This window comes from Astyanax mexicanus, chromosome 7, assembly GCF_023375975.1.
Source record: "Astyanax mexicanus isolate ESR-SI-001 chromosome 7, AstMex3_surface, whole genome shotgun sequence".
In the NCBI taxonomy this organism is placed as follows: Eukaryota; Metazoa; Chordata; class Actinopteri; order Characiformes; family Acestrorhamphidae; genus Astyanax; species Astyanax mexicanus.
This window is the reverse complement of record NC_064414.1, coordinates 42,849,134-43,059,884: the sequence shown is the minus strand read 5'-3', so window position 1 is coordinate 43,059,884 and position 210,751 is coordinate 42,849,134. Positions and strand designations below refer to the sequence as shown.

General features: G+C 37.2%; 8 protein-coding genes and 2 long non-coding RNA genes across 16 annotated transcripts; 5 read left to right on the top strand and 5 right to left on the bottom strand.

Moving 5' to 3' along the window:
• Positions 1-459: 459 nt before the first annotated feature.
• Positions 460-4,051, bottom strand: LOC125803025 (uncharacterized). Its single transcript, XR_007440078.1, has 4 exons — positions 3,792-4,051; positions 1,725-1,752; positions 696-886; positions 460-562 (listed from the first exon to the last, which is right to left on the bottom strand). It is a non-coding gene; the product is annotated as an uncharacterized LOC125803025 (long non-coding RNA).
• Positions 4,052-4,610: 559 nt separating this feature from the next.
• LOC103044549 (sorbin and SH3 domain-containing protein 1) lies at positions 4,611-91,210 on the bottom strand. 6 transcript variants are annotated; one of them, XM_049481775.1, is made up of 27 exons: positions 91,114-91,210; positions 67,127-67,169; positions 64,628-64,720; positions 64,042-64,158; positions 61,543-61,658; positions 60,763-60,910; positions 60,066-60,238; positions 59,338-59,398; positions 59,109-59,183; positions 56,890-56,919; positions 54,628-54,730; positions 53,089-53,203; positions 47,830-47,907; positions 34,433-34,482; positions 29,510-29,685; positions 22,073-23,548; positions 19,690-19,775; positions 17,910-18,077; positions 17,660-17,706; positions 17,391-17,505; positions 17,149-17,274; positions 15,665-15,859; positions 14,886-15,440; positions 13,595-13,693; positions 12,475-12,659; positions 9,226-9,332; positions 4,611-9,056 (listed from the first exon to the last, which is right to left on the bottom strand). In XM_049481775.1, exons 3-27 carry the CDS (start codon positions 64,656-64,658, stop codon positions 8,989-8,991), a joined length of 4,500 nt encoding a protein of 1,499 aa, XP_049337732.1. In that variant the 5' UTR covers positions 64,659-64,720; positions 67,127-67,169; positions 91,114-91,210; the 3' UTR covers positions 4,611-8,988. The 6 variants fall into 6 exon arrangements, with proteins under 6 accessions (XP_049337732.1, XP_049337731.1, XP_049337733.1 ...); XM_049481774.1 differs by lacking the exon at positions 91,114-91,210 and adding an exon at positions 68,698-68,908; XM_049481776.1 differs by lacking the exon at positions 91,114-91,210 and adding an exon at positions 68,698-68,904 and having other exon boundaries at positions 12,475-12,527.
• Positions 91,211-92,952: 1,742 nt separating this feature from the next.
• On the bottom strand, positions 92,953-123,488 carry pik3ap1 (phosphoinositide-3-kinase adaptor protein 1). 2 transcript variants are annotated; one of them, XM_022684753.2, is made up of 17 exons: positions 123,387-123,488; positions 117,988-118,413; positions 113,731-114,326; positions 112,401-112,542; positions 112,080-112,222; positions 110,660-110,792; positions 108,965-109,161; positions 107,576-107,747; positions 106,782-106,847; positions 105,815-106,081; positions 105,662-105,724; positions 104,806-105,008; positions 104,590-104,650; positions 103,772-103,942; positions 99,184-99,254; positions 95,451-95,551; positions 92,953-93,683 (listed from the first exon to the last, which is right to left on the bottom strand). In XM_022684753.2, the coding sequence occupies exons 1-17, from the start codon at positions 123,442-123,444 to the stop codon at positions 93,575-93,577; spliced, it is 2,979 nt and encodes a 992-aa protein (XP_022540474.2). In that variant the 5' UTR covers positions 123,445-123,488; the 3' UTR covers positions 92,953-93,574. The 2 variants fall into 2 exon arrangements, with proteins under 2 accessions (XP_022540474.2, XP_007256159.3); XM_007256097.3 differs by lacking the exon at positions 123,387-123,488 and adding an exon at positions 119,286-119,650.
• A 6,193-nt stretch (positions 123,489-129,681) lies between these two features.
• Positions 129,682-137,453, top strand: kifbp (kinesin family binding protein). The gene is made up of 7 exons (XM_007256099.4): positions 129,682-130,193; positions 131,775-131,873; positions 133,463-133,542; positions 133,636-133,819; positions 134,592-134,685; positions 135,682-135,794; positions 135,976-137,453. The coding sequence occupies exons 1-7, from the start codon at positions 129,756-129,758 to the stop codon at positions 136,855-136,857; spliced, it is 1,890 nt and encodes a 629-aa protein (XP_007256161.2). The 5' UTR covers positions 129,682-129,755; the 3' UTR covers positions 136,858-137,453.
• Positions 137,454-142,401: 4,948 nt separating this feature from the next.
• Positions 142,402-149,310, bottom strand: LOC111195920 (uncharacterized). Its single transcript, XR_002651876.2, has 3 exons — positions 149,191-149,310; positions 147,788-147,842; positions 142,402-143,554 (listed from the first exon to the last, which is right to left on the bottom strand). It is a non-coding gene; the product is annotated as an uncharacterized LOC111195920 (long non-coding RNA).
• Positions 149,311-157,877: 8,567 nt separating this feature from the next.
• On the top strand, positions 157,878-162,718 carry srgn (serglycin). Its single transcript, XM_007256100.4, has 3 exons — positions 157,878-158,025; positions 159,009-159,147; positions 161,353-162,718. Exons 1-3 carry the CDS (start codon positions 157,959-157,961, stop codon positions 161,630-161,632), a joined length of 486 nt encoding a protein of 161 aa, XP_007256162.2. The 5' UTR covers positions 157,878-157,958; the 3' UTR covers positions 161,633-162,718.
• A 2,949-nt stretch (positions 162,719-165,667) lies between these two features.
• On the top strand, positions 165,668-174,366 carry vps26a (VPS26, retromer complex component A). Its single transcript, XM_007256101.4, has 9 exons — positions 165,668-165,818; positions 167,957-168,106; positions 168,398-168,473; positions 169,136-169,292; positions 169,907-170,071; positions 170,815-170,921; positions 171,103-171,171; positions 171,589-171,731; positions 172,904-174,366. Exons 1-9 carry the CDS (start codon positions 165,816-165,818, stop codon positions 173,015-173,017), a joined length of 984 nt encoding a protein of 327 aa, XP_007256163.1. The 5' UTR covers positions 165,668-165,815; the 3' UTR covers positions 173,018-174,366.
• Positions 174,367-175,463: 1,097 nt separating this feature from the next.
• Positions 175,464-176,652, bottom strand: LOC107197795 (uncharacterized). The gene has a single exon (XM_015607548.3). It carries the CDS (start codon positions 176,345-176,347, stop codon positions 175,829-175,831), a length of 519 nt encoding a protein of 172 aa, XP_015463034.3. The 5' UTR covers positions 176,348-176,652; the 3' UTR covers positions 175,464-175,828.
• Positions 176,653-177,429: 777 nt separating this feature from the next.
• supv3l1 (SUV3-like helicase) lies at positions 177,430-188,439 on the top strand. Its single transcript, XM_007256102.4, has 15 exons — positions 177,430-177,855; positions 178,635-178,712; positions 179,015-179,122; positions 179,405-179,519; positions 179,609-179,777; positions 179,952-180,063; positions 180,138-180,215; positions 180,360-180,451; positions 181,726-181,906; positions 182,281-182,374; positions 182,524-182,743; positions 183,534-183,614; positions 183,715-183,891; positions 184,066-184,214; positions 186,340-188,439. The coding sequence occupies exons 1-15, from the start codon at positions 177,597-177,599 to the stop codon at positions 186,725-186,727; spliced, it is 2,301 nt and encodes a 766-aa protein (XP_007256164.3). The 5' UTR covers positions 177,430-177,596; the 3' UTR covers positions 186,728-188,439.
• A 2,220-nt stretch (positions 188,440-190,659) lies between these two features.
• Positions 190,660-210,216, top strand: hkdc1 (hexokinase domain containing 1). Its single transcript, XM_007256103.4, has 18 exons — positions 190,660-190,930; positions 193,366-193,528; positions 193,875-194,023; positions 195,614-195,733; positions 197,292-197,387; positions 197,505-197,604; positions 197,818-198,001; positions 199,129-199,284; positions 199,553-199,786; positions 200,589-200,893; positions 201,902-202,050; positions 202,587-202,706; positions 202,941-203,036; positions 203,785-203,884; positions 204,481-204,664; positions 205,145-205,300; positions 206,871-207,104; positions 207,476-210,216. Exons 1-18 carry the CDS (start codon positions 190,868-190,870, stop codon positions 207,612-207,614), a joined length of 2,748 nt encoding a protein of 915 aa, XP_007256165.1. The 5' UTR covers positions 190,660-190,867; the 3' UTR covers positions 207,615-210,216.
• Positions 210,217-210,751: the final 535 nt, after the last annotated feature.

The following is a 210,751-nucleotide window of genomic DNA, read 5'->3' as shown; positions in this document are numbered from 1 at the left end:
TATTACTTTTTGTTCTATGCGATGATAATGTGTACTGTGACCATTCTACCCTCAGTGAGCTTTTTTGAAATGCTGAGTAAGAGTTTTCTCTATCTGGCTATGTGTATGTGTTAAGGAATGCACGTCACAGTTGTTCTACAAATTCTGGCGCCAGGGTCATCTTCCTTTCTGCTTGCAATGTTTTGAGAACCAGCCTGATATGCTCACTAAGGGATTATGTCATATCACATGTCAGAAGAAGTTGACGTGTCACAATGGTGGCACTGTGCCCATAATTGGGAAGTAAGGGATGGGAGGATCTAAAAGGTATAAAGAGAGCTTGGCACCTCTTGCAAGGGAGGAGTTCACTCTGTATTCATTACGTGTGGCTTCTCAATAAATCTTGTTACTCATTCTGATCAAGACTCAGAGACTCTGAATATTTCTTTCTTCCTGTCATTATTTTTCCACCACAGTCTCCCCAGTGCAACATCCTTGTTGGCTAACTCCATGAGTTGAATGTCATCTGGAATGTAAGCTGCTGCCATCTTCCCCAAGCTGTCTGCCAGCTCACAAGCTTCAGCTAATACAACAAAAGTCAAGGACAAAAATGTAACAAGTATTACTATATATTTTTTTTATTTGTCATCATGAACTATTTTTTTGGTGTGTTATAAACAAACACAGATTTAATTTAACTTATAAAAATAATTTACCCTCAGTTAATTTTGAGCACATTGACACCACACTTGTTAAAGGTCCAGGGCTGACACCCGCATTTTGAAGCCTTTGTTTCAACTCCTGTTTCTTGTTCTTATCAACACGAAGGTAGGAGACGAGGGTATTTGCAGACATATTTTCCGGGGCCCCAACTCTTCGTCTCAACTCGTCCACTGTCACTTGGTATCTTAATGTTTAGGAAGGTAACAACAAGCTAAGTATGTCACATTAATAATACATTTAAACACAACATGATGCATGGGAAAAAACATAAATAACAAGAAATATAAAGGAACTGCTAAAGTTTTTTACTGAAATGTACCTTTTCTGTCTTCGACCAAATGAAAGTGTTAAAACACTTTCTACTTCTTGGAAACTGATATTACTATGAGGTACTGGACGGGTCTGAGAGCTTGTGGAAGACAAGTTGATCTGAGTTGTATATACAGAAGTGTTAGTCTGAGATGTGGATGTAGGTGGGCCAGTTTGAGCAGTAGATATGGAAGGGGTAGGCTGTGACGGGTTGGGAGTGGTCTGACAGGTAGCTGTGAATGGGATAATCTGTGGAGTAGGTGTGCTAGGAGCAGCATGAAGTGATGTAGATGGTGGAGTAGTCTGAATGCATGACATGGATGGAGAAGTTTGGCATGTAGCAGAGGGTAGGGTAGTCTGACATATAGGTGGAACTGTAGGAAGGATATTATGAGAGGTGAGAAAGAGCTGAGAATGTTGACTTGGTTGGACAGCAGTAGATGAATTAGATTGAGCTTGTCTATTACAGGAGACCCTGCTCTTCTTTTGTTTGGTTGTCTGAGTACTGCAGACTGGAGAAAAACAAAGTATTCAGTATGCACACTGACTCTCCTGCTGATTTAATATCCATTTTCTACATTTAAAAAATAAGTAATTAAATAAATGTTTGCTTACTGTTATAAATGATTGATTTTTACTTAAAAACTAACCTTAGTACTACATACAGGGATACATTTCTATGGGCAGATTATTAGTAAAAATAAAAAACTTACCATTTGTCTTCTTTCTTTTGGGTGCCATCTTTAAAAAGAACATAAATACATATTATTTTATAATACAAAATAATACATCAATATTTTCCTATTAAGAGACAAAGCAACCTAAAAAACTATAATTCTGTGAAATCCCCTGAAGTGTTGAGAAGTTTTCCTAATATCTGATCCCGATCATAAACCACATGGAGTCTGACAGTACTTAGAATAATAATTATTCTAGGGAAGCTCCATTTAAAAACAACTAGAAATAAAATTAAAAAAGCAAAGTTACTATTTATCATTTTTATATGACTGCCTCTGAGGCTGTAAATTACTGATAAACAGCCTGGAAGGAGACTCTGTATAATTAACAGCTTTAGAGGCATCAACGTCACCGCCTGCCTCTGAGGCTTTACATAACTGATAAACAGCCTGGAAGGAGACTATAATTATATAATGTATATCTAACAGCTTTAGAGGCATCAACGTCATCGCCTGCCTCTGAGGCTGTACATAACTGATTAACAGCCTGGAAGGAGACTATAATTATATAATGTATATCTAACAGCTTTAGAGGCATCAACGTCACCGCCTGCCTCTGAGGCTGTACATAACTGACAAACAGCCTGGAAGGAGACTATAATTATATAATGTATATCTAACAGCTTTAGAGGCATCTACGTCACTGCCTGCCTCTGAGGCTGTACATAACTGATAAACAGCCTGGAAGGAGACTATAATTATATAATGCATAATTAACAGCTTTAGAGGCATCAACGTCACTGCCTGCCTCTGAGGCTGTACATAACTGATAAACAGCCTGGAAGGAGACTATAATTATATAATGTATATCTAACAGCTTTAGAGGCATCAACGTCACTGCCTGCCTCTGAGGCTGTACATAACTGACAAACAGCCTGGAAGGAGACTATAATTATATAATGTATATCTAACAGCTTTAGAGGCATCAACGTCACCGCCTGCCTCTGAGGCTGTACATAACTGATTAACAGCCTGGAAGGAGACTCTGTATAATTAACAGCTTTAGAGGCATCAACGTCACCGCCTGCCTCTGAGGCTGTACATAACTGACAAACAGCCTGGAAGGAGACTATAATTATATAATGTATATCTAACAGCTTTAGAGGCATCAACGTCACCGCCTGCCTCTGAGGCTGTACATAACTGACAAACAGCCTGGAAGGAGACTATAATTATATAATGCATAATTAACAGCTTTAGAGGCATCAACGTCACTGCCTGCCTCTGAGGCTGTACATAACTGATTAACAGCCTGGAAGGAGACTATAATTATATAATGTATATCTAACAGCTTTAGAGGCATCAACGTCACCGCCTGCCTCTGAGGCTGTACATAACTGACAAACAGCCTGGAAGGAGACTATAATTATATAATGTATATCTAACAGCTTTAGAGGCATCAACGTCACTGCCTGCCTCTGAGGCTGTACATAACTGATTAACAGCCTGGAAGGAGACTATTATTACATAATGTATAATTAACAGCTTTAGAGGCATCAACGTCACTGCCTGCCTCTGAGGCTGTACATAACTGATTAACAGCCTGGAAGGAGACTATAATTATATAATGTATATCTAACAGCTTTAGAGGCATCAACGTCACCGTCTGCCTCTGAGGCTGTACATAACTGATTAACAGCCTGGAAGGAGACTATTATTACATAATGTATAATTAACAGCTTTAGAGGCATCAACGTCACCGCCTGCCTCTGAGGCTGTACATAACTGATATGCAGTCTGAAAGGCATTAGCATCAGACTTTGAGGTTGTAAATGTTAGCTAGCTTTTTAAAATAGTTACTATGGCATTATTCTAAAATTTACAAAGAAATACACAGGTTGTTCTGAAGTCTACTCACTAAAGAGATTAAATTCTAGAATTACCCTACATAGTCTGTCTGATATAAGAAAATAGCACTAGCTTATGCCACTGTAAACATGTAGTTAGTCAGATGAACTCCCTACTGCAGTTTATCTGCTAAACAAAAAAAAACAGTCTCCAACAAAGTTTAGTTTTGTTCACCAGAAGGTAATCTGTACTTACAAGTGGTTGACTGTAGAAACACAGACCAGCAGCCTTTCCAAAAATCCAAAATGTAGCAGTTATACTGTGCTAGCTCACTGAAAAAAAGAAAATAAAGTGAAACTGCGCGCTCGAAATTCCTTGATTTAATCTGATTGGCTGTGTTCTCATGGGGCGGGATTCCAGTTTCCTGTTATTTGATTGGTTTAGCTGGTAGAGGCGGGCTGCAGCCTTGGAGGCACTGCAGCCTGTGAGACGTCGTTCAGGGCTTAAAAGCCTCACGAGCACTTGCTTGACTCCAGCTTCCCTCCATGACCCATAGTGACCTGTACTGACCCCTGCTGACTTTTACCTTGAATTACTGCTGCAATTAAAAATTACTGACTTCAACTGACCCATACTTGCTGCTACTGACTGCATCTGGTGTCTACTGACCCCTATTGATTCCTACTACTAATACTACTATCACGTTGACCCCTACTCACTCATACTAAGCTCTATTTACTAATAATGGCTGCTGTAGACTGTAACTGACACATGACTTGGACCCTTCTGACCCCTACCTTCTTATGACTCCTGTTGATTGCAACCGACACCTACTGACTGTCTTATTTTTTCTGACCCCACCACTGCTGTAACACTGACCCCTACTGACCCAGACTATAGGTGTATATCTGAGTGTGTGTGTTACCAACCACAATACAGAGCAGCTGCATTTTCTAGCTTTATTTACATTCTGTGTGCGTGTGTCTCAACTGGAACAAACCCAAGAAAAAAATTCACAACACTTTTTTTTTGTGCGGTTTTACACTGAGATGTAAAAGTCAGTCCACAGGTGAGTCAAAAGCTGTAATATAGTTTATTAAATATTGCATAATAATGAAATCACAGCAGTAAATAGTGCGTTTTAAATCCAATATTGTACTGTAACAGCACCGCAAAAAAAGAGGAAAACAACAACAACTGCAAGGTGAGCCTCTGCACGTGGAAGATCACATCATCGTCTTTATGCACTACAGGCATTATTACGTCACACGCGTTAGTAATAAACTCTGGTGATTGCAGTCTCCGGATCTCCGTAATTGTCTCCCGTGACACTTGTGTGCTAAAACAATCTTCATATCCTTCAAAGTAACAAATCAAGGCAAAATGAAAAACGAGGCACAGTTAAAAATGAAGCCATGAGACAAAAAAAGGCATCTCAGTCCTAACACAGTGTCAGATATCCTCGCATTCACTCACTCACTCACTCACTCACTCTCTCTCTCTCTCTTGCCTGACCGCCTGTGCCGAGCAGCTCTTCTCAAAACTCTTCTCATGTAATATAAACTGCTATGATCATAGAGGTTGTTGTAACTTCAAACACTTTCATTCAATCATTCATTTATTCTATACATATTTACAATTACGAAAGGAGAAAACTGATCCGCTTCCTTTGCTCGTATCCAAAGCACAGGTTTCTCAAAACACTATATTCAGATGCTTACGCTGTGTAATGCAGAATGTAGAACTCATCATGGAGAAATTGGTGAAATGGCAGATTTGTTTTGTAGTTCAGGTCATGGATCTACTTTGTTAAACGTTTAGTGATAGAATCACAGACTCTTATAAATAAAGGTGCCTCAGAAGGATGTTTGAGTGATACCATGGTACCTTAAAAAATCATATACTAATTATTTACCAAGACTTACCGAGAACATTTTCTCTTAAGAAATATAAATCCTAACAAACAGAATATGGTTGTGTCCCAATTGCATATCATTACACACTTATACTACTAGGTATATATGCTAAACTGAGGGTAGACCACACCCACTGTGACTGGAAGGAGGAAGGAGAGTTGAAAAAGTTCCTATTGTCTCCAAATATCTAGAAATATTTAAAAACTTCATTATTGGTGTGGATTCGCCAGCTAAGTACAAAAAAATATTGACATATTAACCAGTTTTGTACAAGCAGGAAGTTCCCCAGCCATAGATGCTGCTGTACTTGTACTTCTATTACCTGCGGCTAACAGACGTGAGTAGCTCCTGTCATAGTGTCCATGGTCACAACACCATTTTAAGTATACTTAACTTGACAGTTATCTAGTTATCTACTTATTTGAGTATTAATATGCAATTGGGACACAACGTATCAATCAGAAATCAAATGTATGTATTTTTGTAAGCTCTTATAATGATTAGAAATAAAAAACAATTGTAAATATCAGAATATTCATGAAAAATACATCATTTTATAATTTTGTCATTTTGGTTGGTGAATCAGCTCTCATTTATTTTAAGGATTTAGTAAAGTGTATGAGTGTAGAACCTTTAAATTAACTAAGAACCACAAATGATGGTTCTTTAAACCTTTAAAAGGTCTCTCACACTGACACACCTTACAAAATGTTACCTTTATGGAACCAAAAGTGTTTGTTTCTTCCATCTGAACCATCTGAAGCAACTTTATTTCACTTTATAAGTCAGTGGGTTTTTCTATGTATTTGTACAAGAGAGAGCATCATCTCTCTGGTGTCACACGCCTCACACACTGCCATGACTGCACACCACTGCAGGGAGCAGAGCTTAAACACTCCATGTTTGTCACAGGACATTAAAAAACCCCATGCATGACACATCTTCACCACAGTTCTACTGAGTAAATGGATTATTTTACCCTCTTTTTCACTGAAACCACAACAGAAAATACAGCTACAGCAGAGGAAACGCATCTCGCGTGAACACTATAAATAGTTGGTTGAGTATCCTGCGTCCAGGACTGGAGCAAATGTAGCTTACTCGTATATAAATGGCACTTCAAGATTGGAAGGAGGTACGGCATTTCATTATGGAGCACACATTCCCAACACTACCGAGTGTCCTACACCACTGTCTGATGTAGCTGGCAATGATTATCTAGATTCAACTAGTATAAACATCTGTTAATGCATGCTGTTCTTCATACTCACAACATTCTTCAAAGAAAAAAACCCCAAAAAAACTAAATCTATTATACCATGTTGGCCTACAGTGCAACAGTGTTTTAGGGCCACCTTCAAGGTCATTTTAACTCCATATTTCTAGAATATGTCAATATAAACTATAGTATATTGCAAGATTATGAGAATAAGATCATGGGATATTTATCCACGCTACACTAAAGTTCTAGTGAATTTTATAAATGTGCAAAAAAACTAAATGTTCCAAAAAATAGCAAAAAACAACCCCATCCAAACATTGAAAAACCTCAATGGAACGCATCTTCAGTGGGTACCATAATTTGATGTATCATTATTCTTATTGCTTAGACTTACACCAAACATTGTCCCAATACTCTATACTCTACACAATGTGCAGCTTGTATAAAGCATTGGGGATTCTCTCATCAGCTGGGATGGGTTGCCAGTGATTGGAAAGACTCTAAAGAGCACTGCTCTACCAGAACTGTCTGGTGTGTTTGCACTCCCAGATGTGTGGTAGAAAGATTTCAGCCCTTATTAGGTGGACCACTGTTTGCACTGCCTGAATTCTCTGAACTGCAAAAAATATACAGCCATAAAAAGACTGTAATATGTAAAATGTTCTCCTAAACCCTGCTGCTAATCACAATAGCCTAAGTATCTTTGTGTAACTGTAGCGAATGGAAACATACAGTAACTTATTTAGCTATTTTATTTTTGCACGTAACTTTTGTGAAACATCTGGATGGAAACCCACTAATGTTTTGTTTTTTTGTTGGTTCTCAAAATGCTGTATGATAAATACATTATTCTAGAACTATGGATGCAAAAAACCCTGGGTCTGCTTCTCTTCTGGCCCTAAGACACTGTTGCAGTGTACAAGCCTGATGGAATAAACAGTATTTGGTTGCGTGTACTTACATTTTGCAACTGCAAGTATAATATGCAACGTTAGTCACACTGCTAAGTGCTAAGTGTTTCAAAGGTATCAGCTGATCTATTGACACCAAACCAAACAGTTAATGTCGTCCCTTACCGTGACTTAGATTTCAACAGAAAGCTTACTTCATTATGATCATTATGATCATCAAAATGTGAGACACATGAGAAATAATGAACATGCTCTTTTTCCACTCTGTTTGTATGAAAATAAAGCTGTATTGGACGGATTTCAGGCAATCAGGATGTTTTCAGGGCGCAAATCTGAGCTGTACTCAGCCTTTCAGTCTATAAATCAGTGAAACCTTCATTATCATCTTCATCATAATATAAAAAAGTCATCCTGAATCAGGTTAGGAAGTTTGTAACAGCTTCCATTTGTCACTTAGTGTCACTTAGTCAAGCCAAATTCATAAAATCCAGAAAACATCCTGATCAGTGCGCCACATAGACATAGTTCACATAGACATCAGTGCCAGCGTCCCAATGCTTTCAGTGCATTTGGAGGCCACGTCTGTATCAAACAAAGCTTAAACCACACTAATGTTAAATAAATCGCGCCCCATAAATCTGTATTTCTCAAAGGCAGCAGGTATATAGTGAGCCCAAACTCCTCTTTTACATTTTTCAGTACTAAATGAAGCATTTCTGCATGTTTCACTGACCTTTATCCGGCCCTTTAACCTTCAACTTCAATTACCAATCTCTTAACTGCCTTTAAGTGCCTTCAACCACACTGCGACCCCCCACAACACACTGCAAAGCCCCTATACATTCAAAGCAGAGTAAACTGTTGTGAGTCTTCCATGTTGTTTTAGTCTTCAGAGTTAATTGTCTCTACCATGTTAATGTCAGGTATGTGATGCAGTAAAAATTTGGTGTGCCCCAGCTTTAGTATTTTCAGTGATAAAAAATTATAATAATAAAAAGAATGGTTTTAAATATTTAAAAAATAATTATTAAAGTATTTAACATTTTTTAAAGGAGCTTTTAGCACTTCCTTAGAGAAAAAGGGAAATCATAATTTATATATGATTTTCTTACAAACGAAAATCATTAAATATGTTATAAGATGTTACATTCTAATTTATTCAATTTAATTATATGTTTTATCTGCCGATACAGTTCTGCTTTACCTCATAACCCTCGCCGACATGCCACAAACCTTACTGATCACATACCTGGACATTCACCTAGGCCTGATACAATACTGAAGGGGGTGGGCTTACAAAAATAACACAAGCATACCCTCAGCTCATTGGTAATGGTGTCCAAAATAGGCTGCTATAAGAATAATGTTAGAATCTCTACATACAGAACATTCACTTTCACGTGTTACAAATTAACGGCTTTTACGTAGTTCCCTGGGAAAGTTCCAAACTGCTTTGTCCTCTTGGATGTACCTGCAGAGATAAACACACACAGAAAAAAGAGTAATGAGTCCCAGTCACGCAAGGGAAGGCAGGGAACTGTGTTGCTGGGCTGTGGTTCTGCAGACAGACTGATTTAGTAGCACTGTAACTCTATAAGGCCCAGTCTGTAAGGCATCCAGCACTGTGACTAATGACATACCAACAAACCAGCCGTCATCGCATTTCTCCATGACGTTCACAAGGTCTCCCTCCTGCAGCTCCAGCTCGTCGTCATTCTGTGGCACGTAGCTGTACAGGGCCTGGAATCTGCATGGCAGCACATCACGTCATAAACATGAGACACATGGAGGCCTTGGGGTGTAGAGTCATTATTACACAAGCTGTTCTGTGTTGAGGAAGCAGGCAGATACTGTAGCTTTCTCATTCTCAATCTGTTTCAGTCGTTTTGTGTTCTGTCTAAACATATACTCACCATACACTCATCAAGCCCTATCCGGATGGGATTCGTTTCTCAGGGGGTCCTGGGGTATTTTTTTTTCTTTTATGGGGGTCCTCTGTGCTTTTATTCTCATCAGGATCTACCATGTAAATGTGTTTTTCTCAGACGTCCTCTGTTTTTTGCTGAACTCCGTGGTCATCAGGTAATTTTATTCCCGTCTGGACGCATATCTCTAAATTTTGTCACCTCACGCTTAATAAAATAGCTATTTGTCCACTGCTACACACCATAATTATACTTTGGGCGCATGTTTCCACAGAGATCCACGCCAAAAAAACTTATTGGTCCTCCTGTTTTTTCAATTGCAGTCCGGATGCAAGAGTTTTATTCCTGAGGAGCAATGTAAACATTTTTTCACAGACGTCCCCCTGAGAAACTAATCCTGGATAGGGCTAAAAACTGTGAGATTGCAATGCTATTCAGAAAAAATATTAAGATTATCAGTCAGAAAAAAATTTAAATTGTAAACCGTTTTGGCAACTATTAATCATATAAATGTAGTAGTGTGTCTGGCATCTCAACATGGAGTTGTAGAGGTTCCTAATGGTGTCCTGTGATGAAGAAGCTGATCTGGCATCGAACGAAACTGAACCGAACACCATGACACCAGGCCTTTTGGATGTATGATGTCAGAAAACAAACTGTTGCTCTTGGGGTCAAAATCAACGCCTCCACTCACAGACCTCCCATCATCTGTAGATCATCCATCATCTGCCATTCTAAATCATTTCATGACAGTCTGGCATGACTACCCGCCAGTTCCTGTTGGTTGATCACTGCTGGGTGGAATTATTTTTTTTAACAATAAGTGTATATGAGGGAATTAATGATAAATGTGTGATGTTTAGTTTTATATACATATCATAGTTTATCTTATTTAGCAATTTGATGTTACTCTATAGGACTTAAGGATCTGATATCTGCAAAAACAGAAGATACATGTGTTTTTGTCGGCTGACTGGCGTCAACTCTACATCAAAAGTTATGATGCATAGTTGGAAGAGAGCTAGCACACATAGTTGGACAGAGAACTGTTTGGACAGTGAACCCCATGGTGAGATCAGTGCAGCTCCAAGTCTTCTTCAACTCTGAACAAGTTCCATTTGAAAACTTGTGCTTTGATTTGATTCATTTTTCCATAAGGGTGGATTGTTTTATTTAGAGGCTAGTTTTAAGTCGGCTCTATGGCCTGTTTTTAAGCATCATTGGTATTTAGTATCAAAAACTTTCCATGTTTTGAATCTCAGTGTGTTGAACGTAAGAAGTCAGAAGTTCATCACTACAGAACACTGCCAGAATACACACAAGTGAATCATGAAGGGACTCTCCTCAGCTGTAATGACTGTACTGCTAAATTCATAACCCCTTTAAGAATGATGTTCCTGCATGATCTCTGTAAAGCAGTTAAGTGTTTTCATAACACAACCTGGTCCTGGACGTATCCTTCCCTGCGCATTTATTACTTTTACTTAACCAAACACACCTGATTCAACCAGTCAGTTAATGAACATCTGAACATAGAAAATCAGTGGGTGTGATAAAGCAGGGAAACCACAAAAATGAGCAGAGCAGGATTGAGAAACACTGCTATAAAACACTGTTACATAAATATTGCTCATGATGCCCTCTGGTGGCTCAGAGATGCAACTGTGTATTGTTGCTTTAATGCAAAAAAACATCAATTTGTTATTTTTTTTCTTCTTCTTTTTACATTTATTGTGTCTGAATTCATGATTAATAAATAAACGACTTACATGTGCTTTTCCCCTGTTGTAAAATGACTTTTTTTTTTTTTTAAATATAAGGTTTTTGCTTATATTTGCTTTTGTTTTTTTCACATCTCTGCACCTTATCCTCACTAAACACTCTATTATACCATATCGGTACTGCACTGTCCTGTCTTTAAATTGTCTTGTCTTTTGTATTTATTGTTATTTTGTGTTATGAGTTTATATTTTATGTTGCACTGTTGTCACTCCTGCACTTTATGTTGTCTATTGCTTGCTGTTCTATGTTGCACCATGGTTCCGGAGGAACGTAATTTCATTACACATTACAAGCCTCTTGACTCTTGACTTGACTGTTGACTTGCTGTTAATTTTTTTTTATTTTATACGTATATTACAGACTGCACTGATAGGTTCTGACTTCTCGCAAGCCATTATATAATAGCTTTATTCTGAATTAAATTTAAAGCATAATAAATAACAATCGTAATAAAATCTCTTCTCTTTTTTCTTTTATTCACACAATTATGGTACTAATCTAGGATTTACTCGTTTACACAATATATGGTACAACAGGCTCTGAGCAAGATATATTAAACAAAATGCAAAATAAAAAGAGGCATTTCAAGTTTTTTTTCGCAACCCAAATTAATTGGACAAAAATCACCTGGAATAAGTGAAAAGGTATATTTAAGAATAATTTATACTGAAAAATGACTTTCAGTGTGCTTTATTGGTAAGCCTGCTGGGATGTTAAAAAGGCTTCAAAATGTATATATATATATATATATATATATATATATATATATATATATATAAATATATAAATATATATAAATTGTAGTTTTATAATTGCTTTTCATTTGATTGTTACATTTATGTTCTGTTACAAATTGGCAAAAATAATAAAAACTTGTGAATTTTTTTTTTTATTATTATTCCATATTTTGTATTTGGTTTCCAGCCAAATGTTACAATTTTTTAAGCATTTCAATTTTGATACACCTCTAATTTCAGACATATATACAGAAGGAGGGATCTTGGGGAGCTTAAATTGTTCTGGTGTTGTCTGCATACATTACTTTTCATTGTTCTAATCTGGTCTAATTTATTGTGCCATAAACAATCAATCAGTCTCATCAGACTTTTATGAAGTGTGTTATTATGCATAATGAACAGTGCACACAGGTAATAAACACACATTAGGGCGGGTACTACTCACATGCCGCAGCTCAGGCGTCCAGGTTCGGGGCTGCTGCTTTGGGACTGGGGTTGCTGGGAAATGATGAGAGAGTGTTTACTGAGGTGGGGCATCAGTCTGTGGGCGGAGTCTAAGGGGCGGGACAAAGTACTGCAGTACCTCACTGAGGTCTCTGCTATATTCATGATCTCATTACACACCGCCTCCTTTTGACGGTGGAGGGGGGGTCAGCAGGAGGACGGTCCACACAGCAAAGGTCAGGAATGGTCAGTCAGATGAAGATTGAGATTGAGAGGAAGGAGCAGGCAGGTTAGAGGAGATAGGGGTGGAAGTCCAGTGAGTAACAAGGCAGAAAAGAAGGGTTGTCCATTAATACCACCAAAGCCGAGTGTGGTGAGAGGATCCGGGGAACAGGCATGGAAGAGTAAGACAGGAGAGTGAGTCCAGACAGGCAGAGTGAAGAATTAGACAGATTTACAGATGCAAGGACTAATACAGAAAGAACTACAGCAGGCATTAAAAGAGTGAGTTTTTAATATTAGAAATCTTTAGAGAGAAAGAAATGAAAAATAGATTCAGGTTGATGATAGGAGGAAGTGATATGATTTAAATTTTTGACTCGTAACAACAGTGCAATATAGAGACAATTTTAAAAGGGTTTATATACAACTTTATACAAAAGGTAATAAACCAATATAGAACTACCCTGTAACAAGACAAAAAAAAACATCTTAGTCCCTGTTCACACCTGACATTAACACGTGTCAGATCACGGTCATAAGAAAGGCCAGCAGAAAGTACAGCTCTGAACGGGTGTAAATACTAAGATTACTAATGAAGAGTTCTGGGTTCAATACCCAGACTTGGTAAACTGCCACCGAAACAAGGCCCTAAACCCTCACTAGCTGCTTAATGCTTCAGGCACGTGTGCTCACTGTGTGTTTGTTATTTTTTTTTTAATATTGCCCACCCTTACCCTGAAGGCATTTTAATGCCAGGTGTAAACAGGGTCTAAAAATGCATTTTTTTTGTGTACTGGTTCTTTAAAAAAACACTAAATAAATATAATTTTTTAACAATGTACATATATATCATTCAATGGTCTTTTTTAATATTTTCATCTGCATTATGGATGTGTTACCGTGAAGGAGTTGGCGTTCATGTTGCTATCCTGGATGTCGAATAGCATGACTGGACTTCTTGAAGATCGCCCATGGTAGTCTGCTTCATTCTTCATAGGCTGAGTGGAAAAAAAACAAAAATTGCTTTATTTAGCTCCTTTTTTCTGACAGCTTTAGAAGTTGTCTTGAAACTCCACTACACTGAAACCTGAACTGAAATTGAACTGTGATTTCAATTCATCAAATGCTTTTTGTTCTGTATCTCACGACAACTTCACAGCGCTGTGCTGGGGAGTGAGAGTTAGTACAGCCAACACATTTCCAACTGCAGTCACAAACAAAATGAGAACACCTGCAGATACATCAACCAATAAAAAAACAGAAGAGCTTATTTCAATATGAATATTAGTCCACACTCAAGCTTAAAGGTTTAATTAGAATTGGAACCCCAGTGCTGTTAAATCAACAAACAGTGACATATACAGTACAAACATTTTAAACATTATGAAGAAATGTTGAGTTTTGTTTCACATTCAGATCTTTGCAACAGCCTGCAGGTGACTTAATAAAATTCATAATTCATTATTCAGTATGTTTACTCATATCTACTCATGCAAAGTTTTGCAAAAAGCCATAGAAAAAAAAAACTGTGGCACCCAAGCAACTCAACACAATCAGCACTCTTATACAGTATCTCCATGCAGTTATTCCATCCTCAAACGTGTTTTCACAAGGTGAAAGTCTTGCACTAAGTGTGCGTGTTTACACAAGCAACTAGCTAACTCCTTTTATTGTTTCTTTTAAAAGGCCCATATTCTTTATTTTGTCCTATTTGTTTTTTTTTCTTCTAAAGCTTGCTCATGTGTGTATGGGGTTTAATGTGTAAAACAACAATTTATAACAATGTATAATAATTTATAAACAATGTATGTTTACAAGACCATCTGCTCTAGAATATCTGCAGTAACAACACTCTTTATCACTTCATTGTAAATTATCTGTATAAGCTGATGTATGCAGATGTATACATATAGTGTCTCCCATCCTTTAATACTTATAGTGTTATTTTCTGTACTTGCTGTAATTTTAGGGAAGAGGAGTAACGTAATTTAAATTCTCTGTATGTCCTGGTTTGACAATAAAACTACTTGAAGACTTGACTAAATGAACAACATACATTTGTTTATCCATGATATACTGCATATGGGTCCTTTAATTGATATACATATACAATAAGTCTTAAGTTTATGTTAGTTTAGCTACAGCACTGTTTGCACCTGGAATAAACACTGCACACCATGCAGGAGATACCTCGGCTGGGCTATTGCTCCAGCTGTACGGAGCCTTGCGGAGGCTGCTGACCCTGTCTAGCTCCGCCCCTTCCCTGTCCTGCAGCTCTTGCTCCAACCTGCCGCTACCCCCACCACCCAGCCAGCCCTCCAGGCCTGCGCCCCCGCATGGACTCAGGCTGCGGGACAGGCGGGGCGAGGGCGGGCACAGGAGGAAGTCCTCGCCCTGCGGCGGGGTGAAGGTGAGGAACGGGGTGGCCGAGCTCGGCCGGGGCGGGTAGGGAGGAGGCAGGGGTGAGGTGGAGGGTGAGGCCGCAGGAGAGACGCAGTAGGGGCTGCCGGTGATGGGAGGCACTGGGCTGGCAGAGTGGGATGGGGGCAGGTACTCGCCCAGGCGATAGGAGGAGCTAGGCAGGGGTGGGAGTGGAGGAGTGGGTGCGGCAGGGGGGCTGCAGCCGGCCCCGCCCACAGTGAGAGAGATCCACTCGTTGGAAATGGCGTGGACCTCGGGGGACACAGAGCGGCGAGGAGAGCGGGGGAGGGGCAGAGGGGGAGTGGTGAGGCGATTACGTGGTGGCTGTGGGTCCACGTGGACCAAGGTCAGGAAGACAGACAGGAAGAAGAGAACGAAGATCAAAGAGGAAAGAGAGAATGAAGCATTAAAAAATAAAACAATGAATGAAAACAATGAGCATAAACAGAACTTCCTCAACAAACCACTTTATCCACAGCCAAACTGGTTCCCATGTCTGATCCTGAGAACCAATCCAACACTGGACTCAGGAACAGTGTGTAGCTCACCTGTGGCGAGGCGTTGGTGCTGCGATGTGGTGAATGGCTGAGAGGAGGATCAGGGAAATCCACTCCATTTTTAACACGGGGTCTTTTGTGCACCTCCACGTAAGTGACTGGGAAGATGCCTTGCCGGTTGGTGCCCGAGATTTTACCCTCATACCAGTTCTCATCCACCCGGCGAATCAGTGTAATGCGCTCCCCCTGCAGGAAAAGTTACAGATTAAATAGTACAGCCAAAATAGTCTTATAAAATACATAGTAAAGAATTCTAATACTCTTAGACTAAACTATATGCTGCTAAGGCTATTGGTAACTGCACTACACACTTTTACAATTAATAAAACACCTGTGATATTGTTTACAACAATTATTATAATATAATGTGCATTCCAGACCTATTTTACACCAACACACTGTTCTACAATTCCAACTAACCCAAAAGAGCTCATGGTGACATATGTGTTGGTTAATCTCACCTTATTTACAAAATGTAGGAGTGCTGGGTTAGAGCTGGAGATAAAACTAGCTCCTTTTAAAATGTATTTTTAGCTTCTGCAGCTCTGTCCCAACCATTTAAACAATTCAAACACTTAAATGAAATGTTTTACATTCTTTATAACTAGTATTGACCTGATTTCTGGAACAATTTTTTTTAAAAATACAGATACCTGTTGTAGTACTATTTATGTCACATTAAGATTTTAGCCTTAAAATATTTAAAGTCATGTTCCCACAATAAAAAAAAAACATGAGTGAACTGCTCAATGAATTTATCTGATTCAATGTTTGATTAGGCATCAATATTCAGAATGGTTCTAGGCTCTTATGGGTTTAAACACACTAAACACCTAAGATATAGATCACTCATACACTATATGTTTAATATACTTTATTTATTAGTATAGTAACTACAGTTTTTACTTTAATTCCACTTCTGACTAAAGCTTAAGTTACTGGCTATGCAAATACGTATTATTGTGTTTACTAGAAATGTGACTTGTCTCTGCGCTTTATCTACTGTCAGCCATAAAATTAGCACCACCTGATTAATATTGCCAAAATCCCCCTTTTTCCCCCACAACAGATCGAACAATTCAAAGCATGGACTCCACAAGACCTCTGAAGGTGCTCGGTCGTATCTGGTACCAAGATATTAGAAACAGACCTTGTAAGCTGTAAATTGTAAAATGGGGCATCAATGAATCACATGAATGCGTTTTTTGGTTAATAAACACTAGCTGCTCATGTAAGTAGTTTGAAATATAGTATATTTTCCAGATGCTTAAGACTTTGCACAGTATTGCATGAATACAATCGACAGAGAAGATGGACAGATGGTTAATACCATTAATTGTGTGGTAAAGTATATTAGAATTTTAAATATAGAAGTTCTACTTAATTCTTGACAAAAATTGCGTCACTGATGGCACAAGTAATCATTTGGTTGATGACTAAATATCCATTGCCCATAGAGATTGTACAGATGTTACCTTTTTAAAAGACATCTCCACTGCAGTGTCACCAGCGAAGTTAAAGCGGGCCATGGCCTCTCCGTACTCCAGCACCTGAACTGGAGCGCTTTTCTTAGGCTGGGCTTTTTCTGTAGGAGGTAGGAGCTAAAAAGACAGGAGCACAGTGAGAAACCATGTGATTAATTACTATTAAACCTGTGTAATCTAAACAAATTGAAAGCTTACATTAATACAAAGTAAAAGAATTAGGGCAAGCTAACCTCAACATAGTTGCGAGGGAAAATTCCGACCCTGCCGTGATGCTCTCCCTCATACCAGTTCTGATCCACCTGCCGATAGATGTACACAATGTCTCCCTTTTGAAACGGCAGTTCCCTGACAATGAGAGATAGTACTTTTCAATTGAAAATACAATTTAATACATTTTAGGTGTCATGAAATAAATGATTTATTTCATAAAACTGCATTAAAAGTTAACCCTAGCATTGTATCACGGTAAAGTAAACACAGCGCTTATTATTGCACTCACTTCAGAGTCTCTGCTTTGAAGTTAAACAGGGCCAGGGCAGGTGTCCTCTGTAAACAACATAAGCCACACAGTCGCTTGAAACTGGAACATGGTGCACAGCATCTCTGCTGTCAAAAATAATACACGCAATACATCATAGCTGTCATGTAGCTATCTGTCCCACAGTCGCGGTGTGACATATTGGGAAACACTTAAGCCATACATCCTCAAAAAGGGAAAAGTCATCTTGTTAATGGTGTCAGTCAGTCACCTCTGGTCCGGATTTTCGTTTCTCCGCGTCGTTGATGGTAAGCAGGTCCCCAAAGCGGTCATTGGTGATGAACTGCTGATGGGTCAGCACCAGGCCTGCATGTCTGCGGGACGCTATGTCGGCCTCCTCCTGCTCCCGCTTCAGACGCCTCTGCTCCTCCAGAATTTTCTGCAAATATATCATAGCTGTCATCATGTTGCTGTTTATGATGAATGGACCTGGTCTTAGGTTACTTTGAAGATTCTTTAAGCCTCCTGTCATGTTCTGGGTCAAATTGACCCGTTTTAAAACCCAGTTTAAATATCTAGGAAAAATAGTTATAAGCATTTTTTCCATATGAAACTTCTTCTGCTTGCCTTAATTAGTGTAATCAATAATTAATATGAAAATGGTTTATCTCACATATTTGCAACCACCCCCTGACAACAAACAAACAAAAAATAAAACAAAATTGTAATGTCATGTTTTAATGTTATGTAAAACTACTGTGTTTTATATGTTCAAAACTAATAAAGTAGTGAAACATTGAAAAGGTTTGAACATGTATTTTTTTAATGAAAAACGAGTAAATAATCCTAATTGAACCATTACCTGTTAAAGGTGAGGAACACCATTACACCAAATACTAATAGAATAATTAGCAATTGACTTAGCAATTAAATATTTACACTGCTTGTTTCAGACATCTTTTGGATAATTAAACATGCATCAGGTCAAATTTACCCAGAAAACCATTGCTGTTCCTGACAAATGAACATTAACTTCTTAAATGTCAGTATTTCCGTTTCAAACCATTTCCATTTCCAACAAGTACTGTTCATTCACAGTCCAGACAGAATATTTTGACCGCTATCTTGTTTCTATGCTTACTGTTCATCTTATAAAATCAGCTCCACTGATCATATAGAAGCACTTTGTAGTTCTATAATTACAAACTGTAGTTCTTGTTTCTCTGTTTCACTGTATTATTGGTCAGGACCCACAGGATAGACCACCACAGAGCAGCTATTATTTGGGTGATGGGTCATTATTCTCAGCACTGCAGCGACTCTACTGGCATGGTGTTGGTGTATGAGGTGTTAAAGTCTCTTGTGCTAATGGTACAGTGAGTGGATCAGACACAGAATTTTTAAAACACTGTGTTCACTTACTGTCTGCTCTATTAGAACTACTAACACAGTACATTTGCTAGTGTTAAATCAACACTTTTAGTGTTAAATTAAGACTGAAAATTTCAAATGTGTCAATAGCGGTGTTGCTTTTGGATAAAGTAAAGTCAGAGACAGAAGCTCTGAATCTGTTGCTGCACAATGTCTGGGTTGGTCATCCTCTAGTCCTTCATCACAGTGCATTGTTGGTGGTCTAATCTCAGTCCAGTAGTGACACTGAGGTGTTTAAAAACTCCAGCAGCACTGCTGTATCTGATCCACTTGTGTAAGAATGATACCTGCTCTATGGTGGTCTATCTTGTGGGGTCCTGACCATTAAAGAACAGAGTGAAGGAGGATAAACTATGAATAAACACAAGGAATACAGTCTAAAGTGTGATAAACCGTGTAGAAGTGTGAAATAAGGAGGTGGCCAAAATATTCAAACTGGACAGTGAAAAACATATATGTGCATAAATGTGCTGCTGAGGTTTTTTCTTTTTCCTTTCTTCCCCCCCTTTTTATTATCTGACATTTCTGATGAGTGGGCGTGGGAGCACTTTCCTGTTTTTCTTTTTACTTTTATTCTGTTACCTAAATTAAAATCTAAATCTAAAAGAAAGAACTTGTACCTCCTTGTCTCCATATCGTCTGCGGACCACCTCGTCTGGGTTATCTCCCTGCTCTCCTTGACTTAATGGTTGTGAGGATTCGGAATCTGTTCAAGACAAAGCCGGAAAACTCAGAAAATGAAATCTGGTGATGCCGTTTACAGCATGAGTAATAAAGAGGATACGCAATCAAGAGCACTGCCATGCTTATCCACCACAACGTCAACACTTTCACCACACAATCATTAACTACAAAGTTAATGAAGAGAGTTATTCAGGATCAGACATGGATAATGCAGTCGGAAAGAAAACAAGAGCATGGATCACTAAACTACATGAACACACAAATGGTCTGCATGCTTGATTCATTGCAAACATCAGATTGCAACTAAGACCATGTTAAAATCTACCTATGCACAAGTATGTAAAGAAACATGAAAGAATGTTGGGTGTTAGATAATCGGAATGTCTTATATAAATGTCTGAGTTTATGCATGAATGAAAACTCCAAAACATTCATTACATGAGGCAAACTACATTTACATTTACAGTATGCAGATGTATGATACAGAAACATCACAATGACCAATGTAAAACCGGCAACAATGATGCTCCAACATCAGCGCTGATCATTGCAGTCAATATGAAACAGAGATGCTGCATGTTTTTTGCAGAAATAAACCAAATTTTCTTTTATATGTGTTTCATTAAAGCACATATTTTATGCTGTTTTTTTGTTTTATCTGATGTCTGGGCTATAATAATTCATGGCAGGACAGCAGTAAATCTTCTATAGAATGTTATATAATTTAATGTCTATTACCATGTAAATGCAATTCAAAGGTTTATCACGTAAACAATAATCCAGTTGTGTTTTATGTCATTAAATAACATAGTAAAATTATAAGGAAAAAAACGAAGATTTAATTTAGTTGGAACAATATAGTATTTATGAATCAATGATATACTGTATCTGTTAGATCTGTCAGATTTTCTTTAGTATCTTGGGCAGTGAGTTACTGCACATGGCCTCAGGCAATGTTTCCTTGGACTGGTCATGTCCCTGTCAGGCTCCTACAAGCTTCACTGATTACCTGGCAGTCTAGAAGTGCACACTTAGTTCCAGCATAAGGACAATTTTGTTGTGTTTCATTATTTTTTACATTTTTGGATGGAGATAATTCAGTGCTAATTGCACTGTTGCTATCACACGACCTGCAAAAAAGTTGTATATTTCTCTAAACTTCTCTGTGTATATCTGCCTCCTCCTCTCCTATAACCAATGTTACAGAAGACACCACATTGTAAAACATAAATGGAAAGAATGCTGCATGCTAGAGCTGAATAACCTCACGTTCAGCACAGGTGAGCATCATCATAACTGCCAGATGAGGGACAAAGCCTGGAAGGACCAGTGGTGTGACCAGTCTAAACACAAAGACTTGAGGCCGTGTGAAGTAACTGACAATCAATTTATAATCAATTATAAATAATAATAAAATAATAGAACCTGGATACTGACTGTATTGTTTTCATTGTATGTTCTGAGTCATTTAAAATATTACTCTACTCATGATCCAGGATACATATTAAATCTTGGATCTGTTTCTATAGCCTATAGCCATATTTGGAATTTGGAAGAAATGTTGTCTGTAGTTTATAAAATAAAACAACAATGTTCATTTTACTCAAACTATACCTATAAATAGCAAAATCAGAGAAACTGATTCAGAAACTAAAGTGGCCTCTTATTTTTTTCCAAAGTTTTATATATATATATATATATATATATATATATATATATATATATATATATATATATATATATATATATATATACTGTATATAAGCTGATTGAGTAACACAATGTTCTGAATGTATACAGACCTATACTTTACTCATTGTATTTTGATTGGACGTTGTGTTATTAAATCTCTCTAAATCTATAAAAAGCATAATAGTTTCAATCCACTCTTCAGTTCTCAGGTTTGCAGTAAGACTGGCCTGTGTACTGACAGACAAAGATATTTAAAGTCAGCAAAAATAACAGGGCATGTGACACAAATAAAGAAACAGACAAATAAACAGTAAATCATATCAACTTGAAATAATGGGAAATGTCACACTTTCAGACAAACCGGCACAACTGAAACTGAGATGGCTGTGAGATCTTTGCCACATACCAAACAAAGTAGGATGGAAATCATGTCTGTTTTTGTCACAAGAGCACACAAAGTTGGCCACACACTGCACACCACTGAGATGGAGAAAGTAAAGTCACTTGGTGGTGAAATGATAGCGGACAGGAGAGAGGGATCAGAGGGGGATGAGTGGTCACAGACATAGCCATGGCTAAGTGTGAGCATGGAGAGAGGAACACTCAGGAGAGTTGCAGCATAGCCACCTCCGCAGTGGTTTTTATTGGCGTCTGAGCATTCCCCGTCCGTGAGCTCATGGGCGTCCCCGACCTGGCTGGACGTGCCGTCGCCGTTACTGAGCCTCTCCAGCACCTCCAGAGAGGACAGGCGCTGGGGGATAATGGGTCTGGGCTTGGACGAGAAGATCCGAGCGTCTATCCCATCGAGTCCTAGGGCTTTGGTAGCTGAGAGAGTCTTTTTGGCCTGGTGACTGTGCAGGGTTCTGCGCAGGGTGAACGGGGCTGGACCCATCAGGAGTAAGTTTGCAGGAGGGATGGATCTTCTCTCGGGGATGAAGTTGCTGCTGGTGCTGCTGTAGTTGTTGTTGCTGCCGGCCTGCTGCCGCTCATGCCTGCGGATGGTGGTGAAGCGGGTGTAGGAGGCGGGACAGGAGCCTTTACATTTACTGGGTTTGAGGTGGAGTGGGTGGAAGGGGAGATGGTCATGGTGGTGATGGTGGTGGTAGTGATGATGGTGCTCTGATGTTGGGGTGCTGTCCACCAAAAGACCACTTAAAGTACTCTCAGCTGCGCCGTTATCACCACAGCTGGTTTTCTGTTCTGCTTCTTTGCCATCTGTGTGTGAGTGTGATTCAATTTCAGTTCTTGAGGGTGAGGTATGGTTCTGATTAGAGGGTTCCACACATTCTGCTGCTGTTGCTGCTTCACCACCTGAGTAAGAAGCCTCCTCACTGGATACATTGTCCCCTACAGGCACTATGGGGCAGTCATCAGTTTGTTCTGGCTCTGGCATGACCAAATACTCAGCAGAAACAGCTGATTGCAGGAAGCAGGATCCAGGAACAGGGCTGTGGGCGGGGCTGGGGCCACTGGGAAGGATGGGCATGGAGGAGGAGCGGGTGGGGGCCGTGCTGGAGCGCTGAATGATGCGTTCAAACTCCAGCACCCGATACGTCACAGCATCCCGCGGTACGTTCCCCAACCGCTCCAGAGCGCCGGCCTCGTCCCCCGGCTTCTCGAAGAGCGAGGCCAGGCTGCGGACGCTGCCTTGCAGGCTGGAGCTGAGTGAGCTGGGCCGTTGGATGCTGTGCATGTTCCTGTAGAGGGCGGAGAACTCTGCCGTGCTCCTCAGTGTACCATTGAGAGGGCCGTTTTTCGGCGAGCAGTTGGAGGCTTTAGAGTAAGACGCTAACCCATGATCATGATCATGATCTGTCGCATCTCCGTTGCCCAAAACCGTGCAGGGCTCATGGTGCAGATCCTCGCAGCTGTGCGCTTTTGGCCGAGGCGTAGGCTCCGCCCTCCTCTCCTGGCCCTCATCAGCAGAGGGGGAAAGCTTAGGCTTGAACTTGGAGGGAAGGATTTGGGGTATGCAGGCTTTGGCAGCAGACAGCGACTTCTTAGTCTTATTGTGAGAACCTAGCACATTACTGGCAAGAACTGAGCGACTATTTACAGAGGAGCAGGGTGAAATCATACAGCCATTCCCACCTTTATTATCCACTGGCAGGCATGCAGGGTAACAGAACAAAGAGCAGGTTAGGTTACTCTTGTGCTTCATACAAAAAACACAAAAAATGCCATTAAAATACTTATAATAAATAATTATTGCAGTGATTAACATTTATACAGCTTCTTTTAAAAACATAAATAAAACCATAGAACATAGGGCAGTGGGAATTATGGGACGATATATATATATATCATATTAACATTAACATTAACATTAACACAATATCAAAACTGACACAGACACTAAAACAGATCCATATACTGTACATGAATAAAATGTCAAATGAAAAGACTGTTTCTACCTGAATTACCAATAAAGTAATATATTTAAAATAAAATGTCATACTTTATTAATAGGTCAATATAAAATAGTAATGAGTGACAGGTCAATACTTTGTGCTACACAATATATTCTAAGCATGTTATGGATATTATCAGTGCTTAATAAACACTGACCAACTGACCACATTTCATTTTAAAAAGTGTTATAAGCCCTTTTGAATTGGATGAAGTGCAGCAAAATCTGAATTTAACCGTAGTCAGTATAGAATATTATTTGGACTGCATTTAAATATTGTGTATTGTGTACAAATATGATATTGCCCTCCCTAGTGGCATTAATTAGTCTTCAAAATTATTAGTCAACATATTGGTTATTTGGCCGGTCTTGATCATATCATAAGTAATTATCTGTCAAAATCAACACAAATCTAAAAATTTGTGCATTTCTTACACACAACTGCCAACATACACTACAAGTTACATAATAAATATAATACAGATCCTTAAAAGAGGACTACTGACTTTACAGTATCAACACTTTCAGAGACATTCTCTGGTTAAGGAATCAAAAGATTTCATCTTCACATTTCAGTTATTTCTAACTGTTGATAAAAAGAACTCACATAAATAAAAATCTGTTATAAAATGAAATGAAATGGTAAATAAAGTGCACAACTAAGAGAACCAAGTCAGTCAGAAAGTTACACAAGACCCATGTCTCTCGTGACTCCTGATTTCTTACGTATAAGAAATAACTGAATGCTTTTCCTGCTATAAAATACCAGAGTTCCCCCTGAGAAAACGACAGCACAGAGAGCAAGAGCTCACTTTCAGCCCTCCCTTCTTTTCCTTACAGAAACTGCCAAGCTGTTTCTCAACTGAAGCTGCACAACACCCAGACACAACAACACAATACCAATACTATTCAGTATTCTCTTTCAGCAGCGCAATGATCTCAATTTAAATATACATAAAAAAGAGAAACGATTAACATCTCGCCACTATGAATGAGACAACAACAGTAGTAGCCATTACAAACAAGCTTTACTCATTTTAAACAGTGCTCTTACTGAGAATAAGTGTGAATCTTCACTAGACCAAGAGGACTTGCAGACTAATGCTCTGACTTCATTACCTCATTACTTCACTCACAGTGGGAACTTGGCAGCGAGGACCATAAGTAGACCAGATGTGGTTGTTTCCTTTTCTGAAGTCTTTTCCAGCTTGAGCTGACACGGGTCTTCCTATGACCTCTTACACAGTCAGCACTGAGGCAGCGCAGTGTCAGATGTGATAAAGCACGTAACGGCCTCTTTAATATAGACCACAAGTCTTTAGGTCACTAAGGAATTCCTTAAACCTCTTAAACGCTGCAGAACCACCAGTGGTTTCTGATATTTTTTTTCACTTTTTCACTTTATGCCTACTCATAAATAACATTGCTTTGCATGTTAATAACAATTACAAATCCTTAGGACAGTCATCAAAATTAATTAGACAAAGAAATCAGCCCAAAAAGTTGGCAACGACATTAAGACACAAGTAAGGATAAGAATAAAAAGTTTTTATTATTATTATTTTTTTTAACATTATACAGGAAGTTGCATCCAGCAATATTCATTCCAAACATGAAAATCCAATATCTAAAAGCTAAGTTGCTGTGGCTGTTTGTGGTCAGATCAACAACTTTTACCAAAGCACAAAGATCCGACACCTAAAAAGCTAGGTTTATCAGTGATATTATCAGTAACATTTATCTCAAACATGAAGATCTTACACCTAAAAGCTAGGTTTCTGTGGCTATTTATGATCTGATCAGCAATATTCATTCCAAACATGAAGATACTACACCAAAGGCTAAGTTACTGCGGCTATTTATGATCTGATCAGCAATATTCATTCCAAACATAAAAATCCAACTTAAAGCTAAGTTACTGAGATGGTTTATGAACCGATCAACCATATTTATCCCAAACACAAAGACCCAACACCTAAAAGCTATGATTCTATGGTCATTTATAATCTGATCAGCAATATTTTTCCCAAACATGAAGATCCAACACCTAAAAGATAGGTTTCTGTAGCCGTTTATAATCTGATCAGCAATATTCATCCCAAACATGAAGATCCAACACCTAAAAGCTAGGTTTCTGTGGCTGTTTTTGATCTGATCAGCAACCAAAGCTTAAAGCTCAGACTTACATTGGCTGATAAATTGAATTCAATTCTAAAAATAGGGTGTGTTTATACTATATTCAGCTTTAGTTCAACTAAAATGAACCCTGTTGTGACTGCTCTACTGGTGCAGTTCGTATAAACTCTGATGTACAACAAACAAGTGATCCAAGACCTTCTAAGAAGAAAGGGATTAATTGCAAATCTAAAAAAAAACAAAAATAATTCTGGTGTGGTTTGTTTGAAGCAAGAACACAATACAAACTAAATGCATCTAAATGAACCAACTGTAGGATGCTCTGTGCTTTTTTTTTTAACTAATTTTGTCTGGCACTTTAGCTTAGCATAGTCATGTCTGAAACCACACATCACCACACTACACAGTGTTTCAAAACCAGTCCCCATTAGAATCCCATTCATTAGTGTAGCTGCCTCAGTAAAGACATGTGTGAGCTGGGATGCAGCCAGCAGCTTCAACATACGTCATTCTTTAGCAATAAACAGTTATAAAAATGTGGTTTATTGCTGATATCAAGATTTAAGGCTCCAGGGATTAGATGTTATGTTTTTTCCTGCTCGTTAATGCATGGGTAACACAGGACTCGTGGGCCAGCTAGTCTTGTGCAGATCTCTACTCCCACTGTCACACTTCATCTGTTATATGTCACCTCTCTCCACTAATTTTGGTTTGACTACAAACAAACAAGAATCAACACAAAGCAAACCAGCAGCCAAAGTCTAACAAAGTATTGTTTTCTTGCACGTTTTAGACCAAGAAATACAAGCTACAAGTATTAACACACCCTTAGACTAATCCTGCTAGAAGAACCTGAGGACAACATGCCTCATAATGCACAAACGGCTCTAAATTCAGTTCACAGAGTTTTACTAGAGGACCAAATTAAGGCTAACATGAGTCAGATGAGTTTGGAAGCATGTGGGAATTCCTCTGTGATGATGCGGATGACCTAATGTCTGTGCTACCTTCTGGAGGCTCTCAGACAATCTGTGGAGGTTTACTGCTCTCCAAAATGTCAAATGCCATTAACTTTGTGTAAACTTTGTACATTTTAACATGCTTTTGGCAAGTCAGTTCTATACAGTATGTTACTTACAGTGTGCACATAACTGTGTATACTAACTGCATACACTGAAATCATATCCCACCATATTCCATATTATATTGTTAAGTATTCGACAGTAGCCACATAACATACACCTGTCATCCTCACATGAGTCAACAATCAACTAAATTACGGAAGACACAATTTGGTCAAAATATCCAGCTTTCTTTTACACTGTAGTTATGTTTTATGACAAATGGACCAAGACCAAAGGTCCAGAACAATCACATGTTTCTGTAAACACTGAAATTGAAGAGTATCTATATAGGGGATTCATAACAAATTCATAAGATTGAATAATGCACTTGTAAAAAAAAGTAGCTGTGTCTGCAACATTACATTTTAAGAAATAATGTCCAATGAAGTCTGTTATTAATGTTATTAATGAAAAATGTGTTAAAATATGTAGGTGTCTGTCTTATAGACTTTTCATCCGATGGGAATAGTGTGTCACAGTAGTGTTCCAAACACTATTCCTTTATGAAGCTTAAGAACATACTTTCTAAACATGCTAAAAATGCTCTGGTGACACTGCTGAGAAATACGAAGACTCAGTTGTTCTGGTATAAAGTGGTGGATTTAATGTTTAATAGTGTTTTAAATATATTTAAATAAATGTAATCACATTTAATGTAATCACACATTTAAAATGATATATGACATGCGGTACGGTCTCATTTATTGTCATGTTGTGAATACTGGTATAAGCTAATAATATTGCATGTGAAATTACTCAATGCATATAAAAGTGTTACAAAGCCCCTTTGTAGATACTCATTAAATAAAGTGTTTCAAATTTTTCACACTTTAAGGCGAACTTCACAAACTTTCACAAAAACCGACAGTGTGCCTTATGTCAGGTTGTAAGGAGCAGTAAAGCCATTTTGCTGAAGTACAGCGTTAGAAAGGAGTTTCAGTAAAGTTTCTCCAGCACCAAGGCTGAAGCAGTATTAGCATTAGCCACTAACCCCAGTGCTAGCTCTTTTGCCGTTCAGAAGTGAGTATATCAGACTGGAGCCTGCATTTAGCGCATTGAAACAAGCTATGTGGGATAAACTGTTAGCTAATAGCTAATAACGAAACCATTAAGGGTTCCTCAGTGTAGTGCTGTTGGGTGGCATTTACTAGCGCTAAGTGCTGCGGCTAACCGCAGCTAGTGCTGCTGCTAACAGCGCAAAAGTACTGGAAATCTAAGCTCACTGTAAGTAAACGAAAGTGCTTTACTCACTCAAATAAATAGTTTTCAGAAGAGAAATCTGTGTAGGTTAACATCAACTGCTTGTTTGACTTTGAAAGAAAATGTTTTTTAAGAATTTAAGAATACTGTTTTGTTTACTTTGGTGCCTACAGCAACAAGACCTGGTAAATTAGAAGGGAAACATTGCAGCACCCTTGTTCCTTACTATTGTTGCTTAAAATGCACTAGAAACTAGATTTTTATTAAACGTGTGCTAATAGTCCGAAATATATGATACTCTTCTTTCTTCCGACACCAATAACATTTACAAGCTGTACTTTATTTCAGGAGCAGCTCTGAGCTCACAACACAGGAGTGATTTACATCTGTGCCTTAAAGTTCAGGCTGTGTTAACTATTAGCGGAAACAGGCTTCACTCCTCCTCACCCCTCTGAGCACCCCCGTCCAAGCACTTCTGAAACCCCCTCCTGTCCACCCCCAGGTCATGTGTGCTGGCATTCCATGTGTCTGACAGCTGACTTCCTCATGCCTGGCCACCCTGCATGCCCTACATGTTGATCTCACCCCCACAGGTCCAGCCACAAACATCATATCCCTGCATTAATCTACAGCTGCAGCCCCCTTTCCTCACACTCCACACACTCCGCACCACAGAGCTGGGCGCCAGCCTCCAAAGCCCCTTCTCAACCCCGGGCCAGAGACACCCAGACCAGACAGACTACCACCTTCGTCTGGCGCGGCTGGACCTTCTGGCCAAAGCAGCCAAGCCTCCAGTAGAGACAGAGGTGACTAAAGGTCAGGCTAGACATCTGTTACGTGTCAAGTGTGAAAAAAAAAACAACGAAAAAAAAAAACAACCCAGTCAGCTTTAAGGGAACACAGGAAGACAAATGACTGGTGGTGCTCTAGTGATAGGGTGGCAGGAGGAATGTGCTGATGACAAGATGAGCAGGGTTAAAAGGACAAGTCATCTGGCCCGGCTTAGCAGACCATTAATACGCCTACAAATGTATACAAACCCAATAGAGTCCTACTAGAAATACATGTGTGACACGTACAGTACAGGCTAGTTCACAGGAGACCAGCTGCTCCCGTGCGCTTCACTATTCAGTATTCCTGGCCTCAGGTTTAACGAGAGCGATGACAGACAGCCAAGGCTGCGGATCTACCTACCTTTAGAGGAAGTGCTGGGATGGCGTTTGTTAAGCGCTCGCAGGCCCTGCAGCGGAATGTCGCCGCCCTCCAGGACGCTCTTGTAAATGTGTCGCTCGCATTCTGGGGCCGTGTGCTCAGTGGCAGCCGAGCCACCCTCCTTCCCCGCCACGCCAGAACCCGCTTTACAGGCAGAGCTGACGACAAACACACAGAGACAGAAATAGTCAAGATTTACTCCGTAAGCCTGATTAGCACAGAGTGTTTGTGTTATCACTTTAAGAGGATCAGGCAGATCCGCAGATTCTGACCAAAGGTTGGAAAATGAGAATCAGAAGAGGGTAGAATTAAATGTTGAAGTGAAATCACATTGAATTCAGCCTATATAACAAATATAAGCTTATAAAAACATTACAAACATATTTTACTTTTACTTTTTAACTTTTAAACTCTTTTCTCTGGAAAAAGATTAATAATTTGCATGCAATCAAATAGATCTGGATGAACAAAAGAACCAAAGGAGAAAGACACTTAATTAAACAAACTATAATCAGTTAAAGGACCTATAATAATCATGAAAAATATATACATACTGTATATTTTAGATACATATATAAATAGTAAACATTGTTTTGGTTACTACATGATTCAGTATCCTTCAAAGGTTTTGATGCCTTCATTATTAATCTACAAAGTAGAAAATAATAACAAATAAAGGATAGGGATAGTAAGAATCTACTTTCTCACACTTAGCTCCTATAATACTTTATAACAGGCCAGTAAGAGACATAATTCTTGCTTATTCATAGACGACCAAATACTTATTTTATGCAATAAAATGCAAACAATTATTTAAAGGTCATACAATGTGATTTTCTGGATTTTTTTTTCTTTCTGTCTCTAACGGTTGTACCTCTGATAAAATACAGACCTCACCATTCTTTGTAGATTTGAAAACCTGCAAAATCAGCAGTGCATCAAATACCTATTTTGCCCACTCTATAATATGTCCAATATGTTCATAATTGTTTCCATATGAGAGGTCCTTAGATTCTCAAGAAACTGTTGACCCAATTATTGGATGGCGCAAAATTACATTTGCTATATATATGTCTCATGGCTGTCATACAGAATCCTTGTTCTTCCCATCTTTGAACTCACTGTGAATCTGGCAGTTGCTGTTTAAATTGTGTCAGAAATTCAAGATGAAAGGATCAATAAAACAGTACATTTATATATATATATGGATCTGTCTAATGCTGGGAACTGCTTTTAGTCCTTCAAAGGCTGAAAAAAAAGCTGTTTTCTGGGCATGAGCACAAAGTGAAGAGCTCTGGCTCTCTGTGTACGCAGCCTCAGCCTGAGTGCTCGCACCTTGATATTGATGAGACAGAAACAGCTGCTTTAACCCTTATCAGGCATTCCTGAGAGGCCAGAGTGGCAGGCCTTCAGAACCACAGCTGAAGCTTCCCACATGGAGCTCTGTGATGTAAATGTGGATATAAATGTGGAATGTTATTTTTCATGGATGCTTCCCAGGAGTGCACTGCTTTGGGTCTGATTTTATCACATTGCACAGTGTAAACAGATCCGGAGGTCACGCTGCACAACCAGTAACGAGTAAATACGTCTAAATATGAAGTAAAGCAGGCTTATATAATGATACAGTGCTGCACAACAGAGAATAAATCAATAATAGCAGCGGCCTGGAGTCAAAAAAAGCTTTCTATAATTAACCTGCATCCAAACAAAACAGCGGGCCTCACGCAGGCCATAATCCAACCAGTGATTTGGGAGGGAATTTAAAGCACGAGAAGGATTTTGAGCATTAAGTTTGAACTCTCTGAAACAAGTGCTCTTCTCTCCCTGAACGCTACTTATTCACCAGTAGTAATCAGCGCAGCACTTAAACCACATCCCTCAAACACACCCTCCTTTCATTGCCAGACACATGGGGAAAACGTTCCAGGGTAAAATGTTTTGCACAGTCAGATTTCCCCGAACTACGCACTACTTCACAAAAGTGTCATTGTGTCCAAAGTAGCTCGTTTCTGAGCTCTGCCCTGAGAGAGTCGAAAAACTCGCAATAATTTTTTCCACAAAAACAGTAAGGGGTGGCAACACACTGCTCTGCACATCATCTGGATTGCATAATTTGACTGCAAACATGAAACAATCATGCAGTCAGTATATTTCATAAGCATAATGAGTTTATGACTATAATTAAAAACTTTATTTTACAATATTTTTTTTTACTTCTCTACATTTTTACATTTCTTTCTACCATGCCATATAGTGTGATATATGGCATGGTATGCAATAACATTGTTATAATGAATTCTAACATTTTAACACCGCATTAAATATTGTATTGTATTGTATTGTATTATATTGTATGCAATAACATTGTTATGAAGAATTATAACATTATAACATTGAATGAAACTATAAAACAAATCCATATTGTGATAATATCGGTTTTCAGACTTGAAAGCATACATAAATTGTATTTAGTTTGCTATTAACTAAGAAGGTTTTAGACAATTTGCAGTTTCTATAGATGCACTAAATATTTTGCACTTATTTTGCAGTATTGTGGTAATGTTTTGTTACATTTTATTATTTTTTGTTTATTTTTGAATGATGTATTATAATTTATTTTTTACAAAATCTTAGTACTTACTGTTGTTTAGAAAATAGACAGATTTATTTGTTGTTAAATATTATTATGTATTTTGTCATATTACAAACAATAATCACAAAAGGTACAGTAGCATATTAATACCATGCCATATCTCATATCCCTAATAGGTCCATTCATCAATTTTGACTCAATGTAGAGAAGAACTGCCAGATTCCCATTATGTCTAAAGTGAAACATAAGGTTTCTGCATGACTGTGACATTATTACGCTACTTAGTATAATAACCCTAACCCAAACTAATCAGCCAATCCAACCACATATAATTCAGACGTCAGCCAATGGCACTGAATTGGCTTTGCAGCAACTGAACCAATGCCAATGGCTGGGCATTTAACTCAGATAATGACTTCATTCTTCACAACAACTGCCTGACTACTGTCTACATGCTCTGTGTGTGATCCACCAGGCACTAAAAGTGACACAGCCACAAGAGTGACACTACTGACAGCTACTGGAATGCACCAGATGATCTCTGGCCAAGCAGTGTACAGTGACTATCCGTGTCCCAGCAGACGCCATGGACTTCAAACACAGGAACCTGAGGAGCCACTGACCAGCCTGGAGCTGGATGATCTTACCAGATTTACCTGAGCATTAGATCTCCCTCACAGCCCACTACAGACTACAGACCACTATCTCACACCACACAGCACAAGCAAAGCTTTTTTACTATTCTACATACAGGTTAAAAGTTCAATCCATTCTTATTTTACCTTTTTATAGAGAGTCTCAAGTATAGAACGAAAAGAATGAATGGTGTCTGTCTCCAATCCTACACCACCATTCCACAAAGACCATGGGAGCATTCCTTCACCCTGTTTAGCCCTGAACGCTAGCCTGGCTTCATCTCATGGTTTATAACAGGAAAACTGGTCTGAATCATGTGGCTTCAGAAAAAAAAACAATAAAGCCTTTAAAAAGCTAAACATCCTCTAGCCATCAAAGGGAATGCATGAGATGAAAACCAAATGCCACAGATTCTTCAGAGATATGTAGGCCTGAATACAGCAACATTTAACAATGACTACGGTGAAATATAGCATGTAATACGGACCAAGTATCCTTTTTTTTTAAGATTTTTATGGATAAAACTATGACTGATTTCAAATAACAGGCCTCTTACTAAATATTAATTGTAATGTAAAGATTGGTGTCAGTCAATAGTTTATTTTGTGTTGTGTTTTTAAGCACTGACAAATAGATTGTATTGCTGTATTTTATGGTTAAATGATTGAATAAACGGTCAACTTTTCTTTAAATTTCTTTGACATTTTATAAATATGCTAATGTTTTTATTATTTATAACATTTTATTTAAACAGTAGCAATATATTCCCTTATATACAGCATCACAACATTTCGCAATATGTTGAATCGTAACCCCTGTGATATTGAGATACATATCGTATCGCATTGCCAACTTCTTGCCAATACACAGACTTAATTGGAAGTAGCAATGAGTTTTGGCTCTCAGACAGTGTACTTTATAGGTATTTTTCTAAGCTTTTCACCCAAGAATGGAATGTTCTCCTCATGTTTTGGAGGGAATGTCTTGGAGAGATGCTTGGAGAACTTTCTACAGAGAGCACAGAGGCTGTGGCGTGCCGGGGATTCTTTTAAGTTTCTCCCAAAGGCAGCAACAACAACATAAATCATGGAAGGCGTAAACAAAGCCATGCGAGGTAGGAATGTGGCCGGTGGTGTGACTGCTACCTAAATACCCCAGTAGTCCCAGCACGGAAAACATTAGCCTAATAAAAACCCCTTACTACACACTCCCCCACAGGACAGATTGGGGGGAATTCTGCTGGAGCCGATGGGCGGGAGGGAGCGTTCCCTTATCTTTCCACCTACGACATCCCAGTTTTATTTTCAGACGCTGGTTTCAACATGGAATAAATCATCACACACTGCCCAGTCCCTCTTCCAGCAAGCCTAGCCTCACTTACACACACACTGAGACACAGAGACACAGAGAGAGAGAAACCCACACACCCACACAGCAATAACACACCCACAGGATAGGCTGTACTGGTATTGCGAACAGACACTCAGGAAACAGGAGAGGGAAGCAGGGGATGTCTCCACAGCCCCCTCATCATGACAGCACTGAGAACATACAGCTACTACTACTACTACTACTACACTACTACACATTAAAGAAATGATACATGATAAGAGAAAATGAGCATGCTCAACACAGCATTAAAACAAGAGGATAAAAAAAGAGCGAAGACTTACTATTGCTGCAGGTCTGAGGGTGTTTCCAAGGGGCTGAAAGAGGGGGCACTCTGCAACAAACCAAACAAAGAAGTCATTGATAGCTCCACAGGCTCAACTCTCTGGCAGTCAGAAAAGGAGAGAGCACATTAGGGGCGGTCAGAGCTGCTGGACGCCTCGGACTGGTCTGCTGTGGTCAGAGCTGGACCTCCTAGATCCTCGGGACGAAGTGTACGAAGTGCAGCGTGGAGGAGAAAGCCTGTATTTTGGCCCACATGCAAGTTAGGGGGGGAAAACAAGCGGCTGGAAGCAAAGGGGGCGGGGTTAGTGGGGGCTATGAGGGGCGCCCATGTTGGGAGGGGGCTGTGTTGAGAGCAAGTGGCTCAGCCAATCAGCTCCTGTCTCTCAGTGTAGCCTCTCTTTTGTCTGCTATTGAGTCACTCTCATTACTAGCTGAGCAGACCAGCAGACAATTAACCAGCTGGTGTGGGAAGCAGGCCAAATTACACGGGCAGAGTCACAGTACACACACACATACAGTACACACACTCACATACACACACACATTTTCCAAATAGCATGCATTGCGTACACCCATATCTGACATCCTGGACATATGCACAGAGGTGACATTAATAGTGCGTGAAAGGAAGTTTTCATTTGGCCGGTACTTTGGCGGCTCAAGAGCCGGGCCAATAAGAGGAGCGGCTATTATTACCAGGCAGCTCCGACTCCAAACGCAAGAGCAGAGGGCTGCTGCGTTTTGAATGGTTTAGAGTCGGCTAATTTTAGGGCACTGTTTCTGTTGCTTTTCCCCAAGTGGACGTCACAGAGTACAAAAATAACGCACACCAGCAGCTCACCTCGGAAAAAAAAAAAAAAAAACTTGTTTGCAAATAAGATTGCACAATCCCGACCAGCCGCCGTCCCTTTTGAGGACAGCGGCCTGCATGTCTGCTCCCCCCTTCAATCTGCCCCCCCCACCCCAATTCAGCCAACAGATGAAGAGATGGGCCCTATGTTCCTGACCACATGTCCCATTTGTTGCCAGGGAGGAAAAAAGGATCACGAATAACCTTTGCACACAAATGTCAAGCTTTGTATTAGAATTTCAATCTGGCAGGTCTAAAGACTCTTCTATTTATAAACTCTCATGTTCCAGAAGCTTCATTCTTCAAGGGTAACTGACACATGAAGCTTCTGATATCAGTGGAAAATGGCCCTTCTGTTCCCTTCCTGTCTTGTCTGTCTGTTGGGTGACTTGTGAAGGAGAGGCGGCGTGAGTTCATACACAACAGCTTCAGGCCCAAGTGGCAAATTGAGGCCAGCACTAGTGCCGCAAATAAGCAAACAGGAAGCATGCATGAGGGCCTTATCTCAAACAGTGCGTAATGAGGCAGAGATACCGAGATAACACAAACGCGGTGATAATGATGACTGAGTGAAAGGAAATGACGAAAAAGTGAAAGCTACTTGCAGTCTGATTGTAACAATGGCAAATATACTGTAAACTCACTTTCACACCAGATGACCAATGACACACACTGCTGTGGGCTAAGAAACACTGGTAGCTGTGTTACGCTCTATTAAATCTATCTAAAATAATATAGACTGGCAGATAAGTGCATAAACTACATGTATGAAACGTGACCTATAAGTAAAGATTATTATCGGTATTATTATACCACTAATGCATTTTATTAGTCTTGTGATGGACTAAATTTAGAAATGGAATATTGCAGGCTGATAAATGACCTCAAGTGCTCCAAGGGTTCTTTAACAAGACAGCAGTTCAATAAAGAATCATGACAAATAGAAGAAGAACCCTTCGGATGCCTGATATCTCAAGTGTCATAGGACATGGGAGTAGATAAGTGTTCCATAACATTTGCCATCTACCATGTAAGCTAACTGACACTGACCTGTGGGATACGTGTGTGCTACCTTCTGCATTGAAAGTGGGAGTAATTTCTGTCAGTTGCTTGTTTTTTACACAGTCAGTTTAAGCCAGATGCCACAAGTCATGATCAGTACTACTACTGCACTGTCCACTGTGAGCGGTAATGCCTTTGCTGATGTTTTGCCTGTAGACATATGACATTGTGGATATTTACATTCATACATTTTTTACACTTTATATCAGGGGTGTTCCATATCATATTGTATGTAACACTATCACTTACATTTTTAAACGGCATTATCGCAAAAATATTGTATTATTATTTTGGGCCCATATGGGTCATAAGGTTACAATCTTTTTTGCTGTTTGTAGCAAAAGATAAAAAATCACACTGTTCTCATTTACCATTAAATATCTACTAAAGATAGATTATATCTGTCAATTATTAGTTATTTACTTAAATCCTGGATTTATGGAGCACATTATTAGTATCATGACATGCTGGATCATTGACTTCTGCTACAATCTGATAAAAAAAATCTCATTTAGGGGTGTGCCATATCATAGTTTTTATGTAATAATTTTGCCAAAGAAATTGTAGCAGAGGTGTAATTTTAAAATAAACTATTTTTGAATTCAATGTTTTGCCATGTCACCAAGCATATTGTTATTGCAAAAATACCCTGAAATATTGTGATAATCACTTAGGGCCATATCAGCCACTACTACTTTACATAACATAAACAACTTTGGAAAACAATAAGAGACAAAAAATGTTTTTTTATTTTTTTATTTTACAAAATTGAAAACCCCTGGAATATAATTTAATAATCAAGAGGAAGATGGATGCCAAGCCATCAAACCAAACTGAACTGCTTGAAGTTTTGCTCCAGGAGTGGCATAAAGTTATCCAAAAGCAGTGTGTAAAACTGGTGGAGGAGAACATGTCAAGATGCACGACAACTGTGATTAAAAAAACAAAATTATTCCACCAAATATTGACTTCTAAAGTCTTGTTTTCTTTGCATTAATTGAGGTTTGAAAGCTCTGCATCATTTTTTGTTATTTCAGTCATTTCTCATTTTCAGCAAATAAATGCCCTAAATGACAATAATTTATTTGGAATTTGGGAGACATGTTGTCTGTAGTTTATAGAATAAAACAACAATGTTTATTTACTCAAACATATAAGTATAAATAGCAAAATCAGAGAAACAGATTCAGAAACTAAATTGGTCTTTTACATTTTTTTTTTTTTTTATTGGACTGCTTTCTTATGCTTAGTCAAATATGTCCGTTATATAAGAGCTGCTAAGTTGCAACCTTATATAAACATGGCCTAAAGTAATGTAAAATGCAAGACTGTGGATCCACAACCAGGGAAACAAGGAAAATGCACATTTTGCAGTAAAATCTTCCCTCAAAGAAACCATTTAACTTATCTTTTAAAATGCCAAGCATCCTAACACTGCACATCCCCGGAGTCTTGGATATGACGGGAGTGCAGCTTCCCCCCACTGCTTATAGGTTTTACAGAGATAAGACCAGAACATCGCTCCCTGATAAACATTTAAGTCTGCTGTAAATATCTCCTTTATTTCATAAGCCAGAGACAGAGCGTGCTGCCAGCGGTGACCTCACACTGGCTAAAGAGAGCACGGGTAAGGCCCTCTGCCATCCACCACAGCCTGCTGCTACCAGCCAGCCAGCACAAACTCACAAGAGTTTCCCATAGTGCTCTCTTTCTGCAGAACACCGAGAAAGCTTCAGCTTCAGACAACAGCAATAGACAGGACAATGACTGCTGCCAAAAGAGTCTGAAAAATGGATCCATAAATTGTCTCATAATGAATAGGTCTACTTTTAATAGAGTGTAGTGGTAGCCAACTGAATCATAGTTCAGAGGATTTTAATCAGTTAAAATGGGAGAGTCATATATTCTGCCAGTCTAAAAGCTTAGAGGAATATCCCTTAGGACAAGTTGTTAGCAGAGGAGGATATTATTTATTAGTTACATCTGTTCGTTTGTCTCTTAAGTAATATTTTAATGGATTTGTACTTTTCTGAGCATTTTTAAGTCAATACCTTAACCCTCTGGGGTTAATGAATGTGCCGGCAAGTCAAATTGATGCTTTTTTGAAGTTTTCATAATATCTTTATGATGATACAGAAAATAATTTAAAACTTACTTCATTAGGGATTACTATAAATAGCCTTCCAATCAAGCTGGTCCCAAGTGATTTCCTGAATGTTCATTGAACAGTTGAGAGGCAGATGGCAAACACACAAATCCACCAATTAGCAAAAGTCAGAGGCATAAGAGGAGTTTCTCAAATGCACTGTATTAACTGCACTATACTTTTTTTCCATAAAAAAATTGAGAAATATTGAATTGGACACAACTAGGCATTCATCAACACCAGAAGCCTTTAAACTGTTATACATAGTTTTTACATAAAAGTATGCTATGCTATGCTATGCTATGTCAATACGGGTCACATGGCTCCTGTCAGCCGTTGTGGTGTTATAAGCTCATAATTTTCTTTTAAGAGCCAATAATTAAAGGAAATTCACAATGTTTATTTTTCAAGTAAAATTAAGCATCTAAGCTGTTTTTTTCACCCTGCTTAAGTCAGCTACTTAAAATGTATACAATTAAAATTTGTGTTATAGTACTCAAGACTCGTTTCAGTCTCGGGGTACGGTGTGATCGGAATTTGTTTTCAAGATGAGTTAGGTCCAATGTGTCTATCTGAGGTAGCGTTATTAATCAAATTCAACATTTTTATTTCCTATTGCTTTTTCCTATTTACTTTAATAGTCATATTTAAGGGTGAACAATACAATACAAGAATAATACAATACCAGATCAGCTCTGTATATTCTCCAATGGCTTGAGTGATTGGAGTTGTTGAGTGCTGGCTAACATTGTGGATATAATTGTTCCTTCCCATGATGGCTTAACTGGATATGTATTATTAGTATTATTATTTTTAGCATACTGTTGTAGCATTCATGTTTTCACAGATAATACTAAACATGGGTTTTCAGTTGATATTATGGGGTTCTAAATAAGTATTAAGAAGAAATTACACAAAATATTTTTTATCCAAAAGGTATAAAGTGTATATGGTTATGGATATGGTTATGATTTAGGCTGTATATTATTTATATTGTGTATATTTACAAAAACAATACCATGCCTACATCTGTTACATAAAAAAGTAGTTTTGTATATAACTGTGTATATAATAATCCTCTGTGATGTCTAGGAGACATTTTCTTGATACTTAATATGTGATGCACATAGAAGATTAGTTATAATTTGACGCTGTCCTGTCTGAACATCATCAGGGTGGTAAGTTCCATTGTTCTGAGTATTAAAGTGAGCGGGTGGAACATTGTGTTTTCATGGGCTGCTTTCCTAACAGGTGTTAGGAGATGACTCAACAAAATTTACTACTTTTCTGCTGTATAAATAGCAGGCAAGAGTGCTATGTGCCGTAGCCTCACCCCAGCAGCAGCTCTGTGTCTCACTATGAAACGTGAGACTCAAAACCATACATTTCTCTTATCTTCTGTAGGAAATAAGCTGTTCCTCCCAGAGGACTCCTTCCTTCCCTGTGTCTGTTGTCAGTGCAGACTAAAACAGATGTAAATATCCAGCACAAACGGCTCACATACGTAACAGAGGTGACATACCAGATGATGGCAAACAGCATATGAGTAGCCTGAGGCTGCACACCCCGGAGGGGCTCCTGTGGGGGTGTTAACAGTAAGTGGTCCACAGTAGTCTCAAATAAGCCCCTCCCCCACATATATAATGCACCCATGAGGGCCATTCCCTTAAGTGAGGAGTCATCTGACATTAAAAAGCAGTCACACGGGTTTAACCCTGTGAACCCCTTTAACCTTGTCTGTAGTCCCACACTTCATTACTACTGTAATTGACATCCCTATAATAGGCCCTAAAATAGAGCCCAGTGGTACTCCACAAAATCTGCTCAATGGTGAATGGCTCAAAAATAGATTGTGAAAACGTTTCCCCCAAATATATTCATGCTGACTCTTACTTAACGTACACACATACTGTAGCTCAGATTTTTTTATCAACTTGATAAAAAAGCTCATTCAAACTTTGTTAAGTTAGATTTGCTTTACCCTCGATAACGGAATAATTCATTTAAGGTAAAAAGGGTTCAACTGACCAGACAGCTTTTGACCACACGTTCTCGTGCCACAAAGTCATTGTGAGTATTCTGAGCATGTCATCATGCAACTAAAGTTAAAACTGTGTTTCTTCTAAGCCCTTTTTCAGTTGTGGTCCTACAGATCTTACAGGATTTTACTGCTCTGAAAACACCCATCATTAGTGTGTTTGAGAAGAGGAAACATTAAAATGAGAAATGCAGGGTTTGGATTAGGATTGAAATGGGGAAACTCTGCTTTATTGGTCTGTATTAAGCATATTTGTATGGAACTGTTCTTTTTTGACTGATAAAAGTTGTGAATTCAGCCCTTAAAAAAAGGACTAAAATAGTTGCCAGAGGAGAACTACTTCTGGTTCCTTCAAAAAACTTTCAATAAATGGTTCTTTTTTAAAACTGTTTGTAAAATTAAGTGTTAAGAACCCTTTGCAAGAATAAATGTAAGTGTATAAAACAAACAAAGGTTCTAATAAGAACCCTTAAACTGTTTAATAAGCTTTACATTATATTGTAAAAAAGCCAACTTAATCCAAGTTAATTAAGAAAAATGTCTTAAGAAAAGCCTTAATCAATCTTAGTCAATACATTTAAGCTGAATTGACGAGAAAACATTTAGATAAATGTGATTGCAAGGTATTTGGTAACACTTTATTGGAAGGTACCAACATAGGGGCTTTATAACATATTCATTATCATATGTCTGTAAACTCAACATGACATAGGATGTTTTATGAAATAAATGAGATTGTACTGACATGAGAGGAAAGTATTGAACATCATAATTTAACCTTCAAGCAAAGGTATATCACTTTACTTTATGGGTATTAAATTTCTAGATAAAGCTGAAAAACACTGTTGAAACTGCTGACAGAGACTAGGACTTTAAGAGTTTATGAGACAAAAATGAATGTATAGAGATTTAAATGTATGTACATATAATTAAATATAAAAATCCCATATCCAACATATGTAAATGTTGATGCTGCTTAATTTTTAAAATGCCTTGGGTCTTATTTTAGTGATCTACAGGAGAACTGTCAACTGTGCACCGTGCAGCTTGATTTAGAGCATGTCAGTGTGTCTTTGCTATCGTAACAACAGAATAATTCTCTAGATTAATCATTGGTGTGTTTTGGGCGTAACATGCAATGAACCAATCAGCACCTCAGTTGCCATTACCTTTGAGAGCCAGGTGAGCTCTGATTTGGCGTGTCCAATGCTTCTCAGCAAAGGAAACTGTCCATCGACAAACATATATTCCCAAGCACCATTGCTATTTAAATGATGCAGGAGCAAGACGTGAAAGAAGACTGTTTGTGAGGTGTAAGATAGCAATGAGCATCACAACGTTCCTTGTTCAGGGTGTAAGATAGGCCCCCATATATTACGCTGAAAGTACTGGCATATGCTGTTCATAAATATTCAACTACTGCTTTATAAATACATTATTAAATGCTTATGAACGTGTTATAAAGCAATGATGTAGGGAGCATTCAAATAAAGTGTTACCAAATGTTTTATAGCACATGCAAACATTCTTTAAACCTTTGAAAAAGATATGTGAGATTCAACCCTTTCGGACTCTGTGTCCATTACAATTTGTTGCACACAACACTAATTAAAACCTGTTTTAATCACAATAGAATTTTTTTTATAAGCCAATAAAACAATAGCTTAGCCCTGCCCACTGCACTGGATAAAAAACAGCATTAGAGCCAAAGAGGCAATTAAAAGAGCTTATTTTTACTAATTGTATGAAATTTAAAACATTTTTCCATGTTTATTTTAGTGTTTAGAGATGGCTCATGAACAAAAAAGTCAAAATCAAATCTAAAATAAAAATGTTCAACAGGCTTTCAATCCAATAGACATAAAAACAGTTATAGTTATTTTAGTTAATTGGATTTAATGTTAATATAGATTTTATTTTATTTTATATACTATTACAGTCTTCCTTTATGTGCATTGCAGACAGAAAACAGCAGGTCTAAAAGGGATAAAGAAACTTTTAAACATTATTTTTTAAGGCAAAAATCTAGCTCATCTGGGGTTCCTGAGCACAGGTTTGTGAATCTTCTATGGAATTTCTTACAACTTTTTGATAGCACTTTTATTTTTTTAAGATTGTAAGATTGTAACAAAGCTCAAGTGTCCTACTTTGATACATAATGTTGGATCTAAGACAACTGCCTTAAATTACCCCTTCTGACCCAAGAAGTGTTGGAGTAATTCACTCTAGACGTGTGAATGACGCCACTGAGCACATGTTCAGGCTCTGACACATGGTCTGCCTGAAGTCATCAAAGCAGGATCTCTCACAACCAGTCCAGAGAGAGGAAAAACTCCACAAGCTCCCACAACGACACATGCTGAGGGGGGGTGGGACTGTGCCTTCAGGAATCTGACATCATCCAGACTCTGACTCAGACAAGCCTGTGCCTATTCACAGTGCTGACACTGGAGTGAGTTACATACCAAACATCTGAGCAAATCAGAAGAAATTATTACCTCCAGTTACTTGAGGCATCCTTATTTAGTTGTTCAGTTCATCTTATGCTAAGTGCATTAATACAAAATTCATATTGAATATTCTGCAGCAACAAAACCTAACAAAAAGCAGAATGTACATAAATGTACAGTTCGGCTGCATTGAAGGTCGATTAGATTTCCTTTCAATGGAAATTCTCCTAGATATGCTTAAAAGCATGTTTATTCTCCCCATATATCAAATATGGTCAATCAGTAGTGGTGCCACTCTCAGTTCATCTCACGGTACAATGTTATAACAATATATTGCCTATGATAATCAATGTGATAAAATACTCCTAACTAAATAAACATCAGGAATTATGGATTTATTGGTCTCAGTTTTACTGAATTTTATAATCAATATTATACCACAGTTAGTTCTGACCCTGAAATGTGATTGGCTGAGAGGTGTTCTACGAGTACCGTTAACAGCCAGTAAAGCACTGTAAGCGAAGCTCTGTACTACTTACTCCGCCACATACTCACCAACCTAGCAACGATGCAGCACTTACAAACCAAACAGCACAGCTACAAACAGAGCAGCAATGGAACTATTTTAACTTGCGGAGTGCAGCAGTGCCAAAATTACACGTTATAGCATGAACCTCAAGTGTAATATTGCTTAATTCTTTACTTCTTCGCAAATATTAATAATTCTTCACTGCAGGTTTACCCTATTCATTTGATTAACGCCACCACATGGAGTTCTATATATATAATGGATAAAATTAGATTATCCCAGTCAACCTAAATTGTAAATGCTTATTATATCCATTGTGTAAGAATGAGTGCAACATTTTTTTGCATTACTGCCATAAATACAAAGCATGTTTGAGCTCCATCTTAAGGACAAACTGTTCACATATACTTATTGACAAGCTGAAATTTAAGTAAAAGAAATATATAGACTGACTTTACTGCTAATGTTATTACAATATATTGCAATCTATTAAATCGTTTCCACTGTTTTGTGATGCATAATGAATTGCTGGACGTTTTACTAAAGATACATAGTGCACTATGGAGTTCTGGTCCCAGAGTGTGACAGAGCAATGACGAAGACTTTATCCTTTCTATTTAATGTAATTGTACCATCAAAACTACTCCCATAGCTTTATAGCTCCTGAGCAAAAACAATAAAAGAAATAAAGAAGCAGACTTTCTCTATAGTGTGAGACATGAAGTCACATACATTTCCTCCTGTTTCCTCTCTACAAGACGAGCTGTTATTCCTAGAAGACTGCTCCTGAGTCCAGGCTCTGTCATCTGTCAGCAGGATCTAAAATAGATATATGAACATCTAAAAGGGAAAAAGGTCACCTATATAACAGAGTTGGCATTCAAGATGATGGTAAACATGACCAGTGGCCTCAGGTTGCACTGCCCAAAAGGACAGTGAGGGTGTTTACAGTATTCTTTAAATCAGTGACAAGGGTCACAATATTGTATTTTAGCCCAACAACCATTTCATAATATTACTAAAGTAGTTAGATATCCATGGGAAACAAGATGTATTTTTTACGTTTTACATAAAAAAAGTCTAAATTAGAGTGGTTGCTTTAAACATGGTTGCTCTTTTCTCAACTTTTCAACCACTCAACTTCAGCTCTGAAACAAAAAGAGATCACTTTAAAATGATGAGGTGTGGCATAAAGTTATCCAAAAGCGATAAAAAAGTGATTAAAAAACAGGGTTATTCCACAAAATATTTATTTCTGAACTCTTAAAACTTTATGAATATGAACTTGTTTTCTTTGCATTATTTGAGATCTTAAATGCTCTGCATCTTTTTTGTTAGTTCAGTCATTTCTCATTTTCTACAAATAAATGCTCTAATTTTTTTTTATTGGAATTTGCGAGAAATTTTGTCCGTAGTTTTTTGAATAAAACGCTAATGTTAATTTTACTCAAAATATAACTATAAATAGCAAAATCAGAGAAACTGAAACTGAAGTGTTCTCTTATTTTTTTCCAGAGCTGTATATATTTTATCCCTATAAAGATAAAAATGTGATTTATCTCACAGCCCTCTTTTTTAAATCAAAGCTAAAGAGTTTTTTCTCAACCAAATCCGTATCTGCAGGCTCCTTCAGCTAAGAGTGCACAGAGCCGATCAATCTGTAGGGTACTGTGTCCTCGAGCTGAAGAGAAGAGCAGTATGCTATTTACTCACAGGTGCTGAGCTGCTGACAACACGGCACAGGCACGCTGCCACTGATCGCTGAGTGACAGCCGTTCCTCCTGCATCAGATGCACCGACTGCAAACGCAACCACCATGACTTTGCTAAAGGAAGAAGATCTCCTGATTCTGCCTTTAAGGACGAATGAAAAGTTTGCAGAGTAAGCCAGAAACTACTGAACAAAGTTTAACAGCTACTTTTGAGAATGAAATTGTGCAAAGAAAAAAACTCCAGGATCACAATCCTACTTATAAACACAGGAAATAAGACTATACAACTGACACTGCTCCCAGTAGACCACATACACACACATACTACACAATTACAGGACGCGGAATTTGATATTTTTAAATATACCATAACAATGTGCAATATATACATATGCAATATAGGTTTTACATGTGCATGTTATTATTCTTTAAATATATTTTAAAGGCTTTTTATTTTGTTTATATAGAGTGTTTTGGTTTCCGGGAAAGCGATTAAGCCTAATCATAGACTTTATTTTCTACCCTATAAATAAAAAAAATAATAAACTTGTAATAAACCCACATTTTTTTCTCCTAATATATATATAGTAACATTGTGAATTTTACCATTGTGGGACTAATAAAGGGTTATTTTATGTTGTCTGAAAGTATGGGGCAGAGTAGCACAGGGACAGTACAAAGTTGCTCTAAAATGTTTGCAGAATACTGTTTCAAATTATATATTAGAAACATACAGTGCTGGCAAAAAATTACAAACATTTATTCTTTCATTTGGATCTGTAACTTTATTTCCTCTGAATGCTCTTTAGTCTCCAACATTATACCTTTCAATCAGATTCACAATCTTACTAATAGTTTATTAAAAGTTTATTTTAATATAATTTATGTAATTACACCGGAATAGAGGTGGAAAATCGAGTGGCTACATATTCTCATCCAATTTTTACCTAAATATGAGATCTGCCAATAACAACAGTTCCTGAACTCAACAGTTCTTAAACTCAACAGTACTGAACTCAAGCGACAGACTAAAGACCTCTAATAGGGAGTAGCATCTGTATAACTGCCACTCTAGATGTGGCAATTTGCCAAAATTTGTAAGGGGAAGGACAACATTTGGGAGAACTGCATTACTCATGTCGATTTTCCTGTAATATTACTCTACTGCCTCAGTCCACGTGCGTCTTTTACTTCTAGTGATGGTTGTTTTTAGACCACTTAAAAATCACGAGTTTCTTTGATTTTATCAAATTGAAAACCTCTGAAATATAATCAAGAGGAAGATGTATGACCACAAGCCATCAAACCAAGTTGAACTGCTTGTATTTTTGCACCAAGAGTGGCATAAAGTTATTCAAAAGCAGTGTGTAAGACTGGTGGAGGAGAACATGCCAAGATGTATGACAACTGTGATTAAAAAACAGGGTTATTTAACCAAATATTGATTTCTGAACTCTTAAAACTTTATGAATATGAACTTGTTTTCTTTGCATTATTTGGGGTCTGAAAGCTCTGTATCCTTTTTGTTATTTCAGCCATTTCTCATTTTCTGCAAATAAATTCTCATTGACAATGACATTTTTTTATTTGGAATTTGGGAAAAATGTTGTCCAAATTTAGAGAATAAAACAATGTTAATTTTACTTAAACATATACCTAAAAATAGCAAAATCAGAGAAACTAATTCAGAAACTGAATTGGTCTTTTATTTTTTCCAAAGCTGTATATGTAAATCAAATAACACTTTCTCCAGGAGTCAAGGAGAAAAATAATAAAATAAATAATAAAATAATAAAGAATTCTGCTTTAAAATAAAATATTACAGCAAAAAATATCATAAACTGCTATTTAGGATTCAGATAGGTTTAACAGACACGGTATATACATAATGAAATGTCATCTGTAATGCAATGCCAACTCTGACTAGACAAGACAAGAGAAGATGAACTGGATGGGAAAGGAAAAATTAGATATGGTAAGAATAAGAATGAAGGTGAAGGACAGTCTTAAACAGAGCAAAGTCTGAAACTGAAATCCGGAAAAGCCACAGTGAGTTCTCTGATTTAACACACATGATTCAACTTAGCAGCTAATGACCAACTTCTTTACAAGTTGAATCCGATTGTGTTACAGCAGATTAAACACTTAAGTCTGCAGAGTCTAAAACTGAGGCCTTTCAGAACTGGAGTTTGAGGATTTATTAGATGTATTGAGATGCAAGAGATACAAACAAGTGGGGGTGGTGTTCTTATTTGTTACAAGAATCAATTCCTTAGAAAGCAAAGCAAATTTTTTCAAATATCATTAATATGTATAGACATTTTTGTTTCTTAGAGAACTCCATCGAGAGATTTTTTTAGTAAAACATCACCACCTCCTTAAATGAGCAACAATGTCTTGGCTTTGCCGATGAGAGATACTGTAACTTCAGGCGACATGAGTGAGACAGGGCTGACAAAACATGGAGTTTTGCTAAAGGGGAGAAGCTGACACAGATGTAGATGTAAAAACTGTCCTCACAGGCAGACGCAGGGATGTTTAGGGTGCCAAATTAAAAAGGTATGACATGCATTCTCTCAATTATGGGTCAGTTTAACTCAGATAACTTACCGGTTTGCCAAATTCCATCTCTGAATAGAATCTATACCAAGGTTCATTCTCTATATCTACATCTTCCGGGCTTAAGTCCTGAGTTTACAAAGGCATGGGCACGAGGAATGGAGGACAAAGAGAAAGAGAAAGAGAAAGAGAGAGAGAGTTCAGACAGTTCAGAATACAAAGAACATTAGACTGAATGATGCATTGAAACTACATTGAAACACTCATGAAATATTTTTTAACAAGGATCGTAAAAAGCAAGTATCCATCAAAGGATACTCACACAGGGTTTGTAGGAAGATGAGGTGAGGTTAGAACTGCTAAAGCTAAATTAGATTAGATTCCTGCTTGATGACTGCATGTTTCAATGTCTGGCTTATGTCAGTAGCCATGAGAACAGAAAACAGGAAATGAGGTACTTCTTTAGACAATCCAGTAATGATGGAAAGAGGCTCTCAGTAATGGTCTAATGGAACAACACCTATTGTATTATCTGTCCTTTAGTTCTCTGATTCAAATACATGGTTCTTTAAGTGAAGACTGTGCTGTTCAACTGAACAGAATTACACTTATCTTATCAGCTCCACTGACCATGTAAGAGCACTTTGTAGTTCTATAATTACAGACTGTAGTCCTGTATCTGTTTCTCTGCACACTTTATTATTTTCTTTCCTTTTATTTTCTCTGCAACAGGTAGGACCCCACAGAACAGCTATTATTTGGGTGGTGGGTCATTCTTATCACTGCAGTGACACTGACATGGTGGTGGTGTATGAGGTGTTAGTGTGTGTTGTGTTGGTATGAGTAAATCAAACACAGCAGTGCTGCTGGAGTTTTAAACACCTCAGTGGCACAGCTGGACTAAGAGTAAGAGTTCTGTGGGCAGCATACATTTACCCCTTATAAAGGACAGCAGCGCTGCTGGAGTTTTTAAACACTTTGTCCACTCCTACCTAGGGTTGCAGCGGTAACCGGTTTCACGGTATACCGTGGTATTAAAATGCACGGTTATCATACCGTGTGTGTTTGCTTATTACCGGTAAAACGCAAGCCAGCGGAGAAAGTCACCCGTGCATGCGCAACTCTGCTCCGCTTCAGCTACTCAGCACACAGCGGTGAGAACGGCAGAAAGTGCATCAGACTAGAGCTTAGATTCTCTGCCCGAACCAGACCTGACCCGAGGACCGACCCGAAATCGGGTCCGTTCGGGCCGAGATTTCCCACCACATTCCTCGGGCCGGGTCGGGTTGGGCTCCAGAAAATAGTCTGAGATGTAGGCATCTGTTTTTTAATTATATATTTTATATTTAAATAAAGCTCTGGTGTGATAATCACAATGTTAATGCTAAGTAACCAATTATTATTGTTAATGAAAACGAACCAAATAACGAAAACTGAAAGTGAAACATAACTAACTTATTTATAAGCGCTGTTTTCACTCCCGCAGTTCTACAGCGGGAGGTGTTGTGCCGATTCTGTCCGCGAAGCGGGAGTCGGATTGAGCAGGGAGTCGGATTCGGCATAACAGCGGCAGCGCGGCTGCACCTCGCGGTCCGCGGTGTTAGTTGTAAGCGCTCGCGCTAGCCGCAAAATACGACAGAAAACACTGAGAAACTGCAGAATTATGAATTGGACTAAAATGAGCACGAGGAGATAAAAGAGAACCTTTACCTGTGAGTAGCTCACATCAGAACACGCAAATCTCTCTCTCTCTCTGTGTCTCTCTCTCTCGCACGTGAACTTCTCCGCACTGTGTTTAGCTGTTCTTAAAAATCATTTTTATTAAATAATAGTTCTATGCTTCTATGTTAGTGTTAATTAACATAATTCTGATCATATTTCGCTCATTCAAACAGCCTGAAAACAGACTTGTAATCTTGTAATCAACAAGCTTGTAATCAATGTGGCCGTAGTCACAGCTAAAGGAGGAAATACATCAAACCTGTTCTCCCATCTCCGAGAACACCACCCCGCTGTGCAGCGCTAAGTATGTGTTTAGTTTATAATTTTAATCTGAACCTAAATAAAACCTCTTTGTAGTCGTGCACAACCCATGCGGTAAGCGCCCGCAAAAGCGCTGAGTTATCCGAAATTTGGGCACGCAGGTACAGGCGTGAAGTGCGTGCTACGATGGATTCACGTGTCCGTGTAAAGGTCCTGGCCGGACTGGATGTGAAAGACGCCATTCATTTACATGCGTTAATTTTCAAATTCTGACGTGCCTGTTTTTCATATGTTGAAGGTTTTAAGGTGTGAAAGCCTTAAAATAGAAATCTCTATTGTGAGGATCATGTCAGAAATAAATCCCCTCTTTCTGCAGTATCTGGTTATATACCAAATTTTTAAATATATATACACTCTTAATGCCCTTAAGAGTAGTGGAAAAACATGGTTTCCTTCACCTGATGGTGTAGTTTCTACAATAAATAGTTAATTGAACAAAAAAACTTTGTTGTAATTTCTTTAAGGGTCAGTTTAATAATATATGTAACAAACTGTGATACCGTGATAACCGTGATACCGCGGTATTTTCCGAGACGGTTATCATACCGTGAAAATCTCATACCGTTGCAACCCTACTCCTACCTATTAGACACTCCTACCAAGCTCTGAAGCTCACCAAAACTCAGCTTCCTGGTGTCACTAAATTATTTTAAACTTATAATTTCTAACCACCTAAACTAAAACAGACTGTAACTGTTTTAGTTGAGTTTTCGTTTTATCCTTTTATTTATTTTGTCTAATTTTTATCTAATTTTATATTTTACTTTTAAGACTTTTTTTTATTTTATTCAATTCATCTCTATATTTGTTTTATTACTGTTTTTGCTTTTGGCCTTTAACCTTTTTATTTCCTTTATTTTGTCCTTTTATTTTATTTTATTATACTTTCTTAACTTATTATTTATTTATTTTAGTTCCATCAATTACCTTTTTTTATAATTTAGGTGTTATTTTAGTTGTCTATTTTATTTTTTGTGTTTATATTTTATTATTCTAATTCTTTATCTGTCTGTTTTATTGCTTTACATTTTAGCCTGTCTGCATATTATTTTATTTCTTCTTAATTAAATCTTATATTGGTTGCTTGTTTTTATAATTTAAACATATTTTTCAGGCCCTTTAATTTTGTAAATGCTTGGCTGCACTGAAAATGAGGGGTTCCCCCATAATGTATTCTGAGTGGAAATAAAGGTTGAGTTATTAATTGATTGGTAAGGATACAGAGAAACAGATACAGGACTACAGTCTTTAATTACAGACTTATAAAGTGCTCCTAGATGCTCAGTTGGACAGTGAGCGTAGAAACATAATATTGTGACTGAACTGAATGTATAATAAAATATGATTTTGCCTACATAAGAGCTGACCTAAAGCCATTATAATAACTTTCCAGATAATTAGACACAGTCTAATCTCCAGGTCTTTCTCCTCCTCTCATATGAGCAGCAACTCATATCAAAGCGACTCAGAGTTGCTGAATTTTGATATCTCCTGAATGAAACTCTGATTGCAGCACTGTGTCATCAGCAGCATTACATAATAACAGCCGCTCGCTCTCTGAGTCATGCTCGCAAAAGTCTGAATGATAAAAAGTCTGGCCCAAAAACACACAAAGACCCTGGCAAGCTCAGAGAGGGAGGCGTTCTCCATCACAGAAACCCGAGTCCTCTACTACGCCTCCTCTTCATTATTTATTCATGATTTCCCTCACAGCTGAACAAAGTGTCATCTTTACACGAGTTGAACCCACTCCACAGGACCAGGTATGGTAAGGAAACCATCATGGTTTGAGCTGATTTGAACAGAAACATGTGAAAGATGTATAATTTAATTGTAAGAGTAAGAATAAGAGTGACTTACACTCTTACAATTAGGAGAGAGTCGGGTACAATCCAACACAAGGAAAAAAAAATTCTGTCTTTAACATAGACTTTTTATGTTATTAAATTACAGCTATTATTGGTTACTTTGTAGTTTTTCTGAAGAAAAAACTCTTTTATGACTTTTTTTTACTTTTTTTTCCATTGTCAGCAATGATGCTCATATTTGCTCTTCTACTTTAAAATAAATTTGACACAAATAAAATGGATTTCAATCTTTTGAAAATAGCTATTTTTTTATACTGTTTGGAAAGTGTTTCTGGTTTCGAAAAAATATAAACAAGGAATAAATCAACTGTGGCTTCCTCAATTATTGAGACTTTTTAGCAACTGTAACTAAACCTACTTCTTGTTTCAATTACTATGGCCTATGGGGTAAGCCGAAACATTTGCACTCACTCGCCTTCAGCTAAATTATTCACAAGCGGCAGATGCTCCAGAAATATATAATTTATATTTATATCATGTATAGCAGATTGATGATATTTAGATGTGCAGTTTGCCTTCTTTTATTTAATAATGCTCTTATTGAATGTTTGACTGTGCCACAATCTCTCCTATATACTAAATACCATAATTTACACAACATGGACAGCTTTATTGACAGCTTTATCTTCTGACTATGTGATACAATTACAAATGCACACTTTTAAGGGCAGTTCCCCAGATAAGGTATTAACCTTATTTTCCTTTCAACAGAAAATCTCAATTAAAAAATGCAGTGTAGTCAGTAAGACTAGGCTTAATTCCTGTCTCGAAATTTTATGTATTGACTTGCTCTCATTTTAAAATACATGTGTATGTACTAATTTATTAAAATATACACAGAAGGATCTATTACTGATTATTATCCTTTTAAAATGTAATTTTAAGGAGCATCCAAAATTTGCACATGTTTTTAGAATACCCACAGAATTCTCAAGGGTAATCTGCTTTTTCTTATTGCAAATAATATCTATATTGGGCAGAATGGATAGATAGGTTTATTTAATTATTGTAGGCTTTCACACTATCCATATTTTAAAAAGATAGTATTGATATACACTTACAATTACCCTAAACCCCATTTTAAGCATTAGTTTCATAGTCCTAACTGAATAATAAGGCTTAGGTGGCAAAGCTATATTTTAAAGAGTTAAGAACTTCAGACATAGCTTCCAAGTACAGAACACATCCCCGTAACTGATGAGGTCGTGAGTGATTGAAATGAGATCAGCGAGACGGCTGGGGTACGGCCTCAGCCTGTGCGGATGCAGCCGTGTGCGCTGCCCTTGTAAGCGAAGCAGGCAAAAACACCAGCCCTCACAGCGTCACCCGGCATGCACACACACTCCCCCAGCAGGCCGAGCACACGTAACACACGCACGCACACACAGACGCATCGTACCGGTCTCTCCACCCTCAGCACTGAAGACTTCCCCGGCTCGTAGTCGAAGATGCTCCTGGGCTCGGCCCGGTACTTCCTGGTGTCTACTTTCTTGTCAGGGGGCTCCCACTCGTTCCTGCAGGGAGGCACAGACCAGAGAGCCAATCCTGCGTGAGGAAGAGAGTTGCCATGGCAACCAGCAAGGGCAAGCTCTGGCTGAGCATCCTCCTGGCAGCGTCCTCTGAGCACCGAGGCTGGTGATATAAAGCTACCATGCACTTTGTGTAAATCGTTGCGTTACATTAAAAAAAAATAACATTTCTTCCGAATTGGTTACAGAATTAACACTGTAGAAGCCTGTTCATGGTTTTACTGTGGTACACCTTTTCTCCACACTTACTCACTCTGCACCCTACACTTTACGTCAATATGTTCTTCACTATGTTCAGGCTATGGTAATTTATAGATTGTATCCAGATTGATTTTTGATCATATGGACAGCCAAAAAACACATAAAATCAGATGATTCTGAGAGTGATTGTGAGAAGGTGCTGTGATCAAATAAGACAGAATTTGAGCTCTTTGGCATTAACTCAACTCGCCGTGTTAGAAGGACAAAAAATGCTAACTATGACCCAAAGAACACCCTGATGTCCCCACAAAATGTTCACCGTATCAATAGGAGAATAGATAAAGCCATGTAACCTAAATGTTAAACTTAAAAATGGGTCGTAGCTGGGTCTTCCAGCACGACAATGACCCAAAACATACAGCGAAGGCAACTAAGAAATGTCTCAAAAAGAAGCACATTAAAGTCATGGGGTGGCCAAACCAATCTCCAGACCTTAATCCTATAGAAAACTAATAGAGGGAGCTGATGCTCAGAGTTGCCAAGCCACAGCCTCAAAATCTTAATGATTTAGAGATGATCTGCAAAGAGGAGTGGACCAGAATTCCTCCTGACACATGCACAAACCTCATCAACTCCATCAACTTCAAAAAAAATCTGACTGCTTTTTGGACTCTCACTGTTAAAATGAACTTACTTTTAAAATTATAGACTGTTAATATCTTTGTCAGTGGGCAAACTAACAAAATCAGCAAGGGCTCAAATAATTATTTCCTTCACTGTACCAGTTAACAGATAGATGCCTGTGCTGACCAACATTACACTTGGAGTGATGTGGGAAGAGAGCGCCATCTACCTACCCAGAGAGAGCATGGCAAATATTGATCTCTCGGACTCTCCAAGATTCAAACCAGCATTCCTTGGATCATAGTCAAAACAGTGCTTTGAAATGCAATTACAATTGGATTTGTAAAAATATATCTCAGTCTGCAGTCAGAACATAGCCTTACTGTCATGCTGCACCTGCCAAGACTACTTTCCCACTTATACATATACATACATCTGGATTCACATCTGTCCATGTCTATGCATACTGAGTAATGTAAAAGTAAATCTGTATATTCATAGTGTAAATGTGATGTGAAAATAAACCTGATTTTAAACTGGATTTTATTTTTAAATTACTCTATTAGGCAATCTATTAGACTAACCTCTGTGGCCGTAGGGAAGACGTTCGGGTTGGCACAGGGACCCTTCTGCCTGATTGAGAACTTCCCATGTCTAATGCGCTTCTAGAACGAGGAACACTTCGCTCTAAAAAAAAAAAACACATCAAGCAAAGGACACACGTTCAGTTCAGAGTTAATAATGACAGGGTCCTTACACCATTTTAAAACTCAAATTTAATGCTTTTCAAGACCTTTTTAAGACCTCGATAAAATTAATTTAAGACACAAAAATGTAGTCATAATTTCTAATGTTAGCTAACTCTTCATTAATCTTAGCTCCCTGCCCGGTTACGTTAGCTAGCTCTCCCCATAACTAGTTCTCTCCCTGCTAATGTTAGCTTGCATGTCGCTAATGTTAGCAATAGTTAGCTAGCTCTCCACTTACCTTACTTCTCTTCCTGCTAATGTTAGCTAGCTCTCCACTTAACTTATTTCTCCCCCCACTAATGTTAGCTAGCTCTCCACTTAACTTATTCCTCCCCCCACTAATGTTAGCTAGCTCGCCGCTAATGTTAGCTAATGTTAGTTAGCACTCCGCTTACCTTAGTTCTCTTCCTGCTAATGTTAGCTAGCTCTCCACTTAACTTATTTCTCCGCCCACTAATGTTAGCTAGCTCGCCGCTAATGTTAGCTAATGTTAGTTAGCTCTCCACTAACTAACATTAGCTAACATTAGCGGCGAGCTAGCTAACATTAGTTACTAATGTTAGTTAGCTCTCCTCTTAACTTATTTCTCCCCCCACTAATGTTAGCCAGCTCGTCACTAATGTTAGCTAATGTTAGTTAGCTCTCCGCTTGCCTAAGTTCTCCCCCCACTAATGTTAGCTAGCTCGCCGCTAATGTTAGCTAACGTTAGCTAATGTTAGCTAACGTTAGCTAATGTTAGTTAGCTCTCCGCTTAACTTAGTTCTCTTCCTGCTAATGTTAGCTAGCTCGCCGCTAATGTTAGCTAACGTTAGCTAATGTTAGCTAACGTTAGCTAATGTTAGTTAGCTCTCCGCTTAACTTAGTTCTCTTCCTGCTAATGTTAGCTAGCTCTCCACTTAACTTATTTTTCCCCCCACTAATGTTAGCTAGCTCACCACTAATGTTACCTAATGTTAGTTAGTTCTCCGCTTACCTTAGTTCTCTTTCTGCTAATGTTAGCTACTTAACTTAACTTATTTCTCCCCCACTAATGTTAGCTAGCTCTCCACTTAACTTATTCCTCCCCCCACTAATGTTAGCTAGCTTGCTGCTAACGTTAGCTAATGTTAGTTAGCTCTCCACTTACCTTAGTTCTCTTCCTGCTAATGTTAGCTAGCTCTCCACTTAACTTATTTCTCCGCCCACTAATGTTAGCTAGCTCGCCGCTAATGTTAGCTAATGTTAGTTAGCTCTCCACTAACTAACATTAGCTAACATTAGCGGCGAGCTAGCTAACATTAGTTACTAATGTTAGTTAGCTCTCCTCTTAACTTATTTCTCCCCCCACTAATGTTAGCCAGCTCGTCACTAATGTTAGCTAATGTTAGTTAGCTCTCCGCTTGCCTAAGTTCTCCCCCCACTAATGTTAGCTAGCTCTCCACTTAACTTATTTCTCCCCACTAATGTTAGCTAGCTTGCCGCTAATGTTAGCTAATGTTAGCTAATGTTAGCTAATGTTAGTTAGCTCTCCGCTTAACTTAGTTCTCTTCCTGCTAATGTTAGCTAATGTTAGCTAATGTTAGTTAGCTCTCCACTTAACTTATTTTTCCCCCCACTAAAGTTAGCTAGCTCGCTGCTAATGTTACCTAATGTTAGTTAGCTCTCCGCTTACCTTAGTTCTCTTTCTGCTAATGTTAGCTACTTAACTTAACTTATTTCTCCGCCCACTAATGTTAGCTAGCTCTCCACTTAACTTATTCCTCCCCCCACTAATGTTAGCTAGCTCACCGCTAATGTTAGCTAATGTTAGTTAGCTCTCCGCTTACCTAAGTTCTCTTCCTGCTAATGTTAGCTAGCTCTCCATCTAACTTATTTCTCCCCAATTAATGTCAGCTAGCTCGCCGCTAATGTTAGCTAATGTTAGCTAATGTTAGTTAGCTCTCCGCTTACCTTAGTTCTCTTCCTGCTAATGTTAGCTATCTCTCCACTTAACTTAAGCTAATGTTAGTCTCATGGTAAAGATATTACGCATAAGGTTTAAAAGTACAACATTATTATTACAACATTTTATTATTTACAGAATATTGTATTTTAGAAGTAGTAAACAAACATACTCACCATCTTCACGTACATGAGAAGGACTGTCATCTGAAAAAATGAAGGAACATCAGTAAGTATCATAGCCTACACTTCACTGGTTCTATAAAGATTTATGTATTCATTAAATATTCTTTTAATAAAAAAGTATTTTAATCAAAAAATATTTTAATAGTTATTTACCCTTCTATATCTCTATTAAAGACATAAAGCCTCATTCACCAACATTAAAAATTATTACGGAAAAGGCCCCCAACAAACCTACTGAGGTTCAATAATATAGACCACCTACAGCAAAGCATCCTGTGCGGCTAATTTGCAGTAGGTGGAAACGGCATGGATTAGCATGGCATGTAGAAGCCATTATCAGCTGATCAGCACCTACAAAGCACAGCTCTTGTATTTTAAGCTCAGTCCAGCCAGCAGATGGTGCTCCAGCTGCAGCAGTGATCTGCTCAAAGCAATGACCGGCCTTTAAACTAGGAGCACTTTCTCCCTACTTGTTTTACAAGCTGTGAGGATGGGAGAAAGCATCAGGAAAATCAAACATGACTTGTGCACTTTATAAATCTGCTGCAGAGAAGGCGTAGCAGTCAGTATCCCACCACTCTGTGCCATTTTACCACATACTTAGACCCTCTCAGTTTGCTAACTTTGTTTGGAGAGCAACAGTTTCTTTAAATCCATTAGGCCTGTCCTGACTGTTTCAATAATTAAACAGAGTGCTTCCCTAAAAGCAGTGCTAATCTAAAGCACTCCACATACATTAGAGCTCTAATAACAGCAGCATTAATCAATGCATGATTCTTAAATACAGCAATGTCTCCTTGGATGTCTTCTGTAATTATGATCTACCATAAAAGATTGATGGGTTGATTGATGCTTGGAATGTAACTATACAGACAACCAAGGTGATACTCAAGGAATAAGAACACCACATACAGCACTGGTTTATCATCTGACTGACAAAGACCCTTACCCTCACATATAACTAATATCTGGATTGTCTCCTAATAAGATATATAGCTCTGGAAAAAAATAAGAGGCCGCTTCAGTTTCAGAATTAGTTTCTCTAATTTTGCTATTTATAGGTATATGTTTAAGCAAAATGAACTTGTTGTTTTATTCTATAAACTATGGACAATTCTCCTAAATTTCTAAATAAAAATATTGTCATTTAGAGCATTTATTTGCAGAACATAAGAAATGGCTGAAATAACAAAAAGATGCAGAGCTTTCAGACCTCAAAAACAAGTTCATATTCATAAAGTTTTAACAGTTCAGAAATTAATATTTGGTGGAATAACCCTGGTAATTAATCACAGTTTTCATGCAGTTTTACACACTGTTTTGGATAACTTTATGCCACTCCTGGTGCAAAAATTCAAGCAGTTCAGCTTGGTTTGATGGCTGGTGATCATCTATCTTCCTCTTGATTATATTCCAGAAGTTTAAAATCAAAGAAAGTCATCATTTTTAAGTGGTCTCTTCATTTTTTTCCAGAGCTGTATTTAGAATTTTGGACCAAATTATCTTTATTGGGTTGTGTCAAAACACAAGAGTTTTATGTTGCCCCTGACCAAATACCACTGCTATGAAATAGAGATTTTAGAGCATGCTTTGTGTTTAGATGGAAAAGGAAGGTGGATTTAAAGACAAATATTGCTTCCAGTGTTGCTGTGTTGTTTAACATCTCTTAAACACTAGAAGTAGAGTATAATAAAGAATGCTGAGAAACAGAAGGACTACAGTGCTCCGATACAGTAAACTTAAGTGTTTAAAAATTAACAAGTTGGACAATAATTGATAAAAAAATTTAATATGAATGAATATGGGAGTAGAAAGAGGTAGAGGGGGTGTAATGTTGTTTAATACAAAGATGAGGTGACAGTGAAGGTTTAACATATGGAGAAGGAATTAAGGTGTGGTCATTCTCATAAAATTTAGTTAAGTCATATCTCCACTAACTGCATAAACAAAAAGGTGGTCTCAATGTTATGGCTAATTGGTGTAAGATCAAGGAATGAAGGGCACATTGCTAAGTGTCTTTAGCAATAACTGACCTTTTAATAAAAAGTAATGGATTATAATAATTTGAAATGTTTATCTGCCTTGTGTCTTATTAGCCCAAGTGTAAAATGTGCCAGTCCTGACTCTGGAACAGTAAAGCAGTGAGCGCTGCCCGAGCGTGATGAGAAGGAATATTTGCAGTAAGCAGATGAGGCTGAAACTAATGGTACCTCTGGTTTTCAGTGGCCTGTCATTGCTCTCAGGGAATATGTAGGTGGGACGGTATGGGTTTTCCTCGACGGGTTCTGAATAAGGTGGATGATAGACAGAACACACACTGAACAGCATGAATACACACGGGAAAGAGAGATGCAGCACAAGTTGGGTCTCACACAACGATCAATACACAGTGATACACTATAAAAAGAGCAGTCACGGTCACCGGGAACAGCTGTTTACCTGTGACTCTGTGGATTTGTTTGAACATGTTTTTGTACCAGTCCTTGGACTTCTCGGTGTTCTGTAAAACATTACGCAACAAGGGTCACACACTGCACCTGCAGTGCACTGCACTGCACTGTGGTGGTATTACATCAAGATAATTCCTGGATTAGACACTAGACTGCTTTTCAATAGTGAAGTTACTCTACTGCTGAAAAGCACTGAATCAAACCAGATGTAAAAAAATATATATGTAAAATAATTAGATCAATAAAAGAATTTAGGAATTAGAAATAATTAATCTTTTATGCATTTACAAAAGTCACACAAAACCCTGGTATCTTCATTTTAACATTTTTTAATTACTTTAACATAATTGTCACTTTTGACATAATTTAAAATAATTTCTGGCACTTGTTCTTTGTGTCAAAACATTAATAGACCAATAGAATTAATCCAAAATTACATGAAGAAATGTTCCTCACACTGTAAATTTGCCATGTTGAAGATACATGACTTTTGTACGACATAATTTGATTTGAATATACAGTACATTTATAACAAAAGATTGCTTTAGTACAATTTAATTTTTAATTGTTTTATTTATTTATAAGTGATAACTTTGTGGTGACAAAATACTAAAATATAAATATGTTTTATTCAATATTTATTAATAAAATATACTATAATATAAAAGAATTAACTATAATAGTATGTTAGTATACAAGAACGGTGTTCCCTCTTACCCGCACTGGAACTCTAGGCTTCTCCAGCAGGGCAGGATACGTTGAGTACGCAGTCATCCTCATTCTCTTGCCCTCCATGTGTTCAGCGGGGGCAAGAGGGCCGTCAGGTTTTGGTCTGAGCTGACTGTCGGTGGAGCTCTGATCACACCCTTTGCTCTGCTCCGCCGCGCTGTCTGCAAACCAACACTGCACACTGTCACACTCAGAGTGAACTACGGGACACCACAGCCAAAACACACCAACCTGCAGCTCATGACGAGACGAGAATGTTTTTATTTTAGGTTTTAAAGGTTTAAATTTAACATTTTAACCTTGTGAATTTATGTAAATCAGTAAATATTATGTTACACTTTATTCTATAATCACTCTTACCTATTTCTGAGTGACAAATACACATTGGTATAAAATGAATTTATGGTCTGTGATGGGAATTCTGATTCATATTGACAATAATACATCTTCTTACATGAGTCTTACATTAGTGGGAACACTTCCCAACATGAATTTCTGAAACTTAATGCTCAGTTTGTGCAATAATACAATAATACAAATCTACTGTATTAATTACTGTAATTAGAAAAAAACATCACAAAATTAGACACCTACATACACATTAACACCAGGAATCACACAAATCAGAATAATTTGTTTTAAATTCTCATAGATGTAGAGTTTGATTAGGCTGGTTAGACTGTACCTCTGCTGTGCTGCAGCAGGACGATGGTTGGGTTTACGCTGCTGGTAGGTGGATATGAGGAGGATACCCTGACTGATGTTACACCAGCACTCAGGGAACCTGAGCTGGAGGAGAGTGAAGACTGATCCGAACTTACAGGACACTCGACCTGAACAGAACGAAGTCACAAATGAGGGAACGCATTTCAGTTTTCAAAACTGTAAATTATTGCCCCTAAAACTTGTATTTTAGCATAAAAAACACCCACACCATAAAAAATAGTTAGTGTGTACACAAAGTTATTGTGTAAAAAAAATAACATAAAGTCACAGTCAAGCAAAAACTATGAATTTCACAAATACACTACTTTACAGGAAAATGAGAAAACTTTTCTAACATTCAGTAGATCAGTCAATGTAAAAATATTTTATTCAAAGTCATTTGGAGCAATGCTATTGGTCTACTCTTCTAAAATTGCCAGATTTAAAATGTATGTCAAAAAGTGGAAAAATAGCAATTCAACTGGAAATGTTTTTTTTTTTTTTTGCATGACAGAGACAATATACTAAGAACATTAATGACATATAGGAACAATTATATGAGGACTAATTGAACTTTTTCTGGGTATTTCTGTAGTGTTAGTAAACCCTATTAAACACCAAATGAATGCCTGATTTCTTTCACCTCCTCATCCAGTAAGTTTGAACTGACTTTAAATCTAGTTGGGTATTCATACTTAAGCGACACCTGTAGAGAAACAGCTAGCTTTAAAAACAGCCATGTTTTGGCAGGATGACTTACCTGTGTTGGAGCCTTAAAGACCTGCGGGGAATTTAAATGAGCTCTGACGCTGTTTACTTCGTCCTCTGCCAAACTGGTTTCTGAGGCATCTCCGTTGACCGCTTCAAGCCACCCACCTGTAACCAGTCCAAACAGCCTGACTTCTAAAAGGGTCCACAAATCTCCCTGGAACCTCTTTAAACTTAGCAGGACAGAAACATGAAACACTGCAGCCTCCAGTTGGCAGCGATTCTGTTTGTTTTCACTGCGAACCACAAAACTACCCTGGTACAGAGCTGTTAATCCTCAATTAAACGAATCACCGGCCCTGTCTGCCAGTCCAAACTACTTCCCTGACAAAAGGTCTTCATCCACAGAGATGCTAATTCCCTGCGGCTGGGAACAACGATTCTCTCACAACCCGCGGACTCTGTCATCGGAACAAGGAGACCATTGACTTCACTGTAAGAAGTGTTTGTTTCGCTGGCCTTTTTATTCTGGCACAACAATTAAAGCATCTCCCCCATGTCCTGGCAGCCAGCCAGCACAGTTCTAATGCTCTGATCACCAATAAGTCCATGCTGCAGTCCCAGCACCCTATGTGGGAGTTCTGGACAAAAGCTTCTTTTGACAGACCCTCGGTAAATATGAGCCATCGCTGAAAGTTATTCGGCTGCCGAGCAACCGACTTGGCCATCAGTCAGCGCTGTGTGTGTGTTCCATATCAAAACACTCATAACAAAAATTCGGTGGTGGAACAAACTTAATTGATCAAATTAATAACAGTAATTATTAATATATCTGACCAAAATATGACTGTAATATCATTAGTGTCCCAAAAAAACATGTATTGAGCAATTCTATTGGTTAATTCATTATTAAATTTTGACACAATGTAAAGACCAACGGTTAAATTAGATTCAAACTGTGTCAAAACGTCAAATACAGCCATTTAAATAGACCTTAAAGGACCTTTTATCTCAAAAATATTTGAATTTCCTAGGTGACTGAAAATCCTTCTTTACTTTTAATGGAAACCAAAGTAAAAAGATTTTAATCAGAGTAATTTTAGTGCATTTCTTTCTGTTCATTCATCATCAATCTTAAACACAATATGAACAACAGCTGCTGGGTTCAACTAACAGTAGTAAACTAAAAATTGTCAAAATGAGGATACATGTTTTTCCTTGCACAGTAACAATATACACTCTATGCCCAAAAGTTGAAACATTACTGTAAGGATTTAATTTCATTTAAACTAGGAAAATAGGAGAAAAGCATCAGTGAACTCAGGAACTGATGCTGGATGATTATTTCAGGATTGCTACTGAAGCTCAGCCCAGAGGTCCAAATTTACAATGAAGATCCATCACTCCAGAGAACACACTGTCACTGCTCAGCAACCCAGTGCCAGGGGCTTTATAGCTCTATAACATGGGCCGATGCTGATCTTAGTCTAATGTCTGGCTGCTGTAGAGCATCCCATTCTTTTGGATATGCATTTTATGGATGATACAGAACAGGCTGTTATGTCGGGCTGTACAATATTGGGAAAAAAAACTGACATTGCAATTACTTTCACTATAATTTGGATATTAAAAATACATTTCACCAGTCATTTACACCAGACACTACCAGAAGTAAATGATGTGACATGTTATTATATTAATAATGCTCTCTGCTTTTACAAGATTACAGTAAATAAATGATATTATGCAGATATACAGCTCTGGAAAGAGAACACTTAATGTTAATGTTATTTCTTGATTTTACCTAATTAAAAACCTATGCAATATAATCAAGAGGAAGATGGATGATCACAAGCCATCAAACTAAGCTGAACTGCTTGACTTTTTGCACCAGGAGTGGCATAAAGTTATCCAAAAGCAGTGTGTAAGACTGGTGGAGGAGAACACGCAAACCAGGGTTAATCCACACAATACTGATTTCTGAACTCTTATGAAAACTTTATGAATATGAACTTTTATTTTTTGCATGATTTGAGGTCTGAAAGCTCTGAAATTTTTATGTGGTCCATATTAGAGAAACTGATTCAGAAACTGAAGTGGTCTCTTTTTTTGTTCCAGAGCTGTAATTTGCCTCTGCTATGTGTAACATGTAAAATGGAAGCAGTGCAAATGTATCTTTAAATTTCTGCATTTAATTTAATGACTTAGGTGCTGTGCTAATACTGGCAGTGCTTTAATATCCCAGCTGGTTGGTTAAAAATGTTGAATGTTCAATTATAAATGTATGCAATAAATTATGAAATAATGTATGTAATAATGAAAAAAGTGAAACAATAACTGAAAACGTGTTTAGTTAAACTTCGGTCAAATGCTTAGTTCCATTTAGATTTAGTTTTGGCCAACATTTTAATTTCTGTGCATTTTTAATATATTTAGCAGCAAATTCATTAATTTAAACTGAATACTTTGGACATTTAGTGCACTCACACTCACAATAACTATATGAGCAGGCAGTTCACTGTGCACATTATTCAGAAATGTGTGAACTCACTCTTGGCTGGGTCTGGGGTTGACTCCTGGGTGATACAATCTTCATCGTCGACGTGGACAAGTGTGGCTCTTAAAGTTACAGCTCCCTTCCCTTTACACACACGGGCGGGGTCCAACTCTACGAGCGAGGTCACGTCCAGGAGGAATCATAAAAGACAAAGAAAAAGACAAACAAACAGAAGGTTATAAATCTGACAATAAGAGCTGGCTTGTGTATTAATGCATAGGTATAACATCTGGCCCAGATGACAGTCATATGTGGGGGTCTTTTATGAGTAGCACAACTGGGACCCAGAATGATTTGACCACTGGTAAAACATATGGACTTATGTAATGGGTAATGGGTCCCACCAGGGTCAATGATGAGAGTTAAACCTGTGCTCAATCTGGGTTGTAGACTGCACATAGGGCCTAGATGCTTCACATGTACAAACCCACTCAGAGCCCATGTGCACCTGGAACCCACTTAGCAAACATTCCATCCATGTGAGCTCCACATAAGCATGCTGACTACGGGACTAGTACTTTGCATCACTCAGCTGGCTTCAGTATGTGTTACATGTGCACAATATTTGAGGTGATCTCACCAGTGGGCATGAGGTCAGGAGAGCTCTTCATGATCCTCAGAGGAGTGACGCGCACAGCAGAGACAGCGCGTGGACTCGTAAAGAGTTGACGTCCTGTAAAACACAATAAAACAAACGGCAATTAAGTTTACAGGCCAGATATTTTCCAAGTCATTACGTGGTGGCCACAAAAAAGAAATTCTGTTTTGGAAAATTAAGTGTAATGTGATGGAGTGCTACAGACTAGTAGCTCTCCAGCCCAGAGGGTCGTTGAACCCAATTGCAGAACAGCTAATCTGAGAGGAATAAATAACTAAATATTTAAACACACCGCTCCTCACACGGGCTCAAACCCGTGTCATCAGGTTCGCAGTCAAATACACTACTGCTGCCCCGGCTAGTGAACTGGGACATGGCTGGGAAAAAATGGCTTTATAAGGTGATAGGAAGCCCAAGGATGGGGGGAAACTAAAGTCACGCTGAGCGCGACAGAGAGACAGGGGAGGAATTTGAACAAAAGCTCCACAGAGAAGCATTTAATTTATAATTTTTTTCATTATCGTTCCTTATAGTTCAAACAACCTCACACGCCAGATTTTTTGTGCATGCAGGCATGTTGTTTTAGACACTATTAACACTATTCAGGACTGAGTGAATGTTATTCAGTGTATCATTATCTCAAAAAGTCCTCTTAAGAAAGGGCTTCCACCTCACATTTTTAGTAGGATACTGTTCACACTCAAACTGCATCAATTTCCCAGGAATGTCTTAACCAGATTGCAACACCTTCTTGGCCTGAACGATTGCCAGATTTACCACTTATCGAACATGTATGAGGCCTTAGAGTTCGCAGGATCTACAGGTACAGCTGCAGCCTGTATGGGAAAATCTGCTGTAGGATGCCATTATGAGTGGCTGTTATGGCCCAAAATTAATATCACAATATTTCATGGTATTTTCATGATAATGATACTCCTGGTGATATGAAAAAAAACCACTGAATAAAAAAAAATTTCAAGAATAAACTACTGCAACAAAATGAAAATTAAATGTTATTATTGCATACGATATGATATGGCACACCCCTTTTTGAGATAGTATAAAATACAAAAAATGTATCAGATTTGTAACAGAAGTCAATGATCCAGAATGTCATGATACTAATAATGCGCTCCAAATATCTCCACATATCCAGTAATAAAGTAAAATAAATGATACTGGACAGATACAATCCATCTCTAGTAGATATATAATAGGAAATGAGAACAGTGTGATTTTTTTGTTGCTAAAAAAAGCAAAAAAGTAGAACCCTGATGTGATAATTAGGGTTGGGTGATATGTCACAATATTTCAGGGTACAATATCATTCACGATATTCAAAAATGTTGGCGATATTAAGTACAATACGATATGGTACACCCCTAAATGCCATATGAAACCTGTACGGATTAATACCCAACCGTTTGTCATGTTGAATCCAGGATAGCGGAGCTCAACAGGGAACTAGAGCTGCCTTTCAATTGTACATGTTGCCCAATAAACCTAACCTTTCATTCTAATGTGAATATAGTAAACATGTAAATTTAGTAGTTATGTAAAGCCTGCGTTAATTCAACGAAAATAATACAACTGAACTAATAAAAAATGCTTAAAATAAATTCTAATGAAGTTCAATGTTTTAGAAGTGCATTAGAACCCACAGGACAAAATCCCTGAATAAACTCTGTAGAGCAGCGGAGGCCTGGTGTGAAGGAAAAGAAAGCGACGGCAGGACGGTAAGCGAGGAAAGATGGATGGGTTGACGGAAATAGAGGCCCGGCAGAGAGGAAGACAAACTTAACAATACTGAGATCTAACAGAGAGAGCCTGTGTCTGTTCACCCACTCACGAGCCTTCCTGCAGGAACATATTAAACCTCTGCCGGAAAACAATGCTTTACCTCAGGGCTGTAATTAAAACACATTACATGTGTTAAAAGCAGCGTATAATAGGATAGTGTTGAAACATTTCAGATTGCGAAATGTCAACATATTGATAATCACAGATAAATATTATTTTGAAGACTTAAATGTGGCAAGGAAAGAACCCCCTCTAATTATTGGATAACATTTTAACATGAAGATCATTTATTTAACAGGAGTCATTAATCTGCCATGTTACACTTCTAAAAGAAAACACAGCCAGACAAGGAACTGCAAGAATTCCTCAGCTTGTTTCTAGAGAAAAATCTGTAAAATGTTTCTAAAAATGTGTAAATAACTTTGAAGCAACTGATGATCTTCTCAGCAGACCCAAAAAGGAGTCAAAACATGTCTGATTCTCTGTTATTATACAGTTGCTGGTGTATTTGTAGTTTATTAAGCATATATAACACTGGATCACTGACAACACTTCAGTTATCAAAACCTGACCAACTGTTGTTTGCTGCCATTGCAATTACAGCAATATTTAGATATAAATAACGTTTTAGATAAACTCCAGAATGAGATGCACAGTTTGAGGCAGAGCAGAGAAACTTACCAGGGGCTGCATCAAATCTCACTGTGACCTCTGCTGGAGAGCCCTGTGAGAAAAGAACACAAAACAAGGAATTAAAGACACAGGACAGATTGTTTTTTTAGGTCATACTTAGATTTTATACACCTAGACAATGCACAGCATGTGTATACAGACTGTATATACACACATTATAGAAATACAGCTCTGAGATTGAGTAAAATGAACATTAGTGTTTTATTCTATAAACTACAGACATTTCTCACAAATTCCAAATAAATATATTGTTATTTAGAGCCTTTATTTGCAGAAAATGAGAAATTACTTAAATATGGTGCAGAGCTTTCAGCTTTCATGCATCTTGGCATGTTCTCCTCCACTAGTCTTACACACTGCTTTTGAATAACTTTATGCCACTCCTGGTCCAAATATTTTTAAATGCACATATTTTATTCCACTAGGTTTATTGTTTTAATAAACATTTTGGGTGAATTTACACCTTACAGTTTTGACATTGACACGCATCGTTTTACACCAATAGAAAAAGCTAAAATCTTTGTACAGTTGAAAGCAAGACTTGGTTACCAAGATAGAGAATGATGTGAAGAGAAGAGCATGGAGAAAAAAATAACGGACTCATGATCCAAAGCATTCCACATCATTAATCACACATACTGTAGGCAGTGTTATGGCATGGGCATGCATGGCTGCCAGTAGAACTGAATAACTGCTGGTAATTGATGATGTGACTGCTAAACGAAGTATGCACACAGCCTGTACATATTAATGCATTAGAAATATGAAGCTTCCCAGCATTAACAGCTGTTATTTTACTTGATTGTTTTTTTTCCTTATTCGTGGGCTACAATGTATTTATACCTAAAGTTATTTTATTTTAACTGTATTTATAGCAAACAACTAATACCCTTCCAACACCTGTATACATTTGGTTAATTTTGGTTTTACACTGTAGTTATTTGAGTGGAATAAAGAACTTTGCTACATTCTGTCACCCCTTTACTTAATGCTAATTAGTTAGTAAAATGCTGTGAGTTTGGCAAAATTCTTATGAATATAACACATTCCACTACGATTTCTTTCTTTTCTGTTTATAAATAAGGGCTTATCTACAGTTACAGCAGATACAGGAATCCCCAGCATAAGCCTGTGAGATGCCTGCAAGTTTCTTCTTCTATTCTATTGTTGAATTAATGATTATAGTGGTTTGCAGCATCATTCACAGTTGCTCTTTTAATTTGGACCAAACTGAACAGTCTGAAAGTCCAGATCAAACAAGGTAGATGTGAAAGGCCCTTCATATGAAGGAAAACAATTATTTGCAGCCTTTTTTTAACAGATATCACCCAAGAAAAAAGTAAAACTATGTTTTTGTAGCTAATTGTTGTTACTTGTGCATAAAAACTGCTGTGAAGCATGCATGTCTATATATGTAACTTCAGAGTTTGTGCTAATTAGTCATTCTAAGCTATAATTATCTTGAAGGTTTAATTACACTGACTAATTTACAATAAGTATTCATTGTTTTTCATAGTGTCTTTTATCACTATACAGATAAATACAGAACTCTTTCTTACCTGTCTGTTACTCTGATTCCTTACTCTGTGGGTTTCCCTTACTGCGACACTACAAGACCCCTGCCCAGTACCCCATTTGGTGGGGTTTGAACTAGGAGTCTGGCTGTACTGTCCTTTTCCCCTCTAATGACTCAACCTTGACCACACTTTGATTGTTTCCATACCACAGCTACCAAGACTGGCCTGTCACCACCTGCCACCTGGGAATGTGGCACCCACTCACCATGTGTAGCCCAAATTACAGCATCCAGCTCCTCATCCAGCATACCAGCCCCATGTGAGAGATAGCAAATATCACAAACCTTCCCAGCATTCAAATATTCATCATGTGCTCAGCCAAACGGCGACCTGTTGCTTAGGAGCGTTTGGAGGGGTACGGGATACGGGCCAGGCTGGCACTGACCGGGGCATTATTCTAACGGTCAACACCAGCCTGAGTGCTCTGGTGAGGATCATACACACCCTATCAAGAGCACCCAGAGAGAGGTCGTCATTTTTGCCACCAGCTTATTAGTAGCAGTTAGGATGATTTCAGTCCACAGCCAGTCTGGCACATTCCAAACAGACAGATACATAAAACAAGTGGGCCTGATGGGCAAACCTCAAATAGATATCCACTGATTAACACTCAACACAGAAATATGAAATAAAAGTACAGCAGGGCCTAAAAGCATAGATTAAACCTGCTGTTTTGGTGCTATCATCAAGCCTGGTGACATATTAGTGATTTTATTTCGCATAAACATGGTGTGAAAGTTATGTATTTATGCTGAAATATGATTTAACCAAACTCTCACTCACATATACACACACATAAATACAGAGAGTGCCAGGATTTAAAGGTTAATATTAGTTTTTTAATGATTGACACCACTAATATAAATATAATAGGGATGCACAATGATATTTGAATCATATTGGTATTACATTACATTACATTACATTTGGCAGACGCTTTTGTCCAAAGCGACTTACAATAGTCAAGTACAATGTAAAATAAGTTTAAAGGTAAAACATCTTTGGATAGGGATAAAAGGAGGTCAAAGGGGAATAATAGGATAGAGGAGTGAAGGAGGGGAAGAAGGAAATGAGGTTAGAAGTAGTTAGTGTGTTAGAGGTGTTAGGAGAGTAAGTGCTCTTTGAAGAGCTCTGTCTTCAGGAGTTTCTTAAAGATAGCGAGAGATTCTCCTGATCTGGTAGTGGAAGGTAGTTTGTTCCACCATTGGGGAACTCTGTATGAGAACAGTCTGGATTGCTTTGTGTGAATGTTTGGCAAAGCGAGGCGACGTTCATTGGAGGAGCGCAGCGGCCGGGAGGTAGCGTAAGCCTTCAGGAGCGAGTGCAGGTAGGAAGGAGCTGTTCTGTCATCACCTTGTAGGCGATAGTAAGAGCTTTGAATTTGATGCGAGCATCAACTGGTAGCCAATGGAGCTCAATGAGCAGCGGGGTGACATGTGCCCGTTTTGGCTGGTTGAAGACCAGACGTGCTGCTGCGTTCTGGATCATCTGGAGTGGTTTTACTACACAGGCCGGGAGGCCAGTTAGTAGGGCATTGCAGTAGTCGAGGCGTGAGATGACGACCGCTTGCACCAGGAGTTGGGTGGCCTGTTGCGTCAGGAACGGTCGAATTTTTCGGATGTTATAGAGCGCAAAGCGGCAGGACCGAGCAACTGAGGCCACATGGTGCGTGAAGGAAAGTTGGTCATCAACCAGAACACCCAGGTTCCTAGCAACCTTTGTTTGGTATAACCAGAAGTTCAGTCTTTGAGAGATTTAATTGAAGGTGATGCTCCTTCATCCATGAGGATATGTCAGAGAGACACTGCGATATCCGTGCAGAGATTGAGTGATCTTCAGGTGAGAACGACACCTGAAGATCTTCCTACCTTTTTTTCTAGAATCAATGCAGTGACCTGTAATGTATAAGGACCATAAAAAAAAAAATTATGTGAATCCCTAAAATGCCATTTCACCAATCTTACATTTGTTACTTTATTTACAATTAAATACACACTAATAAATACTTGATCACTTGAGACCACTATAATGACTATTTCAAAAAAATAGTATTTACCTAATAAGGTTACATAACTTTTAACTTAGGTTAACTTTTAGGTTAACTGTTATTTATGACCTGCAGGCCTCATTGAGCTGAGCTTACACTTTATTTTCAATTGAATAACGCATATGTTTATGATTATTTTAACTGTACATGCACATTAGTAGCAAACATTGAACATGAATACCTTTTAACCCAGTAAAAAAACAACATTAGGGGCCTGTAATTTCTGCATTTGTATCGCCTGACAATACTAATACAAACCAAAAAATCTTAAATGTAAAAATACAGAATTAGCCAAAAACTACAACTAGAAATAGGCATTTCTGAAGAAAAAACTTTATGTGGTTGCTAGGCACTTACAGTGGTGTCCCAGGCATGTGATGGTGATCTAATGTATAATCACATACCTTTTTATACAATAATTAAGGAGTCACCCATTTCAATTAAATACTGAAACATCCAAACACATAAATGCATATACTACTACATGTTTAAATGTTTTATTGAATAAGTCAATGTTAATCTATTTACATTTTTATGAAATTTTACATTGTGGAAATTACTAGGTATATAAAAAAAAAGAAAATTGCTTTACAATACGATGTAATACAAACTGGAAATTGTAAAACTGGGATGGACTGTACTTGGGCAGCCTCTAGAGGGTTTCAGATGCAATTAATAAAATGCTGATATTTTAGAAAAGAGTCCGAGTGCATTACATTAATAAGCAGCTCTTGCCAAATACAATTATTATACCATCTGATCAGTTCTAAATTATATCATATAGCGATATGATTCTGATTTCATTACACATCCATAGTAAAAATATGCCCAATGGTCTCTAATTAAAATGTCTATAAAATCAACATCCTGTCCTGAAATATGATTTTAGGTGGTGTTATATCTATGATCATGTTCTACATAATATAACATATGTAATGAATTATGTCTTGACGAGCAGATTTTAGTCCAGAGGCCAGTCGGACAGAATAAACGTAGTGTTTTCTGTAGCATCCGTATCTCTAAAAAAAGGAAAATTTACTATGATGCTTCAGCCAGGAGTCTCTGGAGGATTACCTCACTGTAACAAAGAGTGCAGCATTAGTACAGAGCTGACAAAGCTGTGCAGAAAGGGAGGGAGAGAGATAGAAAGAGAGAGATAGCGAGAGAGAGCTTGTTACGTAACAGAGTTTGACTTTTGCTTTGTCAACAAATGGCAGAGGGGGGTAGAGATAGTGCAGGGCCGTGCAGGATCACAGCTCACAGCTCCAAACATGGCTCTAGAGGAGTGCTGGTGAGCAGCAGCCGGACCGCCTTAATTGAGAAGACCCCCTCAGTACCGTAAACATCTTCAGCAGACACGCTGGCCCACGGCCCGCACTGACGCGCTCCGACCGCTCCAGCTTCTCCATTCCTCCAGCAGCGCGTTTAAACAAATGCAGCCTAAAAGGAAATGTATGCGCCTGCTGCATTTTCTTCAGCCTGCCTGGATCCGTACAGGCCTTATTTTAGCACGCCTCAGTCACTGTCCGTCCAGAACATCACAAAAACAGTTTAAGAGGTTCGATGGAAAAGCTATCCTGGTCATGTCTTTAATTAGAACCACGTATTACCATCCGTAACTATTCCAAATTAGTGACCCAGTGTAGGAATCTTTAAAAAATGCCAGGGCCTGAACATGCCCACACACCTAGGCCTGGACGATATGGTAAAATGTATGTGTAAAAGCATTTTCATGATACACAATAGTCATCTCGAAACACATGATCGCAGTCAAAGTGCATCAAAATATCAGCAGCGATATCAGTAGCAACATTCCCTTAAAAACTGCTATTTAAAACACACTTCTTATTAAAATGATTCTGTAATTATTCCAATTAAGCAAGACTCTGTAATGCAATGTACAGTTGGGTCAGTGTTCTTTAGGCACTGATGATATATCTTCCATATGTTTAAAAAATTCATTGTCAATACAATAAATAAAAAATATATCAAAACAATAAAATATAATTTTATTGCCCACCTCCACCAACACCTTAATTTCTTCATAAATATGTAATTCAAATATTAGTTTTACAGCAGTAAAGCCCCCAAAAACAGAAAAGTGTCTAGTAGTCACTGAAACAGGAAGACTATAAACTCTAACTTAACTTCACAGGAAGGAGGACAAACTTTCAATAGAAGTCAATAGAGTTAAAAAGCGCGTGCAAACAACAAATGCTAAAGCAAACAACAAAGAATGCTAGACATCTATGAACTCCTAAACTGTTAACTAGGGGTGTGACGAGACACTTATACCACGAGACGAGACGAGACACGATATTGGGTTCACGATAACGAGACGAGACGAGATTCAAAAATAACATTTTAAAGAAAACTTTTTTTTTTTTTTCTTTGGACAAAATCATATACCGCAAACTTAACAGACTGGTTTCTCTCACACATTGATTCTATAAGGAATAGAAATAAGAATAAAAAATAAAAATACAACTTTTCTAGGTCTTATATAGTGCAAACAATAAGTGTAAACCACAACCAGTCTTATTACTATGGTTTGTGTTTTTTTTCTCTTAAATCTCTTGTAATTTAACTATGCATAACCATAACCAGTCATATTAAGACTATGCTTGAAGTCTAAACAGAGACAGAACATGTTTTTAAATACAGTACAGAGCTAATGGATTATTACAACTGCCTATGAAACAGTCACGTGTAGGATTTACTTACAGTATTTATATATGGTTTGTGTCTTGGTCACTCTGTTACCGTTTATTGTTTTCACTGGAGCCAAAATGCAGCCAGACATACAACTTAAAAGTAGCAGAAGCATCTTCTATATCAGGGGTATTTAATTATATTAAATAATTAAGTGCTATATCCTGTAAGGTTGTTTGAACTGAATGATGTAAAAATATAGAAGAAGAAGAAGAAATGCCTCTCTGGACAGATTTTGTTTACATTTATCCCCTGTCTCTCTGTCGCGCTCGGCGTGACTAGTTTCCGCCCGTTCTCGTTTTTCCACCCGTTCTCGGGCTCCCTCCTTATAAAGGCGTTTTTTCACGGACGCGGTACCGCGACCCTGACAACACGGGTTCGATCCCGCGTGAGGAGCGGTGTGTTTATTTATTTATTTATTTCCTTACTGCGTCTGCACAGATCTGATTGACTGAAGAGAGCGTTTGGTGATCTTACCCCACACGTGATTGGTCTGTGAGTTTACTGCGCCGCACAATTAAATCCTTCTCAGTAGTTTATTGGTTTGGGTCCGCATTGGACAACGTTTGGGTCCGGACCGCGGTCCGCCCATTCTCTTCTGCTGAGAGCTGCTCTCACACTCGCTGCTACTGTGTTGCCAGATCCGTCTTAAAAAGTCCACATTAAACTGTTTTTTTTTTTCTCTCGCGAGACAGGTTTAAGCTTGACGAGAAATATCGTCACATTTAATCTCGCGAGATCTCGTGGCACGATATCTCGTCACACCCCTACTGTTAACGTATTATCCTGTTATAAATCTAAATACTTCAAAGTTACTCTAAAATCCATGCACATCTGTACCAACTGGACAAGGGTCCACTAGACATACAACAAAATATGCCTCACAATAGAATTTGAATAAATAAATTATAAATTAGCAAATAAATAAACTAAAACAAAATAACTAAAATGATTTGGTATGTAAAAAGATGTTTGGGTCAGTAAATATTTTAATTAAACAAAATAAAGTGCTTACATCCATGTAAATGCAAATAAATTATATATTGGGATTTGGTTTGTATTTAGTTTCAAATTTCTTGTAGAAGAAGCCCATTATCTACTGCATTGTTGAATTCCATCACCCAATTTATCTAATCAGATCTTTAATAATGCTGGTAGAATTAAATACATGCATACAATGTCAGGAGTTCACAGAGACATCACAAAGCATACCAGCAATATGTGTTCTAATAAGTTGTTCTATCTATCAAAAACTTACATTATCCTGGTTTAATGCTAATTTGTAGTGTCTATATAAAACTGTGTTTTCATGTATTGTGTTGAAACGTTTTTATTGCAGTGTTTTAAACTGCTCTGATTCCTCTAAAAGATAAAAAACAGTGGTTAATAAAATAAACAGGTTTAAGAGTAAGCTATGAATATCAGAAACATGCATGTCTGGAGAGCAAACAGCAGCAGGGTGAGTCAAAGGTTCCTGGCATGGCTCTGGTCAGCCCGGGCAGGCACCACACTGGACAACAGGGGATCTCAGAGCGGGGGGCCTGACAAACACTCTTTATCTCTGCTCTGGACATCCCACAAACCCTGACTGGCCCATAATGCCTAGAGTCACACCAACAGGGCTTAAAAAACATTCAGAGTACAGTGTATGAGTTCAATGTACATTTAAATAAATACAGAAAAAAATCTGAAAAAAAAAGTGCAGAATGTAAAATGATGTGAAAAAATTTAGTGCAAGTATAAAAAATAAAAAATAATAGCAATGCTCATCTCCAGACAGCGTATATTTGGAAGTTCTGCACTAGCCTAGTTCAATATAATACAGTGGTGTCAAGATTTAATACAAGCTACAAAAGCTATGAATTAAGTTACTTTCACTTTTACAGCACCTTTCTTGACACTAAAGGATGCTTTACAACCACGTTTTACACACAACACATATTACAGTACACATAGTTCACACTCAGCACTCGTCCGCACACACAGTGGGTGAATAATGGCAGCCAATCACACAGCATACTCTCAACTGGAAACAACTGTCCAACTGGAGGACTGCATCGGGCACTGAGCAGTTGACCCAGCACCAATTCATATCCGGGCATACAATCATTTAAGCATTCCCACAATTTAGAGGAGCATCCATTTCTTCTGGGCAATTCCAAATAATGTGGGAGACTGTGTTTCAGACACGAAGAGAACTTGGAAACTCAACTACCCAAATAGAGACTTGAACCCAGGGACCCGGCACTGACATGCGTATGTGCTAGTAACCACTAAGTCACTGTGCCACTACTATTCTAATGATGCAACAATGTAATATAATGTGATACAATTACCAATTTTCTAACCAAACTAGAGAGCCAATTACACAATCCCCATTCATATGAACTCCCCTATCACTAGTAATGCCCCAACACTGGGAGGGTGCAGATTAGCACATCCCTCCTCCGATACATGTAAACTTAGCCATCATCTCTTTTTTTAAACTGCCACTGATGCAGCATCACTGCATAGTCAGCTCGCACAGAGGAAAGCGTAGCAACACAGCATTGATCCATCAACCAACAGACACCTGTGCTAACCAACATTACAATACAGATTAGAAGTCATGAGAAAATACAATCAAACCACCCCTAAGAGAGCAAGTGCAATGGACATGCTCTCTCAGACTCTGGCTGCTGATGGCAAGCAGTTTGAACCGGGATTTGAACCAGTAATCCTAAAATCATACTGTGAGCCCTGGAGTCCTGTACTGTTATATTTCTAAAAATGGCATACACTGTACAAAGTGAGTATATTATGACTGTATGCACATATACTGTAGATATTTCTTTCATTATTCGCTGAGTTCCTCTGCTCAATATACTTATATATATACTATAAGTATATATATATATATATATATATATATATATAGTGTTTTTACTGCTCCAACACACCCACTGCAAGGCAGGAAGGGCTTGTTGAGTACATGATTCATTGGATCAAGTGGAAGAGAGAGTTGCACGACTGGGAACCACTAATTTAAAAGGTATTGATTCATACTCCTGTGGAGTTCAGTCAACAAGAGGAAGAATAACTACTAGCTTTAGTTTTTATTTTAGCTTGGAGGAGTATAAATATGACAATAAGCACATTCTAATAGCCCATTTGGGACTCTATGCTCTACCAAAATAGTACCTTATCTAATATTCCTATCTCTTTGGTAACAGCACCCCACATATTAACAATATGTTCTGTTCTGTTTTGTTGACCAAAGAGTGCATTTAGACAAATAAAAATCTAAAAACTCTTGCTTCTAATAAAACTAGTCTAACATAAAATGGTCCTAAGGGAAGCTACAGTATCTGCACTCTCTGTAGCAGACTCTGTAGACTGTAACTGGAAAACAACTGTGCCCTAAGGGGGCATCAACTGAGTATATCAGTTTCTATAAATATTTGGACATTTGGATTAATGACTGGGATTCTGAGTACCACACTTTGGTGACAACTGTTTGCAGGAATATTTCGGCCTCAGTGTTAGAACCGAATGACGCACTCAACAATATCACTCACTGCCAGAGTGAAGAAGGTGACCTGTTCCTCACACCTCGCTGAGACCTGTGTGAAAAAGGGTTAGGTCACATTGTTTGCATAATGTACGCAACAGCATAACTTGCTTAATATTTCCAAGGCCTTTTAGCTGAAATGACCAGGTTGCTCTGAGGACTTGACAAAGATTTAGCCTAATCCACTAATAAGAATCTAGACAAAAGGCATATACCGCAATTTCCATGATATATGGGACAATTGCATCATTTTTATAAACCTTCCTATACTCTGATGCCTCAAATAAGAACTCAAACTACTTATTTAAGTGCACAATGTTGGATTTAAACTCGCTTGCATTAGTTTTTTTTCTTCAGTTTTTATCCACTGACGTGTTACATGTCATGGGACAGGATACAGTATTGAGTCCCATAAGTTTTGTCATGTCCAATGGAAGCTAAAGAACACTGCACTGGACTGTGGTATATATGAGTATGGCATCTTGTACATTGAATGTGGAAGGGTGGATGGCATTGTCCACAGTGCTTGATAATGCCCTCTATGGCGTATTCCAATTACACACATGACAAGTTAAAATGGCAGCATAACTTCTGGAATTACCTTACCATGAGCACATTGGCCAGTGTTTTTAACTTCACTCACAAGATAACACCTCACAATGTATACAGGTGTGAACATTCCTAAGCTGTCTCCTAAATGAACACTTCATGATGATTTTAAAACTGATCTTCCATCACTGTTGGCCACCAGGAGGCTGATTTGGCAAGTGATGGATTTTCCAGTATTTTGCTTTAGCAGCATGCTTGGGATTTTGTCTCATACAGCTAGACAGCATTGTCTTGTGGTAATATGAAATGCTGTTCACTGAGTTTGGAGACATTTTTTTTATTTGACCTGTGTTTCTGTACCTTAAATTAAATTTTTTCCTACAGTAATCAGTGGTTAAATCATCAGTAAAGAGATTACTTACTTAGCCAGTGGTTGTCGAAGCCTTATAGTCCTAGGCCACAGTACCTCCACCACCATGTTTTACAGACTGACATACATTGTCTTTGTTATCTTTTTGAAATCTTACTTTGTTCAGAATAAAGTTCCAAACAATTTGTGATTGCCATATAATGCTGAAGGTGCTCCTACACCCGCTCTAATGAAGTAACATATCTTTACATTACATTACATTTGGCAGACGCTTTTGTCCAAAGCGACTTAGTCAAGCACACAAGTAATAGAAGTTAAAGGTAAAACATTTAAATAGGGCTTAAAGGAGGTCGAAGGGAAATAATGGGATAGAGGAGTGAAGGAGGGGAAGAAGGAAATGAGGTTAGAAGTAGTGTGTTAGAGGTGTTAGGAGAGTAAGTACTCTTTGAAGAGCTCTGTCTTCAGGAGTTTCTTAAAGACAGTGAGAGATTCTCCTGATCTGGTAGTGGAAGGTAGTTAGTTAGAGGTGTTAGGAGAGTAAGTGCTCTTTGAAGAGCTCTGTCTTCAGGAGTTTATTAAAGATAGTGAGAGATTCTCCTGATCTGGTAGTGGAAGATAGTTTGTTCCACCATTGGGGAACTCTGTATGAGAACAGTCTGGATTGCTTTGTGTGAATGTTTGTTTGGTAAAGCGAGGCGATGTTCATTGGAGAAGCGCAGCGGCCGAGAGGTAGCGTAAGCCTTCAGGAGTGATCAGTGCAGGTAGGAAGGAGCCTGTTCTGTCATCACCTTGTAGGCGATTGTAAGAGCTTTGAATTTGATGCGAGCAGCAACTGGTAGCCAATGGAGCTCAATGAGCAGCGGGGTGACATGTGCCCGTTTTGGCTGCAGGAATCTCTGAGGAATGTAGCAAAACAGCTTTTTGTAACAATTTACTGAATTGTATTACTGTGTAGCTGTGAACTGAAACTTCAGAGTTAGTAAAGTGGTCTTTAGCAAAGAAATAGATCTATACAGGACAATGACAAACATTTGGATGCTTAAATATTTTAACGTACTTGGTAAAACGTTGCATTGGTAAGACAACTTTTAACAACCTTTAATAAATCATTTTATATATCAATATAAAATGATTTATTAAAGGTGCAGTGTTATTGGAAGCTTTTTCAGTACAATGTAGAGACCTATTTACCAGTTGTCAGGGCTTGTTATTGCCAGTTAATTATATAATTATATATAATTACACCCCCTCCAATTCTGATAGACATGATGCTGGATTTGTGTTACAATAGCCTCTTCAGAAGGCATTTCTGAGTTAATGTGTGGAATGTAGAATGTGACAACTGTTTCAGAGCCTTCTGTTATGTGAGAGAGGACTGGTAATTTGGTCGGGGGATGCAGACTGTTCCGTCACACCTAAAAACAGCTCTCCGATAATCCAACCATTTCAAGTGCTTCCATAATGGAAGCTTTCATAGCACTATGACGGAAGACCCTAAAGCTCACTATTGAGTAATGCTGCCACTACAGGACCTCTACAAAGAACCAGAACAGGCTTATGCAACTATGCGGTATACTCTCTCTCACTCACTCAAAAACACACACACTTATGAGCCACTTATGAGCTGGAGGTATCCAGATAAGTCCATTTAAACTGTACAGAGGTACAAAGGTAATGTACATTTATCTGTACTGGTAGAAAAAAGCTTAACAAAAAATATCAGCGACTGATTAGTAGACCATTACTCACAGTACAACACTGAGCTACTACTTATCTAAAAAAATATCTTTGATAAAACGTCTGTTCTGTTATAATAAAGTTATAATGCTCATGTTATACGCCATAATAAACCTATTCACAATGCTGTATTTATGCATTCAATTCCAGTTAAAGAGAACTCCACTTATTTTTCCAACATTTTGCATTTTGATATAAAGTTAAAGCTCAGAGTTTCCTGTTTCAGAGTAATTTTGGCAGAGAAGTGCATACATATGGAGTGAATTTTGTGCCAAAAGTTTTACACAAAAAAATAAAATCCTCAATCAAAATGTTAGGAATCAAAAGCAAAAATTATATGTTACAAATTCAAAAGAGAAAAAATATATAGCAAATATATATTTTTAAATATACTTGGTTATTTTATTATCCTTTGCAGTTATTTGAAAATTATTTCAGTTTGGTCTTTGCTTTTATTTTTGTGTTTTTGTGAATTTTCTGTGGATTTTTTGGATTTTTCTGTTAAAGACTTTTGCTTCTGGAATCCCTCTTTTGCTTCTGCTTCAGTTTTTTGCTTCTGAGTTTTGGCACAGTTTTCACGGGTGGGCGGGGCTTAGAAGAAGGGGTTCCCCTTGAATTTCCATTGGTCAGCTGGTTCTGGACTGGCGGGTTCCCTGAACCCTCGTCTGAGACTGACCACGCCCCCAAACACCCCGCCAGCTTCAAGCGTCCTTCCAAACACGGAGTGAACAGCAGCTTCCAGCAAACAGCAACAGCAGCAGATACTTTTACAATTAAATATTATACAAACGTTATGTTCACAAGTCACATTAGCGAGAGTGCTAAATATTCATGCTGAAAGTAGGTAACTACCTAACTCACTAGCTCACTGAGTAGGTAACTCACTAGTTCACTGACTAGGTAACTCACTAGTTCACTGACTAGCTAACTCACTAGTTCTCTGACTATGTAACTCACTAGTTCACTGACTAGGTAGCATTCTAATTCATTAGCTCATTGAGTAGGTAAGTAGCTAACTCAGTAGCACACTTACTATGTAACTCACTGGTTCACTGACTAGGTAACTCACTTGCTCACTGAGTAAGTAACCTGCTAACTCATTAGCTCACTGAGTAGGTAACTCACTAGTTCACTGACTAAGTAATTCACTAGCTCACTGAGTAGGTAACTAACTCACTAGTTCACTGGCTAGATAACTCACTAGTTTGCTGGCTAGGTTGCTCACTAGCTCACTGAGTAGGTAACTAGCTAACTCACTAGCTCATTGACTAAGATAACTGACTAGTTCACTGATTAGGTAACTAGCTAACTCACTAGCTCATTGACTAAGATAACTGACTAGTTCACTGATTAGGTAACTAGCTAACTCACTAGCTCATTGACTAAGATAACTGACTAGTTCACTGATTAGGTAATTAGCTAACTCACTAGCTCATTGACTAGGTAACTATCATAATTTGCGCGTGAATATTTAGCACATCTTGCTAATGTGAGCTTTTAAATGGAGTGAAACAGAGAATAATATAACATAATATAACATTAAACATAACGTTTGTATAATATTTAATTGTAAAAGTATCTGCTGCTGTTGCTGTTTGCTGGAAGCTGCTGTTCACTCCGTGTTTGGAAGGACGCTTGAAGCTGGCGGGTGTTTGGGGGCGTGGTCAGTCTCAGACGAGGGTTCAGGAACCCGCCAGTCCAGAACCAGCTGACCAATGAAGATTCAAGGGGAACCCCTTCTTCTAAGCCCCGCCCACCCGTGAAAACTGTGCCAAAACTCAGAAGCAAAAAACTGAAGCAGAAGCAAAAGAGGGATTCCAGAAGCAAAAGTCTTTAACAGAAAAATAAAAAAAAATCCACAGAAAATTCACAAAAACACAAAAATAAAAGCAAAGACCAAACTGAAATAATTTTCAAATAACTGCAAAGGATAATAAAATAACCAAGTATATTTAAAAATATATATTTGCTATATATTTTTTCTCTTTTGAATTTGTAACATACAATTTTTGCTTTTGATTCCTAACATTTTGATTGCGGATTTATTTTTTTTGTGTAAAACTTTTGGCACAAAATTCACTCCATACATACAGAGTTCTGTAAGACAATTCTGTATCCAAAGAAACCTCTGCATGGACAGAAGTATGGGGACACTTGCTCATTTATATTTTTAAGTGTATTAAAAAAAAGAGTGCATCCTGCTTATGATGGAGTAACTGTCTCTGCTGTCCAGAATTTTGGAATTTTGGATGATCACCACAACAACTCGTCCACTTAACCCAGAACTACTGGATGGAGCAAGACAATGGGTACAACTTAAAGTAGCTGAATATATTCATTAAAAGGGGTGTCATCTGCATTAATCCTCTTAATATTTCAAACTGATACTTGCTGATGTATTTACTGTATTCTGGACCAACACTGGGCAGTTTCTATAATAACAGGCCAATACTGGCCATGCTACATTAAAATTCATTGATTTAAGTTTTTTTTCTTTACTTTAATTGGTTTCAATAAATATATTGTTTTTTTAACCTGTTAATTTAAAAAGAGGGTTTAAAACTGTGACCAGTCTATGTAAGGACCAGTTAGGTAAATAAACTGTAAAAAAAAATAAAACCAAAATTTTCATGACATAACTTTAATTTTATTGTTTGGATACAGCTGGTTGACAGCTCAAATGCAGGTATATAAATGTTACATCAAGTCTATTAGTTATACCGGGTGTGTGTTCTCTCTGTAAGTTAGAAATGTGTATATCAGCATCAGCAGATATATAGCTAACCTATATGTGTGTAATATCAGATCTCAGCATCAGTTCAGAAATTCCTCATCAGTGTATCACAAGGATGTTTTAAATATTATCATTTTTTATTATTATTTACTAGTGAATATTATTCATAAAATCTGATGTGAGATATGAAGATGTGAAGACACAGCACATCACTGCTATCTAGTGGTTACCGTTGAAACACAACACTAAATAAACCACTGTCTGATACCAATCTTTACATGTAAACTATTCATCTAAATTTCATATTATATTATTGAGAATCAACACAGCACTGTAAAATATAATATTGTGACACTTTGATGTATCGATACTTTCTTTTACACCTTCTTTTACAAGCTACGTTTGTGTTTAAGTGATAAACTGCTCACAACTGAAACTGCGCAGAAACGTGTGGTCAGTGTGGTCTGTGTCTTTAAGGTAGAGGTCTTCCCAGCCGAGCGGCCCTCCACCATCTCCGTGCCAGCTGCTCTACAATCTGCTAGACCAGCAAGAAGTGAGAGCAGAGATCTGTCAGCGCAGGCCAAACTAACCATAAATTGTCTGTCTGCCGCTTTGTTTACTTTAATTCATTAGTATGCTGCTTTGTGCACACAGACCTTGAAATGCGTAGCGCTAACAAAAACACGCACGCACACTCACTCACACTCTCACTCAGTCTCACACACTCACACAAGCTTTGAGAAGCACTCTCATATATGCTGCAGCCAATAGGGACGAAAGAGCGTGAGAGGGAAGACGGGGGGTTGCCAGGCAACGTGGGGTAACATTAACACAATGTGCACAGGGAGAATCAGGTGTCTGCGGAAGAACATCCGGTAGACAAAACCCCTCAATCATTGCAGCACTGATGGGTGTTTAGAGACAAATGAACATGCCATAAACAGATTGTCCTGAGAACAACTCAGGTCATTTTGTCATGCAAATATGTGTAAAACAGGCCACATGTGTTTCCATGGAACAAATAAATAACCAATTACTATACACACTACACAGTAATAAGAAATCAATTACTGTGTGAAAAATCAAACTAACTTCTTCCTGCTACAAGTGCAATCTGATAAAAAATAGTAATTTACAAGCAAACAATGGCTGAAAAAGAATTTCCACAACTGTGTTATTCTAACCCTGCTTTTACACTTGTAGGAGACACTTCTGTCAGTAGCTTGATTCGCTGCACGGTGGTGTGAACTAGGTCCAGCTTATTGGCCAGTTAGCATGCTGACTACTCTAAAAACCTTGTTATTTAGCAACTAAACCAGCAGAGAAACAACAGTCAATCATTCAGAATGTTGCCTTAATTTATATAGGCAAGTCAGTTCTTAACTCCGCAGGCATCTTTGCAACACCACTAGGCAGTTATATCCACTTATACAAGACTAGCCCCTTATCATATATTTTCGAATGGGGAAAAAAATAAAAAAGAATCTCTTAACAGAAGGTCTAATTACTATTACATATGAACAATTTAAACAAAAACATGATTTTTCAGCTTGTTGTTGCTACTGCATTTGCGCAGATCTCCTCATTGAGGGATGCTTTTCCCTCTATTACAAGCATATCCAGCAAGCTAGTTGGCTCTTTTTGTTAAAGAACAGGATTTTATCCTTGAACAGAAGCTGGGCTGATGTCATAGCTGGGCAGATGTAAAATAAAGCTTTAATAAGTAAAGGGGCAACCCAAAGAATAGTCAACCAAAAAAGGTTCAATAACAGGAAACAGGAGCCAACAGGAATAAACATACCAGTTTAAATAACAAGCGTCGAAATAACAAGCTAAAGAATCGAAGTTGGGATACACAGAAGAAATAGGTAATACACAGAGACCAAAAGTAGCAAAAGAAACGCATTGTAATGCAGGAAAAAAACAAACAATACTCAGCACAGATGCTGAGTCTGAGTCTTTTATACTCAGGCCTCCAGGTGTTAGTACTCAGGGGAGCCTCTGACTGGTGTCTTCTGGGCAGTGTAGTTTTGAGACCTGAGTTGAATGTGGGGTAGACAGGTTCTCTCTCTGCACCAGGCATGACAGCTTAGCGTTACAAGATCTCTAATGTTCTAGATTTTAACCAGTGCTTGGTCTCCTCAGTGATAACTACTCTGATAAAGTTGAGAAAATCTTTTCGATTTGTCTTAGTTACAAATTGCTTCATACTACCATAGAAAGCATGGATAGGATAAGGATGAGAAGGTCATATCAGTATTAGCAGATAATTTTTCAAAGTGGAATATCAAGAAAATCCAACTAAATTCATCTTGGCATAGCTAAATACTGAATAATGAAGCCCAGCTGTTTGATTGATTGGTGTCTGGTGGCATTGTGGCTCCAACCCTGCTGAGCACGGCTGTGGGACTAACATGCACACTTGGCCAGACTGTCTATTAAAAAGGCGCAGAGAACAACACTGCTCAGAATGCCTTTACTCCACTACATCTTTACATAGAAATAAAAAGAATAAAATAAGTGATTGTTGCTGTTAAACTAAATTAATGTTGAACCATTTTTAAACTAAGATTATGATGTATTTACTGCTCCCAGAAGAAGAAGAACATAAGGGTGATATTAGATTGTTTTACGTCACTTGTAACATGCTGTAAATAGGTGTAGCACCTCTGATGTAATGTTAATCCAGAGCAGTACAACATCTAGGATTAAAAGTTTACTTTGATGCAAAAGTTATCAACCTCAGCTTGGAAGTTCCACATCAGCGCATCCATACACTGTACTTTTACAATTTGGAGTACATTTTAATGTATATAGCAACACTATAACAATAGAAGAAACACAGAAAAATCTTTTAATAGCTTGTTCATACTGCCTGTCTTTCCTTATTTAAAGTCCTTAATACCTGTAGATTTGCCTAAACAGTCTATACAGTCTTAAAGCCCAAACAGTCAGTAAATCCAAAATCATTAAGGCTGCTTTTCCTGACACTCCTGACTGTCTACTCAGAGCACTGGACTCAAGTAATATGATTCTACACAAAGGTTATAAAAAATTAACCAGCCAACACAAATTATTCATCAATTAGATGACGGAGACGGCATCCAGATCCAGGCTAGTGTTGGAATTTCATCCAAATGCTGGAATCTCTCACCTAGTTAGAATAGTTAACACGCTTTAACTAGTAAATTGGGGTGGACCTACGAGGGCATGCACTTTACTAGTACCATGCAGTTGTGAAAGATATATTATGTTAAATTATTCTATTTCTTTAAGAACAAAAAAATTTAATTCCCTTTAAATACAGCACACAAGGGCTTTCTGACTGACTATTGAGAATATAACAGACAGTCCTTTCAACACAGAACAGTTTATTCACTACACAAGTGGAACAATTTGTCCCAGAGTACAGACACGGTAGGTCAATGCTCAGTCTGATAATCCAAGTCCAATACATCTGTTTTGCAAAAGACCTTTAATATATTTTTAATTGAGGTGAAAATGAAATAAAGACATATGCCCTCCTAATTAAGTTTCAGCAGACCTCAGGTAGGCAGCAACCACTTATTATGATGTTTAAAAGCTTTGTTATTTCCCAATGGTCCAACCCAATATAAATTAAATAATCTCTTCTGCTCCAGCGACACTAAAAAATTATCTTATTACGGTCCAATACAATGTGTTTCTCTGCTGAGCACTAATTTATAAAGCTGCTCAACCACTGAACATTAAATAACCTGTTTGACCATATACTGAGCCTAACTGCAATAATATTTATCTATTTTTAAACCAAAAAAGTATCTGAAATTGATTTCAGATGGAAGATGGAAGATTTTCCATGAAATGCTTCCCTTCCTAAAATATGAATTGATCTTAAAGTGTTCCCTTGAGGTACGGGTCGAAAATATAAGTTGTGAGGCATTATCTTGTGAGTGAGGGTCAAGCAAGGTTCTAAAATTGCCTGATAGTAGTGCCAAATTAATAGGGCTTTCCATTTCCAAAGTTGTGCAGGCACTTAACATTGTACCAGGAATAACTAAAAGGAAGAATTACCAACCATAGTAGACAGTGCAGTACAGTGGGTGGTAATGCATGCACCTGTGGAAACTATCTACAATTGTCCATGTGAACAGACTAGTGGCAGAGATGACACCCACATTCAGTGCAGGAGGCTTCACACACATATCCCATTGGTCAGTATAATGTGGTTTAGCTTCATTGGGACATAGAAAAAGTCATTACACAAAAAAATAGAGTAATTCCTGTCCCATCACATCAGCGTAGGCCTACATATAAATACAACCAACACAAGTAAAAAACCATTGTTCAGACACAGATTCATATCTAAGATTTAACTAGTATTCCTAATTAACGCTAGCTAAGGTTGACACTATGACATTTTGTTTAGCCTAAACTGTAACTATCTAGATACGCTAGGTTAGGATGGCTAGAATAACTAATGCTGGATGAAGCACTGTACTTTTAGCTAGGTTAATGTAGCAAGTTAAAGCTAACTAGTGGTAAATTGTTTATTCAACCTAGTTAGCTATGTTACCTATGCTAGCTAAAATAGCTTTAAACATAGCTAGCTACATTTTAACAGGTGTGCTTATATAGGTTAGCTAGTAAGATTAACTAATTTCTGGAGGATTTAAGATCATACATGTCTTAAAAAAGCATGGAAGTGCACACAGTTTTCAGCAGGTTTGATTCTCAGTCAGAGAACAAAGGTTTTATACCAGATCTAGCTACTTGTCTATCTTAACTCTGCTGCCATATATTTTTCAGCTTTGATTTGCCATTAAAACTACATTTGGATTGGAAAAGCGCACTAATGACTTTAAAAAAATTAAAATGGTTGCCCCTAAAAATCTGCTGCCTATCCCCCTCTAACCTCCTGTCTGCTGCCTCTCCCCTCTATTTCATTACGATACATTACATTACATTGCATTACATTACATTTGGCAGATGCTTTTGTCCAATGTGACTTACAATAGTGCAAAAGTACAAAAGTAATAAAAGCTAAAGGTAAAAACATCTTTAGACAGGGCCTAAAGGAGGTAAAAGGGAAATAATGGGATAGGGGAGTAAAGTAGGGGAAGAAGGAAATAAGGTGTTAGGAGAGTAAGTGCTCTTTGAAGAGCTCTGTCTTCAGGAGTTTCTTAAATATCACCCTCTATCTGCTGCCTTCCTTTTCTATTTACTCCTCTATCTGCTGCTGCTCTCCCCCTCTGCCTGCTGCCTCACCTCTCTATCCTCCCTCTGTCTCCTGCCTTACCTCTCTACCCCCCCTCTTTCTGCTGCATCTCCCCTCTATTCCCCCCTATATCTGCTGTCTCTTCCCCTATGTCTGCTGCCTCTACCTCTCTATTCCCCTCTCTGTCTGCTGCCTCAACCTTCTGTCTGCTGCCTCTCCCTCTCTATCCCCCTCTATGTCTGCTGCCTCACTCTTCTGTCTGCTGCCTCTCCCTCTCTGTCTGCTGCCTCTCCCTTTCTATCCCCCTCTCTGTCTGCTGCCCCCCATTGCCTCTCTGTCTGCTGCCTTGCCCTTCTGTCTGCTGCCTCTCTTCCTCTATTATCCCCTCTATCTGCTGCCTCTCTCCCTCTTTCTGCTGCCTCTTCCCTCTATTCCCCCCTCTATCTGCTGCCTCTCTTCCTCTATTCCCAGCTCTATCTGCTGCCTCTCTCCCTCTTTCTGCTGCCTCTCCTCTCTACTCCCCCTCTATCTGCTGCCTCTCTCCCTCTATTCCCAGCTCTATCTGCTGCCTCTCTCCCTCTTTCTGCTGCCTCTCCCCTCTATCCCCCCTCTATCTGCTGCCTCAATCCCACCTCATTCCCAACTCCCGAACTCATCCAAAAAGAACTGGATAGAGCATGGTAGGCATGGTGCCAATAGGTTCCTCAACTCTGACCTTTTTACTTTTTTAGCATTTTCTTCATCTAGACTCAGCAAAATGGTTCTACAAAGTTCTGAATAAAGGCTAATTTATTATACAAGCAGTGGACCATTATGGTACTATGTGCTGTAAAACTATTTCTTTAAAGAAAAGTACAAAAACCAATTAAGCACCAAGTCAGCATTACTAGTTTTTTTTTGACCTACACTAAAGAAGCCCTGAAGAATCCCCCTTTTTCACAAGCGTCCAAAAGTGATACCATCTACTACTCATGCTTGGCAGGTAGATCCCACATCCATCCTACAAGTGTAAGCCAGAGTCGACACATGATTTATTTAGGTGTGGGTGATGAGGGCACACTGTGGGGATTAACGGAAGCACATGTAGAGACAGCTCATGAATAATTCAGCCTATTTCAGGCATTCTTATAACTTGTCCTATATGTTGCTGCAAGTTCCTGCTGGATACTCCACTCGGCTCCTGCCGCAGTGTCTGCATCCCATTAGGACAAATCAGGCTGCTGTAAAACGTCCAAAAACCCCCACTGTCCTTTCACTTCTCATTCAGCACTGACAAGCACAAGTGTGCACTTTTTCCAGCAGGAACACACACATGCAAAAGCCTCTTAGCTCCGCCGGCCTAACCCAGGCTGTGGCCCTGGAGCTGCTGCTATTCCTTATTTGGCTGCATGAGTGCTGCTTAAGGATGAGCAGATTTCTGGGCCTTTTTTCTGCAGAATACAAATTAGCCAGCCTTAGTGTTCTCTGCTGGTGCTAGCACCCCCCTTACAAACACTTACACAACCTAAAAAACAGTTTTATACTCTGACTAAATTAAAGAAACAGTATGTAGTAAATGAGAGCAAGCATGTAGAATAACTACTACAGTCCAGTTTCAAAACACTGGAGAGACTTTTCTACCCCACCCCCTCCTCCCCAGATGAAGAAGCTCACATGGGTTGCCAGATTGAGGACACTGAACTTTCAACTTCTGTAATCACAATGTATAATTGCATTTAAGTCAACATATAGTCAAACTGTTTGGATTCTGTCATGCATTTCTGTCAATAAACAGCTATAGCCTGTCTGGTGTGACTGATGGCTGACTGAAGAAGTTCACTTTATCGTACAGTAGCATCACAGTGTTAGCCAGCACTAGTCTGGATCACTTTACCCATCTCAAATAACAGTACTCACTGCCTTGATTGCCCAGCCGAACATGGATCACTGACTATAAAAGAGAGCACTCAAATGACTAGCTAGTGGTTGTGATAGCTAGGTTAGCTAAATTACTAAAGCTAACCTTAGCTTAAGCTCATTACTTAACATTAGCTACCTGTCTAGGAGAAAATCAGCTAATAGCTGGCTATGCCAATTCAGCATCTCTCTTATAAGTTTGTCCTTTTGGGCTCTAAGCTGTCTCAATATATCCAACATAATCAAACATCTGCAATATTTACAGGTATTTACTTCTACATCTCTGGTCTTGAAGCTTTTTAGAATGATGCCAATGCCTGCCTGTCCATTGTTGTCTATACCTGGCAACCCAAGGCGTGGAAACAGGACTAGGGAATGGGCATTTGGAAGGAATTAGAGGTAAAAAACATGCTAAAACACTAAAAGATTTTTGCTCCAGAAGACAGAATAATGAACATGCTGGCTGGAGCACTGCTGTCAAAGAGATCAAGTGCTTAAACTTAACTAGCATGCTACCTTAATATCTATAATAATACATATTCTGGTAATTTTATGAGTTAGTAAAGAAAATATAATACATATTGGTTCTTTAACTCTAAACCAGCATCAGCTCCAACTCAATAACAAGACAAAACAAAGGACACACTGGCTGGAGCACTGCTGTCAAGAGATGCCAGTGATAAATGTAACCAGCATGCTATCTTAATATCTACAATAAACCATAATCTGGTAGTTTTATAAGTTAGGAAAGAAAATATATTACATATTGGTTCTTTAACTCTAAACCAGCATCAGCTCCAACTCAATTACAAGACAAAACAAAGGACATACTGGCTGAAGCACTGCTGTCAAGAGGTGCCAGTGCTTAAATGTAACTAGCATGCTATCTTAATATATATAATAATACATATTCTGGTAGTTTTATGAGTTAGTAAAGAAAATATATTACATATTGGTTCTTTAACTTTAAACCAGCATCAGCTCCAACTCAATAACAAGACAAAACAAAAGACACACTGGCTGAAGCACTGCTGTCAAGAGGTGCTACATCTTAAATTTAACTAGCATGTTATCTATCTATAATAATCCATATTCTGGTAGTTTTATGACTTAGTAAAGAAAATATAATATATATTGGTTCTTTAACTTTAAACCAGCATCATCTCCAACTCAATAACAAGACAAAACAAAGGACATACTGCCTGAAGAACTGCTGTATAATAATGCTCTATAATAAACCATATTGTGGTAGTTTTATAAGTTAGTAAAGAAAATATAATACATATCGGTCCTTTAACTCTAAACCGGCATCAGCTCCAACTCAGTAACACTAGCAGGAGGGGATAATTTAGAGTTATGTTGTCTCTCAGGAGTGTAAACCCTCAGCTCCAGATCCAGTACAGTAAGGAGGACACTGCCCTGCTGCTGCTGCTGCTGCACTTTGCAGACGCTGCACATTCGCCGCAGAGCACCGGAGCGTTTTACGCCAATGGAGCACGTTCCCTATCCGTTAAGATATCTCCCCCAGTGTGCTATCTGGACCCGTATCTGTTAAATGTAGACATTCTCCTTTAACCGTGCTGTAATCAGTGATGCCGGTACTGACCTGCCCGCGGAAACACTCCAGCTTTCCCTCTGTACAGCCACACGCTCCTCGCAGTCCAGCGCGCGCACCAGCAGCTCATTTAAACACGCGCAGCAGAGCGCCGCTATTTATTTTTAATCCCACCCGTTTTCCTTAAAACCCCGCCCACCCAGAGTTCCGATTGGCCCGTAGTTTCCAGCCTTCTGCGCTCGGATTGGTTAGTCCCAAAGTCCTAATCAGCATGTCTTTCAATTGAACATCTGCAGCAACCTTGAGATTAAAGAGCCAATGTGAAGCATGTGAGATAGGATTAACATAGCAGAAAAAGAAAAGACAAATTGAGTTTGGTGTTTACTTTCTGATTGCATTCTAAGTAAATCTGTTTTGCTTTTATCTTTTGCTTTTTTTTTTTTTTACTCTACAATTGCTTATACAGCTCTGGAAAATATTAGAGACCACTTAAAAATTATGAGTTTCTTTGATTTCAACCAAATTGAAAACCTCTGTAATATAATCAAGAGGAAGATGGATGATCCCAACCATCAAACCAAGCTGAACTGCTTGAATTTTTGCACCATGAGTGGCATAAAGTTATCCAAAAGCAGTGTGTAAGACTGGTGGAGGAAAACATTCCAAGACGCATGAAAACTGTGATTAAAACCAGGGTTATTCCTTATTCCTAATATTCTTAATTTTTCCAGAACTGTATATCTATTGGCATCTTTAGTACCCTGTTGTGTTCGTTTTTACATTACATTACATTTGGCAGGAACTTTTATCCAAAGCGATTACAATAATGATGCACATTTAGCAATAGAGGATGTAGAAGATCAAGGTAAAAAAAAAAAACATTTTAAGGCAGGGTATAAAGGAGGTCAGAGGGGAACAGTGGAATAAAGGAGCAAAGAAAGGGAAGAAGGAAATGAGGTCATGCTCCTGCTCTGGTAGTAGTAGGTAGCTAGTAGGTATCACATTTTTGGAGTCATCCTTATGAGGTTTGATGCTGTGTGTATGTGGCCTTTATATTTTTTTCTGGTGCTTAAATGCTTTTATAATTCATGGGTCAAAAATGACCCATAAGACAATCTTTGTACCCTAATGGTGTACAGCCCACATGGAAAAATAAACAAAAACAAAGCATCCCTCTTTCTAATGATGGGGTGCCTTTAGGAAAAGTCATAACATTTGGAGTTGGAAAAAGATAGTTTAAGGTATTTTTTCTACAGCTGAACATGGTAGCGGGTCACTTTTATCCTGCAAGACAACACAAGGGTTAATGGAATATGCATTATGCTGAATTAAAAAATTAACCAAATCTTCTCTGCCAGTGCTAGCTTATTCTGTCATTGACTCTGAAGTCTGATCTTCTTGGGGTGACATCTTCTTGGGACGCACACTTCACGGCCTGTCTCTGACATATCAGTTATATGGAAACTGGTACCAGGGCTTCCTCCAAATAATGCTGCAGCTTGGTTTTGCAGAACACCTGCTTGAAGTGCCCCTATTGTACAGGCCCTGTCCAGATCAGTCAAACACTGCATGATGCTGATTCTTGGAGAATACACCTGCTGACCACTGTAGCCCATAAGGCCCATAATCACAGGTGCAGCACCTGGGGAAATCTAAAGCTCAAAAAAGTGTCAATAGCAACAGCAGAGTAATACAAAAATACCTGTGATTAAAAATGAGATAATGAGATGTTATTATTAATGTTATTATATATACAGTTTGTCCAGTGCAGTGTAAAAGTGCACTACACTGTATCTGATCTTTAATGATACATATAAAGCCCAAATGGTGGGAAACAATATTAATCACACAAAAAGTTATGGAGAAATCAATCATCTAAGGTCTCTATACTTAAGTTCATGTTTCCTTCTATTCTATTATCTCTCACAGAACACATTTACTCAATACCCCTTACATCTGCTCTTTTCTACTGCATTTGTAATTAATGTCAAATAAAACTTCCCTTCTACTTCACACCACACGAGGGCAGAGGTAGCAGTTAAATGTGTGAATTGACACAAATAAAACAGTGAACAGTTCTATGGTGAAAAATGGTTGGACTGTATTGGACATTACATATTTTTGCTAATGCACAAAATGAACAAAAAAGCCTTAAAATCCAAAACTAAGCAAAACTTATTACGTACAGAATGATAAAGAGAAAACCAGTGAGCAAAGATATGGATGAGTATAAGCATCAGATTATTTGCTATGCACTCTATAATTAAACACGTTTAGAACATACTAGATTAAGATTAGATAATCTTAGAAAATTCCATTGAAATATTTACAAGAGGGACCTCAAAAGCTTGAGAGCATCATTTATTTTCTCCATTCCGAGTCATGACCACAAGATGGCAGTCATGAAGAGAAGTTCCTGCTCCATGGCCTTGCTGTGTAAAGTTCAGAGTGTGTGTAGAAGCTTCCAGAAACTTGATATAAATGAGAAAAGCTGTATAAAATGAGATGTTGATCACCGGCGTGGTACAGGTGGGGGAGGGATGGGTCTCTGTGGAGGGGTGAGAGGGAGGATGCGAGGTGGGCTGGAGATATAGCGTTCATTTAGCATGCTCTCCGGAACTCTGGGAGTAAAACAGAAAACAGATTGTGTCAGATTTAAAATAAACACTACAAAATAAAGCCATCTTTAACTTATGACTTGTGACAATTTGGTAGAAATAGTCACTCCACCACCCCACTGTGCCTCAGATAGATCATATCATAAGGTTAATATAACTTTTGCTATTAGATCTATATTGGTCATTTAGATTAATTCAGCCTTGATCAGTAGTCTAAGTAAGATATATTCAAATTCTAAAAGAAAATAGACAAAAAATACACAATAATATCACACTTGGTAATTTATTTGTTAAAAACATTACAATTTTACTTATCTGTAAATGGCACAAGCATGGGAACCTTCAGGATTATCAGATAATTTGAAAGTGAAATCAAATGCAGGTGTTTTAAATCAATAAGATGATAATTGGGTGTTAAACAGCATGGATTTATCAAAATCTGATCTTCACAACACATGTTTGTGGAGTTGTATCAAAGCACAAACAAAGGACATTTCAGAGAGCCTTAGAAGAAGTGTAGAAGAGTGAATCTCAGGACAATGCGGGTCATGCTACAAGACAATGACCCTAAGTACACAGTCCTGTCCTACTTCCAAAGAATGGGTAAAAGAAGAAAAACGTAATGTTTTGGAATGGCCAGGTAAATGGCCTGGTCTTACTAAAATTCTTCTAAGCTAATGTACAGGACTCATCACCAGTTACCAGAAACTATTAGCTGCAGTTATTGCTGCACAAGGTACCAGACACTGAAAGCACTGTAAGGTTCACATCTTTTTTCCACTCACAGATATGTACAGTAATGTTTTATCATTTTCCTCAATACAAAAAATAACAGAAATTCAGATGTTTTTGTCTGCTTTCTGTGATATTGTTTTTCTTTTATACTTTTAGTGAAAATCTTCTAAAGCTTGATGCCAAATTTATGCAAACATCCAGGAAATTTGGACACTTTAAAGCACCGCATCATATCACTTATGCAAGCTGATGTCACTGTAACCAATACCAGTCTTAAATACAGATATACTGATCTTCTTCCTGCTCCTTAAAACCCAGCTGATGGAGCATCTGTGTCTATTATTGCATAGAGCCATTTGAAACTGTATAACTTGGTATAAATCTTTATTTATTCTAGTTAAAGAATGAGAAAGATGTTGGATAAGTTCTGTTAAACAGTTTCACTTTTTAGCTCTTGCTTAGTATTTGTGGTTGGAGGTGTTTCTCATTCGTGTTTTGGTTTGCCACACAAGGAAGACTTAAAACCAACCCTGTCATTTCTGTCTTCAGCTGCAAAAGTCATGTGACTGGAATTCAAAGAGTGATATATTTTATATATACAGTATTTTACTGTATTTTAATGCATCTAAAATACATTTTTACATTATTTCTTCAGCCTGCCTTTTACCCGTTCTTTCATTTAAAGGCTGCTGCTGTGTTACAAGGGGCTTGTCTGTAACTTAGCGTGTTATTTTTTTGACACATCCTCTTTATTTCCGCTCTTCGTGTAGCTTCTAAAAAAAAAAGACTTACACGAGGCGCCTGTGAACCACTGCAAGAAAATGTTATGACACATACAACAAATTCCCCTTATGATTTTTGGGCCTGATTATTTAAAATCAACTATCAGATAAAGAGTTCCATAGAAAAGCATGAGAGAATCTGTTTGTATAAGATTAAGTTTCATCATATGTCTAATGTGGTAGACGGTTAAAATCTGTCGACTCCAGCTCAGGCAGGTAAAAGGCAAAGCCTGTAGTCCTGTCTGTCACTCACCGGTCAGGTGGTCGCCGTGGGACTCTGGGTGGTGGGAGAGTGGGCGGAGCTTCCACTGGTGTGCGTGGTGGACGAGGGGGAGGCAAAAACTCTTGGGGCTCCTGTTTAACCACAGAGAATGAAAAAAACAAGCATACAGGAAGTTAGATTTTTACCTGAGCTGAAGACTGTGGTTGAAATAAACATCAAGTGATACATCTGACACTGAATTAAACTCTGTCATCTGTAGAACGCTGGAAAAAAATACAACAAAAAATGTAGACATATCAAGATGGCTACTGCTATTGCTGTTTGCAGCTATGCAGTGTATGCACCTTTGACCATTAGATACGGTACACAAAAGACAGGGGGGCAGAGACCCTGCTCTAGTGCCTCAATGCGCTAAAGTGCCCTCTGCAGTGACCACTAGGATGTCCACTCTTGCAAGAAATTATGATGATGTGCTCTTAAGATCATGAGTAATTTGATAATTTGCTAGTGCCCATCTATGGGTGCCTTTCTGCTCTTTTTTTCCTTTTCTAAAACTGTGCCATTATGAAGTGCCTTCCATGCCACCTTTTACTAGACAGTGTCCCAAAAGGTGCCCCTCTCAGTACAGAAAATGCAGTGGGAGAAAACATGATAAATAGTCTGGTTAGGTGCCCCTTCTAACAGAGCAGTGCCACACAAGTGGGTAAACTGTGATACAGTGCTGTGAAGGGTGTAGGCACATGTGTGAGAATGAGGGGAAGGTTTATTATAGTTTCCACGTCGATGGGTTAAATGTAATGTGATGCACTATAGGTGCTATCAATTTGCATTTGAAGGTAAAAAACAAAGTAAGTTAAAATTGATGACAAAACAATTATTGGCAGTTTTTAAAGGTAAATCTATTCTATTTATGTAAGTTTATAGTTTCAGCCACACCCCCTCTACAATGTACAGATGGTGGGAGCGATTGATGCAGTGTGAGCTGTAACCCTGGTTAAAATAATGTTAAGTTAAGTTACACCCCTTAAAAAAAAGCAATGAACATTTGATAATTAAAAATATTCACATACTAGAACTGGAGTATACAATTTAGTTTCAATGTCCTAAATAAATATACATACATTTTTAAACAGTCAACATAGCGTTAAAAGGTAATCCAATTCTAAGACATTTTTACATTACTAGCTGAAATTCCTAATTCATGACTTATTCATAAAATAAGTAAAAAAAAAATGACACGTCATAATATGCAAATCAGTCAATCAATGTAACCGCCCCCTGATGATGCCCACTAACCCATGCTGCGCACATATCAGAGGCATTTGAGCTTAAATACTGTAAAAACAACTCTAATCTACATAATCTGCATAAATTTAACAAAAAAAAATACTTAACATTTAACACTTAGTACATTACACAAAAAGTACATCTATTTGCTACTTGATCCAATCATTCATTACCTGGGAAAATGAATTCTGCATAAAGTCACAATTCACAGTAAAAAAGATGGTAACTTGCTCTTATGGCCTACACCACTGTGGCCAGCCAGTCCATCACTCCATTAAATATAACTGAATACACAAGAAAAGATAGCCCCAGTGGGCAATACTACACAATGATGGTGCGTGAAGCTTGGGGGGACATGTCCATTATGCTGTCCATCATAATAAATGATGCCAGGAGCCAATAGACAATAAGTAAGTTTTGTGTAATGTACTAAGTAACTTTACCTTATTTTGTGTATGAGCTGTTTATTGTAGGTAGTATCTACTCAAGATATGGGGTGAACTCTATCTGAAATCTATCTATCTATCTATCTATCTATCTATCTATCTATCTATCTATCTATCTATCTATCTATCTATCTATCTATCTAATGCTTTTATGATGTATGTTTTACATTAACATTATTTTCATATATGGCATTTAGCTGATGCTCTCTGGAAGCTGATCCAGAGTGACTTATAAGGTTATTACAGTTATAGAATCAGGCAGTGTAGTTTTAGGAGTCTTGCTCAAGGACTCACTCTTTTATTGGTGTAGTGCAGTATAGTCACCCAGACCAGGAATTAAACCACAGTCTCCCAGACGATGTGGTAGCTCACAAGCAGGTAGTGGTGTTATCCACTGCGCCACACTTACTGCTGGAAATTAGCTAACAGTGTGGATTTTACTCACTATTCCCTATTCAATTGTGTTTAATCAATTGTTTTGTGTAAATGTTACACAAATAGCTTGTGTTATATTTACTAACCCTGTTAATATTTTTTTACAGTGATGAGCAAGAGAGTATATCAGTGCTGGACCCCTCCCAAAGTATCCATTTTAATTATGAGCATTTCTGGGCAATATCTAGATCAGCAAAAATCATAGAGGTCATGTCCACATGTTGTATGATAACTACATTATGTAATTATATAATAAAGCTCCCCAACTCTGGAATAATCTTCCCAAATACTCAGACCCTGTCTCAATACTTAAGTCTAGACTACAAACTTACTTATTTAGCTCAGCTTTTAGTAATTTTAGTAATGTTTTTCCGTTTAGATAAGGCTGTAGATCCAGGGGTTCATGGACACAGGGAATTGTGGGTAAACTGAGATGCTGGTGCTGTTGTTCACTCAGGTTTGTGGATGGTGGAGTGGGTGGATGCTGGTGTTTCAGGGTGCCTCCGTGTCTATGTTACCTTCTGGCTCTTTGCTTTAAGTTAGGCTGTTTTATTCAGATCTGATGGAGTCATTAGATAATCACACTCTGATAATGTTTAATATTCTCTGTTTCTCCATCTCTTTGCCTTTCTTTTTCTCTATCTATCTCTTCTACATATATCAAGATGCCCTGTTCTTGATGTTGCACAGCCTGGATCTCTGCTGCCCGCTGTTTCATAAATCAGTACCTGTTACTGGTACTAGCTTTAGCTATAGCTCACATTATCTCTCTGTACTGTTGTTTTGTTCTGTTATTTGTTTGTTGTTTGCTATTAGTTTGTTCTGAACCTACAATTGAAATGGGTTCCTCTGACTGAGTCTTGGTTTCTCCTAAAGTTTCTTCCTTTTATTGCAAGGAAGTTTTTATCTTGCCATATTTGTCACTACAATAATTGGCATGTCTGTGGTGCTGCTCATAAGAGGCGTGGAACTGTTTTTCTCTGTAAAGCTGCTTTGTGACAACTTGAATTAAATGATCAAGACAAGCTCCGATAGGGCTTAGCTCCTCTGTGTGTTCACTAAACTGCAGTGTGGTACAGACTTGAATACTGGGGGTCTCTTTACTGCTCTCTGCATCTCAGTTTTCTGTTTTTAGCTTATATAAAAGGTGCTCTTTGTGGTTATCTGCTTCTGTAGTTCATCCGCCTGAAGAAAGCTTTGACATATTTAGATGCTCTTCTTCTCACCACACAGAGTGGTATTTTGAGCGACTGTAGCTCAAAGCTGTTTTTGTCAGCCCTAAACAGTTTTAATAATCTGTAGTAAACAATTTGTTTATTACACCATTCTGAGTAAATGTGATAAACTGTTGTGCTGAAAATTTTAGGAGATTAGCAGTTCTAGAAATCATCAAACCAGCCTCCCATGCTCAAAATCTCAGAGACCACAGTTTTCCACATTTTGATGGTTTATATAAACATCACCTGAAATCTTCATATTTTCTTCCTACCACATTATTAAATGACACTGTAGAGATGTTTCTAATAAAATAATAAAATGCAGAGTGAGTATATGATGTTTCTTATTTAAAAAAAGTAAAAAGGGAGCATTCTCACCTCCAGTTCACCGTCGGCTCCGCTGCTGTAGCTGATGGTGCTCAGCGTGCTCAGCCTGTTGCTGCTGCTACCTGTTGTGGTCACAGACATTTATATTTACACACAGTAGAAAAGCAGTTAACACAGTTCTTTTAACTACAACGTTCACTGTGTATTTTCCCTGACATACAGTACTGATATAAAAATATAAATATCAATAAATTAATTGTCCAGGATTAAACATTAGATAAAAAATAAATATATAATGTACAGTAACAATACACAACCAGTCAACAGACAACAGCATAAGATATATATAAGTAGCCTAATGTTTTTAAAAGGTTCCAGAAAGGTTAGCCTGTAACGTCACAGAAATGATGTTCCAGGAATGTTCTGATAGCGTGACATGATAATGGATTGCGTCACGCTTTTAGAACGTTTCTCACATAACATTTCCAGCTAGCCCAATACTAACATTATGGACATGGTATGAGTAACATCCCTAAAAGTAAAAATTCAAACACTGACACGAGTAACGTTTTAGAGATGTTCTTAAAACAGAAAACATTCCCCAGCTGGCACACAACCGACCCTCAACATTGAAATGTGGTTGAAATATGACTAAAGTAATGTATGTTGTTGTTTAACATTGAATCAACATAATGTCCTCAACCTTCTGCCTTTTGAATCTGTATTTTAAATTTCATCACCATATAATTTCTAAAATCGGTTGGATGGAGGAATGAAAAATTGTTTTACTTCTCTTTGCAGTAACTGCTTTTTAATTTAACACCATGTTCATGTTCTATTTGTTTCACTGTTTTAGTGTTTTTGAGATCAGATCTTGAATCAGATTGGTAGTGGTGGGTAACTTTCTTTATACTCAGATTTACTGCAGTTTATTGTTAACACTTTGTTAACCATAGGATTTTCTTCATTGCTATATCAATGTTGATTCACTTTTCAAAATCAATGTTGATCAACGTTGAATCAACATTTATTCAACGTTGAAATGCCAGCTGGGTCTACTAGCCAAAAATTGATTGTCTGGAGTTCACAGAGATGTCAACAACCAAACATATTCACAGCAGATATGCCAGGATGAATTCAACACATGGTTCAGTTTCCTAAACATTTCTCAATAAAAAACTCCATTTAAAATGCTGTGTAGGCGTAGTCCTTGTTTGGGAAACCAGCCTTGTAAGTGTAAACCCACCGCAGTGAAATTTTCACACCCACAGTGTTATTTCAACACTGGCAAATTTACTGTGTTTTTCAAACCAACATTTCGATTTGCTTCATTGACTAACATGAAATTCTGAGTACTGAATTTATTATCTTTTTGTGTTCATAAAGAAATAAAATAGAAAAGAAATATATAAGCTTTTAGCTTGTAGTGGATGCATAAATTACTACATAAATTACTGGTTAATTCATTGATTAGGTTGCGTACATAAAGCCATGAGCCAATACAACCTAATTTAATTTTAATAAAGCAATTTTAACTATACACTTGTTGACACCCAGGATTGCTACAAAAATCACCATGCAGTTATGACTCAATCAGATATGATAATGACAAATATGTAAATTATGTGTGTGTTTTAACCAGACACTGATGGCCTAAAATGCTTCCTGTGCTGTACAATAAAAAGGCTCTCAGGGGCTAAACATACCTCCACAATGCACTTAAAGACATCATTTAACCCTTTTAGACCCTGCATCTTCCATTGCAATTGACATGGTGTGTTCTCTTCTTTTTTGTTTATTCTTCACTTTACACAGATTAAGACTTATTATTAATCAGAATGGACATTTATTAACCAATCAAACAGCAGATTAGCCCCGCCCACTGAATTGGAAAAATAAAAATCTGATCACTGGAGTAAAGCATGGTAGCATCCCAGGTAATGTGGCGAGTAAACACCTTTTCCCTGCATTTTTTTTACTGCTTAGAGATAATTTGTGAAAATATATATAAATAAATCTTAAAATGTTTTTAACAAATGACTGCACTGCGATGACTGTCTGACAATGAAAAGACAAAATACAAATATTATGTTTTATTTTCATTTTTTATTTATTTAATCTATTTACTGAATGCTGTTTTTGAGCACATTACAGACAGAAACAGCATATATATATATATATATATATATATATATATATATATATATATATATATATATATATATATATATATTTTTTTTTATCACAAGAACATAAGTCAGGTTTCAAAGGTTCAAAGGCTAAGCTTAATCCCTGACCAAAACCTGCCCCATTAAATTTGGTTCTGTTCCAACAACTCCTTCTTGGTGAGTTATGTTTGTCAATGAGTGAATATTAATTCAGAAAAAAAAAACTCCTCTAAAAAGGCAAAATGAAATAATTAGTTACCTACTTTACGTGAGAATTATAGGTCAGATGTAATCAGTTCTGGGAAGATCAGGTCTAGTAGTGTTTATCAGTGTTAAATCACCAAATGTAAAAGAGCTTAAAGCTTTTATGAGGAGAAGTGCATTTGACTACACTGCAAATCCAGTTTAATGTCTGTGTAACTCAGCAGCTTCACCAACCACAAACAGTGAAAGTGCTCAGTTTTGTATTTTTTGTGTGGTTGCAGACTTAGTGAAGTAAAGACGTTCATAAAGTGGAGACTGGGTGTAGCCCAAGCTTCTGAGTGCAGCAATACTAACCAACCGCAGTAATACGTAACGATCAGATCAAATCGAGATTAGCTACTGATAAATACAGTATGGGCCTCTCCCTTTTTAGTCTGAAGACATACAAATCATGGGAAATTATAATAGATTATTTAAAAGTGTCAAACTGTTTAAAACCATTTAATGCCCAATTTGCTGATTATTTTTCATTACATGATAATCAGTGAAATGTTTAATTTAAGTTTGTGAGTCTAACCAGATCAGGAGAATCTCTCGCTATCTTTAAGAGACTCCTGAAGACAGAGCTCTTCAAAGAGCACTTACTCTCCTAACACCTCTAACACACTAACTACTTCTAACCCCATTTCCTTCTTCCCCTCCTTCACTTCTCTATCCCTTTATTTCCCTTTGACCTCCTTTAAGCCCTATCTAAAAATGGGTTATCTTAATTCCTATTACTTTTGTACTTCATTATTGTAAGTCGCTTTGGACAAAAGCGTCTGCCAAATGTAATGTAATGTAATGTAATGTAATGTAACTTTGCTACGTCTACTCTATATATATTTCACTTGCACTCTGTTAACTCTTCCTGTTACCCTGTTATATATATATATATATATAACAGGGTAACAGGAAGAGTTAGCAGAGTGCAAATGAAATCACATTTTGCATGAGTGGTTTTAAACCAGAGCTTCCTCAATGTATTGGGCAAAATAAAGAAAGACTATTATTTTCACAATTACAAGCCTTTATCCCATTTCTTGTATTTAAATATAATAAAAAAAGTTAGATTTTGCTGTTTTAAAATAAATTAAAATAATTTTTTTGAAGATATGTGCTTAACTTAGATTGTTTTATGTAAACCAAAATCAGTTTCCCCAACTTATATTGAACATATATAAAACACAGTTCACTCCGTCACTGCCCAGTTTATGTAGTCCATATATAGAAAACATGTGAAGTACATGAGGAAAAAAATATCAGGGAAATGTAGGATATAGGCATTATATATATTATTTAAAATGGACTTCTAAGGGTTACAATATACTCAATTATTATTGTTTTTTTTATCATTTTATGTCTAATTTGTTTCCCATTTTCTCCTCAATTTACATGACCCATTAACCAACCCACTCATTAAGACTCCCCTTATCACTAGTGATGCCCCAACAACAGGAGGGTGAAGACTAGCACATGCCTTCTCCAATACATGATACATCACCACCCAGAGTGAGCAAGGCCAATTGTGCTCTCTCAGGGCTCTGGTAGCTGATGCAAGCTACTTGAACAGGATTCGAACAGACAATCTCCTGATCATAGTGGCAGTGCTTAGCCCGCTGGACCACTCGGAGCCCCAGTATAATCAATTATACAATAATTTAAAGAAATAAAATACTATTAACATATTGATTTAGATCCCATTAGAATATATTTAATGTTATTTATATTAGCAACAGTGCACATTACGCAACATTTTAATGCCAGAGTTATCTAATAAGCTTATTTTCATATGTAGTTCCTGCATAAGTTATAAAGATTAAAGGCAATGTCGTCAGCTCTATAAGCAAAACAACACAATAATAAACACATATACACTTATTTAAAAGCAGTGCCACAAACATAGTATGATCATATCTATATATATCATATATATAAGTAAATTAATAATATTAATATTATTAATTAGTAAACACATTATACACAGTAATAACAAAGTGCAATGTGAACAAGAGATGTTATACAGCTTTAAAGCATCAGGAATGAAGCATCTCTTTAATGTAATTGTAATAAAGCACCTAAATACAGTTTCTCAGAACTTTTACCTGTTTACTCTTTAAATCTATGATACAGGAAACTTACAGTTCCTGGTGTGAGATATGAATGTGAACTCTGGGGGGAAAATAAGAAATAAGAAATAAGTCAGCACAAGTTGACGGTTTACTCACTCGACGTGCTGGAGGCACTTCCTGTCTGCCAGGTTCCTCTCTGTGGGGGTCTGGAGGGGGCTGGAGATGGCTGGTTTACAACTCGGGGGGTGGGTTCATAGACTGAACACTCCACGTTCATCTGAGAACCCCAGAGAAGGTTCCTCTGCATCGGAGCAGTTATCTCCAGCTCTGATTCAAAATTTTAAATACATTTTAAAATTAAACTATTCATTGCTGATTAAACCAAAAACATATTGTATTTTCTATGACAATAATAATCATAATCATAATCATAGTAAAATTAATTGAGCAAATAATTAAATGAAAATGATAAAACATAGTACTGTAAAATTTTTGTATACTAAATATTGTATAGTATAAATTACATTATAAAACAGGAGTGAAAATGCTTAGGTGAAAGTACTTGGTTGCTATACTTGTACTTTACTGTTTATTCAATTACATTTCCAATAAAAAAACATACTTTTTTATTTTTATTAAAACATACATTTACATTAATGCATTTTATGATAAATATTGTTTATTACAAATTATAAATAAATGTGTATCCACTTTGAATACTGTAATACATCATTTCCGTGCTTATAATGAAGAAGTTCATGAAGAAATGTAGGGTGTAAGGATGAGTTTCCTGAATTAAGTCTAGTCCTGTACTTCCCAGTATTTTAAACAGATATTTTCAATGTAAAGCAACATGTAGACTAAGCTAGGTCTAATCTCTGACAGACAATAAATAAACCCTAAAGCACATTTTCTCCTCTTTGTAAATAAACTGTATTACACGTTTTTGAATGTTGAGTTGTATGAACTCTTACCATTTCCTCCTTTTTCTTTGTGTCGACGGGTTATGCTGTCCCGTAATCTTTGTATATTCTCCTACAGGGGCACAGGAAAACATACACCAATGCACATACATATACATTTTCATCTCCTTTCATTATATCCATTGACCCATACGAGTCCAGTCAAGGGCTCACAGCAGCAGCTGCTGATTCTGTGTTTGAAGCCCAGTGCTGTGGGTCTGTGAGTACCTGCTGAAAGCGGACGGACTGAGTGCGTCTATCCTGGTCAATCTGCCAGGCCTTGAACTCCTGCACCGCCTCCTCCATCGTCAGAGCCCCCACCTTCACCCTCTCCTGCAGGGAGATGAGCTGCCTCTGCCCAGGAGTCTTCATGCCAGCGTAGGGGTCATGCACACTGCTGGGGTTACCATCACTTACTGGCCACACTGACCCTAATGGGGAAAGATTATCAAATTCATTTAAAATCATTATATTTCCAGGGATTTGCTTCAAGATTTTTTTTTAACAAATTAAATGTTGGATGTTTTGAGAGTGGGAGAACTGCAGTGTTTCAAAATATATAGGGCTCACACATGGGCCCTTAATTCCCTATTCTTGTTTGTAAGTCCAAAAAGCCAGTTCATGTGCATCATTAATTCTATATTTATACTGCATTTCTCATTTTCAGATCTGCTAAATGCAAAATCTGAGCATCTGTAGTTAATACTGCATTACAGTGAAATTAATTACACTTTATAGTTTACATTCTGTGCTGTATTACACTTTTCAGAATATGTATTATTATTTAGTATCTACTTTTAAAATTTTTATTCAAATGTACTATATTATTCATGTTTGAAATCACCTGTCCATATTCATAACTTTTTTCTTTATGTTATACAGTTCACATTTGTAATCATCTATAGCTTTATTCATTATTTTACATTTCTAATTGGTATAGTTGTTTCAGTTTTATTACAATTTATTCGTTCAAAGTAAGTTTAATTTATGTAATATATAATTAGATCACTGACTACAAACTGATGTGACCCTGTAGTTTTAGGGGGTGAGAGACCAAATATTACAGTATTTTCTCATTTCATACCTTTAGAAGATCTTGTTTCTGTGCGATTTCCCACTGAATAAACTGATTCTTTTGAGCAGAACACTGCAGAAACAGGGTAATAAACAGGTTAAAGAATGTTGAAAAAAAGCTAAATAACTATTTTTTTTTACTGTATCATATTCACAGATCTACCTGTTGAGATGTAGGTCTTGCATCCCTCAGCCTCAACCGCGCTTTGTGGCCGAGGAATCGGAGCCGGTGGACGATTCAGAACTGCAGAGATTTCGTGCTCATCTACAGTATCATAGATTTCCTCTGGACAGCAGAGCTTGTACGGGTCCTCCTCTTCTGAATAGATATCTGCAAACTCATCCCCTGTCTCTTCAGCTCTCGAGCTGACAGGATAACCATTATTCACCTGATCTTCATCAGCAGTCTCTAAATACTTCCGTGGATTTTCTGAATGAGAGAAAAAAAACATGTCAAAACTGGAACAGGGATTCATTCTTATTTTTTTTTTAAATAATTTGTATATATAATAAATATGTAATAATGTGTGTTAATAATACATTTTTGTTGGTCAGTACCAATTTAAATGTTAAGAAAACACAAAAGATTACAGAATGAAGAACTGATTAGATATTCTAATTGTTGGATAGAAATTGTAAACCCTTTCTCAAGGGGTGGTTTGGAACATGCAAAGCATAATGCAATGCTAATTTATATTTATTAATCTGTATTATTTTTATTTAAGTACATACTTTTGCTTTGAACAAATATACACTTCACAAAAATAAAGTTTTATTACACAGTAATACACTGTATATTCTACTCAAACTACTTATTAACACATTATTATTTTGTCTGTTTTATTTAGTAAAAAATAAATACTACATATTATATGTATATATATATATATATATATATATATATATATATATATATATATATATATATATATATATATATATATATATATATATATCAAGGTCTAGCTGTATAGGTTATATATTTTTTTAGTGTTCCCAGGAGATCTACTGCACATATTTTTAAAAAATGTTCATAGTCTTTATGAAAAAAAAGTTTTTATTCTTTCTAACTCAAATCATTAAAACAGCACTGACTACAGACACATTTTCCACATTTTTATTATGCATACCTTGAAGAATCATTCTAAAAGCTTCTTCTGGATGAGATGAATTTAAAGCACTGCTCAGGTCCTCATCTGCAGTGAAATTTGAAGGGTTTGTTAATGAGGTGTGTTCAGATACATTTACGGTGTATTGCTATCTTGGCAACGGAAAACACAGACGCTCCATTGATTGACTATGTTGTATCATATACACTTATTGTAAAAAAAATGTAAAAATTGTTGGCACTCAGAATGAATCAACAGACAGAAATGATTGAGGCGATCATCGAATCTGTGGGTGGAGGTGTCGTGGTCAGCACCAAGATCTCTAGTTGGTGAGGTGTCATGGTATGGGGTGCCTTTGATCTTTATTACAGGCAAAATGTCAGCCAGTTGATACAATAATAAGGTCCTGCAAGCTGTGGCCCTACTTTTGCTCAACACACACTTCAGTGCTGTATTACAACAGGGCAATGTTCATCCACATACTGCTGCTGTTTTAAGAGCTTACCTTGAAGACACAGATACTTTCTTATAGCCAACCGCATTTCTAGACCTATTCCTCAATAAAAAAATGTGCTACTGAATGTGATATCAACACGCCACCCTTTATCTTCTTTCTGAATAGCATTACATTTCAACCTCCTTCTGGGCGCAACTATTTTTAACCATTTCTTTGTCAATGAGTGTACAATCAGCTGCAGTATAGTCAATTTCTACCTCATTGTTATTTGGGGCAAAATCATTGTATTCATGTTAAAGACAAATATTAAAAAGTATTATATTGTATATTAGAAATATGTTGCATTTCTGGGACTTACACAACTGCATGTCAGGATTTAGCTCCATCATGGGCTCATATATGTCTTCTTGAATGGGGAACTTCGGTACGGGATTGTGTTTGGATAATGATACGTCGGCCATCGGCTCATAGATGTCTGTTTCTTCTGAATTTGCCACAGATTCCTTGTTATTAGGGAAATCTACTGTTTCCTGAAAAAAATCACAAAACCAATTAAACAAAGAGCGTCAAATAAACTGGTGTTTAACCCTTTTGTGGTGTTCATATTTTTGTTACTCGTTTACTTTGTTACTTGTATTAAATTCAGCAAAATTAAACAATTTTACATTAAAATGCTTTACACATGCTTGCTTCACCTAAATTGCAAAAAATATAAACAGCTTACATGGTTAATATTTGCCCTTTACCTTTCTTATGTTACATTTCTTTCAAAAAGTGCTACTCTTTTTTTATTAGTTTTTTAATAAAATGTAAAAGAAAATGAATTAAACTCAAGATATGAGTAGACAATTTGTTTAGTTTCAAATTTACAAATGAAGCAATGTTTATTAGCCCTTGGCCAAACATACTGTGTGTAATATAAATGTGTAGGGGGGGTGTACAGTGTGTGTTTATCGAAAATGTGTTTTGATATATGTTTTTCACAAAAAATGAGCCAATGCCAATGAGTTTGAGTTAGAAAAAATATTTTTTTTTGTATCATTTGATGAAAAATGAAAACGGGTCCCACAGACCCGAACACCACACAAGGGTTAAAGTTGTGGAATGGCAAATCTAATGGTTTTAAAGATGAGTGTAAACATATAGTATATAAAGTATATATATGTTGTATTTATACATATATATATAAATAGTCATAAATTGCTAGCATTATTCTCACACTGTTTGAGAATAAGGATATGATTATGATTAAGCTGACAAGGCTATAAAACCAATTACAGACTGTGTTTCAATTAAAGGCGGAAATAAACAACTAAATGTTTTACAGTTTTGAAACAAAAGTTTTGAGAAGTAAAATAAAGAAGCACTGTTTTAGTTCACTATTCATATTTGACCTTTGTACAAAAACATCTGTTTTTTTTAGCCTGAGCTCTTCCACTATGACAGCTATATATGGTTCAGATGACTCTAGGGTAGTTTTATTCTACTGATCAGTAGCTATGTTTCATTTGTAATGAAAACAGTAGAGTTATATACTACTATATCTTAGTCTTTTGTAATCCACTACAAAACCTGAATTAAAAAATTAACCCTTTTATTATGTTGTGGGTCGAACCAATGTGTAAAAAAATACAATAAAATACTAATACACATAATTAAAGTGTGAAACTTCATCCTAAGTCAGCCTGGCTTTGAGCTGCTGTTAATGTAACATGACTTGGCTGCCAATGCACTCGGGGGAACTTACAACATATTTATCCATGATCTGTCTCAATTCAGAGAAGCCACTTTTCTCTGCCAGTTTGTTTGGGTAATCCCCGTTCTTGTTGGCGACGCTGTAGGCCTGCAGGGCTCCAGGGCATTGCAGTAACTCCTTAGTCAGCTTCTTTAGCCCATACTTCGCAGAAAAGTGAAGCAATGTCGGGAGTTCTGTGTTACGCTGATCTGTGTGTCCAAAGAGAGCAGCTTGTGATATATGGGTTATTCAGTTTCTCTGAATCATAGACACCAGAAAGCCCAGCCATTCTGCTGACATCACTCCAAATACTTTCCTTCAGTCTATGCACCTCACTTTACAATTCTGGCAACACTATATAAAACTCAAGACATATTGAGTCAAAGTTCAATATGTCTTTATTTACTGTATTGTTCTGGTATAGTTCCATACATATTAAAGCTATTTTGTAGAGCAGTGGAGAAACACATATAAAACCAACTCCAAACTTAATATCATAAAAGAAAGCTATACGAATTAGTCACACAAAGTCACAATATATACTAAAAAATTAACCAACCAACATATTATTCATTAATTTACACAATTTATCTTCCAGTGATATAGTCAACCTTCAAACTGCACAGTTAATGTACAAACCACAAAACCATTTACTTCCCAGCTGTATCCAGAAGCAAATATAATCTTTAGAGGAACAGGTACAGTACTGTGCAAAAGTTCTAGGCACCTGTGGGAATTTCAGTAAAGAAAAAGCTTCTTATCTATAAAGTAAGTGTTTATTAGCCCAGCCCATCAATTTTACAAAAAGCAGAGCTTTTACAGCCCTGTTTGTTCTTTAAGCATCTCCTAATCTCTCCTCATCTATGTTTAATAGAGTTATTTCTAGTTCTCATCATATTAATCAACACCTGGTAAATTGGTAAATGTGGTAAATCAGGTGAGCTGCTGACGGAACTGAACATAATATACACATGCTGGCTGAGGAGCATCCAGGAGAAATCTGAAACTACACTTTATTGTTCTTCAGCTTGGCTCACAGGATATAACACACTTAGTTAAAAATGAGAATTCCTTGTCACATTTTACTGTATGTATGTTTATTTGCATCTGTTTAAATCATATGTGGTGATTTCTTCAGGTAAAAACACTCATATTACAGTATGTTTAAAAAAAACAAAAGTAAGAACTAATTTAAAAATATAATAGATGTATATCTGTTAAAGGTGTTAAGTTATGGAATAATTGTGAAAAACATTCAAAATATATGTTTAAAGATAAGGCGATAAGCGCTTATAAATATGAGGAATGAACTACTATTAAAGATGGGAGGCTCTGATATAATAATAATAATAATAATATTTTATTTATATAGCACCTTTCCTGAAAACTAAAAGCGCTTAACAACACAGCCATAGACAAAAGGCAGAGTGAATAAAAACAAGCATGCGTAGAAGCATTTACATGTAACAGTGCAAGTATTTATATATTAAAAAAACCTATATGTTAATTAACACTTTGCCATTCTTCTGTATTAGTTATGAGTAAGATATGATTGTATAAGATGGCTTTATAAGATTTAAAAAGGGTAGTCAAAAGTATGCAATAGCTTCAGACTACATCTTTTTTGGTTATTATCTGAGAAGTTTTGAATCCTGATTTAGGAAAATCAATATAAGTCAGTGTTAAATACACACAAACGTCTCTTACTTGCCAGCATATTCTCCTGTTCAAGCTGATTAACTCCAAACACTCGTAATCCACCTGCAGGCATCTGACTTTTGAATGATGCTGTAAACAAGTCATCCAGTGCCTCTGATGTGTTTGATGTAATGTTAAATGCCTGAAAATGAAAGAGCATATAAACATGCACATATAAAAAACTACTAAATTAACAATGTAAATATCCAAAGATGGCAATACTTTGCAACAAAAGGGTACATCACTTAACAGTAGCCATGATATAAATAAATATTGTTAAATGCTTAAGAATTAATAATTGACACTGATTAAGAATGATTAAGAATTAAGAATTATTAAAATGACTCGATTTTAATGCTCAAGATGTTTAAAAAACATGTCAATTAATAATGAATTAAGACAAGAGTTAAAAATGTTGTGTTGATACTGTCTTAACTACTGTTAATTAATGTACCTATATTTAAAAAAGTGTTAACCAAAAGTGTTTATATATAAACATAAACTAAACATATAAATGATGCAAGACAGCACAGCTACTGTATGTGCTCAATACTGTAATAGCTTAGTATAAATACTACTTTGATAGCTATTAACAATTTCTTGCCTCTTATTTTAAGGAACACAGTAACCTAAGCCACTACATGCGTACACTGTATATCTGTCTTCATTATAATATTAAAGTCTTACTGATTAACTAAACAATTACTGCCCCAGACAAGTAGACAGTTTTATTTAGTGTAATTCCAGTCTACAGGTGCCTTAAGCCAGGGAACAGTGTTATTGCTATATATATATATATATATATACGGTCAATAAAAAGACAAAAACTGTGTAAAAAACACCTTTACAGGATAAAAACTGATTGTAAACTAATGCTGATTTTACCTTGTAAAGTTTTAATAAAAGCTTTAAGACTGGCTGGATACAAGATGAACCATTTTTGCTTAATAGAAATAAAATAAATAAGATATATCCAAAGTGTACTGTGTGTATAATACATATCTTTATGTTGTTAATTGGCATTTATAAACATATTACTGTGTTTTTTAAGCTATATAGAAAAAAATATGGAGAGCAAGTATGATGAACTATGATATATGTTTAAGAAACTATTAAATGAACAATGTCATCCAGGGAATGATTGTAATCCAAAAACAAAACTGGCTTCATATTTATGAGTTTACATTTAATATACACCTAATGCTGATTTTACCTGGTAAAGTTCTGATAAAAGTTTTTAGACTGGCTGGATACAAGATGAACCATTTTTGCTTAATAGAAATAAAATATATAAGATATATCCAAACTGTACTGTGTGTATAACACATTTGTATGTTGTTAATTGGCATTTATAGACATGCTACTGTGTTTTTAAGCTATAAATAAAACTATATGGAGAGCAAGTATGATGAACTATGATAAACATTACCTGACACATTAACTTTATGGGATCCATCACTTTCTGAAGATAACTGCTAATTTCCTCCATTTCAGTGTAGTACGTCACAGTTGTTGAACATATAAGGGACTCGTTACTGTAAAGATGTAGTGATGCAGGCCCAGCTGGCATATCTGAAAGCAGAAACATTTTATAGATTCACTTAAGAGACTTAAGAGTGTTTAAACTGTTGCTTACTTTAGTTCTTCATATTTTTCAAGATGCAAATTCATTTAAAAGCTGACAAGTCAACATAGAGGAACTAAGATAGAAGTTCCTCTTTCTGATCTGACTCAAATAGTTTTAACCTACCAGGTGACTGAGCTCTGACAATATATTCGTTCACAAGCGTTCCTGACACACGCTTTGATGAACGTTCACAGTAAAATTCCACTTCCACACTGGCCTGATTGTCCAACTTCTTTTCCATGATGATGTAAACATCCACCTGAGTCTGAAAATGAAGACGAGAAACAGATAAGAGGAAAGCTTGCAAGAAAGGTTCCAAGAAGCTGAATTGTGTTTTTGCAAAATTAAAATGAATAAAATACAACCCTTATGTGACACAACTAAATTTGTTCAATCCATATCAAAGTCATAATGTTTACCTTAACCAATTAAATGACTTCAAAGTAATTTATATTAATTACATAACTGAACATACTGCACATATACTGTCCATGTCACATAATCTTTACTTGTTTCTGTTAAACTAAACTTATTATACAATATTATACCATTTAAACAGTCTTTATATAATATATGTTTTACCAATTTAACATATTCACAAATGATTATGGCATCACCTTGTTTTAAAGCATGAGTGGTCTTTGTAGCTTTCTGCCAAAAGTCACAATATCAACAACAGTAAAAAAAAAATAACAGGGGAAAGGGGAAAGACTACACAGAGATGTTGAGTGAGAGAGTGGGGGGCTCACATCCCATATGCGACGAGATGCTGCCAGCAGCTAATGGGAAATGTATGAGTTTTAATTAAGTGTCCACTTCAGTTTCTGAATCAGTTTCTCTGATTTTGCTATTTATAGTTATATGTTTGAGTAAAATGAACATTGTTGTGCAAACTACAGACAACATTTATCCAAAATTCCAAATATTGTCATTTAGAACATTTATTTCAAGAAAATGAGAAATGGCTGAAATAACAAAAAAGATGCAGAGCTTCCAGATCTCAAATAATACAAAGAAAACAAGTTCATATTCAATAAGTTTTAAGAGTTCAGAAATCAATATTTGATGAAATAGCCATGGTTTTAATCACAGTTTTTATGCATCTTGGCATGTTTTCCTCCACCAGTCTTACACACTGCTTTTGGATAACATTACACCACACCTGGTGCAAAAAATCAAGCAGTTCAGCTTAGTTTGATTTGATGGCTTGTGATCATCCATCTTCCTCCTGATTATATTCCAGAGGTTTTCAATTTGGTAAAATCAATTCATAATCAAAGTCATTATTTTTAAGTGGTCTCTTTTTTCAGAAATGTAAATTCATCACTGTAAACAGGAAAGGTACTCACACGCAAGAATAAAAAAACCATAAGTGGCCTAATACATTTGTTGTGTATTTAGTGCATAACCATATCTTTAGTGCATAAACTCATAACAAAGTATTAGAACTTACCCCACATAGTATTCTGTGTGGCTGTACAGTGAGACAGGTCTGTTCTTTTGATGATTCTTCACTTATACTCGCAGACTGTGTCTGGGTTTCTTCTGGGATGTCTGGATCTTTCTCTAGAGGTTGGATCTGAGACAGGTCTAACTCCTCAGGCTCTTCTGAAGCATTTAAATCATACTCAGAAGCATTAGCTTCATACGCAGGAGCATTTATCTCAAACTCTGGAACATTTACTTCATACTCAGAAGGAGTTACACGATAATCTGGAGAAGGTAGGCTGAACTGAGGGGCAGCCAAGCCATATTCTGAGGCAGTCTGGTCATATTTTGGAAGAGTTATGTCATATTCTAAGGCAGTCTGATCATATTTTGGAAGAGTTATGTCATATTCTGAGGCAGTCTGATCATATTTTGGAAGATTTATGTCATATTCTGAAGCGATCTGGTCATACTTTGGAGCAGTAAAGCCGTATTGTGAAGCAGTCTGGTCATACTTTGACAGAGTCGACTCGTTGTTGTCTTGTTTTGGTGGTGGAATTTCATAGTCAGTCCTCCACTGGTCTTCACGCTCAGAAACATCATTGGCAAGACTGGACTTAACTGCAAAACAAGTAACACCAGCACTATTAACCTCTAAACGGACCACATGTGCCATCACACCTCAGTTTCTCACTCTCATGCCTGCAGAACTCACACCTTTATAGTTTATAGCTGTTAGTAGGGCTAGAGGGCTAGAGGGTCTTATATATGGTTATTATAGTACATTAAGAAAAGTTTATCAAACTAGGTGTAATTGTGAGTAGAAGATTCACCAAAATATGCTGGAGATCAGCTCTCTAGGAGCAGAGTTTAAAAAGTCTAGAAGGCTGGAACGATGATATAGTGACAGCCATTCTATGCAGCAAACTTTATTGGTTGGATTTTCCTATCTGAGCACATCTGACATGCTATGCTACTACAATAGACAAGTCCATGGCAAGACACACTATTCTCTATATTGTCTATATTAATGTGCAGTACCTCAGTTAAAACATATCTATAAAGCAGGGTTGCCAGGTCCAACAAAAATATCCAGCTCAAAGTCAGCTTTAAACAGAATCTTAGCCCAAAATATATGTCTGACAGTATTTTGTTCATAAGGGATTTATTATCAGTATTGTTATTTATCTTAATAACTAATTAATAATATTGTAACAATATTAGTGTTACATTATTTCTTTCTGAACTCTCTTCCTTCCTCCGTAACATTTCTTTTTAATCGCGTTGTGATTTCTGGTTTCTGGTTACAGTGTGATTTCTCTCTCTCTCTCTCTCTCTCTCTCTCTCTCTCTCTCTCTCTCTCTCTCTCTCTCTTTCTCTCTCTGTTTCTCTCTCTCTCTCTCTGTTTCTCTCTCTCGTTCTCCCACTCTCCTTTTCATGCTGTCCTTTATGTTGTTATGTATGGGAGATGAATCCTGCCAAAAATAAAGCTAAAATAAAAACAGTAAAATAAAAATGCAAATATTATTTTGCACTTTGATTTTTTAAACATGTGTTAAAATATTATGACAAAAAAAAATCACTTCATTTGCAATTATTTTTTTTACTTGAGCATGGGTCATATGTGACAAAATAAAAAAAATGCCATTTAATATTTATTACCATAAGGTAATAATTTTACAGTCAAATCTAAAATTAAAAAGCTAATAGTGAAAAGAAAAATAAAAGTTTTACTTTGGCCTTGCCTTTTCGTGATGAACTGCATAATAAATGTCAAAAATAAAATCAAAATGCAATGGTAATGTTTTTATTTATTAGTCTGTGCAATGATTTACCTCCCATAGTTATGTTATTTTGGATATTATAGTTGTGATCAATGGAAAATTAATTTTAGTCTGGCCTTCTACACGTTTGCCCTCAGAGTTGACGTAACATCCAAGACAATACCCACTTTTTGTTTTTTGGTGGCCGTTGTCATTTTTTAAGTAGTCGATAAAAACGCACCTCTCCACCCCTGAATTTTCACCCCCGACTGGATTTGCAAACAAGCTCAATTTGGCGGGAAAACCATGAAACTGGCAACTCTGATATAAAGATATGCAAGTGTTTTTTCTGGCTTAAGGAAAATCATTCGACCAGCTAAAGAACCATTCAAGCATTCAATTTAGGCATGCATCAAAAAATGGCTCCGGGACAGGACTGCTGTACTGTGTGTAAACTGGTAATCAGTTTAACTACTTGCACAAACTGGCTAAGTTACCTCAGCCTGAACATTTTTCCTTTCACTACATAAATTCCAAGTTAGTTTAAGCTAGCAACATTTTTGGGTAGAATATCATGGCTAAAATAAATGTATAATTAGAATAACACTAATCTCTAGAGGTAAATTTATTATGCCTAGAATAGCACTGCTAAAGTAGACTCATGATTAGTATAACACTGTTGAGGTAAATGTATTGTGCTAATATATTATAATATATACAGTGTTCAATATATTTTAGTTATTGCAGTTTTGTATATAATTGATTTCTATTTAAACAGCAAGACAAAAAACGTAGAGCATGTCAATAATTTATTGGTAAAAAAGTGACAAGTTTAACGAAAACCTCTGAGAAACTGAAGACCAGTATTCAGTCTTCGACAAAATGTTTAATTTTGTTCTGTTTTGGTTTTGACCAAAAATGTTCATTTCAGTGCATCCCTAATACTTATATTTATTTATACTATATATCTAACAATTGTCATGTTTCCTTACAGTACCATTGCCTTTAATAAAGGATCATTGTGGAGTAACTGAATAGTATGTTGTTAAGTTTAAGATGTTAAGTCGGAGTCTATGCTGTTTTCTAATGCCAGATTTACACTACACGATTTTACACCTGATTTTCCAGTCGCAATCAATTTTTGGAAATATACTCGCCGCTGGCTTAGTCCCTATTTAAAACAAGACAAAAACACACAATCTGACCGTCAATGCTTTGCTATAAATGTCTGCGATAAATATATACAGAGTTTATTATCTAAACCTCTCTGCAATGCTAAAGTACTGTGAAGTACTGTGACTTTCCAGTACTGTAAAAAGTGTTGTGTGACTGGATGTTAGTGCAGAGACTAACTACAGCCAGCGAGACCGTAAAAGTGGAGTTTTTACACCTGGCTTGTACTTATAAGTGTGTCCAGTATTTTTAATCTAAAATTGTCCTGACTTCAATCATTTAAAGCACAAAAAGGCTCTGAGTATTCTTACTTTAAAGGCCTGATAACATATAAATAAACCAACCATTAAAATCAATTAGAATGCGTTTTATCTCCAACATCTCTAAACATGATCACCCGATATTCTTATTTTTAAATCACTTAGTCATAACACATGAATAATTTAGATATAAATAAACTGTGAATGTAAGCTTCTAAATGTAAACCCTTTTGTCTGTGTGACGTCTACGCAGGTCCATATAGCAAACCACTGACCTGTTAAAAAAAATGTGTTATGTAGATTAGACATCTGCATGTATCTGTTTGTTCAAATAAAGGAAAGGAAGCATGAGATCTGCATTTGTTTAAGTAAAAATTGTAAAAATAGAGTGAAAGGAAGAATTGTATTAAATTTATAAACAAAGGTTTAAGAATGTAGGTGAATGTAATAATCCCATGTTCTACATTACAGACAATCTAAAGTTAATTAAGGTAATAATTAAGCCAGTTGCAACTATATTAAGATGCTATATTGAATGGTTTGAATGCTCCAGTTGAGATAAAGATTGATAGCATTTGTTTGAAACTGAATAATAATAATAATAATAATAATAATAATAATATGTTTTACTTGTAACGCACTTTACATTTAAGTCAAATCTCAAAGCATCTGTTTGAAAGCATTGTTTTATAGTGATTTGAAGTGTTCTAAGTTAAAATATCAACTGACTGTCACAAACCAATGCATTTCTGAGCAAAACATGATTATAGTACAGAGCTAATATTTTTATTTATTTTGACTTTCCGAAAAAATTAAAGATGTTTAATTTGAACACTAATAGGGTTAATTCAAAACTAACAATGTTAATTTTTTACCGGAAATATGCTCCCTGTGTCCAGAAATGTATCCAGCTACAAGGGTTGATTTAATTGTATAAACTTCAATGTGTTACATGTCCTACTGCTATTTTTGGCAGGATTTTCCTCCCTTAACCCGCCCTCACCCTCCTTCCTCCTTTTCCAAAGGAGAGAATTACTCAACCCTCATACTGCTCTCAAAATACTATAGAAAATTAAAAACACCTACCATCAGCAAGGACCTCCAGGACTGTGGAGACATACTGCGACGGGTCATCTTCTGAATCCAGCTTATGCCAACTGTCCCAATGCTGGAAGTAGTTCTTCAAGCCATCTGATTCAGACACCCCACACATAAAGGCCACCACTTTCCATGGAGGCTGGAGAACTGTGTCGAAGATGCCCTGAACCTCCGGCTCGTCGTACAGGTCTAAGAACGCCAGTGAGAGCAGAAGCAAGGTGCACCTGCTGGAGTGAAATATGGAAAAGTCCTCCTCTTGCCACGGTCGCTCTTCATCCACATTATACAGAGTAATAGAATCCTGAGGGAAATGATTAGATGTCTCTAAGATGAGCTTCAGGTAAGTGGCCCAGTCCTGGGTCTCACTAGTGTACACAATCAACACCTCACTCATGGCAGAGCAGCCAAACTGTCCTGTGAATCAAAAATAAGGACATATGGTTAAAATATATAATTTATACAGTTAAAATAATTCAAACAGCTTTGGAAAAAACTGAAATATCACGTGTCTTCAAGTGTTTGGGGGTTATTTTAGCACCCGCCACACCTCTAAAACACTTGATAAAGACTGAGAAGAAACTAACTCACCAACCTTAAAATGAAACTACAGTAATGCAGTCATATATATTGACTTTTGGAATGGAATTACAGCATGAATAGAGCCACTGTTCCCAAGCAACCTTGGCGAGACGTGTCACCAGAGTGAGTACACACACAATCAATACCAATCTAAGCAAACTCTACGACCAGCGTCAACTAAAAAACCTGTCAAACCCACATTTTTCAACCCACGTCTTCATTCTCTGACAGATTCTCTTTCTAATGCTGGCTTTACATGAGTCAGAACGGCTGGTATGCAGTGAAACATCATGGTGTCAGAGTAGTGCAGGAGATCATGAAGAAATTTAAAACGTATAAAAATTACTAAAAACTAAATGTTGCTTTTTTTTACCAGTAGATGAAACCCAGTCCAGAGTCCCACCATGTAGCATTAGAGGAACAATTCTGGCCCAACTTCCTCGTTAAAAAAAGCTTTGCTTCAACAGTTCTGTCATGCATGGTAAATTTGCATTTTTATCTACGTTAAACAAAATACCACAGATTAAAATGGCAAGTTATCTTAAAAACACTGTTTACATTTCTTAACCCTAAGAACATATTAGTGACAAGGTCAAAATCTTGCAAAGCACTAAAATTCTCACTCATATAGATGGATGAATTTCTGAGCATTTTATTCAACCTACCATCAACTAAAACCAAGTCTTAAAGCCTTTAAAAGAACTCACCTTATAGCTTAATGAGAGGCATCCAGTTGCACTAAATCACTCCAAGTATATCCTCTAAAAGTACACACTTCTGACCTTTCTCTATCTCTACAATCAAGACGTTTTTCTACAATCTAGACGACTGTTCGCTGGTATATTTAGCTCCCAGCCTGATCTGCAGCCCACGACTTTCACATATTAAAAGAAGCTCTCAGTTTCCTGATGCTTTCGTGGCAACGTCACTTCCTAAAACACTCTGTGAGAGTAAAAAGTCTATCAGACTGAGGCTGAGAAGTTTTGCGTTAAGCTATGAGAGGTGAACTGTAACTGTAAACTCACTCCCCACAACCCAAATCCGCCAGGTTATGCAATATAGAGCAGCACAGCAAAACAAGCAGTGGAGCAGTTCCCTCAAACTAGAGTGAGTGGAATGCCAAATGATCTCAAAAAGCATGTATTTCATGCATTAAACACCCGTATATTTATGAATCAGACATTACACAACATGAGGTGGGGTTTAAATTTCAACATTTGTGGTAACTTGAGAGAGAGAGAGCAAATGGTTTCAGTAGGCGTATTTTCCACTGGAGGATCGTTTCCTCTCCAGTTTAAAATTAACTCGAGGTCTAAATAGGGTCTGTCTAGTCTTGCTTCCCACCTGACGCAATCCAAAAATTTGTTACATGTTACAGTAATTATCATCAACATATCAATCAATATATGTATATAACCATAGTGATTATGAATAGCTTAATAGTGGCCATTAAATTTACCTAGCAAAGCCAAGGAATAAACATCAATCAGTGCGTTTATATGCACCTCATTATCCCATTATTCAAGTAGTCATGTAAACAGCATACTCTGATTTATTAGATCAGGGAAAGGACTAAATAGAATCGCATCCAATTTATCAGATTTGTTTTCTCCCTTTTTTCTACCAATTTACCTAGGCCAATTGTCCAACCTATTTAGCTACTACTCAGCTGTATATCCCCCATCACTAGTGATGCCACAACACAAGGAGGGTGAAGACTAGCAAATGCCTCCTCCGATACATGTGAAGTCAGCCACCTCCTCTTGTCAAACTACTGCAGCATTTCCGAGTAGCATCACAGCGAAGGAAAGCGCAGCGACTCGGTTCCAATACATCAGCTCACAGACACCTTGTGCTAAACAACATCATCCTAGGAGTGATGAGGAGAAAAAGTGCCATCTACCCACCCAGAGAGAGCAAGGCCAATTGTGCACTCTCAGGGCTCCGGCAGCTGATGGCAAGCTGCATGACTGAGATTTGAACCAGCTATCTCTTAATTATAGAAGCAACGCTTATTCTTAAACAAAGTATTTTCCCATTTTTCAGTCTGCATATGCACGAAAACAAACAGCAAATAAAAACAAGTAGTGTTTAACATAGCACCTTTTGTTGACCTACCCTAGTAAACCACAAAGTACACTAAAATGCTTTGGTATATATATACATATATAATACACCAGTTCCAATGCCTGATTATTTTTAATATATGTTTTCTGTTTAAATTCATGTAATTTTAATTTTTACACTGTTACATTATTATATTGATGGAATAAAATGTCCTTAAAATGACAATACTGTTGTTTATTCTTTTATGTAAATATTTTTATGTTATTGTTATACTCTGGACTAACATATTGACCAGAAAAATCACTTTGCCCAGAGTTTTTATGACAGATTTCATAACATACCAGTTTCTCTAAGGTTTCTCTCTCTCCTCTACAGGAGCCCAAAGAAAAAATATTTTAGTTCCATAAAGAACCATTCATGTAATAAGATATTTATATGTAAAGAACCTTAAAAAGGTTTGTAAATGTTCTTTTTAAAACAATACGTTTGCTTCTTTATAAAACTAAAAGTGGTTCTACAGCATCACTCAAAAAAACTCTTTAGAGCATCTCTATTTTTAAAGTGATCAGTGTAGCACTGTAGAACTAAACCTACACTGTTGTGCACACTGAATAGACAATCAAAGCCAATTTTATTGTTTTTCTTTTTCACCACTGACGTGATGAGTGAGGAACAAAATATAGTTCCTCTGAAACACAGGCCACGTTTACCACAGTACAGTAAATACGGATATTAAATCATACCAAACACACTTATACAGCAAAACATACAACTCACAGCACAATATACACTGACAAGACAAAAGTCTTGGGATAGCAGTATGCAAATTGAAAATTAAGTGGTACCTCAGGGGGTGGCTTGGGAACATCCATTACATATGGTGAGGTGTTTTTGTGTTATGGAACACTCATGACAAGGTGACATAAATTATCTTTGAGTGAGTTTGTGTTCAGCCTAAGAGTGCTGAAGAGTGCTACTACAGACTAGTAGCTCTCCAGCCCAGAGGGTTGTTGAACCCAACTGCAGAACAGCTGATCTCAAAGCAGGTAAACCCAAGAAGAAAGGAAAAAAAATAAAATAAAAACACACCGCTCCTCACGTGGGATCAGACCTGTGTCGACAGAGTCACGATCCAATACACTATATCTGCCCCGGCTAGTGATATGGGACACAAGTAGGAAAACGCCCTTATAAAGAGATAGGGAGCCCAAGAAAGATGGAAAAACGAGAAGAGGAATGTAAACAAATGCTCTTCAGAGAAGTATTTTTTTTCATTATCTTTCATTATAGTTCAAACAACCTCACAAGCCAGATGTTTCATGCTTGTGGGCCACATCTGGCCTGTGGGCCACCTTTTGCCGACCCCTGGTTTACAGTGTCACATGGTACCACCCACAGTGGACAGTGAAGTTTGGTTTTCCAGTAAAATAATGTATTAGACTCTTTTAGCTTTATACAAACTTAAAAAGAGATTTAATTTCATTTGATTTATAAATGAAAGTGTATGTAGTGAGCATTTGCTGATACTTGCTTGTTTGATTTATATTTTCAGATTCACTGTGGACTATATTGGGCATAGGCTACATTGGAAGGAAAAAAAAACTTTTCCCTGACTCAGCTGACCTATAATAAGAGCTTGTTTCTGCCATTATCAGCAGTGTGTTCAACTTCTGCCCCAGTGTGGATATTTTTAAAGTGAAACTTGCTTCTTCCTGCTCCAGTATTAGGAGGTCAGTCAACTGCCTTTAGACACTGTTTGTGGCCGCCATTTTCTCAAACATATTGTCATGCATCTACTTCCTTTTTTTTTACATTGTTTAATTTAACCCTTAGTGGACACAGTTATCACTGGCAATTACAAAAAAACAACAAAGTTTTATCTAAGCTTGGACTGTCAGATACATTTCACTTTTAACATTTAAGTCCTTTTCACTTACTTTAGGGAAGGCATTCTAAATAGAGTTGGTACATTAAAGCTTTACCATTTGTCGTGTTGCCATTCCTTCTCACAGCACTTAAACAACATTTTGTTATTTTGTCCCATTCTTCCTGCAAACAAGTCTTAAGGTGGGCAACACTACAGTGATGCAATTTTTTGTTTTTGAATTCTACACAGGTCAAGTGAGGTCAGGTCTGCAGGCAGGCCAGTCCAGTACCCGCGCCCTCTTCTTCCACAGCCATGCCTTTGTAATGTATGCAGCATGTGGTTTTACACTGTCTTGTTAAAAAATGCATGTATGTCCCTAAAAAACAGCATAAAATACCAATCAAAAGTTTGGACCAGCTTAAATTCAGTGTTTTTTCATAATTGTTTCATTATGTTCTGCATTGTAAATCCAAACTATGAAGATATTAAATTATTACTATGGACAATTTGTATACAGTGAATAGCTCTATTTTAAAAATGATAAACTTATGAAAGTACCCTCAAGTGCGATGCAGTAATGATAAAACTGGCTCTCATCAGGACCGGCCCAGAAAAAGAAAGGCAAAGTTACTTCTGTTGCACAGGATACGTTCATCAGTGTTTACTACCTGATTTTTTATGTGTCCCTTAATAGTCTGGATAAAAAATTAAAATAGTGAATGAGAAGGTGAGACCAAACTTTTGTATGGTACTGTATGTTGCTCTTTCTCAATGTATTTTTCTGTAGTAATACTGCCATCACCTGCCAGTGCCCCCTTTACCAAAGGTACTGACACAACTCTATATCCTGACAAACCCTGGATTTTGCACTTACTGTTGATAACAGTCTGGATGGACCATTTCTTCTTCGGTCTGGCGTACACGTCGTCCATTTCTTCAGAAAAAAGATGTGGAATACCGCTTTATCTGATCACAATACACCCTACACAGGAAAAAAGTATTAATATTTAATATTTCAGATATTAAAACGTTCAAAATATACTTTAATGCTCCATATTATAAGGAATTTTACTTACAGTCTGATCCGACTCTCCGTGCTCTTGCCTAATGAAACTGTCTTTAAGCTTTTTGGTTGTAATTGACTTCCTCACGGCACTGTGGGACTGACTGGCAGCATCATTCTGAATCCTGTGATCCAGACACTCAACCGAGCAGCTCAAACTACCCAAATCTATTTAGCTCTCAACTGTATAGACATAAATAACCCAACTGTATAGACGTTAATTCCAGCAACTAACTCTACCAAGAAACTAACCCAAACTTTGGAAAATAATCAAATAATTTTTCATGGTTACGAGTTATTCAGTAAATCATGTGAAATACTAAATATATACTATGTCGTGTAGTTCTTAATGAGTACTTAAATTCAGGTCTGTATTACAGGCCATTAGGGAGTAACGGGCTACAAATAACATGGCTGACTTAAAACACCATTATTATTTAATTATTTAAAACACTATGAAAAAGATTTATTATCAATATGTTTGCCCTCTTCACACGGTGCTGTCTCAGGTTTGCTACAAACAACCCCCCTGTTCTGAAGTTCCTCTTTCATTAGCTGATGTGAAACCAGCCTGGGACACAGCAGACACTGTGGCTGCAGAGAAACTGTAGAGAAACTATAATGTTTGGGACTACCTGGGAGGAACGATCTTCCTGGTTCTTATGAATTGCTATACAGAAGACTCTCCATTCCATCATACTTCCTCTTTCCACCTTTAAACTCATACTGCCTGTTAAATAAGACTCCAGAGACCCGATGAGTATATTTAACAATAATGTGTGTCATAGGCTTAGCTAGCCCTTTTATGGGAACTCAAGCCCCTCTAAAGTAAGTCCCAGCACCCTTAAAATGGGAGTAAAAAGCTTTTTGTTATGTTAAAAAAATATATGGGTAAATGTCACATTTTGCTGTTATTGTCTGGCTTTTTTTTATTTAGTGAGCTAATGCTGCAGGTAATCAGTCAGAAACTGTCCACTGTTTGAACTGGAGTGAATCAAGCAAGCTGCTATGCCAACTGTTTGGTCCTCTAAACAGTAAACAGCTAATAATGTTTGATTAGCAGAACATTTTCTGAATGTTACAGTTAATGTTCTTAGAACAATAAATCTATCAAGTTTTCTGTATGTTCTGAACTTTTTATTAAATGTTTTTAAACATTTTGATGAAAACAATTTTTAAGTCACACATTTGCAAATGTTCTTGGAACATTATTTCTATAACGTTACAGGCAAAGCTTTGTGGAACCTTTTTAAAACTAAATGTTCTTATAACATTCTCTGTTTGCTGGAACACATCCTGCTTTGGTTATTTGTATCAAACCAGTTCATGTAGAATGCAGTTTCCTATTTTCTGATATCTAAAACAATAGTTTATAGGCTTCTTATCTGCTAAATCAATGTTTACACTTATGTATTACAGTTGGTTAAATATAAATCATTCCTTATATGACATTTGTTTAAAATGAGCAGAGAGGGCCTAAACATCCTAGAAATGCACAGTGAGTTTTACATTATTCATGGGCTCATTGTCACTTATCCACATATTATACTACTGCCAAACAAAATAAGGAAAAAACATATGTGTATTTTAACAGGGCCGATCAGCCATAACCACTGACAGGTGCAGTTAAATTATACATTCTTCATCTACAGTGGCATCTGTCAAGAGATTGAAGTTTTAGGCAGTACAGTCAGTTTTTGAAGTTGTCTTGAAAGCAGGAAAAATGGGCAAGCATAAAAATCTAAGAATCTTATTGAGTCTAATTTGACAAGAGATAATTAATTGTGATGGCTAAACAGCTAGGTCAGAATATCTGAAAAAAAAAACAACAAGCAGACCTTGTGGGCCTTTTCTGGCAGGTAATGGTCAGTAGCTACAAAACATGGTCCAAGAAAGGAAACCACTAAACCACAATTACAGGAAAGATCTGCTGCAATAATGTCTTGGTGACAGATACAAAAAACAACAAAATAAACCTTCAAACAACTTGACTGTGAGACCATGACACAAATGTCTAAATTTAATGTGGTGACACATGAGGGACCTACTAACATTAGCAAGGTGGTAACAATGTAATGGCCGAATATTTTGCATATCTTAACTTATACTGTAGGGTAATTTACCACAGTATGACTTAGATAAAACTCGGATGTGAGAAATCTCAGAACATGAAATGATGACCAATGAGTCAGAGCTTAGAATTTAAAATATATTAAAGTTTACTTGAAAAATAGTTTCAGCATTACAGATATATAAAAGGAACAAAAATTAAAAGATATATATTAGAAAAGAGTAAAAGTACATCAACGAATAAAATCTCGATAGATCAACACATTCGCAACCCAGAGAGAGAAAGAGAGAGAGAGAAAGAAAGTGAGAGAGAGAGAAAGAAAGAGAGAGAGAGAGAGAAAGAAAGAGAAAGAAACTAAAGCCAGTCGAGGGCCAGAGAGAACTCCTCAGACTTCATCCAAGCAGTTATACATTTTGCAAATGACATGTGATTGGACAGAACTTATCACTATGATTGTGTCAGCAGAGTCCAGTTAACAGCATGTTGTCCAGTTTTAATGACGTGATCCGCTCCAGCCTGTCTGAGCAACAGGTTCTTATCATGATGTTGTTCAGCACTGTGTCCTTCATGAACACAGCAGACAGTCCTTAAGTGTCCTAAAGTCTGTGAGAAGATGAAACAGAGGAAAAGAGTGGATGGAAAGATCTTCTGCCCTGTGTACGACTTTACGGCGTGTAGAACAGGCAAGCGCTGGCTATCTGAGGAGAGGTCCTCAGCACTTCACTCAGATAGCTTGTTGTCTCCTAGTTCATATGCACTGGTCCCAGAACAGTAGTGAAGCTTCTCTGCCACTCAGGGTCACGTTCTCCTCACAGCTCTCATTGTTGATGAAAACACTCTGACCTTCCTGATTCCTGAAAAAGTAAAAACAACCTCCAAAGCCTTGTCATAGTGACAGTTAAAAAGAGAGCAGAGATCATAAGGTTATTAAGTGAATTATAAAGTGAACAGTAAAAATAATAACTGTATATATACATGTATAAAACATTTAAGAATAAGAGTGTGAAGGTGTGGTTATCTCCAATCACACCCTTCAATACACTACAAAGTTTTCATAGGATACCTTAGTCATTTTCTGTATCTGAAAAATCCTACAAAACAGAAAAGCCTACATTAGATAAAGAGCTGCAATAAATGACTATTTTGGTGGTCGACAAATCTGATGATTATGTTTTTCATTAGTGGATTAGACAACAATAATTTCTGCCATTCTGTTAATCCCTGAATGTAGGATTTAAAAGTCTGTTAAATATCCAGAAAATGATTAAAAGTGAAGTGCTGAAATTTTGTGAGTAAATATGTAATCTCTTGTGTTTGGACATTTAGAGACACAAACCAAATGGAGTGTAAACTGTGTAAATGAGCCCATTACCCCTCTCCCACAGCGTTTCTGACCCAAGCACTTAGTCAACACTAAAATTTCATTATATTTTTATAATCAGCACAAACCGTTGTTCAGATTGATTAAAATATTCAATTACAGTATTAATTTATTTTGCTTTTATTATACATTTATTAAAATGAGAGAAAGAGTTATGTTCTTCAGTTGTCCTCTAGAACCCTGGATAGTTTAACTGTTAATGAGTGCGGCATGGTTCATCCACGGTTTATTTTAAAGTTGAATATCAGTGTGAGGCAACATGAGACACTGTGTCCGAAACAGAAGCATGTGGTGTGTAGACAACTGCATAGTGAAGAAAAAACATTTTGTCCAATTGTCTCGTTTTTCATGTCTGCTTAAAAAAATAGATTGAATTATACCATTAGATTTTTACAAGATGCAAAAATGGAAACATCTGAATATTCCCTGACATTCTTATTATGCAAAAATAGAAAAATGTAAAAATGGATGAAAGTCCATTTCTTCACCTTACCAAATGGGAAAAAATAAATAATAAAGTTCACACTGAAGTTTACACTATTTTTAAACCTGACTTTAAATTTAGCCGATAAACAGTACTTTGCGTAAAACTACTGAAAGAAAAGAAAAAAAAGTGAAATTCTGACCTTTTGGCAAATAATACATTACTAACCCAACAGACTAAGTAGTTAATAATGCTCTTGTGCACTTATGGTTGTCAAACATGCCCCCATAGCACTGATGACGTGAGAGGATGTGGGTGTTTATTTTAAGACAGGTGCTGATGCACTTCAGTCAATTTGTGGCTTGTCTGGTGCATCATATATATATATATATATATATATATATATATATATATATATATAGATAGATAGATAGATAGATAGATAGATAGATAGATAGATAGATAGAAGTAGATGATAGAGAGAAGTAGATGATAGGTGGTAGCTCCAATGTGCAAGTACACCAAAGTATTGTGAAAGATGTGCTTAAAAATATACAAATATGAAGGAAAGAGTCTTATTATTATTATTTAGAGCTAATTATTGAGCGTTTTAAATGGTGTGATGATTTGCCTTTTACAGCACAGAACTTTTTCAGACAGGAAATTATTTTTACTTCTGAAGGAAGATAGAGTACAGAAATACCCGCCATTCAGAAGCGTAAATTCAGTGGCTTCTGGTAAGACCTGAGATCTACTGTACTTGACGCTTGTGTGAACACTGCATGTACTGATGCGTGTCTACTGATTGTGCAGTCACTTTCCACTACAGCTGAGCATATAAACATAAATTTACCTGAACACACTTCAATTTAAAGATCTATTTGCAAGCACGGGCACAATTTAAACCACACAGGTGGAAGGTGTAAAAATTGACTGTTGGCATAGTGCAAGATAGCAATGAGCATTGTGATGCAACTAGCACAGAGTGTAAGATAAGACCCATACTTTTATAAAAGTTTTATTCATTATTTTATTGTGAATTTCTTTTGTTTTGGGGTTGTATTTGGGTTATTTATTGAATTTAGTTCTCAGTTTGGATGCTTCTTGCAGATCAAACAAAAGCATGATATTATTTCTATAAAATTAAGTGGGTTTGTTAAAGTGGACCCCATGGATTTGTTCAAGCATTTTTAAATCAAGATAATGAATTCCATTAATAAAAAGTGTGGGTGGATGAGAGGGGGAACCAACATAAGAAATTTGCTGGGTATAGAGCCCTTAAGGTGACATTATGTAAAAAAAATGCATGGGGATGACTTATTAAGGCATGGATACAAGATATAATAATTAAGTCATAGGGTGACTTATTAAAACGTGGAAATGAGAAAATTAAGTTGTGGGGCAACTTATTAGTACTACAGAGCCCCTAAGGTGACATCATGCTAAAAAAAAAAAAATTTTAGCAGCCACGACTTATTAAGGCATGGGAACGAGATCCTAATGCGTGGGAACAAGATAATTAAGGCGTGGGAATGAGGTCATTAAGGTGTGGCCACGACTTATTAAGGCGTAGGAACAAGTTAATTAAATCTAGCTGGAGAGTAATAAAGCTTACTTTTCTGTAAATAAATGCCTATGGAAATAAAGGCCTTAGGATCTTGTTCCCACGCCTTATTAAAGTGTGGCCACGCATTATTTTTATTTTTTACATGATGTCACCTTAGGGGCTCAGAGATAATTAAGTTGTGGGGGCGACTTATTAAAACGTGGGAACATATAAGCTGCCCCAACACCTTAATTATCTCATTCCCATGCATTAGGATCTTGTTCCCACGCCTAAGGATCTTGTTCCCACGCCTTAATAAAGTATGGCCATGCATTATTTTTTTTAAATGATGTCACCTTAGTGGCTCCATATATTACAGACAGAAAAGAGCATTGTTATATGTTTCCATTATTGAAACATAATAATTTAAGCCTGAAAGGGTTAGGTTGTGGCTGCATATTTTTTTGTGATGTCACCCTAGGGGCTCAAAGATAATTAAGTTGTGGGGGCTGCTTATTAAAGCGTGGGAACATATAAGCCGTCCCACTATTAATTATCTCGTTCCCACGCGTTAATAAGTCGTGGCCAGGCTTTTTTTTTTTTTTTTTTTTTACTTGATGTCACTTTAGGGGCTGTGTTGAGGCACTGTGTATACTAAGCTGAAATCCAGCGGCTCTGGCCGCTGCTGGCCTCTGCTGGTGGGATCGCTGAGCTGAACTGAAGGGAGAGGCTCTGCTTCTTCTCCTCAGAAAACAAACATGGCGTCCACCAGCAGTCGTGAATGGAGGGCGGTGTGCGAGAAATTCGGGCGGGCGAACCACCTTTCCGAGGTGGAGTCCAGAAAAGATCCGGAGAACGACCCGTTCCGCTCCAAATACGAAGCCCGGGAGCTGTTAAAAGACATTTACTGCGCGCTGAAGAGCGTGGAGGCGGAGGAGAGCGACGGCGAGGCGGACGGGCAGGGCGAGCAGAGCGGCTCCGAGGAGGCGGAGTGTGGAGCCGGGAGATCCGTGCCGGGAGACTCGCGGGCCGGCCTCAGAGCCGCCAAGCTCGCGGTCATCGAGTACTACCTGGGCGTGAACCACACCGAGACCGAGGAGCTCTCAGCCGGTGAGGAGCATCTGATGAACTGCATGAAGCTGCTGGAGAAATGCACAGTGACCCCGGAGAACGTCTCTCTGTTCATCCAGGCCAGGGTAAAAACACAGTGTACACAAATTCATCACTCATACATCCCGAATATATCACAGAAATATCACTAAGGTGTTATTATCATGATGCACATGATTTGTAGTTACATTTCTGAGCATATTCTGTATAATGTCAGTCTAAGAAAAATATGCTACACATTTTATTACAAATAATGTAACTGGATGGAGTACAGCAGCACATTCTGAACACAAATCACTGAACTAAATGTGTACTAAATGAGATTATTTTACCAACAGTTGTTGTTCAGACTATCACTACTGATGCATGTTTTCTATCTATGTGTGATGTAAAAATATTGCAATTAAGACCATGTATTATAAAGATTTTTTGATGCAATATTTTGACAATATTCCTCAGCCATTTTTAATATCTTAAATAAATGAAAAAAAAATCCCACTTTTTTGTGACTCTGCTCTAAAACTAGGTGATACTGTAAAACTATTGTATCACAGTGTTTAAAGACATTTTCACAGTGCACAATATTTATTGCAATCAGGGATGCATCAATACTTTTTTTTCCCAACTGCGTAAGAGTACGAGTTCATGTATTTGTGTATTCGCCCATACCAGGAGCATTATTTAACTGTGTAGGTTTTAGTGTAAAGTAGTGCAATGCAACAGTTCATTTGTTAATTTTGAGATATATTTTGAGTCACATTATATACATTAGCATTTTTTAAAGAAATGAAGAAAGTATGCTTTTCTATTCTGATACCAGTATCAGTATTGATGCATCCCTAATTGCAATGCAGTAGCAAATTCCTTACAAACTGCTACCCAATTACACTCTCTTATATAGTTGGGTCAGTGTTCTTTAAAGGTCACCTTCCGCGAAAATCCGATTTTTCTTGTTTTTTGTGGAATACAGTAGGTCTCTCCGAGTTGAATGTGTACACCTGCACATTAAACTGTTTTGCAGCCCCCATTGTCTGCAGGAGCTAAGCAAAGAAGTCCCCCCTCCCCCCCTCCGAAAAACGGGTGAATTTTGAATTATCTTTCTGCCTACGTAGGCAGAAACTCACAGACCAGCCCACCTTGGCTCGAGAAACTCCCAGAGGCGGAGCTGAAGCGACGCAACATCACCGCTCATCAGTTAGGAGGTGGGAGGCAGTGAGCGGCAGAGCGGTGGAGGGGCGTCGCAGTGCTCCTAGCCAATCAGAGGAGAGATATTTGCATGCTGTTTGCATGTATGAATATTCATGAGCAAAGCTGGAATCCGGTCATTTTGGACACACCCCTAAAACAGTCCTTTAAAAAAGAGCTATACAGAGACACCTGAGCACTTTTTTTTTACAAAAACGGCTCACATGTCATTCATTCATACTAGAGACCACAACTAGACATTTTAAAATGAAAGAAAAAACGACGGAAGGTGACCTTTAAGCATTGATGATATTTCTGATATGATTTTTCACAGTATGATAAAATACCATAGTATGGCCCATATCAGCTCTCCTCTCTAAGTAAATGTATATTTCAAAGCAAATATATTGTTTAAAAAGTTAATACCTAGAATTATTGTGACAGGCCTATGTGTAACCTGACTCTTTGTCTTTCCTCAACAGAACCAGCTTGGGATCTTGTGGGCTGGAAGAGATGAAACTGAGAAAGCTCAAGGATTCTTGGAAACAGCAGAATCCATTTATGTAAACTACATGAAAGAGGTGATGCAGATCTTTATTTTATTAATCACCCACAATAAAACGTGGAAGATGTCTTCACTTATTCGCATACACAATGTTTACACCCAGTTTGTGTAGTGTAAGGGGATAGCAATATTAACTAACAGATTGAGATGTTCTGAGCAGGCTAACATAGTCATACCATGACACTGCGGGAATATCCAGCTCAGGACTAGCTACTTTTGGAAGCTCAAGGTAGTTGAAAAGCTGTTCGTCCAGATGAAACATACACTTTGCTGGAAATCTAGCTGGTTAACCAGCTCTTAACCAGCATATAGTATGCTGCATTTGATTTTCATTATATTTGGTTATAGGGGTGGGCGATATGGCCCTAAAATAATATCACAATAGTTATATTATTCGATAGTCACGATATGGCATTTTCATGAAACGATACTCTTGGAGATATGACAAAAAGCTGAATAAAAAAACAAATACACTAATGCAACAAAATAAAAAAATAATTTTATTATTGCGTACAGTGTGATATGGCACACCCTTAACTGAGATATTAAAAAATACAAGAATTGTATCAGATTTGTAACAGAAGTCAATGATCCAGAATATTATGATACTACATAAATCCAGGACTAAATGAAAAATTAATTATACTAGACAGATATAGTCTGTTTCTTGTAGATATATAATGGAAAACGCAAGAAGCGTGATTTTTTTATTTTGCTACAAACAGCAAAAAAAGTTGTACCCTGATGTGATCAATAGGAGTGATATGGCACAATATTTCAGGGCATAATATTGTTTGCAATATTCAAAAATGTTGGTGATATTATTGCGTACGATACAATATGGCACACAACTATTTGGTTATGCTGGTTGATCAGTGTGATTAGACTTGTTATTAACAATTACAATGAAGATTAAAAATACCAGTATTTGTCTTTTTAGCACAATTTTATGTTAAATGGATATGCAGTAGGTGTGAAACTTCCAGAATCCTTTCTATTGATTTAATAGTCACAGTGATGTCCATAACTCTAAAATAAAGCCTCCCATTCAGTTTACAGACTTTAAAGTAAGTGTTAAATGAACAGATGTTTTGGGCATAAAGTGTATGCTCTAACTAGCATCTACTTGTTTGTTGTGTTCCTCCATATTGCATAAATAATGCACTACAGACAGTAGGTGGCACTGTGGGAAAAGCTCTGTCTGTTGAATAGAAGCTGCATGCTCGTTATCTCATGCAGTGTAGGAGCACATGCACTGTGGGGTGGTTTCCTAGGCAGGGATTAATCCTGGTCATAGACTGTGTGTTTCTTTCAATTAAAAATCTCCATTTAAAATGCTGTATATTAGGCATAAGGCAAGGCATAATCCCGGTCTGGGAAACCACCCCATAGTGTATGTGAGTACATTGCATGGAATAAGAGGGGCATACAGTGTCTTATACTATCCCTATATGTCCAAACGTTTCTACTAAAAGCATTTAGCTAACTATAACTAGTCATTAAATGCTTTAAAATCCTCACAGCAATGCTACAAGATCTAGTAGAAATTCTTCCCTGGACATCACAAACAGTTTCTTTAAACATGTTCTTGCTTTATTGTTCCAGGATGGTCAGCCACCAGTAGATTTGATGGATTTCTTTGTGGCAGAGGAAGATGCAACAACCCAACAGGAGAGAATGAGGAGGTGACACATTGATCACAGGCAGCTAAGACAATCTAATTTAAGTTTTTGTAGTGATTTCCAGCTATTATTAACTATGTCTTTCTCTGTTGACAGGTTTGAAATGGCCTACACCCACACTCTTTACTACCTGGCTCAGGTTTATAAAAACCTGGATCAGTTTGAGCGTGCTGGACAGTACTGTCACAGTACTCTGCAGAGACAGCTGAAGTTTAACCAGTTTGTGCCACTTGAATGGGCCATTAATGCCGCTACACTGTCACAGTACTACATCACCAAGGTAGGGCTTTTTACACATCAGAATTAACACAGACAAATAGGAATATTTAAAAACACAAAGAAATATGTTGGCAAAATTTTTGGTTTAGTGAAGAAGGCGGTGAGAAAAAATGTTATAGTGACAGGCCTACTGCCTTTCTGTAGTAAGTGCATTATCTCAGCCTTCTCCACTGTCGCCATGTTTGTAGTTTCAGAAATTAGCTGCCCCCTAGTGGGTTTATTGCGTAACACCCATGCCATATAAGGCAACTAAAAGGGATTTATTCATTTTACTATGTAAAGGAAGTATAAATAGGCCTTAAGTAATTTTATTTCTGGTTATTAGCACTTTTTCCTATTCATTTTGAGATAATTTATGATAATAACAAACTAGTTTAGTGCTAAATGGTAAACCCTTTTTTTGCATAATGCTGATCAGTTACACTCATAGGTTGTTTTTGTTCAATTTTACCAGATAAAGTTTACCAATAAAAATGTTCAGTGAACAGAGTTACTTTTTCTTTTCAATATTTTAAGCTCTGTTTACTTGTGTGTTGTTTACTTGTCTATAAAGCTGAATTAAGGTGATTCAGCTTGCTGCTGCTCAGCTCCCCCTCTGGGCATGTCACCCCCTTCCAAAATAATTTATTTTGCTGTCACTGTTTTTCTGCTTTCTCCTCTTAGTCAGATACATTCCGTATCGGGCGTCTAATAGAATGAAAACAGATATTATCCTTTCATCCACTCTAAATCCTTAATTGCTGTTATTAAGTTGTTTTCATGCCCTCTTTCAGACGCGCTACATGGAGGCACGACACTGCTTGGCTGCAGCGAGTGTTATTGCTGGCCTGGCTGGAGAAGTCCCTTCAGAGGCTGCTGCCAAAGAAAGTAAGTTTGTATGTTTTGCTTGAGGTTTTTGTCTTATCACTTTCTGAATGATTTTCTCCAGGTGTTTCCTGTCAAGAACATATTCACATGCAAAGAACATATTAGTGCATCTCAAACATTTTAAATATCATTAAAAAGTTACTTTATTTCAGTAATTTAGTTAAAAATGTGAAACTCATATCTTATATAGATGAATTGCAAACAGTACCAATATTGTACAATACCAAATTCTAAAAGTACCAACTGGTCTCATATAATATTCTAATTTTCTGAGACACAGATTTTTGGGTTTTCATTGGCTGTTAGCCATAATCATCAACAATAAAAGAAACAAATGCTTAAAAAGGATCAATCTGTGTGTAATACAAATATATAGTAATACGGCTTTCACATTTTAAACCGAATTACTGAAATAAAGTAACTCTTCAATGATAATCTTTTTTTTTTTTTTTAGATGCACTGGCATATACTGACATTCCATTAGTAATTAGATAGCAGTATAGTTAATCATGAAGTGCTGCTTCAGGGAACACCTTGGGAACACCCACACCTGTATAAATTGTGAGGTGTCATCTTGTGAGTGAGAGTGAACAGTGGGCAGCATTGAGTTGAATGGAGACCTAATAGTAAGTGCCAAATGGACAGGACATCTAGAAACTTAATTTCTTAATTTTTGCAGGCATTTCTGAACATTTCTCCATCTACAGTGTCATATTTGTGCCAGGAATATGTCATTTGAAGGTATTTGATTCACAGCGAACAGCACAGTGGGTAGTAATGATTGGGACTGGCAGTGTCTGACTAGAATTGGGCCACAAGACACAACACACAAGTGAATCGAGGCTGAAATCAAATGCACATTCAATGCAGGAGATCCCATATCTTGCAAGAGCCATGAAACAGCTGGTCAAAACTTATTCCTATCCCATGACTTTTGGCATGTCAATGTAATAACAGCATGCTTTCTCTTTATTAACATATGCAATCCATTTACAGGTCAAACTGAGTATGAAAAACGTGAGCAGCTGCGCCAGAAGAGAGCTGAAATTGCCAGATGCTGGATCAAATATTGCCTTAACCTGTTACAAGATGCCAGAAAGCTTTTAGAGGTAAATTTAGCTACTTTTGGTTATTGCACTTACTGCATTTTCTCACACGTCTTTCATTGAACTTTTTTTGACCCCTCACATACTTGAAGAGCATGTCCTCATCCACTCCTCCAGTGTGAACATGCTGTTTGTTTCTGAATGATAACCTAAATTAATCTGTATTTTTTACTCTCCTGATTAGGACAACATTGGAGATCTAGATCTAGATCGACAGGAGGAGCTGCTGAGAGCTCGCCAAGATGAGGAGGAGGAGAAAGAGAGAGAGAAAAAGAGCGCCGTTCTTTTCGATTCCTGTGACACCTTCGACTCCATTTGCAGCCTGGAAGAGAAGGTGAGCTGTGCGTTTCCGCTGACCTTCGAAGAAGCCCGTGCCATCTTCCTGGTGGGCCAGACCTACGTGGGCCAGGCTAAGGAGTATTTTGAAATGGACGGTCATGTGACGGATCATATTGAGATCATTCAGGACCACAGCGCTCTCTTCAAAGTGCTGGCCTTCTTCGAGGAGGATCTGGAGCGCCGCTGTAAGATGCACAAGCGCCGGGTCGACATGCTGGAGCCCATCTGCAAAGATCTGAACGCTCAGTACTACCTGCTCATCTGCCGACAGCTGCAGTTCGAACTCGCCGAGACCTTCTATGAGATGATGAGCCTGAAGCTGGCAGTGGCTGAAAAGCAGGACCAGCCTGACACTCACATCATAAAGAAGTTCAACCTCTTGTGCACCTCGTCCATCAAGTACTACGAGATGTTCCTGGACTCGCTCCGTTCACCAGAAGGCAAATTCCCTGAGGTGCTGGAGGACGACGTGCTGAGACCAGCTCTGGTGGCCAAGTTTAGTGTTGCTCGGCTGCAGTCCAAGATCATCTCCACCAGTCTGGCTGTTCAGCTGGAGAACCTCACCCGCTCACTGGAATGCTACAACTTTATCATGCAGTATTGTATGGACCACCCAGAAGCTAAGAAGGCTGTGGAAACTGAACTGGAGCTCAGTGAAGAGATGGTGTCCCTTCTTCCATTGAAGATTAATAGAATAAAATCCAAAATGGTATCTGCCAACTCATAAGTGACCACTATTGTAATTAGAACTGCACACTAATATTAAAATACTACTATTATGATTATTGTTACAAAGATGCACCTTACAGTATATTAAAGTACTTCAATACATCAATACACACAATCTGCGTTATTCTGACAAATAATAAACATGGATATGGTTGGACTATATGGATAACTTGCTTAATCAGAACACTTATCCAGAACTAATATTTACATCATGCTGTGAGTTTTATATCAGTGCAGTTCTGAAGTTATAAAAGACTCTCTATGCTGCTTGACATAGAAATAAACCCCTCACCCCAATCTGATGCATCATTAACACAGAAGAGATCAGCCCATCTGACCCTGACCACCATCTCTATACCCCAAGCCCCGCCTCACTCACTGCTTCCTGTGTACACCTGGGACCAGATTAAATCTGAGAGACTTTCGCTTTACTGTCAACAGTTTCCTCTTATCTGCATGATTCTCATATGACTAATTTATTAAGTAAATGCCTTGTCGTGTACATGTTTACGTTGTCTCAATTAGGGGCTTTAAATACGATGTAATGTAAATGTATTTTGTCCCCAAATAAAACATTTCTTTTACTTTAATAAAGTATTTTTCTTGTCTGCTCATTTTCAGACTGATAAATACTTGGAATAATGTTTTATTATTTAAACAATTCAACACAGATATTATACTTCAACCAGACTTCTAGGTTCTTATTATGTTTGCCCTATCACTTGCTTGTAATGTAGATTCATATATTATATTGTGTGTTCAAACACTTCACACAAAAAAGGTTGTGAACAAACAGAGTCTGTGTTAAATTGACATGCCTTTATATTTTTAAGTTAATTAATTTTAATTTAATTTTTAGTTGCCTTTGCCCAAGTTTTACAATCATTAACCATTTTATGAAAAATAATGAAATATCACACTGAACTTGTGTAGGGCAATGGTTATCAAGATATCACTGTGTAGTGTTTACTCTCTTACAGATAATTTACATGACTTTCCAGAAAATCAAAAAAAAAAAAAATCTGTTTTTGTAGCAAGGCAGAAATGTAATGCTCTTAAGGAGAAGGAGAGAGAGAGCAATTGATCAGTTTTTGAGCACAAAAAAAATTATCTCTTAATTTGACAGTTATTTCTATGGCTTAAATTTGTATGTTTTCCTAATTTTTCTCGTAGTTACTTCCCGTAAGTTATTTTACCTAATTACTAGTGATGTTCACATACCCAGCTGCCTGTTAACCCCCTTTTTATTAACATAAAATGTAACATTTCCCTCTATTTACTCAAATATCTGGCTGACAGAAACAACCTTTTCCCTAAAGTTTGTCTCTATGTTTATTAATCCTTCTCTCTATCCTGATCTATTTGGAGTCCATGCCACGTTTTATATGGCTGCTAGGTGTGCAAGGCTGTAAGGTGTCCAATTTTTTAAAATTTACTAAACAAGGGTGCTGACAAGAGCCAGCCCCAAAGAGCACTTGATGGGCGTTTCACTTGAAAATGGAGAAAAAGATACTCTTTAAAAGTGAGAGCTACCTATAATCTTTTATTTTCAGGATTAAAATGCCTGTTCAGGATGTGAAAATTCAGAAAATTTAAATAGAAAAAATACCAGGGGGTTGAAAACTGACATGGTCCAATAATAGACAAACCCGTTTGTAAAGTTGTTAAGCTATTAGCTGTAATGGATCTTCTATATGTCAGATCATATAGCTGTTAGCTGCCATTCATGTATTTTAAAAGTGTAAATAGCGGAAAATCGCCAAAACTGACATTTATACTAAAACAAACAATAAGAAGATATATTTTAGGCTCATCACTGGTCATGAGTGCTTGGCAGATGTGGAGGCTGTTTGGTAGATAATTGTGTTGAGTGCTCTGATGAGGTGCTGTTGTTTCTGGCTGATTACTAATGGGGGAGCTGTGTCTCTGTCTCGTTTCTAACTGCTCATTTCCCTGCTGTACACTGCAGCTTATTACACAGTGTTCATCTCTTCTCCAGCACAGACATGTCCTATCAGCTTGCTTTTGCTCAGAACTTGGTTTTAGTTTCTTGTTTAGAAGTATACAGGTTTGAGCCTTCTTTGTAGGCCTGTTAATGTAACTATTTTAATTGGATTGCATATTTTGCAATGTATATATATTATAACATTATTGTCATGTTCAGACATTGTGCCATTAATATACTGATAATATAATAGCATAAAATTAAATTATGTCTTTTTAAAGAGCAATGAACTTTTGTAAGAATTAGTAAGAATATGCAGACTGCAATTGTAATATCGATATTTAAAAATACTTTTAGAGTAAATATACAGGCTCATGCTCATTTACATCAATGGGTGCTACTTGTTAAGGAAATGTAATGGGCAATAAATGAGGTCATGTTGTATTGGACTGGGATAAATATAGATACTGTGATGTATTGTATTTGTGTGCAATACATTAATGAAATGTAATGTCAAATATTGATATTCTCTTGAAACACACATCCTCTAATTTCCCTAAGACCCCCAACCCCCCTCCCCCCAATTTAACTTGCTAAAGTTACTGCTTCATTACTCCACATGGTGGCGCTAATCAAATTATTAGTAGGTAAACCTGCAGTAAAGGTTATTGGTTGTCACAGTTTGTGAAACTGACACCAATAATTTAAGAATTCCTGATATTTAGAGTATTTTACACTCTTCAGTAACACAGATATTGTAAATTACTGTAAAGGATTGTCTTGCGATATATTGAGTATTGCAAAATCACAGTATCGTAAGAACGTTGTCATCGCAGGCGCTGTTTGGTGATTTTATCACGAGATGCCCTGTGATTCCAACTCCTAATGTTGTATATATTGTACAATAATTATATAATAATAATAATAGTGAAATGCCTGCTTCTGTGTTTTGTTATTATTCAGACACAGTAGGTGCAGATTCTGTTATCTCCAGTAATTTCCACCACTATAGTCTTCCAACTAACTGTCTAAGGAAAGTCCCAGAAGATCCAGTGCCTGCTGGTTTCTGTATGCTCAATAAATTCGCCCGACACCTGGTGCTGTCCTTCACTTTCTTTTGTGCACTGTTAATCATATCTCCCTTCTGCAGAATGCAACAGTTAAAATTACATGATAGATAGATAGATAGATAGATACTTTATTGATCCCGAAGGAAATTTAGCAGCCAGTAGCAATTACACAACACAGTAGAAACAAACAATAAGTATTATAAAATAAAATAAAAGAGCACAGTGAGGAATATAAGACTCTAAACTATAAAATTATAAACTGAGACTTAAAAATATATACATAAATATATAAATACAAAAAAACTATACAAAGTGTGAAAGTAATCAGTCATAGATATGAGGTAGTGCAGTAAAATAATAATTTAAGTATAGAAGGTATCAGCAGATATGACAATATTAAACATAAACCTGTGCAAGTATTGTATTTAAGTAAGGTGCGTAGTGTAGTGTCCAGGAGTGCAAAAGTACAGGATGTACAGTAAAGTGACAAAGTGTCCAGGGGTGCAAATGTACAAGATGTACAGTAAAGTGTCCAGGAGTGAAAAGGTACAGAGTGTACAGTAAAGTGCCAAGTGTCCAGGGATGCAAATGAACAGTATATACAGTAAAAAGGCAAAAGAGTCCCAGGGTGTAGATGTGTAGGGTGCTTTCCAGTACCCATTGGAATTAAGTTAGAAATATTTTGTTCCACTGGAATGTCTGTAGGTGTGGTATTACGGAGCTTCACCAGTTTTCTTATTCGCTTGTTTTTCCAAAGTCATTAAAAGCACTGTTTTTACTTCCATTACCTCAGGGTCAAAAGATTATGCAACTCCTCAACATTATGCTTTACTGGAATAGAAGACGTAACTCAGATTATAGGAATACCTCCCTGCTTGTGGTTGTTGTTGGAATATTTCTGTTCTAATGCCTCTAATATCAAAACTTACTCATAATCTGCTTAATACTAGAAAAGGGAAATATACATTTAACAGTTAACCCGCAGATCACAGTCTTATTTCTTCACTCTTCCTTCTTCAAACACCTCACACAAACACACCAGTGTGTTTTTTTGCTTGTGATCAGTAGTATTCAAGAGTGTGATATGTCACAGTATATTGTATATCAGTATATTTAGCTTTCCTGTAGATTGCATAGACTTAGCATACCAGAGGAACAGTAGCTCTGCACTACACATCAAAACCTACAAAGTCTGCAACATATTAAATAATAAGAAACACAGTATCATAGAACAAGGCTTATTTTTTTAAGGGTTCAGAATATTTTGTGATTTTGCATAATGTAGTTGAGATATTTGAGACATTTGACTTTAAAATGTAGTGGAGTTAATCCATAAAAGCCCAGACTCAGAATATTGGTACAAAAAACTGCATCAGTTTAATTTGTTGAGCATCTCATATGTGTTTTTTTTATTCATTTATGTTCACTTTTCTCATTATTAACATGTAAATATTTGAAGGTTTCATACATGACTGAACAACAATTTTATAACTTGTACTTTAACATTGCACTCAGAATAGGGCTGGACGATATTGTAAAAATATTGTATCTTGATATTTATTATCTTATTTACATGCGGGCAAAATGCATTAATAGCATCAGATTATATTTATATTTATTAATTATATTTATTTCAATGTTACTTGGGCTTTATGAGTTAAAGTAAAGAACAGAGTGCTGTAAATAATTTACCACATCTTTTCAAGTCATAATGGGCTCTTTTGGTTTTAAAGTAAAAAAGTCACCAAAAATATAAATACGGTACTGCAGTAGAGTAAAATAATAAAATACATTTACTTAGCAACTGTACACCACTAGGGAGAAATTAATTGTCCAGTCTTGATTTTTTAACAGTAACCCCTAACAAGGGTAAAGTGTACACCATTTAGGAGGTAGGTCTAAATAGGTTTAGTTGAGTATTTGAGGAGAGATGCTAAACTAAAAGAACCAGGAACCCACTTCCTGTATCTAAGGGTGTGAGATACAGTATGCGTCACAGATGAGTAAATAGCACGGTAATTTACATCGTGGACGAATGTTAAAGAGGGAGAAGCCCTATCCAGAAACTTCAGGGTTTTTGTTTCCTCTTTGCCAAACTATAAGTGAATTACTATTCTTTTGGTAGTTTCAGCCTCATAGAGGAGGAAGTGAGTTAAAGTGACCTTGTGTTTCTACTGAGTGATATGAGTTAAGCTGGCTAAGTGTCTGACTGAAACAAAACCCAAACAACCCAATTATATACTCTGCTATTGTCATCTTAAGGCCATTCAGCATTGTGTTTAAGGCATGACTAATTCTGAGGCCACAGGCCTGTCATTTTTCACAAGACAGGAACTCCTTCATCTTTAATGGGAGTAACAAACAACATTCAGACATAGCACTTCACCACCACAACTACTCACTTCACCATGATAAGTGGCCACCTGCAGTCACCCAGCCACATGCGCTATTTGTAGAAAACTCAAAACTCAAATCAAGTACAAACAATCCACATATTAATTGTTATATGGAGTTTTAATTCACGTAAGAAAAACAATTTAAACCAATACAGCATATAATTTTTTTTTTCATTTTCTCTCTAATTTACAAAGCCAATTACCTAACAAACTCAGTAGGAGTCCCCAACACCAGGAGGGTGAAGACTAGCACATGCCTCCTCCAATACATGTAAAGTCAGCCACCGCCTTTTTTCAAACTGCTGATGTAGCATTGCTGAGTAGCATCACAACGCGCTCGGAGGTAAGCCCAGCTACTCGGTTTTGATACATCAGCTCACAGACGCCTTGTGCTGATCCACATCACCCTAGAAGTGATGTGGGGAAAAAGGGCACCATCTACCCATCCAAAGAGAGCAAGGCTAATTGTGCTTTCTCAGGAGTCCTGTAGCCGATGGCAAGCTACACGAACAGGATTAAAACTGACGATCTCCTGATCATAGTGGCAGCCCTTAGCCCGCTGGACCACTTGGAGCCCCCATCAATACATATTTTAATATTTTAATAGCGGCAATAATAACAACCACCTTTTTAACATATGGTAATAACATAATTCTGCATCAGCTGCCACCACAGAGTTCAGCCAAAATAAATTCATGCTCAGCAGCTGAGAGATTTAAAACAAACTTTAACACTGAGGGCCAACCAATGACACCAAAATATAAATCACAAGCTAACCTAGGGGGAAATGACCACACTGATGGTGGGTGAGGAGGGAAGATGCACCCAGTATGCAAATAGATGGTGAGTTACAACTATCAGTGAGTGTATTTACATGCACTCAGTAATTTAATATATAAGACAGAAGTGTGTGAAGATTATTACTATTTTTATTTATTTATTTTTTCAGGATATGGGGTAACACTGTGATGCTGCAGGTATCTTGCGTGCTGCACAGCTGCAGGAGCCCAGGGTTGTGGGTTTAATCCCCACTCTGGTCTCTGTTGATAAGGAATTTGGTATGTTCTCCCTGTGTATGAGCGGGTTTCCTGTGGGTATTCCGGTTTCCTCATGCCTCCCAAAAATACACTCAGCAGATGAATTCACTGTGCTAAATTGCCCCTAGGAGTGAATGTGTGAGTGAATGCTTGTGTGTGGTACCATGCGATGGACTGGTGCACTGCTCATGGGGTATTCCTCTCTTGTACTCAGGGATTCCGGGTCAGCTATACACTGCAACCCTGACTGGGAAAAAGCGGGAAAGAAGATGGATGGATGGATGAATTATTATTTGTGATATGCACTTATACATTTAAAAAATCTGCCAATGTTGATAACAAAATCTTGTGGTAGCAAAAGAGTGAACACAAGCATCAGGTTAACTTATGTTCACCCTCAGCAGCACAGAATAAAGGGAACTTGCTCTCACATCCTAAAACAATTTATACTTCTGCATCAAACCTACATCATAATATATATGTAACTGCGTACCCTATGCCGTAGCCTATGCCGTAGCCTATGCCGTAGCCTATGCCGTAGCTCAATGCACTACTTCCTGGAAATGTGACTACATGGCACGCAACGTGGACAACTGCAGCTGAGATTGGTCCGCTGGGCCTCATGTTCCCGCCCACACATTCCCGCCTTTGTGGTTTAAACTGCAGAGCAACACAGAGCTCCTGAAATACACACGCAGAAGTTTAAACACGTTCCGCTGCGTACCACGCTCTTTTACTGGGTTTGGGTAGGCTACGATGTACGTTCCACGAGAAGCATAAACTGGCCTTAAGACCTGGCAGCTGCCCAATACATAAACAAAACTGCACGCAAGTGCAGCCAATAAGATAGATGTACGTTTTATTAACCAACACTGACGAAAGAGTCTATTAAACTAGTCTAAAACACAAAATCACTTTTTAGAGTGTGCATGTAAAATTAGCTATGTTATGCAAGGCTGCCCACTGTACTATGTCCTGAAACTAGGTAGAGAATTATATATTTTGACTATTTTTCCAACAGTAACAGTATTTACAGTATACATTTTTATTTATTTATCTATTTTTTTAATTAATTATTTTTTTTAAATTAAATTAAATCAAAAAATCTATTTTTATAAAAATAAGCACTGCCACTATGATCAGGAGATCGCCGGTTCAAATCCTGTTCACGTAGTTTGCCATCAACTACCAGAGCCCTGAGAGAGCACAATTAGCCTTGCTCTTTCTGGGTGGATAGATAGCGCTCTTTACCTTCATCACTCTATAGGGTGATGTTGATCAGCACAAGGCAGCTTTGAGCTGATGTATCGGAACCAAGTCACTGCGCTTTCCTCCAAGTGCGTTGTGATGCTACTCAGCAATGCTGCAGCAGTTCAAAAAAGAGGTGGTGGCTGATTTCACATGTGCCGGAGGAGGCATGTGCTTGTTTTCACCCTGCTGATAGTGATAAGGGGAGTCCTAATAAATGGGTTGGGTAATTAGCCTTGTAAATTGGGGAGAAAATGGGATTAAAATTTGAGATAAAATGATATGATATAGGGCCTTTAAAAATGCAACAATGCATTCACAATTTAATATTACATATAAAATAATTAATGCTAAAGCTTACACAATATGTCGTCAGTCACAGTCAGTCATAAGTGACAGAGATGTCACATTTTTAGATAAGATAAGTGTTCAGGTTGAACAGCTGCACTGTCTATTGGGGAAACTAAAAGTTCTGTTATGGTTCTGTGGTCAGTGTTGAAACTTCCCACTTGTTCAACAGGCGGTTATGTTGCAGCCTCAGAATAACAACAGAAAGGCTGGGTCTACAAGACTTACTGACATTAGCATTAGTGAGGTCAGGATTTTGGATGGTCACCACCCCACCTCCCAAAATTATTGGATGAAGCATCATTGCTGATTCGCTGCTGCTCCACAGCTCATTGCTGGAAGGCTTTATACACCTTTAGCCCACACTTGAAATAAGGCATATTGGTAACAGATTCCTATTTATCTGCCTTAGAAAGTCCTACTCTTTTTTCAGTACTTCTTTACAGGGATTAGACAAAATGTGTGTTTTTATATTACATTACATTACATTTGGCAGATACTTTTGTCCAAAGTGACAAACAGTAGTAATAAAAGTCAAGGTTAGAAGTAGTTAGTTTGTTAGAGGTGTTAGGAGAGTAAGTGCTCTTTACAGAGCTCTGTCTTCAGGAGTTTCTTAAAGATAGCGAGAGATTCTCCTGATCTGGTAGTGGAAGGGAGTTTGTTCCACCATTAGGGAACTCGGTAGGAGAACAGTCTGGATTGTTTTGTGTGAATGTTTGGTAAAGCTAGGTAATGTTCACTGGAGGAACGCAGTGGCCGGGAGGTAGCGTAAGCCTTCAGGAGCAAGTGCAAGTAGGAAGGAGTCTGCTCTGTCATCACCTTGTAGGCAACTGTAAGAGAATTTGAATTTGATATGAGCAGCAACTGGTAGGCAATGGAGCTCAATGAGCAGTGGTTTGACATGTGCCATTTTGGCTGGTTGAAGACCAGGCACGCTGCTGCGTTCTGGATCATTTGGAGTGGTTTTACTACACAGGCGGGAGGCCCGTTAGTATGGCATTGCAGTAGTCGAGGCGTGAGATGACCACTGCTTGTATCCAGAATTGGGTAGCCTGTTTCTGATGTTATAAAGCGCGAAGCGGAAGGATCGAGCAACTGTGAAGGAGAGCTGGTCTTCAACCATAACACCCAGGTTCCTAGTAACCTTTGTCAGTGAGAAAGAGACATAAAAACAAGAAGGTGGGTTGAAGCTTTTGCCTGTTTCTATATTCTTAAACATCTAAAAGATAATTGCTCTTTAAAATGGTTTTCATACGGATTATGCTATTTTATATATTTTTTATTTATATTAGTCCCATAAAACCTCAATAAAAATCCAATAATACAGTTTTTTTTAGTAATAATTTCTGGGACAATATATATTTTACAATCAAAAATAATTAAAGTGACAGGCCTACATATGTAAAATGCTTTATTTGGTGTTCTAGGTGCTCTGGAAAATCCGCCACTCCGCTTGTCATAATGCGTGTCTATTAAGATGTGACTGTCATTTCCTGTGCACAGATCGGAATGAACCCACTTCCTGGTGACACTGCAGCTTTATATCAGCTGAAATGTTCAGAAAAGAAAGATGCTCACTGGCTTGGCTAGACAGAAAAAATGGAGTTTCCTTTGTGCCAGAAAAGAGTGACAGTTTTGCAGTGAACTGTGTCAGCATGTTTTTGTCTTTTGTTTTAATTTAAACAGTTTAACAGTTTAGAAGTAACCTTTGCCTGTTTTAGGGCAGAGGAAGCGCACACCGCCTCCATTTACCACAGACAGCATGTAGCACTTCAGAGCACCACACATTTAGAGGCCTAACACTTACAGAATTTTTTTAACCAAACACACAGGCTTAATTTACAACAGCGTCCCAGCGTCCCTTTATTTTAGTAATTCAGTTGAAAATGTGAAACTCATATACAGTATTATATAGATATAGTGATCTATTTTACACGCTTACAGCAAATGAAAACCCAAAAGTCTGTATCTCAGAAAATTTGTATATTATAAAAGACCAATTGGTACTTTTGACAGTGTGGGCAGTGTGCCAAGTCCTGCTGGAAAATAAAATCCGCATTTCCAAAAAAGTTTTCAGTTGTCAGCTTAAATCGAAACTGTTCACAAAAGGTATTTTATAGTCACTTGATTGTACTGAATACAAACTCAGTGTCAGACCAATTAATTAATTATATTTAAAAATTGGTGAAGTAAGAGTCACCTAAAATTAGTTGATTAAGCACTGGTGAGTCTTATTACAAAAATGATAACCAGACATTAGAGCCATATTAAATCATGATACTTTTACTTGCTACATAAAACCATGATACATTGGATATATATATTTATATATATATATATATATATATATATATATATATATATATATATATATATATATATATATATATATATATATATATATATATTACTTTTACTCAAGTGCAGGTCTAAAGGAAAAAATATAGAATGATATTTCACCTTTGATCTACTTTACTCCAGTACACGTGTATTTGTGTATTTCATCCACCACTCATTCATTTGAGCAAAAGATGACAGCTACACATCACATCTCCTAAACTCAGGATTCTTAATCGCTCCCATATTCACACCCATACTTATCTTAACTATAAAGCACTACTCATGAACTCCCACAGGTCATGGAACTGTGACTGTGGTGACTGTGACAGTGACTGTGGTGATCATATTTTGGTATTCATAAAGGAGGATGCTGAAGACACACAGGGGCGTCTGCTGTGGTTAGGTTATTGTGGTCGTGGAGGGGATTTAAATATGTTTCAAAATTTAAAGTTGTATGGCAGTGACAATGTGTATGTGGGAGGCTGGGAAGGAGATAAAGGTGCTGTAAATTATTATTAACAATGACTGTTAATATTAAACTCACCCGTCCCTTTAGTGCTCCTTTATTTGCTCCACCTCCAAACACAGCATGGAAAACACTAGAGAAAAAAAACATTAAAAAAGACACAAAAGAGAACAAGAGTTATTTGTTTAAATTGTTTCTACAAAATGACAGTGACCACTTAGAGGAGTATATGTATAGAAAGGCAGTTAATCTAGCAAGAAAAGTAATGTTATTTAGCATAATATTTCAAATTATTATTTTATATCAGTCCATCACACTCTGCTAGCAAACATATTTCAATTTTTTTGTGTTTATAAACCTTTCACAAATGTTGTATGACCAACTACTATTACAGAACATTAGAATTACATTATAGCACATATTTCTTAACTAAAGCTAGATTAGCTTTAGCTAGGTTAGCTATAGCTTTGTTCATTTTAGCTAGGTTAGCTATAGCTTGGTTAATTTTAGCTAGGTTAGCTATAGCTAGGTAATTTTAGCCAGGTTAGCTATAGCTTGGTTAATTTTAGCTAGGTTAGCTATATCTAGGTAATTTTAGCTAGGTTAGCTATAGCTTGGTTAATTTTAGCTAGGTTAGCTATATCTAGGTAATTTTAGCTAGGTTAGCTATAGCTTGGTTAATTTTAGCTAGGTTAGCTATAGCTTGGTTAATTTTAGCTAGGTTAGCTATAGCTTGGTTAATTTGAGCTAGGTTAGCTATAGCTTGGTTAATTTTAGCTAGGTTAGCTATAGCTTGGTTAATTTTAGCTAGGTTAGCTATAGCTAGGTAATTTTAGCTAGGTTAGCTATAGCTTGGTTAATTTTAGCTAGATTAGCTATAGCTTGGTTAATTTTAACTAGGTTAGCTATAGTTAGGTTAATTTTAGATAGGTTAGCTATAGCTAGGTTCATTTTAGCTAGGTTAGCTATAGCTAGGTTAATTTTAGCTAGGTTAGCTATAGCTTGGTTAATTTTAGCTCGGTTAGCTATAGCTTGGTTAATTTGAGCTAGGTTAGCTATAACAAAAAAAAAAAAATCAGAAATGAAAATAAGAGACACCCACCAAATAAACACATAATTACACATATGTATGTGTATACATATTTATTTTATATATATGGACACTTAGGAAAATAAAGAACAAATCGCTTTACACATGGTTCAATACGGACACAATATTTTATTTGTATTTTATTTAACATTTAACATGTATTTTACAGGACGGATGGCAACCCTAGCTATAGCTAGGTTGGCTATATCTAGGTTAATTTTAGCTAGGTTAGCTAAAGCTAGGTTAGCCATAGCCAGGTTAGCTATAGCTAGCTAACATAGCTATGTAGAGGAGAAGAAAAATATAGAGTAATAGATGTAGTAGCGTAAAAAGTTGATATTTTTTAGAAGACCTATCCCTCCTCCTCTCCTCCAACATCCAAAAACCTTACCAGTGTTCACACACATCTTTGTTCTTGCCTGATCTAAGAAGTTTTGGTTCTGATTTAGATCATCACTTGTCAGTTGCACTGTAGCCTAATTTAAACCGCACCACTAGTTTAAAGTAACACATTCAGCATGTGGTTTAGAAAAGACTTCACACCTTAAACTACAACTATAACCTATGTTTAGCTGTGTATAATCTTGCATGGATGCAGCATATTCATATACAATCTGAGCAATAGCAGTGTGGACATATATACAGTCATATGAAAAAGTTTGGGCACCCTATTAATCTTAATCATTTTAAGTTCTAAATATTTGGGTGTTTGCAATAGCCATTTCAGTTTGATATATCTAATAACTGATGGACACATATTTCAGGATAGAAATGAAGTTTATTGTACTAACCGAAAATGTGCAATATGCATTAAATTTGATCGATGCAAAAGTATGGGCACCCTTATCATTTTATTGATTTAAATACTCCTAACTACTTTTTACTGACTTACTGAAGCACAAAATTGGTTTGGTAACCCCATTGAGCTTTGAACTTCATAGGTGTATCCAATCATGAGAAAAGGTATTTAAGGTGGCCAATTGCAAGTTGTTCTCCTATTTGAATCTCCTCTGAGGAGTGGATACAAAAAGTTGTCTCAGAGATTTACCCTGTCAGTTTCCACTGTGAGGTACATAGTAAGGAAATGGAAGACCACAGGGACAGTTCTTGTTAAGCCCAGAAGTGGCAGGCCAAGAAAAATATCAGAAAGGCAGAGAAGAAGAATGGTGAGAACAGTTAAGGACAATCCACAGACCACTTTGCACAAGGAGAAGCTGTATGGGAGAGTGATTTCATTTCTGCAAGCACGCCACAAACAGAGTCGCCTGAGGTGTGCTTTTGCTTATGCATACCTCAGGCGACTCTGTTTGTGGCGTGCTTGCAGAAATGGCTTCTTTCGCATCACTCTCCCATACAGCTTCTCCTTGTGCAAAGTGCTCTGTATTGTTGACTGATGCACAGTGACACCATCTGCAGCAAGAGAGATGCTGCAGCTCTTTGGAGGTGGTCTGTGGATTGTCCTTGACTGTTCTCACCATTCTTCTCTGCCTCTCTGATATTTTTCTTATATATGTTTTGTTCATCAGTACTAATTCTGGAACACTGTAAGTCCAGCTGCCAGTTTTACTGCACTGGTGTTTAATGGGGAATGTTGGGTCAGTGTGCAGCGGCCTTAACCTGTCATTCTGAGGCTTTCCTGATAGCAAATGAAGGCCTGCCTCTCCTTGGACACAAAAGCACTGGACCCAGTAGGAACTCATTATAGCTCAACCTGTTTGTAAAGTGGTGTTTAGATTATGAGCTTTGTTATGCAGAGAACCTATGTTTAACTGAACATCTCTGTCCTGGATCCACCTTCAGTGAAATGATACAATTTATCCCATCTCCACCTCTGAGTTACACATGAGTGAAATTACTACAGTACACAAAACACTAAAATAAAAATTATCATTTACCTAACTGACCACTATGCTACATTTTTCTTGTTTTTTATTTTTCTCTGAGGTCTGCATATGATGTGTGTGTTGTGTTTTCTGAACCAAAAACAACCTCATTTGTTTTTACATGAACATGTCTAAACCCCATATATACAGCTCTGGGAAGAAATACGTTTCTTTGATTTGACCAATAACTCTCTAGAATATAATCAAGAGTAAGATGGATGATGGCAAGCCATCAACTGCTTGAATTTTTGCACCAGTAGCATAAAGTTATCCAAAAGCAGTGTGTAAGGCTGGTGGAGGAGAACAGGCCAAGATGCATGAAAACTGTGATTTAAAAACATGGTTTTCCACCAAATATCGATTTCTGAACTCTTAGAACTTTATGAATATGAACTTGTACTCGTTATTTGATTTCTGATCTCTGTATCTTTTTTGAAATTTCAGCCATTTTACATTTTCTGCAAATAAATGCTCTAAATGACAGTATTCATATTTGGAATTTGGGAGAAATGTTGTCTGTAGTTTATAGAATAAAACAACAATGCTCCTTTTACTCAAACATATACCTATAAATAGCAAAATCAGAAAAACTGAATTAGAAACTGAAGTGGTCTCTTTATTTTTTTCAGAGCTTTATAGTGGCGTAAGAATGTATTTGCCCCCTTACAAATTTCTTTTGGTTTTGCATTTTTGTCATACTTAAATTTTTTATATCATTAAACAAATTTTATTATTTGACAAACATTACAAGGGCAATAAATATAAAAAGCTATTTTAAATGATGATTTAATTTAATAAGGGAAAAAAATATCTACACCAAACTAGCCCTGTGTGAAAAAGTGTTTGCACCCCATGAATTAACTGTGATTAATCACGCATTTTGTAAATAATTTAAATAGAACCTGTCGGACAACATGAAGCAGCTCTGCAGCAGGACAATGATCCAAGGCAGACAAACAAGTCCACCTCTGAATGACTTAAAAAGAAACAAAATGAAGGTTTGGGAGTGGCCAAAGTCTGTGTTTTATTTTAAAGTGATTGGGCAGAGGATAATTGCAAATAAACTGCTCTGAAACATGTTGTATGTCAGAGCAATTAATACTACATAATAATATCAGCTCTTTAAATACTTATACAATATATGGATAAAGTGTAGTGAGACTCTCTGCTGTCTTGTAAAGGCCCTCTCCTATAGGTACTGGAGCATTGCTGTAAGGAATTGAATGCATTCAGTTTGAAGAATGGTCACTGCCTCGCCTCATTCCGAACTCCCCAACTCATCACAAAAGTATTTGATAAAGCACCTTCATTCCAGAAAACACTGTTCAACTTATCCTCACTCTAGCCCACACCTGACATTAGATTTTGTACCAATAGGTTTATTTTTATCTGCTGCAGAATGTCCTATTCTATTGGCAGCACTTCATTAAGATAATGGGTGAAAGGATTTAAGAATTCAAGGAGAGTTTATTGTCATTCGCATCACAAGTGGTACATGAGGTAGATCGAAATTGTAATCTCATGGGAATCTCTCCAGTTACATCCAAGAACAATTGTTATGTGGATAAAATAAAATAGTATAAAATATAATATAAATAATAGATAACCAGATAAAAACACATAATTTACAAAAGTAAAGTAGAGAAGTAGGGAAGTAGCAGCAACAAGTGCAAAGAGTTTAAGAGTCTAACAGCTTTTAGACTTAAAATAGCCAAACGCATTAATTAGATGGAGTGTCAACAACATAAATATCACAGGATTACTAACGCTAAAAGTGAAGGCACAACGTTTTTGAATAAATGAACTAAAACTTCTAACATAAAATTGAACCAAACCACATTTTTACAAGCAAAGATTGCATAGAATTTTTAAACTTCATTTCAAAAATTCTTGTACAACTTTGCAATTTGCACAATAGAGCATGTTATAAATACCACTGCAATATAAACCAAATAATAGCTTTCCAAATTTAGATAAATTAGTAATTTTATTAGTCTGTAGTTATGTACCCTCCACTAAGCATCTCAAGTCCTGATTTTTCAGGATCGGCCATCAGTGCTCATCAGTGTAGTTAAAAATTCAGTTCAGATTTTACACCCTCTTTTTCTTTGATGTAGGAAGGATTTGGTTTCTCCCTGTCTGCAGTGCTGCCTGTTTCAGTTGAATAATTCTTGAAAAAGCAGTTAAATAACTATAAATATAAATGTTCTTATTTTTTTAAGTATTTTCTTCATTTTTTTAAACATTTAAATAATTAATTTATCTTTTTAGGTCATTTAGGTTGTTTAAATACTTAGATAGATAGTTAGACAGATAGAAAAATCATATATTGCAGCAACCTAATCACACAGAACCAATAACAAGTATAAATAAAATACAGTAATAATATACTCATATTGCATATTAAATGTATAAATAATCTTAAGTAAATATTAAAAAGTATTATAGATAAATAAATAAACAGATGACCAATCCTATCCTGCAGGGGAAAATACAGTGTAAGGCCATCTGGTGCACAGTTTGTTAGTACTAAAGAGTTCATGCTTAAATGTCGTCTATTGCTGCTGCCCGACAGGGTGAAGAAGTGTTGAACAGTGTTATCGCTGTTGGTACAAACGATCTCCTGTATCGTTATTTACTACAGCGGAGCTGGAGGAGTCTATTACTGAAAGTGCTCCACTGTCTGATCAGAAGGTCATGAAGGGGATGCGATGTATTGTTCAAAACGGCAGTGACTTTGTTGAGAGACCGCCTTTTCGACCACCTCCTCGAAACCATCCTGTGAACAGCCCAGAAAAGAGCTAAGTGTGTCCAAGAGCACTTGCTGCATGTTTAACAATTAAGAATATTAATGTCATATTCTTATCATTTCAAAGAGTTTAAGCTGTCCATCCTGTCATAGTAAAATATGAGTGTAATAAAAAAAAAGAAAACAATTTTTAAAATAAAAAAATAAATATATATTTTTTTAAATCTTTAAAAAAGAGAACAAGCTTATTATGCACAATTCAACATTTTTACAACTCTAGGTCAACCACAATTTTATTAAATGCCTTTTCTTTTTTATTGTCCACTTCGTTGTGCAGCTTGCCATGACAGTGTGAACACATGCAGGACAAGAAATACCAAGTAAAGTAACAAGGAATAACATGTGAAAAGAGTAATCTGAATTCTTGGAAATATATATATATATATTTTTGTTTTCATGGCCCAGACACTCAGTATTCTGAATGATCCAGTGCTTTAAGGAGAGCTCCAAGATCCCGGGAAAGTTCCAGCACTCTGTCCACAAAGCTAAGTGTCATGATTTGTTGTACTTGGCATGGACAGGCGAGCAGTGGAAACGGCCGCTGTCTGTGTCCATGTCAACAGCAGGGACTTCCACCCAGAGTGAAAGGGACGGAGGCCTCCAGGACATTACGGCAGATGATTTGCAACATGTTTTTACTCAAGTGTAAACCACCCTAAACACTGTTAGCACAGCCAGCCCGAGGCCCACCTCGAAATATTTGGCAAGTAACAGCCAAACAGCTCTGAGTAACGCTTAAAGTAAGGAACTGCCATGGGGTTGCTTAACCTCCAGTGCTCAAACACCAGCAGATCAGATGCTCATTTTACAAGCAGCATTGCCTAAATAGTTCAGTTGCTGCTCAGAACCCACTGAGGGCTTGTTACAGCAATCAGAAGTCACAACTCTCACATCTAGTCCTGTGGATCCTGCATGTTTTAGGTGCTTTCCTGCTTCAGCTCACCTGATTCAAATCATCAGCTCATTATCAAGCAGTGACAGTGAGAGCACTGAGCGTTCAGGGATGGGCTGCATAATTATGACAATAATCAAACTATATTATAATATTTACAGCAAATGAACACAATAACTTTTTTGTGAAAGGAAGGAATGTGATATGGTAATTAGGTTCAATCTTTCTGATACTCTGACACAGTTAGGAGTCAGCCAGTCAAGAGACATATGACATGACATGTTCAAATACTTGTGGGCACCCATTCTAACGAATACACTTAACCCTGGATTTCTAAAGAAACAGTGAATAAGCAGGTCCACAAATATGTTTGTCTGTATATGTTTGTATGTAAGTGTGTGATGGTGTATGTGTTTGTACACACATTTTTTTGCTTTTTCATAATTTAAAGTAAATGTAGCAAAATTTGATTGAATTTTTAATTTTATTGTAATTCAATATCTGTATACACCGAAAACATTGCTGCTTTAAAATCCTTATTGCACATTGTTGTCTTGAGGCAACAAACCAATTGCCTTCCTGGTGTTGAGGGGGTGGGTGGCGAGGTTGTATGCTTGATATATCAACAGTGACTCCCCAATCTCCCAAAATTGTGGTCTGAAATATTGTTTCTCTGCCATAGAGGAAGAAGTGTTCGAATAGCAATGTGATTTTTATTGATTATAAATATTCTTCAGGATTCTGCACATCATCAGTTCTTATTATAGATGTATATAATAGATTTAAACCAAATAAATGTTCAACATTTAAAAAATGACTATATATTTATAAAGTGTAAATATTTATATTTATTATTATATTTTATTATATACACAATGACAACTTATACAATGCAGATCTAATTCGTCCAAACAAGCTAATCCAGCAAAACATTTAGATTAAAGAAATTCAGTGTGCATATTTAATATGTTACCAATGAAAAATTTAAGGAATATTCAAGTACAATAAGATGTAATTTTTGTAATTTCTTTCAAGTTATCTGTTATGATATGTGTTACAATCTACAAGTATTTCTAATAAATTTCATTTTCTCTACTCCAAGAAGAAAAGGTTTCAGTAATTGCCAGTATTATGCTCCATACAAAACCCTTTTATTGGACAATGGAGTATTTCAAGACCAGTCAATCAGACAATTATAACAAATGCCAATCTGCCATAACATTAAAACCACCTGATAACTTACTGCAAATTACACCTCTACCAATTTTAGGCACCTCTAATGGTGTTTTGTGGTAGACCTTACCAGCAGATCCTTTAAATCCTGTAAGTTGTGTGTTGGGGTCTTCATGAATCGTAATAATGAAACTGGCCATGACCTTGTAATAAGACCTGTAATAAGACCCTTTTGATACATACTGACCGCTGCATACCAGGAACACTCCACAAAACCTTGATGTTTTATGTTTTTGGATATTCTCTGAGCCAGTCATCTAGCCATTATACTTTCTAGATATGTAGACTTAGAGATTAAGAGTTTTAGCCAAGGATCATTTAATTATTGAGGAAAATTATTCCATTATACACATCCTTGAGTGGCAAAAGTATGTGTACCTTTGCTTTCAGTATCTGGTGTGACCTACAACTAAATGTTCCCATCGATTAACTGTTGATTAGCCTGCACATCAGATTAGAGGACTTGTAGCCCTTTCCTCTGTACAACACAGTGGAACAATGATCTCTGTCGGTGGGCCATTTCTGTGGAAGGTAATAATGGTCTTGAATTTCCTCCATTTGTGCAAAGTCTGTCTGACTGTGGATTTGTGGAGTTAAACTCTTTAGAGATGTTTTTGAAACATTTTTCAGCCTGATGAACATCAGACTTTAGATATATTACAGTTTTTTTCCCTCTGAGTCCCACCTAATTATCTGCTAATACTAAAGGTGCATATTCTTTGGATTATTTTCCTCAACAAATAAATTACACAGTCTTATATTTCGGCCTTATTTTTTATTCTCATTTGGTTCTCTTTACGTGCATTAAGGACTTTAGATAAAATTGAATAATTTATTCATAACACTTAAACATTAGTGTATACTAAGCACCTCCCTCTTTAACACAGTCATGCTCACTACTGTATGTGTTGTTTGGGTATTATTTAGGTGGTGGGTTATTCTAAGCACTGCAGCAACTTTGGCTTGCTGGTGGTGTGTCAGTGTGTGTTGTGTTAGCATGAGTGGATCAGACACAGCAGTGCTGCTGGAGTTTTTAAACACCTTGTCACTGTTGGACAGAGAATAATCCAAAAACAGCATCCTGTGGGCAGCATCCTGAGCAGCAGTGCAGCATCAGATGAGCTTCTGTTTCTGACTTTACATCTACATGGTGGAGCAGCATGGTGGTACCAGTACAAAAAAAACTAACACAACTCCACCATGCGAGTGTCACTGCAGTGCTGAGAATGATACCTGGCCTGTGGTGGTCCTGTAGGGTTGGTTTGTAGGAAGTAGGACTACTTCTCTGCTGTCAATAATAGTACTAAAATGCTGTATCTAAGGGAGTATTAATTTTTTTATCACACTTCCACTTTTACTTTACTACATATTTTGGATTAGTTCAATACTTTTACTCTGATGCATTTTTATGTGCTGTATCGTTACTCATTACAATTATAAAAATGTTAGGAATCATTCTAAACCATCTTAATATTGAAAACCAGAGCAGTAGATGTTCTGCAATGTTACTGGGTTTGATGAAGCTGCTTAGCATTAAAGCTGATCTTATAAGAAGACCTCGCTGCTCCCATTTTGCCTTTCACTCTTAGAACTTTACATTGAACCTTTAATAAACCATAGCTGTACAACTACAAACAAAAGGCTTTTATTACCACAAATAGCTAAAACTATAAAATCCTATGGTTAACAGAGTGTTAACAACAAACTTATATCACTGTAGTAAAGCTGTGTATAAAAAAGTTACCCACCTCTACCAATCTGATTAAAAACACAACAGTAAAACAAATAGAACAAACCCCCAAGTATGGTGAAGAATTAAAAAGCAATTAAAATCACTCTCCAAATGGAAGGAAAAGGAAGTAAAATCCCTCCATCCAACCATTTTTTTTAATTGTGATGAAAGATGATGAAATGAAAAATGCTAATTTAACAATAACATTTCACACAACCATTTAACATTAAATGTTTTTTCAATGTTGTTGTAAGCTTTTAACTATTATAATACGCTTATTGGTTTTGTGTAGAAGTGATGATGATATTGTCTAGGTTTATTTTAGGGCAGTTTTACTCAGTTCTTTCCTAACCCCAGATATAAAGCAGTAGTAGAGCAGTGTAATGGAGAAACTTGTGACCCACACACTTCCCTTCAGACTGATACTGAAGGTGTTGCCAAACCCTGTTCTTGTGGGTTGAGCTAGGCAGGCCATGACGCATGCGCAGTGGGCGGGTGGAGAGAGAGAGACAGAAAGCTAGAGAGAGAAAGAGAGAGAGAGAGAGAAGAAAAGACTGTTCATCTGCATTTCTAACACACTTCAGCTCCACTGCTCGGAAGGAAAATTACCATGAGATTTTACCAGAGAATAGCATTCGTCTTGCTCCTCGTATACCTCTTTGAGGATAATGTACTCGGTAAGTACTTTTAATTCATTATTTTCTTTTCATTTTAACTTTTTTATGATCTGTGTACATTTAGTATATATATATTGGATATTTTCTTTTCTTTTCTTTTTTTATATTATAAACAGCACCAAAATACAAAGTTTAGCCACCAAAGTGACCAAAAAATCCAAATTATCCCAGAATACTGGATAAATGTAAATTTATATTTGATAAAATGACATGCTTATAATATAAAAGTAGTTTAGGAGTCAATAATTGGTCTAGTCTAGTTTTATGTATTGCTAGTTAACTGTAACCTCAGTCTAGCCAGTGTCAGGAAGTCAGCAATGAAGCTGAGAGTCTGTAGGCTGAACTATGAAGGTCTATAAACTGTTTTTTTTTTTTAAATCATAATTAAAGCTAGATAGCCAATATATTTTTATTTGTATGTAAAGTATTTGTTTTATTATTGTATATATGAGGAATATTAGAAAGCATAAATGTGTCTTATATATATTGTCATAGAGGTGTGCCATATTGTGGCGTAGATAAAAAAAAACTTGATAAAAGCATTATTTATAAATGTTTTTAATTACTATTATGCTTTAAAGGAATTTTTATATAACTGTTTATGTTTAATATTCTGCATTTTTTTTTTTTTTTTTGCATTGTATTATTTTGGTATTATTTTTATAGCTTTTTTAGCATCTACTAAATGTTTAGATCTGTTATAGTAAATAAAACCTTTATCCTATTTTAGTAATATATTCTTAAAATTAAAGTTTTAATATCATCGAGAATATTGTTATCACATAAATAACTTCAAATCTTATTATATTGTTTTAGGGCCATATCGCCCCCCTACTATTTAATGTATTTAATCATTAAAAATCTGCTCAGTGCGTACAAATGTCACATTTACACTGATGTAGAATCTCTAATGTTGATTAATGTGCACTGTCTCTGGTAAATAAATAAATGAATAACTAAACTTATGTTATGATTGAATTTAGGAGCGCCAGCACAAGGCAGGTACAACTGGGTGACATGCAAGCCTGATAGCAAAAATGCAAACTGTATCCAGAAACAGGGCCCCTTGATTGACATTTCAGGGGCCAGTCAGCGACTTCCCCCAAGTGCCACAAAAGACATGTGAGTGTCATTTCTTGCCTGGGGACTGGGAATGATGGGTTGAGGTGGAGTGTGTCATATCTTTTTTGAGTTGTTGTGTAAGTGAGTGTGGATTTGGATCACACTTCAATATTATCTCACTCACATCAATTTAATATTATTAAATTGTGTTTTCCTATTTCGTGTCATATGATTAAGGGACTTACTGTCAAAACAACCAACGCCAAAACATTTTTCACCAAAGTGTCACAACAAACTATAATTTTCTGGGTGAATGACCATATGAATTAGGCTTGTGTGAAAAGGCATGATTTATGAGTAAACCTCTTGAGTGTCCTTTGTCACTGCTGATGAAGTAATAGCTAAAAGTGGAAGAGAAGTCTGAATTTTGCTGTCTTGTTCTTTTACTAAGATATGAAATGAATATTAAGTTGAATTACTTGAACACAGAACAGTTTAAACAGAATTTACCAGAAACTGTTGAATCCTGTTGATTCTTATGGTTTGAAGGCTAACAATGTACACTGTGGTGATGTGTCTTTTTCAGCCACATCATGCCTCAGTTAGTTACTCCATCAGTCGGTTAAATAGAGAAACTTTGAGAGCATGATTTTAGTATTCTCCTTCTGAGGTTTGAAGAACATATTGCTTTATCTGTCTAACATATCTGAGGCCTGTTTTGCTCTTGCTTCACTCATTATAATGATGAAATTTACCACAGAGATTCTTATCCTGTTCATTATCGTTTTCCTGTGTGATGCGTCAGCACAGATCTCGGTGGCTTGTAAAGGATAAAAAGTTGAAAACCCTTTTTTATATGATGAAGACTAAGATAAGACATGGTCTTAATGTGTATCATCTACTTTTATTAGTTTTTTTTTTTCAGTTAAAGGCTTGATTAAGGATGAAAATAAATATTGTATTAAAAATGTTATTAAGACTTAGGACGCATTTGTGATCCATGTAAGAGTACACATAACAGGGAATCAGATGTTAGATTTCATTTATTGGCAGTATGCACTGATTACATACTAAAGTTGACTTCTATAAATGTAAAAAAAGATTTATATTGAATTATATTTTGTTTATTTATTTAATTAAACATTAAAAAGTGAGCTTTATCATACAGTAAATTTAGATACAATGGAAACTTGTCTTTGGCAGTTTGCCATACAAAAACCTACAGTTTTCTATATTATATATATTATATACTTACATAAACAAAACTAAAGAGACTGGATAATCTCTTTATGACAACAATGCACATGACTACTATACTTAGGGGTTGTTTACTATGCCCTTTGTTAGAATGTTCAAAGCAGAGGTCACAAATCATTAGAGCTAGATAAAGATATACATATATATCTGAATATACAAAAGATATATGCCCTTAAAATGTTATTGGTGCCTTTTCTCAAACATAACACCTACACTCGTGCACTCATGTAGTCATAGTTTTGTTATGCTTTGTAACTGTTTGAATTACGAGCAAACCACTATATCATTGTATGTCTAAGCACACCAGTTGCCTTTAAAGTGATAGTCATGTTTTATGACCTATTTTACACAGTACACAGTATTTGTTTTTTTGTTAAATCAATAATCGTAAGGACAGTTTCACAGACAGAGATTACGCCCAGTCTTGGACTAGCCAGAATATTGAATGGAGATTTTCATAGACAGGAAGTATATATATATATATATATATATATATATATATATATATATATATATATATATATATATATATATATATATATAGTCTGGTAAAACTAAACTTAAGTGTTAAACTTCGGCAAACATAGTGTTAAACATTAAAAGTGTTGATTTAACATTGGAAAATGAACTGTGTATGGTTTTAGTAAATATTTTCAATATGTAGATTTCTTTAACAGCATGAAAAGCCCCATATTTATGAAGTTTTCTTACTTCTTGGCACTTCTGAACTCTTTTTATTTCAGTGTTTTGCTTTATGTAATGGATCTTAACTGCCTGTTAAAAACATTTAAAGTTCTTTTTCAAATCTGAAATACTGTGTTGGCTGATATATTGGTAATGATTTGCTTTAGCTCACTTGTTTGTTGGCTTCAGACACTTTGTTCTCTAAACAAAGCACACAAAATGGAGGACTGGGCAAGGAACATTCCTGGTAGCTTGAAAAAAAATGACAGGAAGGGCGAAAGGATGTCGGCTCACTTTGGCTCTGTGCTTCTGTTTTTCCTCCAGTGTTCCAGTAGAGCGCGATGAGGACACCCCTGAGACAGAAACAGAAGAGCAGTCTGGAGAAAGCTCTGGTGACCTGGACCTGGCTGAGAAGAAGCAGGATTGGATGGATGACGGTCCAGTTAAGATGGTTCGACAGGTAGAGGATCCCTTCCTGGAGGAGGCCAGCGGTGAGGTTGATATTGAAAACTTCGTATTTCCTGAGCGAAAGGAACCAAAGCTGTCTCCAGAGGATTTGAAAGAAGATAATAATAGAGGGCTGCAGTCTGCAGTGTGTTTTTGATGTAATTTGGGTGTCAGAAGCTCTGTTTGTAAGGACTCAGAGGTCTTAATGTCTTTATACTGCTTCTTTTTTTTTTTTTTTTTTTTTTTTTTTTTTAAGTCAGTGACCTAAATGTGTACTGGTTTGGAAATAGACTACTCTGTGATGTATACTAGGGCTGCACGATATAAGTTTTGTCATCATCTCAGCATCTCTTGTATCTCCCCGATATAATTTATTTTACTGCAGTGTTCATAACACAGTGGGCATTATTAAAATCATCATGTAGAATCATTAATACCTGTTGAAATTGTTAACAATTTTAATATTGTAATATAATATATATTGCAGAAAAAAATAAGATTTACAATGCCAGTTTTGTTCCAGTATCGTGCAGCTCTAGTGTATACTGCATACTGAGCAATGTGATGTGATGTAAACATTGTACAGCATTAGCCAAAAGCAGATTATTTAATACCCATAAAATAAATGATTAAAAATGTATGTGTAATATAATATAAAGTTTTATAAAAGAAAATATAATTCACCAGAAGAAGACAACATTCTTTGGAAACTTAAATATTTAATATTTAAATGATCATTTAGTGCTGTTTTTTTCCAGCCCTGGTCCTGCAGGACCCCCTATGTGCTGCACATTTTAGAGTTTACCATGCTCTTAACAATCCTGGTCCAGCTAATTAGCTAATTTACACCATATATTTGAGTTTTTAGGGAATGAACTAGAACAGGAAATCACATGTGTATAACAGATAGGGGGTTCTATAAGACCAGAGTTTGGAACTTTTAATTTGGAAAATATTTCAGAGTAAATTCATGGTTGTTACATAGATGCTGGACATAAGTAACTTTTGCAAATATATAAAAATGCTCTACCAATTTTTGTATTTTTTATAAATGTGGTTGAAGTTTTAGGGCTGAGTGATCTTTTGCAATTGCTTTCAGCTTTTTCTAATTATTTTATACAAGATTTTAATATTATTCAAAAAGTATAAATCACTTGACATCAGTAGCCCAAATAATTGAAATTCATTAAAGGTAGCATGTCAGTTACATTTTATTTCCCAATTAAAAGTCTTCCTTCATGTTCTTTGTGATGAATTGTGACTTTATTGCAGAATCTATATTTCCCATACCTATTTTTTTTATACTATTGCTAAACACAGAGGAGAAGTGAGGAACAGATTTTATGGCAGAATTGCAGGATTATAGTATTAAAATTTCCCATTCTGTCTCATCATCAATCACCTGTTCTTAGCAGCTGATGTTTCATTTGTCATATGACCTCTCCTGTGCCACTGGAAAAAAAGCATGAGGTTTTAAGATGGTACATCGTCCTACGTATATGACATGAACACAAACTCACTGCTCAGAGACTTCCTGTTATCACACTTTCATGCTGAGTATGTTTAGCAAGTTTCCTCCGACATGTATTTCTCACGACCTGTTTCTCCACACCCATAGAAAATGTGCGATTTTACTGTTCAGCAAAATTAAGCGAGAGAGGAAATTCATTCTGGTATGATGATAAATGAGGAGTTTTGCCTAGTGGTTTACCACAGAAAACTATTGCAGATTTCAAGTTTTTCTTTTTTTTTTTTAATTTAATGATTATTTATAAAAACTATTTATTTTTTATCTAAAACTTAATGGATGGCCTTTAGCTGTTGAAACAAAATGGCTCTTAGATTGAATGTGTAATTACTTATCTAGAATCTCTGTTTATGCTGATTTTGTGCAATAAAAAACAGTATTGTCAGAAAAGACTATATATTTTACTCTATTACAGGCTTTATATTAAATTGAACATTTGTGGCTCAGTCGTTCAGGTTGAACAGCCACTATCAGTTTTATTATTTATAAAGCAATATTTATGTTATTTTTTTGATCAGTCGAAAACTAAAAATATTTTTAGTCACTGTCTCCAAAAATGAAAGAAGAAAAAAACCTTAATTAAAAAGCCATTTTGTTTCATTCTTATTGGTCAATTTATGAAAACCCTTTGACACACTGTCAAACTGGCTAATTTAAGTGTGCAAATAGAGGTAAAAGATAAAGTAATTAAGAAAAACAATATAACCTTTGGAAAGGCTAATAAAATGCATAAACCATGAGATAAGAAAACTGCATAGTAAAAAATGCAAACATATAAATAAGAGGCACCACCACTTACAATGTGTTTATTACAGCGTGACAACAGCAAGAGAACTTAAATGTGCAGGATCATTAAACAATTTATCAACTAATGGTCAATTAATCTCAAGGTAAATTGATTGAATGATTTTCACTTAACTAAAGTAACTGTTTAAATGTTGAGTCAAAACAGCTTCTGGGCTCCCCCTACAGTCTGGAAGTGCAATTACATTGAGCTGCCACTAAATAACACACATTACACATGCATTTCTTGACAAGCTGTGAGGTACAGATCCAGCATGTGAACTGAGGTGGTAGAGTAATATTACAGGATTTTACACAAATTTAACTCGGGTTACACAATGTTCTCACAGTTCTCACAAGCATTGCCCTGACCACTTCAACACAGTACGTAGTGCAGGTTCTGGTGTGCTGGTAATGTATAATAATAAAGTAACAATAATGAATATGCTATTCTTATTACAGCTTATTAGAGCAGCAACATTTGAAGCTATTATTTTAAGATAAAAAAAAAATAGATTGTTGCTTTAAATATTACTACAGTCTTCCCTTTTTCTGCTCCTAGGTAAGGTTGTTCTGAGGTAATGTAACCACAACATCCTGTAGATTACTCTACCGAAATGAGGATATGAGACATTTTTACCAAGTGGTAAGATCCAGGTCACAACAGTGAAGTCACTTGAAATATGCAAGATGTGATTTTTTTAAAAACCCTTTTCATTTCTGTCATAGAAAATCAAGGTGTTAGACATAAAATGCCATACATGGGCATAATGAGGACAACATAATGATGCATGGCTTCAGTGGTCTATTGTGGACAAACACCTCATTTGTTTCATCTGACCATAAACATTTCTGACTCTAAAAATGTCCATGTGGTAAACTGCACATTTTAGTTGTGAATAATAAATAAAGTTGTCAATTTTGGAGTAGGAATTTCTTTCTGGAAACACAGCTGTTCAGAAAACTTTTTACAATTGGCAGAAATCTGTCTGATTTGTTCTCATGCATGCAGGTCATAAATGACCCACCAGGAAGCAAAAAAACATCTGTCTGACTTTATTTTCTTATTTATTTATTTTTTTCTGTACATTTTAATGCACTATTTTTTATTTATTGTTACTATGTGTATCATTGGTATTAGTTATATACTATTTAATAATTGTTTATTTTGCATAATTATTTAATTATCACACTGATGTTGTTGGTGTCTGAAAACATCAGATATGAAACATGATATGATTCATGCTTTAAACTTCTGTAATTTATAAACCATTTTTAAATACATAAGCCTTTTTATTTTTTTAAAACTTTTTAAAATTTGATTGGAACTTTTGTTTTTACAATTGTATCAGTTCGGCATCCTGATGAATGTGGACAGTGTTTTTTTTTTTAATAAAAATGATTTGTCTTTGACCAAATTAAAAAACCTAGAGGAAGATGGATGATCACAAGCCATCAAACTAAGCTGAACTGCTTAAATTTATACACCAGGAGTGGCATAAGTTATCCAAAAGCAGTATGTAAGACTGGTGGAGGATTAAACCAGGGTTATTCCAACAAATATTGATTTCTGAACCTTAAAACTTGTTTTCTTTCCATTTTTGAGAAAAATGCTCTGCATCTTTTTTGTTATTTCAACCATTTCTCGTTTTCTGCAAATAAATGCTCTAAATGACAATATATTTATAACATTGTAAAACAACAATGTTAATTTTACTCAAACATATACCTATAAATAGCTAAATCAGAGAAACTGATTCAGAAACTGAAGTGGTCTCTTAATGTTTTTCCCAGAGCTGTATATAGTGGGGAAAGAAAGCGAAGCGAGTCAGTTGTGTTTATCGGTGTATTATCCTGAATGATAATAAAAGTCTGTGACTTTTGTTTTGAAATTTCTCCATAATCATTCCTAATGTTGTGGAGTTCGCGGATCTGTGGGGAAAGAGCGCTGCTGCTGCTGCTGCTGCTGCGGGTCCTGGTGTGGAGCTGCTGTTGGGACTGACCGACTTAAAGCGGAAAAGCTGCTGAAATGGTGCGTTTTTAATGCGGAGAACGCAGTGCGGGCAAGTCTGACTCCTGACAGATGTTACTGGATTGTTTAGAGCCGATTATTCAGCTGTAGGAGGGAAATGCGCTGCGTTTCGCTGATCGTGGAGGAGAAAGTGGCCAAAACAAGGCCGGGCAGCGGGAGGAGAGGCTGGGTGAATGGGTGTGGATCCCGGGGCTAACGGTTGCTAGGTTAGCTAACGCTAGCTCAGTTATTAACCTGAGACTGTTATGAGCTCATTTACGAGTCTTACTCTAAATCTGAGATGCCTGAGTGGTCTTTAATAGTACAGACACGGATACGGATACTGATATCTATAGCTAGATAATTTCATTTATTTGTTTTTGTACATGCTAGATAAATAATTAAGACTTTTAGATAGTCCGCCGAGCCTATGTGCAGGTTGCTAACTAGCTAAGCTAACGTTAAATCTTTAAAAGCTTTGGTAGTTAGTCCCTAGTAGCTATTTTAATAAAACAATAATTTGTAGCGTTAACCTACTGTTTAAAAAACGTGTGCCAGCTTCAGAGGTGTGCCAAGGTTACAGTAGCTTATTTTAGCCTGGCCTAGATTTACATAGCCGTCAAAAATCAATGCAGCAAAGTTCACCATCCTTGCTAACATTCCTCCAGTGACAGCTCTGCCCATGTACTAGCTAAACTAGCTTATATAACCAAGTTAACCTAACTGTTTAGATATATACAGCAATTTTTAGGCAGGGAAACCAAGAGCTATAGGCACTTGCTATATAAAGCTCTTGAATAAAATAAGAGACCACTTCATTTTCTGAATCAGTTTCTCTGATTTTGCGATTTGTAGGTATATGTTTGAGTAAAATGGCCATTGTTGTTTTATTCTTTAAACTACGGACATTTCTTTAAAATTCCAAACAAAAATATTGTTATTTAGAGCATTTATTTGCAGAAAAAAATGGCTGAAATAACAAAATCACAGTTATCATTCATCTTGGCATGTCTCCTCCACCAGTCTTACACACTGCTTTTGTATAATTTATGCCACTCCTGGTGCAACGATTTAAGCAGTTCAACTTGCTTTGATGGCTTGTGATCATTCATCTTCATCTTGATTATATTCCAGAGGTTTTTAATTTAGCAAAATCAAAGAAACTCATAATTTTTAAGTGATCTCGTTTTTTTTCAGAGCTGTATGTTTGTATTCTCAGCTAATACCTCCTTCCTTTCCTGCTGTAACAGATCACTCTTTTTGTAGTTAAGACTTGCCTTAATATGATGGAACATTGCTGAAAAATGAGGCAAGAAAAAGAAAGCAGTTTGATTTGTTTGATTGATTGGCTTCAGTAGATTATGACTGATGTATCCTCTGCCCTTTTGCTTACACCCACTGGTTCTCCGGCCTGCACTAGCGGGATTGTAACATCTAGTGTTCAAACAATGCAACTGCATTATATAATTTCTACTGTATGGTAATTTATATTATATGATAAAAAATGCTATGTTCGTTATCATTTAGCACAGTATTGTGGGTTATATAATATTGATCATCAGTAGTTTGGTTGTGTTCAGACAGAAGCACATTAAAAAAAGAGATATCAGGTACTGATGTTAAATGGTCTAAAATTTTGATTTAAACTTATTATAATGGTGTGGTGTGGTGTGGAGATCTGTCACTCCAGATAACACAATTTGACATTAGCCCAAAAGAGCACATGGTGATGAGACCCTTTAAGAGTTGTGTAAAGTTCCTTAGAGCACCGTGTCTTTCACTTTAACTCATGATGTTCATGAGTGACACATACTGAACATCCTGAGTGAATCACAGGACAGTGTGTGAATCTGTGTTCCTTCATCTCACCTTATTTTTAGAATGTATGAGTGCTGGGTTAGTGCTGAAGATAAAACTAGCTCCTTTTAAAAGTATATTTTCGCTTTTAAAGGTCTGTTCCAACCATTTTAACAATTAAAATGCTTTAACAAAAAGTTTTGCGTTACATATAACTAGTCATTACACGACTTTTAGAACATAATTATATGTCCACTCTGGATTCATGACTTGACATGCACCAGACATGCTATGCAGATATTTAGATATGTGTAGGGGTTATGCCCAGATGTTAAGTGATGACCTGTTTTTAACTGTTTCAGAGTTTCCTTGGCGGTTTGTTTGGGCCTATCTGTGAGATTGATGTCATACTAAATGATGCTGAGAGTAGAAAGACAGCAGAGCTGAAAACAGAAGATGGAAAAGTGGAAAAACATTACTTATTTTATGATGGAGAGTCTGTGTCAGGAAAGGTGAGTTATGTTGATATCATTGGTTTGTGTTTTCTAAATGTTTTGCATAATTTGAATGCCTGTGACATTTATTGAGTTTTGGGAGTCCTGTGACATTAGCAAAGTAGGAGAACTTTTTGATAGTTCATTATAGTGTGAATTAGTTCACACTATACATTATAGTATAGAATTAGTTTAACTGGGGTAATTATTTACATGTGTTTTAACGGTTTAGATCTACTTGTTTCAGTATGGAATTATTTTGTAAGCCAAGTTTTTATAACAGGCTCATTATTATTTCTCTCCCACAAGGTTAATCTGAATGTGAAACAGACCAGCAAGCGGCTTGAACATCAGGGAATTCGAATAGAGTTTGTTGGACAGATCGGTGAGTCATATATCCACCAAAATTCACCATGAGTGAATAAAAACTAAAGAAAGCTGCAGTTGCTCTAGTGCTGGATGTGCCTGTCCATTGAATTGTGCTCCACACTTCAGCCTTGAAATGCAGAAGGCTTAGGGAAGCATGTGGTTGTCACATGGTCTGAGCACTTCTCATTCAATGTAAAACAAGCAACCGGCAGTCTTTTCAAAATAACTGCAATGACTGACTGTCTGCTTAGTCATATCCTGCAATGAGGACTTACCAAAAGTGATGTATATTTCGTCATGTGTGTACATGTTTTAAAGCATTATTTAAATATATACAGTCAGGTTTAAACATGTTTGGACCCTGACAAACTGGATTAGAAAAAAAGCATTTAAGATGCAATCAATGTGTTGTTTTTCAGCTTTAATTCAAAGGGGTTAAAAAAAATAATTTAACCATTCAGGTATTTTAATTTATACATAGTTCCTCTACTTTTCAAGGATAAAGGGAAATTGGACAAACTGATATTTTTGTACATATTAGGGGCAGTAATAATGCTTTGCTGTCAATCTATGGCTGAAGTCTTAAATCTATGGACATCTAATGCTTTGCTTTGCCTTAAACTTAAACCGAAATTACAAAAAACAATGACCAGTTGTATTTCCATGTTTGTCATACAGAACTCTTCAGTGATAAAAGCAACACACATGAATTTGTAAACCTTGTAAAGGAGCTTGCTCTTCCTGGAGAGTTGACCCAGAATCGCAGCTATGACTTTGAATTCATGCAAGTGGAGAAGCCATACGAGTCCTATGTTGGAGCTAATGTGCGACTGAGGTTAGTCAAATTTTAAGCAGTCCCTTAATTGCTGTATAAGAAGTAAATATTAATGTAATAATATGTATTGATGTTGTAATGATAAGAAGTATTTTAGTGTATAATCTTCTGTCTGTATGGGCAGGGCAGACTGGCCAAATAAACACAAACATTTTCAACTTTGTAACACTGTAAAAGTAGTGTGTCTTATGGGGGAAACAGATTAAAGACATTTAATATGTAACAAGAAACCCCTCTCAAAAGTTCATTTCTAAGCCTTTTTAGCGAGTGTCAGCAGAGCTAGCAAATGCTGCTAACGACAGTAAATGTGGTTATTCCAAAAAGTAAAGTACATTTCATCTTGTGAAACAACACACAAAATTATTACAGAAGCCCTGCATGGTGATGCATTGCCAGTTGGCCAGTCATTGACAAGCAAATTGAACTGAAGTGATTAGTCATGGAATACTTTAGAGTTTTTCAGTGATCAAACACGTTCATGGGGCAGCAAATAACTCTTTAATTTTGTTTGTATTTGTCTAATTTTCAGTGGTTTATAAATTTTAGCATCTTGATCAGGGTAGATGAATCTATATAAAAGCACATTTTAATGTGATTCTTTGAATGCTTGACAGGTATTTCCTCAAAGTAACAATAGTGCGAAGGCTGTCTGATTTGGTAAAAGAGTACGACATCATTGTCCATCAGCTTGCTACCTACCCTGATGTCAACAATTCCATCAAAATGGAGGTGGGCATTGAAGACTGCCTACATATAGAGTTTGAGTACAACAAGTCCAAGTAAGTTGCCATTTCCTGATACTGGTCATATTCTTATATATTTTCCATGTGCATACACTATCTGGACAAAAGTATTGGGACACCTTCACATGTGTTTCTGAAATCAAGGGGTTTAAAATGAATTTATGCTGCCTCTACTGTCCAAGGAAGGCTTTCTATGAGATGTTGATCATTGCTGTGAGAATTTGATCACATTCAGCTAAGGTACCATAATTCCAGAGAATGCAGTTTTACTGCTCCTTTTTTATCCTCCATTGCACATGTCTGACATTAGACAATATTGCAGAGAGTTGTATTCCATTGGTAGTAATTCTCTGCAGGGACTAAACAAGCATTTTGCATTTTTAGCTATGTCAGCAATGGGTGCAACTTACACTAGTGAATAGATTTTAAGAACATTTGGACATGAAGTGTGTTTGTCTAAATCAATGCTTATACTTAAACTTCCTTAATTTGTAGATATTAAGATTAAAATGACATACAAATAGGCTTTTTGTTCTTCTCTGGACTACAATAAACAAACATGTCAACAAATGTCAATGTCAAATCCTGAAAAATCTAAATTGGTCCGGTTCTAATATTATATATTTAATCACTTATCTTCTGAATCTGATGTAATTGTGCATCACTAATTGATATGTTACTTTGATTTAATAATAATTTTCTAGTTGCTTTAACTGAACTGATTTAATTGATTTCAGCATTGCTTATTCTGATATATTAGTTTTCTTGTTTTGCCACAGATACCACCTAAAAGATGTAATTGTTGGTAAAATCTACTTTCTGCTGGTTCGAATCAAAATTCAACACATGGAGCTTCAGCTGATCAAGAAAGAAATGACAGGAATTGGTAAGAACTAATGAGAACGAGGTCACCCCTTTAAACTTCTTCAATATAGGAACATCCAGTTCAGCCTGGTGGAAACTGGCATAGTGGTGGCTTATTAACATTACAAATGTAATCTTGGCTTGTTTTTGATCTAGGTTATTTTCATAAAAATTCCTTAAGTCATGTGACATTCCTTTAACAGGGCCAAGTACAACTACGGAGACTGAAACCGTCGCCAAATATGAGATTATGGATGGAGCGCCAGTGAAGGGTAAGCTTGGCTTCATAGTGGACAAAACACACATATTGTACAATATACAATTATTTGTAAGGCAGTTATATAGACTAGTGCTGATGAGTAGAATGTTCAGTCTATTGCACTATTGGTTTGTCTTTAAATTTTAGTTAGTCTGAGGTTCCTCTCTCATGATGATTTGAGAGTCTGGGAGTGGAGTGACATTTGTGTTATGTTTCAGTTCCAGAAATGGGGGAAAAAAAAAAAAAGTGTCTTAAAATGTGAATTAAACTTCCTGACAGTAGGTGGAGCCATGGAGCAAGAAACACCAGTTCAATGATACCAGTGCAAATGAATGCACAATTATGGGTTATTTGAACTCTTATCTTTAATTATACAACATCATGTGCTCCTAGAATGTCTATAGTAAAAGAAAATATGTTTTCTTGATAGGTGAGTCCATTCCCATACGCCTGTTCCTCGCTGGCTATGACCTCACAGCTACAATGAGAGATGTAAACAAGAAGTTCTCAGTGAGGTACTTTCTAAATCTGGTCCTGGTGGATGAAGAGGATAGGAGGTACTTCAAACAGCAGGTATAGTACCTTCATAACATATCTGAATATGAACTATTGGATAGAATTCCTTATGTACAACATTTTGTATTTACGCAGAATACAGAACAGTATCTTAATGGTCATTACAAATTAGTAAAGCATTTGGGTAAGCAAGCCAATTCAGGATATAGGCCACACTACAGGGGCAGCAGTCTATGTAGTGTGAACATGTAGAGTCTATGCGTTTTGATTGTTGTTTTCCCCATTGATTAACATACTCGATGACATCAGCTTGCACATCCTAACACAGCATTAGGATATTATCATGGACAATAAATATTGGACATTTCTACCACATACACTACATATGTTTTGTGTTTTTTTTTTTTTTCAAGAAACCCTTTAGCTAGCTCCAGACCTGCTTTAATGTTTTACTTCAGCTTTTATCTAGCCCCTCCAATAAAACCCAGATGTATGCAGAGCTCTTGAAGCCTTTTTACTAGAGCACCTTCAAAGTGGCTTTTGACCTCACTGTGCCCCTCCCCCCACAGGCCTCATTCTGACATTATTGTCTAGGTAGTACCTAGATGGTGTGATACAGTTTCCATTTCCTCAAAACTGATTTAACAGTGCTGATGGGTATAGGCAAGAACTTAAATGTTATGTTGTAGCTTCGTTTAGACACAGTATGACCAGTGGAACAATGACACTAAAAGGGCTCATTTCCAGAAAGGAAGAGATTCTAAAATTCAGGGTATTAAAAAAAGGTTCATCCTTTTTGTTGTCGTAACTGTCTCTACTGTCAAGGGAAGGCTTTCTGCTAGATTTTGGAACATTGTTGTGTGTCTTTGATTGTATTCAGGTACAAGAGCATTTGTGAGGTTAGGATTTATTGTATTTAGCAACATAAAACATAGTTCCTCTGTTCTGCCGTAATTTGTCTTTAGGGACTACACAAGTTGTGTGTAGGAATTTCCAATTCTTGTAAGCAAAGTGAATGTGGATTTCCCTACATGAAACAATTACTGAAACAAGTACTAAATGTCTTTTTTTAAAAATATCCTTTGTAAAAGTGACCTTTAAAATATAGACTGATTTAATGATTTTAGGTGGTTAGTACTTTAGCAAGGTGCTGTAATTAAATCTGTATACATTTTTTTATGTTGTAATCATTTGTAATGATTTAAAATGCGTTTTTTCCCCAAAACCAGGAGATTGTTTTGTGGCGAAAAGCCCCAGAGAAAATGCGAAAACGCAATTTCCACCAGCGCTACGAGTCGCCAGAGCCACGGCCGAGCCTCTCCGCCGAGCAGCCAGAAATGTGAGGAGGGAGGGGTCCAGGAACAGCCAGCCAGGGACACATTTCTTCAGTAGCCAATTGCAGGAGAGGAGAGCAACTCCCACCAAACATTCACACCACCACTCGTCACAGCTTGCGGTGATGAGCTGTGTCCTTCGCCTGCCTTCGCTGTGTCCACTCCGCCGTCCACAGCAAGCAATTCGTTAGCATACAAGGACTTCTTCCACACTATAGAAAGCACTGGAACTGAAGCTACTATCTTATTCTTATAGTACAGTTTGGGGCTTGCACCCTTCTATAGATGAAGATTTTTTTGTTTGTTTTTCCCTTTTTTTAAAGCACTTGCTAGTTATCCTGAAGCTCCAGATAAATAAGAGGCAGCCAGGAATCTAAAAGATACACTTCACTTCAGAGAGCGTTCTAGTGCATGCTGGTTGGTTGGATTGAATCTGGTTACAAACAGCTATGTAGGCTATCGGGACTCAAAGGTCAAGAAATGCAATGTGTTCCGTGTGTATCCGGGCCAGAGTGCCATACTGTTTTTGCAATCGCTTTTAAGATGTAAAAGATTTCTATTTAACTTATTTAGTGTCAAATCTTTAGGTCTTTCTTGCGGATTTCTCCTCATTGTAAGTACATTTTGGACAAACAGATTATATATATAAATATATTATCAAGATATTCAATGTTTTGCATGAGGCTTTGGATTTGAAACTTTACAAAATTACCTAAAAATTATGTTTTACAATGGTTACATGTGAGCGACTTACAGCCCGTGGGTTTAGCTGATAATGGAGTAGCTCACGTCAATATTCTTATTTTTGTTCTCTTAACGTGTTGAGATTTCTCTCAACCTTGCTGCAGAGCTAAATGTAGGCTGCACTGCTTTCACTTTTAGAGTAGTAACATTCTTCTTCTGTTTCTGAAAACCATATGCAGGCATTTCCTCTCCTTGTTTAAGTGTTCAAGTGCCCATATGGTTCTGATTAAATTATGCCAAGTTATATCCCATGCATGACAGCCTGGTTAATGGTTTTGGTACACAGAACAGCGTTCCTTTCCATTTTCATGTTGCTGATGTGCATAAAGTTCTCTACAGGATGGTGAGAATCTACATTCCTTTGGATGTTGAATTACCAGCATACAGGCCATTATGGTTATGATATGAACGACGCTAATCTTTTTAAACTCTACGACACTACTACAGGTGAGGCTGTTCTCCAGCCTTAAGTGCTGTCACTGTAATGCATTGGGAATATTTGCTACATGGATGTGCAGCCATGTAAAGTTATTTGTGGAAAAAAATGTACATATCCAGCCTCAACCTGTTATCTGTTAATCTGTCAAATAAAAATGCAAGTTTATACTGGTAAACATTTGTCTGTGTTTGACTGTGTTAAAAAGCAGCTATGATGTCCAACCTTAGAGAGTAGACCCATACTGTGTTAAACACTTAAACAACTAACAGCTAATTTTATCATAAAGGTAATTTAGAACTAAAACTAACGTTACACAAACACAGTATTTGCTTGCATTACCTTCTTTCCCAGACAAAATATTGTAGAACACACAAACACTATAAGGTATAATCTGTGTAATTGTTGGAAAATTGGCTGTTGTTTACAAATAAGTGATGAAACTGTGCCAAAATGTCTGACATATGACACACTCAAAAACTAGTTTGATATTAGATATTTAGATATTAGTACATAATTTGGAAACATGAGTTAATATGATTAATGATGGTAAAGGGCACCTATAATGAAAACTGAACAAAGTGTGTGTGGGGGAAAAAATATGTTGACAATGACAAGAGCTGGAGGGCATTCCTATTGGTCAGTTATCACATTTTGGTATGAATTCAACACGTGCTAAGATATCGTGAGCAGAAATTACTGGCTGATTTGTATTTACTGCAGTGGAGTAAATGTAAATCACATTGTATGTAGAGGGAGCACAGGAGCCAAAAAAATAATACTAATTCTCACATAAACCTAAAGTGCATAACGTGCTAACTTGTGTCCATAATTTCACTTTATGCCTTTCATAACACCACAAATTCTACAAGATGGTGGTTCACAGTGGCTCCTTACACTGTGCAACTTCTGCACATTTGTGCTGTGAAAAGACCCTTTGTCCCCAGAAACATTGTATCTACAAGATGCTATGGTGGTACTGCTGCAAACAGCACAGCTTCACATTTGTGCTGGGAAAAGCGTTTTTTCTACAAATAACCCTGCTATTTGCCTGTAGTGGGTTAAAACTGGCTACATTGTGTGAGAAAAAAAGAAAATTAAGGTCTATCCAATAGGGAATCGAGCTGGAGGAGATTGTTATTGGTCTGTAATCAAATTTGAGCTTGCATTAACCCCGCCCCCGTAGCGCTGTAGTATTAACCAGCGTGCTCAAGTGTTTTCCAGCTCCAGTTAATTAGAACCGGTGCGTTCTTGATCAGCAGAATAGCAAACCGCTGTGAACAAAGCTGTTTATTTGTTCTGACAATACAGAGTGTCGATAAAAGAAAGGAAAAAAGGAAGAGAGAGAAAAAAGAAAAAGAAGGCAATAATCTGAATTAGTCCGTGAGGTTCAGCCATAGTCTCTGTCTCTGTGTGTTTGTGTGTGTGATGCGCTCTCATCTGCTCGTCTATCAGATATGTTCCTCATTTTCTTGTTTTCTTCTTTGTAAACAGCTATAAAATCCTTTTCTACTAAAGCAGCGTCGAGTATCGATCATATTTCATCGCTGATAAACAGTAAAATGAGGTTTTTGGTCATATTCTCCATCCACAAACCCAAATCCACTTTTGCGTAAAAACCTGCGCTCAGAGATGCAAATTCAGTTCCCGTCCACAAACACTTGAGACGCGTCCTGCTGCTGCTGCGGAGCCCCCGCCGCCAGAGCGCAGTCCTCGGACCCGGACTCTTCCTCCGACCAGCCTGCGTCCTCCGCGCTCCAGCCCGGGTGCTCCGGGGGCGGCCACTGCAGCGAGGCGGTGGTGCTCTTGGTTTTGATGAAGCCCATCCTACACAAAGTCCGGTACGCGGTGCGCTCTGAGATCACCCTCTGCGTTCCGTCGTTAAACGCGTCTGTGATCTGCTTGGTCGTGGCCCGTATGTTCGCCTGCACGATTTTCAGCATTTTCTTCTGACCCCCCTCGTCCACCAGCGGTTTGCGCCCGCACGACCTCCGGTTCGTGGTGGTCTTCTGCTTCTGGTTCCACTCGCGGAAGACCCTCGAGACCGTGGTCCGGGAAAAGCCCAGGCTGTCCGCCGTCTTCGAGACGCTGCAGCCGGCGCGCCGCGCGCCCACGATCATCCCCCGATCAAAATCACTGAGGTCGCTCTTTTTCCCCATCCCAGCGCCTTATCACAGCCCGGCCACGGATAAACCACCGCTCGGCGGGCTTTATACCGCACGCTGACGTGGGACTTGTTGGAATGTAGCTACAATTTATGTGAAGTGGGTGTCTAATAAAGTGGCAGCCCGTGCAGTGTTCACTACAAACCTGAATTAGGCATGTTTTGCTCTATACAGAGCGTCAAAGCAGTGTCGGGCAAGACTCCTTACACTACATTGACCCACCTCTGTATTAAAAATAACTTTGCAGGTCACTCTGGAAAAGAGTGTCAGCTAAATCAGATAAATATAAATGTGACTGTATTGGCAAATATATGAGTGATTCTCTACATTTTAAATATGTAAAATTTTCATTATCCCATTTTGAAAACCACATTAACACTATAATTCGATTAATAAAAATTAATTCAATTAACATCCCAGCCCTAGTTCAAAAATTCAATAGTTCACAAATCCAATGAGAGAAAAAAAATCCTGAACAATATCCAGTATAAAAGTACAGGAATAATAGACGAAAAAATAAGTGTACAAAACTAAATAAAAAACATCAGATTGCATTACATTAAAGCAATTGCATTCTTAGATTCGTATATAATCTACAAATATTCACATGCTAGAAATATAACTAAATATAAGTATTAAATATTAAATCCATATCTAAAATATACAACTTTAACCAAAACAAATAAATGTCTCTAACAGTCATATACTAATATAAAACATGTTAACATTTTAGAACAACGCTTAAAACACGACTGCAGCAGTTAACAATGTTCTATTAGTATAACAGTGAGTGTCTCCTAGTTCAATATTGAAAACAACACGAAACAAACTTCAACGCCCGAGCCACGGAAATAGTGAACGCACCCTGCCGAGGTCCTCGTTTCGGCGTTATGAAATACTCCGTCCACATAAACAGGCAGTTTTATGGCTCTGTGTGTATGTTAAAATGTGATTTCTATATATTCACACACATATGAGTCTATATCAGTTATTTTATTCTCTTAGAAAAGTGTGTGTATGAATATTTAAAGCAGATACTTTAATTAATAACAGCAGGCACATACTCAGCCACCTACATCTGCGGGTCTTCTCCCCCACGTGTCCTCTGGTCCAGGCTGTAGTGGATCATGACCGACCTCAGTGTTTCTGTGTTCACCAGTAGCATGGGTGCTATACACTGAGGGATCTGTACCTGCACCACACAGACTGCTGCCCCCGGAGCGTAGCTCCTCTCCCCGGCGTCATGATGGCCCTGAACCGCTGTGCTAGCCTGCTGCGCCGCCGGTCCTGCTCTCTGTTCCGCCGCCGCGCTGCTGCTGCTCCTGCTCCTGCTCCCAGCTCCGGCAGCAGTGGCGTGACTCTGGGCTTCACCCCGCCGCTGAGTCGCTCCACCTCGGACAGGACGCCCAGAATCCCGGACACTTCTCTGTTCGTGCCGGTGGCTGTAAAGAGCAACGGGGACGGAGCGGTGGGAGCAGAGCTAACAAAGCCTCTGGAAAAAGGTGAGAGCGAGAGAGAGAGAGAGCTGTGGGGTATCTAAACTAGCTGCCCTGGCTCTGGAGTAACCCATGCCCTGCATATGTGTGTTTCCCTTTCTTAGGCTAAATGTAATTTGTGAGAAGCTTAGTTAACCTAGCTATGTAAAATGGACTAGATAATTCAGTTGTGAATTATTTACTGTAAAGAAGCTAGGAAAATTAGATTAAATGCCGTATGATAGCAGGTCAGGTGTTTTTTAGACATAAAGCCAGCAAAAAAATGTTTTTTTTTATATGTTTAAAAGGCAAAACAAATAGCTTGCTCATGTAGTGCTTATTTTAGTAGTTTAACTGGGAACCGCCAAACGTCTTTCCACAGGCTCCTCGGCAGCCCCTCATATGGTTGTCAGTGATGGATATGTGATGGGATGGATATGTAGGGGTTAAACTTCTGGGTTGTACCCTGCTCATGGGGTCTAGTTGGGACCTATGTTAGATTAATGTGGGCTGTAACAGTTTGGCCTGTTTTTGGTAGCCTGGGTTCCAGTAACAACACATGTACAAAACATTAGAAATGTTTGGAAAGGCCTGCATTAAAAAAAAAAGGCTTACTCTGTATTTTGTAAGTAAGCAGTTATTTCTTAGGCTGATATTAATTTTATTTTTGCAATTTTTTCGCCAAAAAATTTAGCATCTATTGGGTTAACTGTGCCTTTGTTACTTTATAGCAATTTATTGACTGATGGTGTGTATAGTGCCCAAACTCTTAGATAACCTTCATTTGTTTTGTGTGTATATAACAGGTGAACTTCTGAAGGTCCTAAATAAATTTTACAAAAGGAAGGAGATGCAGAAGCTTGCTGCTGACCAGGGGTTTGATGGTAAGTTTCCCAAAGCATGTGTATGTTCATCCCAAAAGTAATGGATAGCACAACATCATTTCAAAGAACATGATTCCACTGCTTCACAGCTTCATGCTGAGTTTTAGTACACCCCTCCAGAACAGACCTGCTCTTAGATATTGTACCAATAGGATTTTCTGTGTGTCTGCTCCAGAGATTCCTATTTTACTGAACAGAAAATCTCCACAATGACTGAAGTGCAACTAAAATGCAGTAATGCACAAAAATTGGACATATTGGGGCTATGAATATTACACTTGTAATATTTTATTCACTTGCAGCTCGACTTTTCCACCAAGCCTTCGTCAGTTTTAGGAAGTTTGTCCTGGAGATGAATGCGCTTGATGCCGATCTGCACATCATTCTCAGTGATATCTGCAATGGAGCAGGTGAGTAGCCACAAGAGGTTGTGTATGTATGTATGTATGTATGTATGTATGTATGTATGTATGTATGTATATATACATATATATATATATATATATATATATATATATATATATATATATATATATATATATATATATATATGTATATATATATATATATGTGTTTGTGTGTGTGTGTGTGTGTGTGTATATATATGTATGTATATATTTATATGTATGTATAATCAAGTGACTAACCTGGCAGTTGTTTAATTGCTGCTAATCTTCATATTCCTGTTTCAGGCCATGTAGATGATATTTTCCCCTACTTCATGAGGCATGCCAAGCAGATCTTTCCCATGCTAGACTGTATGGATGACTTGCGCAAAATAAGCGATTTGCGTGTTCCAGTTAACTGGTAGGGGAGGTTTTAGGCTGTTATTCGTTGTATAATTTGTTGTACAATATTTCGTTGTATAATATTTGTAATATTGTGATGTTTTGTAGGTACCCAGATGCCAGGGCTATTCAGCGGAAGATTGTTTTCCATGCAGGTCCCACCAACAGTGGTAAAACTTATCACGCCATTCAGAGATACCTGGAAGCCAAGTCTGGAGTTTACTGTGGTCCTCTTAAGCTGCTGGCCCACGAGATCTTTGAGAAAAGTAACACTGCAGTAAGTTTTTACAAGTACTCTTTACAAGAATGTATTGTTTTTTTAAACATATTTTAGAATAAAATATTTTAATCCTTACAGTGCAGAAAAAACAGAGAGGTTAAGTGAGTACACTACATGTCCAGCTGTGTGTGGACATGCTTTCTAATGAATGCTTTCATGACTCTCTGTCAGGGTGTACCATGTGATCTGGTGACAGGAGAAGAGAGAACCTTTGTGGATCCAGAGGGGAAGCAGTCTAGTCATGTTGCCTGTACCATTGAGATGTGCAGTGTAACCACTCCATGTGAGTTTTGTAAACCACCTTAGTGATCTTTGCTTCAGTGAATCATAACCATGACTGGTGAATATTCCTTTCAGATGAGGTAGCGGTAATAGATGAGATTCAGATGATCAAAGATCCCTCCAGAGGATGGGCCTGGACTAGAGCTCTTTTGGGTGAGTATACAAACAGCTAAGCATTTGCCATTATTACCAACATTAATAGTTTACACTTCTTGTTTTAAACCATAGTTGGGTCTTTTAAATGTAAACATTACAGTAAAACTCTGCTCTCCTCCTGTGTTCTCTCTCTGTGAACAGGTTTGTGTGCAGAGGAGATCCATGTGTGTGGTGAAGCTGCAGCCATTAACTTTATCACTGAGCTCATGTACACTACTGGTGAGGAGGTGGAGGTAAGTGGCTTGTGAAGAGTTTGCTTTTTTGCTTTTTTGTATGGCAGAATTTGGACCTCAGTGGTAACTAGGGGTGTGACGAGACACTAATATCACGAGATGAGACACGATACTGGGTTCACGAGAACGAGACGAGATTTAAAAATAAAATTTTAAAGAAAACGTCAAAATTGAAAAATGGCTTGAAAACTAGAGTTTTATTTGACAATCATATAACGCAAACTTAACAGACTGGTTTCTCTCACATTAATTTTATAAGAAATAGACATAAGGATAAAAGATTAAAAAAAACTTTTCTAGGTCTTATATAGTGCAAACAATAAGTGAAAACCACAACCAGTCATATTAAGCCTGTGGTTTGTGTTTTGTTTCTTCTAAATCTCTTTTTTAACTCTAATTCTAACTCTCTAATTTAACTAACTAGTCATATTAAGACTATGCTTGAAGTGCAAACAGAGACAGAATATTTTTTTAATACAGTACAGAGCTAAGGGATTAGTACAACTGCCGATGAAACAGTCACGTGTACGATTTACTTACAGTATTTACATATGTTTTATGTCTTGTTGGTCACTCTGTTACCGTTTATTGTTTCCACTGGAGCCAAAATGCAGCCAGACAAACAACTTAAAAGTAGCAGAAGCATCTTCTATGCAAATGCCTGAATTTTCCTCTTCTGCTGAGAGCTGCTCTCACTGCTTAGCCAACACACTCACTGCTATCGCTACTGTGTTGCCAGATCCCTCTTAAAAAGTCCACACTAAACTGTAGTAAGGAGAAATATCGTCACGTTTAATCTCGCGAGATCTCAGGCCACAGGATCTCGTCACACCCCTAGTGGTAACCAGTTTCATGGTGTACTGTTGTTTGAAATCGGATGGTCAACATACTGTGCACATTTGCTTATTACTGGCATTGGGAAGATACTGTGCTATAACATAATATGGAGATCTTTTTAATTTGTTGTACATGTGCAGAGTGGTATTGGTACTTTTACTAAAAGGAAAGCTGTGAACACTATTCATGCTTTAGAGTAATTCTGAAATACCATAATAATGGGATGTAATGACAATCACATACCGTTACAACCCAGACAGAATACAAAATACCCACGTTCTATCTTAAAACCAAGCCATATTTCAGGGGTTCATGTTGCTTATTTTGGTTATGTTTCACATAGTTGACACTTGGAATATGAGATTAAAATTTCATTTAGACTTGTTTATTACTGGCTTTTAAATGTTCATGGCCTATGTAATGTTTTCACCCCCTAGGTCCATAACTACACGAGGCTGACTCCATTCTCCATCTCGGATAAGGCAGTGGAGAATTTGGATAACCTGGAGCCTGGTGACTGCATTGTGTGTTTTAGCAAGAACGACATCTACTCTGTGAGTAGGCAGATCGAGATCCGTGGATTGGAATGTGCCGTTATATACGGAAGCCTTCCCCCTGGTGAGACCCTTTTTACTTTATTTAAAGTAAATTTTATCTTTTTTTTTTCCTTCTCTCTCTGTTGTTAATGTGTTTTGTTTACTGCAGGTTTTTATATTGTGTTTTATTTTGTCTTTCTACCTAGATATTTTGCACATTTGAATTTTTGCACTTTAAATTGTGTAGTTTAAAAGTTTAAAAATTTTGCTTAATAATATTGTGTGAGCAGACCGTTGTTTCAAGCATTTCACTGCAGGTCATACTGTGTTACTATGCATGTGACAAATAAATTTGACTAAATTTAAGATTTTAGAATAAGAGAATGAAAATTGATTAATAATAAAAGCAAAACTGGAAAAAGGAAAAACTATTATGTTGAATTCTTCTGTTAACAGGCACAAAGCTGGCTCAAGCGAAAAAGTTCAATGACCCAGATGACCACTGTAAGATCCTCGTGGCTACAGATGCGATTGGAATGGGTTTGAACTTGTTAGTAGTTTTTGAGTTATTTTACATTTTAATAACAACAATTGCTTAAATGTTTGCTGTTTATTAAAGGGAAAGTACATCTTGACACATGCAAGTCTTCATTTGCTATTTCACTAGTTCAATACATGTATGTTGTCTTTCCTAACCAGGAGCATCAGGAGGATAATCTTTAACTCTCTGGTGAAGCCCAATGTGAATGAGAAAGGAGAGAAAGAGATGCTTCCTCTCTCCACCTCCCAGGCTCTTCAGATTGCAGGACGAGCAGGACGCTTCAGTTCTGTGTTTAAGGAGGGTATGGTGACCACTATGCATAGGGAAGACTTACCTGTGCTGAAGGAAATCCTGAGCAGACCTGTGGATCCTGTGGAGGTTAGGGTCTCTAGCAGGTTTTCTGAAAAAGAAATGGCAAAATATTGCAAAGGTTATTTTGCCCTTTTAAACACTAGGATGAAGTGAAAAGTTATTGTTTCACTAATAAACAATAACTTAAGCAATTAGTGCCCCTAGTACATTTGGTAACATGCTGCCATGTTGTATTCTTATTTGTTGACATGTAGAGTATACACAATCACCTACTGTCATGACTCAGTTTCTCTTTTCATAACCATAGCAAAAATAAGCGGTATTTCCAAAAAAAAACCTTTATATCTAGTTTTTATCCCATTTCCTTTCTAATTTGCAAGGCCAATTACCCAACTCACTCATTAGGACTCCCCTATCTCTATTGATGCCCCAACACACCAGGAGGGTGAAGACTAGCACATGCCTCCTCTGATACATGTGAAGTCAGCCACCGCCTCTTTTCAAACCGCTGTTGATGCAGCATTGCTGAGTAGCATCACAGTACACTCAGAGGAAAGCACAGTGACTCGGTTCTAATACATCAGCTCACAGATGCCTTGGCATGAGAGACATCACCCTTTGTAGTGATGAGGGGAAAAGGCACCATCTAGGCACCCAGAGAGAGCAATGCCATTTGTGCTCTCTCAGGGCTCCTGCAGCTGATGGCAAGGTACATGAATGGGATTCGAACCAGCTATCTCCTGATCATAATGGCAGAGCTTAGCCTGCTGGACCACTCAGAGCCTGTATCGGTATCTTCTAAACCTTCAAGTTACTAATGTGTTTAAGGTGTTTTCTATCTCCTCTCTGTTTATAGACAGCAGGGCTGCACCCCACAGCAGAGCAGATCGAGATGTTTGCATATCACCTTCCTGAGGCCACGCTCTCCAATCTCCTCGTATGTATTTGAGTACCAAACAGTTGCTTAAATTATTAGAATAATTTTGGCTGCAGAGATTGTTCCTTCATGTCATGCTGACTCATTTCTGTTCTTTTAGGATATATTTGTAAGTCTCTCTCAAGTGGATGGCCTTTACTTTGTCTGCAACATCGATGACTTCAAATTCCTGGCAGACATGATTCAGCACATTCCTCTCCACCTGCGCTCTCGCTACGTCTTCTGCACCGCCCCCATCAACAAGAAACAGCCATTCGTCTGCACATCCTTTCTAAAGGTAACGAAACCGTAAGCAGTGATAAGAGGAGTGCTTTATGCAGTACTTTACTTTACTTCACTCAGTTGTTGATGAAACTGATGGTTTCGTTGTAAAGCTCTGTGCTTGTTTTGTGTGATCAACTGGATTGACTGTACTACGCTTTAGGTAAAATGTCTGTTTGCTTGTTTGTAGTTTGCCAGACAGTTTAGCAGAGATGAGCCACTGACATTTGACTGGGTTTGTCGGCACATCAGCTGGCCCCTCACCCCCCCAAAGAACCTCAAAGACCTGGTCCATCTAGAGGCTGCCCATGACGTACTGGATCTTTACCTCTGGCTCAGGTAAGCTTTCTGTTCTTGGGCTTTAGGATTTTTTTTCCACAATCACGCCTAAATTTCTGTAAGATTTTTTACTTTACTAAAAAGTTATTCAGGCATCTACTGAACTACTGGATTTCCTCACATCCACACACACATACACACTCATCGTACATTGATATATTTAGTCTTACTTAACGTATTTCCGTGTAATACCATTGTCAGTATGTCTACAGTGTAAGTTATTGTGTGTATTGTGTATATTGCAGTGGCGTGCAGTGAATATAGTGGGTACCCCTTCTGCAACCAGCCATGGCCCCGTCCCTGTAGTGAAAATCATGAATCTGATTGGTTAGATCGTCCTTCGACTTTGCTAACAGACTCATTACTACACTTTTCTCAAAATCAGGAGAAGGGTCACGCAGACATGTGGGGGCAGAAGCCATTTTAAACAGCTTTGATTGTTTAAAACCGCTGTCAGTCAGATAAGAGTCCTGTAGCAACTGAAAAACACAGACTAATGCTTTAAATTAGTTGCTATTTTTTATTTTAGTTTATTTCAAAAATAATTTTTTACAATAGCTATGATATATATTTCCTGATATAAAATTATGTAATTATTTACATGCATTTATTGTCACCCCTTCTCTGAAGGGTAAGAAGGGCCTCACTGCACACCACTGGTATATTGTGTATATTGTAAAGTCATCTGTATATTATATTTTATTTTACTGTTCTAAGTGTTGCAAATACTCTGCACAATTGTGGTAACCTGCACCCATGTTTTTCCCTCACATGTACACCTGTACTCTGTGTTGTGACAAAAAAATATATATATGTATATACACACATACACACACACGTTACACACATTACATGTCCTCTAAGAAGTAAAGATCCTGTATTTAAAATATTCAGTTCAATTATTTAAGTTTAAATTATTTAATATCTGATAAACTGAGCCTGGGTCAGTGTCTGATCAACAACTGTTGTAAACGTCCGTTTTACTGCCAAGTTGGTATATAACCAGATACTGCAGAAAGAGGGGATTTATTTCTGACATGATCCTCACAATAGAGATTTCTATTTTAAGGCTTTCACACAGAGTCTGGTTTAAACATATGAAAAACAGGCTCGTCAGAATTTGAAAATGAACGCATGTAAATGAATGGCGTCTTTCACATCCAGTCCGGCCAGGACCTTTACACGGACACGTGAATCCATCGTAGCACGCACTTGACGCCTGTACCTGCGTGCCCAAATTTCGGATAACTCAGCGCTTTTACCGCATGGGTTGTGCACGACTACAAAGAGGTTTTATTTATGTTCAGATTAAAATTATAAATTAAACACATACTTTTCTCGGAGATGGGAGAACAGGTTTGACGTATGTCAATTTACGGCCACATTGATTACAAATCGGATAACCATCCTCGGGTGCGTTCGGCGGGTATCTAAAATAGTCCCACACTGCTGAGTTTTAGTTTAGCCTTTTTTTAGGCGGACGGAGATTTGTTTAGTCTGATGCACTTTCTGCCGTTCTCACCGCTGTGTGCTGTGAGTAGCTGAAGCGGAGCAGAGTTGCGCATGCGCGGGTGAGTTTCTCCGCTGACTTGCGTTTTACCGGCAATAAGCAAACACACGGTTAAAACCATGGTATTAACGCATTTTAATACCATGGTATACCGTGAAACCGGTTACCGCTGCAACCCTACTTATAATATCAGTATAGCTTTTGAATAGATGGGCCATGTTATTAATCTCTAGTTAGCACAATATTGTTGAAGCTTGAAATATGCAAATGAGCATTTGTTTATTTAATCCCTAACTGATTAACTGCATGCTGTGAACATCATGGCCCATCATGAATAGAATCACGCATCATGAAAGTGGGTGTTTTGATGAGTTATGACATTCCTACCTTATTCCAACAAACGGCAATTAATTTTGGTCTAAATAATACTTTAACCATGCATTATTAATGTGGGTAATGTGTGTTAATGTCACAGTCTGATTATTTTGTCTATCATACTGTCCTGCTTCATTGTCAGTTTCTCCTGGCTGTTCTTCACCAGAGAGCTTTGGGTTAATCACTTGCTAATAGTTTCTCAGTCAGTCTAATTGTAATTCTCTCTGCTTTCCCTCCAAGCTATCGGTTCATGGACATGTTTCCGGATGCTAACCTCATCCGAGAGATCCAGCAGGAGCTGGATGGTATAATCCAGGTTGGCGTGCGGAACATCACACGACTTATTCGGGCCACAGAGGCCCAGGCTCCCAGCCCAGCCCCTAATTCCAAAACTCCTGGCCCGAAGCCCCAGTCACCCTCACTCAGAGGAGCTCGGGTCTCAAGAGCCCAGACCAGCAAGGAGGAGAAGGACAGGACTGTGAACACCTCGCTGAGCTCACGCCTGTTGCAGGAAGGACTGCTTACACCAGAGCTCCTGCAGCAGCTGCAGAAAGAGTGGTCTAAAGACAACAACTACAGTGCAAGTTTTAGAAAAGGAACTGCAACCAAACTGAAGAAAAATAAGTGACACAGACTGACATTAAATGTTTGTGCAGGCTCCTATTTAACTAGTACATAGTGTCCTGATGTGGACCTTTTTTTGAACTGATATGTGATTTTGTTTCTGGGAAGCTACAGACTTTGGGGGAAATGTCAAGAGAGTTGGAGCATCCATGGTTCAGAATAAAACAGTTTTTATTGGTTTCAAATGAAAATGTTAAATTGAGGCTGATTACACAGTGGCTGATTTTAAATGTAAGCAATATGCTTACACTAAACTTGTTTGCTTGGTCATAGTTCAGGATTCAGCCATTTTTGATGGTTATTTTTGTATTTTATATCAAATTAGTCTATGTAAAAGAGTTTAGAAGAGTTTCCTTCCATGTAACATGCATTTATGCTAGGAACTGTGTACCATGTGACTATCCTTCGTGTAATTAAAACCCAGATATGTTCTTCCTTCTCAAAAAGAGGGAATCTCATAAACTCTAATTCTAGACTATAGTACTGAGGAATTTCTCACATGTGCCTAAATGCAGAGTTTAAAGCAGCAGTATGAAGCATTTTTACTTTAAAATAACCACTTCCTAATCTGTTGATCTGCCACTGGCCTGTAATGGGGAGAGTAATGCCACCTTCATTGCTACTCGGGACTCAGCATGCCAGAAAATATAGGACTATATAATATTAGTGAGGTAATGAGTAATATTTGGGTAACATACAGTAATGTAACTTTATTGCAGCAATCCACATGTTTCTTTAATTTCATATACTGTATCTCACTAAAGTTGGATAAAAAGTGTGTCCTTCCTCCTGAGCAAAAAAATGATAGTTCTCCCATAATGCTGCTTTAATAATGTTTAAAGGCCAATTTATTATTTAAAAGCTGGCCAAATTGTGTTTTTTAACCGATCTGATGAGATGTCCACACTGTTATTTGCAAGTGATCAGATTGGATTTGTTGCTCCTCGTGAAGTTCTATAATTGTTTGTTTTTTGATGATATAGAAAAATGGCTAGAGCGTCTAAACTGAGACACATCTGTACAAATCTGATTGTTGTCACATTTCAGACCACCTCCAAATATGTTGGATCTGCTTTAATTTAATTTATTTATTTTTTGTTTGCCACAAATCTGATTTGGAATGACATTCTGAACACAGCCTTTTTATGCATCCATAAGTAGTGTAAAAATATATATATATTAATGATATTAATGACCATAAAATGTATTAAGAAAAAAAAAGATCTTTAATAACTAACAATATGGTAAAATAATGTTGATTTTTGAGTTTTCACATTGCATTCATCACTATGTTTTGGCACAGAGACAACATTGCATATATTTATTTTTTTATATACTAAACCATCTCTTTGTAATAAAACCATCAGTGGTCAGAAAATACTGATGATATCCATGAAACACTGGAGCTGGATAATGAGTGTCCTGTGCTTTAGTGTGTGTTTTTTTATGTGGTGTGGAAGGAACAGTAGGTCAGGCTGAGCAGAGGCCTCCTGATGTGGCTTAACACGGACGTGATTTAGAACATCATCTTCTGTTTTGTGTTTGCTGATCTTACCGTTTAGTCTGTGACTGTCACCATGGCCACTGCAGAAATCATGCTGATGAAAGCAAGCAACTTCACACACTGTGATCTTACAGTTAAATCACTGGTAAAAGTTTAACAATGTCTATGATATCGATTAATGAATAAAATATATTTTAAATAAATATTTTTTTTACTATATAAATTGCAGCCTTAGCATTTATAGTACATTACTTGTACCAAGCAACTTCTGCGACTGTGTTCATAAATATGATATATTGTCTAACCCTAGTGAGAGCAATATGAACTGCTTCATGCTCATGGGCCGAATGTGGCCATTGACCCAGTAGTCTGTGACCTCTTAAAAAGCAGAGGCCACAGATATGTCCCAATTGCATACTGATTACTACTGCTAGCTAGTTATTTGTGTATGAAGCCTTTGGTATATATAAAAATTGTTCAAATAAAATGTTAATAAAAAAATAGAATATAATAGCACACTGAAATACAATAGAGACATTATATAGACACAGAGACTGTATTTTCATTATTTTATCAGTGTACTCAAAGTGATATCTCAAAATCTCAAGATACTTTACTGTACAAAGACCATATAGTCAGGTGTTTTAACTTTAAAAAAAAAAAGAAAAGCTGTAGCTATATTGAGTTACAGACTTGTCTGATCAGTAAAGCCAATTTGCTCATAGCTGGCAAAAGTGTGAGATTAAAAGTATTAAGTAACTGATTAATTTACTAAACTACTTACTTTTCCACCCTCGCTGGAGCATTAATCAGTGACTGTGGTTATCTTTGTGCACATCTTCAAACAAAGCAGAGAATGCAGAAGATTGATCTCAAATCATCTCAACCCCCATCTTACAGTTTACTTTACAGTACACTCTACTCAACCATCATCTATATTAGAGTTTATATTATTGTTTAATTACCTCCTCAATTATATATTATATACATAGTACATATACAGCTCTGAAAAAAAATAAGAGACCATTTAAAAATTATGAGTTTCTTTGATTTTACCAAATTAAAAACCTCTGGAATATAATCAGGAGGAAGATGGATGATCACAAGCCATCAAACCAAACTGAACTGCTTGAACTTTTGCTCCAGGAGTGGCATATAGTTATCCAAAAGCAGTGTGTAAGACTGGTGGAGGAGAACATGATGCCAAGATGCATAAAAAACTGTGATTAAAAAACCAGGGTTAATACACCAAGTATTAATTTCTAAACTTTTTAAATATGAACTGAAAGGTCTGAAAGATCTGCATATTGTTTTGCTATTTCAGCCATTTCTCATTTTCTGCAAATAAATGCTCTAAATGACAATATTTCTATTTGGAATTTGAGAAAAATGTTGTCTGTAGTTTATACTCAAACATAAAACAATAAATAGCAAAATCAGAGAAACTGAATCAAAAACTGAAACAGAAACTGAAGTGGTCTCTTAATTTAATTTTGTTATATTATTAAATATCATAAATAGTCTGGATTACACTCAGTAACATTATGTGTTTTTTATTAAGCCATATTAATTAGTTTATAATGTAATACAGTGTTGTGAAACAGTATATGCCCCCTTATAGATTTCTTTAGTTTTTGCTTTTTTCATGCTTACATTTTTTATATTATGAAACAGATTTTAATTTCATACAAATATCATCTGAGTACACAACACTAACTGCCAGGTTGGTTTGGATAGCTTTTGTCCGATAATATATTAAAACAGCATTTAAAAACTGCTTTTTGCATTTACTCAGATTATCTTTCTGATATTAAAATGTGTAACTATGCCAAACAAGCAAAGAACTGAAGACTTTTTATAGCACTGTACCTGCATGCATACATATAAATATATCCAACTGCACTTTTGCATTTATTTTTCTCTATTTAATTATCTTATATTATAATCTCATATATGTTATATTATGTACTGTTTCCCATCTGCACCTTATGGTATATTCATTCTACGTCATGTTCAATATACACTTATTAATATGTTCACTAACTGCATTTCATTGGCTTGTACTTGGTGATTGTAGTTTTCTCAGTGACACAAAGTTAAATCTAATCTAATCAAAGTCTAGAAGAGTTGTGATGATATTACTCCTCCCATTCAAAGGAGTTTTGCACTTGAAAGCTGTTTTCCCATCTTTTTCCTTTGTCTGCTGAGGATGTTTTTACAGGTTTAAATCTGAGGGCTGGAACGGCCTCCTTAATCTATTGTTTTGCTGTGACTGTTTTGAAGAAGCGGCCACTGTGCAGGACCCAAAGGAAAAGGCTGAGACGGGAGCAGAGCCAAAAGCATTGCTAGGAGAGCAGTAAGAGCAGAGGGCCAGGAGGGAGCCCGAGCCATTAATGATTTAGCCTGAGTACGGGAGGGGAGGGGAGAACAAGGGCTTAACTCTCTCACAGGAAAAGCAGCAGGAGAAAACTTTCACAACACACAGAGGAGCTGGGATTAGGAGGAGAACACCTCTCAGCTCAGTGGAGTACTGGGGAAAGCTAGGAACAGCTGATGTATGAGGTTTCCTTTTTTTACTCAAGTTTATTTAAGTAAGTAAAGCACCTGTGTGATTTGTAGACGCTCCAAGAGGAAGTCAAGATGTTTGCTGTGCACCTGCTCTCCTTTTACTTCACCAAGCTGCAGGAGGATCAGATCAAAAAGGTAATTTTATCTATATAATATGTTGACATACATAAAATGAAAAAATACATCTTTGAATTAGTATACCTGCCTAAACTAGGGATTGAAACCAAATCCATTAGTGGTTTTTGTACCATTACTGGTACGTGAAACACCACAAGGTGGTATGCTATGCCAAATCTATATGCATTAAAATGTTAAAGTTTCCCAGCTGTAATTTTCATAACTTTCATAACTTTTGTCTGTACAGTACTACTGTATAATTATTAACTTAAATATAGTCCCTAGAGTTGAACCCTGTGGAACTCCACAAGATAAGCAAATCCAAACAATTACCAAGCAATTAAACACAATAGCATTAGAAATTGTAGTTGAATAGTGAATCTAGGATTCAAGGGGATGACGTGTAGATACCATAGTTTTTCTACATTGTCTCACACTCCTGTAGTTTTGCTCTTTCTCAAGCTTTTTGCGATGTCTCAGTGGGAAAACTGCATTTATCAGAAACAATAATCAAACATCCTACCATGCTAGCTGGATTTCACATGCTCAATTTTATTAAAAAGAGAAGATTAAATGTAAAGTATATGTGAAGGCCACTTCTAGCCTACTGTGTTTAAGGGTGTGTGGGGGTGTACATGTATTCCTGTGACTTGTTGGTGGTTCTTGAAATTATATATGTACCATATCACTATATATACCATACTGTATATATCATAATGTATACACATTAATCACTGTAAAAAATCGAAAAAGTACAAAAGGTGACATTATGGAAAAAGATAACACGTGGCCATGACTTATTAAGGTGTAGGAACAACTTATATGGCCGTGACTTATCCCCATGCCTTAAGTTTTTGTTGTAAGGACTCCACATTCCTCACATGCAGTCTCTTAACTTTTCTTCAGACAAATGTATACACTTTGGTTGGTTATTATAGATCATAAATTGCCTTTGTGTGTAGTTCAAGCCTAGGGTTAATCCTTGTATCAGAAACTGTACATTTGTGTTTTGAGTCTAAACTTTTTTTTAAATGTGATTTTTACTGTGCCTACTACTAGAGGTCCACTCTGGTGTTTTTTTCTCGCTTGAATGAGAAATCCTGCTCAGATGGCAGTCTGAATTAGTATAATCCCACTGACACCTTTGTCAGTCCACCTCCTGGGCCGAGCTCGCATGATGCTGGTGATGAACGTGATCACATAGTGGCTGGGCGAATCATTAACTCTCTTATGTCACATCTGATTGGTGTGGGGAAAGCAGGTGCAGGCCAAGGACCTTGCCCTCTCCCTCTGTGTTAGGGTTTAAAGGGAGTGTTCATCTCCATGTAGTTTACTGTCTCTATTTTTGGGACAGATTTAGAAAGATTGGGTCAGAATGTTTGTTATAGTGTAGTCCAGTCTAAGGTCATGTTTGTGCTGCTATTTTTATCCTGATATACCTTTTTTTGGCTGTTTAAACTTAAATAGCCTCTTTAACCTTTACCTGCATTTGTAACACAAACACACCCATATTATCTTGTGGATTGTCGTATAATTGCAAAATCAGGTCTAAATCATTGGTATTATGACTTTAGTCATCAATTCAGCATTTCCAGGCAACTATTAAATATATTGAAGGAGTGGCAACATTAGAAAGAACTGTTTGATCTAAATTATTAGGATGGATGATGAGCAATGGGAGTTTATAAAATAAATAACACACAGTATGCTATGCCCATTAGTTTTTTAGTCCATGTTGTGCTGAACAACTTTTTTATATTCTGCTTCATGGTGGTTTACATCATTATTTTAAATTGTCTACAGAGTTAAGTGCATCCCAAATTGATGTATCCATCAACTCTGCTAAATACTCTGACACCTATGTTGTTAAACGTGCTAAAAACCTGTTGTACTTCATTTGTACAAACTGATGTTCTCAAATATGTCATTTAATCAGGCTTAATGAGGCAGACTATAAGCAAAACTAAACTATGCTCATTTTTCAGGTTAGTACACAAAATATTAATATACTAACCTAAAAGAAAGTAATTAAGTGTTGCTATGCTAACATACGTCACGGTTTTCCAGCCACTGTATTTTCATTGTTATCCACATTTTTTCTAATCTGTCCACACTTTAACAGCTCTTCCCTTTCTATTACTGCATTGCCAGGTGAAAGTCTCTATCATAACTACACTTAAAAAACAAAAATACATTGAAGAACAGCTTTAGACATATGAACATAAACATCACCCAGAGTTTGTCACTATGCCTTTAAAACTGCTATATACAGTTATTTGAAATCCCTTGTGTTTTTAATGTATTTTACCATTTTGTCATTTAAGCTTCATTTTAACAATATTGAAATATGTTTTGTAGCTTAGTTGAAAATGTTGTCTTTATGTTAAATGTTTATGTATAACTCTCTCTCTTTTTGTCTCTCTCTCTCTCTCTCTCTCTCTCTCTCGCGGCAGGTGGACCGCTTCCTGTATGCCATGCGTCTCTCGGACGAACAGCTTTTGGAAATTTCACATCGGTTCAGAGATGAGATGGAGAAAGGTCTGTCACGAGAAAGTAATGCTGCAGCAGCCCTGAAAATGCTGCCCACACATGTGTTCTCCACTCCAGATGGCTCAGGTACTTCCTGTTATATATCTCTACCTAAATTCCAACCTCCTGCGATTCGTGTTAGTTTATAATTTGTAAGAGTTTACTTTTTGCACCTTTTTTTTTACTCCTTGCCAATTCATATTTAGCAATGAAGTTACCCACAGGTTTTGAAATTATCACTTTGGAAAGTGATTTTAAGGTGAAATCTGTATTTTCATCACATCTTCCTCTAGAAGTAATATGAATAACGAAATTATTACAAATAATTATATATATATATATATGAGACCTGAAAAAAAATCTAAACATTCCTGGAGGCTTCACTTGTTTTAAAGTAATAGAAAATTGTTTTTACCATTTTTGCACCTTGCAGAGAAGGGTGAGTTCCTGGCGCTGGATCTCGGTGGTTCTAAGTTCAAAGTGCTCCAGGTGAAGGTATCTGAAGATGGGAACAGGAAGGTGCAGATGGAAAGTGAGATATTTCCAATCCCTGAGGAGGTTATCAATGGCAGAGGAACAGATGTAAGAACTTCACTTTAAACATTATTTGGTTGAGGCTCATCACTGTGTACAGTTGTGGTGAACAGAGAGTGCCCCTTTCAGCCTCAGCTTTCTGTGTTTGACTGACTGAAGTGGAACATTAAGAGAAGTCAAGAGTCAAAGATTTGATTTAAGGGTCTATTTCTGTCAGTCAAGAACAGAAAGCTGAGGCTGCGGTGAACACAGGCTCACCAACACTAGACAATTAAAGGCCTTGCCATACTTCCAGCGAAACAAATTTCTTGAGCATTGCACAAAGTCAAGCACGCTTTCGCAAGCTTTTGATCTGGCATACTTTTTGCGGCTTTGCTTTGCTTGTCTTGTATGCTCCACAACCGCAGGTGGTGCAGTGACATTAGTAAAGTTAAGTTTCATGACTACAGGAAAATGATCACCCATCGCGCTCTGTCTAGACAAGCTCCGGTATGTATCTCAATAAAGAATCATAAAGGTAACGATAACGCTGTACCTGCTCAGCGAGCCTCTCTTTGAAATCGTCCATGTTTGTTTTCTTGGTACGCCTCTTTTTTAACGACCAATCGGCAGTGGGGTTTGCCCAGCTTCTAGGTGCACGACACGGCGAACAAAGCCCCTGGCCAACGTCCGCAGCTGTTCGCTTTATCCGCAAATACGTCACTTTGTTTGCTGAAACCACGCAAACGTCGTCTCCGCATGAAGTATGCCGAGGCCTTAAGAAATAGAAAAACATATCCTGGCATTATATTTCTTTAATTTTGGGGGCACAGATAATGAGGTCAGAAACTAGTGACAACAGAGACCCGACCTGCACTGTGTCACGATTCCAGGCTGGTGAAGGCTGTGGAATACTGTTAGAGAAATTATTTATGGCACACTTGGCCTTTTAATAATACCAATTAATTATTGCTTACTAAATACTACAACCTAATTGTTTACTAATGATAATCTGCCATGTCACAAAGCAAAGTTCATCTAAAACTGGTTTCATGAGCATGGCAATGAGTTCAGAGCTTCTCAGTGGTTTCTTAAAAGTGCTCCTGGAAAATTAGCTGGAAATGCATGACACAATCATGTCAACCAGGACCAGAATCTCAAATGGAGTGGTTCCAACATCTTGTGGAATCTATGGCATTAAGAATTGAAGACGTTTTGAGAGCTAACCAAGGCCCTCAGAATTATTGTTTGTTAGTTTTCCTGATAAAGTGATTGGTATTGTATTACACCGTATAGTAATTATACTAATTATTATAATACACACTAATTTCCTGTATAGTTGTGATCTTTCTCTTTTCTCTTTGACTAAAAGCATTATACAACCCAAATTAAACACAGACTGAGAAGTTAATAGTAATGTCATCTGTTCAAAGTCATCTTTACTTCCAATTAAGGGAAAATGGGATTGTGGTTAAGGAACAAGTAGCCTATTTGTCATCATTGTCTAGCCACTGAAGCCTAGTCTGGTAGATGTTTCACAAAAGGAACTGATAAGAAATGTCAGGAAACATTTACTACACACAGTACATTAATCAGCCAGGCTTTATTGTTGGGATGGTTGTATTGATCCCTGCTAATGTTTCTGCTTTTGTTTTACAGCTTTTTGATCATGTGGCCGATTCTTTAAAAAACTTCATGCAGAAGAATAACATCAACCAGAAGAAGAAACCTCTGGGCTTTACCTTCTCTTTCCCTTGTCTCCAGTCTAAACTAGATGAGGTACAAAACATTATCTGTAATAATTTCACATTACCATAAACATGTAATTACATTTATATACATAGCATGTAATTGACTCTCATTTATTATCATTATTATTACACTGCTGTAGTTACTCAAATATTTTGAAATCTTGAGTTCTTAAAACTACATTGTATAGCATTTTACTTAAATATTATCTTCCTTTTTAGTTAATATATTTCTTTTATTAGTTTTTTTTATTAATTATTTTCTTACTGATCTGTATTAAACAGAAAAGCATCTCTATCATTGCTATTTCTTACACAGCATGCTGTTTACTGCACTATGTAACTTTTGTAAAGTGGGCAGGACATTGTTCACAAGAACTGCATAATGCATAATGAGTCATATTTGTGTAAAATTATGTAATATTACTCTACTGCTGCTGTACTGCGGACTGTTCTGCACCTCTCCGTTTGTCAACATATGTTAAGTACAGATTATGGATCCTTTATATCATAAATTACATTTCCTAACTTTTCTAAGCAGAAAATACCACTTTTCAAATGATATTGCTTTATGGTATTATTTTATTAAGTGCATTCAAATCAACATAGTAGTTTTATTTGACATGTACTACACAGATAATTGGGACATTTTAGATGAGAGTCCAAACCATAGAGAATGAAAGCAGTCAAAGATTGTTCTGAACGTGGCACCCTGTCATTTATGTGATGTTGGAGGAATTTCACATGGTGGAGGACTAAAATTCCCTTAGCTGATTTCAAGTGATTACTGTGTAGGGAATATAAGGGCACTGCTTAGGGAGCCTGTGGAATGGAATGCAGCTTAAGTTTACAAAAATATAAATACTAAAAAAGTCTATCCTGTGCCAGCAGGGGTGCTACAACCCACAGCAAACTCTGCTTTACTGGTTAAGCTTCTTTTTTCCATTTTATTAACTCCTTAACAAACAAAATTCAACAGTGAGGGGGAATAAAATTGAGTTTTTTGTGCATTTTAACACAGTATACAGGAAAATAAAGAGAAGTGCATTAACCCCAAAGGATTCAAACAATCACAAAACAAAGATCTCACATACATAAAGTCTTTCAAGCCAACCCAGCCTGCTTCCAGGCCAGATTTTTAAATAGTCCAAGTATGGGTCCCATATTTTGAAGAATAAATAAGGTTTGTCTTTTACAGCAGAGGAGGATGCTTCAAAAGGAATAATGCTTGTTACGGATTGTTGCCATTGATTTACTGATGGAACCTTGTCTGTAATGCAGAGACTCAAAATGCCCTTTTTAGCACAATACAAAAAAATAAACAATAAATGTATGTATGGGAAACTCTTTGGCAATCCATGTTTAAGGTCTAACAAGCAGATCTTGGCATGCAGATTAAGAGAACAATGAAATATTCTCTCCATCTCGCTAATGGCTTTGGACCTGAAGTCCAAAATATGCGGACAATTTCATAAACAGTGATATAAGATATAGATTCTGGTGTGAAGAAAACCGGTTAAGCTTCTGATCAATTCCATCATCATCACTTTAATACTTTTTTAAATCTGTTCTGATCTGAACTGTTGCAGGGTGTGTTACTCTCATGGTCAAAGAACTACAAGGCCAGAGGGGTCCAAGGCACCAATGTTGTACAGGCATTGAGGCAAGCCATCAACAAAACTGGGGTATGATAAAGTACAAAAAAAACTGTTACATTGATATTTTAAATATGTAAACATTCTTACATGAAGCTGGATGCTAACAAAATGCATAAAACCAGTGTGTGCTGTGTGTAAAAACAGGGGATTGATGTGGATGTACTGGCACTTGTCAATGACACGGTAGGCACCATGATGACCTGTGGATACGATGACCAGCACTGTGAGGTTGGAGTCATCATAGGTGAGACCGAAATGACCATGCTATAATTATTACCAGAAATATGATCAGATTTTTTTTTTCTTAAAGCCTAACTAGAATCATTGACACATAAAAATAGAAATAGACTGCCATATTCAGGCTGTTCTTTTCTGCAAAACCTTCGATAAAAAAATCTGTTTAAAAAGCATTTCCTGCAGAGGTCATGCCTGAATCTGTGTGTATTTGTACTTCCAGGTACAGGTACTAATGCGTGCTATATGGAGGAGCTGAGACACATTGACCTGGTGGAAGGAGACGAGGGCAGGATGTGTATCAACACAGAGTGGGGAGCTTTCGGAGACGATGGGGCACTTCATGATTTTATCACGGGTTTTGACAGTGAAATCGATGCAGCATCCATCAACCCAGGAAAACAGCTGTATGTTTGTATTCACACTTTAAACACTAGCATCATCATTTGAGAAGTATGACAAATTAATTGTGATATTGCATTTAAAATACTGGATGTACTGGATGTATGAATTATTGGACTTATTGTTTATTTAAACCTAGTTTTGCAGTTAATTCATTACACATTTTGCTTTGTTCCATTCCTATCTGTAAGCTTGTAAAATACATGCAGAAAAATGAATATGAAATGAATGCAGAAACTAAGTAGAAAGCTCTATTCATATCTATACTTGTATTTAGCTCTGAGAGTAAATTGGCCTTTTTAAGGACCTTAAAATGAGCTATTTTTAGGAATTTTATAATTTTGAAAAGGGAAACAAAATTCTTCTATACAGCACTTACGTTAATAAATACCTATTTTAAAAAAAACTAGAAGTAATTTATATTGGAAAATAGCTTAATTATACCTACCATAGCTTGATCAAAATCATTTTCTTGCCATGGAAAATCTGTGGCATGATTTGTTTTTGGTTTTTTTTGCTTAATTTGCTACAATTTTATAGCTATCACAACCCTTTAGCTCTTACCCAGCTCAGCTTATATGTAGTTCCTTTAAACAGCTACCAGATATAATGAAAAAGATGTTGTTCACATAATTCATATATGTAAGATTATTAAATAAAAAAATCAAGAAATATCATATTTATTTTATGTGCAACCACATTCTAATCATGAACACCTTTTTTATCCATGCAAATCTTTTTTATAATATGGGTTTAGGCTACTCTACCACCTCCGTCTAATAGTACAGGCGTTCCACTTTCACCAGAAGAGCACTTCTGGTTTAAGTGCCAGGCCAGGATCATTGGATACGCTGCGAGTGGTATTCTCAGTTGCTGAGATTTAAACATCACAGCTTTTCCTGCAGCACGATCTAACACTTCACTACAATCTGATGCATGCTAGAAATTGATCTTTACTGTGCTTTAGCACAACATGGAAGTTCTACAAAATACACTGTAGATCTACAGATACCTTCACGTTATATCACCATTCCTTTCTTAACTGGAGGTATGTTTAACAATTTATGACTATTGTCTGAGAGATGGAGATGAAGGTACATGTAATTTTGCTTGATCTTCTTCTCTCCTGAAGGTTTGAGAAGATGGTGAGTGGGATGTATATGGGAGAGCTGGTGAGGCTCATTCTTCTGAAGATGGCAAAGCGAGGATTGCTCTTTAAGGGCAGAGTCTCAGATGCTCTTCGCACCAAGGGAAAATTTCAGACCCAGCATGTCAGCATGATAGAAGAGTAAGTAGAAGAAGAGTCAAGTAGATGCATGTGTTAAATGCACTGGAAAAATGCCATAATGCATAATGCATGATACTATAATATAAGGAAACAAGCATTCATACCTAGTGCAATTTGAAATAAGCCAATTTACTAAAGCCATGAGGCTGTAAAACGTGCTAGAAATTATTATAATTAAAAGTAATGGGCTTGCTCTTTGTCTACATAAACAGCATAAAGCTTTCTGTGCCACAAACATGATGTATGCTTGTTTTGTGTTTGTTTTCAGGTACAAAGATGGTTTAAGGAACACCAGGGAAATCCTCACAGAACTGGGCCTCACTCCCACCGAGGATGACTGTATTGCAGTGCAGCATGTCTGCACCATTGTGTCCTTCAGGTCGGCTAACCTGTGTGCTGCTGCTCTGGCTGCTATTCTCACCCGCATCCGAGAGAACAAGAAGCTGAAGAGTCTGAGAACTACAGTTGGAATGGATGGGACAGTCTACAGAACTCACCCTCAGTACGTCACCACACTCTATAAAACAGTAAAGCTGCCTTTTTTTATAATTTTATTTCTAGTTTTTCCCTTTTCTCCCTAATTTACACTGCCAATTACTCAACCCACTCATTAGGACTTCCCCTATCACTACTAATGCCCCAACACACCAGGAGAGTGAAGACTAACACATGCTTCCTCAGATACATGTGAAGTCAGCCACTGTTTCTTTTTGAGCTGCTGCTAATGCAGCATTGCTGAGTGGCTCGGTTCCGGTACATCAGTTCACAGACGCCCTGTGCTGTGGATATCAACCTAGGAGTGATGTGGGGAGAGAGCGCCATCTACCCACCCGGAGGGAGCAGGGCCAATTTTGCTCCCTCTGAGCGCCGGCAGCTTGATGGTAAAGCTGCATAAGAGGGGGTTTGCAACTGCAACCTCCCGCTCATAGTTGCAGCGCTTTAGACCGCTGGACCGTTCTGTTGAAATAGTGCAGCAAAGTGTGAATTAAGAAAAGGATTGGCCACTGGTTGCAGGACCTTATAAAGGTATCGTTGGGTTGTCAAAGTGCCTGTAATGAATACCAAAGGTGATTTGGCGATGTATGAAATTTCACCCCACACCATGACACCAGGCTTTGTGGAAAAATGATGCAAGTCAACAAACCACTAATCTTTACACTGACTATGGTCTCTCAACACGTTGATTTGTTGTTTGTCTCCTCAAACATATAAGCAGGAATCGTCACTGAAGATGACCCATTGCCATTCTGAGTCTGTCGACTGATTTAACATTAAACATTTCGCATATTTTACACATTCTGCAGGTATTCCAAGAGACTCCATAAGGTGGTCCGACGCCTGGTGCCTGAATGTCATGTTCGCTTCGTGCTGTCGGAGAGCGGCAGTGGGAAGGGGGCAGCTATGGTGACAGCGGTGGCACAGCGTAGAGCTTCACAGCGTGAAGAAATCAACGACACACTGGCAGACTTCACACTCAGCTCCACCCAGCTCCAGCAGGTGAAGGAGAAGATGCGGGTGGAGTTGGAGCGTGGCCTTAGGAAGGACTCTCATGATTCTGCATCAGTCAAAATGCTGCCTTCTTATGTGTACAGGACCCCAGATGGTACAGGTAAGAAGAGGAGCCTGCATATAGCAACAATATAACAGGCAGAATATTAGTAAAGCTTAGTAAAGCTGTTTCTGTAGTGGTTGCTAGGGTGTGTGAGTTTGATTCTACGGGCTTGTACAATGGGTAAAAAAGTTGTTGCTATAAATTTACGTAGAGGCTAGGGTGTTGCTGGTGGTTGGTAGGCAGTTGCTATTGTATCCCAGGTGGTTACTTGGGGGTTTCTGTGTAGTAGCATTAGTGTTGCTAGATGATATGCCTGGTGGTAGCTTTGGTGTTGCCAGATGGGTCCAATAGTGTTGCCAGGTGGTTTCTATAGTTTTGCTTAGTTGTTGCAAAGGTGTTGCTAGGTGGTTGCTATGATGTTGCTAGATGGCTTTGGTAATCCTAGTGTTTAGTAGAACTGTTTTGCAAGGAGGGTTGCTATATGTTCATTAAATGGTTGCTAGATGGTAGGTGGACATTTAATATGGCAGCACAGGTGTTTAATATAATATTGATAGTTACAGAATTGCTTAGGGATTGATATAGTGCTTCTGAGTGCTTGGAACCCCAGATGGTTGCTATAGTGTTGTAATGAGGTTGCTAGGCAGTTTTCCATTGTACCTAGGTGATTGATACAACACATTTTCTTATAGAAACCTGCCATATATGTAGATACACTTTGAAGGAAATGGACCACCTAAGGATGATCACAGACAACAAGGTTTACAGTAATATGGGTGGCAGAGCATTTTCAGTGGATACAAACACCCTTCATTAAACAAACTGCTAAACTGCCAGCTTTGGTAGGTGTGTGTTAGCATAGGCATCATCACACTGTGCTGGACTCTGGCCCACAAATACCAGAGCTGATGACCCTTGACTTACATTGTCTAGTGTCGTGGAGAGAGAGGCAATAAAACAAAGTCTGTTAGCTGTGTTGGCTGTAAATTTCAGAATGTAATTAGAGATAAATGAGCAGTATACTGACATAATTATATTACACCATTGCTGCTGCTACTTCTTCAGAGAGAGGAAAATTCCTTGCTTTGGATCTGGGTGGGACTAATTTCCGAGTGCTGGTGGTCAAGATCCGCAGTGGAATACGCAAATCCGTCCGCATGTACAACAAGATCTACGCCATCCCCCTGGAGATCATGCAGGGCACTGGAGAAGAGGTGCGACTTTTTGGTTATACCCTTTTGTAGATGTCAGTGGTATGGAATTGATGCTTATTTATTTAAATAGAAAGTGCACCAATTCATGCACTAAACTAATTTTAGTCCCTTAATGTCTAATATATGGAATTATTTACAATTATTAATGAGAAACAGGTCTTAGCCTTAAGGTTACTGATTAAATAATGAGCCTAAACTTTCCAAATAATAGTTCTACAGTCAGTTATTTGGTAATGACATTAAAGAACCACTTTTGCTTCCTTAAAGAACCATTTTTAAAAGAGATATGTGAGCCTTTCAAAGGTTTAAACAAGTCACTTTAAAGTTTGTGTATCAAATTAAAGGTTGACAAATGCATTCCCTGTACAAAAATGCTTCTTTTTGGAAGCAACAATTCTTCCAGTTCTTTGGCTGCACTAAAATGATTATTCATAGAGTAAAAAGTCTAGAGATAAGTGATAATTGATTATAATCAGATTTGGTTACTGTATATCCTGTAAAGCAACTAATATATATTTATATTTTTTATGTTTCAGCTGTTTGATCACATAGTGCAGTGTATCTCAGATTTCCTGGACTATATGGGAATGAAGAACACGCGGCTGCCACTTGGCTTCACCTTTTCTTTTCCATGCAGTCAGACTGGAATAGATAAGGTAAACATTAGAAGTTTATCAGATGTGTTGCTTAATAAATGGGCTGAATGTAGATATATCCTCTTAAGTCTAACAATGAAAGATTTTTTTTTTGTAGTTTAAAGTGAAACATTATTTTAACACAGCTGATACAGTTCATTAAAAAAAATCATGTACTATTTAAAACCCAACAGGTTTATCAAACCCACTCAGTGTTTATTTTCCGATTGTCCATTGTATCATTTCCATGTTTAGGGAAGTTTGGTGAGCTGGACGAAGGGCTTCAAAGCCACTGAGTGTGAGGGGCATGACGTGGTGGATATGCTCAGGGAGGCCATCAAGAGACGAAACGTAAGAGGACACCACTCATTTACCATTAAGTTTGATGATTTAAATAGCCGATATCAATGGAAAATAATGTTACCTGCTTTGTTAAAACATTGCTTTAATGTAGGAGGACATTATCAAGGTTTAAAACATATATTCCAAATATTGCCCTAGGTGTAACCTCAATTATTAGGGGAAGGATTGTCTTACTCTCTTTTTTTTATTTCACATGACAAGGCATTTACATATCACAAAAAATATTTTTGACACACCTACACTACATGGTAGATCAATTTGTTGTGAAACGAATTGGCCACAGAGATTTTATAAATATGAGTCTTCTAAAATGGTTTAAATTGTAGGCTCCCTACCCCTTTCTCCCACTCTTCTAACACAACCAATATAAGAGCAAAACAAACAAAAAGATACTGTCTAACATATGTCAGAAACCTACAAGGTAATCAATTTTATAAGACTCATCTATGATTGTAATAAATATCATAATGTAATAATGCTTTGGCTAATTTGTGTACACCGATTAAGAGAAAGGTGAAATAAACAAGGCTTGAAAAATGCACACGTAAAAGTGATTTAGCACTGCTGTTGGTGATACCTGAGAAAAATATAAGAATTGGACAAAAAACAAAAATAAAAAATAAAATTAAAATGTAATCTAGATTAGAGATAGATCTACCCCAGATTTTATTTCTAGTATTTGATCCTGCTGCTGCTAGTAAGTAACATTTAACATTGTTATTTTCTGTCTGTTTAGGAATTTGATCTTGATATTGTTGCTGTGGTGAATGACACAGTTGGTACGATGATGACATGTGCTTATGAAGACCCTAGATGTGAAATTGGACTAATTGCTGGTATGTTTTTAAAACTATTTTTAAACTTATGTATTTTAAATATTTCTTGTTCCCAAATATAAACGCTCATACATACTCCCATACCATTATTATATCAAAACTTTTGCACATGTAGCATGTTATACTGATATGCCAAAATTAATGTGACAGGAACTAGTACAGTGACTTTTTGCTTGTCTTATGAAAGCTAAAGGATGTTGTCTTGACCAGTGCCATGTGCATGTACAATTCAAGCCAAGAGATGCTAGTCACAATCATTACCACACACTGCACTGACCACTGTGAGTGGTAAAGGCTTCCGATATATTCCTGGAACAACAGTGACACTGTAGATCAAAGAATGTTAAATGCCAGCACAACTTTAATGATCATTCATGTTGCCTTGCCCTGAGCACATCGGCTAGGGTTCAACCTCACTAGTTATGGGCGTTCACTTGTTCCCTAAAGTTATACTTTCGAATTTACATACTGCTGTCCCAAGACGGTTGGCATGCCACTGTATATGTATTTAAGTTTATGTGCACTGCTATTGAGGTAATACATTATAAAAGCCTTGATGAAGTTCCTATGTGTTTCCTAAAATAAATTCTAAATAGGAACTGGCAGTAACGTGTGCTACATGGAGGACATGAAGAATGTTGAAGTAGTGGAAGGGGACGAGGGGCAGATGTGCATCAACACAGAATGGGGCGGTTTTGGGGACAATGACAACATCGAGGACATCCGAACCAGGTTTGATCATGAGGTGGATGAAGGGTCCCTAAATGTGGGGAAGCAAAGGTAGGTTCATTCAAATGTTTTTAAAGGTTAAATGTGCTAAAGATTATTAGTATACTGATTTAAAGTAGGATATGAGATGGAGATATATGACAAATACACCTAAAGCAAAGATATATACAGCCATAGTCAATAAAATAATTAATAATGAATGGTATAAAATGTAGGGATGAGTGATAAAGTGCAAAAGTGTAAAATATGGGACTATTATAATACATTTTCTGAGGGAATATATTATATATGCCCACATGAGGGCGCTATAGTATTTATAAATAGCTAGTGTGGCACATAATAAATAGTGTTGCCTCTTTAAAACAACTGTTGAAATGTGAGCTGCTTATTTGAGCCAGAATTACAGTGTTGAGAAGGTCATTTCAGATGCTGTATTGCCTACAGTAAATAATCATAGTAGTTGAGAAAGGGGCAGGTATGACACCGTTCTGTAGCCTGGTTTACATACTGCTATGTTGCTTGTATCTGCAGGTTTGAGAAGATGACCAGTGGGATGTACCTGGGGGAGATTGTGAGGCAGATTCTCATAGATCTAACCAAGAGGGGTCTTTTGTTCCGTGGCCGCATTACAGAGCCACTGAAGACAAGAGGCATCTTTGAGACCAAGTTCCTCTCACAGATCGAAAGGTAAATCACCAGAACATAACTGTTCCCCACAAACATCCAAAGAGGCTCAGCAAGTGAGCTATAATATTTTAGTCAATATCTCTTGGTGGTCTGCAATAATTGCTGATTAATGGCCACGTTGTTTAGAAGTATTATATATGTGTGTAAGTACAAGCTTTATATTGTAAATCAATTATTAGCGTCCACCTAACAACACCATAGCAACATCAACACCATAGCAGCATAACACTCTGAATGTTTACATTTAATGTTCAAAACACAACAAATTAATATTGGTTTATAGCTTCCAACACCATAGTAACAACCTGATATACCATATCAACCACATATAGTAATAGTAATAGTTTCACCATAGTAACCACATAGCAACAGCCTAGCAACTGTTGTTCAAATTCAAAGTGCTTACAATCGCCTACAAGGTGATGACAGTACAGGCTTCTTCCTACCTGCACTCGCTCCTGAAGGCTTACGCTACCTCCCGGCCGCTGCGCTCCTCCAATGAACGTCGCCTCGCTTTGCCAAACATTCACACAAAGCAATCCAGACTGTTCTCATACAGAGTTCCCCAATGGTGGAACAAACTACCTTCCACTACCAGATCAGGAGAATCTCTCGCTATCTTTAAGAAACTCCTGAAGACAGAGCTCTTCAAAGAGCACTTACTCTCCTAACACCTCTAACAAACTAACTAATTCTAACCTCATCTCCTTCTTCCTCTTCTCTACTCCTCTATCCCATTATTTCCCTCTGACCTCCTTAAGGCCCTATCTATAGATGCTTTATTTTTAACTTCTATTATTTTTGTACTTAACCTCTTCTATTATTTGCACTTCAATATTGTAAGTCGCTTTGGACAAAAGCGTCTGCCAAATGTAATGTAATGTAATGGAATGGAATGGAATTACTGTACAAACCACTTAAACTGTGCTTGCTCATACTTGTCTAGCACTGGTTTACCAGCATTCCAAATGCTGGTTTATACTGGTTTGGTGCTGATTGGCCAGCATACCAGCATTCACATAACATTACATAATGGACTAGTACTGTTTGACCAGCACATCAATCTTTAAAAAGCAACAAATAAGGGTTTATGCCTTTCTGGTTGACAAGCTAATCTGGAAATGTCTCACAAAGCAGGGTTTTTTAAGATCAAAGATGAAATTTGTCTAATAGAAACAATTATCCATTTTTCTTGTAAGAGAGACTTGACTGTGTACTTTGGACTGTGGATAAGATGTTAAACTGGCAAAATTTCTTTGTGGTATAATCCTCTTGCTTTCCAATGTGTTTAAAACACACCAAATGCCAGTGCTTAAACACAGCAAATGCTGTTTTTTGTTGATGATCAACATATAAAATCTACTTATATTGCTAATGACCAGCATTTGTTGCAGGGTTTAAGGTTCAGCTGTGCTACAAATTTATAATAAATATTATTAGTTTACTAGTTTACTGAAGGTTTGGTTATTATATATTTAGGTGTACTGTAAATCTTTAATCTTATATACTTTTCAAATTGCTTACTGATTTATTGGTCAATGTTTATAATTTACTATTGTGCTCCGCCTAGTGACCGCCTGGCTCTACTGCAAGTGAGGTCCATTCTGCAGCACTTGGGTCTGGACAGCACGTGTGATGACAGTATTATAGTAAAGGAGGTGTGTGGGGCAGTGTCCCGCCGAGCCGCACAGCTCTGTGGAGCGGGAATGGCTGCTATTGTGGACAAAATACGGGAGAACCGAGGACTGGACAATCTGGACATCACTGTGGGGGTGGACGGCACGCTCTACAAACTCCATCCACAGTGAGTTAACTATTGTAAAAGGGCGGTGACTCATAGCGAATGAGTTTTTTGTGGTTATATTATGCTGCAACAAACACTCATCTCTCTATTCATGAGGTGATTTATTAAGCCTTGTAGTCAGCAAGTTGTCTGTATTAGAGCATTAAAAATTGTGTAAAGATGGTGGGGGTCATTATTGGGAATCAGAACCTCATATGACATAAACGATACCAATTTGGGATTAAGGTGTGCTCTTACAAAATGGACCCATTTGGAAAGGCCAACTAGGATCTGGTAAAAACCCACCTAGCCCATATTCCACCAGTGTGAGCCCTGCATGAGCATGTTAATTGGGTTCTATTATAGAATGCTTATCTTCTCTTTCTCCACAGCTTCTCCAGAATCCTAAAGGAGACCGTGAAGGAGCTTGCCCCCCAGTGTGAGGTGGAGTTTATCCTGTCTGAAGATGGCAGTGGGAAAGGAGCAGCTCTTATCACAGCTGTGGCTCGACAGCATTACAGAGAGACATAAGTATTGCTGGACTGAATAAACATTGCAGTGAAGCTGGATTATGGGTGGGGAGGGGATTTGTTTTTCTAAATAATATTCTATATTTTTGCCAAATCTGTAAAACATGCCATCGACTGATTAGCCTCATACACACCATAACAAAGCTAAAACACGATCTATAGTAAAGTTGTTAAATAGTTAAATGTTATGCTGAATGCTGTAAGTAAGGAAATGTGTTTTGTGTTTTTTAGTTGTTGTTGTTTTAATATGAGCAAAACCACTTAGCACATAGCAACTGGATGAAATTACAAACCATTTAAGCTGTGCATCTGCAGCCCTTCTTCATTTCCTTCAGAAAATGCACTTCTCTAGTTTATTGACTAGAATTTGATTAATTCCCTAATCACAGTGCCACCATCCCATCTGTGCAACAAGCAGTTTGTCCTTTTAAGGTTTAATGGACCAACAGAAACCACATAGCCCACCACACACACACACACTTCCTGCAGTAGTCTGCAATCTCTCATAAAGATAGCACGCATCATATGAACATTAAAAAAACAAGAGCTGAACTGCTACTGAACTGATGCCACATATCAGTGATGATGCATAAAATACTGGCTCACATACTGTAAACTACCTGCAACAAATCTGCTCTGAAAGAGAACACACTCACACTCTGGTATTTGGCACCATAATTGCAAACAACATAACCAAATAGCAACAGATCCTTTCAAAGTCTTGTAGGTTGTAAGGGGGGAGGGGGTGCTTCTCTGGATCACATCATTGAGCCTTAGCAGAGAAAAACACAATAAGACCTGCCTGATGTTTTTAAAATGCTCTGATCCAGTCATTTAACAGTCACAATTTTGCTTTTGTCAAAGTGGCTCTATAAAAAATTAAAATTTCTAGCAAAATAATGCTCAGCCCCACACAGCAAGGGATTCCCAGGGTTATCTCAGCCAGATTAAAACACTTATTTGGCCTGCTGATTCAGCAGATTTTTTACAAATTGAGCATTTAAGGGACCAGCTGGGACACCACATATGGCAACCTACAAGTTAACAGGTTCTACAGGCCCAGCTGAAACATCTGTTGGCAAATGTGCTGCAGCCTTTGACTGTACAGTTTTCATCAACAAATCAATTAAAAATACTTTTACTCCAATACTGTAATCAATTATATCACATATATGAAACTTTTTTTCATTCTGCTCAGCTCATTCTGGGTGTATAAAATGTATTTTTTTGGTCAATGAGTGTATATAATCTACGTTTTTCCCTTGGTACTTATGTTATGGCTGATTGGTATATATTCTTTGGTATATCTTTTTTGGTAAATAGAATGTTTTCTAAAATGTTACAGTTAAAAGTTCTTAGAATCTGCCAATGTTTCTACATATTCTTAGAACATTTTAATTCAATGTTTTAAATGTGGTAACATTGCTGCAACATCACTTCTGTCATTTCTTTTAGCGTTTCCATAATGTTGGTATACTTCTAGCTGGGAAGGATATGTGAGAAACATTCTAAAAAATAGTGTGATGCAAACCCTTATTATGCCACACATTTCAAAACATAGTTAGACAATTTTATAAGTCTCTATTTGCTGGGTTATGTGTGATTTGTCCAGTGTATCAGTCCTTTTCCCACAGTCTCTAAAATACTTGCTAAACATACTGTATATATGTATGTATGTTAAGCAGCCTCAGGCTGGTTTGTGCAGGAGGGAGGTTTGTTAAGACCAGCTGCCTCTTGCTTAACCATGTTTCGTGTCAGCTCATCAGATGAACAGCTGACCTCACTATTGAATGTCACTCACCATCTATAAGTGTAATTGCCCCTTGCTGGCCTCCTCCCCCTCCCTTTGTCTGCTGTGAGCGAGCAGGTTTGCATGGACAGGCAGAGAGAATAGCATGGACAGGCCGAGCTGGGGGGGAGGTGTCCGCTGGAATGTCATGAGTGCATTTAGACTAGCCCTGTAGCAAGCTGTGTGTGAGCAGCAAGAAGAGCAATGCCTAGACAAACATTGCAGTGCAAACTGAGGAATTGAGCATATGAGGAAGTGCACTTTGTGTGTGAACTTCACTGCACTGTTTAAAATGGAAGAAGTTTCAGTCTGTGAATACATGTTATTTGCACAACACATAAAATGACATGGTAATATATGTATTTCCTATGTATAATACACTATATGTTCAAATATTTGTGGGTCTAATGTGCTTCTATTGAATACTTTTAGTTACCATGAGTTGCACTCTTTGCAAGATTTACTGCAGCAGATAAACATAAACCAATAAGCACCATGCATAATGCCAGAATGCAATCAAATCCTCACAACAATGCTCTAACATCTAGCAAAGTCTTCCCTGTACAGTCAGTAACTTCAACAAAAGCATCATCAAAAATTGTATTACCCTTGGTTTTAGAAGAAACAATAAATGCACAGGTGTCCCATTACTTTGGTCCATCTGGTGTATAATGTAAGACAGGGTTCCCTAGGACTGATTCATGTTTGAAATCCTATGTATTTGATACTACCACACTAGCATTGTCACATTATTATTTACTGTAAATGTATTCATTGTAATGGGGTTTCTTCTAAAATAAATTATATGATTCTATATTGTTCAATATCTGTGATTACTGAATGCACATATCACATCGCTTAATATATTAAGCTCCTCCAGGATTACACATTAAAAAGTGAAGTCAGGTCAACTGCATGGAAACTTTTACTCATGCTAATCCTGTATGCTAATGCTAACTAGCCTCCCTCTCCAGGTAGAGGTAGAGGCCGAAGCCACAGTAAAGCAGTAGACAGAGACAGGAGCTGGTGAGCATCCTCTGACCTTCCCAACAACACACATGCCTCCACGTCAAGTAAGAATGCAATTTATTTTGTGAGCTGATTTATATATATTATTAACTACCCTTAGTTAAGCAGTTTTATAGGGTTACCATATTTTTTTGTTTTTCTATTTGTGGTGTCTGTCGTGGTTGGGATGTTGTGGCTGGAAGGCTTCAAGTAGGCCTTAGCTGTAGGACTGTGGTGTAGTGTATTTGTGTGAGGGACAAAATCGTGGACATTTTATTTAATTTAGAAATCCCAATTGAAAATATGTTTTACATTCCCAAAAGACGACCTGTCCAGACAAA

What these genes read in the sequence shown, in the direction of transcription:
- vps26a (XM_007256101.4), top strand. An exon ending in GAGAGTCTGTGTCAGGAAAG is followed by an intron (nt 168,107 to 168,397) that starts GTGAGTTATGTT and finishes CTCTCCCACAAG; the next exon opens with GTTAATCTGAATGTGAAACA. An exon ending in GGAGGTACTTCAAACAGCAG is followed by an intron (nt 171,732 to 172,903) that starts GTATAGTACCTT and finishes CCCCAAAACCAG; the next exon opens with GAGATTGTTTTGTGGCGAAA.
- srgn (XM_007256100.4), top strand. Translation starts at nt 157,959, where the DNA reads ATGAGATTTTACCAGAGAATAGCATTCGTCTTGCTCCTCGTATACCTC. An exon ending in CTTTGAGGATAATGTACTCG is followed by an intron (nt 158,026 to 159,008) that starts GTAAGTACTTTT and finishes GATTGAATTTAG; the next exon opens with GAGCGCCAGCACAAGGCAGG. An exon ending in CCAAGTGCCACAAAAGACAT is followed by an intron (nt 159,148 to 161,352) that starts GTGAGTGTCATT and finishes TTTTTCCTCCAG; the next exon opens with TGTTCCAGTAGAGCGCGATG.
- supv3l1 (XM_007256102.4), top strand. Translation starts at nt 177,597, where the DNA reads ATGATGGCCCTGAACCGCTGTGCTAGCCTGCTGCGCCGCCGGTCCTGC. An exon ending in TTGAGAAAAGTAACACTGCA is followed by an intron (nt 179,778 to 179,951) that starts GTAAGTTTTTAC and finishes ACTCTCTGTCAG; the next exon opens with GGTGTACCATGTGATCTGGT. An exon ending in CTGGACTAGAGCTCTTTTGG is followed by an intron (nt 180,216 to 180,359) that starts GTGAGTATACAA and finishes CTCTGTGAACAG; the next exon opens with GTTTGTGTGCAGAGGAGATC.
- LOC107197795 (XM_015607548.3), bottom strand. Translation starts at nt 176,347, where the DNA reads ATGGGGAAAAAGAGCGACCTCAGTGATTTTGATCGGGGGATGATCGTG.
- pik3ap1 (XM_022684753.2), bottom strand. Translation starts at nt 123,444, where the DNA reads ATGGACGACGTGTACGCCAGACCGAAGAAGAAATGGTCCATCCAGACT. An exon ending in AGATCATGGATAAATATGTT is followed by an intron (nt 107,748 to 108,964) that starts GTAAGTTCCCCC and finishes GATTTTTTTCAG; the next exon opens with GAAACAGTAGATTTCCCTAA. An exon ending in GAGCCGACGGTGAACTGGAG is followed by an intron (nt 95,552 to 99,183) that starts GTGAGAATGCTC and finishes GTGGTTAAACAG; the next exon opens with GAGCCCCAAGAGTTTTTGCC.
- LOC103044549 (XM_049481775.1), bottom strand. Translation starts at nt 64,658, where the DNA reads ATGAAGAGCTCTCCTGACCTCATGCCCACTG. An exon ending in TCTTCCCTACGGCCACAGAG is followed by an intron (nt 53,204 to 54,627) that starts GTTAGTCTAATA and finishes GCCTCCCTGCAG; the next exon opens with GAACGAGTGGGAGCCCCCTG. An exon ending in GCACCAACGCCTCGCCACAG is followed by an intron (nt 15,441 to 15,664) that starts GTGAGCTACACA and finishes GTGGACCCACAG; the next exon opens with CCACCACGTAATCGCCTCAC.
- kifbp (XM_007256099.4), top strand. Translation starts at nt 129,756, where the DNA reads ATGGCGTCCACCAGCAGTCGTGAATGGAGGGCGGTGTGCGAGAAATTC. An exon ending in ATGTAAACTACATGAAAGAG is followed by an intron (nt 131,874 to 133,462) that starts GTGATGCAGATC and finishes TTATTGTTCCAG; the next exon opens with GATGGTCAGCCACCAGTAGA. An exon ending in CAACAGGAGAGAATGAGGAG is followed by an intron (nt 133,543 to 133,635) that starts GTGACACATTGA and finishes CTCTGTTGACAG; the next exon opens with GTTTGAAATGGCCTACACCC.
- hkdc1 (XM_007256103.4), top strand. Translation starts at nt 190,868, where the DNA reads ATGTTTGCTGTGCACCTGCTCTCCTTTTACTTCACCAAGCTGCAGGAG. An exon ending in AAGCCATCAACAAAACTGGG is followed by an intron (nt 197,388 to 197,504) that starts GTATGATAAAGT and finishes GTGTAAAAACAG; the next exon opens with GGGATTGATGTGGATGTACT. An exon ending in GTCAGACTGGAATAGATAAG is followed by an intron (nt 202,707 to 202,940) that starts GTAAACATTAGA and finishes TTCCATGTTTAG; the next exon opens with GGAAGTTTGGTGAGCTGGAC.